At 42.0% G+C, this 253106-nt stretch overlaps 7 protein-coding genes across 27 annotated transcripts; 3 read left to right on the forward strand and 4 right to left on the reverse strand.

Annotated features, from left to right (window-relative positions):
• Positions 1–6620: 6620 nt before the first annotated feature.
• Positions 6621–14323, reverse strand: CKB (creatine kinase B). 2 transcript variants are annotated; one of them, XM_048947379.1, is made up of 8 exons: positions 14222–14323; positions 13349–13561; positions 12102–12256; positions 11106–11238; positions 10096–10267; positions 8483–8606; positions 7554–7743; positions 6621–6985 (listed from the first exon to the last, which is right to left on the reverse strand). In XM_048947379.1, exons 2-8 carry the CDS (start codon positions 13539–13541, stop codon positions 6807–6809), a joined length of 1146 nt encoding a protein of 381 aa, XP_048803336.1. In that variant the 5' UTR covers positions 13542–13561; positions 14222–14323; the 3' UTR covers positions 6621–6806. The 2 variants fall into 2 exon arrangements, with proteins under 2 accessions (XP_048803336.1, XP_048803337.1); XM_048947380.1 differs by lacking the exon at positions 13349–13561 and adding an exon at positions 12731–12918 and having other exon boundaries at positions 14222–14302.
• A 475-nt stretch (positions 14324–14798) lies between these two features.
• TRMT61A (tRNA methyltransferase 61A) lies at positions 14799–77160 on the forward strand. Of its 7 annotated transcripts, none has more exons than XR_007377508.1 (10): positions 18079–18204; positions 20088–20452; positions 28485–28751; positions 36993–37111; positions 40459–40571; positions 52032–52118; positions 54790–54890; positions 65959–66134; positions 71553–71654; positions 75375–77160. XR_007377508.1 is itself a non-coding variant. In XM_048947385.1 (5 exons), the coding sequence occupies exons 2-5, from the start codon at positions 20122–20124 to the stop codon at positions 40474–40476; spliced, it is 735 nt and encodes a 244-aa protein (XP_048803342.1). In that variant the 5' UTR covers positions 18079–18204; positions 20088–20121; the 3' UTR covers positions 40477–42773. The 7 variants fall into 7 exon arrangements, 4 of the variants coding, with proteins under 4 accessions (XP_048803339.1, XP_048803342.1, XP_048803338.1 ...); XR_007377509.1 differs by having other exon boundaries at positions 76240–77160; XR_007377510.1 differs by lacking the exons at positions 65959–66134; positions 71553–71654; positions 75375–77160 and adding an exon at positions 56815–60756.
• Positions 77161–94111: 16951 nt separating this feature from the next.
• On the reverse strand, positions 94112–96398 carry BAG5 (BAG cochaperone 5). Its single transcript, XM_048947378.1, has 2 exons — positions 96287–96398; positions 94112–96027 (listed from the first exon to the last, which is right to left on the reverse strand). The coding sequence occupies exon 2, from the start codon at positions 95997–95999 to the stop codon at positions 94647–94649; it is 1353 nt and encodes a 450-aa protein (XP_048803335.1). The 5' UTR covers positions 96000–96027; positions 96287–96398; the 3' UTR covers positions 94112–94646.
• A 45-nt stretch (positions 96399–96443) lies between these two features.
• Positions 96444–155365, forward strand: LOC125695282 (kinesin light chain 1). Of its 8 annotated transcripts, none has more exons than XM_048949503.1 (19): positions 96444–96555; positions 96667–96864; positions 98492–98555; positions 100548–100638; positions 129618–129879; positions 131322–131552; positions 133321–133399; positions 135291–135516; positions 136323–136410; positions 137021–137122; positions 137799–137972; positions 138160–138259; positions 139129–139178; positions 139268–139335; positions 140763–140871; positions 142696–142857; positions 147827–147957; positions 152645–152711; positions 154055–155365. In XM_048949503.1, exons 1-19 carry the CDS (start codon positions 96460–96462, stop codon positions 154118–154120), a joined length of 2364 nt encoding a protein of 787 aa, XP_048805460.1. In that variant the 5' UTR covers positions 96444–96459; the 3' UTR covers positions 154121–155365. The 8 variants fall into 8 exon arrangements, with proteins under 8 accessions (XP_048805460.1, XP_048805461.1, XP_048805462.1 ...); XM_048949504.1 differs by having other exon boundaries at positions 142696–142830; XM_048949505.1 differs by lacking the exon at positions 152645–152711.
• Positions 155364–167726, reverse strand: XRCC3 (X-ray repair cross complementing 3). The gene is made up of 8 exons (XM_048949512.1): positions 167393–167726; positions 167054–167122; positions 166577–166714; positions 165547–165759; positions 162485–162639; positions 160815–161027; positions 160382–160428; positions 155364–159807 (listed from the first exon to the last, which is right to left on the reverse strand). The coding sequence occupies exons 2-8, from the start codon at positions 167106–167108 to the stop codon at positions 159585–159587; spliced, it is 1044 nt and encodes a 347-aa protein (XP_048805469.1). The 5' UTR covers positions 167109–167122; positions 167393–167726; the 3' UTR covers positions 155364–159584.
• Positions 167727–168057: 331 nt separating this feature from the next.
• On the forward strand, positions 168058–179060 carry ZFYVE21 (zinc finger FYVE-type containing 21). Of its 2 annotated transcripts, XM_048949513.1 has the most exons (8): positions 168058–168253; positions 170870–170920; positions 172507–172675; positions 174740–174815; positions 174951–175042; positions 175810–175863; positions 177151–177293; positions 177517–179060. In XM_048949513.1, the coding sequence occupies exons 1-8, from the start codon at positions 168122–168124 to the stop codon at positions 177550–177552; spliced, it is 753 nt and encodes a 250-aa protein (XP_048805470.1). In that variant the 5' UTR covers positions 168058–168121; the 3' UTR covers positions 177553–179060. The 2 variants fall into 2 exon arrangements, with proteins under 2 accessions (XP_048805470.1, XP_048805472.1); XM_048949515.1 differs by lacking the exon at positions 175810–175863.
• On the reverse strand, positions 178673–241040 carry PPP1R13B (protein phosphatase 1 regulatory subunit 13B). 6 transcript variants are annotated; one of them, XM_048949500.1, is made up of 18 exons: positions 240641–241040; positions 220088–220235; positions 212562–212681; positions 211168–211235; positions 196777–196878; positions 195335–195509; positions 194775–194971; positions 193465–193629; positions 192511–192691; positions 190590–190748; positions 187271–187440; positions 185906–186407; positions 184658–185424; positions 182927–183064; positions 182715–182848; positions 181817–181983; positions 180883–181082; positions 178673–180220 (listed from the first exon to the last, which is right to left on the reverse strand). In XM_048949500.1, exons 1-18 carry the CDS (start codon positions 240647–240649, stop codon positions 180179–180181), a joined length of 3444 nt encoding a protein of 1147 aa, XP_048805457.1. In that variant the 5' UTR covers positions 240650–241040; the 3' UTR covers positions 178673–180178. The 6 variants fall into 6 exon arrangements, with proteins under 6 accessions (XP_048805457.1, XP_048805454.1, XP_048805453.1 ...); XM_048949497.1 differs by lacking the exon at positions 240641–241040 and adding an exon at positions 229904–230131 and having other exon boundaries at positions 190590–190745; XM_048949496.1 differs by lacking the exon at positions 240641–241040 and adding an exon at positions 229904–230131.
• Positions 241041–253106: the final 12066 nt, after the last annotated feature.

The following is a 253106-nucleotide window of genomic DNA, read 5'->3' on the forward strand; positions in this document are numbered from 1 at the left end:
CAGGAAGGCAGAAGGGGAACCGAAATGCCCTGATTTGGAAGTAAGTCTCTAGTAGAAAGGCGACTGTCTCGTGTGCCACAGCCAAGGGAGATATTTTTATTCAGTGGGAAATATTCCGTGTCTGCTCAGTGCAGAGGCTCCAGCCTGTGCTTCCAGCCCTCAGTGAGTGTGACCATGACCTATGGCAGGCGCAGGAGTTACTGCCAGCTCCTCAGGGCCTCTGTGTGGGGTTGGGGCTGCAGCCCTCTCCCCATTGCCCATCCCCTGTACTGAGGCCTAACCCACCCCTTCTCTGCTGCCCATCCATTTCCTATGGCCTAAATTGCTCCCTGCAGCAGCAGGGCCAGGGAGGGAGGTGCCAAAGTGTGAACAGACATGCAAGCAGCAACAACAGGTGGGCATGGCTCCCGTTTCCATGAGAACAAGGGAAAGAAGAAGATGGGGAGCCTGGCTCCAGCTGTTGGTTTCCTACTGCCCTGTCACCCACTGATGGCTCTCTCCTTGCCTCATCTCTGCTTTTTCCCCCTTTCCTGCAGGCGGTTCTTAATGGACTCCAGCTGCTTGTCCCACTTGCTTCAAGCAATCCTGCAAGCCCCAGGCTGCCACTGCCTGTACCGAGGCACCAGGGGTCCCACAGCCCAAAGACAACAAAACTTTGAGGTCAAAGCAGCTGGGGCTGGGAGAGAGCCTGCTCCAGGGCTGTAATCATTAAGGTTGGAAAAGCCCACTAAGATCACCCAGTCCAACCCATCAGCTCCATGCCCACTAAATGTGTCCCTCAGTGCCACGTCTTCCACTTTGGTGCTGCCTGCCATCAGCCCTTGGGCCAAAGCAAAGGTCAGTACTGCAGGGTGACATCCACTTCAGTGGGATTTGACCTTTGGGGGACCAGCTGGAAGGAGAGTGTAGACCACCACAGCAGGCTCTTCACCTCCCATACTGTGTGTTATACAGAGTTCTCAGTCCCAGGAGATGTTCTGTAGGCAGGTTTGTTTTTTTTTTTATTTCTGAAGGGCAGGCAGCAGGGAAAGGAAAGGTTGAGCTCCCTTGGGAACTTTCTACTTTATTTTTACTTCTGTTTTTGTTTCTTTAATCTTGAGGAAGGAACAGACTACAAGGGGCTTAAATGAAAAAAATGCAGCTTGTTGGGACAAAAGTGTGCGGCTGAAACCTTTGCCCAGGGTTGTGAGTGGGTTTGTGCACGAGAGATGCTCTGCAAAGGGGAGAACTTTCCATGCCAAAGCAGGACTTCATTTCATTTTACCTCTGTTTCTTCTGGAGGATCAGAGCGATCCTCTCCTCCAGAGGTGAGTGGGGAGGCAGGGGGCCACATCTGAGTGAGCCACCAAGGGCTGCGATGTGCCAAGCTCCCAAGATTACTGCTTTGCTTACTGGGTTTTCTTTTAAGCTCAGTATTAACTGGTGTTGAGCAGCACACGCAGAAGTCAGAAATGAGGGTTAACCAAGGCTGAGGGGTGGGGACTTGTATTTGGAAGAGTGATGGGGATGAGGGAGATGCATGCATCAGTGTTTTCCCTCCCCAGACACCAGCAGGTATTTCCTAGCATCCAGCCAGCAGGCACAAAGTGTTTTATCCCACTTCTGGTGTTACGAATGAAGCTTTTTAATAACTATTCCCATGCTCAGCTAAATAGCTCTTGGTTTTATAAATGCATTTCATTGCTTCTCTGTATCTTCTTAATGCAAAATCCCTTTAGGTAAATTATTGTGTGTTTTCAGTGATCCCTGCTCAAGGTTAGTGTTAATTTAATGTGAATGATGGGAGCTGAAAGGCCCATCAGCAGGGCATTTTGAACAAATCTAGGTGACGGCTCTCTGGAGGAGCTGTTTGGGGTGGAGACTTCAATCTGGAGCTAAGTGGTAAGGAAACTCTCAACACAGCCATGGCAATGGCAAACAGAACGGAGACGGTGGGGAGAGAGAAGGAGAGTGCACAGGTACAGCAGGAAATGGTGGCTGAGTGTGATGAGCTAAATGTGAACACGTGTCGTTGCTGTTTTTAACACTGATTATGTAAAAGTATTTGGAAAAGGCACGCGGGCCATCTGCTGCCCTGTGCCCCTCCAGCTGACTGCCTGCTCCCTGTCCTCTCTTTGCCACTGCCCCAGGGCCAGGGTCTCAATTCCTCGTCAGAAAAGCAGACTGCCCTTCTGTCTGCTTCTAAAAAATGCAAGGAGCAGTGCACAGGTGAGGAGAGCTTTGCCTGGGGATACTGCCCTGCTGCAGCTTTGTAGTCTGTCATCATCCCCATCTTCCTGGTGTCCAAGCAGCAGTGTTTTTCTCCATGACACTCTGCTCCCCAGTGCTGCCAGCATGGGTATGCTATGCCTGCAGGAGTCACGGGGAACCATTAGAAGTTCCTCCTCTGCAAGTTGCTGCTAGAGCAGCAGAGCCCCTTGCATGGCACTGGCTCCATGCTGCCCCTGGCTCCATGCTCCAACCAGGAGGGCTGCGAGCTGCTGCATTCCATGGCAGGCAGCTCCACTACGCTCAGCTGCACGCTCTCCATCCTGCTGCCCGGTCTCTTTGCAAACCACAGGGCTCATTGCAAAAACAAATAAATAAAGACATGCACCAAAAAAAGATCAAACCACTGAGTGCTGGAAAACACGTAGCTCGCGGCTCGCTGTTGGTACATCCCAAAGGCAGAGGGATGGAAGCAGGGTGCGCGGAAGAGAGATGCTCAGTGCTGCTTTGCCTTAAAAAGAAGGCTTATAAAAACAAAACAAAAAAAGCCTGCTTTTACTCTTCCAGGGCAAGGAGCAGACTTTCTGGGGCCATGGGTGTTTGTGCCCATTGCAATCCTCTTCCCATGCAGGTTCCCACAGTATCTCTGCAGTTGGCTTTCCCCAGACAAGTCCCAACTTGGAGGCAGTTGCACAGCAGCAATCTGACCCGATGCCGTCCCTCTGTGAAGATGTCCCATTGGTGTCCTGCTGTCCATCCTGCATCATGGCAGGGCTCAGCTGGCCATGCCAGCAGCCCCAGCATTCATTTGCCATGGCCTGGGGATCTCTGAGCACACAGGCTGCTCAGAACAGGAGGAAAATAAACATGGATTTCTGGGTAGGTTACGTTTGCTCACCTCCCAGGGTCTCACACATTCCTGAGTAATCCAGGCAAGTTTCGTTATGCTGAAACCTTTGACTTCTGATTAAAAAAAGCCACTTCAGTGTTTCTATTTGTCTGAGGATTGCCAGGTACTCTTGCTATCCATTTCCCTGCTGTTGAGCGCAGGACCTTTTGCCATCTGGAATTCTATATGCATGCATATATATATATAGTATATGGTATCTCAAGCTCTTTGGCAGTGCTTGCAGAAGAAAGCAAACAGCTTTGTAGGTTTGGATACCTATCTTTACCCTGTCTGCTAAATGCAGATTTTCCATTAATTTCTAATTCCGGCCCGAATCCTTCCTGCCTATTTACCTATCAGACCTGCTCTGTGGGTGCAACGGATGCATTTTCCTCCTTGATGAGGGTTGATGGACCCTCATTCCCATCAGTCTCACCAAGGCTGGGTGAGTGGGGTGCTCTCCTCCACTGCGGGGCTTGGCTCCCCCTTCCAACAATGTGCAAAACCCTGGGGAGGCAGACATATCCACACTGAGAGTGGATGGCTGGGCTGGGCTGCGTTCATCAATAGCAACTGGGATTTTTTAGGAAAGGGGAAGGCAGAGCAACCAGAGGAACACAGAGAAGCCACAGGAGTCTCCCAGCTGCTGCTTGAGCAAAAAGCAAAGTGAGATGAAAAGGCTGTGATGCCATCTCTATTCCCAGCAGTGTGCCCTGCCCACCACACCACCACATTTTTGTGTGGGTGGAGCAGAATCACTCCAACGCTCCCACTCGAGCTATTCCGTGTTGTGTAAAATATGGGAACACTCATCCAAGTGTTGGATGCAGGCTGAGTGCCGACAGCCCTCCTGCCATATGGGTGTCAAAGCCATTGAGCAACAGCAGCCTCCTTTTCTTTCTAAGCAAAACTGGAAGCTGGAGCTGAGCACTGCCCTGGCCTGGGCTGTAGATAGGGCACAGCTGAGCACTGCAGCCTTGTGCAGCCAGCAGGTGAAGGTACCTGTCCTCAGGCCTTGTTTTCAGGACAGAGAGGAGCCACCCACTTTGAGCAGCTCGCTGTGGGATGCTGGGGTCTCTTGCAGCTTGTGCCCTATTGCACACTCAGCTGCTGCCCCAGGGAGGCTGTGGCAGGGCTGGGAGCTTCCTGCCCCATGGCACCATGCCCAGGATCGATATCCCATCGCTGCCCCCCAAGTGGCTTAGCCCACACGTGAATAAAACACGGTGAATAATTTCCCAGTAAATGGCATAAAAACAATAAAAGGGCTGCCTGCTGCCACTAAGTGTAAGGTGAGAAGTAAACAGCATCCCAAAGAGCTCAGTTCCTTGGGCAAGGAGCTGAGAAGGCAGCAGGCAGCTGCAGGGGCTCTTAGGGGGAGGCAGGAGCATCTGGATAAAGAAGGGGATTAAAAGGAAGAAATTTCCCTTGAAAGAGCTGTGCGTGTTGAGACTGGAGAACACGTCAAGTTGTGCAACAGGGCAACACAGCTAGCGCTGTGTTACAGCCTGCAGCCCCCCACCCGCTCTCACATGCACTGGGCTGACAGGTGCCTCTGCCAGCACAGTTAATTGCAGCTCCCTGCACCAAGCACACCAACCACTGCTGCCTGTCCCCTGCTCCCCCAGGACGAGGCCATTGCCTCCCTGACACAGGGCACAATGAGTTGCAGCTAGGTTCTTGGCACTGCTCCCTCATGGCATCAGGACAAGGGGGTGGAAGGTTTAATTCTCTCTCAAGCGTAGGTTTTTAGCAAGCACCAACCACAGCAGGACATCTTGTCCAGGCTTCCACCATGCCAAGTTTGGGCCCAGCTGCTTGCTGCAAGCTGAAACAAAAACACGGTCTTGTTCCTCTCAGCAGTGACAGGAGGAAACACAGCTAAGGTGGTGGGTGGGAAAGAAAATCAATAAAAAAACAGTATTTTCTGGTTGGATGCAGGCATTAAGGACTAGTTTGCCATTCCCACAGTTTGTCAGCTAGCTACCGGTCCTGCCTCAGTCTGCTAAAACCAGGTGAACAGGTACAGCTCTGATAGGCAAAGGGCATAAGAGAAACAAGATACAAAGGCAGAGACACAGCCTTATTAGTGCAGCCAACATAAAAAAAATAGACAAGTTTTCAGGCACCTCCTTACATTGGATAATTGCTGACTGCTGTAACAACATCTCGGAGAGAGGCATCACTAAATTAGTGCTCCTTGATTGCAAGATGCAGTACCAGCTGTTTGCATGGTGTCTGGAACAATGACACGAAGTACAGCAAGGAAGATCTGAAGGGTACACAACTCATCAGCTCCTTTTGGCACCATTTTCCCCCCCAGCTCTCACAAGCCTCCTCTCCCCCATCCAGCTAAACCTGAATATGGAGCTGCATTTAAAAGAAGTCACCTCTGAGATTTCTCACAAGCCTTCAGCTTATCCCAACTGCAGCCATCACTTGAACTCAGTGACAGCATGCAATCACAGCCTTGGAAATATCACAGCTTCTACAAAAGAAAGCTTCAGTTATCTACATGAGGCTATATAAAGCTGCACGCGGCAGAGCTATGCATCAACCTTTCATCACGTTCTCTCCATAAAACCCAGATTTTAGCTGTGGGTAAAGCTGCTGAGCAGACATTAGCTGCTTCTCAGGTTGTATGAGCTGCAAAAGGTGTTGTTACTAAGGGCCCAGTACTGCTTGCTTCTGGAAGAAGGGGGGGCTCTTGCAGATTAATGAGGGGAATCTTCCCCATGGCAAGCATACATGCACAAATTACAGTCATCCTAGAGAACAGATCTACTCGATGCAACACTGTAAGCTCACACTCCAAGAACAGCCTGAGTTTGCAAGCCAGGCCAGGGCTAGAAAAAAAAATTGGTATATTCTATCTTGCTTCTGCCTCTTTGGTTTATAGGGCAACTGGAGCACAGAGCACCAAGAACAAGCTGAGCAAAGCAGCAATTATGACATTTTCCTGTAACTCACTTGTAGCCCTCATCGCTTCAACAGACAAACCTAAAGAGCTTAGTTGGAAGCACTGTTTTAGTCTAAGCTCTACCCCACTCTGCCCCAAAAGAACCAGTTAGTTGCTTACTTCAACCCTCTACGCATCCCCATGCATGAGGATACGATCTGATCTTTTCCCAACAAACTAGCAGAGTGTAGGTATCATTATGAGCTGAAGTCTGACCTCAGAGCATTGCCCTACAGCATGACGAGGACATGGCTCTGAACAGCAGCCCTTTGTACCCAGATCCCCTCCCTTGCAGGAGTCAGTCTGGCTTGCCCTACTCTGGATAATGACAGCTTACACTCATCATGAGCAGATGCATAAGCTGAAGCCTTCAAGGTAGGGCAGGTTTAAAGTGACTCATGTTTAGCACCAGTTCTCAGGTTTACAGCAGCTGCAATCTCTTTTGCCACTGCTATAAGCACATTTCTAACTCCAACAAGTAGCCTACACCAGCACAGTTCAGCTAACCAGGAACAGCAAATCACTTGCACCTCAGAAACATTCAGTTAACACATCTAAGACAGGTCAGGCCAAAACAACAGTTTATTTCGTTTTCAACAACATTTCAGCCATCAAAAAATAAACTCTAACACAGATGGATGGAAGACTTCTCTACAGTGTAACTAGGTGGGCTCTGACCCAAGGGGTTTGAAATTGGAGTGACATTTTATTATTCATCCAATAAGTTAGGAAGCATGAGAATAAAGTGCTTTATTTCTGAGCTGGCATGAGGTCATCAATGGACTGGCCTTTTTCAAGGCGTTTTTCCATTTCAATGAGCAGCTTCACACCATCTACCACCATCTGCACAAGCTCTACCTCAGAGAAGCCAAGACGATCAGCATTGGAGACATCAAACACCCCTCCGACTGCAGCTGTGTCCACACCACCTGGAGCAAGAGATTTAATGAGTACACTGACCACTGCCTCAGCCAGTAAGTCTGCCTGTCTGCCCCCACCAGAAAGAGGTGGGAGCACAGAAAGACAATTCTGTACAAGTTACCACCACCTCCTCTTCCCTTCAGGGAGATAAAGCTGAATGTGATGAAACATGAACCACTTTTTAATTTTTAACTCATGAGTAATCTAACTGCACTCTCAAGTACTTGCTGTAGCTATATCCTAGCCAGAAGTTAAAAATCAGAAATCCCATCCTTGATTACAACAGGCCACTAGGTTCACCTTATCAGATGCTCACAACACCACATGGAAAGATATGCCTGAGAGTGCTCAGAAGCTGGATATAATAAGGCTCAAGCAAAGCACCAGCATCTCTGCCTCTTCCAAGCTACACTTTTAATGCTTGGTTGTCCCCTTATGCTTTAGAAAAGTCCCTTCCGGATGGTCTGTCAGGCACTGTCAGCATAAACCAAGATTAGCTTCGGCTGTAGCCAGGCTCTCACTGCTGTCTGGTCAGGGGCAGCCTTCTAGGGGCATCACTTTATCACCACCTCTCACCTGTGCCTCGTTTCTGCAGCCGAAGCCTCTTGAGGACTTCTCCAAACTTCTCATGCTTCCCAAGGTTTGGTAGCTTGATGTGCACGCCAGCACGGAGCCCTGTTCCCAGGTTGGATGGGCAGGTCAGGATGTAGCCCAAGTGTGGGTTCCACATGAACTCGTAGTTTTTGGACTTGAAGAGAGTTTCTATCTATAAATAGAGAGAATGGATGTTTAGAGATTGTTCTCTGTCTGAACGATGTAGGTCATCCATTAAGTGCTCATCTACAGCTTCAGTTGCATAGCAACAGCCACAACAGTTTGAGGAGCTATTTCAGTCAGTTACATAGGCCCCCTCCATCTGTAGAAGAGGGTCACCAGTGAGGGGCTTTTTAAGGCCTTAATCTTGCTCCCAGCAGCGAGACAGCCTAAGTTCAAGCTACACTACAAAGCCTGAAATTGCTATCTACTGTGAAGCTTGATTTACTAAATGTCAAACTGGTGTGCCTGTTAGGATTAGGGAAGGGGCTGGTAAAGCACAAGCTGATATCAAGACCAGAAGCTGAGAAAAGCATGCAGCCTAGAAACTTCTGTCTAATGTCATCCATCCACATTTAAGCAATTTTTCCTCCCACCCAGGGTCTCTAAATGCTGTGATTTGTAGAATCACGTAGAGATCCTTTTAAGTATAGTTTGATAAAGGTGTCACATTAGGATTTATTCCAGATTTCTTAGCCATAGTGCTTTGCCAGTACAGGCATTTCAGAGCCCTCGCAACAGAGGATCTCATCAGGATGTTCCCAGAGACCCAAACTATGAAGCAGCACCCTACAAACCAAAGGAGAAGGATGTCACCTCCTGTGTGCATGCTCCCAGCCTGGAAGAGCTCGTATGGTCAGCTCTAACCATATTAATATTTAGACCCAGAGCTCAAGCAGTATTTGATTTACCTGTGTTAGCCCTGTACAGAAGCGGGTAAACACTTCCTTCATGTTGCCACCTTTCTGCATGGAAATAACCCTGAGGTGATCCTCCTCGTTGATCCAAACAAGGAAGGTCTTGTTGTCATTGTGCCTAGGAAACAAGACAAACTTGTTGTCTCCCTTGCCATTTTCAAGACAGATTTAGAAGCACCAAGTTACTGCTGTAGCTTCCAAGAGTCTCATATAATTGCTTCTTCAAAGAAATTCATCTTCCTGTTCTCCATGCAAGCACTAACAAAATTAAGCTTGTACTTTTACCCTATTCTTTTCAAGAGGTATTTGGAAGTGGCCTGTATCTATGTCAGAAAGTAATAGCATGACATTAGCCAATGTTAGAGCATCAAAACGGAGTCATTTCTCACCTCATTTATGTTCAAGTCCACAAATTTAGGAGATTTAATCTGTTCAGTTTGCAGAAGGGCAATTAATATAGGCACTGAAGCAGACCCACAGACAGATGTTCACACAGACACCTCGCTGACAGTGAATAAGCAGAACTTGATGAGAATTATCATATTGTTAGGCTGCCCTTTGTACCTTGTAAGAGAGTTGAGGCGAGTTTCCACTCCTCATTTAGATCTGGGGCTTTTCAGAGATACCATAAAAACCTCTGAATACCAAAGGTCCCTCTGCACTAGCTTGCAGCTGGTCAACATGTATCACACTGATGATTTCTCAGCTTGATTACAGTAAGAATTAACTAGTATCTGATGAAAGCTATTTACACAGACTGAGACTCTACACTTCAAACCTGTACATTAGCCATGCTCAGATGACAGCACTATCTAACGCTGGCAATCTGCAGCTACATGATGCAATCTTAAAAGTGATCTACAGAAACAAAGCATGTTTCCTCTGCTGTTTACTGAAGCAGCTACAATAATGAGCTCGAAGCACTCCAGCTAAGAACCAACCCTTGGCTTATAGGGGAACAAGTTAATTATGCTGCAGAAGCTCCTGAGATGCGGTTTTATGTAGGTGACCTACATGTTACAAGGAAAATCCTCCTGCCCTATACCCCTGCATCAGTCAACTGATGCCACTGAGTCTCTGGTGGGGGGGAAAAATATCACTAATAAGGTAACACCACATTAGTCTGACATCAGTGAGTTTCTGCACGCAGAAGCAATGAGATTACAAAGGAACAACTACGCATCTGGTATCAAGACTCAGTTAAGTTCACGCCATGGTTTGTTACCTTAGTTATTCTAAACTAATGGTACAAGAGCTGAACATAGCAGAACGTTACCTCTTTTAGAAGTTATCTACTTCCCTAAGTTGCTCCAGTTATTGCTTGGTGCTTTGCAAACCTGTGCTGGATGGACAGGCTTTAGAAATAGGCCAGCCAAGCTGGCTTGTTCCTACCCAGCCCAATGCAGTACACACTAACACTTGGGGCAAGTTCTGCTTTCAGCTATCACTTCCCCAGGGGATACCACACAGAAGTTCTTCATTAGATTCAGCAGCATAAGTTCACAACATGCTGTTTTGTCCAACTATATCAGCCACAACCAAAATTTCAAGAGTTTTTTTTTGTTGCAGGGATTTCATGCAACTCTCCCTTCTGGGCATATACTCACCAGATACCCCTGGCATCAGGCCAATCTCGTGCCATCCCAGATGCCAACAGAAGAGGAGAAACAGGTTTGTCAAACAAGAAGTGATCATCAATCAGCTGCTGCTGCTCTGCATCGGTCATGTTCCTCAGAGCATAGTACTTCCCCTTGAGATCACCTCCCAGGCTGCCCAGAGCTGAAAGACAGGCACTCTTAGGATGGGAGCAGAGATTGCATTCAAACTATCTGCTTTTGTTAGTTCCTCCCTTGTTTCATCTGTAATGGCAGTGACTTTGCATGGCATTACAGAACTTAAGGCTGTATCAGTTGATTTGTGTGCACCTTCCAGGCAGAAACAAGCAGTCTTTGTTCCCTTACATAAAGTATGGGATCGTTACTGCTGCTTAACTGTAGTAGTGAAGTGCTTTCTCCCAAGGAGAATCAAGGTCACAAATACAACAAGCAGCATTCTCATCAAGGACTGTTACCCTGCCCTTGAGAAGTTTTGGAACAGTGACAGGATAGCACCTTGAGAAAGTATCCTTTCCCCTGGCTTAAAGTAAGTGGGAGGCAACAGAAAGAACTGCAGCTGAGGAGTTCCACTGAGAACTAGAGCTCACTCAGAGCTGGACTACACCTCTAAGCAAGCTGAATGTTAATGAAAGTCAATTAAAAGAAGCCACAAAATACTGCAACCATGACTCAAGCCCTAGGGTTGCTCCATACCTATTACTTCTCAGATTTGAGCTGTGATGAACCAACCTCTTCCCCCACACACAGAAAGAAGCTTTCAAGATCAGCAAAGGTCAACTTAATACAGCCCAACTTCCCTGACGTGCGCTCCTGCTCTGAGCTACAAACTGCAACACTGATGCAACCATAATCCAAGCTGCCTTTTTCAGGGAAGGTTCCACATTCAAGTTAAGCCTTGAGGAAAGCAGCTTCTGCCAAACACCTCCGTTCTCCAACTGCACAGAGCGCCTCTTTGCCTAGACAAGGTCAGTTTCCCTTCGTTGCCTGATTCAACACTTTACCTTCAACAGAGAGCTTTTCAATAGCCCGTCTCTCTCCCCTGCTGCAATGAGGGGGAAGGCAGAATCCACGGATGCTCCTGCCAGTTCTCACACGAGAGCTCAGCACATAATTAGGATCCAAGTCATCACCACCCTACAAGATCAGAAAATTAGTCAGTACTGCCTTGTTGCTAAGATGCTTACCCTAAATACACACAGGTTCTGTGCACTTCTATTTGACACTGACTAGTTGTGCTGTAATATGATGCACTTTAGGACCATTTTTTCCAACTTTCCAAAAAGCTGGGAGTAACAAACTCCCTGTTTTGAGGTTAAGACTAGGGCTTTTAAGTACGTGCTAGAAGACAAGAATACCATCAGTTTTACACCCATCTCAGACCCAGATCTCAGCTTCTGTTACTCCTCTCACTTGCAATCTAGAGGTATTAACATGACAAATCCTCGTTTAGGTAGGTGCTTACTCCTGAAAATGAGAATTATTATTGTAAAAGCATTTTAATTTTTGAGATGTCCTATGGCTGCCAACCAAGATAGCAGCTGGAATTCCCAGAGACTGTAATAACATTTGAAATCTGCATGATGGTTAGAAGCTTCTACTTCCAGCCATAATGATGGCTGTTCTATAACACGAGACCACTGGCTGATTTTTAGCCTACATCATCATACAGTAGAAAGAGTTGATGTTTCTAACAGCCCTGGGACTGGGTTGTTTCACAACTAGCACATCCCAAAGAAATACATGCTCAACGTGTTTGGCATGACTTACATTGCAGAGCACATGAAGCAAGTCCTGCTTGTCAGCTGCCTGGTTCTACCCAGTTACTAACAACCTACTGCAGCAGGCTCTTGAGTAAGACTGCACTGGGCACAGTGCCTGTCAGCCTATGCACAGGGAAAGAGAGAGGCCTAAACAGATTGCTCAGGCTCTGTCAATTGCTCACAGCTTTCCCCAGGCCTCAGATCAGTGAGTATCAGTAACTGAACAAAAACGTATACCTGCAGGTTATCAGCATTCAGGTCGGTCTTGTGCTCATCAGTTGGTTTGTAGCCACCGTGCCTGTCCTCAATAACTGGATCAAAGAGTTCCTTAAACACTTCATAAGATTCCTCATCGCCAGCTACACATCCTACTGTCATTATGAAGGGGTGGCCTGGAGTGGTAACAAAGGCAGAAGAGCTTAGTTGGGTGATGCTAAGCCATACTCCAGCACAGCATTAACCAGGCAAGTTTCTTCGCAGCACATCTAGTCACTTAGAAATGCACTCACTTAATAGCAGTGGGAGACCCTACACTTTACATTTCATCCAGTTAGTCAAATGCAGTGCTATGGGAAACCATAGCAGTTGCCATTAAGCCACACTCTTGTCAAGCTTTGGTTTAGGGCAATTTTGCACAGCACATCCAATTTTACTAGCTAATGCAAACCCGTAGATAGAACTACACTTAAAACAACCATGCTTTGCTGTGAGCAAGCATGCATCGCTTTGCTCGCTCTGCTACAGACAGAACTGCATTTTCCTAGTTGGCTCATAAATGCCACCTCCACGAGCTTAGCTTAAGTCACCATACTGAAAAGCACCGGTTACTTCAGCCGGCTCCCACAGAATATCTCAGCGCATTTTACCGGGATTATCAACCCCAGTCTGAATGACATCATCCAGGGTGAAGCCACTGGGCGTGACTCTGTCTCTCAGTTTCTTGTACAAATCCAGGGTTAGCACTTTGGCCATGTGGTTGTTGTGGGTGCTCAGGTCCGGGTACTCCTCATCGGGAGGCAGCCTCTGATTATTTAGTTGGGCCATTTTGATATTGCTAGAGTAAAAATAAATACTGTAATGTTAACACATATATGCATCTGTTCCCCCTTGTTTTCATAGAAGTGCTACAGAACATCACAGAACCACTTTGGAATAGGACGAGCTTAGAACAGCCGGGTAAGCCCACACAGCTCAGAGAATTTTTCTCCCCCCGGTTGCATAAAAATTAGAACACATTTGAGCATTTGCTTTTTTTTTTTTTTTTTTTTTTTTTTTAGTTCAGATTTGAAGTATTTAGCAGAGCAGTTACATAATAGGAACGCCTGGGAATTGCTGTGTCAGATTGCAGCGAGGAGCAGGGCTCGGCAAATCGTGGCCTCCTCAGCACAGCCGTCCCTGGCTGCGTGCGGGGCTTGCTGTCAAGGAGCACTTCCAGGAAGGAGGGGGAGCAGACCGCCCTGCAGTCCTAAGGGTGCAGCCGTTACCTGGGTTGTCAACCCCGGTCTGAATGACATCATCCAGCGTAAATCCACTGGGAGTCTGCCTGTCCCTCAACTTCTTGTACAGGTCCAGGGTCAGCACCTTGGCCATGTGATTGTTGTGCGCGCTCAGGTCAGGGAACTCATCATCAGCGGAGTGCTTCATCTTCAGGAGGTTGTGGCTGTTTGAGAAGGGCATGGCTGTCCCTACCGCAGTCACTGGGGGAAGAGAGGGAAGTCTATCACCAGGGGAGGCCACCAGGCACCAAGAAGGTCACCTTGGCTTTGCTTCCACCCCACGCAATCCACACCTTCGTTGCCACAACACCTTCCTCGAGGCCAAGCGAGGACGAAAAGGAGAAAAAAAAAAAAAAAGAAAAAAAAAAAAAAGAAACTTCTTCCAGCTCCGCAAGCCTTGCCCCATCCTTCGGCACCCGGTCCGGACGCTCCGGGGCTCGGCCGGGACGCAGGGCGGCGACCAAAGCGGCGGGGCAGCCCCAGCCGGAGCAGCCGTTGGGGAGTGCCGCGCCCGGCGCCGGTTACCGACAGCGCTACGCTGGGGACCGGGGCGAGCGGGCAGTGCTCACCGAGCCGTTACACAACGGACGGCTCCCTCGGGGGACGTGGCTGGGGCGAGCGTATGTAACTACCCTGCTAAATACCGGGGTAAGCTGCTTTCAGAGCGGGGCTCCGGCTCAAGCTGCGGCCGCACCCGGTACGCACCTGTCCCGCACCGCCCCATCCCGCTCCCCCCGACGCTTTCCCGGCCGGACCGGCTCCAACCCGCACCATTAACAATACATTTTTTCTCATAAAAGTTAAACCGCTTCCTCCTTCTTTTCTTTAAGCTGCAGGCGACTCGGCTGCCCCGGGACTTACCGAGGGCTCCGCAGTCAATGCAAGGATCTCAGCGCCCGCTCCGCACCCACCCGCTGCCCAAGCCGGAGTGGAGCCCCGAGTCAACCGCCGCGCCCATTTTATATAGAGCGCGACCCACCGCCCCATTGGCTGCTATTTATAGCCCATTCATTCCATTGGTCGAGCCGCGAGGGGGCGGAGCCAGCGGCTCCTCCTGGCCGGTGAAGGCGTGCCGCCATTTTGCGCGGCGGTTGGGCGGCCGGTGGCGCTGGCCTCGCGGCCCGCCTGCCTCGAGCCCGGAGCGGTGAACGTCGTGACCTCGTGAACGCAGACGTGCGCGTACATCCGTTCCACCGGCAGCCTCAACATGGCGGCGCCGTTAGGCACCGAGGCGGGCACACACGGCTTTTTGCTTTCACCCTTGCTTGGATTTGAAAACAGGCTTATTGTGTAACACACTGAAGGTCTCTTTTTGTCGTGTGCAAAGAAAGTACCTGAATTTTATTGAAGAAGGGCTGATTTTCCTGTGGGGACAGGAGCAGAAGGGCATCTGAGCCATCCTATGCTCACATTCAGGCAGCGGTGACTGTTGCTGCGCAGGGCTCATCCAAAAACCTTATGCAGCCCAGAGTTCAGTTTTGGATAAGTGAATGGCAACCTGGAGCTGCCCTTCACATAACAGTCTCTTTATCTTTCTCTGTAGTGCATTTATCTCATACTTCATCCCCCACACCTGGACTGCGCATTTAATTGCTGTGTTAAGAGTTGTGTCAGAGAGATGGAGGAATCGTCCCCACCGTGATTCTTCCAGCACCACAACCAGTGCCCTCGGCACCATGACACCAATGCAGCTTACAGAACTGTCCAGCTTCAGGAAAAAAATAAATGCACAGGAAACCATTACGAACTAAAAAGCTCAGACTGCCTCGAATAAAAATGCACTGTGTTTGGCTGCCATCCAGGCTTCCCAGTTATCCCAGGTACAGTGAGAGCAAACGAGCTTCAGAAGTCGGGCTGAGCGTCTGTGCAAGTCTGGTCTCTTATCTCCGGGATCAAAGAACAAATCCTCTCTAAGTCCCCTCTGCCTTTTTAACCTCACAAAATCTTCCCCTACATCTCACTAGTTCCACGCAATGCTCGTTCTTCAGGACAGTGTCAACTACAGGTAAAGCCCTCCTATGCAAGTATTCAATGAACTTAAGCGTAAAAATCATTCCCAGAGTTGTCAAAATACAGGTCGTATTCATGGATGATATGAGTTACAACACTTTTTCTTCTTTTTGCCAAGTTCTAGTTGTGTGGTTTTGTTTTTTTTCTTAATGTAAAACACTCATCAGAGTTATTTTTAATGTAGAACAATACAAGAACAACACAAGTAATACTAAGAACATATTGTAACCTTACAAGCTTATTTTCTGGTGTTTTTCTTCACCCCAAAAAAACCCATACTAAAGAGGTACTGAAGGCTCCGTCTGTCTCATTCCATAATCTACTGCCACGCACACAAGAAGCAACTGTTACTTACTTGTGTTATACATTTGTGGAATCAAGGTTACCTCAATAACTCGCTTCTTTGCACTGGAGACACTCTCCCTCCCCATCCTGCAGAACAGGGAACACCAGTTGTTACAGTTATTAAGAGTCGGTTGTGTTCTCAATGTGCCATTCATTATCACACTTCCAACACAGACACCTCTCCTTCACACAGCTTTTGTCTGAAAGAAGACACAGAGAGAGCAGAGCCATGGTGGGACACCATCAAAATACACCTAGCAAACATTTTAAATGAACACTGCACCCTCACGCCATTTTCCTCACCGTTATTTGACAAATTTATAATACACACTTAGCTTATATTTTGAGATCTGCTGAAAGCTGTGTGCAGACTGGATCCTACCTCTGTTACGGTATCCCATCCCTGCTTCCCTAGTGGCTTAATTATAGATGCAGTACTGTGTGTCAACAGCCTCTGATCAACTGCTTTATCTAGCTCATCTGCTGAGAGAATACTTTCCTTGGATCAGCCTGTATTGCCTGTTAGACTGTGATAAAGGCATCAACATGTCCTTTCCATGGGACGATATTGTAGTGCACACTGACGTGTAAACTATGATGCAGTTTGGCATTTTAGGCTGGAAAGGTGGGGTGATTACTCCAGAGATCTGCATGCTGAGCTTCAACAATGAAGAATGAAGGGAAGTTAATCATGGGCCGTGCAGTGAACACTTCCTAAGAGGCTTAATTATAAATGCTGTGCAGTGTACAACTGCAAGGAGATGTGTGTTAGCTAGGGAATGTGTCTTCTGAAATTGCTCACGTGATAGCATGATGAACCTGAAGAATTCAGGGGAAGCATACTGAAAATCTAGAAGGATATTTCCAAATCAGGAAATAGCAAAAGAAAACATTTTACTACGTATAACTGCCTTGTTTCCAATGCCTTACTTACTGAGTAAACAGCACTTGAAAATGAAACGTAACACTCGTGCATCAACAGGTGAACTGGCTGTAGCTGCATCTGCTTAAATTCCCAAATATTTTCTTCCCATTTATTGCTTTCTGTATATCTGCCTTGTTATTATCCCTTTTCACATTGGTTGAGCGTCCTGTTGAAAATTGCTTCAACTCTTAGTTGAAGACTAGGAGCTGTTTGGTCTTGTATACAGTCAGGCTCACAGTGATCTGAGCAGCAGTTTTTTAAGGGAAAGAAAGGACACAAGAATATAAACTACGGCAAATGACGTGGAAAAATGACACATAAAAAAAAACAAGGTAGGTGCAGATATAAAGGCAGAATAGAGCTGTGATTGCCAGTCAGAAAAACAGCTGAGTAGGAGTCTGCAGTTTAAGAAACCTCTGAAACTGCATACATTATGTTTAGATGAGATGGAGGAGAGTTTCATAACTAAATAACAAAGACTTCTGCAACTATGATACGGGCGGGTCAATAGCATAACATTAAAATGTTCTCACTGAAGATAATGGGCAAATTTTCCCTCACAGTTGATGAAATCACATGGATAAAAAAGACTCACAAACGGTCATCTACACAGCTCTCAGCTAAGCATACGTTGATGGCGTTCTTGATTATGGAGGAATGACTTTTTCTCCACTCCTGTGCATCTCAAGCCACTGGTGAACGCAGCAGCAGAGGATTATCTGATTTAGACAGAACGTTACCTGCGTGTCCGAGGTGACTCAGATCTGCTGTGCCCGCACCCTCCCATGCCAGGTGGCCTGGGCTTGTTGGAGCAGCAGATGAGGCGATATCCTCCTCCTGGGCATCTCCTGACTCCATCCCCGCGCCACCGGGGCACCTCCGGCTCTCCACATCACTGCAATCCTAAACACGAGACACAAGTAGGAGTTAGAGCCGTGCTATTTGGGGTTTCAATGATTCCGCTCCTTCTGAGCCCACACTCTGCTGTGGGTTTCTCCTCCAGCCTCCAGAAACCGGCACGAGGAGTTCGGTTGGCCTCGAGCTGCCTTTCCCCGGGCTCAGCAGGGGAAGTAGCTGGAACGTTCTGGAAGCCGCCTGCACGGAGGCTCGGGTGGCAAAGGCACGGCCGTTCCGTGGGGAAGGGGCAGAAGTCAATCGCCCGCACTTGGCGAACGTGAGATCCTCCCCGGGCTCGTAGCTATCCGCGCCCGCGGAGGTGCTCGGAGGGAAGAAGCCGGGAAGGGCCGTCCAGCCTCCCAGCGCCCGTAGGGACCTCTCGTTGCACCAGGCAGGGACCGGCCGCACGCCCCTCGCCCCCCACGCAGGAGCCACCGCTGGCGGACTGCGGCCGGGGCGGGCGGGGGAGGGCGAGGGAGCAGCGCCGAGAGCGCGGCCGGCCGAGCCGGGTACGGGCCACGGTGACCGGCCGCTACGGGCAGGGCCGGCGGGGGCGGAGGCGGCGGAGCGTCGTCAGCATCCTGCGACCGGCTCGGGGAGGCGCGGGGCGGGCACCGCGTGTGAGGAGAGCCGTGCCGGGCCTGCTAGCGGTACTCGGCCGCGGGAGGTAACGGCCGTGGGGACGGGCAGAGCCGGCGCTGCTGGGGGACCGCGAGCCCCCCGCCCGCGGGGAGGCCCTGCGGGGCGGCGGCGCTGCGTAGAGCCGAGCGCGGCGGTTACCGCGCTGCGCTGCTGCGGGCCGAGCGGCCACCGCGTGTTATCTTTTGTTCGCAGTCGGCAACGCGCGGCCCTCAGGTGTTTGGCTGGGGACACTGTAGGAGAGGGGACACTGCAGGGCCGGGCGTGGGGGACGGTGAGTGCGGGGCTGGGTTCAAAGGAAGACGTGTAGATGAGGTGGAATCGGAGCTGCTTCCAAATGGTATTGTTCTAAATACAAGCTGAAAACAACAACTCGTGAGTAGTGTTTATTACAGGAGAGTTAAGAACATCGATATAATCCGATGGTGCAAGCTATAAAACTCATCACTGCCGTCTGACAGTGTCCGGTGTGTGTACATTTCTGAGCTGTGTCACCTTGTGTCCAGACATGCCTGGTGTGCTTTACTGTACGAGCACCGACACCGCATGCCTTACGCTTTGGAATCATGGCCTACCAGCATGTCTGCTCATTCTCACTGTAGCAGCACATTTATAAATCTAGTTCTGAACAGCAGATTGAACTCAAATGTTGGTCAAGAAAAATAGACTACAATTTCAGAACTAAAAGGTTTTTGGTTTTAGTAAAAACAGAGAAGTAGGACAAAACTTGTACACATTCATTATGAAAGCACTGGAATCAAATCATTAACAGGTTGCCCAGGGAGATGGTGGATGCCCCGTCCTTAGAAACAAGGTCAGGCTGGATGGGGCTCCGAGCACCTGCTGGAGTTGTGGGTGTCCCTGTTCAGTGCAGGGCAGTTGGTCTGGATGGCCTTTAAGGGTCTCTTCTAACTCAAACAATTCCGTGATTCTGTTTTTCTGTGAAAAGTAATGCTGCTTTTAATTTTCTTGTCCAGCTACCGGGAATCAAACTCCCAGAGCCTTCTGTCATAGACTTTAATCTCTAACTTTGGGATCACCACATTACACAATTCTTTCCATGAATAGATCAGCCTGCAGCTTAGGTTGTTAGCTGCCTTCTCTGAAAAGCAGTGCCAGGTTTTATTGTAAGCTGCCTTCTCATTTCGAGGTTTTCTTCTCCAAGACAACAACATTTAAGATTGTTGCTCTCAGAACATGGGGCTAAAACAATACAGTGTGTTTGCACTAGCTGGCAAGAGATTGTTTACGTTCAGCTGCAGCATGGATCACTTCCCAGACAATCACATTACACCCCCAATGGCAAATTAAAGGCCACAGTGTTTTTTCTTTGTACTTAGTCAAATTTATACCTAAATTAATGCGGATACTACCTTTATCTTATCTCTAAAGCTTCATTTGGAAAACTTTCAGGTAAACTTTTGCTGGTGGTCCTAATAATTGGTGATTGAGATCCAGGCAGGTCACAGTTGTCACATACTGTAAAATCACCAAGGGATAAGTCACCAGAAGAAAATAAAAGTCACTGCTTAACAACATGAGAGCTTGTGAACTGGAACCAAACAGATTGCTGAAATCAATACTGCCTTGCAAGTTTCCCAGTGGCATTAGGGAGCAGGCTGAGTAAATGCTAACAGATTCACTAATTTTTGCTTGTAAATGTACCATACAATGATACAAATAGTGGTTATGTTCTAGTCAGTGAGGTCTTTTTGTTGATTTTAATTGGGTGAGGAGTGCATCGAGGGGAGGTCCCTGAGCTTCATGAGGGGTTCTCTTGCTAACATTTTACTTGCACGGTGTGTCTTTTTTTTTTTTTTTTCTTTAATATTGGGGAAATAAAATAACTTGTCTGTACTTATAGCTTCATCGTGACACCATAACACTGTCTTGGGATTTGTCCCTTTCTAGGAGACGACCACCAGCCAACCACAAGACTGTTGCAATGAGTTTTGTTGAATATGGCGATACAATCAAGGATGGTGACACAGCTATTGTGTTCTTGGGCCACGAATCCATGTTTCCTGTGAAAGTCCAGCAAGGCAGTGTAACTCAGACTAAATATGGGGTCATCCGGCATTCTACAGATCTCATAGGCAAGAAGTATGGCTCCAAAGTGACCTGCAGTAAAGGAGGATGGGTTTTTATTCTTCATCCAACTCCAGAACTGTGGACTGTGAATCTTCCACACAGGACACAGATCCTGTATTCCACTGACATCTCTGTAATCACCATGATGTTAGAACTGAAGCCAGGCTCCATAGTATGCGAATCAGGTAATAATAGTTTGAGATCTTTTATTAAGAACTAACACCAACACTTTCCATGGAAAACACACTTAGCTTTACATTTTGCAAAATCTCTCTTTTTTTCCATTGTGATACAATTTTCCCAGCCCACACAAGGAGTCATTCTCTTTCATTTGCACATGCTATCAACTATTGCCTCTCCAACAAGCAACGCTGCTTCAGTATGCCAGCCTTTTGTACACATACCTTTGAGTACATGATTAATTCATCTTAAATATATTAACAATCTTCTTTCCCTTATCTAAAACTGCTAAGTTATTCAGACGTATTTTTAAGAGAACATGATTTGAATAAAAAGTCAGACATTGGATTAGCAGTCTGCAAGAACATCATTGAGGTGAATTAGTGAAAGATGGCGAGGGACTGGACTGAGTAATATGGGGAATCAAGTGTCAGTGTTTCTATCATGTGATATAGAATTATGTACATTTTATTGTTCTCTTCCCAGCTGTGATCCACTTGTAGCATTTCAACTTCATGCAGAGGTCACTGCAGTGGCACAGTATAACAGATGATGCATTCATCACAGTGCTGTGCATTGTTTCAAAACTTGGTTTGACTTATTACCACTTCCATAGTTTTACATAATTTTTAAGTAAGGAGGAGTTACATTTCATGTAGATATACATTTTCATGGCTAGATACAGTTTATAACAACACTTTCATGATTTTATTACTGCAGGCAGTATGAGGCTTGCTTGATTTCGTTTGATCTCTGTAGTTTGCAAAAATGTGAACTGTAGATAGTTTGTCCTCATTTTTTCTGCCTGTTTACTTTGAGCCTCTTTAGGAAGCAGTTTTATGTGCTTCCTTCTGAAGCATAGATATGGCAGAGGATCAGTGTGACAAGGTTGCACTGCACTGTGTTAACTTGCATTTAACATTTCCTGCGCCTACCCAAGCATGATGCTGGGCAACTTTGGGGTATTGTGGCTGCTTTCCAACACAACTGAAGTGCTGCTTATCTGCATCCAGTCGTACCCATAATAAGTCATAAATGGGCATGCTGGAAGCTGGCAAGGCCATGTAGAGGCTCCTGGCCCCTTTCTTGGGGTAGGTGAATGTTAAAGGGCAGAGCTGCATCATTACTGCTGTCAGTAATGATGAAAGATGAAAATCTTTGAAAGCTGAATTACCTGAATAGCTAAGAAATGGAAATGCTTGATGAGCTAACTGATCCACATTCTCAGAAATGTTGTGAGTCAAAAGCCATTGTTTGTAGCTACAGACAATCCTTTCTGTTAATGAAAAATTGTTTCCAGGTTTATTTTAATGTCTGTGCTGTCCTAATTAGTGTTTTCACTTCAGCTTTCTAGGGAAAGCAAACAGTTCTATTACTAACATTGTGCTTGTATTGCCTGAAAGATTCACTGTTCACAAAGAAAGAGGGAGTATTGTGGCTTGAGTCACGAGTTAATCTTAAAGCAAGAGTTCTTACTGCATGTCTGCTTACAACTGACCAGAATTGGTGATTTGAATTAAAAACTGTTACATGTATTGACAACTGGAGCCTCCAGTGTGATGATGTAACTTTCTTTGGTGCCATCCAAAATTAGGCCACATTCAGCAATCGAAAATCAGTAGTGCTTGTTTAACCTTGTGTGGCTTAGGAGGAGCTAGCCAATGGTGATTCACAGAAACAAGGCAGGAAATCTGGTCTAGTAATGGCATTTGAGGCTGCTTCCTGTTAGTGCTGTCTTTAGATGTACCTTGAGCATTAATTAGCATGGAAGTCTGTCTTTTTATTATTTGACCATGAACTGGTACACATAGTTGCTGTGGGGCTGGAGAGGCAAAACAGGCACAGTAAACAGGCCAGGCTCCCCTTTCTTTGCTGCTGGGCTGTGGCAGGTGTCCTGCACCTAGCTGGGGTGAGCAAGCAGAACTGGGGAGCAATCTGCACAAGTGTACATAGAAAGAATGGGTGAAGTAAAATGAAATGCCCTCTGCGTCATGTTCTGAAGTTGTGAATACTGGTATGTATTGTCTTACATGTGTCGTTAGGAAAAATCAGTTTAAAAAGTAAGGCTTAATTGTATATCACTTGAGTTGTTCAGTTTAAATTGATTCATAATGATCTGTCATAACCAATACAAGCATATTAATACAGATTTTACCATTTTTAATCGTTTTTAATAAATACATAAAGAGCAAGCAGCACATGCATAATTAAAATCATCCCAGCAAACTCTATTGAGGCTGTAAGGAGACTCAGCATCTGCCTGTTGTTTCATGATAGAGGCATAGGAATATGATCCTTTTTCCGTTTCCTGCTAATCTCTAATTTATGAAAGTACGTTGAGATTCAAAAAGTGCTGGTGGAGCTAAGATCTCTTGGAAGTACTGGTCCCTGACCTGAGGAATTCACCAGTTTGAAAAGAGTTTTTGGCAGCCCGATCTTTCCAGAACTAAAGGACACCTGAGAGCTGCTGCAATACCTGCAGTGGGTAGTGTGAAACTTTCACTCTCATCAGGCAACTCTGATCTCACCTGTGCTCATTGCATGTGCAGTCACTGTTTAAGCAAAGGAATACATTCAATTTTTTTTGTTTCACCACTCTCCAAAGCTCCAAAACTAACTTTATACCATCTTCCAAGCCAAGGCTATCTTCAGTCCTGTGATTGCAGCTGCCTACAGAGTAATGACTCCATTTGACAATTAATTTTTGCTTGTTTTAAAATTTATACTACATTGGAATAAAAATGAAACCTTTCTGATATTGTTGCTAAACATAAGTAAATACCTCTTTTTTTTATTCCAGCACCTGTTTATCTGGGCTTTTTTACTGTACTTTCTCCCTGGTAAAGCCTAAACAAGTGTCTGTCCTTACTCTCAGAATTGCCCAGGGAATGTAGTGCAGTACTGTGAAACCTCGTTTAATCTGATAAATCTAAGAAATATTTTGCTTTCAACAGAGCATTGTATTTAGACAAAATGTAATTTAGTCCAAAGTATTCTGACCAGTATCCCACTGATCCTTCAGCCCTCGACAAAATCAGACTCACATGAGCAAAAGTGTTAATTGGATTTTTGTTTCCCTTCAGCTAAGTCCCAAATTAAAAGTTGCTAAACCCTGTTCATTGCCACACAGCAATGGGGTTCCAAAGCCACAGATGGGATTTGTGAAGACTGAGAACAGTCCTCTGGGTTCCCATGGCTCCTTTGTGGACGGGTAACAAGAGCCTGTGGCCAGCTTGCCTTACACTGCAGCTCCTCCAAAACAGTTAGGAAATTTTCAAACTCATGGTCTGAGTGTAGATTTTGTTAGAAGTACACTCATAAAAAATTAAGGAGGACTTAATGATTAATTGATACTTAATAAATGATTAATAGATTATTGTGGAGTCCCAGCAAGTCAGTTGTAGTGCTGTGACTTTTCTGACTGCTCATGTCTGCACTATCTCTTTGGCATAAGTGTGTGTAAACTCTACAGCTGTATCTTTTGTGTACACACCAAAGCTTTGTAACTATTAATTCAATTTTGGGACATATTCATATTAATTAAGTTTTATAACGTTTCCCATATCTGCCTCTTAGCAGGTAAGAAAGAGAAGAACTCGAATATGTGATTCTTTGTAACACCTTTTGAAGTAGAAGAAAAGCCTCATCTGTACTAACATCAGAGAGCACAGTGTTCTCTTGGCATAACCAACAACTGAAGTAGAACTGTGGCCACATGAGGCATCTCTGTGCTGGGTGCAGCCCTGTGGCTGAGGAATGCTGTTGGTACCCTGAAGTTCTTGTTTCCAGGCTTTCTGGGCTTCCTTTCATCTTACCATTTTGTTTGACCACAAAGTGCATTTCTCATGCAGCTCTGAACTTCACACTATCACCTCCATTTTGCAGAAGATCCCTCCCTAAAGAACTCTGCCTCTTGAATCACTTAAGAGCAAATTCTTTTCAGTCTTCACATTCCCATTCCTTTTGTAGGCAGTGCCAGCCTTGAAAACTTCCATGCCATCCTTCCCCAGCTCCTGCATCCAGTGAACAGTGGCCTTCTTTGGGCTCCAGCCTGCTTCCTAAAATGCCCATTTGGGCAGCATGTCCACAGCAGAAACGCAAGAGTAGGAGGTCATCTGTAAGGGGAAGTGCTTCATGCACCATCTCCTCCTGCAGCAGCCAGGCCATTTCCTTTTCCCTCTCCTCCTGCCTCCGTCTGTCCCTGATCTTGCAGTTTCTCACCTCTTTCACCATGATTTGTGCCTGACTGCCCTCACAGAATGACTTCTGAGTTACAACTATCAGATGCTTAAGATCTCACCGTATACTCACTAAAACGTTTCTCCCATTACATAAACTTGTCATGTACAGTGAGCAGTGTTCCTCTGCGCTGTGTTTCTTTAGATACTGGCTGTGGAGTTCTTAGCTGTGCCTAAAGATTAATTCTCCTTTGGTTTTGAGGCTCCATCCGTTCTCATGGCTGACTCATGACCCGTCTTATTATTTGCTAGGTTTAAGTGCGGTAGCTAGGAGACTAATAGAGCAACACTGATTGTTTTCTCCTATTTGACCAGTTTATAATATCTCGTGTAGCCAAATATTGCAGCAGATACTTCAGTTCTATTAAAATGTTACTAGATATTGCATCGATCCAGAAATTAATGACACCACTTTTCCTGTTTTTGTGTTATATAAACCAATGTATGCACTTAAGAGCTTCCTCAGCTTTAGTTTGGATTACAAACCTGCTGTAATAAACCTGGCAAATATTTTGAATAAGCACAGCTGTAAACATCTATGGGTTCGAAATCACAGTTTTACTTCCTTTCTTAAAAAGGGAAAGCCCATGGAAAGGAAACTCTGGGGGCAGGCAAGCATAGAGAAAACATAGTGGAACATAAAATCAGGTCTCTTGTGTTTGCAGCACAGGTGGGATTCCAGGAGGATAAGCAAATTAGAAAACCAGACTAAACAGAAAACAGTGGAAGTGTGTTCCCTCTTATTCAGCTCTCCCTCAAGTGCTGTATTTGATGCTGTTGGGATGCTTGTGTTTCTCTCGACTGCTCTCCTGATGTGTATCTACACAGTATTGAAGCAGCAGGTGTTATTTCTGAAGGGGTCAGATGTTGTCTGCTGCAGCCTTGAAATGAGGAATGATCTTAGTGTGGACGCTGCCTCATGATGCTGAGGTGCGTGGAGGCTTCTCTGTGGAAAACATGTCTCTTGAATCAGCAGAAGGTGAGAAGAACAAACCTTGTTGAGGTCAGGGCAATTGGTGGGTTGTTCATGTGATCAGTACTTTGCTGTTTGTAAATCAGAAACGGGTATCAATAGGTACTCAGCCTGAATGTTTCATCTAGGTGTCCACTCGTTAGGATATAAATCCTTCTAAATCTGTGCTGGTTTTGTTGTCTTGGGAGAGGGTAGAAGCACTCCTCTGAGCTTAGAGGTGTCAGAGATGGATGGAGAGAAATGAAAAAGGAGTTGAGAAGGTGCTGAGAAAGCTCAGATGTTAAATATTGCAGATTTGCAGGGGAGGAGGTGAATATAAACATTAATTTCCCCTTCTATAATATAAGAGAAATAAAGATTTGAACCTGCCTTCTGTAGACAGCATTAGGAGTTGTGCCAGACCCCGGTGAGGATTGATGAACCACAACAAGTGTGTTAACTGTCAGGCATACGAGAGCCGAGGGTCATCATCATTTCACGGGATTGGGTTCAGATTCTGTGATCACTTCAAGAAAAGAAGAAATTTTGCAATGGTGGATGATTCACCACCTTGTTCTTTGTTTCCTGCAGTTTGGAGAGTGTTGTCATGGAGGAGGCAGGCAGCATCTTCAGAAATACTCTTGTCATTAGTGATGTGTTTGTATTATTCTCATGTTTGCAGTAGCCAGTCAACAACAAATAATTCCTGGCAACCTTGTTTGACAAAAGCTCAGTCTGTAATACCCGCCCGCAAGCGATGACTTCCAGCATCCTGTTTTTGGTGCTGGGTTTGGCTTTGGAGTGTTCATGAATTAAAAAAAGTACTGGAAAACAAACCGAACAGTGTAACAGGATTTTATAGGAAGGAGACAAACTGTATCTTCTCTGGTGTTTTGAAAAGCAGATTAAAAATGTAAAAGATATGAACAAGGAAACTGGATACGTGCACAGGCTGCCTCTCTTCTGTGTCCATCCCAGCTGTGCTGGCAGACCTCCCATTCACTCTTACAGATGAGCTGAGAACAATGCAAAAAGTCAGCAGCACTGCCTGTTAGGAAGGTAAAAAAATTACATTCTGTAGGATTGCAGAAGTTCTCAGTCATGCAGTCCTGCTTCCTGGTGTGAAACACAATGGCAGATTTCAGTCGTTTTAGCATCTTATGGGCATCCCTGCTTTTGTCATTGCAAAAAACAGTGAAATGCTGTTTCTTTGCTATGTGTGTACATTATTGAGTTTTTGCAGCCACGTGGCTGCCATGATACCATTAATTGTTTTGACCAGTGAAAAGTTTATGTCAATATTTAGAGCCAGCTGGTACCGCAAGTGGGTAATTTGTCACGTGTGCACAGGTAACTGCCCTCTGTCTTCTGCTTGCTTTATTGTAATACTGGTGTGGATGCATGAATTTTCACTTAAAGTAATTGTTTATGTTCCAGTTTTACTCTCCTATTGGACCTTTTTGGGACCAGTGCTAAAATCTGAGGTCCTCCCTCCAATTAAAGCTGGAGAAAGTGCTGCTGCGCCTGCCAGGGTCAGGGCCTTCCCAGAGGGATGCAGGAAAGTGGTGCCCATTCTGCAGAGCATTCAGTTGGTCATGTCAAACGTGGGCCCTGAGCTCTTCATGGTCTGAATGGCTCCCTTCTCAGAGCTGTCAGCTCAAATCCAGTGCCTTAGCAATATTTCACCCCTTATGTGACTAGAGGGCAAGGACCTTAGATCTGTCACTAAACTCTGACTTCCTGTCCGAGTCAGGAAAGCATTGCTCCAATTAGGCTGCATACCAACCTCTGAGTCCTCTAATTAATTTCCTTTCTGCTGGTTTCTGAGCTTTCTCCACCACTGCTGTTCTTTAGATTCTGTCCTTCAGCAATAGTTTTTATGATTTGCAGTAGTTAAAAGAACTTGCTTCAGGCTGAAATTTAGCCTGAACAGTCACTGAAGATAGCTAGAAATAGATTTTCTTTCTACAGGAAAAGTGTGTTCCAAGTACAGAATTATAAATCAATAAACACAGGTAATTTGGGGTTGCTGTGGGGCTTTGAGTTTGGTGGGTTATTCTGCTAAATGCCACTTCAGTGAGTAATCTGCAGTACGAGTCGGTATACGGCTGTTTTCTTCAGTGAAAACGTTGGTTATTAGTCATTATGTATTTAACATGCCAATGGATCATTAAAAATAAGTTTCCCAAATTACCAAGCTCAAACAGGAAAAAGTCTGTATCCTAATGGTTAGTCTGTGACTGTACATGGTAATCGTACTTATGTTCAATTTTGGGTATGTGGCAGATCTCATTAGACTTCGCTAGACAGTGTAGACTTGTACAGGTAAGCCACCTGTGCAGTCAGGTCACTTGGTGTGACTGCAGGGAGCCCAGGGGCCTCCACTCTGGGCAATGTCAGGGTGTGCTGAGGATGGCCGGTGTGTGACAAGAGGCCTGGGCAAAACAGCTTCCATGTCATGAAGGTTGGCTGTCTGCATAGATCCCAGTAGGGTTTTCAAACATAGGCTCTTGCCAACATCTCTTTCTTGTTTTAATGAAGTGTAAAGTTTTGAAAATATGCTGAACTTTGCCTTCATTTCTTTTTACCCTAGAAGAGTCTTGCACTTGCAGAAAAAAATCTATGGTTAATTTTCTTTATATTTTCCCACTGCATTTAATTCCTGATGTTCTTCTATAGCCCTTGTTAGAGCTATAGCTATATTGCTGGCCCTTGGCATTGTTTTTTGCTCACAGATTTTTAATTAACATTTTGAGGACCCTGAAAACTGTTTCCTGGGTCATCTAGTCCATCTGGCAGTGCCTAGCACTATCAAAAGGCATTTCACAAGCTGCTTTTCTTTTCTAGGTACAGGCAGCGGATCCCTGTCCCACGCTCTCATCAGGACAGTGGCTCCCACGGGGCACCTGTACACAGTGGAGTTCCACCAACAGAGAGCTGAGAAGGCCAAGGAGGAATTTCGGGAGCATGGAGTAGAGCATCTGGTCACAGTGACCAACCAGGATGTCTGCAAGAATGGATTTGGTGTCTCAGACATTGCAGACGCTGTGTTCCTGGATATTCCATCTCCATGGGAAGCCATTGGACATGCAAAGGCAGCGTTAAAAGCTGAAGGTAACTGTACTAGCTCTTTATAGGAAGTACCATCTCTGCCTCTCAGCTATATGTTAGATCTGCTCCTTTCCATTATGTGATTGCTGTTTCAAATCTCAAAGTCTCTAAGCATTTCAAAGGATGAAAAAGAGGTTTTCAGTTTGCAGGGAAAGATTTGAAAAGAGCAGAACAACTTCTTCCTACAGGTCTGTGCTAGCTGCTACAATTAATGGGCAGTTTATAAAAGAAAACAACGTTTGAACCTTTGTCTGGTGCGTTTTGTAGATCTGAGGGTGTGTGGGAGGCAGCAGCAGCAATAAATGCTGAGAGCAAATTTCTTTGGCACTTCAGTGGAAAGGTGTTTGTATAAAAGGTGTTCAGAATCACTTTACATCAATCATTGCAGATTGGACCATTTTAACAATGCTCCACATCAATAATGTTAAAGAAAATGTGGTTATTCTTAAATATGCATGCTGATTTCTACCTTAAATCTCTGCTGTCAGAGCTAATGGGGAGTATGACATTGGCTGCAGTAGGAATTGAACCTAAAGGGTGTTCCAGCTTGTGCCAGCTGCTCCTGGATGATGACAACAAGTGGAGACTGCTAGTGTGGGATTGGATGGGTTTTGTCTGTTTGTAATAAATCTTTTCCCTATTCAAAAGTAGGGAATAAACCATTCTCCTATCCTGAAATAAGTTTTCCCCTGATTGCTGTTCTGCCAATGTAGCTGCACTGCTGTGAATCTGAGCTAACTTTTGCCAGGCTATGAAGTGACTTTTCTAATCAAGAGAGTATGGAGTGCAGAACAGTGCCCATGCTGGGACACGACTTTAGCAGCATACTGACTTTAGGTAAATTGCTTGGTCTAAATCACAGGATTTAAGCTTGTTCTTAAAGGTCACTGAGTGTGTTTGAGTCAGGACCAACCCAGGCTGTAGGCTCCCCCCACTACCATGGAAAATTTTCAAGGAAGCTTTCCAATACAACGCATTCTTTAAAACGTAAATAAATAAAAAGAGACTAATTAGCACTCTGTACCTGCAAGGATAACAGCTGAATTTGTAGCTGCTTTCCAGTGTGTCCTGGGAAAAAAATAATGTTCAGTGCACTGTACAATGCCCTTCCCATGCTCAAATTATCTAATCTGGTGAGCAGAACACTCAGCTGACTTCCCAGCTTAGAAGGCGCTGCATTGCGCAGCCCAATTTGAATTATTTAAGTGGTGCATGTTCAGAATACTGAGCAGGGCTGCTTGAGCAATTCCAAGGTTTGAAGCCCTGTCTCACTCCAGCATTTGAAAAACAGATAAAAGGTCCCATAGTACCAAACTGACTACACTTTTCTGTGCTACAAGGTTAATCTGCTAAGCCAATATTAAAAATATTTAAAACCCTGCTTTTATTTTTTTTTTTTTGTCTGTAAAGTGACGTCGTGTGCGTTTCATCAGGCAGAGGGTGAAGCTGCTTACTGCTGTTTTCAAATAGTTACAGCTCTTCTGCAGTAAGAACAGGTTGTGCATGTACTGCTGCTGCTCACCTCCATTTCGGTGATAAGGCATCACTGGAGGGAATGAGCCCTTGCACTCTTTTCCCTCTGTATCCTCTCTCATGCATCTGGACAGGATCACGTGGCAGGTTTTATTGTGATGCACAATGTAAACATTGCATCTGTGCTGCCAGGTAGTGGTCATTCATTCGCTGAGGTCGTAAGGTAATTAGGTTGAAGTCAGTGCTGAATGAATTCAATATATAGCATCCAGTTAACCTCCTCTTTAGAACCACAATATTCCTTATGGAGTTTTCAGCTGAGATTGCATGTAAGAGAGAGTTCTCGACCTTAACAAATGCTTATCAAATCAGTATTTTCTCTCCTACTTATGCTCAAGATCCTGAGTCTTGCAGCTCCTAGTAGGCTGAGTGTTAATGATCCTCTTCACAGAGTACATTTATCGCTCACGTTATGCCTACCAGTAGGCTGCAAATATGCTGCTTACGATAGCTTGGCCTCCCGTTTAGTGCACTGCCAACTTGTGAAGAGCTAAAGGGATAAAAATGCACAGAGTGTTTTTGACTCGAAGGTTCTTGTTCTCTGGTGACATGCTCTGCTGATGCTCAGGCTTACATCTCAGCTGCATCCTTCTGTGCTCATTTCACCAGTCAAGCTTTCAAGCAGAAATGCTGCTTGTAATATCTCTCAGGCACTGCTGCACTGCAGAACTTGCTTTCATTTCCAGACCTGCACTGTTTTCCTTTTGCAGCATCTGCCGATGAATGCTTTTCTGTAGTCATAGCAGTATCTGACCTTGGTGGTTTTTTGCAAAGTTGCTGTTAACCCCTTGAGGCTAGATTTTTTAAAAAAGAATAACAGAATGAAAAAAATGAGAGGTAACAGAAATATCCTCCACATCCTACAGTGCTTAAATACCCTGAAACTTTTGACTCAGTCGTCTCCCAGCTGAATACTGTAGTGCTTTGGTTATAATTCTGTACCCACCTACTCTGCTCTCTAAGTATTGCCTATTTCATACATATATACATATAATTGTTAGAGTTGGAAGGAACCTTTAAAGGCCATCCAGTCCAACCCCCCTGCACTGAGCAGGGACACCCACAGCTCCATCAGTTGCTCAGAGCCCCGTCCAGCCTGACCTTGGCTGTTTCTAAGGATGGGGCATCCACCACGTCTTTGAACAAGCCTGTGCCAGTGCATCACCACCCTTATTGTAAAGAAGCTTCTTTCTTATGTTCAACCTTCATCTCCTCTCTCCATAAAGCCCCTAAATTATGAGTTTGTCAAATAGTGATCTGTGTGATCTCACCTGAATTGAGTGACATGGTTCAGGTCTCCCCAAAAAGCCCTGCAGCAGGAGTTCCCTCCAAACACTTCCCTGTATGGGCCTCTGTGTTTCTTCCATTGAAGAAACCTTTTAGGAATACTCTGCTCTTCTTAGAGGTAGTTGCTTTTCATTTCCAAAGTCTTTTGTCTGTTCTGTTAGTTCACAGTGGACTTAAAACAGGTCTTGCTTGCATTCTTTCCTCTACCATAGCCATTGATTGTTGTTCTAACTTGCCAGTTTTGGTTCTTACGGTTGCTGTATAAGCAAATAAATAACGCCCCAACCTCCCAGTAGCCTGTGGTGTAGGTAAACGATTTAATTTTCATTTAGGTTTGCTTCCTTCCTCCCTGGTGCTTTCAGGGAATACCAGTCCCATGCAGAAATTCTCACTGGCTATTTTTCCTGAGCCCTAGAGGTTATTCATGGTCCCATTTTCAAACCACCCAGGTATGGCTTTGAGGAGCAGCTGAAATCTTCAGCCACTTCCATGGCAGCTGTGTTGGGAGCCCCCCGGGCTGAACCATGCTGAGAGGGCAGCAATGTGAGGCTGCTGCTGGTTGAACCTCAGCTGCCTCAGGAGCACACAGGGAATGTGTTAGGGCAGGAAGTGGAGCCTGTCAGTCTAGTGTGCTGTCTAGACTTTCTTCCTCCACCCATGCAGGTGGTACACAAGATGGTATCAATGCTTCTCATGTCCATAGGAGGTTGTTTTGGAATAAATGAATGAAGCCATGTGTGTCTGTAAAACATCATCACCAGCCTTTATTAGTGCCATCTGCTTTGATTTGAAGGAGAATTTGCTCAAGGTGAAGTTAAGGATAATCAAGGTCAGGCTGGACAGGTCTTTGAGCACCCTGATCTAACTGTAGGTGACCCTCTTCATTGCAGGGGAGTTGGGCTAGATGACCTTTAAAGATCTCTTCCACCTCAAACAATTCTATAATTGTATGATAGTTTGAAACAACCTCCCAGTGTTGAGGGACCATCTGGTCTAGCGCAGAGCTGCCCTGCTAGGATCAGAAGTAGATGCTAACTCTCAAATTCCATCTGGTTCCCAAGCAGTACTTGCTGAGCTAAGCACGGCTGGCGTATCTTGTTGGAAGGCATTAACCTAGCTGAGGTTGCAGGGATTTTTAGCTCAGCTGCACACAATGGGTCTGGCCCAGCAGCCTAAGCAGAAATGATTCCCTCACCTGTCGTGAGCTAAGCAGGTTTCCTGCACTGTAATCCATGCTGTGGAATGCTGTCCAAAATTGTTGAACTTTGCACAGCTTGTAGAAAGAAGCTGGGGATGAAGGGAATCTTAAAGGAAGTTGTTAGATTTTTTTCATGAGTTTGGTGCCAACTTTTTTTTTTCTTTTCATTTTTGATACATGCTTTAGCCAGCTCCATAGCAGTCAGTGGAATGAATTCCTTTGGAAGGGTGCACCTACAAACACAGGTTAAGGTCACATTTGCAGAAAATGGCATTGTGCTCCCATTAAAGAGCTGGCAATTGATTTGGAAAAATTTTTCTTTTCTGAATCAAGAAACATCCTTTAATTTTTAACAACAGCCAAATCCTCTAATTTCACTTGTCAAGGAAGCTGCATCAAATCGCCCACGAGCACATTCATTTAAAGGACATTTTGTCCCCTTTTGCAGAGGCAATATTTTTAGTGTCCTGCTAGCACAGAGTAAATGCCATAGTGATGCTGCTCTGTGACTTTCCTGCCTCTCCCCTACATAATGATCATGCCATGGGATCTTTGTAACATAATCTTCCAATTATCACAAGGCTCTGAAATCCCAAAACCCAGAGCTGTGTTCTCTTACCAGAAATAAAAATGCTGTGCTGCATTTTCTGCGTCACAGAACCATTTCCAAAATTATGGGCCCTTTTCTCAGGAACTCAGCAGTGCTGCACTACATATGTTCTTTTCACATCCTCTGAGTAATACTGTGATGATGAGCAAACCTAGCAGAGTACTTGTGACGCATCCAGCAACCTGCAAAAGAGAGGGCACGTAACTTGGACACATGTTGTTTTCATATCATGAGGATGCATTGAGTTTGTGTCCATTGGTAGCACTGCCAGATTTTCCATGCTGGATACCTCGTGCAGATTTTAGGTAAGTAGAACTGGTAGAGGTGTTACTCTTTGCTCACACAAACCAGAAACGCAGTTGCTTGGTGGAGTTGCATAGAAGCACACCAAGAGCTGTGCTGGAAGGAGGAGCAATTTCCAAGGCACTGATCTCTAGTAAAGATAGCAAGGTGTGTCTCTTGATTATTAATTAGATACTTTCAATACCATGCTTTAAAAAAATGTACAGTGCTTTGTAGATGCAAATTCTCTCTTTTATTTCTTCCCCTTCCCCTAAGCTCTCTCCTCTAATTGTTCCAATTGTACTTTAATTTTCATAGGCTTTTGACCCCACTGCTGGTTAGAGTGGCTGCCAGGACTGTGTGGGCACCTTCCAGCCTACACATTCAGATTTAACCTCTCCATTAAATGTTTCAAATAAACTCACTCTCTGTAAAATTGAAGGTGGAAAAAGAAATGCAAGTCTTTAATACAGACTCATTATTTTCTTTTCAACTTTAGCACTTGTCGGAGGCATTATACATGAATAAACACATTTTTAGACAGCTCTTCAGATCAAAAAGCTCACACGGCTTCCCAATGTGAACAGGATTAATCTCAGATAATTGCTGTATCCATTTATGATGACATGCAGGTCTCATTAAACAAATTTAGGAACAGTAGCTTTCCTAAAAAGAGAGCTCTGAGAGAACATGAACCTGGCTTGCACCTGGAAGTCCTGCTCCTTCAGCAGAAGAGCATGTCCTTCTCAGTGCTGCTTTTCCTTTGCTCAGAGTCCACTTTTTTTTTGCAGCTAAAAACACCATGGCAAATGAAGCATCCCAAATCTATTTTAGGCAGTCTCTGTAAGTCTGGAGCTGCAATTTCATTTCTACCTTCAAGCCTTCTGCTAATTGCAGCCTTCCAACCTCTTCTTAACACCTGCTTAATGAAACAAGTTCAGCCCATGAGTCCAACCTAGCCTGTAGGGTGATGTTGAGAGGAGACAGCAAAGAAGACCTCCTGTCCTGTTTGACAGACGCCATCTGGATGTCAGCTATCACAAGCACCTTCTTCTCTACGCAGTGGCTCAGAAGCCCATTTTCTGTAGCCCAGCTTCCCTAAGCAGCCTGCTTTGTGAGGAGGCAGCCTGATAAATTAACACCAAGTTTGGTGCTGCCATGCTGTGCTCAGCTGACCATCCTGAGGCAAAATGAAGGTTGCTCCGGCTTTAATTGGAGGCTTGACAAAAGCCGTAGGCGGGTCTGCAGCTTGTGTTGCCGCAGTTGTGTGCAGGCTTCTTACTTTTCCCCTGTGAATCCACAGCTTGTGCCTAAAGACGTCTTGAAATCTTTGCAGTCGGAGTAAATGAGGAGAACAGGTTTGTTGTAAATGTAAATATGTTGCCATCTTTTGTTTCAATATGAATGCAAAAAATGAAAAGCCTGAATGAAATCGTAGTAAGTCTCAGATCTCAGTGCAGATTCTTTCTTCACAGACAAAGGGTTACTGTGAGCTGACATTTAGCTAAGTTAGACGTTTGTTCAGTTCCCTGCGCAATAAGAACATGGCATCGTTCTCTATGGCATATGGTCATTATAGTAACTTTCTAGTTACGTAACTGAAATTTCTTCTCGAGCTTTTCTCTTTTATGTCTACAACCATGGCAGTGTACTGCCTGGCCAGAAGGGAAGAGCTGCTGGATGCAGTTCTGGTAGTGCTGACTGTGCTGATAAACATATAAATCTAATTTCATGGGATCTAACAGACCGGGTGCGCAATTAAATTGGCATCCCGAGAGTTGGTTAATAGTGACACAAACCAGCATTAATTTTGCAGGTGGTTATTAGATTTGTTCTTTAATTGTCACTCCGGGGAATTGCTTGTCTGGGGTACTTTGTTCTGAAGATGCATGATAAGAACTGCTGGCTGTGGAGACTTTATCCCAGGACTAAAATTAAATCCTGCTTAGTGTGTGGTGGATTAATGGTCATGGAAAGTGTTCTTCCCCAATCAGTGCCCGGCACATCATTGCTGTGCAGGAACTGGAGTGCTATAGTGACACTCTCAGACCTGATGCTTTCTTTTTTTAGAGATGTGACTTTAGAAATGAGGAAGGGGGGGGGAAAAAAAAGAGTGAGTTTGAGATAAAGCAGGCCTCGTGTAGCCCCTGCATTGCCTCTATTTTTAGCAGGATGCTTTGCTCTCAGCTGCACGGGTTTTTTAACTGCTTAGACAACAGGGCTTGGGAGGCTCAACTGGATGAGCCTGGGAGAGGGCTGGGAAGGAATGCAAATTAGGTCAGCACGCATTTTCATCTAATTGTAAGAAGTGAAACACTGGCTGAAGCTGCATTGTCCAGCTCCTTCCCCAGCACAAAAGCTTTTCAGGAAGGGCAGCGTCCCTCGTGGGACACTGTGTCCTGGGTGAAAGCACATGCCCTGGCTTTGTGGCAGACAGTGTCCTTATAATTCTTTGATCTGATTTGGCTGTGGCTTTTCAGGGTAAATCTGAATCGTTCTATTCTCAGCTGTTAAGGTGACATTGTAGCCAGCAGAAAGTTGTAGGGAACCTATTAGTGTTCTGAATGTGGAATCCAAACTGAGCCATGCGCAGAGGAGGAGGTGAGTGTTAGTTTGTCACTAAGAGCCCTTTCCTAGTGGTTTGGTGCATTTGTTGTGAAACTGCCCGATGTGGTATTCAGTAAATTTTAATGCTCAAGAGACACGCTAGTCAGCTTGACTAAAAGGGTAAAGTCTTAACAGCACTCCATCTATGGCCTGGAGAGATTACTTTATTCTGTACACGCATACCATCGTTCCCAAATAAACACAGCCGCTTTTGTCGGAGCGTGTGTGCACGCACACTTAGATTCTAATGAAGGCAGCTCTGAACAGTGTGTGGAGAATGACTTCTGGCTTTGTGTAGTTGCCAGCTTCAGAGCAGTGCCTCGGCCCAGAACAGTGGATAGTGACACCGAAAGAGGCACTGCCCTGAGGGGATTGACTTTAAGGGTTTTATCATGAACAAGTGTGGTGGGCAACGCTGGGTTTGAGAGATGAGTGAGTTTGCCACTGCAGTTTTCAAAGAGTCTGATGCATCTTGTGAACTCATCCCTGCTTGATGCTGACACTTTGATCCCACAGAGTTGCCTGATGAAGATTTTCTTTCAGAATGTTTTTATTTTTGTATAATTCACAGAATCTTAGAATATCCCATGTTGGAAGTGACGCATAAGAATCATCGAGTCCAGCTCCTAATTGTAATTCTACTTGCAGCTAGGAGAATTTGAAAAAATAGAAAAAGTGCTTCATTTGTGTTCTTGCCCTCTTATCTACTACCTGTCTTCTCTTGCAGGTGGCCGCATCTGCTCTTTCTCCCCCTGCATTGAACAAGTCCAGAGAACTTGCCTAGCAATGGAAGAGTACGGTTTTACAGAGATTAACACCTTGGAAATTCTGCTCCGAGTATACAATGTAAGGACAATTAGCTTGCAAATCCCTGACCTTGGAAAAGCAGCTGAGGATAATTCTAGCGCTGGCTTTGACAGCAGCAACCCATCAAACCAAGGTAGCCCAGGCACTAATCTGCAGCAAGGAGTGGTGCAGTTCAAAAGCGGCGTGCCACTGAGGGAGATGGTGGGTCACACTGGGTACCTGACCTTTGCCACTAAGAGCCTCTTCTAGTACACTTCATTTGGGGAAGTTCTGAGTGTTTTGTGTGTTTGTGTGCATTTGCCGTTTTCGTGGTTCTTTTTTGTAGGGCATCCAAATTTTTCCTTGTCAGGGAATTCCATATATAGTCAGATTTAGTTGGAATATGCTTTGTTTAAATAGCACGCAGGCATTAACCAGAGCAGCATCCAAGGGAATGTTGGAACTGTGGAGCGGTGCTCCGCTTGCCGTCAGAAAGACAAAGTAGTAGCAAGTGGCCATTCATTGGAATGTGTGGGATAGAGATTCCTCCTGATAAGAAAGTAAAACAGCACACTGATCACAAACAAGATGGATTTTTTTCCTCCTCTTTTCTGAATGACTTTCCCAATTTTATGTTTTTATCACAGCACCACGAGACAGTTCTCTTTTTAAACTTCTCTGGCGTATGTGTGTTGCTTTTAGGAACGTGGAAGTGCTTCTTTGCTTCCTTTTGGATGTGGAAGTTGCAGAGCTATACGGTTGCCTGCATGGCAGGTCACAGTATTAGTGTTTCTTTGGAAAATGTAGAGCTGCACAGAGGGTTATTGGCAGCACTCAGGATCACAGCCTCTTACTCCATTCTGGCATCTGCAAATCACTTGGATTACACAGAGTTTAAATAAGTGTGCTAATTGTTGGATTTGGTCTAAAATGGTATTGCTGTCAATTGATAGTAGAAAATCAGGCATAGATTTGTATTATAATCTTCTAATAGGTCTGCTGTCAGTGTTATGAACCCACTGTGAAAATGCACATGAACAGATGGGGAATGTTACCTGAACTTCTGTTTGTGAGCAGTGTGACTGAGGTGCAGTTTGCTTGGTGTTTTATGTGCACGATGGTGAGTTATCGTCCTGCAGCTGAATGACAGTAAGATTGCTTTTGGCAGGACTTGTCTCCAAATGGCAACGATAATGCAAACGTGGTAAAACCATTAATCAGCCTTATTAATTAAGTTTTTAGACCATTTACTCTTCAGTATTCCATACAAGCTGGTGGATGGGATGAACTTCTTGAATGCTGGATTACGTGTTATTATTTACAGAGTAAAATAATTATGAAAAATGTTGAAGTTCCTCTTTTTTTTTAATGTGTAGGGTTTTTGTTTTTTTTTTTTTAACAATTTCACAGATATTCCAGCCACCAGTACCATCTCTGGAAACATTTGGCTGTGCCTTGCATTTGGCACTTTCATTTGTTGATTGTAAGAAAAATAACCATCCATAACCTGCTGCCTGAGCAATTGAACCTGATATCCCTCCCCCATTCTTGACAAAAATAAACAAAGCTAAGCTTTTAACATGTTATGGCAGAATGCTAATCCATAATGGTTTAAAGAAAGCTCAACCGATCACGACAGCAAAGATAAACTGTTGAGCAGATTAAAGGCAGAAAGCAATTCTGTAGCACTAAATCAGTTATGTAAGCAGGCCTACCATTGTAGCTTTTCTCCAGAAATTATGTGAATGTTCTGTTTCTGCTGTTAACTTCCTTTAGACAGATTTGTGCTAAACTGCTAACACTGTTGGTGTGGTTTGGTGGCTGTGTTGTAATGATGTACATATAAGTGCATATGCACATGTTCGTGTGTGCTTGAACTGCCACCATGGAAGTGGTGCTGAGGGACTCAAATAAACCAGAAGAAGGCACGAGGAATTAGAAGGTTAATGCTATGAGACTGCTTACCTGGAGGTGATTCATACTTTCTAACAAGTGGGATCCCCAGCCTTCACCAGGGATAATCATAGAATCATAGAATCGCAAGGTTGGAAACAACCTGCAAATTGTATATAGATCAAGATCTTCTAGTCCAACCATCCTCCCACTACCACTGCTACCACAAGCTACTAACCCATATCTCATAGTTCCTCATCCAGACGCCTCTTGAACACTGCCAGCGACGGTGAATCCAGCACTTCCCTGGGCAGCCATTCCAGTGCCTGACCACTCTCTGAGAGAAAAAGTTCTTCCTTATGTCTAACCCAAAACCTCCTCTGGCACAACTCGTGACCATTTCCTTGGGTCCTGTTTGTTGCCTGGGAGAAGAGGCCAAACCCCTCCTCATCACAGCCTCCCTTCATTAAGTTGTAGAGTGCAATGAGGTTTCCTCTGAGCCTCCTCCAAATAACTTCAGGGATTCTTTTCTGACATTCCAACAGGATTAAAGAGGAACAAAGTCACATTTCTGTCCTACAGATAGACATGGAATGGAAATACCAATGTGTCTTCACGGAGTTTGAAACGAGGCTTGATGCTTCTTTGCCTACAAAGCTCAATTCAAAACCCCTTGAAATAAACCATTGACTTTGCATGGCCCATATTGATTTGATCTCTGCTGAGGAAAGGCAAGCATTGCGTAACAGGAGAAGGATTTAATTTCTGTCTTTGCAATATTAAAAAGGCCTCTGTGTCCTTGTTGCCAGTTCTGGCCATGGCTATCACCACACTGCTTCCTGCTGGTGTTTTGCTGGCAGGGTCATGGGGAGAACTCTCTGCCCAGCACGGACCACCTCTTAGTTCTGCTTATGATTATCCACTTAAACATTCTGGCAATCTTTGCTGTCAAAAGTAGTAAATCCGAAGTATGGGTTTTTCCCATCACAGTGGCTGAATCTGCTTGGGCCACACTTTCAGTGACTCATCTTTCTTTTCAAGACACTTTTAGTCTTCAGTCTAGAATGAGACGCCTCTTCTCCCTGCCCTACCACAGCTCAGTCACACATTGCCAGGCCACCTTCTCCTTGCTAGCTGTGCACCTGCATCCCTGGCTTTGGACAAGCACCAATACACGCCTCTGCCTCACAGCTGGGTTCAGCTTGTCCCATGTGCTCCATGCCCTCCAAGCCAGCAGTCATAGACACCTTGCAACCTACAAGGCAAACAATAATGACTCAGGTGAGGCTTGTGAAACACTCGAGAGGCTTGCTGTTGTTCACTGTCTTGCTGTGCTTTAATTAAAGCATTGCAGATTTATATCTCATTGTGGTTGTTTCCTTCTTACTTGTTAGCACAAAACTTTTCCTCTGAAGATGTGAATATAAATTGTGCTTGAGAAACTGAAAGGGATCATGTAGCAAAAGCAGTATGAACTTCCTCTTTTGCCTAATTTCCTGCTCTATTCTCCTTAGGTACTTTGGGCTACGTGATGGTGAGGAGATGGCTCTTGCTTGGAAGTGTTCCAGAGATGAGGGTTCTGGTTCACACACTCCCTCGAGAGTACATCTGTGCTCCATTAGTCCTGGTGAGCGGGATGATTGCGGAAGTCGTAGTGACCCAGAAAGGCAGGGGGCTCAGAGATGCAGCAAGTCTAGATCTGTTTGTAAATACTAGTGCACATCCCAGCCGCCTGCATCATTAGGTGCTCAAGCGCACTGGCAGCATATGTTTGTGCCATGTAGGTTCCTTCTGAATAGACTGGAGACAGCTGTGCCCTCCTGGGCTGCAGTTCAGTGATGTCCAGTGCCTAAAACTCACCTCTGATGCAGCTGGGAGCAGGGCACACTCAGAAAAGGAGGGCTGGGGCTCTCAGACACTATTTGCAGGGCTCCATCTCAGCTTCTGCTTGCGCAAGTATGAGAGGCACAAGGAGAGAAAAGTGGGAGAGCTAGTGTTGCATAATGATGTTGCACCAAAGGTACGTGCAGCTGTGAGTAGCTGAAGGGGGTTGCTCTACTACCAGAAAGTTCTGTCAGTGTCACCATGAGGAAAAGCATTTACATGCTACTGGCCTCCTGAGTGCTCCTGAGGAACCGTTGTTCAGATGCCAAGAGAAAGGAGCCAGACTGTTATTTCCCTTTTCCCTGTGTGACAGTTTCTGAACTGGAATGAATCTGCAACGGTATCAATGCGGAGAACAAACAGACCTTGAATCAAATTGTCAAATAAAAATAATTGTCCTCGCTTTTACCTGAATATCTCTCTCATGAGCTCCCTGTCCTTTTGTTGACTGCTCAGGACATGCTGTTCTTCTCTTAGGGAGGGCAACAGCTCTGAACTCCTAGGTGAGCTGGCTGACATGCTGATAGAAATGACTGCAGAAGGCAGCTGGGAGCACAGGCCTGTGGGAGCGATCACTGTACCTACATGTTTCTCACCTGGTTCCAAGGACAGATGACATACAGCTGCACCTTCCATACAGTGAAGTGGTCTGTTCCCCTCATCTCCCACTTGCCTTCAAACCCAAAGGTAGCAGAGCATGCATGCACAAGCCCCTCCTGGTGCTGCAAAGCAACTCAGGTAGCACAGCCAGGTTTTTGGCAAGCGCCAGCATTTTCCTGTTTGCTTTACAACTGCTGTCCCACAGAGTGAGGAGTAAGGCATCATTTGACATCCCAACCTCAGGCACGTGACCACAGAGACTCCACAGACACAGTTGCTGCAAGGTGCTGTGTGTACTGTTGCAAAGCTCCTCACCCCTGAGCATCCCATGGAGATGGTGTGTGGCTATGGCAGTAGCACAGCCTCGCTTAAGCTGTTACAGACCTCAGCCTGAAGTTATTTCAGATGGGGCTGAGTAGATTGATGCTAAATTTTGTATTCCTTTATTGTTCTTGAGAGGGAGATTTGCATGAATGGTTCCACTGAAACTGTGAATGACTCTCAGGGGGTCCAGATAACTGCAGGAGCTGTCAGAGCCCAGGACCAAGGGCTTCCAGAGATGCTGGCTGAGCAGACATGGCTACCCAAGCAGAGAGAGAGCTTTTTGCATCTTTGTCCAGCTAGCACTGACACTGGTTCAGCGTGAAATGTGATGAGTCCTTCTGAGCCAAGAGAAACTGCTGTATGAGCAACCTCCCTTTGTCACTGTGCAGGACAGGGAGGTCTGCAACGGAATTCCTCTCTTCAGTTGCTTTGGGAACTGAGAACCCCTTCTTCCTTGAGTCAAAAGAAGCTCAGCAGTCATTACCTCTAATGCAGGTGTGTGCACTCAGGCTAGCTGCTTGCTGGGCATGTGGGATGAAAGTTTGTGGTGCCAGAATATTCGGAACCAGATGTTCTTTCATTCCACTTGAGGGATGAGGAAGATGATGAAGTTATAGGCTGTATCTTGCTTTTTACATTAGTCTCTCATGACCTTAGAAATTGTCCATAAGGCACTATTTCCATATATTAAGTCAGAATCAAGCTATTTGTAGGGATCTGAGAACCAATTCTGCCCAAAGGAAGAAATGAAAGAACAGGTAGCAAGGTAGAAATGATTTATTGGAGAAGGCTTCCTGGACTTGTGCAATGAAGAGGCAATTTTCCAGAAGGTTCCAGGTGTTCCCTGTAAAAGTCGTGGATCAGAAATGCTCATTAGCATGGATGTCTATAATCTGGTGTTTTACTGAGTCAGTTTAATCAGGCTGTTTTAAAACGGCACACAGGCAGGGGCATTGCTGAGCTCGAGAACCTGTGGAGTGAAAAGGAGAGAGGGAGAGAGCAGAAGAGGTTTTGAAAGTGTCTGCATTCATGTCAGCCTGCTGAATTACATGTACGTTGTGTCACACTTGTTAGCAAAGCCACGCTGCTGTCTAAGTTAACTGGGGGTCTCATACAATAGAATTATATATAGTACAGAAAAGAATCACCCACTTCAGTATACAACCAGGCGAGAGCGTGGCACAAGATATTTGATTAGCTGGGTGAGAAATTGGATTTAGAAACCACTTATAATCCCTGCACGTTCTCTGTGGTTTTGTGTCCTCTGTCAAATACAGTGGAAGCATTTAAGAAAATCAGCAGAAGTTGAGTACAATATATACCCAGAAGCACACTGCGCCTCTTGGGAGATGGACTTCAAGTTTTTATTACCCAGTGCTCACAGGAGGATCATTCATTTTTAACATTTTCTCAAAGGTCTTAGCAGCACTTAAAAAAGAGAGAAAAGTGCCTTTTTTCAGTGGGAGATCAGAAACGCACGTGGTTGCAGCTGATGATCAGCCTGTGGACACGTCAGAGCAAGGATGGCCACAGTGAGCTCCTTAAGGTTTCTTTCTTGGAGACCGTAAATAGGACTGTACCCCCAGTGAGTTTTCATTGCATCCACAACAGGGAGAAGGCAAAGGCATTTTGTGCCCCAGCACCAATTGGCTTTCCTTACTCATTTCAGCCTTTGGGAATCACACAGCCCTGCAGTCATCATACTATGAGCCCTCAGTGACTGATGCACGAGAGCATTGTACAAGTCAGAGGCAAGATGGAGAGCAGAGCCCTGAAGCTCCATGTCCTCCCCACTGCTACGCAGGCTGTGACTCCTTCCTAAATAGCACTGCTCTGCAAATGCTCAGCAAGAAGCTCCTCTGAAGCAAAGCTGTTCCTGCCCTTGCCTGGCAACACATCATGGCCCACAAGTCCTCACAGCACCTGGATGCAAGTACAGTTAGATAACAGCGTTCACCGAGCGACAACCCACTGCCCAATCAGATCATGCAGCCACATCAATCTTAATGATTTTCTGAAACTTTAATTCATTTTACTCTGTAGCCATTCTCATTTATTAGCTGAATTAATTTTATATGGATTAAAAATTCAAGTCAATCACTTTGAAACAGAAAAGTGGCATTTTAAAATCTATATTCTGTCCCAAGCCTATAAATAACGTCTGCCTCGCAGAAATCAGCTGTTTATGGCTGATCTTATAGCAGAGGATGACTCAAAGAGGCTTATGTGATGAATTGTTTTTATCAGAGCTGAACAAAAAGCACCCCTAAGTCCTCTGTGAATTAGGGGCATCAGTGACTGTGGGTAGCTCCTGCGTCGTTTCCCAGCCAGACCAAGTGGCACAGCTTTCTGGTGGCCTGTGCCCAGTGCTGTGCTGCCAGCAGTAGGCAGTCACATTTTGTTATGCTTCCATACAACAACAGGCAGCACTTGATTTCCTCAAGTGAGAATTAACAAAGCAGACATTGCTCATAGAATGCTGATTACTCCAAACATGGTTTCCTCCTCCGTTGCCCCGCTTTGTTACAGAGCACATACCAGTGTTGGATTGAATTATAAACCCCAAAATAATATTAAAAGAACACAAGTAAGGCTGTAGAGCCAGCCCTGCATACATGAGGGGATCTAATAGAATTAAGGTGCTTTTTGGAGCCAGTAGGTGGGAGATGAGTAAGGCTGAATGATGCCCTTGGGGATGAGAGCAGAAGTGCTGGGGGGGAGCAGAAGTTGCATCGGGCGTTGCCACATCCATCCTGGTATAACTCAAAGTAAATGGCACAGAAATAGGAGGGAGCAGCTGGCCAAGGAAGTCTGGTGGTGGGACAGAGCTATTTTTAGGGAAGGACAGGTTGTAAGGAAGTACAGAAAAGCCTTACAGGTGAGACCTTGTTACCACTGACTGGGCAGTGAAGCACTAGGGGTAAATGGAAAGTGCTACTTAGGTGAGGGCAGTACCCCTATCTGCTCATACAGAGATTGATGCCAACACTGTGTGGGGAGGACGAAGATGAGAACTCAGCAGCACTATAGCCTGGGTCAGGGTGAGCCCCTACATCCTGACAGAGGACAGGGTGAGCCCCTTCCTGCTTGGGGAGCTGCTTTGAGCCTCTGAGCTGCTGGGTGCATGTCAGATTCGATTCCACTTGTGTTTTTGACCTCGGTGATTAGATTAATATTGCAAAACTCCAGTTTGCCCACTTGTGAGATGGGAGGTGTTTGTTATGACTTTGTTTCCTAAACATGGGAAAGCCTTTGAAAAGCAAAGGGCTTGCTCAACTGTGTCCATAAACATTCAAATTGCTCCTGATTTGTTTTCTTCACCCATGTTTACCCTCCTAGTCTGCTTGTTGCTGTTTAGCCAACGCAGCGATGCTTCGATCCCAGGATGGGAGCAGCCTCCTCCCTGCAGCGTGGGATCAAACCTCTTGGCTCCCACCCCTGAATTTGTGATGAACCAAAGGGCCAGGCTCTTAAGTTCTGCGTTGCAATTCCTTTCTTCACCCCAAAAAGAGCCCATTCCTAGCAGAGTTCAGCTGACGATGCAGAGCTGGGATAAATGCGGTTGCCATGTACCTTTGGCTCTTGGTTTACCAGCACGGGGCTCAGCTGTGAGCAGGTGTCTGCAGCCCCATTGCTCTGCCAGGCAGCTGGAGCAGCCCGAAGTCCAGCTTTTACACTTGGTTTGGAAGGAAAAAAAAATATGCAATAAACACACACTGCAATTTACATGATTTTTTTTTTTTCCACAGCCGAGACTAAAACCAGTCTTTATGTGCTTGGAATTTGTTTAAAATAATTGCTATTTATGCATTTTTTTTGGCAATTTACCAATCTAATCAGCATAATTTGTCTGTGCTGGAACAAATCTACAAGACTCCAGAAGTGCTCTGCAGATCATGCAGATTAAACATGAACTAATTAGTAGATTTCTGGATCTCTTAAGTCCACAGCTTTGGAAATAGCTGACAGTGGCCACCAGCATTCCCACATGGAGAGGGAGACAAAGCCCAGACATACCAGCAAAATGGCTACAGATGTAGCTATGTGTGAAAAGTCTTTGCAAAAGAAAAAAGAACAACAACAACAAATAGAGATAATAAACATCAGCAATTCATTTCTGTGTTTTCCTAACACATTTTGAGAATAAAGACCTTTTTTGTGATTTTAATTCATTTTTCTGTGGAAATTTGACGTGATTCTCCTAGAACTTGTAGACATAAACCACCCCAGGGTAAAAAGGAAAATATAGAAGCTGTGAAGATGAATCTTGAGTTCAGCCATGGCCAGTCCAAGTGCATCTGAAAGCTGTGACGACAGCAAAAAGGAAAGATTATGACAATTGCACTGGGAACAAACCCAAAAACTGCTTTGCCAATATGTGAAGGCTTCTTCGTTCTGAGAGTTTTCTCAGAGTTTCCTCAAGAGACCACAATAACTCTACACCAAATGTTCCAGGAGATGATGAAGAACAATAACAGCTGCTCTGAAGACCATTGCAAACAATGGAAAGTCCCCAGTTGATTTGCTCAGTCTTGAATCAAGTCCAAAATTCACAGAATTTCGGAATAGAAGTAAACCCAGCCTCTGGACTGCAGTAGTAGCATTAGGGCTGGGAGTAAACTCGCATGACCCCATCACTTAAGCTCTGTCCTACAGCTACTACTGAAAGCCAAGTGCCTAACAAATGCTGTGGTTCAGTGCTGGTCCTGGGGGATGCTGCTCCCCATCCCTTTGCTTGAAGGAGTAGCATGAGTGTCCTTGGGAAGATCTCTCCAGAATCACATCCATCATGCATAGTGTGACGTTGTTTGCTGAATCTCAGTGGGACTGCAGCAGCAGTTTGGTGCCAGCCAACACTCACAGGCTGCCCACCTACTCCCACCAGCACCAGGTTCATGTGAAACCTCCAGCTTGGGCTTGCTGGCACTGAGCCTGGCTACTCCTTTCTCTCGCCATCCTCCCCAAGACCCTCAGAGCCTGCCAGGAGGTGAGAGCATTCACCATCGTGTTGGCCAGAGCTTTGGCAGGACACATCCCTCCTTCACCTCTCTGGGACCTGAAGCAAAATCAGGCAGCACAGCTGCGTGTCTGTGGGCTGAGCAGAGATTCCTGATCCTCATACTTAAACCCCGTCTGGAATTCATCTCCATTTACCCAAAGAGCCACTTAGCAACATGGCAAAGAGCTCAAAACCCCATCTCACATTATTTGGAAGCACAAGGTCTAGCAACTCCAAAGCATTAATTGAAAGCTCACCCACAGCTTTTCATTCAGGGCTCGTTTTCATGTGCCCCTCCACAGGCAGCACAGTGCTTTGGGGCTGCTGCCAGGCACAGGAGGGCCTGTGGGGCTTTTGTGGCCACGGCAACTCAGGGACAGCTTCCCCAATGACCTCATGTCTTTGCGTGTCCTCGAAGAGCAGGGCAGGTCGGTTTGTGCCCCAAGAGGCATGTCGGCACTTTGGCGTACGAAGGCAAAGCAGTCAGCAGCCTCTACTTTATCTCCTTAATCACCTCCCCAGCCCTACCTATGTCACATGCTGCCACTTTAGACATGATTTCAGGGTGGCTTTTGCAGTGACGGCTTTATTTGGGGAAAACAAAGCGGTCAGAGGTTCGCACAAATAAACGTGTTCCAGTGTGGGTACAGCCATGCAAAGCTAAGGGTGGGAAGCAGGGTGCTGTGCCCTGGCACCTCAGGGGACAGCAGGACGTGGCTTTGTCCTGCTGGAGGAGCCGTGTGCTCACCACTGTTGTTCACGTTAAGGCTTCCAAAGTGCTGTTTTATAATACTGCTTTCTGCTCTGCAAAGGCTTCATGGATCTGATGACAGATAATATACATAAGGCAAAGAGAAGGGTAGTTTGTAAAACTGGCCTTTTGATGCTTTTTTCAGTAAATTAATGTCTTTCAGAATGCCTCTGTACATTGAAACAAGGATTTGCCATACATTACGTCATTCAGACCTATGATTTATGTTCAAGCTTTTTAAAAGCCAGGGAATGATCCAGTATAATTTAACCCCATCTCCATGCAAAATATGCTCTCCATACTCTGTAGTCTTAGCAACATGAAAGCAAAGCACTCAGAGGTCTCTGAAGCAGAGCTGCAGCACCAAAACTCAGCTGTAAAGCACAGCGTGGCAAGCCCCATCCACTGTGTCAGGCCAGGTAGAGAGTTTAAAGTCCAACCTGGATTCTGATGCTCTTGGTTGTGTGATGGGCACAGCCACATGGCATCTCTACTGCCCAGGCAGGAGTTCACATGGTTGGCTCACCCATCCAGGTGTCTTGATGTCTGATGCTTCCATGTAAAAAATTGTTTGGTCATTTATCTCCAGATCTTCCTAAGACATAGCTTGTTCTCAATCTACGTGTCAAGAACCTCAGGCACTTTTCTTTGCAGCACACAGGTGGATGAAAATGTCCCTTCCTTAGAGCTAGTACTGTTAAAAAATCGTAATGAGCGTCTCTTATTCATAGCAACGCCTTGTTTTTAAAAGCTGGGCACTTCGTATTTAAGTAACAGTTTTTAATGCGTTTTTTTTTTTGAGTCTCTTCAGAGACGCAGCTTGCTTTCCTTCCACCTCCCTCCTAAGTCCCTGGAGCACAGGAACACAGCCTTTCACCTACCTCACCCCAAGGCAAATCCAACAAACTACCAAACAGCAGCTATGAGGAAATACCTACACAGAAGCAGGGGAAGAGCGTGCAGAAGAAGGTGAAAGCCAGTTTGCACTAGCAATGGAAACCATTTGGGACCCCTGGAAATCATACCCAGGGGACTCAGCTCACACTAAGCCATTGCTGGGCTTTCTCTCTCATCTTCTGCTTTTAAGGCTCAGTCCATCATCATGTAACACAGATAACGCGCTTTGCCTGCATGACAGCTCTCTGCATTTTGCCTGCCTGCAAAAAGATGAGGAATTGGCATTCTCAGTTAGTTTTTTTCCAAGCAAGAACTGTCATATTATTTGTAGGTTTTAATGTCACTCTTCTGTTCTTGGGCACCCTGCTCAGTGCTTTTGAAGAGCACCAGTAGTATCGTTAACAGTGATAAGATCTTTATATGCCTGTTGTCCTTGAGGACTTCGATATTATAGTTGCATTGCATTTGATGAAAACTTTATCTGCAGACAGTCCTTCACCTTCAGCCTACCAGAAAATTCTATCTTTGACCTTCAAAGGCTTTTGAATTCACATGCAGCAAAGAAATTGCAAAGCGAGCACATGACGTGCAGTGTTTGCTAGACCTGCCATTACCAGCTCATAACCTTCAGCTGCTGCTTGTTCCCTCCTCCCAAGCTCTCTGAAATGCCTTCCAGCCCTTCCAACAGTGGCAGTACCGTTGATAGAGACTAAAGGTCAGTGTGGGATGACATAGGAACTGTGGTATCTCTCCACTTCTCTGCCAATATTTCAGGAACCAATTTCCTCATATATCAGGATGTATACAGAAAATCTCTCTGCCGTATGCAAATACTTCCTATCAGCAGATAAATCCACTTGTACCACCAGGCACATGCGATTACGGTGCCTGAGCTCGAGGTGACACAGTGGCAGTACATGGTACCATGCACCACAGCAGGTGGACTCCTTCTGCCTGAAAGTTACTTGTACTAACTACAAGGAATGACTCACTGAGCAAAAAATAACCCATTCAGCTCACTGCTGTGCAGAGCACCTTTGAGCAGACCCTCCAGCTGAGCTTACATGCTCCAGGTCAGGATCAGGATGGGGAAATGTGGCTTTAATACTACCTTAAGTGCTTGAGATAGGCAATATAATATGAGTATATATAACATAAAACTGGACAGCCGTGATAGAAGGTGCTACTGTGGCAAGTGGCTCATCAGCAATGCTTCCTTTTTTCTTAGGACAGCGGCTTGGAGACCACTTTCCAAGGCTGAAGTATTTTTCTCAATAAATCCATGCCTGGGATTTAGGAATCCTCCCTCTGGCAACTTCATCATCAGACAGGAGCAGGAGCAGCTGAAAGATCCCTTCTTGCAATGAGTTAATTTTCTCCCCTGCTGTACTTGTCGTCACTCATGTATATTGCCATTTGTTTCCTGCCCTCCTCCCGCTCAGGGAGCTGCTTAATCACTACCTGCCAAGTCCTGCCTTGCCATATTTCAAGCTGCTAATTTCAAAGGGTGTTATTTGCTCCCTGGGCAGCACGTAGTAAACCAGAGGAGCAATCAATACACGTCGTGAACTGGAGCTCAGGCTGCAAGCGGAAGTGTTGTCTCAAGCAACAGGGGGAAGATAAACCCGTGTTTCCTTCCCACAGCACTGTTGATGGCACATGTGTGCTGATTTGCGTCAGCTTCACACCCCACAGCCCCAGATCCCAATTGCCAATATCCTCTCCTCCCATTGCTCTTTAGGCCCTCCCAGGCCTAGAGGAGTCCGTGCCAGTGTGCTCCCCAGAGCCATCGGTTTGGAAACTGGAGAGATGATTCTTCTGAGAACCACTTAGCACTTGGGCAATGCTACAAGAATACAGCAAAACAAAAGCAAGAATTGGACCAGAGCATTCCCTGCTGCAGTTAAACATAAAGGCATTGTCCAGGCTGGAAAGTTGCCTTTTGTTGGAACTCATTGCTTAACTTGAGGTACCAAAAGCCTCTTTACATGGCAGCTGAACCAGGGCTGTCAATTTTGCTGGTGACACAATCAATAACTTATGAGGAAAAAGGATGGTGGTTGGAAAAGTGGTGGAAAACAGCATGAGTTTGTAAAGCTGGCTATGGAGCTCATGTATGTGGTTGCCTTGGGCTGCTGCTCTGCTCCTCCAGCAATCCCACCTGGAGCAGCACATGGGCCACCACACGTTCTGGGGCCTGGGCTGGTGTTCCTGTGCCACTAACATGGATGAGAAGCAGCATGGGCACAGAACGGTGCTGCCCAGCCCAGCAAAGGGGCGAGGAGCATTGTGCCAACTGCAAGTGCTTCTAGGCTTGGGCCCTGTACTTAGGCAGCTCCAAAAGCTAACTACTGGTGTCTCACAATTAAAAGGCATCAGCTGTGTGGAATGGGGTTGCGTGACAGCTGCACTATCCCAGGGGCATCTCAATAATCACTACATTAATTACATCCCAGCTTCTACACTTTAGCCCAGTAAAACTGAAAACAATATCTTATGCACATGAGTTTTAATTCTTAAGCATTCGAGGCCACAAGAAGAGTTTTTCTTTTCTTTGGATTCTGCCTGGGATGCTGTTTCTGTCCACAAGTGTTTCCACTTGCTTTCCTTACCATAACACTTTCTTGCTGCTGGTGATAGCAATTAGATGTAATGGCAGTCTGTAGGAAGGATGGCTTTTAGGAGCCTTTCTGTAAGTTCAAAACTTAGATCCTGAGTTGACCTATATGGAAAAACTAGGAAAATTAAGGTTGTAGAATGATGTTTTGCTTATGGACACACCTTCTAGAAATGATTCAAATTAGAAGTCAACTATTATTAAACAAGCAGGGTGCTTCCCTGGGGGTGTGGAAGGCACTTCAAACTGGAAGGGTTCCAGAAGTCGGGATCTGGAAAATACAGTTCATTTTCACTCCAGATCATGATTATGCTTCATTTTAATAGCCTGAAGTGGCCTGTTGGGTTTTCCTTGTTTGAGGACTCTGTTTTGGCTTGTGTTGAACTCTGGAGTGCAGCTGCCACTTAGTTGTTATTTTATTTTGAATTTGCTACTTGTATTCTGATCACCACTGTTGGCCCAATCCTGCCATGACCACTCTCCTACAGGCTGCAGGGATAGTTATGTAGTAGCCCCTTCCAAAGCTCTCTTAAGGCATCAGAGGGATTCTCAGGGGCACCAGAGCAGATCCCAAGTAGACATGTGATACGAGAGCTGCAAGTAATGGAAGGAGAAAAGAGTATAGGAAAAAAGTAAAGGAAACAGAAGGTTACACAGATTGCTCAAAATATCCTCTCATTCCTGCCAGATATTAGTCAGCCTCATCTCCAACCATAACATGTCCTCTCTCACAGTAGCACTGCTTTTTGACCTCCCTCTCCCTCTGCAATCCAATATGCTTTGCTGTGACACCGAAGGTTGGGAGCAGGACCTGGGCTGCCTCATTCACAGCTAAGGTGGAAAGAAAACCTTTGGGCAGTCATGACTAATCTACAGATATCTCACAGCCATCAGTGGTGAAATGCTGGCTGGCTGTGTTGTTCTGTCCCACGCACAACCGAAAAACAGGGTGCACATGTGGAGCTAGCATGCAATTTTCACTAATTTTTCCTTCTGCCTCTACCTCCTCTTGCAGTAAACCTCCATTGTGGAGCTCCTAGATCCAGCTGAAGTCTGAGAGATGCCATGGCCCTGGATGGAAGGAAATACATTTCAGATGACAGTAAGTGTCATATAAAGCATTAAGATCCCAGACAGAGACCACTGTTAGTGTCATGGACAATAATAAAGACAAGGAGTGTAGAAGAGCGCATGCAGTCCGTGCTAATTGCTCCCACAGCTATGAAAACAGTGAAGTGATGCATGATGTGAATGGACAAAAAAAAGGACAAAGCTGAGGAAGGCAGCCCTTCTTCCATGATGGAAAGGGAGGAAGCCCATATTGGCACAATAAAAGCAGCTGAGCCTGAAGCTGAGCTGTTCATGATGAGCCCCTCAGTGACTTTGGATGATCTTCCTCTGCAAAGCAGGGAGGGGGCCTTCGTTTCCTTCTTAGCTGGTGTTTTTCAAGGTTCTCCTGCCACGTGACCATAGCACACCGTGCTCCCATCTCCAGACAGGAATAACCTAAATAAACCTAAATAACAATCAGCACCAACTGTGCTACCCGGAATTAAGCATAGAGGCAATGATGAGACTACTAGAGGTACTATTTAGGACCAGGACATTGCCAAGGGAAGATCAAAAGTGTTGTCTTTAGTGCCCTTCTTCAAAACAGTCATCAGTACTGTTCAAGAACACTCCTCTTTATATTTCTCTATCTTATCTCCACTTCATTATAGAAAAGTTCTGGCTGAGAACTGAAGTGCCCATGCAGTTGTAATCAAGACACACAATGAGGGTCTCTTCCAAGGGACACTCGCTGCTGCATTCATGCTGCATTCATGCTCTCTGCTCAGGAACAGAAGTGTCAGCTCAGCCCTGACTCAGGCCCTCCATGCCAGGGATGGAAGGGCTGTTTCACAACCTGATTCAGAGTCTCCTGATGGTCTGGAGAAGAGCTTGTTCCAGTCCTGATTCATGCTGCTGTGATCTGATTCCAAGTCTCCTGGCCCAGTGGGGAAGTGGGACTGTGATTCAGACATCTGAATTCAGAGCAGGCTGACTTGGGACTCCTAGCCTGTGCTATCCCGTGGATGACATCTGCTGCCTAGGTGTTCTCAAGAGCCCTTTTGAGCTGCACTCTGGACCAGATCAATGCAAAGGAGCTGTATGTTCAGAGATCTTCAGGCTGAAATTGCCTGCTGGGCGAATAGATGCTAATCCACCTGTGTGGGTCACTGCACTTTCTACCTGTTGGCACAACCCCTCCTGACATGGTGCCACAGCAGATGCTGCTGGATTGATGCCCTTTGTGTCCTGCTCTGAAGAATCTAATGAGCTTTTTCAGTGTCAAGAGCACAGGGCTGCTGGGTTTGGGGCCTCGTACATGTACTTACAGGACCTGACAGTGGCTCTTGAATTCTTAATCCTTCTGAGAAGCAGACCATGTGTTCTTTCCAACAAGGATCAGTCTGGACTTTGCTCACTTGGACGTGCCAAAAGGAGGTAGCAGGCAGACAGAACCAGGCAAAATTGTAATCCTTCACAGTATCACTGGAAAGAGGGCCCACAAATTTCACACTACATTAGAAGTGAACACCTTGGTAAAGCTTCTCTGGTTTTCTCCATGTTTCTCATTCTCCTTGGTATATTTCATTTTTGCCTTTATGTTTAAAATGGAGGTGAGAGTGGACCACAGGATGCAAACTGCTGATGCAGGCTGCCCAGTGCCAGTGGGTGTTTAACAGCCCCACAACTTCAGCATGGAGTGGCTGGAAGCTCCGTAAGAGCCTTCATTGTATCCATTGATGAACAATGAGAAGAGCAGCCAAAGGCTGCTGGAGAATCGGGATTTGAAGCTCTTGTGATTGCTGCCAGCTTGATGGGCCCTCTATAAGGACTGATACCGATCAACATTAGGTATACACAAAGATGTCACAGCACTCGAGCTGTCCTCACAAGGCCATGGAGTCAAGAACTGAAGGAAGAGAGCACGATGGCTCCAGGATCAGCCATCCAGCTGTTGGCAGAAGGCAGGAGCGAGGGGCTCAGCTCTCCAGCTCAAGGCTTCATGCTGCAGAGAGCCCAAACTCTGGTGTTAATGGCAGGCCCTGAGATGGCGAACGCTTCTAAGGTGGAATTTTAAATCACAAAATTCACGCTTTCCTTCTTCTTTTCTAATTTTGCTTCTGGAGAGGAGGTTCTGTTTCAGAAAGGGAAAAAATGCCTGGCACGCCTGAGCACTGCTCATCATGGAAAGAGGCAGAGCTTGTCCTGGGCACTGCAGTTGTTTGCCTTGCTAAAAAAGCCACCACTGCTTATCTTAACTCTGAGTTCTCTGGCATTTTCCACACAACAAGCTGGGCACATCCCAGGGCTGAGGGCTGCGGCGCGGCTGCTGCTGGCTGGGTGTGAACAAAGCACCCGCTGTACTCAGGGAAGTACAATCCCTCTGGGCACCCAAAAACAGCCAGGGATGTCCGTAGGGGGACAGCACGGATTGCTTTGTGCTTACCAGACAGACAAGGGTGTCCCTCCTACTTTGGGATTTCAGGGCGCAGCAGAGCCCTTGGGATGGAGCACCAGCCTCCAAACAGTTAACACAAAGCAGCACGAGTTGCAGCACAGTTAAGTAATTATTTTTTTTTTTACATACAGCTGCAATTTGTCCTTCCCTGTCACTAGAACCAAGGAAGCTGGAAGTAAATTGCTTTAGTCAAATCAGGACAGAGCTAAGTGACCAACAATCTGCCTCTGTGTCAACCCTGCATATTACTTTTTTTTTTTCCCAGATAGCGATGCCGGCTGAGATGTTTGCATTTGCTCTCTCATTCTCATGTGATCAGCAACTGCTTCACCCTCCCAGTTTCCACCAGGAGAGGTATACTAACAGGTAAGTGATCTATGCAGCCATATTACCAATTTCCTCATCCAGGAGAAGCAAGTGTACCGCACAAAATCATTAACAGTACAGAAATCTCTAACTGCGGGCTGCATTGACTGCAGAGCAGCAGTACGGCTCTGTAATATTTACAACACGTCCGGGCACATCCAGCTACCTTGGGTGACCTTGCTGATGGTTCATGCAATGCACGCCACTTACCTGAGCAACGTGCAAGCTGAACGTACACCTGCATACGTCCAACAGAGCCTCACACAGCTTTAGTGAGAGCTTTGTATATCCATGTTTCACTTTTTTTCTTACAAAAACATTTCCTGGCCCCTTTTCAACAGGAGCAGAACTGGTAGATCAGGTGGGACTGAGGTAAGCACAGTCCAGCTGTAACCAGCCAAACAATTGGCTGAGCACAGGGTTTGTGCTGAGCAAATAGCCCAGGCCTCACTGGTCTCACTGTGCTCTGCCAGCTCACGATGACTTTCCTTTAGGCTTAGGTGCTCCGGGCACTTTGGCAAAAGGATGCAGCACAACTCCTCCCAGTGCCCATCCTTGTTCCCATCTCTGCCCCCATCCCCGCAGCAGCTGCATGCCGCCCTCTTGGCACCCCAGGCCTGAGCCTGTTGGCTTCGAGGGGCTTTGTAGGGTGCAAGGGTGCTGGCATTGAAGAACAACTCTGAAATCAACAAATCAAATAGATAATGCTTTTTTTATTATCTGCTGCCCTGGTGAGGACACAAGAAGAGTAGTGTTGTTTGTGAAAGAAATAGCAATGTCACCAGAGTCTTTATCTGAAAGAGGATCAGACTCTTGTGCCTGAACCAGAGAAACCCCAGCTTAGTTACTAACTCAGTGTCATCTTCCTTCACTTCTGATTTGTGTGCACAACTTTCCAGCCCCTTCTCCTGCATGACCTTCATGCATGGGCCCTGCTTGGAGCTGGCTGGGCTGGGCCATGCTAGGCTGCGCTGCCAGGTGCCTCCCTCCCTCCCCAGCTGCCCAGAAGCTGATTTATGTGACCTTTAAAAAAACCTTCCCATGGACATTTCTTCTTCAAATTACCAAACCTTTGTTTCCTTCCCACTGCCTGATAAGTGCTAATTATACACACAGCTGCTGAAGTATTCTCTTCCCTACAGCAGGTGAAGAAGATTTCTATCACAGCACATGCTCTGAAACTCCTCAACTGTTTTCTTAAAGTCATTTGATGCTACCTGTCTTTAGCCTTGCAGAAACTGCCTGTCTGTATTTTGGTGGCATGCACAGAATTTCAGGAATGTCCCTGGGAGTGGGGTAAAGCAATGAGAATTAAAGGAAAGCACGGGATCATAGAGCTAAACTGACTGCACAGCTGAGATCAGTGGTCCCACTTTCCTCCAGTATCAAAGCACTTCAAACCTAAGGGCAGAGGCTCTGTTAGGAGTGCCAAAGCTACCCACTAGCTGTAAGCCAGGACATGCAGCTGCTATGGACAGGTACCATAGGTGCCATGAGCACGTGCCATACCTTGTACCACGTAACTCAGTAGGATGAGTCCAAGAGAACCATTGCATGGCTCAACCTTCAAAATCTGTGCAATGTCATGAGCATACTGCAGAGAGAGGTATGGCGGTCAATTTTCAGTCCTTAAAAGTTTTGCATTATTTCTCATGCTGAGGAAGGACCAACCAACCCGCCGTTCTGTTTGCAGGGAGGTCAGTGAGCTGCCCCCAAGCAAATTGCCAATCTGATTTTGTCCTCTGCTAGCTTCAGCTTTATTGGTTTCATTCCAGACACTGATGTCCTACAGCAATTAGTTTTGATTCAAGTGCTAGCACCTCATGCTCAAGTTCAGTGTCCTGGCATCTCATGTGAGACTGACAAGATGCATCACAGCTCAGGGAGCTATCTTAGTAACATTCAGCTGCCAAATATTTTACAGGGGTGTTGATGCTGAGGAGGTACTCTGTGTTATTCGCAAGAGAAGCAGCTTAGAGGACCCACGGCTCTATAACACACATGGGTGTAGCCCTAAAAATAATAATGAAAAGTGCAGAATATGTACTGGCATGTCACCCGAGAACAAAAGGACTCATCTGCAGTGTTCCCTGAGGGATGAGCCATAAAGCGAGGCAATAACACCATATAAAATAATACAGCAAGGTTCTCCAAGGACGGCAAAGGGGAGGAAGTCAAACTAGAGCCATACGAAGCAGAGAGGAGTGTTCCAGCAGGAAATTAAGGAAAGCCTTCAATGTGAGAAGAGGGGACTGATCCCTGGAGGGAAGCTGAAATGGCACAGCAAGAACATCAACTGCAACGTGACTGCAGGTGTGTGGGACTCAGAGGGTAGCAATGCTCACTGCCAGGACATGCCTGTCAAGGTTTGCCCTTCTGTGCCAGGCCAGAAGGCCGGTCTGTGTGCAGCACTGCCTGGTGCCAGTGAGGTGGCTGCCAGGAGATGCTCTCACCTGCGAACGCTGAACATGGGCAAGTGCTCATGGCTGCATCTGTGATGGTGAAATATCTACTGTAACTTAATGCATTACTGGCAACCCTACTTGGAAAAGCTGTTCTGAGTATTGGGCCTCTCTGTCTTGGAAATCTAGTACACAAGAATGTACCCTGAGCTGGTAAAAGGCAGTCCTGGCCCCACTGCCTCCCCACGTACCACATCAAGAGCAGATCATTATTCACAAATGGCTGTATGCAGAGCCATATCAGCTGAAGCACCATCTGGGCTCGGTGTGGGGAGCTGCCCTGGCTACCAACAGTCCTGGCTGCCCTAGCCCTTCCCTCAGTGCATTTGCATATTGGGTCAGGGCAGCCATTCCAGCAGCTTGATTTGCAGTGGGTAATGTTATTCATGGAGCTGTTTGGGACTGCAGTGCCCAAATCCTTGGTTGCTATTTGTCTGCTTCTTTCTCCCTCATTCTTCCTTGCTTTTTACTCCCCTTGTCTGTTTAAAAAAAAAAAAAAAGTTTCTCTTGGCTGTACTTTCACTAGGACATTGCAAAGTCAGGCTGAGAGCAGAATTAAATGAGGATAGATGCCAGGTTCCTTTTTTGCTACACACACACACACACACACACATACACAAAACCTACTAGAATAGCACTGAGAGCTGTAAATTAGGTCATCTTTGCACAAGAGCTTCCCAAGCCCTTCCTCCAAGCAATGCTGCACAAGCATTTGGTGACGACTGCTTTAAAGCTATCTGGTGCAGCTTGTCTTGGGGACTGGTGTGATGTAGTGAGAGGGTTCCCAGGGCTGCCCCATCCCCTGTACAGAGACATGAACTAGGATCTAGATCCACTCCTCTGAGGGTGCACAGTCAGGGAGAGGCACAGGAACCCTAAGGCTAGATGTGACAGCCAGAGGAGAGAGTCAGCATGAGTATGGGGGAAGGAAAGTCTGCATTTAGGGAAGGTGGGCTGCAGAACCTCTTGGATAAGCAGCAAAAGTTTGGTAAAGGTGAGGAAGGAGCTTGCCTGTGGGACATTCCCATCCAGACCTGCATGGCTTCCAGCACACCACAGTGGCTCAGAAATGCCTTTCAACCCAAGCCATTCTGTGATATTCTGATATTCTAAAAGCACATGCAACATGCTCACCCAGCCTCCAGTGACCCACAGCTCAAGGACACTGGTGACATCTGTGTTTAATAGCCCGAGGAGTACCTTCCTTGAGTGAGTCTGTCTAATCGCTCCTTGAATCTGTATAACCTTGGGGCAACGTGTTCTATCCTCTAAGTACATGTTTGGTGAGCGTACAGCCAGCCTCATGATGACTCTCAGCTGGCCTCCTTGCAGCCCTATCTGCAGCTCTTGTCCTTTGGGAGGCTGTGGACTCACTTTTGGCGTGACTTAGTAGTCCTCTGCATTGTGAAAGACACCGTGCAGGTTTATGAAAGCAGCTTAGAGCAAGGGAATTGAGCCAGGCTACATTTCAGTAGCACAGTTTGGATCTTTCTTTAAGTCATGCTTCCTTGAATCTCCTTCTGGCACTGCCCCATCACCTGCATCACCTTCAGCCCTAGGACCTCCGCTCCAGCCCCTTCTCTGGCTGTGAAGCCTCCTCCAAAAGGCAGCTGCTGGGCTTACGCCATGCTGGGAGAGCTGAGAGCTGTGAGGGGAAGGCTGATCCTGGGAGCTGGGATTTAGGAGCCCTTCAGCAGCCCTTGTCCCTGCCTCATCCTATGTTATATCTTCAGCACTGGCTTCTCCATGGCAGGAATAGCTCCTGCGTTGGGGACAGGTACACCAGGAGCAGAAAATGGAGAAATGGATCCAAGTCTTCAACCATTAATGGATTAATCAGGACTTGAGAAAAGTAATTTGTAACTTGGCATTATGCTTGGGTAAGCTGGAGAAGCACGTCATGTGGGAAGGAGAAACGGATGAGAGGATAAGCTGGAGAGCAAGAGATCAGAACAGGCAAAAAACAGAAAGCCCAGTCCAGAGCCAGGCTGGTGTCCCCTGATGGGCAAAGGTCCCCTGGGCTGCACAGCTCCACTGTGCCTCTCGTGGTGGCTTCAGGCACCTACAGAGCTTTTGGGATCTGGTGGAATCCTTTCTAAACCCAACTGTACCCTGTACTGCAGCAGTCTCCACAGAGGTCTCCTGGATGGGAGGGCAGTGGTCCCAGAGTCCATCCAGGAAGAGAACAGTGAGAGAAATCTTGCTCTGGCATATATTACAAGCATAAGAAAATAAATGTCAAAACCTTATCACTATCTTGGCTCTTAGAGGAGATTTTGGAAGGGCGCTTTTGAGATCTTTGCAAGCTGCGGGCTGGTAAGAGGAGAATGAGCTCTTTGCTAGGGAGATGGAGAGCTCTTTGCTGCCTCCTGCTCACCTTCCTGGAATAAAGGCAACCGAAACTACCACAGGTGAAGCAGAAACTTTTTACCTTAACCAGCAACAGTCTTTGGTTTGCTTGCCTCACAGAGGCCACCTGGAGCTCCTGCAGCGCTGTGGGACAGGGTTGAAACCTACAGTCAACAAGAGCTGACAGCTCGGGCCTCACAGCCCTCTGCTTATTTACACAGTGCTGTCCTGTTTGGATGGACTTGGGGCAGGATGTGGTCTGTAGTAAATACAGGAAAAGTATATTTTCAGTAAAAGGGCTGGCAGTTTTGAGTTTTAACTGAAGCAGCCCCACATGGAGTCCTCCCCATGTTGGCTGAGGAAGGCACTGAGGGCTCCCTCTGCACAGTGCTGTGGTGTTGCTGTGGTAGTTTGAGTCTCCAAACTATAGAGTCAAAGGTATTTCATGCTAAAGGAGACCACAAATCATCTGGGAAAATATATGCATGGACTCAAACCCTAACACATCTCTTGATAATTTTCTTCAACCTCATGATTGAGCACACATCTCAGTTGGAAAGTTTTACAGCGTCAGTTGTGCACCAATCCTCATAGTTCAAGTGCTGCTTCTTGGCTAGGGAACAAGAGGGATATTAAGCAAACTCCAGGTTGCAGCCTCTGGCTCTGTAATTTCAGGATTCCCATGCCCAAAATGTCTGACAGCCTATACAGGGATTTACCATATAGCACTGCCCCCTGCTGTGGCTTCACGATCCCCACACGTTTCATTCACGGTCCCTCCTGGTCGGTGTCATCTGCCAAATAAGGACGATTTCATGAAATTCTGGGCTGCTCGGTGTATTTGTCTCCTTGATGTCCCACAAGTCTCCCATAACATAGAACCTTCCTCAAAACGTCAGGAGGAAGAAGAGACAGCAGAACAAAAGGGATGAAGGAGGGACAAGGAATTTAATTCCTCTTTAACGGAAATCCCTGGGTGATACCTGAGACCTGGGGGCATCTGAGCAGCAGCAGCTGCAGCCCAGCCTTTGTCAGCAGGGTTTACCCCACAGTGCAGCAGGTGGGGACTGATGGGGCACAGCTGCCTATGCTAATGGGACAAGCCCAAATGAAGTGGGTAATTTCAGTCGGTGATGTGAAGTACGGGTCTCTGAAGTACACCTGGGCACAAGTGAGGTGCACTGGGTTGAATGCTCAAGCACGATGCTGGGGAGCAGTGGTCCTGCATAGCAGTGCGAGAGGCACTGTGGGGAATCGCGGAGTTACAGAATATCCCCAGTTGGAAGGGGCCCACAAGGGTCACTGGGTCTGTCTCCTGGCATCAGCCAGGGCCTCCCACAGCTTGGGAGCAGCACTAGGGAGCTGGGGCCATCTAAATGCTACTGTTAATACACTCACAACATTTTCCCAGCCAGTCAGGACATAAAACTGCACTCCAGTATCATTGTATTTGTGGTAACCAAACCCTCTTACGCAGTCATCTACCTTGCTGGGGCTAAGCAAGTTCTCTTGGCACAATATAATTTTTAGCATGATTCTCTTTCCAGCATTGCCAGGGCTGATGCTGAAAGTCTCTCCAGCCGTTCAGCCGTGCTCAGGGTAGGCCTGGTAACTCATCTAATTTCTGGTAACTCGAGCTGCCTTTGTGTGACTGCTGTGCCTGCAGCTGTGCTGTGGGACCAACAGGGTTTATGGTGGATAATGGATTTCAAAGGTGCCCTCGTCCCATGGAAGTGATTCTGTTCTCATTTCTGGTACGTGACCATAGTAGCTAAAGGCCCAGCCTTTCACCTGCTGAAATCCATCACAGCCTTGCCCTTGCCTTGAAGAGAAGCTGGTATTGACTTTCAGTTAAAGAAGGAAAAGAAAAGATATAAGAATGCAACAAATGCACACAGAGCATACCAGAGCCCTGTCGGCATCCAAGCAGCAGGAGGAAGAGCTGCAATTTTTGTAAACAGAGCACAGGGAGAGGGCAGGAAGTTTTGGGAACTACATACATCCTAGATTAAATGAGATTAGCGTGCATTTATTCAGAATAAACCACGAACTATCTTGGCAAAAAGTCTACCCTACAGTAGATTGTAAAGTACTGGATGGTAGGTTGTAAAGTGACTTGTCAGATAATTCCTTGATTGGCAGATAAGAGGTGGCTGTTGTAGCGTGATTCACAAAATGGAGCCCTGGGGCACCCTTACCTACAGAACAGCAATTCCACCCACACCACCAAGAAGCGGCTGGAAGCAAGAAGAGAGTTTCTCACACAACTGTGATTGGCACCCTGGAGAAGCAGAGACTGAGATGGCTCTCAGAGGGGTGTGTTAAACCAGAAAGAATGCTTTTTTTCATTTACATTCATCCTGGGAAAAAACTTGGTGTTGTTGAACTGCCAAGGCCACTGGAGTCATCACAGCATTCCCTGTTGGTTTAAGAAACACAAAGCTTGATTGCACATCATGGCTTCTTCTTCGCCTCGTCAGCAGCTCTCAGAAAATGGTGGCATCTTTCTCTTTGTAGTGATGTCTGTGGCTCAGCTAGGAACAGAAATAACAAGTACTGAGGAACATCTCTGCAAGCTTGGAAAAGTCACCAAGGAGATGCAGAGCAAAGCATATCTCTGCATCCTGTGTCCACTTTCCAGAGCTGCTCTTCCTAAGAAAGCAGGAAAGACATGGGAATTCTTCTTTTAACCTCTTCTTCCATTTATTTTATTGATGCTGCCAATAAATTAAATGTATCCAGTTTATAGGAGAGTGAAGTTTTGCAGGGATTAAAATGGGCTGATATTATGTCATTGAAAAATTACTCAGCTTGCCACCAAATCAGCTCAGCATTGCCCTGCACAGATATTTCTGCCTGGGAACAAAAGCAAGTCTAAAAGTCAGAAATGAGAAGACAGCTGGCAGGTTGAAATGAAGAAAGAGAGAAAGCCAGCTGCCCCCTGTGGGGACCAGACGTCTTTGAAATGAGCCCTGCCAGACCAAACAGAAGTCGTGATGCTGGGCTCTAGCAAAATATTAGCAAAGGCTGAATCCTGTACTCCTCAAGACTGTGGTATGTATATAAATGTAAGCTGAGAGTGATAAACGAAAGAAGAGCGTGAAAGCTGCCACTCGACACTAATGCTTGTGTCTCACTGATCCCTCAGCACATCCAAGAGAAAGGGGGTGAGTCTGCCCTGGCCCTGAGGCTGGTCCCACCAAGGAAGGGGTAATTGCAGCCTCCCCCTGATGCCAAACCCCTGCCAAGGACTGAAATCTCAAAACCAGGAGGGTTTTGACGTGGGGTTCACCTTTTCCCTGCTGAGGGAAGATGCAAACCTGCTTCCTTTCAGCATGGCTGTTCACACAGGACATGGGCTTATGCTCAGGCTTTGTGCTGCCATCATTATTTTTACCAAGGCGTGGATTTTATTGCCATTTGCAGGAGTCAGAGTGTTAATGTCCATTAACACTTAGTACTGCTATCCATATGGGTCCTACTGTGTCTGCTACATAGGGGAGATTTAACAACAGACCCGAGCTTATTTGCTCACCAATAAGTATTCAACACGGTAGCTGGTAAATTTCTCCTTAACTACTTTATGAAGTTACATTACTACCTCTCCTACTGCATAGATTATACTGGTATAATTGGCATGCATGTTTTAGACTGGAAGAGTCACTCCATTTCTGCTCGGGAATAGCTATCCCAATACAGATGTATTTATAACAACACATCTGTGCCTGCTCTAGGAGAATTATACCACTGTAGTTGTAGTGCCTTCCTGTGCACAGCTCAGCATGGTGGTATCTTCCAGTCAACAGAAGACATTAAGGATAATGATGTCTGTTACAACATGGGTTTTGCTCCAAGGAAGGAGCACCCTTCCTCCAGCAACACAAGGGTTTTAATAAGATAGAAAAACAGGTGATTCCTAATGTCAAGAGAGATTCTTCAAATTGTATCTTTCCTCCACCGAAGAAAACTGTTGAGTACTTTTTTTTTTTTCATCCAACAGTAGCGAGTGCAATTGAAGACAGACAGACCTATGGCTTGTCTTCATTGCCTCATTGCTGACCCGAATAGCTGCCTTGTGGTTTGGTGGCATGAGCAGCCAGTCTGTTTTTCTGGGTGATGTTGGGTGGGGGTATAATGGATGAGCAGCCCTCTTCCTGTGAGCCACGCAGGAGATTGCTCCTCACCAGCTTTGTGTCCGTAGTGCTGTGACCATCACTGCCCATGCCCAGGGACTGAGCCTCTCTGTACCCCATGGACCCCCAGGCTCTTTCAGCATCTTACACCTTAGCAAGAGTTTTGTCTACATCAGTTTTCGTTGTTGTAATTTTCCTTCTCGAGATTTCAGAAGTGCAGCGCAGCCTTCGCCTCTTCAGCTTCCCTCTGACTTTAAAAAGCCTCCCTGCATCACTAACCATCTAAACGTTTGCTATTAAATTATCCATCACAGCTTCTTCTGCAGCAGAGGGAGTTGATGATACCGTCTTTATGGAGGATAAAAATAGCCAACGTCACATGCAGCAGCAGTGGGGAAGGCTGAGGCAAGGAGAGCAAAGGCAGCAAAACTTCTGCCTTGGTTGCAGTTGTCCTCCTTCACCTGCAGCCATTGGGAATTGGAAAAAAAAGATTGAGCTCCTATAATTGATTGAAATGTGTCCAACACTGTCTGAATTTACACTGAAGTCCTTCACATGGCAAGTGCTGGATACTGCAGGTTTCTCACAGCAGCCTAAAAACTCCAGCAATTCCAAACTGTGAGCAGTGCCATCAGAGAAACAAGGATTTTGCATCCATCTCCTTTCTGTTTGGTTTCAGAACAAGTGTCAATTGTATGTGTGCTACTAGGACTGGGATGATGATTTCAGAAGAGGTTTGCTGATATTCTAAGATCTTCATAGCAGTTCAGTGAAAAAAAAATCAATGGGAGCACTTTTCCCTGTAGGTATGCAAGTTTTGATATTTCTGGCCCAGAACTCTTCTTGCCTGGGGCTAAAGCTCTGCAGGGCTGCAGAACAGACCCCATTATCAGCTGCTGTTCAGGAGACAGCAGAATACAGTGCAGGAATTTCACATAAGTAAAGACAAAAGCGTAGGCTTTGCGTAGTTGTCATATATCCTCATCCTACAGTGCAATAATTGCTTAGAAATAGAGAAAGAATCCTTTACACTTCCCAGCACCTTCAGGGCACCATCAGAAGTCACACACCCCACAGACCCCCCAGTGCAGCAGGGACATGCCAGGCTGAACAGGAGTGTATATATTTATCTGAGAGATTTTCTATGTGCAATATTAAGTTTCTGTTAAACAATAAGTGGGTATCTGCAGCATGCCTATCTCAGAGAAGCTCATGCTCTGCTGTTTCAATGCTGTGCATAGAGCTGATGGCCATCCTTCCCCAACAAACAGACATTTAGAGAAGCTTATCATAGAATGGCTTGGGTTGGAAGGGACCACCAAGATCATCCAGTCCCAGTCCCCTGCCCCCAAAAGAGGCACAAGGGCAGGGAGGAGAAAATGCAAACACTCCGAAACAATCCCACTTTGCTAGAAGTTATATCTGCAACTTATAAAGCAAACGCCATGGTAAATAGCTATTAGTAAGGCTGAATCATCTCCCCATCTCTGCACATTTTCGCTTTGACATTTGTTGTCCTTTTTCTTCTGTTTAATGAGTGAGTGAAATACATTTGAAACTCATGTCTGTGCATTGAAGCAGTTGAAAAGCTATTTTAAAGGGAAAAAAACAACATTTAGAATGGCTTAAAGCTCCTCAGTGCAAAGAGAGCTCATAGAACGATACTTTCAGTATGTGAAATCCTATTCTGCATTTTATTCTGGTTTATAGCAAATAAAAAATAATAAATCTGAAGACCAAAGCTATTGAAGCCTCATTTTCTCTCTGCCTTTTCTTCCAATCAGCTATCCTAAACGTTAACAAACCAAACTTTACTCAGGTACACTGAGCTTTGATAGAATCATAGAATCATTAAGGCTGAAAAAGGCTGCTAAGATCATCTAGTCCAATCATCAACCCATCACCACCATGCCCACTAACCATGTTCCTTTAGCTTTGTCTATGAGATATGCCTCGAGATATTAAACATTTGCCTCAATTTTGAGATACGCTATTCAGGAGAAAACTGAAGTTAAATGACATCTGTGAAAAAAATAGTGAGCACTTCATACCAATGAGTTTTGAAAAGTAGCCATGTGATGGCCAGTTTCAGTATTACTAACATTCCTTTCACCCTTTTTCCAGCCCATTACCAGTACCAGGAAAGAACGTGTCTTTCTGCATAACCTCCATTTGGAAGGGATCCACAGGGAAGGGATCATCGAGTCCAACTCCTGGCTCCACACTGCACGACTCAGAATCTCACCAAAATCTTCACAAAGCAAAATGGCTTCACAACCACAAAGAACTTCAACCATTGGGTAAGGCAAAACAAGCCAGTCTGCACTTGTGTATCCTTCACATACTGCAGGTGTGTTGGCAGCAACCAGTTGTTGCAGGTTCAGAGTCAGAGTTGCTGCTTAGAAGGTGATGACTCTTCATGGGCTTGCAGAGTTTGCACCAGAATGTGGCAGGATAAATCAGACCTGAAATCTGCTTGATATTTGGAAACTGGATAAAGTCTTCAATGGAAAAAAGTATGCCCCTAAAATTATTTCAAAATTAGTTTAATAGGATGCAGAAATACAACATAAATCTGGAAAATCTCAACAGTCAACTCAGCTTTCTACAAACAGACAGTGAAAGCAGAACAAGAAGCCTGTGTGTTTATCAGCACTGGGAGCTGACCCTGGAGTCCTGTAGGGAAGGCACAACCAGAGCCCAAGACGTGGTCTCAGTGATGCTTCATTTTGCACAGGAGCTGTGCTGTGAGACACTGGCTCATGCTCTCAGCTACATAGGAATCCTTGGGAGAGCAGCAGGATGCTTGTCAAAAGCTGCAGGATATGTTGGGAGTATGAAAAATTACTCTGTTTGTTATCCAGTGACAGGCTTGCCTGTGAGAGCCACTAATGTGCTTTCACAGAGTCTGTGAGGTGATGATCAGAAGTGTCACTGAGTGTTGCATGGATGCTGAATTTGGGGATTAGTGCCAGCTACTGAATTACCTGTTCCAGCAGGTAAAACAAATGCACTGAGCTAATTGCAGCACAGTCTTGGTGCATCCAGCCCAAGAGATCTGCGAGGCACTGGAACACAGACAGCAGCCTGCTGGCAGGGGTGATGGTGGGAGAGAATCACATTCCCTGTGACAACTGTCCTGACAGCTGTAAAATTGGATATGTCCACAGAGGTTAACATGAGCAGGTGGAGGAGGGATGGGCAAGGCATCTGAGCCAGCTTTTGCTGATACATTTCTGTATGAGAAGCAGAAAATGTATGCAGAGAGTTATAGCCTGGGGGGTTCCTTTGAGTCATTCCTGGCCAGCTTGATGTGCTGGGAGGACACATCCATGTCCTCCCCAGAGCTGCTGTGGATGCCACGTTCCATGCTCCCGGTCACATCCCAGGGCCTCCTCTTGCACAGAAGCACCAGCTGGGTAACGAGGGGCAGGATTTGCCAACAGCACCATGTGAAGCAAAGCATTTTCCGTTGGCAATTCTGTTCCTTATGCTCAGGCTGCCCTTTTATTCCCAAGGGAAAGAAGAATATTTACTTCCTGGGGAAATGTGATTGTCTGATCTTACATCACCGAGCAGGGGAGGCTGATAATTACTCCCTGAACAGAGATGCTCTTTGCAGTGATGCTCTACGCTGATTTATTGTCTTGGTGCTGGAGGCATCAGAGTTTTTCAGTGACATCAGCGCTGGCAACATGTTTATCCTGGAGCTTGTTGGGCTCTGCGTTCATAACTCACAGGTATCAAACCTTCCTGGTGGCTTCCTGACATTTCCAGCCAGCACAGAATCTACCCAGCTTAAAAAATGAGCCCAGCTGCAAACACTTTCGTAACGGTGACAGTAAAGTGCTACTATTAAACAGCCAGAAGTGCCATTTGTCCTAACCTGGTCCCTTGCTTCGGTCTTCAGGGTATTTCAGAGCGATCCCTTTCCATCATGTCACTTAGGCAGCAAAGGGGAATCTTTTATGAGCTGAGAAAGGGCTGTGGTGGCAGCTGATGTGATTTATGCTTAATAAAGGCCCTTTAGCACCAGGAAGGAGAGGCCCTGCCAAATCTCAGGCGTCTCACAAGCCACTGCTATTGTCCCTGGGTCAGGAGCGCTTTTTAGGTTCCATCTCCATCCCTGTGAACAAAAGGACAGCTGTATGCTTGGCTGGCTCCGGACGTGGCTCTTTGTGTGCGATTAGTGCCCCGCACACATCATTCATAGCTCTTGAATAAAGATGACCTCTCGCAGGACAGAATGGGGGGAAAAAGGCCTCTCTATTCAGCAGCGCTCAGATTAGCATAAAGACAACCAAAGCGTTGCTTGGAAGTCACAGGAAGAGATGGATAAATAAATAAGCAAACTACAGGTTTCCTGTAAATGCTCTATGTTCAAGAGTTGGATCTGGAAACTAAAACAAACGTGATGCTCATGACCTCCAATACATGTGCTCCTTGCAGCCGAGCCACCCATATGCAGCTGGGAGCACCATGTCACACGAGCTGCAGCCCAAAGGAGGGAGAAGTGAAGCATGCAGCATGTCAGAAGGGAACTGATTTTCATCACCTGAATTCCTGAGCTCCTCTCTCAGTGCAATGCTGTGGGGGCTCTCACTGCATCCATGCTGGCTATGGATTTGCTTTTATGTCTGGGTCCTGTGTGCACGCCGGCAGGTCAGGCAGCAAGCTATGTGGGCAGACAATGACATACCAAATTTTTTCACATGCTGGGTTTCTTGGCTGATGAAAGGCAGTTCGGCAGCTTATCACTATGTATGCCGCTGCAATTAGGCGCCTGGGGAGCAAAGTGAAGGCAGCCCTCCTCCTCAGCCCCCTCGCCCTCATCCCTCCCCCATGCCATAGGAACAGCCCATCTCCCACCACCCACCTCACCAGCACAATTGCAACCCTTATTTTCAGCACAGAGCTCCACCAAATGTGCTCTGTCTGAGCTGTCAGGGGCATAGCAATGTGCACCAGGGTGTCCTCCAGACCCAGCTTTCACATCACATTAGTTTTCAGCTGGAGTCCCGCTGTGTCAACAGTAATGGCCCTTAGGAACATGAGTTTCTCTCCTGGAAGGCTTAGCAACGGCAGAGTTATCTTGGGAAGAAAATTAGCTAAAGGCAGCAGACATGGAATGAGATGAGTTTTAAAATTAAATTCCAAACCCATATTTAATGTAGTGTTGCTGCCTTCTTTGGTTTTATCAGTGCTCACAGTACCTGCTGTTTTTCTGCCCGTCTCAGCTCCTGAAGCCTCCTGAGACTGTGTTCTGGAGAACTGAAGGCTCCTTGGAGACATAAGAGTGGCCTTACAGTATGTAAAGGGGGCAATAGGAAGGACAGGGACAGACTCTTTAGAAGGGTCAGTTGTGACAGGAAAGGAGGAAATGGTTTCCAACTAAAAGAGGGGAGATTTAGACTGGATATAAGGAAGAGGTTTTTCAGAATAAGGGTAATAAGACACTGGCACAGGTTGCCCAGAGGGGTGGTGGATGCCCCATCCCTGGAGACAGCTAAGGTCAGGCCAAACAGGGCTCTGAGCACCTGATGGAGCTGTGGGTGTCCCTTTCACTGAAAAGGAAGATGGTCTTTAAGGATCTCTTTCAACTCAAACAATTCTATGATTCTATGATGCTGTGATTCATGAAGAAAGCCGAGAGGCCTGACGTCTTGTCCCAGTGGTGTGGCTTGTCACTGGTAATTGGACGTGACCGTGTACATGGATGTGTGCCCACTGGTAAGAACATGTTGTGTTGAACACTTCTGACAGTGTGTGACCATGGAATGCTGCCTGAGTAAAGACATTTGTGTTGTGCATTAGTCCTTGGGCTTCAAGTAACAGAAAAGGAGCCATTGGAAAGTTATTTCCAGGAAAGCCAGTAGCATGTTCCTCCCACTCTTGCATTTATCTGGCCCCCTTTGCTGTACCTCACAGACATCTTCTTTGTTTCCGTTTGTTTCTGATGGGAAAAGAAGAACACTCTGAGTTTAATGGAGGGGGCTACATTTAACATTTCCCACTGGTGTTTCACATACGTGATAACTAACTGCACAGTTAATAGCCCACTTGGAGGTGCAGCAGATCAATAAATGAGTCCATAAGGGACTGAAATATAATAAAAGTCCATGAATGGGGCTGTAAGAAAGCTCAAGGAGCTCTCTAAAATGAGAAGCAGTAACACTGAATGAAGAGACTTCTAAGAAGAACAGTTAGTGTGAAAGGATCATCAAAAGTGTTTGTTAAGAATGTTGTTAATAGAGGGGAACTCCTGCCATCCACAGAGGTACTCTGCCTCTCTGCTTCATTATGGAAACGCTTCCCTCAGGCTCCATCTGTCTAGTTTGCTGCGGCAGATGACGCTGACCCAAAGGGAATTCATTACCACACTTCTCCAGTGGCAAGCAAAGCCTGGCTGCAAATCTGACAGCACTGCCTGATGAGTGCTGCTTGGAGAGGTCGTGACAGAAGAGGTTGCAGACAGGACTCCACCGTCAAAAGGGCCCTCATAGGACAGTTTCTGCCTCCTTCTCATGCAGCTGAGCATCCTGGCAGACAGCAGGAGCTTTGGGAGGGTACTAGATTGCTCATGCATGGTTTTTGCTGGAAGCATGCTCCAACAGGACAGGAATCCCAGCACATGCTTGGATCACTGTTCTGGGTGCAGGCTGGAGGTGAGAGCTGTGTGCAAGGGAGATGTCTCCACTGGAGAAGTCAGGCAAAATGCTGCAGATCTCAAATAAAGGAATATATGTATATATGCAGATCTCAAATAAAGGAATATATATATATGTATACATATATATATATATATATAAAATTCATGTAATCATAGAATTGAGTTGGGAGAGAACCCCCCTGCAATGAATAGAGACACCTACAGCTCCATCAGGTGCCCAGAGTCCCATCCGTCCTGACCTTGTTTGTCTCCAAGGAATGTCTGCAAGGGGGTTTAGGCCCAACCTATGGGTAAAGCCAGGGTCCGTCTGAACATCAGGTTGCGTGGTACCTCTTAAGTACACAAGTGAGATAGATAAAATGAATCATCTCATGTCTCCTATGTGTCATAAACCCAGAAGAATAGAGGCAGCGGGCAGCTGCACGTGAAGCTTAGACTTTATGAGGGAGGATTAGCACAGTGCCATGGGTTATTTGGCAAGCCCCATCTCAGGTTTGGCTGAGTTGGGTCAGGCAAGCAGTTAAAATCCGTTTCTTGCCAGAAGACTCAGCTACATAAAAACTGTCAGTAATGTTGCACACCCAGATGAGTCAGACTCGGAGCATCTTAAACCTTATTCCATAATAGAAACGTGATCCTCATCAAGGCCCTCACAACTGTTACAGGAGTGTTTATGAGGGTACATCATGCTGCAGGTTATCCTGGGTACCCCGCAGCCCACCTTGGCACCAGCCCTCAGCTCTTCAGCTGGGATAACTGGGCCTGAGGAAAGGGGATGCTCAACATTTCAACCTAATCAAAGCACTCTGAGCTACAGGAAGTCTGGGAATGCCTGAACACAGGTTTTTTCCAGCTTGCTGTCCTTCAGCATTGCCAAACCTGACCTTCAGCCCTTAAGGAGGTTTATCAGTACTTGGGTCCCAGGCCAAGGTCCTCCTTGCGCCTTGGCTGCACTGCAGCAGGCACACTCCCTCCGCAGGAGCAATTTTCACATATTTGTGAAGCTGACTTGCTGGACTTGTGATTTTTTCCATCTTTATTAAACCAGGGAGTGACTTTCCACTGCTCTCAAGAAGAAAGTGGCAGGAGATGTGGTTCCTAGGTGCACACACAGCCACACAGCGTTGGAAGGAACACAGCTGCACACAAGGTAATGGGGCACATGGATGGGCAGTGGTGTAGCGATGGAGATTTCGAGCACTGACTGTGGATTATAAACCTCAAGGCAGCAGGAAGCCCGTGGCTCATTGCCCATCTCCTGCTGGTGCCATGTGGGCACTCTTCACTTAAATTTCTAACCTACTTTGTACTTAAAAAGCTTCACCTGTATGTGGGCTGCAGGCTTTGGTTCACAGCACAAGAAGCTACAAAAACTCCAGCATAGGTTTGAAGGCTCTCCCAGCTGCCTCTGTGGTGCTCACAGACCATCCTGAAGATCTGAAGCTTCTGGATGGAGGGTTTAGGACTGGGTGCTGCACAACTTGTTCCTCTGCCTCCAGCTCAGCAGGAATGGTCTGCAAAGTACCTCAGAAGCCAGCAGGGAGGAGGCTGTCCTTTAAGGGAAAGGAAAAAACACAATGTGTTTTTTCATGCAGTTAAAAAATCAACAAATCTCAATTGCTGCTGTAGTATGGTAAATTCCCACCATGTTTACAAACATTCACAAGCATAGCATGGTAAAACAAATGCCACCAGTCCTCAGGCAAAATGCATCATTCTGTATTTATTATTTTCCCTCACACACAAATATTTGTGCAGCCTTTGTCTTTGCAAACTGCTGAGGGAAGGCAGTGGGACAGCCTCTCCAACAGCACATCCCAAGAGTGCATCCCACCCATGTGGGTCACTGCAGTGCCTGGAGCACTGTGTGAGCACAGAGATAACCAAAGTGATCAGTCTGGGACCAGCCTGGTACCCAGAGCGGCAAGATGGCCCCTAAAATGTAATTGTGTACAGGCTACTGTGCTTCTGATGGCTATGTTTGTTCCAGATAAAGCCCAAAGGGTCTTCTTGCAAAGAAACAATAAGTTAGCGTTTATAACTTCTCTCTTTGCCTTGATAGATATAGATAACGCCTGCTTATCCTGCCCACAATGTGCCAACCAATTCTGTGGTGTGGGAGCACCCCTTCCAGCAAGGCAGCCTGTCAGGAGCCACCAGCTGCATGCAGAGCAGATAAACACAGTAGTGGCTTCCTGCCAGCGGAGGCATTAGTAAGGGGTTTAGGCCATAGGCAAATGGCATAGGAATATAAATGCTCTTACAGCTCAAAGGAATCTGCTGCATTACCTCTGCCACCAGCCCCTGTGTTAGGGAGCTCCTTTCTCCCAGGCGCTCGCCAGGGTAGGATTCACATGAGGATGTGGCTGCACAGAGCTTTGGGCATCCTCAGGCAGCTCCACCCGAGGAGGATCAGTTCACGGGGCTACTGGAGCTGGCCCAGGCCAGGGTGCAGTGACTCAGGAGCTCCCTCTCTTCCCAGTGTTTGCACAGACAGAAGCGCTCAGCGCTCCCCTTGGCATGTTGCTTACAGGCCGGATGCTCACAGCACACAGCCATTCATCCGAGGAGTGCTGCCAATGCATACACTGAGCCAGATGCAGCAATGAGGGGGCTGGTGTCTGGCCCTCAGCAGACGTGACAAAGCAACAGGAACACATGGCACGTGGAGCTCTGATTTACTTCCCCTTGCAGGAGGTGCACGTGTTGGTGATCAAGGGCACAGCCCTCAGGGCTCAATGCACAGCCTTTTCAATCCAAGCCCCTGGGACTAATAAAACATTTGACCTAGTCCCTGCAGGGCCTGCCAGGGACCCACAGCCCTGGATGGGGATTCCTTGCTGTAGGGGTTGGGTCATGTTGGTCAGACACATTGGTTTTTATTTCCTATCCGCAGTGAGCTGTGTCCAACTCCCAGCCCATCTGCTGGCTCTCTGGCAGCCCGGAGCACCGTGTGCCCAGGTCAGATGGCCAATGGCTTCACCCACGCAGAGGCACAGCTCTGAGCTGTGCCCTCAGCTGCTGGCTCTGCCTCCCCATCTCCCATGTCACCAGCCTGTGCCACAAGCCAGCCCTGCTTATGGCTTCAGGCCATGAAAAGCATCCCCTGTGCAAACAAACCCGAGCATCATTCGCAGGGAGCCTCCACCACGGAAGGATACTGAAATCACAGAACCTGGGCCTGCTTTGTGGCCCTTCCCCAGCTGCAGCCCCAAGAGAGGCGGCCCTGCTCGCTTCAGCTGAATAAAGGAGCGAGAACAACCGGCCCTGATTAAAAGCATTTTTCTAAAGCGCTCTCTGCATGCAAAGATTTGGTTCAAGGAGCATTAAAATCACTGCTGTCAGCTCAGAAACAAGGGGCTGAGGCAAATCTGGGCCGCTGGCATTGTGTGAGGGTTGCCATGGCAATCTCCCAGAAAGGCTGCTTAATAGGCTTTCTTCCCAGGAAACCCAAAACTGCCGCTTGCACTCTGCGGAGCAGCACGGAATATTTTCATGAATAGCATCTCTGTGGAACATTCTGTGGGCTGTTTAGGGCCTCCCTTCAGTCATGGGGTGGCAAATAAGGGGTTGGAAGATCACCTAGTGGTGGCTGGGGACACACAGGGGGACAGGAGGGCTTCCTGCCACAGACCCTGCCCAAGAACACAGTGTGAGCTGCCTACAAACATGTCCTTTGCACACGAGGAGATGCTTTAGGAAAGAGAGAGGTTGTCCCCAGTCCTGTGACTCTGCACATCCTACCCTCAAGTGCAGCTGAACGAAACGTGCTGCCCTCTCCCTGCTCTTCCCTGCAGCATTTACCGTTGTGAAATAATAATGACATCAGCTGAAATATTCATGGCCGTTAGCTGATGGCGCTCGGCTTTTCTGAAGTGGGAGAATACTGGCGACTTAGGGCTTACCTGAAAAAAAAAAAACACCCAACAACGTCAGTGTTGTGGATTAAGGAAACGTTTTATCTTAATGAAAAGAAAAAAGAGACACAGGATTAAAGTATGAGACAAAGGGAAGATACCTCTCAGTTCTGGCAGAGCTTCATTTCGTGGTGTCTGGAAACACATCAATCCCCCAGCCTTCTGTTCCTCCGTGCCACCTGTAAGCTGCTAACATTACAAGGACTTGTTTACTTTCTTGGATACTACATGATTTAATTATTTTGATGCTCTTGAGCGCATGTTAGCATCAGAGTTTGTAATCTACCTTAAAGGACTGACTGTCAGATATGTGCTTGTGAGTGTTATCAAGAAAAGCAGAAGTCTCCCCACAGTCTGGCATGTGGCAGGGATGATTCTCCTTTCTCTTGAGCAGTAGTACTTTATGCTTTGGAGCAAAAAGACATGAGTTTCTCTCTGCTGAAGCCAGGAAATTCCACTTTATCTCAGTGTGTAGCTCAGAGCTCACCCACAAGACTTAAAAGGTCATGAGTGAGGCTTAATCTACTGTACTTTTTGCTGTAGCTCTGTTTTGTGTTTCATCTGCAGTCCTAGTGCTGCTGCCTCTTGGCACAGTGATAATTAGAGCTTGGTTTAATATAACCTGTGTGCATTATAAAAGACAGCTGTGCAGCTGGGAGAAAAAAATAAAACCAGAATTACGTTACATCTAACGATGAGAAACTGTACAAAAATGACTTCAGATGAGTCAGTATAGGAAACAATGGATGCGGATCTGAAGGCTTCTCTCCCCACTGAGCTCACTGCTGTCTGGCAGAGTTCTGCCATTTCCCTGTGTTACGTAAAGAGATTACTGCCCTCACTGCATTAGGAGGAGAAGCTGAGCTACTAATTTTTAGTTTCAAAGCCAGGCTCATTATGAAATTGAAATTAGAAGAGTGTGAAGACCTTTGCATCTGTGGTGTTTTTTGTAGGCTGTTCTCAGGGAAGTTTTGAAGACCAATGTCAAAAAGGGAAAAAATGGCCAGTATGCCTTTTGATTTGCCCAGCTAATGCAGACAAGACCGGTGTAGGAAACCCCAGAGAAGCTACAGCAGCCCTTCCTATGTCATTAGTGGACTGTGGTGTGACTCCTCTGTAAAGAATTCATCAAACCATCATTTGGAATGGCTGAGAAGAATGGAAATGTGGTATGTGGAAATGAGCAAACCCTGAAGTCCCACAGCAAACCCATGAAGATGCCTTCCATTTCAGTGCTGAATGTTTTCTTAAGTAGGTTATGTAACTTAACTAGGTTATGCAATGCTCCAAGTCCAGAAGTTGGACTGTTCTTTAATATTTGAGGTAATAGAAAGAAGGAACGGAGGCAGAGACACAGCTGCTTTGTTGCACCATGGTGTGCAGTGGGAAAACTCATCCTGGCTGCCTACTTCAGCTCCTGGTACCTGGCTACAGCACAACACCATTACTTTATCTTTCAGGCCCTTGGGGTAGTTAATACCCCAAAGGCATCAGCTGCCTAATTCTCAGAAGCTACGAAGCACCCATTGTGTTAGTGAGGTGTTGTTCTTTGCTGCCACAAATGGAGAAAAGACTGCAGAGATGATAGAAACTATAGGAACTCTAGACCCACAGAGACCTCAGACAGGTACCTAAATTGAAAGCTGCAGTGAATCCAATCTAAAAAATGCAATTTACATGTGATTAGAATTCACTTGTCTAAAATGCAGTTGTTACAGCACTATTTTTGGCAGGCTTGGGCTCCAACAAACTCTTTCCTTCACACTGTCAGAATTACTCATTTGCATTTCCCATTTTCTCATCTTTGTTTCCCTCCAGCCCTGAATGTCAGAGGATCAGAGGATTATCTGTGTTACCCGGCCATGTGGGTGCCTGAGCACTACAACCTGAGCCTCTAAGAGATCTTGTATTTGGACAGAGACATGACTGTATTATCTGAATAACCGGGGCTTCCCCATATTCACAAAACCTATTCTTACAGCAGACACGAGAACTTAATCCACTCCTTTTTACTCCCTGAAGATTCAACCAAAGTTTATATAGCGCTGGCTTGGCTGGATGCATTCATAAATTGCCACAAAACCTCCTTTGAAATGGCAGCGAATGCAGTCGGCTGATTACAAAGGATGAGCTCATGCTTTTCCCTGTAACAAGCGCCGCATTGTTAAGGGCTTCAGGGACAGGAGTGGTGAATGGAAGGAATACACGGAGCATCAGGGTCAGGGGATGCAGGGAGGGAACAGGGGCTGAGAGCACTGGGGGTGGCTTCAGTGGTCAGTTGGTTGAAATGGTTAAAAAGTGTGCTGGAGAGAAGGCAAAGTTTTATGCTAAAGCCTTTCAGCTGCCTTCTCTTCTGCAGTTGAGTAGTGCTTACCACCGCACTGAAAAGCCTGGTCTCTCTCCCACTGATGCCAGTAAGGAAATTCTGGCTGCAGGAAGCAGAACAGCGATTTTACAGTCTGCAGTGCTGCTCTGCAGCGCTAACCACAAAGCCTTTCGTTTCACCCTTCAATTACCCTAACTGCAATTCTTCCTGGAGGAGCAATAACGTGCAGCCAACACGCTAATAAACTGTTGGTTGTTACTGGAGTAGAAGGCACTGTAATGCAAAAAAGAAAAATCAGATTAGTAATAATAAGAAAATAAATCAAGGGGACTAACAGGAAAGGTTCTTTAAATATTATATTTTGTCTGGAAGTATAATCCTAAAAAAAGGGTCTCAGGTGAAATCCTTCCCAAGTGAAACCTCATGCGGAACAATGGAGGAGACTGCAAATACAGTTAAATGGCTGAAAAGGTTAAGAAGGGGTTTATGTGAAAAACCTGGAGTCCATTAAATCGGGTTCCTATTCTGAGATCTGCTTGGTGGTGGGAGATGAAAACAAAGACAGAAACAAATTCAGAACAGGTGCCAAGGTATGCCAGTTTGCTACAGAGAACAACTAGTGGAATTAGTCTTCTTCGGCAAAGATATAAAGCCAAGTGATGAATATGATGAAAAATGACAAAAACATGGAGTTGCAGTGCTTCTGTTCCTAGAACTCCTGTGTTTTGAAGCAATGCAACAAATATAGCTGGATGATTAATTTTGCAGAAAGAAACAAAGGGTGTAAACCTGAAATGAATCACAGCTCGTGACGTTTATGTCATATCATCGAATTGAAGGAATTTCCTCCCTCCCAGGAACATTCTGAATGACATCTCAGCCAAACAGCATGCTCAGAGTGCCACCTCATGGCTAAGCCTTGCTTTTTGCTCACCCAGTTGCCTTCAAAATGTAGTAGCAATGACCTCATCAATATTTTCCTGAGGAAAAAAAGCCCCAAAAACTCCTGCTTAAATTACGGGTGCTTATTTGCTCAAAAAGGAATCCCTTTGGTGCTGTACTCCTACCAGCTATTGCCACTTTGATCAAGTAGACTGGCCTACACTGGATCTTCCTTTCAGAGGGAATGTTTGAGAGATATCCTGAGGTGCTCAGGGGGACAGGGAGTGCCCCAAGATGGGAGAACACCATGGCATTGGAGCCTCCCTGGGGTGCTGAGATTTTAGCATAAACCCTCGGTATGCGTTTGCCTTCGTACCGGTGCAGTGAGTCGGGGCAGTCAGGCACTTGCTGACCAGTGCTGGAACCCCTGCTCCTTGAACTGTGGCCTGATCCTGGAGGGCACTGAGGCCCTGGCAGTGCTGCCCAGAGAGCTGTGGGTGCTGGATGGGGCCCTGGGCAGCCTGAGCTGGTGGGGGGCAATCAGCTCATGGAACAAGGTTCGAACTAGGTGGGCTTCAAGGCCCCTTCTAAGCTAAGCCATTCTATGACTGTGACTGTATGATTCTGTGATCTGAGAGGTAACAGGAACACTGGAACCATACGGCTGGGAGAAAGTTTTGGAATTGCTTCATCTGGATTGTGGCCAGAACAGAAAGTTTTCTGACTAAAACCAAGTATCTCAAGGTCCTATAAACAAAAGTCCTAAGCAAAGAGCTGCTGTAGGGACTGCAGTGGCCTGTGGTCCTTTGCTCTTTCCATGAGCTGGAACATCTCTCAGGATAAGCTTTTCTTTCAAGATCAATGCTGAAGAAGAAGAGACCATTTTGGGATGGATCCCATTGTCTGCTGAGAGCTGACGAATTGGCAGCTGAGTCATTCTTTGAGGTGAAGGTCCTTGTACATGTGGCTGAGTTTGGAAACCTCTCCTTGAAATACCCTGAATGAATGTTATGGGTGAACCTTGCCATTCTCAAACTTTCAATTAAGGCAGGCCTGGGATGTCAGCCACTTCTTCAGGACATTCCCAGCCCAAAGGGTTGGGTCATTCCGTTTGATGCTGTTTTCATATAGAAGGGCTTCGTTTTGCCCTCTGTGTTGGTATCACCAGTACCTGCTAAGACACCACACAGACAGTGGTTTGCCTCTTCAACTAGAGCAGAATATTGCAATCCTAGCAATATTTGCTGCAGAGGCTGTTCAAGCTGCTCAAGTATAAAATATGAGTGGCTGAAATATTGGGTTTTGAACCTGTATATCTCTGGTTCGCAAGAGAAACTTCAGACAGTGCTTATGTACATCAAGCCATGGTTTTATCTTTCCTGAAAGGCATCAAGAAAGAAGCTGACAATGTTTTTCATAGCTATATTTAGTCTTTAGAACAGTGTCCCTCATTCCTCTACTAGGGCACAAAGCTGACAAGAAACCAATATCAAGTACAATCTCACTTTCTTTAAGGATCCTCAGGGTAAAACACAGACCTCTTTAGAATCTCATGTTCTTTAAAGAAAAACAGAAGAACCAGCATTATTACAAATAAGCAATAATAATAAGGATTTTATTAATAATAATAATAATAAAATAAGGAAGAGAAATATCCATGCTGATATACATAAGAATAAAATTATTTCGCAGTAAAACTGCTGGGACACTGGAGCAGAGACACAGAAAGAGGTGAACTCGCCATCCTTGGAGATACTGAAAACTCAACTGGAAAATGCCCTGAGAAAATCAACCTAATTTCAAGACCAGTCTTTGTTTGAGCAGGAGCTTGGACCGGATGGCCTCCAGGGGTCCCTTCTAACAGAAATTACTCTTTGGCTCTGTGATGCAGACAAGGGCTTGTGCCTTTCTTGGGTGGGATAATGGCATCATACTCTGCCTGGCAGACAGTTGATTTAGTATTGCTTCTCTCTCTGTGAGAAGGTTGCACCCACCTGGAGCTGACAAGACGCTGATTCACCCAGCAGCCAGGTCACACCACATCCAGCAGGATCGCCCTGAGAAGCTCCCTAGCTGAAGCTGACCAACATGAGTGTGTGTCATCCTGCATCTCCATGAACTCCCAGAGAACATTACCTCTAAACAAACACAGTATTTCAAATACAGCTGACAAAACAAAGCCTGGCAGCTGAATAGCACACCCTTTCCTACTGAAAACCCCCATTAAAAGCTGGCAATTTTCTTACTCATCACACTAGCTTGCCCACAAAACCTTTCTCTTGCCTGTACTTCAGAGCAGATCCTCTTTTCATTGGCCCAGTACAAAGCTTCATTAATAGCAGCTGCCCGTTCAGGAGGCTGGGCGAAGCTGTAGCTCATTCTGAGCTTCTGTGGACCTTTCTTCTGCCCAAATGGCATCTTGTTCCTATTGCTTTCCTAATGACCATTTGAGCTGAAAAAATATGTGAATTTCCCTCTTCAGGTTTTTTTCTACAGGTGAATGTTACATTTTTCAAAGCTGTTTCCATTTTTTTTTTTGTGCATCCAAGGGACAGAAGTCCTACAAGTACAATTAAGGTTGCATAAAGGATCTCTGCTGCATGTTTTGATCATTTTTGATTAGAAAATTCCTGACTCAAAGTCTTTTTCTGCACAGTTTTCACTTTAAATTTGCCTGCTTTTACAGCCCTGCGATGAAGCTGCTGTGCACTGTAAAAAGACTTGTGTCCTTTCACATCTACAAACCTGGAAGTGGGACAAAGGACATTCAGTAATTGGATGAGAGGTAATGTGCTTAAGGGGCACCAGGAGAGGTTCAGGTTGGATATCAGGAAACATTCCTTCTCTGAAAGAGTTGGGATGCAGTGGCACAGCTGCCCAGGGAGGTGGGGGAGTCACCATCCCTGGAGGTGTTCAAGAACCATGGAGATGTGGCACTGAGGGACGTGGTCAGTGGGCACCTTAACGATTCTGTGATTCTATGAAAGCAGAGAGACCGATGCAGTGCCTTTGTGAGACTTCTGCATAGCACAAGCTGGAGTCTCTGCCACCAACTCACGCAGCAAAGGGAATTAGTTTTCCCTTATTATGTGAATGTGCATCTGCTGGGACTCAAGCTCATAACATCCTGCATCATGAAGAGCTTCCAGCAGTGAAAATGGATGCACTGTGTGCCACACTCAGAGCTTAATTACATGGCTACTAAGCAGACCAACTTCCTCAGGTAGGAAAACTCTTCAGGATGCATTTGGACACATCGGCCTCTGGTGATGTGTCATAGTATCGCTGTCGCCATGCTCCCTCATCGAGGTTACTGAAACTTTCAGCAATATACCCATGCTTCCAGACACCTGGTGACCAGCACGGCTGCCAGCTGACACCCAGCTCTTCTTCAAACACCTTGTGGCTTTGGCAGGGCCCTGGAGGCAAAGGCAGGAGGAGGCGAGCCTGTTGTGGTGTGTCAGGTATGCTGGAGGCACTCTGGGTCAGACTCACTGAGCTCATGAGCTGACATGAAAGCAGCTCAGAAAGCAAAGCTGCCAGGCAGAATGCTGTATGACTGACGTCACTCAGCCATCAACACTTGCAAGAGGTCACAGGGCCCTCTGCAAGCCACAGCCTGCAACCCCTCACCTGGCACATGGCAGGGGGAGGCACACAGTTGGAGCCATCAATTACCTTTTTGTTCCTTGCACAGTGTCATTGCTCAGAGCACCTGGAGCAAAAAGGAGGCTGCAGAGAGCACGCACGGAACCAGCAGTTACACATCAGACCCTGAGAGCCTGCTTTGAGCAATTTGATACCAACACAGGGAACCAATGCCGTGTGGATGCCGTACGTCCTCCATGGTGAGCCACGTCTGTCCCTATTTTTATCACTCTGCTCTGGCCCAGATGCAGCAAACACAACAGCCTGGGACTGCTTTGCTTGTTCTTAGAGTTCTTAGAGAAATATTCATGCAAAAGCACCCACACCTCACCCACCTCCCAGCTTGTAACCAGCATCTGCTGAGAAGATGGGCAGCTTTCCAGGCTCCTGCAGTACAGCAGGGATGTGGTGGGGGAGCAGGGACAGTCCTGTGAATACTCCAACTGAAGTGCCATGGTTGGCAGAGATAACGCTGCCTGAGTTCATAGGAGATAAAGCAGTTAGGAATGAATTAATGCAGAGACAAAACACTCTCTGAGGACCTTTGGAGAAACAGTCAGGAAGTTATGTATTGAGGAACAAGAAAACACAGGGGTTTTGCAAGGGGATTTTGCAAGGAGAGGCTGCAGAGGAGGCACTGGTGCCATGTGCCCTAGGACAGGCACTCTGCCATGTTTCTCACACAACACAGACCCTGCATAGCTCACAGTGAGCAGGATTGCTTAGGTTGGACATCAGGAAAAAGACTGGCCCAGAGAGCAATGGGCATGGAACAGGCTGCCCAGGGCACTGGGCACGGCCATGAGCTGTCAGAGTTCAAGGAGCATTTGGACACCGCTCTCAGACATAGGGTTTGGATTTGGAGTCAGGATAGAGTTGATTATCCTTGTGGGTTCCTTCAAATCAGGATATCCTATGATTCTCTGAATCTATGATAAACATGGGTGTGCTGATGGGGGGGAATACTTTGCAGGACAAAGCTGGCATGAGGACAAGTAGCACTATATTGTCAACAATCTTAGGCAGGAAACTGAGATGCATCTAGAAAGGAACAGTGAGAGCCCTTCAAGACAAAACTTGCTGTGTTTGTGCAGGGGATTTGCAGGAAGTGCTCAGCAGCTCACACTCTTCCAAGAGAAATACTGCCCAGTGTCCACCCCAGTCCCACAGGGCACAAACTGCAGTGGTTCTGGGGCTGTTTGCTGGTGATAGAGTGGCAGAGGAGCTGGCTGCATGCCCTGGGTGTGCCTTGGGTGTTTCCAGGGCGTACTGAACAGCTGGAGAGTGCGGAGTCACATTCGTGTTCTGCACCCACTGCAAAATGAGGTGGAAAAAGAGCCTTGGGAGCACTGCAGGAAGGCAAAACCCTGCATTAGCAACCTGCACTTCCCCAGAGCACAACCAGCAGAAGTGCTGGATGACATTTTTAGCTGAGACTTCCTATCCTTAGTGCATACGTTTGCACGTAAATGGCTTTGCTGGCTGAAGTAACAGACTTCTCATTTCTGCAGCCAGAAACAGCTTAGAAAAAAAAAAAATATGGGTAAGCAGTAGTCTTGTGATAATTTCTGAAATGAGTGTTTGTGAAAGGGTTCTAAAAATTGCCTGAAGTACCAGCAGTTGTATTGAGTTGTTTTTAAGAAGTCTACTCAGAAATATGCAGGCACATTCTTCTACTTCCAGTTTCATTTCTGCAAAATCACCCTCCTTTTTTAGCCAGGCAGTAAATGAGCCCAGCTGTTGTGTCCTGTCCAAAGGGCTTAGCAGGCACTGCACAGGCTCACGTCAGGAATTCAGCAGCAGCCAGGCTGTGCTGCACAGAGTGAGGAATCATAGAATCATTAAGGCTGGAAAACATCTCTAAGATCACCCAGTCCAATCCCAACTCACTCCACCATGCCCTCTGACCACTTTCTTCAGTACCACATCTCCACTTTTCTCGAATACCTCCAGGGACAGTGACTCTGCCACCTCCCTGGGCAGTCTGTACCACTGCATCACACTCTTGCTAAGAAGAAATTTTCTGTAATATCCAAACTGAACATTCTCCAGCATAACTTAAGGCCATTGCCTCTCATTCTATTGCTGTTACCTGGTAGAAGAGATCAACCCCCCCTCCCACCCCCACTACGACCAAGATGTTGCAGAGAGGAGGGGCTGCAGGTTTGGCAAGGTGGCATCCTTTTGAAGATCCAGCAAAAGCATCACAAGACAAGAGCCAGAGCATAGTTCTCTAACTAAATCACTGACCTGAACAAGCTCCCTTCAAGCTTGCAGACAGTAATCCCTCTGACTTCCATCTCTAAAAGCAGTACTACCAAAATCCATTAAGCTACCTTCTCTTTTCACCTGCTTTCTCACATTTATCTTGTGAACAGGTGAAGTCCGTGAAGAAGTAACATCCCTGCTGCTTTCAATTGCAAAAGTGAAGGGTCAGGTTGGCTATAAAAGCTTTCCTGAAAGCTGAGGGGCTGCGATTCTAATCTTGTGTCCTATGACAATGCAGCAATCACTGGGCACTGCAGCTTATTTTGGGAAGTGTGTTCTGGTTATATATATAGAAAACAGCAGAGTAGGTGATGTCTGATTCCTTTCAAGGCTCTTGTGTGACTTAGAGGACCAGCTATCAGACTGGGCTCAACTGCAGGGAAAAGTCAATAGAATCTATGAAAAAAAAAAAGAGAAGAAATGGAATTCCTCGCTATCTACGAGGCAGCAATTGTGTATGGAGGAGACAGAGCTTGAGGGTGCAGTGTATGGAAATAGAAACCTGAGGCTATCCCTTCCCCTGCCTTCCCAAAAGAAACCTGCTTCCATCCCACTGCAGAAACACCACAGTGAGGGGAACACATGGATCTGTGCTTCAGAGCAGAAACATCCTGGTGATGTGGAGTCACAGCAGGCATCAAATCAGAAAGGAAATCAAGGAGCAGCACAGGGCACTGCCAGGTGTTTCCAGAGGTGGCTTTTCCACCCACGTGGATGAGGAGAGATGAGATGATCTCCAGCAATCTGCTGCTTTGAAGGAAAGCGCAGTTCTACGTGCAGACAAAATGCTTCCAGTACTCAGCTGCTAACCATGGCTGGAAAGATCCCAGTGCCTACTGCAGGAAACAAAATGTTTAACCCCTTGGCATGAGGAGGAGAGTAGCTGTTGTGCTGCTTTCTCTGTGAGCTGCACAGAGGGCTGGGGTTGCCTTGAGCTCATGCACTAGCTGATTTCTCCAGGTGGGCTGTGGCCTAATGTCCCCATGGGTCTCTGGTGTCACCAGGCAAACTCCTCACTGTGCTGGGTGTTGGACCAAAGCTGAAGTACCTTTGCTGACTCAGAAACCAGCAATGCAAGGGGCAGATGTAATAAGAAGGTCTTCCTGAGCCTATAGTAATGATGACCACCCACATCTACCTCACTTAGAAATATTGTCACTTTCCAAGCTAGAGAATAAAGCAGAAATAGGGTACATAGAAGTTTCACCTTAAAGCAAGACTGACAATCACTAATGTAGGTGATTGCGTGTCTACCTTAATCCAAACTGTGGAAAAAAGTGTTCATTGCTGAGGACCCACAAAAGCCTATAAGGTTCCAAAGAATGCTCTTTATTACAAGAAAAACTGGCATGCCAGAAGGCACTCCTATTTTCAGCAGCTGAACTTGTAAAACTGAGGAAGGGTGTGGGAATTAGAAGGCTCAGCAAGATAAAAAGAACCAAGATTTCCTTAGGTTTTCATCGAATATGGAGATATTTTTAAGTGCCTGTCAATGGTCTTTGACAAAATGCTTGGGGACTCTATGAATATCTGTCTTCCTTTGGAGGATTCAGATCGAGGAGCTAAAATATGCCTCCTCTTTCAGAAGCGAGCTCCCCTCCATTTGCCAAGGCCAATAGTTCTGGAAGTCAAATAAGTTTCCATACAAGTAATTTCTGCCCAATAAACTATCTAAAGAGCACAGGACCACTCAGGAATTGGAAAAGATCTGGGCCTTACAGGTTTCAAAGGGACCACATAAGCTACTGGCACTCCAGATTGCTTGTACAACCAGCAACCTCCATTCATGTGGTGGGACAGAGGCATGGCTAAAGCTGCAGTTGTCCTCTAAATGGGTTTGCTGATATTGGAACAGCCTTGGCCAGCAAACTGTGGACAGTGGCAACTAACCACACAAGTGGAGGCAGAAGCCAGCAGCGTGGATCTTGTGCTTATGTGTGAGACCAGACAGGTCCAGGCTCATGCAGAATCATGCACCAAACATGAATCGACTGTGTGATGTTCTTGCAAGAAAGGTATTCTTGGCTGCATTTATAGGAACATATTAGCTAAAGCATGAGAGGTAATTATACCATGCTACTAATTGCTGATGACTCCTCAGCTGTGCTCCTGTGTCGATGAATAGTTGTCCAAGGAACAGGCCCATGATGAGTATCTACAGGAAAGCCACATAAGCAGGAGAAACATGATGCTATTCTGTGATGGAAAACTAGAGGTGTTTGGTTGCTTAATCTATAAGAGGAAATGCCAAAAATGGGAAATGGGGAAACAGCTATTTTCTGTGCATAATAAGGGATGACTTACATCTATTTTATTACTTCACTAATTCTTATCACTCTTCGGACTGAAACTATAGGAACATCTTTATCTTCTTTTCGGCCATACCATATCGATAGCACAGATATATATTAATAGAAATACTCCAGAAAGTTCTCAGTGAGGCAGTGCCAAAACTGAAAGCAATTCTGCAGTGATGACGCAAAATTCCATGTAAAGTTCTGAGCCGATTCAGCGAGCTTGGATCGGTTGGGCTCAGTAGTAAAAATACTATAATTGCTAGTCTTCAGTCATACAGCATCATCCTATATAACATCATCCCATAGCCGGCTAGTGAGAATGCACTTGCATCACAAACTGGTGAATGTTCTGGTGTGTGATTGTCATGAAACACACCTGACCTTGGAAACTGCACAGTCACTGTATGTCCAGACCTGTTCCATGACACCAGGCCCTTCAGTGAAGCTGACTTTGCTGAATAGTCCTCTGAATTTCTATAAATGCAGCCTTATGACATGAGATCAAGAACAGATTTTCCATGATTTATACTTCTGTTGACTCCATCCCTGATTAATTTCTATTACCAACTTCTTAATGATGCTCTAACTGCTTAACAAAACCTGTCTAAAGCATTTTCATTTTCAGTCCTATCATTTATAATTATTGGACTCACTGACCCAAGCCCTGATTGCATCCCATTGGCTGAGTTCCCAGCTTTACCTTATCACCAGACCCGTCTGGCCATTGTGACTCTTGGCTGGATTTGGGCATGATCACCAGACCTGCCCTGCTGTCATGTCAGATCTCAAGTTCTATCTCATTCTCCTTCTTGTACCTCTGATTTCCATCAGCTGAGCATACCAGTGTTTTTGTCATTAACTAGTCTTCGACTCTCATGTTTTCCTGTCTGTTATGTCTTCCTAATGTCTCTTTCTGTATCGTGTATGAACCTCAAAAAGTCCTCTTATGTATCTTGTATCTTCAAGTTTCTCCACAATTACCAGAGACTTCATCTCAATGATCCGTGACACAGGGGTTCATGTGGAGTGCATGTCTATGTTGGGGTCTCCAATCCTGACCAATTGAGTACATCTGATCTTTTTTGGAGACCACGATTAATAAATCCATCCTGAACCCAAGCTGAATTCAGCCACCAGTGAAGTTGTGAAAACACTGTGCATAAAAGGATTAGTAGCTTGGGAATCAACTTGTGCCTAGGAAGAACAAGATGAACCGGAAACAAAACTGAGGATGCTTGACACAAAACTGAATTAAAGGGTTATGACAAAAGAGGGAGACATAATATGTCAGTAGCACAACGGCTTTGTAGAAATGAGATGATAAATTGGCTTGTGCTTTGGAAACAGGAGTGCTGAGAAATGTTTCAAAACACTGAATTGAAATGAGGCTGTTCTGATGCTTTCCAAAGCTTTTGATAATCTTTTTTTGAGGAATATTTGCCCTCATTGCTGTAAACTTATTCAGACTTTGCAAGGAGACATCTTACAACTCATGTATTACAGACTCCCAAGGATCACCAGCATAAAGTATAGAGCTCCTGAAGCTCCTGAAAGGTAACTGTTGTCAGTAGATTTTAATTTGCCATATCTATTTTTTGAGTTTATAATTTGAAGAAGGTTGGAAACCACAAAGCATACATGATATGCGTGTTCCTTTGGGAATTTATGTTCAATAAGATGTTTTGTAGGCAATTTAGGATTCCTAATAAATCAGATTTGAAAGCACATATATATATATATACATACATTCTGTCAACGTAAATGGTCTCTCTACATTAAGGTCATACTTCATAAGCAGGTTTCTGTTTTAAAGGATGATTTCAAGTCTCATAGTCACGAATTGGGTTAGACTGTCCCTGGAGAGGCTTTTAATCTAGCTTGGACACTACCGGACTTGCCAAAATTAACTCATGCTTCCAGACAAGTGTAATGATCAGTGATAGCTTCTGATCTAAAAATCCATCAGTACACCTCTATGTTGTTTAATCAAACAGTAGTGCTACTTCTGATGTAAACAAACTTAGCAGAGGCTAGAAATATTTATTCACCTTTTCTGCAGGTCACTCAGAGTTATGGTTTGCTAGAATATCTGAATGCCGAAGTTGGCAGGGCATAAAAGCAATGGCATAAAGAAAATACCAAAAAAACATAGTCAGTTTTTTCTATAATTGCACTGCTATGGATGTGCTACTCTTTTTTTTTTTTTTCTTTTTTTTTTTTTCAGACTTCATTTGAAACAATGCATGAACCAATGTACCTGCTGAAAGACACTGACTTTGTGTTGGAAGAGTTTGACTAGATACACTGAAAACTGATAACCTCCTGACAAACTGAAAAGGACTATTTCAGATTTGCTTTGGATTGACAGAGTAGAGATGTTCAATAGAGCTGGGCCTGTCTGGGTGAATCTGCTCCTTAGTCAAACAAAACAGAAGCTGAAAGGCAATTCAACCACAGCCTATAAACAAATTCCAGACTACACACCAGGGGAGAAGAGAAGCTTCTCATGAATATGTTTATACTCAAAATTAGAAGGTTACTTAATCCCCATGGCCTGATGCTTTGGAGCAACTCTTTACTACAAGACTGAGGAAACACCATTTTCAGATGAGGCTCGATTAGCTGCAAGGCCTGTCTATGGTTGTAAGAGAGCAAATGATGGGCTGCATGGGCCTGTCAGTGGGCCCCCTTCAAAACACTGCCTTACTTGTCATGGTGGGAACCCTTGGATGCTGAGTGTTCTAGAAAACTCAATTTCCACTAGGTTTCTGAAAGTGACCCGAGGCTGCTCATTAAGATCAATGCAAGGCTGAGCTTTTCAAACCTCCTTTCCCACTGGTATTAACATGAGGCATCTGGAAGGAAAGAAATAGACTGTGGGTGATCGATGACTGGCTACAGATTGGTCTGAATAAAACAATTTTATGAAGACTTGTCATTAGAAAAAGATCAATATAAAAATAACAGTAGTGATATCTTACTCAGACTTGCTACCAGTCATTATACTATCCCTTCCAATTAAGAGTTTATTGCAGGAGACGCTCCATCTCATACACTGTCTTCTGCCACTTACACTGACTCCAAGTGCATGCTAAGGGTTGCCATTGCCAGAAATTTCACAGGGAGTGACAGTGATGATGGCATCTGTAGGGATGGGTGGCACCATCTTACCCAAGGCTAAGGCCCATCAGCGAGTGGTTGGACCGTACCCTGGAGGAGCATGTAGGGTGACTGTGGAAAACAAGGATGAGCTGCAGGGTGTAGGCTAGGTCTAATTGCAACAAGGTGAAAGGGAACAGGATGGGATTTTATTCTGCTTTCTTTTCTTATGTCATAAAACTAAAAGATGTTGGGCAAACCACTGCCTGACAACTTCATTAAAATTTTGTTTTGTTTTCCTTCAGTATTTTGTCTCTCTCTGCCCCCTTTTTACAATTTAACTTGGCTTATAAACATCTTGGTTATCATGCTCACAGTCTTGTTTTTGAGTATTCAGAAGCTGATAAAGTTCGGGAACTAAAGAAAACAGGATCACGAAGGACGCTGAACTGCATCAGTGTGTTTCTCTCTCGTAAGATGCTTCTGGTTACCTTCCTGAAATACAGGTTTCACAAGGAACTCCTCTGGCGCAGAAGTTTGTCTGGCAAAACTAATTGATGTGAAATGGTCCAATTATGAAACACGCTGCACTTTTCCAATTCTAATGGGGAACTCTGCTATGATTTATGTCCTGTAGGAAGAGTTTACAGACTTGGAATGCGTCTTCCTTATTTTTGCACTGATAAGCAATATGACTTGTTTGTGTTTGGCAGTCCCCAGGACCAAATGCTGGCAAATAGAAAGGGTAAGAATTGTTCAACCAAGAGTTCATCTGCCCTAGCTTCTTCAGCTAATGACCAGCCTACATGTGCATGCCTACTAATAAAACTGAAAGAACTGTGTTCATTATCATTTCATGTAGCAAAACAGAATGGCATCCACACCAAACAACTGGTACATACCCCACCACAGCTCAGACTGACCTAAAACAAAACGCCTGGCATTTTCAGGGACCATCCTCCTCAGAACCACCTTTCTCAATGAAAGTTCACAAGTGATAGGAGAGCAGGCAGAGAGCTCACTCACAGAACTAGCTCTGAGCGTCTGATGTGCCTAGCAGGTTCCTCTAGCAGGAAGATTTTCCAGGATCCTAACGCTTAAATGTCTCCTGCTGGCAGCCAGCTTGAGCCCCCAGGCCTTCTATTCATGAGCTCAGTAATAAAGCACTTTTACTACTTCAGGTTCATAGCTAAGCATTTTCCAAAGCAGAGGGTACACCCATATGGAAATTAAATACTGAGAAGTCAGAGTTTTTCCAGCTAAAACATTTCAGGTGCTTAAATTTGCCTGTCCCAAACATAAAAAATTCCCAGCAAGGCAAATGCTCTCACGAGTAAACAGCTGATCAGGACAAACAGGTCAGCAGCTAGCCCAGTGACTCTGAGGGCCACTGCCCACTGCTTTACTGGACTTTGAACAGCATTTCCTACGGCATATTGTTAAAAGAGAAAGCAAGATAGAGTGATCTTGTCACATACAGGAAAGTTCTGTTTATAAACCTTATTCTTAACTCATGTTTTCTGCACGTGAACTTCACAGATTTGGTACAGTACATCTACACGGCCACTTGATTTTTTTTATTGCATGAATTGTTACTGTGCAACATGAAAAAGCATCTGAAAGCAACTGATTTGTTTTCCATACGATTCATTTGCATTGCCTTCATCATAATCCATTACTAAGGCAGCAGAGTAGGAGTTAATAGTGCCATCTTCTCTCTTTCCCCTGCAGAGATTTAACTATGTAAAAGATTGATCTAATGGCTTAGCGCTACAGAAATACTTAAAATTTATTCCCTAAGCCCTGGCCCTGTGATCCACCCATTCATTTTGTGGTAGCTCTGACTCATGTTAGGCTATTCTACAATCCAGTTTGTCTCATTGAAGCCACTATATTCTTTCTTCCTCATTTTTGCTTTTTTTTTTCCCCCCTCCTGTTTTATTGCATTAAATCAGCTCACAGGAGTTGGCCATGCAGCAGAATCAGCACACACAGCCAGCAGCTCTCTGAGCAGAAATATCAGTACTGATTTCCAGCAGCAGTGAGCTGATAACTTAGCTCACCGCATCTCAGGAAAACATACTGAGCTATCAGATCATGTGAACATGCCTCATCTATACTGTTTAGAATCTAATTAGCTTAACTCCTACTGGAGGTTCTTTTGGACATGAAGAGACTTCATACAGTTGTTTTTGCATGCTCGCCTCTTAAGAAAGCACCCCTCAACTGAAAGGTGGCAACACCTGTAGCTATTGCAAGCATTTTTTACAGTGAGCATTGAAGCAAAGCCCAGGAGCGTGCAGCTGTCACTGAAGGAATAACACAAGCACCAGCCAATGTAATTACTGTAATGCAAGGCTGGATGCGAAGAAAAAACAAACACCAGATTTAGCAATTAGAGGTAGGGGTGGTTTCCACACAGAGAACTTTATTTTCCTAAATACAGCAGTGAAAAAACAAACTTTTAGAAGAAGAAAAAAGAAAGAAAAAAAAAGAGGATTTTATGTCTATATGTTTAATCACTTTTTCTAAGACAAAAATCATTTACATTCTGATAACTCACATTCGTAAATAAATAAAGGCAGCAGGGCATAACATTCAAATGAGTACCCTGTAAAATTAGCAATGTATTTTTATTAATCAGGAATATAACACTGCAATACTTAACCTTGAATTTGTATATACACAAATGCCACACCTTACACAGCAGTAAGTCAGGACATACACCATAGGAGCATGTACAATAATTTACGTTAACAAAAGCCTCCTCCAAACTGGTAACAGAGCAAAAACCCTCTGAGAGGTGAGTAACAAAAATAAAGACTGACATAACCAAACAAAACCAATTCAAAGGGAAATACAATTAACAAGTAGAAATTATGAAGTATCATTACCTCCCCAAAATATCCAGCAACCTGTTTAGCTCTAAGGTAGGTTACAAAGAACACAGAAAAGTTACTTTACTTCAGTAGAACACTAAAATGCAAGCTTTTGCAACTTGGTCCATTTACATTTTGCTAATTATTTAGCCTGCCATATTGAGAAGTTGTGTGTTCCTCAATGTTTGGATATAGAAAGGAATCATTACATTCTTCAGAACAAAAGCAAGACTTTGAGAAATCTCTGCTTTTTCCTTTTCTTTTTTGGTTAAGCATATTTAGTTTTCATTCATGCAAAAATTGAATTGATCCCATTCCAGATGAGGATTTTACCATAAAATTTAAATAATCAATTGATTAGATAACAGAACAATGGGAAAAAGCTTAATCCACACGGTATCGTGCTACCAAATCCTAGTCAGTTAATGAAAATGGCACTAACCTTACACATTTGCCTCACTAGAGATGCAGGCTTGACTTTTTAATTCAGAGAAGCTGAAAGACAAGCAGAGTTAAAATAGATCTGAAAACTATACTTACTCATTTTTTGCCTAAGTTCAAACACTTATAAAGCTACACATGGCCTCCAAAGAACACCACCATTAAATTGTTAAACAACCTACAAGAAACCACTGCAGAACTGACAGCAATACAAAAGAAAAATGCATACTATTACCACACTACTACATTCTTACATTTCCTAAAAGTTTAAGCATAAACCAGAGATTGAAGTTCAAACACAGAGAAATCTTGAAATGAGTAAAATAATTCAGGTGTCAAACATCACTATTCCGTGTCAGCCATAAAATCTATGAATACAGATTGGAATTTCACCCAGAAGAAATGGTTTTATTTATTTATGTATGTATTTTTAGGTAAGGGCAGATACATTCAACCAGGTTGTATCTCTGAAGAGCCAGGGAGAACCCTGCAGCAAATGTTCTGTCGTTGCCAAACTGTACCTTAGGTACTTAACTGGAAAAACAGATTGGTTTTGGCAAGTAAAATGCAGAGAAATCACATGCACGCTCACAAAACAAGATATACTCACACTCTGAAGTTACACAGGCTTTCAGCAGCATCTGAAAGCATGTTGCAGAGGAAGAGTACTCTCTCCTCCTTGTCCCCGATCTCCGTATTTACTTTAAAATAAATAAATAAATTCATCTTTAAATAGAATATATTTTTCCAAACTTTGATGCTTGTTGTCAGGACGCCATACAGCAGTTCTCACTTATTGTATTACATTAACTTGAGATACGGTGGAATTATATATGCATAATAAATCCAGTTTGCATCAAGCTGCCAGTAAACAGTTTCTGTATCCACATAATGGTGCATGTTTGTGGTGTCCTAAAGGCACTTGTCTCTCACAGACAGCTCTGTCTTATTTAATAGGTTAAAAATATATCTAAAAATACTTTAACATCCGAAATGGTCTTTACTCCTTAAAGAGGTGCAAAACATCACCTATGGAACATTGATTCATTAATTCAACATGAAAGAGCGAAGTGCAAAGTTTCTGTAATTAAATATATCTCTCTGTATTCATTCATTTTAATGCCATGCTCAAAAAAAAAAAAAAAAAAAAAAAAAAAGCTAAAAACCATGCTATAGTAGAAATGTGATAGGTGCTAGCAGCCACAAATGAAAGGTAGTGCATAAAGTAGTACATTTGAGCTTACTTACAAAGCTTATTTATAATTAAGCAGTGAGTTACAAGGAGAGACGAATGGCAAAAGTCTTTTCCAAGATGTGCCTAAAGCCACACCTGACCAGTATGAAAGATCTATATATGTATATATATCACACAAACGTACATCATTAGGGATGCCTTTATATCTAGCTATCTAGTTTTACAAAAATAATTCCAAAATGCTCATCTGCTTCAGCGTAACTTCTGTTTTCATCCAATAGGAAAAGTCAAAACCAGACAGAACAGCAGAATTTTAAAAAGATACCCAAGTAGCATTAATAAAGTTCATTGCAGTTTTCAGGTGCTAATGGATGGCAGTGTGAAATCCTCAAAACCCAACTCATCTGGCCAGTACGTATCTACAGATTGTCCTCTTCAAGTTTCAGCTTCTTAAAGCAAACATTATTAGAGTATCCATCAGCAGCAGAACTGTTCTTGCAAATCATAGGTCACAGATACCATTAAAAAAGTGGCTTTGCCTATGTGAATTTGAAGCTGGCATTATACTTCTGCTAAGGAGGAAATCTAAAGAGATCTAAACAACCAGAAAGTGCGATGGATGGAATAAAACAAGTACAACCCAAAAGGCAGCAGGTTTGGTTTTTGGTTTTTTTTGCATTTAATACTTTTCATCAAAACAGCACATTAAGAGCATCCAGACTGCTATGAAGTTACTGGGAGGAGCCTCATGCTTAAACACTAATTTTCATGTCCAGCTTTCTTGAAATAGTTCTGCCAGTACTGCACCACAAGGAATTTTCTGCATTTTGAAATATCTGCATTCTCTGAACATTACAACAGGTTATTAAAAAAAACAACAACAACAATCAGGCAACCAAAAAAAAAAAACAGATTAAAAAAAAGAAGCAATTCAGTCAACTGTTAAGCTGCTCCTTCAGAGAATCACATTCCATTGCTTACAGCATTGACCAAAATTGCTGATGGTGTACTGACAGTTGCCATGGCAAGTGAGTGACTGCGTGGGATAGCACGCATATAGCCAAGGTAACTTTATGCAACCTCCATGATTTAAGCAAGCATAGAACACCTTATGTGCTGCCAATGTAACTATAATCCTACATGACGTGCCGCAGGAAAAAAATGTTATTTTATGTCAGGCCATGGCTCCTTCAGTACTCCCATTCATCTGTTTTCATGTCCAGGTAGTAAAGGATATTCTGTGCAAGCTTTACTGCTTGCTTTCTGGCAGCCTTACATCGCTCATCACCTTGTGGGTCAACAGCATCAAGTGCAAGAAGTTGTTTTGTAAGGAGTTCTTCCAATCGCATGTAATTTTTATCTGTTCTATTTCCATCAAAAGAAATCACCTCCTGCTGAATTTGAGACAAGTTTCCAAGAACAGTCCAAACTGCTTTATGAGACTGATGTTCTGCAGCAGTCTGCTCTGCGTACATCTGCCTTTTCCCAAGTGCTTCCTTTAAATCGATGTATGTTATGAGAGTTTGTACTTCTATCACAGCTCTTCTCCTGGCTTCTCTAATACAAGGATTTTTTCCCGGACTCACTTCATCTAACTGAGCAATTAATCCCTGCAGTTCAGCCTTGGATCCCAGATACAAATCAGAAGCGTTCTCTGCTTTCAAAAGTAAAGAATTAACTTCCTTCATTTTCTTGCGGATTTCTTCTATTTTTAGAATGGACTGATTTTGTGCCAAATCGTAAGCATGAGTAGAATCCGCTTCTTCATCTAAGTCCAGGTATTTCTGCAATTTATTGATCTCTTCCACGACCTCCTTCCTGTAATTCCTTATTTCCGTGCGACCGCAGACATCCAAAGCATCCAAATCAGCGACGAGGCCTGTGAGCACGCAGCCTAAGTGCCTGCAGGTATCATTACTGCTCACTCCCATCAGAAGCGCAATAAGAGTTCCTCTCGCTTTGTTCACCTCACACATCACAGAGTTAATCTTGGAGACAGAAGGATGCGCATCATTAGAGAGCGGCAGGGAGAGCTGTCTCTTGGCGCAGCTCTCTATGATCTCCTGCACGGCACACACTTTGGTCAGGGTGCGATACCTCGCTTTGCGCAAAGAAACCTTCCCTCCGGTTTTCACCTGGGTGAGCCTCAGCACGATATCCTGGATGCCTTCTTCAAACTCCTCGTTTACGCAGTTGCCTCCTTGGTAGAAAGGCGTGATCTCGCGCTCCACCAGTGCCTGTGCCTCCTTGAAGATGGCCTCGATCTCCAGCCGGCGCGGGTGGTTTGCGTTCTGCTCCAGCTCCTTCAGCAGCCGTTCCGTCTCCTGGGCAGCTCGCTTTCGGGCCTGCTGGATGTCCCCTTTGCCCTCGGTGTCCACGGAATCTATCTCGAACAGCTGCTTGGTGAGGGACCTCTCCAGCTTCTTGTAGTCCCGGTCCGTGGACAACCCGCTGAAGACGGCCACTTGCTGTTCGATCTCTCTGACTTCTTTCTGTATTTCGTGCAACCGTTTAATGGAAGGGTGTTGGTTCCCCATATCCATGCTCTTCTCTCATCCGGCTTCAGACGAACTGCGAGGAGGGCAAAGAGAACACGGCGGTTAATCGGGTGCCGCGCCATCTCCCAGCGCCGCTGTTTACAACTTTCCCCCGGCGCTGCGGCCGCACCGACAGCCCTGTCCCGTCCGCGGGCTCGCACCGCTCCTTCAGCCCGGGGCTGAACCCGCTGCAGGCGCAGCGCTCCCCCCACCCCGCCCCCGGCCGCCCCTTCCCACCGCTCCGGCGCTGAAGGCGACGCGGCCCCGCAGGCCCCCCCCGATCCCCGGCTCACCCGGCAGCCGCCCCCGGGCTGAGGCACGGCGGCCCGGCGCGGCGCTGCGCCACGGCCGAGCGGTAACGAAGGGCGCGGAGCCCGGAGCGCGGCCCCGCCCCGCAGCACCGCCCTCGGCTGCGGGGCCGCCCTGCCCGCGCGACATCGCCGTAAAGCGCGGCCGGCGGCGGGGGATGGCGGTTGGCGGCGCCGTGCGGGCGCTGAGCGCCGGCGGCTGCCGCTACGGCCGCTTCTCCTCTTCCTTCTCCTCCGGCGGGGAGGAGCGGGCGGTGAGTGCGCGTCGCGGTGCGTTTTAAAGCCGTGCGCGGCTCCGGGATGCTCGTGAAGTCTCGGCGTTGCTCGGGAACGGCGCTAACGCCGGTCATCCCGCGTGTTTCCAGGGGCCGCGCTTCCGTCCCCCCGCCGGCTCCCGCAGGGACTGGATCGGGCCCCCCGATAAGCGCTCCAACCTCCGCCCCGTCATCTTCTACGTGCCGCCCCGCGAATCCCGGCTGGAACGGCGGCTGCGGGAGCTGCGGGAGGAAACTCAGGCGTGGAACCAGCGCTTCTGGGCCCGGCAGAACACCGCCTTCCAGCGGGTGAGTCCGGCGCCGCTGGGGGGCGGCCTCGGGCCGGGCTGGGCGGGATGGCGGCGTTTAAGGGTCCTTTCTAACTCCAGTGACTCCGTGACAGGTCCTGTTGCGCTGGCAGTTGCAGCTTGTATCGAGGCTGAAAGCAAGGCCGCATTCAGCTGTGTTGTGCTTTCTTTTGTGATTGCACCGAAAGGTCTGGAGCACCTCTCCAATGAGGGAAGGCTGAAGGAATTGGGCTTGTTTAGCTAGGAGAAGAGAAGGCGCTGGGGAGACCTCATTGCAGCCTTCCAGTGCTTGAACGGAGCATATAAACAGGAACGGGAGCGACTTCTTACACACAGTGATAGGACAAGGGGGAGATGGCTTTAAGCTAAAAGAGGGGCAGTTTAGGTTACATGTTTAAAAAAAAATAGATCTTTATTCAGAGGGCAGTGAGGTGCTGGCACTGCTACTCAGAGAAGCTGTGGGTGCCCCGTCTCTGGAGGTGTTCAAGGCTGAGTTGAGTGGGACCCTGGGCAACCTGGTCTGCTGGGCGGCAGCCAGCCATAGCAGGGGTGTTGGAGCTCGCTGACCTTCCACACTAAACTATTCTATGATGCTATAAGTTAGGAAGAATAGGAGTGATTCAGTAATTCATTATTTCTGAGCTTTGATCACCATGTCCTCCCTGACCTTGTGAAGATTTTGGCAAAAATAAAACTTTTTAAAAAAGTTGTGTAGAACTGCTTTTTGAGTTTGAGAAAATGGTGAAAAGATCATTATTGTGTATACATCCAAATAATGACAGATTTTAAGGCTGCATGTTTTTCTGAACACAGAAATTCTCAGTTACATACTTCGTTTTATCTTCACTGTTTGTTTGTTTTTGTAAGGTTTGGATGTAGAAAAACCAAGTTAGTGGTACTCCACACTTGAGTTGTGTGTGTTTCAGTAGGACACATGTATGAATCGATTGATGCTTGCAGCTAGCAGGTTCATTGAATCATCAAATGGCTAAGGCTGGAAGTGACCTTAAAACTTACCTAGTTCTAGACCCCTGATGTAGGCCCACCAGCTCAGGCTGCCCAGGGCTCCATCCAAGCTGGCCTTAGGCACTTCCTAGGGTGTGGGATGGGGCACCCACAGCTCTCTGGGCATTAGTTCCAGGGTCTCGCTACTGTCTGAGTAGAGAATTTCTTTCTAACATCTAACCTAAATCTTCCATCTTTCAGTTCATAGTCATTCCCCCTTGTCTTATCACTATCAAACTATGCAAAAGAAGTCTGTCTCCTTCCCAGTTATAAGCTCCCTTCAAGTACTGGAAAGCTGTGGTAAGGTCTTCCTGGAGTCTTCTCCAGGCTAAACAAGCCCAACTCCTGTAGTCTTTCTTCATAGGAGAGGTGATCCAGCCCTTTGATCGTCTTCATGGCCATCCTCTGGAGCAAGTCCTAAAGGATCTAAGCAGCAGAGCTTTATCAGTTTAACACAAAGTCACTGTGCTTGGGAAAATGTTCTGTTGATGTTTCCAAATTTAATGAGTGTTGTTTGTTATTTCAGAGGGTATTAGGCACTGGGCCGTTACATGATTTAAAAATAAAGGCTTACTTCAAGGACTGAATGCCTCAAATTCTAATGTGGAAAAAAAATCTTTTAGGAAAAAGAAGAATTTATCTACTCAAGACTGAAAGCCAAGGGTCTGGAAACGAGAGATGAAACAGGTTAGTGAGACCTTTGTACAGTTCAGGATACATTATGAATTCTGTTGGACTTCAGATTTTGCTAGTTATGTGCTGTGTGTTCTATGCCAAGTAATTGTTCAGAGCATGCATATGGAAAGTGAGATCTTCTGTTTCAGTGTTTGTCCCCTAATTCCTCCTTGCCCAGCTGGAGGTAACATGCTGAAATCCTCTTCAAGTGATTTAATCGTTCTGCAGCCTAAGGAGGAAGAGGCTTTCTTGTCTCACATTTCTTAACCCAGTGAGCTAGCTGAGCTGAACGTACTAGAGCACTTGCCTTCAGTGGATATTGTGGTTGGGCAGAAAAATGCATGCTCTTTCTTCAGGTCCACATTAAATTAATACAGTATTTTCTATGAGAGAGAGTAAGACAACCTCTGAAGAATAATAATGCTTTGGGTTGGAAGGGACCTCAAAGATCACTTCATTCCAGCCCCATTACTGCAGGCAGGGTTGCCAACCAATAATTCAGATGCTGGATCAGGTTGCCTGTGGCCCCATCCACCCTGGCCTTTATCAGCTCCAGGGACAGGGCATCCACAGCTTCTCGGGGCAAAGAGGCAACAGCTGTTCTCTGACCATCTTTGTCTGAGCACAGTTGCTGTAAAATACTTGCCTGAATAATTTATTATGTGAAATAGAAATAAGGATGCTTTCGTAATGTAGAGAATTGGCCATTGTAGTACAAAGCTGAACATTTTGTTTATAGAATAATGATGCATTTGACTTCAGGAAAGCATCTGTACTGATGTTCTATATATCTCAGACCTTTATGTTCCTCTTCTGTTTACATCCTAGTGATCGGTGTGTGATTGCAAAACAAATTAAATTCTGTTGTTAAGAAAAATTACTGCTTTGTGTGTTTTTTGGTTGTTTTTTTTTTTTTTTTTTTTTTAAATCTGAGAAGTAGAAGAGAAAATAAGTTTCTACATCCCTTACGTTGACTGCACATATTGGGTTGGCTCTTCGTTGTTCACACACAGAGCTGTATATAGATAAGAGTAATAACTGCATGCACGTACAGTTGGAATAAAAGTTATTTCTTATGCAAAAGATTAATAGTGCTGTCAGCAGAACTGATTGAAGATTATGACTAAAGCTGTTATGATTTTATCGCATGGTATATTAGGATATTGTAATACTGATAAATAGCACACAGTTCTATGATCAATCTTGGGTGCTTTAATATGTGTTTTTGGAACAATAACAAGTTGAATCTCACAGTCTCTTCTCCCTTGTGTCCGTATTCTCTGGGAAATTCTAATTTGACCCTTGTTTTAGAATTGCTGTTGATGCTAAAAAGCTTTTGTAGGAAATAAAGTTGAGAATATTTGCTGGCTGTCCAGGTGCTACTTGTATGCGGTAGAAAAAGATCTTCCTTTCACGTTCTGGATACGTGTCTCCTTAGCTTCCACAGTGAGCAATATGTTCAAATCTGTGCGTCCTCTCTTGTACTTCTGTACAAAAAGAGTTGCCTACTAAATTGATATATCTGACATACGAAAGAGCACGTGTACTAAGTCACTTGAAATTTAGTAGCAGCAGTAGAAAAAAATGTATTTTTTGACAGTGTTTTGTCAGTGATGAATCGTGTTCTGCCTGTACTTACAGACCTCCGTTTAGGGAGGAAACTCAAGTTCCTAAGTGCTCTTACTGTGACAAATTAATGTTACTCAAGAAGTAGATGACTTTTTTGGGGGAGCTCATTGGCTTCCTAAGTAAGCTGAGACTTTTATAAACAAACATCACTTTCATGAGTAAGAAGGGTTTAAGAATTGCTGTGCTGGTTCCAAGGTGCACTGTGTTTTTAATCTGCTGTGCTCCATTGATAAGTTTTTAATATGTAAATGTGTGTGTTCAAGGTTATACAAGAAGCCTGTGAGAGCAAGCAGTCAGACCTAGCTCCACAATATGAGCCTGGTGTTTTAGTCTGAAGATCTGTCTTCACATTGTCATGCCAAAACTTATTTTCAGGCCAGAAAGTGACATTGAATGCAGAGGAAATGGCTGACTTTTACAAGGACTTCCTACGTAAAAATTTTAGAAAGCATTTGCATTATAACAGGTATGTAGAATGTATTTCTGTTGACATCATGGTTTAGCCAAAAGGTGTAGAGGATTGGATCTAACTTGGTTTTTTACCATAACTTTTTAAAACGAGCACCTGAAACTCTTATTTTGGAAAATGATTTATAAAGTGCTGCTGTTGGCGCTTGACGTGAATTTGCATTGGCATTTGACTTTGCTGTTTATTGTTGATTTTTGTGGTGAAAGAAGTCTGGTGTTAAGGGACAAGATCAATTTTATTTCTCCTGTGGCATTGGACCTTTTGTTCCTGCCAATTGAAAGTGGTAAATGTGTGAGTAAAAAGATGGCAACTTTAGAGTAACAGATTCTACTCGACTAAATTGAGTAAGGACTAGTAAACGAGATTTGCCTCAAAGGAAAATCATTTAGTAAGTGTAAATTATTATTTTTGTTATTATTTTGCAAATATGCACTCAAGATAAAGCTGAGTACCTTTGAGATTTATTTGTGTGTGGCAAAGCCTTTTTGAAATGACCCTCTGTGCTCATCCTGAATGGAACTTCTGCTGCAGTTGGGTGCGCCCACATCCACTCACTTTTTCATGTCTGCTGTGTTGTTGTCACTGTTTGTACACAACTTGGTAAACTGGACTGGGATTCTGAAACAACTAGAGAATGACTTGCAAATACACATCACCAATCTGCAAATAGCTTAGTGGAGAGAAGGAAATAGGAAGCAGGCAGAGGATGTTACTCAACCCAATTAAAGTAGTGCTGTCCACTGCATGTGAAACCAAAATGTCATTTCTTCTCTGTATTGGAATGAAAGACTATTGGGCTCTAAGGTCACAAGTGTTCTCAGATTCCTGATGATGTAACATGAGTTGGAATTCTACTGTCACTGTAATTGATCTATGAAAAAATGCAGTTTAGGGTTCTTTGTATGTATTGTGCATGTACAATAGAATTGTTCTTACAGTAAAGTAATAGCATTTAAAACAAATGAACGTGTTTTGCCTGGGAGTGGAGGAAGCAAAACCAAAGAATTCAGGCTGTTTCTGAAGGTGGTGATCCTTGTTGCTGCTTTGTTACAACACACTGAATGACTGATGCCAAGTGGAATTGCACAGCCTTGAAAACAGTGGAGCTTATAGGCTTTCTTTTTTTTTTCTTTTCTTTCTTTTTTTTTTTTTTTTTTTAAGGGTCACACTTAAAAAGATCAATTTATGCATTCATCTATACACTTTTCTGCAGTGTTGTTGGCTGGCCTGAAAACTGGCTGCTGAAGTGTTAAAACTTCTAAAATTTAGGTAGAACAAAGACAATGGCTGTGCATAGACAACGAGAATATATGGTTTGGGGTACCTAGAGTGGAGATGGTCTTTAAAAAAAAAAAAAAAAGAATGGGAAATGAGATGTGAAAGGGGAAAAGAAACAGTTGCAGTGTTAGCATGATATTTTGATTTAACATGACATTTCAGAGGGTAGTTCAGTGCTTCTTGTCAGCATGATTTTCACTGCTGTCCTTACTGAGAGGTTAATGTCTCAGGTCTGTGCTAATCTGTACATGCAAGATTTCTAAAAGGTATGACAGAAGACCTAAATTCAAGGTGTAATGTAATGTTCTCTGCTGTTTCTACAATAAGAGTACCGTATTGCAGCTTGTGTGAAAATTTGCAAAATAGGGGAGGGATCCGTGGTGGAAAAATGAAGGTAATCATTAAATTACTTCAGGTGGTAGAAGGAGCAAGAATTTGAAGCAAATGCCCGAAGATTAAAAAGTGATATATTTACAATATTTAGAAGTCACGTATACCAAAAAGCAAACTTTGGTAATATTAAAGGCACGGTCTTTAAAAGGTGAGGCATTATGAAAGTGTTTCCTGTATTGGATTGCATAATTAAACTTTGAAGTATGATTTTACTTCCTTTTCCTTACCCCTCCCCCCAAAAAAAACAAACAAACAAACAAAAAAGGTGACCAGTTATGCCCAGTCCAACACATTCATCTTCACATCTGCACAGATACTACACATAGCATAGCACTGGTGGGAAATCCTTAAAAATGGCTTGATTCTGAAGGGAAGCTGGTCATCATAAGATTAAATCTTACCTGATTTGAAGTGCAATTGGTTATGAAGTTACGTATTAAACTTCTTTGCAGTTGAGCTCTGAATAATTGTAGCCATATATTCCACATGCAATCTGTTCATTATGTGACTATCCACATCTGACATTTTCTGAAGTTATTTAGTCAGATGAGGAAAGTGTTGTCACAAAGAATGGAAAGTGTAAGTCATCACAAAGTTGTCATTTGTCAGTGCCAATGGATGTCTTAATATATTTATGTTCCTTTTTCTCTTCTTGTTCTGTGTGCTGGTTATCTTCCTGGCTTTGGAATCCAAGAGATTGGTATAAACGTAACTTTACTATCACATTCCTCATGGGCCAAGTAGCACTGGTGAGAGCCCTGAGGTGGCTTCGTCGGAGAACAACAAATGCTGGAAATCAGTGATCACAGCTCCATGAAGAATGTAATGCTACCTAGGCTGCCAAGGTGTGCTATTAACTTGCCAATAGTGATGTTCAGAATCTGAATGTCCAGTGTAATGATTGCTTAGGTCTTGTTTGTTAAGACTTTGTGTAAATAAAAGTTGCCTTTAGCCTTAATTCACAACCACTGTTTTATTATAAACCACCTTTTATTCCACGTATATCAAAATGTTGCCCAATGAAAACACAACTAGAAAACTCTTGAAAGCTTTTTTCTTTTACATTAACTGAAACAGGTCACACCTGGTTGTTGGTTTTTTTGTTTTGTTTTTAAAGCCACAGTATACACCTCATAAAACAAATCCCAGTGTGCCATGAACTTAGGTCACAGAATGTTATCACAGACTTCATCTGTGTATAAAGACTAAATGCCTCACTTTGCAGCAGCTGTCTGGGGCAGAAGTAGTAGTATAACATAAATCATACTTGTTCCTTCAGTCATAAGTGTATATGCACAATTGACTTAGAATAATTTTTTTTTTTTTTTTTTAATACAACTGTTTTCCATTTTTATTGAAAGCTTAAGATACGGTTTCATATAATTTACTAAAGCAGTAGAGCCTGCTGTAATCTTGTTTTCTTTACAAGAAATGTGCCTCTTGGACAACGGTTCCTCTAACCTGTGATTGTTGGAGATTTTATCTGCTATAAAAAAGATGCATTGCCAGAAACTTAATCTTTGTAAAGAAGGAAAGTGATGCTTGGCTGTATGAGAAGAACGTCATATTCTCACCCGTTTCTTCACTCAAAAGAACTTGCTTGAGGGGGATTTTCTGGCTTCAAGGTATGCAATGTCAATTGGTAGGAAGCTGATCTAAGTGAAGTCTTAAAATGTTATGCTGTGTGTCTGTAATTTAAAGAAAGTTCCTTAACTCTGAATGTTCTCTATGTCTATACAGTTCAATGTAGTGATTGTTTTAATACTTACTAAGAGGATTCTATTATTGAAGCACATTTTCTCCAGAGCCCTGCTGTAGGGAATGCTTTTGTTTTGGAAATGTGAACTCAATAGCCATTGACCTGTTTTTCATATCTAAACATGACATAATTTATTCATGAGGTTTTTCAGCGTGAGTGAAAAGAGGTTTGTTGGCAATGAACTAATGATTCCTTTGGAAAATGAAATATTAATGACACTGTAATGGATTGTGCTGCTTCATACAAAGATGATGATATCATTGGGATTAAAATGCTCACTGAATTGTGGTTCTAATAACTGTTAATAGCAAATGATGCTGTCATTAATAGTGTTTGCTGAGGTGAAAATCAGTAGTAGGAGAACACTGTGAAAGCTATTTACTACATAGTACTGTAAAAGATAAATGTTTATTAAGAAGTTAGAAAATGGTGTGTTTCTTAATGAAAATAAGTTCTTGAAATAGGCTTCTTCTGGTGTGTAATGTAGTTCTTCAGGGCTGTACATTAAACTGTATGTTACAACAAGTATGCTTTGATTACAATGTGAATGTGCACTTCAATAAATAATTTTAACTTACAATGTGGAAGAATTATTGGAGAACATATGGTATCATTGCTGAAGAGCAGTGATCAGATCCCTGGTGTACTGGTAGCTGATAGTCCTATATTGTGACATCCTGCATGTGAGGTCCCTAAGGTATTTTCACACATGCTTAAGTGGGTTGGGGTCAATCAAAAGAACCATTTTCATCTGAGCTGCTCAGTTCTCTTAATGCAGACATTGCCTGCCTGCTGATCCAGCTCAGGAAGTTGACTCACAGCTACTAAAACTAATCCAAGGAGGAAAGTGTTGGATGTCAGTTAAATTTGTGTTGTCTCATTGTGCAGATGTAAGAATTTTACTAGTGGCAGAAGGGAGATGTGGAAATTTAGATGAAGGGTTTGGATTGCTTCTCAGTCAACTCACAGTGGCTGTGAAATTACTTCCAATCTTAATTCTATTGACCTACTCCTTAGTATTGCCTGTGGAAATGCAGTGGGGAGCATCTTCAGTAGTAGAACCACAGCTATAAAACTGTTCTCTGAATCTGTATTCTTATGTTGGGCACCCAAAGATAATGTAATTAGTGTAAATGGATTTTGCTCTGAGCTGCTTGTAGGTGAGGTTCATGCCTTTATGGGATTGACATCATTAAGGTTCTGTGTGGGATGCCAGACCCGTTCATCTAAAGCGTGTTGATGGAGTGAGGCATTTATCTGGTAGGTAAGTGGTGAGTTTTGATTTAGAATATGTAATAAAACACTGTGAAAAGCTGTTGTTAAAAATAATCCATCTGAAACTTTGAGTCTCGTTACCAAAGCCACACGCGTTTACTAAGATAATTACATTTTCTGAAATGCTAAAGGCCACATAATTTTTTTTTACCAGTGTTGCATTAATTTTAATATTTTTGCTTGACACTGAGCAGTTGCAGCAACGCCAGCTGCTTTCAGATAGTATTGATCATAAACCCTTTATACATCAAAGCAAGAAAGAGGAGCTCCCTTAGACTACTGAAAATAAATCTTTTCTGTGTCTAAAGGTCTGCTACAGTAAGTGAAACCGGTCAAATAGATCAAAGAGTGGCTTTTCAGTGCGCATTTCCTGAGTATAGGAAAAATGCAGAGGAGTGTTCTTATCATTTAGGTATTTAGCTAATCCTGTCAGAAGGAACAGCAGTATTTCTTATTTAGTAGCATCAGTGTGTGCCTTTTCTAATCCATCTCCTCAGTAAGTACATAATAAAGCAAAAATGTTTTGCTAATATTCAAGTAGTTCTAGATAGTTTGTATTGGGAATGGCTGTGTTCTGAGAATCTTTGGGTGTTTGCTAATCACTGAATTTCTCTACTGAAGCATTAATTTCTGTGGAATGTGAGAGGAGTAGGAAGAATTGTCAAATGGGAATTGACAGGCAGAACAGTTAAAGGTTGGTTTGAAGTGATCCAGCACCCTTAGGTATGACTGACAGGGATCTGAACAGCTTAGAATTTTTGAGATTAAATACAGTTCTTAATTTTATTGGGAATTTTAAAAATAGCGGAAGGAATTACTGATTAACTGAAAATTGCTAGTGGAAGAAAATTTTGTTCAGAAGTGCAGTTTGTAATATAGAGGCTGACCTGCTCTGGCTCCGTTTCAAGGGGACTGTTTTGCATGCAGTATTCAGTTTCCACTATTGCTAAGCAATCCTGCTATCTTACAGAGCAATCAGATTTAGCCAAACAAGGACTTTACATCATGCACAGAGCCCAAGGGGCACTTGTTTGCATGAAGGCTGGCAGGTTGAAAAGTTTTCAGGAAAAAATACTATTTGTCTGGACCTGTAATATACATGAATTAAGTTTTATATTAGAATGTTACCCTCTGATGGCTGTAATCTGATTAACAGAACATTAAACTCAAAAATACTCAGGTTCAGTTATTTAAAACAAAAAACAATAAATATGAATTACTTCTTGAAAGTTTATTTTTTAGTTTTCTTGTTTCTTAATATGATTTTTAAGAAGATGGAACGTGATCCTCTTGAAATACTCATTAATATTCATTATTGTAGGAATTACTTCTTTGTGCTCTGACTTTGCATTCATTAACGGATTAAGATTAAGTATTCAGAGATTTAGTTGATTGATCTATTCAAGTGGCAGATGCTGTGGAAATGCAGCAGTACTTTTTGTTGGAAGTACTGAAGAAAAAATGGCATTATTTGTTTTTGTATGAGCTTATTTAAGAGAAATATTTTATAGTACTGCTGCTGTCAAAATCAGAGTTTTAGAAACCGTGCAGATGCACTGAAGACAAAGTCTTTGTTTCTTACAGCTGCTCGTGTTGTCTTAGTGGTACAAGCTGGATACACATTGGATCTCTTTTCTTTCACTCTGAAGGGGAAGGAAGGCACAGTGATTTTTCCCTGCTGATGTACTCTGGTCCTCATCCTTAGGGCTGGTTCAGATGTGTTCTCAGGAGGGCCTGAAATGGCAGGAGACAGCAGGAATTGTCATGAGCATTGCTTGGCTGTTGGGACTGCTGGCGAGCAATATAAGCATTTAGCATAAAGATGAGCAGTCCTGGAACTACTTTGAATCAGCCATGAGTGGCAAGAGTTTCCAACAGCCCCCATGCCTGTCAAGAATTGCTGGCGTTCAGCAGTGGTCTGTTCACACAACCGCCTCCAGAGGATCTACGGATATGATTCAGCTGCAGAACTGGCTGTGATAACTTTCATCAGCTGAGCCAGAACACATCAACAGGCAAGAGGCAAGTTTCAGAAGCATGAGAAATTCAGGTCGCTATTCGTACCACGTTGTTAAAGAACTTTGTTGACAAATTTTAGCTCCATCTTTGCTTTAAAAACAAACAAACAAAAAACATCTCACCCCAGAAGATATCCGTATGATGATTGATGTATGGCATACATTGGCTGTTTTTAAAGAGGTCCAGAAAAATTACAGATTTTAATGTCTAGAACAACTTGAAAGATTGGAAATCTAGATTCCTTCTCCAACGAATACATAAGAAAATGTCTTCTGGATGTCTTTTATCTACCAAAATATTACATATTTAATATAATGTCTGGAAATCCTCCAGTTTCCCTAGGCCTCATGAAATTTTTACCATGAAAAACAGGACAAAATACTAAGCTGACTATGATATGAGTAAATAGCCACAGGTGCTAATTTATGTTGAAGGAGAATTCGGCTCACTTCAAAGAAAAAAATCAGCTCTGCCGTAGGATATTATAGAGCAATTTTAATTGAAAGACAGTAAAAATTAATGCTTTGCTGCTTCTTCCCCAGTGCTGTTGGGAAAAAAGGGGTATATTTGGTGTGACACCTGGAGACTTGCCAAGCATGCTTAATAGTAACTACAGCATTGCAGCTATACATCCAATTGAATTAAGTTCCGCAGTCATAGAACTGAGTAAACCAGGCTGATGCTAACAGAATCTGACCGAAAGGTAGCTGTTGAACAGGGCATTTTTCCATCTTGGGAAGATTTTTCTGTCTTTTGAATCATGAGGTTCTCACTTTCCTTAAAAGCAGCAAAGAATCTTATATCTAGGGCCTTGAGTCTATAGGCATTATCCAGCCACCACTCAGAACCCAACATTCAGTTTCATCTGTAATTAATAATGTAATTTCAACCTTTAGTTCTTGCATGTATTTACATGTAAATTAGAAAGGCAATCTCAATTATTTACAGTATGAGCTTTGTTATAAGGCACTGCCCATTAGTTTTCATGAGCAAAAAATCAAAGAGAGAGAAGGGAAATCAAATTAACAGCGTTCCAGCCTCCTTGGCTGCAAAGTGAGTGGGTTGGGAAAAGGCAAATGTGTGAACTATCTTTAAAGATACTTAGAGTGCTTTCTGCATCCAGGCATTATAAACATGGCAGTAATGTTGTTATGGTTTTAGAGTTAATTGTAAGGATGTGGGGCACGTTAAATTGCTGCTCACAATAGAACAGTTTACTGGGTGGATTTCTGGTCAGTGTTACATGCTGATGACAGAAGATAGTTCTGTATGAGTCACAAGAGTTTTCAAATATACGGTCATGGTATATTGTTGGCCCTTTGGCTGGTGGTAACAAGCATGACTCTGTATAGGCAATAGATTTCACTTTCATGGCTAATTTGTTTATACCAGCTGTTCCCAAATTTCTCATAGTGTTTATTTAGGCATGTTTCAGTTCCTGTTTACAGTATGTTATTTTCAATAACTAGGGCTTGATAAGCTGTGTAAAACTGCACTTACTACTGAAGCAATTCCAATGTATTTTAAGCTTTCACTAAAACATAGGCTTTTAAGTATCAGGAAAAAAATTTGTTAGAATATTACAGATTGAAAATCTCGAACACTGCAGGTGGCATGTTCCAGCAATTCCCTGGAATTTCCCCACAGGACTTGTCACCTGATATGGCTGAGTGAACCATGTATGTAACCAAAGTGCTCCTAACAGCCCAGCTGTTTCAGACGATGATGTGTTTTAGAGGACCCTTGTGACATAGATATTTTTTTTTTTTCCCCTTGAAAAAAATTACTAAAAGCTCTACTTTCTGTGAACTGAATTATAAACAGCTGGCCACAAAAGGCAGAGGTCAAGGAATCCTGCTTTTAATTTCTATCTCCAATTATTTCTTCTCTGAAGCAAAAGTCTAGCCTCAGAATATCTCTGATGACTGGCATGCTGATGACACAACTACCTTTTCCTTAGCCAGTTTCTGCATGGGTTGCTACTCATCTCAGTTGCATCTAGCCATTGAGACACAAGAAAAACTTTCAGAACACGATCTGATGCAGCAGCATTTGCCAGACTTGATGTTTGTCAATGAATAGCATCCCTTTGCTAGCACTTTTGTATTGGTCTCTTAAACACCAATACACGGATGTATGAGGAATCCCTCTCTTCAGAAAAAGAAATAAACAGCTACAAGGCTAATGTCCTAATGTAATGAGCATTGAAGTATGGATGGGCTGGGTCAGAGATGGATCCTGTAGAGGTCCTGGGGTGAACTGTGGAAGCCGAGTCCTTGAGATTGTCTGAATCGTGTGGGGAGCTGAGAAGAAGGCACAGAACGGGATTTAAAACCATTCTCCCCCTACCCCTTCTCCTCTGGGGGTACCAAATCCTCCTCTAGACTTTTTGGGGATTGTCCAGATCTGAGTTTTTCAAGAATACTTGCTCTCAGGTAGTTGTGATAGATGAGTCTGTAGAGAAAGAAACAGATGATCCATTGTGTAGGAGTGATTTAGCCCAGTGTTTAAGTCTGAGACTTGACAGCGGTGGTGTTTTTCTATATCATAGTGAACGTACAGAAGTGAAGAGCGTGTCTATGGCATGTCTTTGAACTGAATACGTTTCAGTGGATTTCTCTATGATGTGGAAAGAAAAGGTTACATTAAAGCAGGTTAAAAAAAAAATAATAAAAAAAAAGAATTACAACTTCTGAAACTGAAGCAAAAACTCCTTACAGCACACGCTTGCTGCAGTAAGATGAAGGCTGCAAGGAGAGTATTCATATCGAAACTACTAGGAATATCATCATTTCTCTTCCTGCACCTGCTCTATTTCCCAGGAGAGAGAGGATGAGGAATGAAATGCTTAGCACAGGCTGTTCTGTTTCCTATTGATTTCTAGAGTGGCTGTGCCCTTCTCTGCCCTATATACTGCATACCATCCATCTAGCCAAAGGCAAATTCACAGAAGCCATTTTCTGCAGAGACATAATGGGTCATTGGCCCAGAAGCTACAGAAATAGATGTCACACAGCAGAGACATTTCCATTCCCCCTTCCCTTGGGGCAAACTGTATTACCATAAATTTCTTGGTCCAGTGCAACTCAGTATGCCTGGTTTGAATAGCCTCTTAAGCAAAGCAAAGATGTAAAATGGGCTCCTATTTAAAAATAAATAAATAAATAAAATTGCAATCAACTTTGCCCGGATGCCAAATGCATTTTGTGTAGTTCTGTATACAGTATTAGTTAAAGAGGAGAGAATAGCATTTAAAAGAAGAATTGAAAGGTGGATAAGGGTTTGGCAATTACTACAGTATGTGCAGAAAAGGAATACATCAAGTGAAAGGGAGGTTATTAATAAATCAGAATTAGGAGCCATCGTTTTCAATAGCGATCATGGCACAAAATTGTAGCACGTTATGCTCAGGAAAGATGGAGCAAATGGTAGCAGAGAAGGGCAGCTACGATAATCAGGGAGATGTAGAATCTTACAAGACTTCAAGGGTTCAGTTTGTTTAGCCAAGCAAACTGATGGTCAGGAAGGGGAAAGGAATGCCAGAAATGCCAGATCTTCTAGACAGGTGAGTGGTGGGAGGACCATCCAGGAGGTTTACCCCGGGAGAAACATCCTTTCTCTGCATTGGTTTAAATAAGTGCAAAAGGGAGGTGTTACAGCTGAGGACTTAGAAATGCAAACAGAGAAAAGGGGCTAATCGCTAGCAAGGGAAAACAGATAGAAAAACAACTCAATTTGGCACAGTATCTAAGCGCATGAATTACCCTTGAGACAACACTGGCATGAGGTTCTCGGGCACAGAGGGCAAGATACCCAGTTGTTTTGCAGTTCAGTTTCACAGTTATATTAAAAAACAAAAACTACTCGGAGGTCACGCACAGGCATACCCTGAGACTGGCATTTCTTGTGCTTAAGTGTACGCATGTAAGCATCAGAAAAGTGTAAGCATCAGAAAAATCACAAGCTCTTCTTTTAAATGTATATAAGAATCTTTGTGAGAGTAAAGAGAATACATCTTCCTTCCTTCCTTATCTTCATGAAGAAGCACTGGCTTACTAGTACTGAGAAAAGTTTATGTCCCAGTCTGTCCCTCTGCTTAATGTTGGCTGGAAAGAAGAATGTCTTTCTTAGAAGACAGAGCAATTGCTGGTTGGATGGAGGGGTAGTAAAGGCCAGTGCAGTCCCCTGTAGAGGCTGAAACCTACTTGCATGCAATGAATGAAGGTTCCAATCTAATTAACATCAAAAACTCTCTACTGCCAATCCTTAACCTGCTGGGAATTCAGATGCTTGAAAGTGCAATCTTGGGATATACTGATTCATACAGCATGGAGCATTGTAATTTGTCGAAGGCTAGGATTCTCAACTCCTTGATCATTTATTACGTTGAAGATCACAGAGGAAATTGGAATACATAAATACAGCTGTGTTGCTGAAGTTGTTCGATATTTTTCTTTATAGCTGCATTCATTGGCAGGAAAATTGTGTATCAGTTTCTAGCATTCATCTGATTAACTGTGTTAGCTGAGGTTCTTATGTGCTATTTGTTTTGTTTTGTTTCTTAAAAAAAAAAATGTTTTGAAGCTACCTGAATGACTTTTTAAACCTTCAGTATCTTTTGGATTTTAACAATAGCACTCCTCTGTAATAATGATGGGATGAAAAGAATTCTGGGTAGCAAAATGTTAATGTCCGCAGCAAGCATCCTGCTCTCTTTAAAAAAAAACTAAAAGAAATTGACTACTGAAATGGCCTGTTAGAGCTGGATTACACTGCAGGCTTTATTTTCTTGTTATTTCACTGTGGATAGAGAATGTCAGGGAGAAACATGCTGGCTTTCATTTCTTACACTTTCCAGAAATCCTTGTGACTGAAAAAAGAGAATTCACTTCCATGTAAATGAAGCTTATTGACTTTAGAAGGAGGATTGTGATCAGTGTTTATTTTACTTAGTACTTTAATGCCATGCCCAACAGTGGGTTTCCTATGGCACATTCAGGCATCTTGACCACGACAGTGAGTCATGTCGAACAAAATACGGTCCTTTTACTCCCGAGTGCCTGAATTCCATCCTAACAAGGTTGCTCTGCATGCAGTAATTTGCAGATCTGTACAAAGGAGTTAGGCTAATGCTGTCTGCAGCTGAGTACTTGACACTTTTGGTCTTGAGCCTTGATTTTTATGTTTCCTGTTCTTCATAAAGGACATTCTTGTAGGAAATATAAACTAAAAACATATGCAACTGTCAAGTGATAGTGATGAAAAGCCAGACAGGTTGCTGAATCTGGCCTTTCAATATTTATTATTACCAGGATGCTTTTAAACAGCACTTTAGCAGCAACTGAAATTATTCCAGTGAAATGCTTTATGGTAGCCCATATTTATAGAATGAAGTCATAGATATTATAGACTGTAAATTTAGACTTAAAAAACTTTTGTCTCTTTTGGCAGAAGGATCTTCTAAGGCAAGAGGATATAACAGCAGTAGTAAAATAAAGTGACCTACACTTCATAAATGAATCTGAACTTTTTTGCAGAGGCTTGCTCTGATTGTGGATGTCAGTCAAACTGAATCTTGATTTGCTGTGTGAATTTCTCACACTTGCACTTCAAAATATAAGAGCTTTTTCTGCTGCGTAAACTGAACTGTTTGATTTGCTCCATCCCAATGCAAATTCCAAACTCTTTTATGGGAGAGGAGGGGAATGGGTATATTGAGAACAAAGAATTCAGAATTATAAATAACATATTTGGGGATTTTACTTTAATACCCACTTGGGTGACTGCAGAAAACAATAGTGACCTCGTTGAACAAAGAATATTTTAGAGACAGTATGTCTAGGTCACTTCATCCTAAAAACAGGGCACACAGTGTAACTAGTTTCCTGGGACAAGACGGAAATGTGGGCAGCAGACAGCTTTTCTGCTGGAAGAATGCAGGTAGCTTATGGAGAAGGAACAAGAAAAACAAGATCCAGCTGGAGAGAAATGATAATATTTTGGGTCAGGCAGAAGCTTGAGAAGAGACAGTCTCCTGTGTCTATTCCTCTTTGTGTGTCATATCCAGAGGTAAGCAATACTGCACATTAGTTCCTCTGCAATAAGCAGCCTTGCTGCACGATGCAGCTTGTAGTGTGTGCTGCTTATGTGGAAAATTGCAAGCATGCATATACATCATTAGGCAGCATATTATGAATCAGGGTCAAAGCTGGAGTAGGTGCTTTGTTCAAGAGATACTCATTTCCCTGGGGTAAGCAGCTAATTGCAGGATATCTTTGAAAGCAAATGTGTGATAGGAAGAAAGCAATGAATATTGTTTATTCAAAAGACAGGAGGGGTTCCTTTGAATCAGTTCTCTTGCATAATCATGTAATTAGGGCATGTTCTATTTTTAATTAAACCTTTTGCATATTCATGAAAATTCTCTGAACTTGTGGACCAACTGACATAACTCTTCATTTTAAAAACATGCATATGAAGGAATGGTTTTTCATTTTGTCCCCTTTCATATTACTTTCAGACACCTACTTACCACAATTACACATAGTTGGCCAGGCCACTGCCTGGACTTCCCTGTCAATACTACAGTGCCCTTGGCTTTTCAAACCCCACAGGGACTCTCTGCTCATGCATTCTGCAGCCTATCCATTTTTCCCTCACTTTGTTTTGCTGGGCTCCTCTGACTACAGCATGAGTTGTGATTCCTTCTTCCATTTTTCTTTTAGGAATCCTGCCTTCTCACCCCTGCCATTCTGTAGAATTGTTTGATTGTTTCTTTGCAGACAAACAGACGTTAGCATAGCTTCCCTTGTGTATTTCAGAATTCACCGTGCAGGTGAGGCTGCGCATTCTGATTCACCACTACATCTCCATATTTCCATAAGCTTATGATTCATATCTATATGTACTGCAGGAGTTACACAGCGTTCAGATGATAATGCACCTTAATATTGTCTAGACATTAATAACACTTTTATAAAGTTAGGCTGTCACTGTTTCCCAATGATTCCCAACATACGTGGCAGTGCACTGTCATATTTAATGGCATTGTTCATCTCAGAACTCCTGTTTCTTCCACCTTTCTTCATTTCAGTGATTAACATGCACTCAATGGAACATAGATAAAATAGTGACCAGGAGGAGGCTCGGGGAGATCTTACTGCACTACCTGAAGGGAGGCTGTAGTGAGCTGGGGGTCGGCCTCTTCTCTTGTGTAACTGGTGATAGAAACTAGAGGGAATGGCTTCAAGCTGCGCCAGGGGAGGTTTAGACTGGACATTAGGAAATACTAGCTTTCTGAAAGAGCGGAACATACAGCCCACGGATGTAGTGCAGTCACCGGCTCTGGAGGTGTTCGAGGAACGTTTGGATTTGTGCTGAGGAACATGGTTTTGTGAGTGCTACTGCTGACAGGTGGATGGTTGGACTGGATGATCTTGAAGGTCTTTTCCAACCTTGGTGATTCTGTGATTCTATGAAGAGCAGGAGTGAAGTTAGAAGCTGCAAAGATTTAATTCTTGCAACACCACCGAGTTCCCACGAAACTCTTCCATGTTACACGACACCTGTCAGACAGCAGGGATCTTTGGGGCGGCTCGGCGTGCACGAAGACAGGGATGCTGACAAGTACTAACAGCACAGAGCGGCACCCAGCCCTCACCTCAGCGTTTGCGCTCCAGCTTTAGCCTAAGCCCCTCTCCCCAGGCAGCCCCAGGACCGCCAGAGCCCCTCCTCACGTCCTTCCCCTCCGGTCGGACGCAGGCAGCCATGGCGGCGGCGCTGAGGGGAGGCAGCGGACGGCTGCCATGACATCACACGGGCGGGGGGAGCGGCGGGAAAGGAGGGCGCGCCGGGGCTGCTGGGATAGGGAGGGCGGCCGCCATGTCAGGCGGGGCGGGGCGGGCGGAGCGCAGGGCGGGGCTGGGCGGGGCGCGGCGGTAGCGGCCGGGGCGGCGGCCGCCTGCAGCTGTCAGCGCCCGCTCCTCGGGGGCCGGGTCGGGCCCGTCAGCTCTTCGCGGGAAGCACCGAAGGCACGGCGGCGCCCGCTCTCTTTCTCCCCCCCCAACAATCCTTTTCCTTCCGCCCGCCCATCGCTGACATCCTCCTCTGGCCGCCTCCTCTCCCCGGGCTGCGCGGCCCCCGCCGCCTCAGCGAGCGCTGCGCACATCCGAGCCTGCAGCACCGAGCGGTGAGCGGGGGACGGCGGGCGGGCGGGTCGGGGCTTTCCTCTTCCATCTTCGCCTTTCTCCTCCCTCCCGTTTCTCAGACAACAAAAGGCTGCGCCGGCAGGCTGCGCCCCGCTGACAGCTCCGTCACCGCGCTCAGGCGACCCCGCAGCGCCGCGCGCTTTGTCCCCCCGCGGGGCTGCGGCGCCGCCGGCACCGCCCAGGGGAGAGCGGGCCGGGGCTGAGCGAGGGCGCTGCGTGGGGCCGCCGCACGGCGCGGCGGGGCGGTGTGAAATGGTGGAAGGAAGGAAGGAAGGAAGGAAGGAAGGCGGGGACGGCGGGGACGGCGCTGCTCGGGCTGCGGGTCGCCGTGCCGTGCTCCAAGAAGGTCCTCCGGCATCCTTGTGTAAAGTTAAAGGAGGTAAATCGGTAGGGGCGAGATAACGCTCATGCCTGACTGACCTCGTTAGTGCTGTCTTTTGGGCAGAGGTGAATTAGGAAGGTGTTTTATCCTTCTGGTTTTCTGCTGGTTTAGCTAGCGAGGTGTCAGGTCGGTACAGCTGCACAGCCCTTGTGCGTAAGCGCAGACCGGGGCACCGCGCCTCCTCCCTGCGTGCTGAGCGGGGAGCAGCCCGCTGCCATGGCCGGGGCGGCACCACCCAGATGGACGCCGCTGGGAGCCTCTGCTCCATCCGTCAGGTGCTTCTACGCCTTGCTTTTTTCTCCACGGAAGGTTTCCTTCGGTGTATCCGACTTCATTGTACCAGCAGTGTTCGGGTACATGATCAGAAAGCAAAAGGAGCTGGGGAAAAAAAAGTGAAAGTTTGTTCTTACAGCCTGCTTTAAACAACAGAATGCTGAGCGAATGTCACTCGTGTTTTTTTGGTTTTTTTTTTTTTTTTTTTTTTTTTTTTTTTGTAGTCCTGCATTAAAACGCCTTGAACGAGGAATCTTAAAATGTTATTTTTGTGTTGCAAATGGCAGAAGGTTTGGTAACAATTACTCTGGGAAGCAATTGTCTGTTCCACTTCCCTTTTGTGTTTGCACTTCTCTGAAATAGGAAACATGCCCAAAGGGTGTGCATTGGAAAGCTAGAAAGGAACCTTCGAGATTTACAAAAAAAAAAAAAAAAAAAAAATCAAAACCTTTTTGAATTCAGAATGGATTTCAAACTGCTCTAAAAATGGCTTTACTTTAATTGATTATGAATTCCAAAGCTTCAGCGAAACACGATAGAGGATATTATAACCCTGGGATTATAGAGACAATTGAAAGGAACACATTCAGCATTTACTGGAAGCAGAGAGAAAACTGATCTCTGCGCTGATTCTGAGCAGAAGGCCTTGTATTTTGTAAGGGGTTGCCATGATTTTTTGCATTTTCTTTGTGAACACATGGTTTAAGATAACCTTTTTGTGGCAGTTTCAAAAATGTAGAAAACTGCAATTCCAATTAGGTGAGCACTTAATGCAAAACCAGGTAGCAGAGTGCAGAGCACTGAAATGGGCAGTTAGTGAAGTCACACAACAATGCGGTATCACTTCTGCGTCGTGTTGCAGTTGAAGTTTGGCAGCCTTTCTGTTTCTGATGGGTGGAGATCGAAGTGGACACTTGCACTAAAGAGAAATTCTAACAACGGTGTCAGTCTGGTCTCCATTCATTTTCTAATCAAAGAAAAAAGAAAACACAAAATTGTAAGTAATTTTAAAAGAAAATAATGCTATCCCCCAAACGTCTCATAAAGTTGCTTCGTTTGCTGCTCAGTACAGTATTGGGATGTGCCAACAATGCATTATTAGTGAAACTAATTTTAAAAAGCCTTTGCTCAACGAAAGAAGAGTAGTGCATAGAAATGTGAATGAAATTTGTGAAAGTCTACTGAATGTTTTGACATACAGTAATCAAAATACTGCTTGAAGGATGCATAAGGGTTATGAAAGCAATTGCTGCTTGCTCTGTTTATGAAGAATTTACCATAACGAGGTCAGAAAACCCTCACTTGTGTGCTACCCATAGGCTGTGTACGTTTAAACACAGAGAGAGATCTGTGTATCTACAAGTGCATACAGACATACCTACCTATGTCTCTTAATTAGGAGCTTGGGGAGATGCTGAACCCTCCTGCTCTGTGCTGAGTCCACGTAATGCAGCTTCTGTTTCTCTTGAGACATGTGGGCTCGTGCAGTTACTCTTTCATCTCTGACTCTGCTCAGTATCTCTGGAAGACGTGTAAGTTGGTTTATTCTGGTATTAGCAGCTTCTTTCCAGATGATTATTTTAAAACTCAATTAAGTATACAAATAACTTTTAAAGTACTGTTTTCCTAAAGGGATTAAAAATGAGCGTGGGTACATTCAAAGAAGCAAAAGGTGTTTTTGCACTTAATGTTGAACAGTGTAGTAGCAAAGACAAAGGCAAGCATACCAGGTTTATTTAAAGAAACCTTTTGCTGTCCATGTGCCTCAAGGTATAGCTCAGCATGACTCATTTGTCGTAAAGGTGGGATCTGACCAACTCCATCATCATTGCAATAGAAGTTACAAGCATTCCTCGTAGCACAATCTGCATAACACTTTATATTTTCCAAGTATTTTCTCCTATGAAAACACTGACCAAAGTTTAGAAAAAAATGTTTCTTTGAGATGTTAACTGTTGTTTTGCTTAAAACAAAATCGTTGGGCATGTAATGTCTAATCTGTACTTCCTGGTAACCAAGTACTAGTGGAAGGCAAAGTGTTTATTTTAAAAAGAAGCATTTTGACCTCAAAATAGAGCCAGTTATATCCTGAGTCATGCTCAGCTTGAGGTAGTGAGGCTCTCCCGGTTGTTTCTTTAGTGGAACGTTTTCCTGTCTAATAGCAGGCTGTAGAAATAAGTGTGGTTCCTTTGAAAAAATACTTACCAGTCCCCACAATCAATAAATGCCAGACCAGAAAGCAGGCGCTCGTGCTGGCTCAGATTTGCTGAGATGCGTTTGTTGCTTTGACTTCGGGGATTTGAACCAGGCACTTTGTTAGAGGGCAAGAGCCAGAATTACAGGTCCTTTCAGTGATGCAGGATTTGTTTCCACAGGGTTGTGTTCGAGGTGCTTTGACAGATAGTGCTGTGCTTGTTTTGGAAGATGTTTTTTGTAGCAGACAGTTAATATAATGCGTAATGACAGGCCGTGGCTGATAGGCAGGCATGAGTACCTAAAATGTATTTGGGTACATGAACAAAGAAATGGTATTCAAAGGACAAACACTGAAGCACAGTTAATGCTTAGTTTCTTTATACAATATAAAATTAGCATATCTAATCTCTGATACTTGATAGTTTCTACAGATTGAGTCAGCTAAGAAGACAGATGCAAGTAATAGTATCTGTCTGTTGATTTAATCATGGTTTGATTCTCTGAATCCAGCTTATCTCCCTTGGGTTCTGCTGTTCAGCTCTTTTCAGTGCCCTCAGAAGCAATCTTTACCCTGAAAGCTGCTTTGACCTGCAGGTGGAATTAAATTGAATTTATTTTTTCAAATAATTACTATTGCTCTTTTTTTCTTCCTGTTTTCTTTTCTCTCTCCTAAATTAGGAAGCATGTAGTCTTCTATTCCGAGTGTGCTTTCCACATTCTACTTAAACGCAGATTTTTTTGCATGGTTTCTCAGTATCATGCCTTGATTACACTCAAATATCTTTGTCAGGTTACCCTAAAACAGAACAGTTTCCTATTTTGATTCTTTGTAAATATCTGCCATAAAACCCATTAATCGCTTTAAGGTGGTGTTTCTGTCCTTACATCAGAACCATAGCTGACTTTATTATATTCCAAAGTGAAGAGAGTGAAGGATGTAACCAGTCTGGTCAGTTACACAGCTTCCTTATGGGTGGGCAGGGTAGGGTGGTGGCTCACTGCAGCCTAATCACTCTGTGAGCACAGCCCTGTGTTTATTTGCACGCACCCCAGAAAATCATTTTAAAAGTTAATGATGCACTGATTTACATTCAGAAGGTCAAGAAGTGTCAGATGCATTTTTCCGACATATTATTTTCTGACAGTTAATATCTGCTTTTCTTACAATAAGTTTTGTGTATATCCTAGGAATCAGAGTTGTATCTAAAAATCAGTCCATTTAAATGACAATACCTAGCATGTCAGAATGATCAGATAACAGGCTGTATATCAGTATATCATAGTTCTGGGTATTTTGTATACATACGCTCTATTTTGTATACATAGACTGATGAACTGTTTCTTGTATCCTGTGCTGCCATCCCTCTCAGCAGTACATTACTGCTAATGTTCATAGAGTTCTAATACTGTGCTTTGTCTAGAAACAGCACCAGTAGGTAAATATTACCAAAAGATGAAGGGCAGTGTGCTGGTACGTGTGTGTGCCATTCCCCTGAGAGGGGGAGGTGGCTTTAAGCTCCAGGGGACTGCAGTAATCGTGTTCCTGTGGTGCATCCTGAGTGTGCTCCTTTCCAGCTGAGGTAGCTGGGTGATCTGCAAAGCATGCCATGTAGGTTTATGGGCTGATGGGAGAGGGAGGTGTGTTCTGTGCTGGGGAGAGGAGGGTCCCCTTTTTTCTTTTTTCTTTCCTGCATAGCATATTGTGCTTCAGATGGAGTGTTTCTATGGATGTTCTTTTGTCAAACAGTGTCAGGCTGTATCACGTAGGAAAGCCACAGCTGTATCCTCCAACTTGTGCAGCTTCCATTTCAGAGAGGCAGCTGTTACTCCTTCATCACTCATCTCTGTTGGCTTTAACATGTCATTTGTTCAGTGGTTAAATTAGATGTGTCCCCCAAGTGTTTTGAGGGAGAAGCAGCATTATTTCCTCCCCACCGATCAGTGCTGTGTGTATCTGGATTAGCACGGGTGGTGGGATGGTAAGAAGAGGTTGGAGCAGGAGATGGGGAGGCAGCAGCCTCGTAAACTGTTTCTGCTGACAGAAAAGTAACATACAAGTGTCTAAGGTTATAGCTGAGAGTCTCTTGAGTCTCAGGGCTGGTTTATGTAGAACCACACTCTTGCCACGTGTTCTGTATCCTCATTCTGTTAACATGGAAACAGCACAGGGAAATAGATACGTTTTGGCTGGGTTTAAGCCCCGAACCTGTTATTTTTCTCTCTCACCTTTGTCTGCAAGATAACACAGTGAAAGGAGCAGGTCTTTTGTTTGTTATGGACAGGTATGCTTGTGCTGCTGTAGCAGGAGGATGTGAATGAGATGTCTGGCTGCGTGTGGAGCACTGCCAGCTTTTTGTCTCCATCCATTACCTCAGTGAGTGAATGCCCGTGGTCTGCACCAGATACCTGACAGCCGTTTCTCTCTCTGAAGACTCTCTCATATAAGCCAGTAATGGATGGGAGATCTAAGAATGCACTGTTGTTTATGATTTCTGTGGATGTACTGCTGTACTGAAATATGGAGTGGTGCACGAGCTGTGATGGTGTTTGTCAGTATGCCAGCATGGGACAGTGACCCAGAACTCTCACTAGAATCACTCCTTAGTAAGAAGTGTCAATTTTGAGGTATGCCTTGGGAAGATTTAGTGTGTGAAAACGTGGTCACTGTGTCAATGTAAGGCAGAATCATATTTAATAGAGAGGATGTGGTGCAGCTGTATTCTGCTCTTGGAGTGCTTGGAACACAGACCTCCTCCTGTCCTTGGTGGTTGTTCCTGGTGGCTTAAGACATCACCCATAGAAGACAAATAAGGTTTTGTTATGGTAGTGGTAGCTGTATTAGCCAGATGGCCTCATTTCTCAAAATTTGTTTTCTGCAAGTCACCTTTTGGAAAGGCAAGAGGCACCAACGGTGACTTCGTCTTCACATCCAGTATTGCTGTTCCTGTGATGCCCCATCTCTGGAGGTGCCCAAGGCCAGGCTGGGTGGGGCCCTGGGCAGCTGGAGCTGGGGGGAGCAGCCAGCCCATGGCAGGGGTTGGGGCTGGGTGGGCTTTGAGGTTTCTTCCAGCCTAAGCCATTCTACTTGATTACATCTCTTTTCCGTTGCTCAGGAAAGAGGTAAGTCTTTCTGACTTAGTAGCAATTTCTCTTACAGTATTTTCTAGTTAAGATTATATGCCGTATGTTGCTTTTAGAGCAAATTTGCTGTTAGAATAAGACTTAGAAATTAACACAAGTTTTGAGTCTGTGCAGCATGCAGGTAGAGAGTAAAGATGCCCAGCATATTTGTAAAAGCAGCAGTCAGGGAGGTTTGAATTACACTGCCTGCTTGTCATTTGTGCAGCCATTGAATCTGTTTCTTAATTCCCCACCCAGTTGTTGTGCTAACAAATGGCCAGGAAATATGCTGGATGAGTTTGTTTCTTCCTTTTTTATTTTTCCATGTCGCTCTTCTCTGCTAGTGTGGCTGCACTTGGTGCAATGCTAGAAAATGTGTGATAGTTTGTTTCTAGTGGCACGGATGTTTTAGGATTGTGATTGTTCTGCCGTCCTAGGTACAGGATTGCTTTCAAATCAGTTTTATCCAAATGCAATGGTTTTAAATATGAGGTTAAAGTCCTGAAGGAGCACTGAGTGCTCTAGCAATCATGGAGATAAATGATGAAGGTGTGAGATGGCTGGAAATGAAACTGTGGTGCAACCCTAAGGTGTGAGAGCACAGGATGGAAAGGTGACTTTGCCAAACACAGGGCTGGAGCCCTGTTGTACCACTCCGTACCTCCTAGCCCTGGAGACTTCAGGACCATCTGACTGTTTTCATCTCGGAAAGCAAATGGTATCCTTGGCTCCATCAGAAGAGGGGTGGCCAGCAGGGACAGGGAGGTGATTGTCTCTCTCTACTCTGCTCTTGTGAGGCCTCGTCTGGAGCCACCAGTACAAGAAAGACAGAGAGCTGTTGGAGAGGGTCCAGAGGAGAGCCACAAAGATGATCAGGGGACTGGAGCACCTCCCCTATGAGGACAGGCTGAGGGAGCTGGGCTTGTTCAGCCTGGAGAAAAGAAGGCTGCAGGGTGACCTCATTGCAGCCTTTCTGTACCTAAAGGGAGCCTACAGAGGGGAGGGGAATCAACTCTTTGAAAGGGTAGATAACAGCAGGACAAGGGGAAATGGATCTAAGTTGAGGGAGGGCAGATTTAGGTTGGATGTCAGGGGGAAATTCTTTACAGAGAGAGTGGTGAGGTGCTGGAACAGCTGCCCAGAGAGGTTGTGGATGCCCCGTCCATCCCTGGAGGTGTTCAAGGCCTGGTTGGATGGGGCCCTGGGCAGCCTGGTCTGGTGTTAAATGGGGAGGTTGGTGGCCCTGCATGTGGCAGGGAGTTGGAGCTTCATGATCCTTGAGGTCCCTTCCAACGCTGGCCATTCTGTGATTTTGTGAGTAAGCACTGCAGATTGCAGAGTTAACAAGGGCATGGTTAACCACTTTAGAGCAGTCGCACACTGCATCAGAGAGCTAAGATGCACCCAGAATGATACAAGGTTGTTTCTTCTAGGGGGTTATATCACTTGCTATGCTTCCTATGAGATTGAATTTGTCAGGTGCAAAGTGCTGTCTGGTACCTGGTGACTGCCCTTGTAAAGGTTTGGTGGAACGTTTGATGATGCACAATTAGTTTATCCTTAATATTAAGGACAATGTTTAGTTAGGGTAGGATGGTTAGATCGTGGTTGGACTCGGTGAGCTCTAAGGTCTTTTGCAACCTGAGTGATTCTGTGTCTGGATTATTTCATTTTGCATCTCTTCCTGTAGTGATTTTGGAAGAATTAGCTGAGTGTTTGGAGGTTTCATTTTTTTTAAGTGAAAGCATAAGGGTGAAAGGGGAAGGTTCTTCACCCTAAACTTTGAAGGGAGAATGCACTGCTTGGAAATATTCCTGTACTTTTACCTGAATGCTATGTAGTATTAAGATAAAAAGATGCTGTTGACAGCTTAAATTTCAAGACATTTATTTTTAAAAACACTTTGCTATAGCTGCATTTCCCTGTTCCACCAAAGAGATTTCTCTCATCAGCTAGAATCTGTCTACCAAAAATATATTCTATAGGCTGAAGACGTGGCTGCACAGGTTGGTAAGCACATGAGGAGCCAAGTGCTGCTCCCACACAGAAACTAATGTAGACAGTTGGAATACTGAGGGTAAAAAAATGTGGGATTTGATAGTGATGGATTTGTAACTCAAACTGTCTTGTCAGTATTTCTTTACAAATAGTGACAATTTCCTTTCAATCCACTTGAAGTAGGTGTTTTATAATGCATGTCTTTGTAACAACAAAATCCTGAACTTCAATACAAATTCTTGAATAATTACCCTTGCTTTTTTTTTCTTGATGTATCTTTCATTCTTGTCACAAGTATTTTTAATAACCGTATGCGAATATGATGACTTCTTAAATCACTCAACTTGTGATGCTTTCAAGAATGCTTATTCTACCTTTATGTAACTACTCTTTGTGTTAAAATGTGCCTTAATCTCTGGTTGTCACAGTGAGGTGGGCTTTGTGGTCGTAAGAATGAGGTAAATCCTATGGTATGTTGTGACAGTGCAGTAGTGAACAGGCAAAATGCTCTGCTTTCTTGAGGTCAATGTGTGGCTGCGTGAAGGTGCTTATTAGTGCTCACAAGAAACAAAGTGCAGCTTTGGAGGAGCGCGACAGAGGCTGTTTGGTGTTGACAAAGCAGTACTGCAATAGCAAAGCCTTGCTCCAGGAGGAGGAGACTGAGACTTGCTGTCTGTCTCTCTCCAGAGGCTGTATGGGCGTAACTAAAATTAACAAATGGGTATTAGAGCTTGTCACACACTGTCAGATTTCTGGTGTGCTTGCTTCAGCTTTGACAGAGAGCCATCTCTGTAGTAACAAATGGATAGGAAGGTTTTATTTTCACCTATCTTCGTTAGGAACCTGGGATGCTAAGGCTTGAGAATGCACAGAGCCTAAGCTTTTCATGCTTGTGATGCAAGTGGACTGGATGTAGGATCCAAGCAGATGCCTCTTTCTGGAGGAAGAATAGCGCACTGTGATCCAAGAGCCCAGGAGGGGCAAGATGGGATTTGGCAGAGTTGTGGAATTCCAGATGTGGCTGAATCTAAAAGACTTTGGAAGTGGTTACGTTGGCAGGTTGTCAGTCTTAGAGGGATTGAGATTTAACTGTATCATGATACTGAAATGGTAGCTTGAAGTGTTAGTTTGGTGGAGTACTATCAAAGGATTAATGCCGTAACAGCCTTTAAGAGGAATAATGAACTATTCATTTATTGCACACTTCTATGCCACTCCAGATACTTCTATGCTGTGTAAGGTTTTACTGAATTAACTATTTCAGTGGAAAGTCGTAATTCCAATGAAAGTAGTTTACTTGCTACAGTAAGGCTGAAATTACTCTAAAAGGTTTTCTTTTTTGTCTATTATTTATGAGAAACATATTTTAAAATAGTGTTTTATTATTGATAAAACTGCAGATGTCATTGCTAATGAGATGCACATGCTTCACTAGTGTTGCTGTGATGTAGTGCTGTGATACAGAAATCTGAGTAAATGAGCTCTGTAGTAGGAATTCCCATAGCTTTGTCAGAGAGCTGTCAGCATCAGCCATGCTATAGGCTTACTTGGAGTTACGTTTTAATGCTTTTCACTTTAACATTGTTTCGGCTTAACGGCAGCCAATGGGGTTTCCAGGAGTTTGCACCCCTGGGTTGATCCTCACAAGCACTAAGCCTTTGCGTGGTATGTTTGCTTACCCAGAAAAATGTCTTGCAATGTTATGTCGTAGGCCAAATTACAAATTTTATTCTAAGCTTTTCTTAGAATGTGTGCCCTTGACATTAAAGGATTAGACGTGTCCTTTTTATAGTATTCACCTTGCATACCTTTGTTTTAAACCAAGTGGCAGGGCAAGCTTCTGCAATCAGGGTCAGCTGGAAGCTGGCAGAAGAAGCACAATAATGTGTTTTGTTGTTGCTTTAATTCAGATGCTTGCTAGAAGGAATTTAATAAGAAAAAAAAGAGTCCAAGGTGTGAATTGTTTTTGTTTTTAAACACATCCTTTTCTAAAGGACTTCTCTCAGCTTAAAGTTGGTTGCTGGTCAGGTGCAGCTCCATCTGCCGATCTGCTTCTGGTCGGTGGTTTGTGGCCTCCAGTACGTGCTGCTAATTGTTCTCACCAAGCTATTTTTAAGGTAGCTTTTGTGCACGTGTGCTGAATAGCAAAGACGTTTTGAGAGCGTATATTTGGAAACCCGAGGCAGTACGAGCAGCAGCATTCTGATTATAGAAGTGGGTCAGCAACCGTACCTTCAGCCTGACCTCCCGCTGTATGCTGTTTCCAGATGCAGCTCAAGATTTTCTATTCTCTGGAGGTTCATACTATTCAAATGCAGTATGATGAGGAGAGTCTCATGTAGCATGGGAATTCAACTGCAGCCCTGTGTACGTCAAACACGGGGAAAAAGCTATGCTGTTTTTTTTCTGTGGCATCAGAGATGGCAAGTATTGAAATAAAAGGCCTGAACGTAAAGGATCATTTTGGTTAAAAGGAGGGCAAGCCAAGAAGAGAGGATGTTGTACGTTTCTTAAGTCGTGGGACTTGTGCTGAATAGAGAAAGTAGCATCTTAGATTGAAAGAATAATTCTTGCTTATCTGTTTTGTTAGACTTGGACGTGTCTGACTGTAAAGAATAACAGCAGCGCGTTTGAACTGCAATATTTTTTCAGCATGCCCTGGCAGGCTGATCTGCATTGCTTTCGTTTGTTGGTGATCTTTTCTTTCTGTGCTTGGAAAGCCTGTGGTCTTTTTAGGTTTGTTTGAGAAGCGCTGCTGTCCGTTACTAAGCTGAGCAGGGAAAGCAGTTAGAGCAGTGCTTTCCGTGATGTAATGAGACGTGTGCCTGGTTGGAGCAGGGAATTAATGACTTAGAGACTGCAAGTAATGCAGAAGGAGACATGCGCACAGCAGATTTAAGATACTGAGCCTTGTCATTTAATTAAGGAGAAACTGGGAGTGAAATCAGGTTAAAAGCCCTTGAACAGACTCCTTATAATTCAAAACAGAATCACTAAGGTTGGGAAAGACCTTCAAGATCATCCAGTCCAACCATCCACGTATCACCAATAGTACTCACTAAACTATGTCCCTCAACACAAAATCCAAATGTAACTGGTACCAGTGAACTGGGAGGTAAATACTGGAGAAGGAAGAAGGTTAAACTGACAGATAGTAAGTCTGTAGGAGTTGGCAGCACATATAGATGGCAGGAGCAGTAGGGCTGGCCTGAGCAGGTCTTGTAGTTTTTCTGTTAAGGAAATGATTTTTCTTTTGTGCTGACGCATCATTCTGCTGTGCTCAGCAGTCCTGGCTGCTCTGGAGGAAGGAGGATTGGGAGAATTTTATTTGTCACAGCACTTCACAGATAATTTTTTTCAAATTGTCTTTTAAAGCAGTAATGATCAGATGCTACATGTGATTACAGATTATCTCCCAAGCTTCATAAGCTTCACATGAAAGGAGGACTCATACAGCTAAGAGTACTTTCGTTCAAGAAATCAGAAATTATTTAGATTTCTTCTACCTGAATAAAATTTCGCTATCAGGTGAACCTTTTTGTTCTTGGAGGGAATCTATAGGAAGATGACACTGTTTTTTCTTTGAAGCAGGTGAGCACAAAATTATTTGTGTTTATGAGATCCTTAAATAGGAGTTCAAGAGCTTAAGTAGTCAGCTCTAGAGTGTGTGTGTGTGTGTGTGTGTATATATATATAAGCAAATTGTATCACTATGTTTGCAAATATGGCCAAATATGCTCTGTTGACCAATGGGCTTTTAAAATATCATAGTTATGGCACTGCACCACCACATTACTCTTAAGAGATATCAAATATTTAATGGCTAATCTGACACTTACAGAGAACCCAATAACATGATAAACTGAATGTTTGTTACTCTCCCTTTCCTCATTTGTTCTCCAAAGTATAACATACAAAATCCTGAACAACGCTGTCAACCACTTTTTCCCCGTGATGCCAGTTCACACCTGAGATGCAACTGTGCACCCAGATGTGTCTCTTTGCTGGTTTTCTTCTGTTGGATAGATACTTCCCAGGGGCTACTTTACTCGTTTTCACACGAAGGGTTGAGACTTACAAGGCCTGATACAGCTTTTGGTATTACTTCATTTATTCGTTTATTCTTTTAGTACCAATGAGTGGCTGTTAATTTATCAGTGTTCATTTCATTTTGATGCTGTGGTTTATATGTACAAATTCTTATTTTAAACCTCCATATGCTGCTCACACACAAGCACACACCTCCTTTCCATCTGTGATGTTACAGAATGACTCCAAAGCGCTGCAGCTCACAGAAGGAATTGCTACTCCTGTTCACATGAGACAGAAACAAATGATTACAAACTCATTTTGGAGTACGGAAAAAATGTAGGGAAGCTCTGGATAATTATAAATGAGATTTCTCAAACTTCTCTAACACAAAATGAAAGCTTGTTTTCTAGATGTCCTCTGCCTTTTTATTTCCATATGATCAAAGGTTCTGTTCTTGTGTTCAGGATGGAAATTGTTAATTGAAGGCATGTAAGTATCCAGGATGATAATTAGAGTTGATCTGTGAGCTGCAGTTAGCATAACCCGTAACAGTTCCTCATACGAGTGTGCTTGTTAGAATATGTAAATATCTGTACATTTACAGATCTTGCTTTCATTAAATTATATGTAATTCATTTATACGTGATTTTTAGAGTATGCATTTTAAAAAATGGTATTTATGCATTTCAGGTAGTATTTCTCTGGTTATAAATGGGAAATATGTAATTAGTGTTCTGCTCATCAGGATTTGGTGAGTTGATTCCTTAGCCAGATAAATTTGGTGTTTCATACAGATACAAATGCTCCAGATTGCATCTCTTTATGAATATGAAGTTCATGTGAAGCTAAATGGTGGTAAAACTGAATTAATTGCTTTCTAGATTATCTGTGTTTTCAGACAATAGCTGATAACAAAATAAACCAGTATGTGGCTCTTTTGTGAGAAAGAAAGTCATAACAGAGAGGGTGGTTTGAGTGTGCAGAGAATGAGCAGTGTTCTATTTATGTAATGCTGTAGGGTAAGCACATCTTCCAGCTGTTGTCACAAAGAGGTGCACGTGTGGATGCTTGTTCCTTTGTGTTCTTCCCAGTACACTTGAAGATATTCGTATCCTCCTACGTTCTCTGTTCTCATTATAGGAGATTTTTCTAGTGGTGATGAAATAGGGTCAATTGATTTCCATCATCTGTTTGTAGTCTGGTGTTGTTATACTTGGCTGTCACTTCATTAACAGGACGTGCAATCATAAAAATACAGGACTTTCTACACTTTGCATTTGGTAGAGGCATTTATGAACATCCAGAAGTCCTATAGCCGTAATGTAGTATGTGAGCTATTGATAAAATTGCACAGTGAAATGTTTTTCACAAAGTTTGTGCTATACATTTAGCATTTAGCAGCTGTTGCAGCTTCATTAAAACAGTTGTCTGAATCCACAGACAGCCAAACATCTGTATGTGATTCTATATGAACACCTAGATGTGTAACAACAACGCCTTAGGGGGCAGTTATTAATTTTAAAACAGATTGTCCTTTTCCAAGGACTAGAAAAGCTAAGACTTCATTTTTTTTCTTAACTGATCTCTCAGCCTTTTTTGAGGGTTGATGCTGTTTTCTTCTAGTGTTGTTTTGTGGATATTTGTAATACATAATACATTTGTAATACATAAATAGTGGCGTCTATCAGATTACAGTGTATTCTTTCAACAGCAGCTCTTATACTTGCTTCTGCACAAACCAGAATCCTATTTGGTGCTCATTAGAAATTCTTCTGCCATGTTGTTGTATGTATAGATTTTTTATTTATTGTTGACTCATGAATTGGTGTTAATCTTAACTCTGGAAATAGAAACTGGAAGCCTTGAAATGTTCAAAGCCAGGACTTAAAACTTTGTGGAAGTTGCACAAAAATACCATTATGAATATGCATTTCAAATTCTTATGTTTTAATGACTGAAAGAAAAGCTCTACCAGTGCATACTTTTAGAGAATCTCTAGTTTTATTTTTACCTTTTGGTTAACTATTGTATTCTTCCTTTTCAGAATGTATGAAAACATGTCCACAATGGTGTATCTAAAGGAAGAGAAGTTGGAGAAGCTCACTCAAGATGAAATCATTGCCAAAACTAAGCAAGTGATTAATGGACTGGAGGCACTGAAGAATGAGCACAACTCAATTTTACAGAGCTTACTTGAAACACTGAAATGTTTGAAGAAAGATGATGAAACTAATCTGGTTGAAGAAAAATCAAACATGATTCGAAAGTCACTGGAGATGCTGGAGCTCGGCCTTAGTGAAGCACAGGTAAAGTAGAAATAAAGCATTTCAGATTTTGACTGAATTTTTAGTGTATTAAAAAAATAACGAAAGACCTTTGTTTGACTTCAGATTGGAAATTTAAACATAATCGGTTTTGATGGATGTACGTTTGTCTTACTGAAATTAGCTGTACGCTGAGTCATGGAAGTTATTATTTCGTGTTAAGGAAGCAGGCTGCTGTAATTAATAGAGGCTGTCTTACTGTGTTACAGAACTAATTATACATTATGTTTCAAAGCCCTGAAGCCCATAGCTAAGCTCCTCTCTGCTTTGGTGAGGTGGCTGCTATTTTCTATTAGTTTTCCATGGCATTAGTCAGGTAACGAGCTGCTCAAACAAGAACCAAGCGTCAGCACTTTAGCTCTGAAATACAGGTGTGGAGGTCCTGCACAAATGAGTTTCCTTAGGGTTAGGAGACTGACCTTTCAGCTCTGCTGTGATCTTACATTTGTGTTCTTATTCCTTTGATTCTGAGATTCTTTATACAATCTCACAGCGCTCTTGGGGTTTAAAAGTCTCCAATATTTATTGAATACCTTAACAAATCAAAATTGAATTTTAATGCATTTTGAAGGTTAAGAATTTAGTATGGAATTTGAGCAACTTTCATTTATGCCCTAAAGAAGGGTCTAAGTGCTAACTTCCATTAACTATTGTAGTAAAGGGTGGTATCATCTGCAGAAGGTGAATGAGAAAATGCATGTTAAATTTGAATACACAAACAGCTTGGTGCTGAAGTCTGGAGATTTGAACTGGTGTTAGGGAATTATTCCTCATGTTTTATCTTCCTTTAGAAGGAAAAAGTAGTTTCTAAAGAATTAATATTTGTTTTTGAAACCTGAAATTTTAGTTAAAAACAGCAGTTATTTCATGTTAAATGCTTCAAAAACACGTTGAAGTAACTTTGCTTCAAAGAAACATGAAATTGAGGAGGTGAAATACTGATAACTTAGATGAGTTTGACACTCCTAAAATAAGATTTTTATTATCACCCCTGACCCATTCTTTGAAGGTATGCTTTCCATTTGTATTGGTGGTATATTAACATAAACAGTGAAAGCAGAGTGTGCTGTATGTAGAGTTTGGCTTTCACCAGTGTTAAACTCATTTTTCATTTGACATTGCTTTGCAAAAAAAAAAAAAATCCAAGCAGATTGTTTTTATGGCTGCTTTATCATGTTACAGGATAAAAATGATTCAGACATGTAGGATATCTGCACGCTCAAATATCTCATATATATCTACATCTGTGTGCTGGTGTAATTGTGTGCACCTTTAGATAGTATAACAGTCACTGAAGTATTATTGTTATTCTGTGTCCAGATCTCACAAATGCAGGTTTTAAGTAATAAAACACTTTAGTGCTGAATACAGGACTGCATTCTGGAGGAGGTATGTCATGTGATATGATACTTTCTGCCTTTTAGGTAATGATGGCCTTGTCAAATCACTTAAATGCAGTGGAATCAGAGAAGCAAAAACTGCGTGCTCAGGTTCGCCGACTGTGTCAGGAAAATCAGTGGCTACGGGATGAACTGGCCAATACACAACAGAAGCTACAGAAAAGTGAGCAATCTGTGGCTCAGCTGGAGGAAGAGAAGAAGCATCTAGAATTCATGAATCAATTAAAAAAATACGATGATGATATTTCACCATCAGTAAGTAGCTGCGTGGGAAAAACCAGCTCACATTTATGCGTGTGCTGTAATCTGCCTAGTTAGCGAAAAATGACAGATGGAAGCTTTTTATTTGTTGCTAACATAAACATGTCATTAAAGTGCTTGCTTTATACTAGTGTCACGTAATTTAGATTCTTAGGGTAAGAGAGTAAATGTTTTACTGCCTGTAGATATTAAAAAAAAAAAGTGTCATGCTAGCTTAAAAATTATAAACTGAACTTGCCCAAAAATTTCCTTGTATACATTCGGCAGTTATAAATAAGTGAGCAGTGCAAACTTATTTGGATTCTAAGAACAAAGGGGACTTGAATTATTTTGACTATAGGAAAAATACTTTGTATCTAATGCAAGCTATGTGTAGTCCCTATCGCTTCTATCTTTTGCAAATTTACACTGGTGTAGGATCCCCTTTCTTCACCTTCTGCTGAACATTGTGGTCATATGTACATTTTCAGTCATTATTACCTAACCTATTTTGTTAGATATTCTTAGATTCAGAGAGCAAATGGGTACAGTTTTAATTTACAGAAGTGACTTAACCAGTTGAAAGGACTTCTAAGTAATTTACTCTTCATGTTGTCTTTTTATTTCTTCTTCTGGACAGTACTGTAGAAAAGATGTCATTTTGTGTGTTCAGATCTACTTAGTCATATCTTACAGTTATAACCAAATAGCAACATGATGGGTGAAAATGTGTTTTATTCTTGCTTGACTAAATGCTGTTTAACATAGAGCTGACCAGATGCATTCAGAATTTTTCAGAGCTGATTCACGAGTTGGTATTTGTGGTTGAACACTGCCAATGAAGTCTGTTTAATAAACTTTAAGGAGAAGAAAAGGTACAGGAGATGGGAATACTCTGACTTCTGTGCCCTAGAAGTTGAACAATAATCTGTAGACGGCCTAAATAACAACAGTAATTGAAATCTGATTGGCACGTAGTAACGAAGTAAACAAAGCACCTTTATGATTTAATTATTATTAATTTATGATTTAATTAACCACGCAGACAGTCCCTGTTGTTACCCTTTTGTCAATTGCATATATACTCAAAGTAAACTTGGAATCAGCTTGTCTAAAAATGGATATCAGGTGGGAAGGTTATAGTCTCATCAATCTGCTGGTTTTTGCAGAGCACCTGCTTTGCAACCATTGAGTCTGAGAGCCAGCAGCAGCAGTTACCTTTTCTTCTATAGAAAAAAGTGTCCAACAGAGGGCCAAAAAAAAGGAATACGCAGCTGGGTTTTCTGTAGGCTTCACATATGTGAAACAGGATGGGAGGATAATCTATTTCTGGTTACTAGTTCAAATTTATTCTCCTTCTGGAGATCAGTCTCCTTATTCTTTTCGCTTGCTTATCTACAACTGCATGTATGACTTCTAAGCACAACGGACAAGTGTGTTTTCAGTACTGCTCTTCTGTGGGTACTTCTCTGTAGGCATAATGTTTTGGTAAAAGTAGCAAGTGTGTTTTTAGGAGCTTAATTTGAACTGAAAAAAACCTGAAATCTAGGAGACCTGATTTCTATTCCTGGATCTCCTGAAGGTGTCCCATATTGTTTTAGGACAGAGGGTGTAAATACACTTGAACTTGAGACCTTCATTTAATTTCTATGAAAAACATTATTCTTTGGCAATTCCAAAGTTGTGGATGTGGAAAGTTCCTTCAGTGTTGCAGGGTTAAATTAAATTTATGCTTTAGATTTAATTGTATAACAATTTGTTTGGGCTTGGGCTTTTTCTACAGGAGGACAAAGATACAGATTCCACCAAAGAGCCTTTGGATGACTTATTTCCCAATGATGAAGATGACCAAGGACAGGGAAGTAAGTACATTTCTAATTGCAGTTTTACTACATCTCTGTAATACAGAGGCTAAGGATGCTTATCAGAAAAGTGAATCCACGTGTATGGTCTTCTGGGGCAGAGTGAAGCAGTGAATACCTCTTGCCCTACTAGAATAATGAAACAGGAAAATCAGTTGTCATAACTGTGGTGTGCAGAACTGGGGCCTAGATTTTCAAAGCTTACTAGCTGTTGCAAAATTCCTGGAACTAACTTCACTACGAAACTGGTCCCACGGTCTTTTTTTTTTTTGAGGGCCTCAGAGTGGTGAAAATTGTTCAAGGTGACAGGGGCACGTTCTCTGAAACACTGAAGTTTTTTGGTCATCTGCCCAGATGGTAATTCTGTTAATGACCTTTTAAATGATCTGATTTAACATTTTGGGACATGGAGCCTTTCTCATTCAATCTTTTGTCCTTTGCTAAGATTGTTTTCCTTACTTCATTACTCATTCTAGAGATGTTGTCTTCAAGTCAGAGGGACCAATGAATAGGTATGAAGTTTGAATTAGAGGTTGAAAGAAGCCATTGACAGATCAGCCTTACTGAAATTGTTTTTCTTACGTAAAGCTTATATTATACATTATAGTGGTAGTGTATACGCAGTGTGCTGGTGGTATAATGATTCTTAGTGAATAAATCACAGAAAAAAAAAGTGTCTGAAGGGCACTACCTTGCTAATCAATTAGCAATTAATCAAAATTCAGAGTTTTGAATTTCCATTTTGAGCACACACAAGGTTACCATGCTATCAAGCATGGAGTATATGAGCAACAGCAATGGGGGGAAGATTTGCAGGGATTATGAAAGTGTTGATCATGGACTTCATCCTGAGCTTATCTGGCCTTACCTAGAGCTTTGAATTAGGAAAGTTTTGAGTGGCAAAACAGCCTGTATACCTGTGTGGTCCATCTATGTTTTTACTGTTTTGATTTAAACAGTGGAGCTGTTTTGGTAATTTCCTTGATCTCCAGGAAAAAAAAAATACTCAAATGTTTCAGTGGTTTGGCAGGCAATGATTGTGGATGTAGGTTTGGAACTGTATGATTCCACTGCCAGAAAAAGGCTCCTGCTTGCTGTGACAGTGTTTCCTTTAATAGAGGGAAGAAAGTCGGTCTCACAGCAGGAACCCTTGTTCTGTGTGTTTATAATTCGATAAAAATGAGTAAGAGATGAAATCTCCTAGGCTAAGAGAAAAGGGATAGTTTGGAGGAGTGGGAGGGGGTTGCAACAACCAATAACCAGTAGCTAAGGAAAACAAATGGCTAAACTTGAAGTTTAGGAAGTAAAATCAAAAAGCTGACACTGGTTTTGACTTGGTCTTTTTTGGCCTTTTGCCTTATAGCTGCTACTTGTGGCAGCCAAGTTGCTCTAATCTATTTTGTGCCAACCTTAGGCATTTCTTGGTATGACAAAGGGAAATAAGCAAAAACAGAAGTTTCTGAGAAGTTTAGAGAAAGATAATAATGGAAAAAGGAGAAATAATTTGACCTGTTCTGCCAGTGCTTTGCTTGTCTGCGTTAGTGTTCCTTTCCATAGGGAAATTTTAATATTTCTGATTGTAAAATTGTGTTAGTCTTGAGAACTGTTAATGGTTTGCTGAGGTGAAGTATGACATTTTCTCCATTTGTTTATTAATTAGACCTCCTGAGCTAGTAAAACTGTAAAATAATAGTAATGCAGTACATTTGTTTATGAAGCGTGGACAGAATGTGAAGAATTAAGTGAAGTGTGTTTGTTCTAATACTAATGCTTTGTACTGAAGAAATAGAATTCAATAAGTCTCTTGTGTGTCACTGAGTTTAAAATGTTAAATGTCTTCAAGTTACATCAATCTTTTTAAACAAATTAAAATCCTGTGGGTTTCTTCCAGTCCAACAGCAGCATAGCAGTGCAGCAGCTGCTGCCCAACAAGGTGGCTATGAAATTCCAGCAAGATTAAGGACCCTTCATAATCTTGTTATTCAGTACGCTTCCCAAGGTAGATACGAGGTTGCTGTACCTCTTTGTAAACAAGCTCTTGAAGATCTGGAGAAGACTTCAGGCCATGACCATCCTGACGTTGCCACTATGTTGAACATACTTGCTTTGGTGTACAGGTTTGTATAGTGACATAGATAAATGCCAGCTGAACAAATAGTTGACATTTGGCTGTAGCCTGACAGTGTTCAGGCTAGCATTTTTGCTGTCTTATTATTTTCCATTGCCTGCTTTTTAAAACCCTCAAGAGAGTCCATTAAAATGTATGTCCACCCATGCTAAAATTCAAGCGAGTTGCTGCATTTTTGTCTATGCCTTTGTTGCAAGAGCAAAGCATTTTTGAAAACCAGCCCCTTCCTTATTTGGTATGGTGAAGAAGCATGTGTTGGTTATCCACTTTCAGGTAATCACAGAATCACCCGGGTTGGAAGGGACCCCAAGGATCATGTAGTTCCAACCCCCCTGCCTAGCAGGGCCACCAAACATACACATTCAGATCAGGTTGCCCAGGACCCCGTCCAACCTGGCCTTAAACACGTCCAAGGACGGGGCATCCACAACCTCCCTGGGCAGCCCGTTCCAGGGCCTAACCACTCTCCTTGTAAAGAACTTCCCCCTAACATCCAACCTAAATCTTCCCTCCTTCAACTTGGATCCATTTCCCCTAGTCCTGCTGTTGTCAGCCCTTTTGAAGAGTTTACTCCCCTCCTGGGTAATCTAGAGACATAAATTGGACAGCACAATCAAAATTGAACCTGCTAGCTACTTTAGTTATGGGCTTCATGCTTTTGTCTTGCAGTTCCTAAATGTATTCTTAATTAATCCGCTGTTATGGTAACATCTTTAGTTCAGTACTGAAGCCAGCTTCATTATTATGACATCTCTTCTCAATCCTCAGTATTAATGATCACTTCTTAAATTTCAGAGACCAGAACAAATACAAAGACGCAGCGAATCTCCTGAATGATGCCTTGGCTATCCGTGAGAAGACTTTGGGCAAAGATCATCCAGCGGTTTGTATACAAGCAATACTATATTTTTAGCTTTGTTTTTTGATGAATTTTTTTTTTTTTTTTTTTTTTCAACTCATTCTAATGTTAAACTCAACAGGAAAGTTTTTAAGACCTGGCTTATCTCTATACAGCACAGGTAGGAGGCCACATTGTAAAATTCTTTGTTTTCTTTTGAATACAAGCATTATATTTGATGCTGTTTCACCACAAATGACCCGCACTTACTTGATTTTTGGATCAGATTGCATGGATCTTCTCTGGGAAATGAATTTATAAAGAAAAATGTTAATTTGCTTACTCGAATCACTGTTGATTGAGTGAACTCAGATTGAAGGTGTACTTCTGATTTGTTTTGCTGCTGCTTTTAAATGAGGCATAAATCGAACTTCTGTACCCAGTGTTAAAAATCAGTGGGGTGTCTCTCATCATGCCACTTGTTTGGAAGCGAGGCAGGCCTGAGCATATATAACTTTGGGGGTAACTTTGTGAATGACATTTGGGAATCTCTTCGTTTGCAAAATTCAAGAGGTAAATTTGAAAACAAGTACATTAATTTAATAGTTATTTGTATCAGCAAATTGACGTAATTAATACTTCTCTCTGTTGGCAGGTGGCAGCAACTCTAAATAATCTTGCAGTTCTCTATGGTAAACGGGGAAAGTACAAAGAAGCTGAACCTCTGTGTAAGCGAGCTCTGGAAATCAGAGAAAAGGTACAATTGCAAAAAAAAGAAAAAAAAAACCCGAAAAGCTAGCAACCCAACAAAACAATGCAAACAGAACACCTTTGAGTAGACTTTTTTGGGGGCAGGATTAAACATCCTTACATTTGTTCTGTGTTTTGATTGGACAGATCTGCCAGGCCAATCACAGTAGTTAGCAACGTCTGAAATATCACAGTAGTTAGCAACGTCTGAAATATAAAACCATGTTAAATTCTTACAGAACTGTTGCAGCACACTGGGTGTATTCCAAGTTCTGTATTTTGTAATAAACCTTCTCTACCTTTTTTTCCCCCTTTCGTTTGTTGAGAGATCTTTGATTTGGCAAGAGCACTGGAATTAAACAGGGAACTTAAACTTTTTGAAGTGATTATTCTAGGACTATGGAGATACTTATCATGGTCCATGTGACTGAATGTCTGCATCTTCAGGCTTATTTGGATAATACGCTGCTTTTAATGTAACTGTATGGTTTAAAATATGCCTGTTACAAGTTTCTCTACAGCCTTCTGGATTTGTAATATCATTGAGTAATTATCATATCCTTCTCTTTCATCATCTTCATGTTGAAATTTCTGACAAATCAATACCAGTGGGCTATTTATACGCTTTTAAACCCTGGTATGATTACTGGAAAATAATTTAATATGAGATATTTCTTTTCCAGGTCCTGGGGAAAGATCACCCCGATGTTGCCAAACAGTTAAATAACTTGGCTCTACTATGCCAGAACCAGGGTAAATATGAGGAGGTAGAATATTACTATCAGAGAGCGCTGGAAATTTACCAAACTAAGCTGGGACCGGATGATCCAAATGTTGCAAAAACAAAGAATAACCTGGTAAGGCTCTTATAAGTAAATCTAAAGTGAGATTTTCTCGTGAATTGAATGTTTTCAGTGTGTTATTCAGTTTTTATTACTGAATTTTATATTACTGTATTATATTGTACTGAATTATATTACTGTACTACTTCTCAAACTAAATTAAAAAAGCACTGTTGTCTTTTTGGGGGTGTTTTCTTTCTAGGCATCCTGCTACCTAAAACAGGGCAAATTTAAGCAAGCGGAAACTTTGTACAAAGAGATTCTTACTCGTGCTCATGAACGGGAATTTGGCTCTGTAGATGGTAAGAAACTTCGTCCTTAGACTTCAAAGTATGTTTAATTTTTGTGGTAGTTGGGGAAGAAAATCTGTTGGAGGTTGATCTTATCCTAATTAGAATTGTCTGCTTGAAGCAGATTTGAGAATTGAGAGAGCAGATGCATTAAAGTATTGTAAAATTCAGCATAAAAAGGTGTTCAGTGGATACAGCAGTAACATTTAATTTAAAATGAAATTTTCTTCAGTGAGGGAGCCTTGGTTAGGTTTATATCCTTTGCAGCATATTTCTGGCGTGATTTATTTTATGTACATCAGAAACTGATTTTGGCATTTTTATAGATGCTGAAAATGTCACTATCCAGTCATTGGAACAAATTTCTAAGGACACTGAATATATTGATGAGTCATTCTCTAACATACAAAGAATTAGAAAATATTCTTAAACTTACTGTGTAAATTTACAGTGTAAATTTAAGGATATTTACTCTGTAAATTTAAGGATATTTTACACTGTACAAGTTACATTGTACACTGAAGTTAAATCCATTTCATCAACTGTAAATCACAGTTTTTATTGCATTCTGTGACAGTAGCATATGCACCACTTAGTAGATGTCAAAATAATCATTATGGTAAAAGAAACAAATGCATGTTTGCTAGCACGTAACGAGGTACATGATAGATGGATGGCAGTATGTATCGACTTCAGAGCTTCTTAGAAGTAACTTCCCAAGTTCAGATCAGGAAAAAAGAACTGTAAAACAAGTAAAAAACGTTACATTCATCTGGTGCTTCTTTCTGTGGTTCTTAGCCTTATTTCAGAAGGGTTAAAATATTGCAGTGAATGCTTTGTGGCTTTGTACTTCTATAAAATATTTTCTTCTGTTTCATTAGATGAAAATAAGCCTATTTGGATGCATGCAGAAGAGAGGGAAGAGTGCAAAGTAAGGCCACTGTCATAAATCTTTTTTGGAGCTTTTATTGTTTTAGTTACAAATGAGTTATTTTTCTATAATGCTACTTCACTTTTTAGGGAAAGCAAAAAGATGGCACATCTTTTGGAGAATATGGTGGCTGGTACAAAGCTTGCAAAGTTGATAGGTGAGTATTTCCTTTATTGGATAGATCACATGGCAATAGACAGTATCTAGAAATGTCAGACTAAAGCATGTTTTGAAATGAAAACAAATGAGCAACTTGCTTACAGCAACAAGAAGTACAGTATTAGATACTCAGGCTGAAGGCTGGCTTTCAGGAGTGCAGATGGCAGCAGTTTGCAATCCTGAGGCTTTTAATGCAGGCTGATGAGATCTAGTGCAGGTCACCTTTCTTTTTATACTTTCAGTTGGCTCGTGTGCTTTCCCTGCCCCAGCAAAACCCGTAGAGAAGGTCAGGAGTGAAAAAGACTGTAAATACCTGGGCCTTGAGTTTCTGTCTGGCATAAGAGAGCAAAGTTAAAACTGCTACGCTTACATGTTATTTCACAGGATCACACAGAATTGTAGGGGTTGGAAGGGACTTCCAGAGATCATTGAGTCCAACCCCCAAATTTGAGTTTTTAAAGCCTGAAGAATGTTAATCTGTGTGAATGAGAGCATGCATCTTATCTTGGAAGAAGAGAAACAGGAATTTCAGCTTGCATCATGCTTGCTTTTCATGCATGCTTTGTTTTAATTTCATTCTAAGGCATGAGGAATTTTTTTCTCTACTCTTATTGGAGCAAACTTTCAAGCAACAATACTATGACTGAGCTAATTCTCTTTGCATCATTGAATCAAAAATGTCTCAGGAGTCAGATTTGCTAGTGGAATGTGTGGAGTTTTTTTCCTTTCTTCCATTGTTCAAGTTCAGCACAGAAGCTGAAAGTAGTTATTAAATAAAAACTGGTGGAATTGTTAATTTAGAGTTGGACTAGGTGATCTCCCTTCCAACTGTACTGTGGTTCTGTTTTGTGACTAATGTGTGCTACAGTGACAGTCAGTGTGCATGAGTAAGCGCGTCATCTGGATGCTTCAGAATTACAGTTGGACACATTAGAACTGAGCTAAATTTTTGCCTCTTGAGATGCATCTAAGAAACATTCCAGTTTTCTCATGGCTGGATTCAGAGGCTAGTTACTAACATTCAGGTTTGGGGGTGCTGACTAATGATAGCATGAGATGTTAATGCAATTTGAGGGGGCGTAACAGTTTTTTCATGTATGTGTAATAAGTTATAGTATATGTCAAGACTTAGTAACTACAAAAAGATTATATTGTATTAATTCATTTTTTATTAGTTTGTGAATTGAGAGGAATCTAATCATAGAAACATAGAATCACAAGGTTGGAAAGGATCATCTGTCCAACCGTCTTCCCACTACCATTGCTACCACAAGCACTAAACCATGTCTTGTAGCTCCTCATCCAGATGCCTCTTGAACACTGCCAGGGACAGCGACTCCACCACCTCCCTGGGCAGCCATTCCAGTGCCTCACCACTCTCTGAGAGAAGTGTATATAATGTGTATATATGTATTTTTTTATTAGTCCAACAGTAACAACTACATTGAAGAACCTTGGGGCACTTTACAGACGACAAGGCAAATTTGAAGCTGCTGAAACATTAGAAGAGGCAGCAATGAGATCTCGTAAACAGGCAAGTATATGTTGCCTCTGCATTATGGCCATGCAGATTTTCAACTTTGGTGCCTATTCTCTATTCAGAACATCTAAAATGCTAAACTTCTTAGTTCAAGTAAATTAACTTAGATAATGTACTACACCTTATTTGATTATTTATCTTTTATTCAATTGCTTATACACATTTGTGGTTGCATTTTGAATAATATTCTTCAGTGTTTGGTGTATTGCACAAGCTGAATTCTGGAGAAGTGAAATAAAACTCATGCTCTTCTAGTGAGTTTAGCAATAGATCTTTGATACAAGGTGAGATAGGTTTGCTCTTCAACAAAACTAGCTGATGGAAGATTAGCAAGTGCTTGCCTGATAAGTGCAATGAAACTGATAAGAGGAATGTATGAACAAACGTAGGAGAAAAGTTCTTCAGAGGAAATGCAAAGGTGAAGGGAAATAATAGAGAACTATCCTTAGTAAAAAAAAAAAAAGTTTGCTATATATATTTCATGGTTCATTTTTGGTATGTTTGTCGTTGAAATATGTTTTGAAAATAAACGTGCATTGTATCTTATTACCAATCAAAGCAAATTCATTGTTACTGCTGTCATGCTGTGTGATGTTTTAATGTTAATGGATGCAAAGGCAATTTGGAATAATATAATAGTAGTAAGACTGGAAAAAAACAATTTGCTTGTATATAGTTGTTTTTGTAGTTATTTTTTAAGCTTCAATTTATTTTTTTATTTTTATTTTTTTAATTTTTTTTTAATTTTTTTTTTTATTTTTATTTTTTATTTATTTATTTTTTTTTTTGCGGTGAGACCTAGAATTGATTATTTGGGAATTAAGGATAGACTTCTCTGAGAGAAAAATTCTCCTCTTTTAGTGTCTCTGTTAAATCAGCCCACTTCTGGCTTGTCCAAACCTTTGGAAAAACTGTTCCTGGTCTTAATTTTCCATTTGAGCTTGCTGCTATTTCTTTTCTAAGCTTTTTCAGGTTTTCATTGGTGTATAATGTACTGTCTACAGTGTTATACTCTAAAATATGTCATTATACACAGCACCAGATTTGGACAAGTAGGAAACACAGCTATCATCCTATTAGCATTTAACACTGCTTTTTTATTTTAGGTCTGTTAAAGGTCAGACAGGGTTAATGCATTTCTCCTTCTGAGCTAAAACCAAAGAGATACTTTTTCTCCCATGTGTGGAAATGAATCAGTTCTTCATGGTTTTGTTCTCCCTCATTCATGTTCAATTTGCAGTAACAGTGTAAAAAATAGAATGGATGGGATTTCTGTATGGTTTCAGTGTTCTCACACTGTGCTGGACTTCGTGCCCTAGAAGATGCCCTACTTCATTTGTTGCTAATGCTGCAAAGTAAGAGGTGTAGAATATTTCTTATGTGAAGTGTAACATGTCAGTGTTACAAATAAAACAGTGTTATAGGGATTAGCTGTTCAGACCCCTGCGATGTTCTTTCCAGAGGAAGATGAACGCTACAACATTTGGTAGGAGGAAGACTGAGAAATGTATTGACTGTTGATGGTCTGTAAATTCTTAAATATTAATCTGGTGGCCAAAATGTTTCAGGTAAGTGACATTAACACCAGGAGGCTTTGACAAAGATGGAGAGGAGGAGAAGAATGCCAAGTTGCTGAATGCCCAGCCCAGTAGTGTAGCTGTCCACTCTGTGCTGGTTTGATGCCTGCAGTAAGGGACAGTTAATCTTGATTGTCCTTTGAAAGCAAAAAGATGATGAATTTGTTTCTGCAATTATTGTGCAAGTTGTAGGTGGCTACACTATATCATTAAAACTTATTCTGTTTTATCTAATTGTCAGGGTCTTGACAACGTTCATAAACAGAGAGTTGCTGAAGTGCTCAATGACCCTGAGAGCACAGAAAAAAGGCGAAGCAGAGAAAGTCTCAATGTTGATGTGGTAAAGTACGAGAGTGGTCCTGATGGAGGCGAGGAAGTGAGTATGAGCGTAGAATGGAATGGGGTAAGTACAGTACACAGTTGAAGAAAATAGCCTAGATAAATGACTGCCATAACAAATACAGCTATACGTTCACCAGCCAATTGAGTTGTCATTGGTTCATGGTTAATTGACTTTATTTTGGTAATTATCCAGAATTGACTAAGAAATAAATAACACCTCGTTTTTCATAAGATGACGTAAAAAATGTTTTGAAATTTTAAAGTATCCGTTCCATTGTGGTCTTGAATGCTGAAATTTCTTCAAGAATCCCAAGCAGTTGTATTTAACACTGAGATGTTTTAATGCTGATTGAGTGTCCTGGTTATGGTCTGGTTTTTAATTACTTTTCAGTGGTTTCTTTTCACTGGTAGAACTTTCTGGCAATTAACTTTTGCTTTTATTTTTGTCTTGTTTATGTTGTGTTTTCCTCTATTTTATATGTTTATTTGAAAGTACTGCATTTGTTGGAATCAGAAAACATTTGCTATGGAGATGTATTAAGTATTGGAGGCCTTAAAGTAAATTGATTAGCCTAATATTAAAATAATACCAATCTCCACTTTACACAACTTGTTAGAAGAAATAGCCTAACTGTACAAGCTGTTGCACAATCTGCCTTAATATACAGTGCCATCACAAAAGCCTGACATTAATTTCACATTTCTTAACCAAAATATTAATATTGCATTCCAATACTAAAATTGGATTGGAGTCAGAGCTTGTTCTTAATTGTTTCACATGTATTGGCCTCACTGTGAAACACACAGTGTCGCAAAGTAAAGCTGCGTGTATGATACATTCTTATGTGCATATTTTTACCATTCTGTTGTTTTCTTCTAAGCCAGTGCAACCTTCCAGTTAATAGATCTGATTTATGAACTTGTTTGTTTCTGTCACCAGACTCCTGTGCTTTATCCCACTGTTAGCAATAGGATATCTATTAAATAGTTATCTATTGCAGTGATAACTAACTCCCTACTTTAGCTCTGCTGAAAATACTCTGCTGATTTATAAAGGTTATGTGCTTGTGTGCTTTTGCTTTCTGAGAGGGGAAGTAGCCTACTTTGCAATACTGAGTCTTATGAGGTTTCATTTCTCTTACAGTAGCAATCTTTGTTTAAAGCCACACGTTAAAAACCTTACAGTTCCAAAGAAACCTTGATGAAACATTCTGGTTTAGTTTCTAAGGAGAACGTACTTTCTGTCTTCTGATTTCTATCTCATTCTTGTTTTCTTGGCATTGGTGTTCTCAGTGCCAAGACAGTCAATCAGCATCTTTTGTGAATAATACTGCATCATTAATAAACTCAAAGTAAGGTTGGATAACTCTTTTTTTTCTTTTAACTCTAATTTTGCCCATTCATTGCTAGAACTGTGTACTGTACTCCTCCCTTAATTTCTGCTGTACTTTGCATGACTATAAGATCTAAATGGACAAAACTTTTTTCTGTTATTGACATTAATTAAACAAGCATGCAGGTTTTGGATCGAATGCACCTTCTGGTAAAGCAGCAGACAGTATTTCTAGGTCAATATTTGAATGAAACTCAGTGACAAAATCTTGTATCTGAAAAATTAAATTTTGACCTCTCAAGGCAAACTTCTCATTTTTTAGTGTGTTGAAGTGGCATTGCTTTATTGTGATCTTCATTTTTTTACAGTTTTTTTTCTCTTAAGAAATCTTATATTACATGTTTTACATAAAGTGGGCAACTCTCTCTCCCTCTACCCTGCTAGCGTTTCTACCTCAGTGCTGTTCTTCCCTGTACATATATGGTGTAGCTTTATTTACCCTCGTGTGTCTCCTCCAGACAAAATATTCTGTTTCACAAGGTATAATTTTATAATATTTTTATCAGGCAGATGAGAGCTTAAAATAAGGCCTGTCTTTTCCATTTAAATTCTTCTGAGGTGCTCAAGCTGACTCATGCTCTTGGCTGTCAGAAAGAATAGATGGAGTCTGTAGAGCATCGAACTTCAATAAAAATTTTCTGTTAGGGGAGCATATTGTATTTAAGTGAGTTCCAGTGTAATGTAATTCCTAGGAAGCACTGTATGCTTTGCTGTAATGTAACAAATTCATACAGAAAGAACTGAAATGTCTGTTTGTATAAATCTGCTATGAATAGCTAAAGCAAACGTGCCAAGTAAGGTTGTGCAGAGCATGTTTACGTGTTACTTACGAAGTCCAAGTGAACAGAAGATACTTCAAAATTCAGTTAATTACTTTGTCTTAAATTAGAAAGTAGAATTCTGGAGAGTTCCCCTTAGGATCATTTTAGATCTGCTTTTCTACCTCACAGTTCTTACCGCTGAGTATATTTGCATCTTCTTTTGTCCCTGTTGCTTTCTTAAGAAGAAAATAACATCATGCCCTCTTGCATGACTTTTAAGAAAATGCAAGTGAGTACACGTGGCTGCAGTGTTTGTCAGCTGATTTGGCAGCCAGTTGGAGGACAGCTCAAAGTCTTCATGGTATGAAAGAGATTAAAGTCGTGTTTTCAGGGGGAGGAAATATCTTATATTAATCTAACCTATAAGTTTCAAAGACAGGCTTTTGAGAATGCAAGTCTGCTTCAAGGTGTGAAATAAAAGCAGTAAACTTTGCTACCAGGTATTAGCTGAAAGCAATGGTAGCAAAAATTGGCAATAAAATTTTTGCCACAGAAATTGATATCTCTGTGGATTTTTGTTGGTTTTGCTTACGCTAGATTTAGGAATTTTCTAGCCTAAACTCCTGATTTGAAGGTGTTTTGTTAGTCCTACGGAAAATGTTTAACTTCAGAGCTTGATGTTTTTATTTCAGATTTGAAGATTTTTGAACCCAAAAGCTTGCTTCTTCCGAATGCGTGAGTTAGAATAATAAAAGTTAGGCCCTGTAGCAACCAAATGTGTCTTGCCTTTGTTATCTGGTTCATTACGGCTACTACAAAATCACTAATTGAAGGACATAAGAATAATTACCTCTTCCATTGATCCAATACTTCACCAAAAAAGAAATGCAATTTACTATGAACCACACATACTCTTTGGTTAAATTGGGATCTTCTGATCACTTTGTAGTGAGGTATCTTGCCATTTCCAAGGGTCACTGTAATTACTGTGTTCCAGTTTCCATCTGCGAGACTGAATTGACAGCTCAGGTAGATTCTGATTTCTTAAAAAGTAAACAGAGTTTTGTCTGGAGGTCGGGGAAAAACCTTTCTTCTTTCAGTTCTGTTTGAGGAAAATTCCTGACAGAAGTTAAAGCTGAAATGAATGCACCTTGCTCTGTCACTTTCTGGTTTTATTTCCCCCTTTTTTTTGTGTTTATCAGCTAAAAAGATCCTTTATTTGTTTACAAAGCGTAATGTTTAAAGCTGTCCCTTCTTAAAGATGGTTTGTGCTTTGTACCAATTCTGTTTTAAAGCATGGAGTCATTCATGCTCATTTACATGTTGCATATCAGTGATATAGGCCGAAGTGTAAATGCACATCTACGTTCTGCTAATTGCAAGGGCCTGCACTCTGTACTGCAGTGCAGCTCAGAACTTACTCTAAAAAAAAAGTGTTTTGAGTGTGACCTAGAAATACTGCAAGCATAACTGTGCAAAATTGAAAACTGTTGAATTTTTCCCAACAGTTTCATTCAGTTTTTCTCTCTCCGTTTCTGACAGGCCTAGATGCCTTGTGTGATTCTTATACTGTCTCCTGCATGAAGGGCGTGCACCATCTTCAAGCTTTAACTTCTCTCTTCAGTACTGACTGCTGTGTTTTAGCAAACCCCCTAAGATTCTTGTCAGCTACACTTCCCTGTAAACTGGCCATTCCTTCAGTGCTGGTGTCTTTTTGGTTTCTATTTCTGTACACGTGTAGCTTTGCCAAATATGTATCTAGTCATACAAAATGTTATTACAACCATTTGCTGTGTAATACATTAGTAAAGAATTAACAATGAACTTTATAAGTAGCTGTTCACTATGGGAAAAAAGGTAGTTAAAAGTATCACACAAGATATTATTAAAATGGCATGATGGTGATCTTTACAGGAGGAAAAAAAAAACAAACCCAAACCCTTAAAAGTAAGGCATGTTCTCCAAGTGCTTTAAAATGTATTTAGAGACCTATTACATGGTTAACATCAATATGGAACTCTGGATGTCTTCACTTATGATTATTCTAAAGTAGCATTGCTGTTTAGTCTTCGTGTGAAATTTTGGCAAATATGCTTTTCTCTACTAATCTTGGTGTTCAGTGATTTGTGTATTTGTCTTTCTAACTTCTAATAAACTCACTCCAACTCAGGTGTCTGTCTTTGTCTGCTTAATAGCACTTTGCTTTCTTCCACAACTCTTCCTCATAACCACATAGGGTATTTCTGAAGTAGGCAGTGGTCACTTCTAATCTCACTAAACTGTTTTGTTTTTTTTTTTTAAGAGTAAAATATTAAAAAATAAAATTATGCTCGTCTGAAAGCTTTGGATGAGCACAGCAGTGTAAAACATGAATGCAAGGTATAGAAAACACATTTTTGACGTGTCTTACATTTGCCTTGGTGAGAGTTAAAATGATGCATGTGAATTTAACCATCAGTGTCTCTGATCAGTGATGTTAGGATTAATTGAACATGTTTGCAACTAATGGAGGTGTCTAGAAAAAAAAAATAAAACAGTTTTTTCCTAGACTGGAATGCTTTTGCTTGGGGCTTGTATCCGTTGAACACAGTGTGCTGATACGAGATGGTGCCATGGTGACGGTGAAAGGTTTGACATATTGTGGTGGCTTTCTTCTAATTATTATGAATCATCACTTGAGCATGTCTTCACGTTTCAGAGGTCTTTGATACGATTTGATGGGAGAAACCAATTTGGATTGGTAAAGTTGTAGCTCTGTAGTATTCTGTACTTGGGTAATTTTACCACGTCAGTATTCATAACAGTAAATGTTTTGGAACCAGGTTTGGGGAGGGCTACGGACTCTCGCAGTTTCACATCTGTTCAATTTCTTTCAGGATGGCACTGGATCTTTAAAACGCAGTGGTTCCTTTAGCAAACTTCGAGCTTCCATTAGACGCAGCAGCGAGAAGCTGGTTAGAAAGCTGAAGGGAGGAAGTTCACGAGACAGTGAACCCAAGAATCCAGGGTAATTATCTCTTCTTAGCTGTGCTGGTGTGCCCTTGTTCTGTGCCCCTGCTGTAGCCTAGTGCAGTACCTAGGTCAGTATTTTCTTCTCTGCTTAGCTAACTGCATGTCACGTAGAATATCATGAAGAAAAATGAAATAGAAAATCTTTTCTTAGGCATATAATTGAAGTTCTTTTACATCTGAGGAACTATATTTGCTTTTGAGAGTTAACTCAGTTCTTAACTGTCTTTTTCCTTTTTGATGCTTTAACCACTTGAACAAAAAGGCCTCTTAGAATTATTGGTCAGTGTTAGCAAACCACTAAGTTCTCCTTTTCACGCAGTGATAAAGTTAATAAAGCTAGAATACAATAAGCTATCATTCCTGCACCTTAATATATTTATACATTGCTCTGTGCATAAGCGAATTACTGACTTGAGCCCTTCTCAGTTTGTATTTTTGGGAATACACATCTCAGAGAGCAGAAGAGAATGTTGGAAAAACTTGAACCTACTGGTGCATCCCATGAGCATTTTAACCAAAGTGAAGTCAGTGGCATTAAGACTTTTAAAATGTTCTTTGTCACAGTATGATCAAGGATTTGGATTTGTGTATGTTTCTAGTAAACACATAACAAGTATTCATGATTTTCTGGGTGCTGCAGATATGTTGAAATGTTAAAAATGTAGCACTCTGTTCTCTTAATAAATAAATGCTTTCAGGTTTCCCTTGCTCTGGAAAACTGAAACTTTTTGAATAGATAATTCTAATGAATTAGAATAGAAAAATTGATAGAAAATTATTTGACAAAGTGAATTTTAACTTTCTAAACCAGTTAAATTAGAGAGCTTGGATTCACTTCTGGTAGAGTGACTGCATCTGTGAGAAATAAAGCAGGTGATGATTTGTCCGAGACAGTGATCTGCAGGCAGATTCTCAGCATGTTTTGTTAGTGCCTTCAATGAAGTTCTGCCTTACTGCTTTTATGTGGCTTTAAAACATTGCGTACAGCTGCTGTGTACACATATGCACACAAACAGACTGATTATTCATCAGTCTGTTTAATTCTCTTCCTGACAGACCTGCTTGAACTTCAGCCTGATCTGATTTCCCACATTTGTAGTTGACATTTACTCTGAGCTGTCACAGACGTACTTTGAAGGCACTGAATCAAATTCCGAGGCCCAAACTCCCTTTGTATTTACTGATGCATAATTGAGAACTGGCTCTGTGATGATTGGTTGGGAATAAACTGTGAAAAACGCATAATTAGGAGGGAGAAGTATACAAATGTGAAATGAGTCAGGGGCAATGTGGAGAAGCGAGATGAAAAAGAATAAAAGGAATTTCCTTGATCTAAGTATTAGCATTTCTATACCTTGCTTGGCATTTCTTATTTCGACCTGAAGTTCAAACATCATAGTGCAGGCATATCCTCTATCAGTATGAATATAAATTCAGACATAATTTCCCATTTTTCTTTTTCTTTGTTGTTTCTTAAAGATAAAGTTTTATTCTTTGTTTATTGTATTAGAGAGCTAACTGTTGGCAATTGAAGTGACTACCTCTTGATTGGTATAGAACATTAGAGTTGAGCATAGCTGAAGACATTTGGTTTTGCAGCATCCTGAGAAAGTTCTTTTTTTATTGTCTGCACTTCTGTAACATATCTGTCTAGTGATCTACCCACTTTAATGCTAATTTTATACTTCAGGTTCTCTATCACCTTAGATAGAGATAATGATAGGAAATGAATTTGGAAAGATGGCAATACATTCCTTACTTTTTGTTTCTGACTAAATATTCTTGCTTTGAGATGTCAAAGAACAGTGTGTTCTCAAAACTTGTAATCAGTGTGTTGCATGGGCAGACTTTTATGTAGGTATGCATGTTGAGTGTGTTGACAAATATTAGAATTTGTGTCCATGTAAGATACAGAACCTTTTAAATCTTAATTTATACTTGCATATATTGTTAAAATTAGCTGAGGTGCCTGGCATTAAACACCAACATTGTAGGTCATTAAGTGTAGATGTACATATTGATAATGTAAGAAGATATTTGAATTTTGTTCTCTGAAAGACCTTGAAGTTGAGTTAAATACACTTTTTCAGAGTTCAGTGAAAGGGGTATTAAGTTTTTATAATGCCAACCATTTTGACTTCTCATTATACGTTAAATTTTTCAGTACTGACATTGCATACATAGAAGTCAATTTTGCCAAGTCAACCACTCTAGGTAAAAGATGTAGGCACCTCCCTCCTTACCAGCATTACCCCTGCATTTGCTACTCGTGTCTCTGAAGATTAGAATCATATGGTCTCTGAGGTTGGAAGAGACCTCCAAGATCATCCAGTCCAACCATCCGCCTATCACTGATACTTCCCACTAAACCATGTCCCTCAACTTCAATCTGAAGTTTATTTTACACCTGCTGCTTGTACTGTGCTTCTGTAAACAGTAATTGGTACAGCTAGTCTGATTCTGAAAGAGAAATGCTCACAGAGTAATATGTGAGTATCACACTGCAGAAGAAAGACTTTTCATCTTGCTGCTTGATACAGAAAGAAAATAAAGTGGAAAATGTACCAGAGAAATTACTATCAAAAAGCCTTCTGCTTTATTTCAAGAGAGAAAACAAAGAGCAAATTTCTTAAGAACTGTTCATTGAAAGGTACAGCATCAGAAGCACAGTACCAGTTTTTGTCATATTTCAGAATTCAATTCTGCAGTAATTTAACCTTGTTTTTGTGGTGTTAGGTTTGATTTATTTTTTTCCCCCCACTCACAAGATTTAGGTCATAGAGCAAAACAGTGAAGATTTTGTAAGTTAAAAGAAAAGCTTTTGCTGCTGTTAAGTGTTCAGCAGAAAGATAACTGCGTCCTTGCTAATCAGACAATCACATTTCTAACATGGAGAGAAAGCATTTGCCAACTGAAGTTCTAATGTATTTCTTAATTAAAGGTTAATTCTTTGTAAAGTGCTTGATTTCTAAAAACAAAACCAAAGTATCTCATGAGAGATTAAAAACAAAGTGGGCTTTTTGTTTTTATTGATACATACTTCAGCAAGGGCCTAAAAATTGTACCAGTGGAACTATTTCTTTCCCTGGCAAGCTTTCCATAAACCTTTGCCCTCTTTCTCACGAGGACTTTATGTGATGTTTGTGTTTTATTGATTAACTGGCTTTGACTTCCATTGATAACTCTGTTGTACATGTTTCCTTGAGGGAAGGAAAGGCGTCCACCATGCATGAGTCTTTGCTTTGTTGTTGCTAACACTCATGTCGAATATTCTAAACTGTGTGTGCTCTAGCTTTTGAAATGCTAGGAAAAAACCCAGTAGGTCTGTGTTGTGCAGCATCTGTTGCCTGTGTTTGTCAGTGTTTTGATACATGATTCTGCTTAGCCTTTGCTTTATGAAAGCATTTAAACCACGTGCTTCACTTTGACTGCTGGTAGTCTTCAGTAGAAGGACAATCTGGTTAAGTCTGATGTGAAGTGTATGGATAAACCTCTCCACGTGATTGGAAGGCCTGGGAAGCTTTGCCAGGCCCATAGTAAAGATGTAGGTAGTGCTGCAGGACAGCTGCTTCGTTCTGTCATCAGGAGTTCACTAGCATGTATTCAAAGCTCTCATTTAGGAGCTTTTAACTCCTTAAAGAGCTGGTCAGAAATCAAGGCAAACCTGGGCCATTCGGAGTAGCGCGCATCCTCTTTGGGATAGAGGACATCACTTGAAGCTTGAGACTAACCTGGAATTTTGTTACACGCGCTCTAAAATACTTCTGTTAAATGCTGTACATGTTGAGAAATGTGGATACAATCTGCATTTGGGTTGGAAAGGACCTTTACGATCATCTAGTTCCAACTCCCCGCTATAGGCACTAGACCAGGTTGCTCAAAACCCCGTCCAGCCTGGCCTTGAACACCTCCAGGGATGGGGCATCCACAACCTCCCTGGGCAAATGATGAGTTGTCAGCTCAAATGGTAGTAGATACTGCTGTCAGTGCAGTGATATTTTGACTGTGCGTAGCTTGTGTGTAGGTGATTCCATTTGTTGTTTTTTCCTCACCTGTTGCTTTCAGTACAGCATTGTAGGGCTGCTGCTGCTGCTCAAAGCATTGTTAAAGCATGAGCCGAGGAAGCAGCAGCTGCATCTCATTTCCCTTCACTTTGAAATGCACAAAATAGAATATTTTAAAACATATTTTGAAATAACAGGTTCTGAACATCGATATCGACAAGGCAGAAAGTACTCAACGCATGTTTGGTTTAGCTTTCCAAGTTAAATGCTGCCTATTAATTTCACCATTTTCTCCTGAACTATCAGAATGTTTTGCTTTTATAACAAGCTGTGTAAATATGAAAATGGGGATTAGGTAATTAAAAATTAGTGCTAAGTGAGTGTATTAATTTGATGTGCTTTAAGAAATTGAGATTTCATTTTGAATTGCCATTACATCCACTGCCTAAAGTGTTTAAGCTCTGAGGGGCTTGTAATTGATTTCATATGTAATTTAGAACTGAATATAATATATTAATCATATAATTATCTTAAAGGGTGTTCCTCAGATCACTTTGGGGGCTTTGGTAAAACTCCCTTAACTGTGCACTGGTCGTTGTTATACTTGTGTTTTTAGTGCTGTTAGTGTTCAGCTGTTCTGATGGGTTTATCCTTGCATGTTCACTGTCCTGGTTGCAGCATGAAGCGTGCCAGTTCTCTGAATGTTCTTAACATGGGTGGCAAGGCTGCTGAAGATCACTTTCAAGTAAGAAGCCCTACAATATTCTTATCAAAATAGATGATATTAGTAGGGTTTGGGATAAAAAGATTACGTAAATAATGGAACAACAAACTCCTGGTGATTGGCAAGATCCTACTTGAGTAAGACATCAGAAGCACATGCTTAATGCATGAGTCAGTAACACTTCTTGTGAACTATATTTAAGGAAGTGCTCAAGCCTTGAGTAGAAAGCATTGGTTTTCATGATAGCAAGCAGTCTCTGGGTTTGTCTAGCTATTACAATGAATATGAAAATTCTGCAATATTATGTACTTTAAACACTTAAAAAAGAAAAAACAACCCAAGCACTTGTAAAGCTTAGGTTCTAAGTGTTTTTTCTTCAGCATCTTTATTGAAAGGGGCCCCGTTGTCCTAACCTCCGTGCATTTGTAGATGTCCTTAAACGTGACCTCAGTTATTTCTGAGGGTGGAGAGGAGCAGTCTCTAGAAGTTTGTGCAATCTGTGTTATGCTTGGCTAAAACAAAAGCTTAACTCCATATGGTGTGCCCGATTGCTGCTTCCCATTTTCTGTTTTTCCCTTAATAAGCCATTGTTTCCTATATTGTCAACTAAGCTAGCAGTGTTCCACGTCCTAAACAGTGTTGTGCATTTTACTAACGCCGTAACTGTAACTAATTTTAGGGAAGTGGAATTGCTTCTGTACTAATGGAACTGCACAAGAGGATCTTCCTCGCTGTTTATCTTAAAGTAGCAAGAAAGCCCAAACTGTGACTCTCATTTTGCTATGGAGTGGCATAGAGATTTTGTTGTTACCACCAATGAAAGTACTGCAGAGGTTTCTGTAGTGTGAAATGTGTGCAAGTCTCTGCACAGTGTGAACTTTAGCCAGGGAAATCCATCAGGATAAAGCATGAATCTCATAGCAACAGTGCTAAGGTTTCCAACTGTCGTGTCCTGAGTGCCACTAAGCTGAATTCTCAGTATTTAACTGATGCTACTTCTAAAAGAATTATTTATTTGTGTACATACTGCAAGATATAAATGAGCTACTGACTTCTTGTGAGCTTTTCTAGTTCATCCACTGCAGACACCTGTGGTGCTTCCCACAGATGGGTATTCCTGCTTTGGGTAGGACCTGGGTTAGGATCTCAGAGGGTGTGCTGATCTCAGTAGATCTGTGCAGTAGCAGTAGTTGAAAGCTGGGGAAAAAGATTCTCATTAGAGTATGGAAGTCCCTCAACACAACGTTACAAGGTCAGTTCTCTCTAGTTCCTTATGTTTTTTTCTTGTTAGTGATTTTATTTGCTTCAACTATCTGGACACCTGCATAATTTATTTTTTGTGTGTTTTTCCCCCCTTCACACAGGAACGAAATAATTGTCTGACAGACTCGAGAGCTCTGAGTGTCAGTCAAACTGATTTGGCGCATTGAGATTCTTGGAGAGAAGCTAGCTAATATTCCTTTGTGAATAAAGAAGCACTGAGATCTTCAAAGCTTTGGTTCCTCATCATTATGTATAGGAACACATAGTTCATAGATTTTTCTTTCAGTTTTGCAATGGACTGCTGTTATTACTTCTCTAAATAGGGATAATTTAAAACGTGGCGTAGGTGGGTATTTTCTTCTGAAAGAAAACTATGTAGGTATATATTGCTCATTGCACTGCTCCCATTCATGTTACTTACATCAATTTCTTTAGGAGGTCTGAGTAAAACAGCAGCCAAACAACTGTAAAAACACAAACATATTTAAAGCATACCAAAAGGCAAAGATGTTTGAAAATGAGGGCAAAATGAAATGTGTAGCAGTAAATACATGAAGTGCTGGAGAAAAGGATTAGTTGTGTGCATTACTGTATCCATTTGAACTGAACATACTGTATTGGTGGGGCTGTCCATCGCTCCACTGATTATTTTGATGTTAAAGACCTTAGCTAGCAAAACAGCACTTAAAGCATGGATTACTTAACCACTAGATTGAGCTAAAATGTTTTGTAAGAGATGGCTGGGGTTCCGTTCCATATAGCATGAATAGGAATTCCTTTGGCCATAACTTAGATACCCACTGATAAAAGTCTTAGGGCACAATAATGGATGGAGATGGGACAGCTCAAGCTGATGAGGACAGATGGAAAATATTTTGGCCTTTGTCTCGTGTGGTGGAAGGATAACTGAAGTTCTGGACTGCGTCTGTCCCAGGGCAGCTGCTGTTGCTCCCGGGGAAACGCCTCAGGTTGACTTTCTCGCTTGTCCATTGGAATTTGGTCCCTATTCTCTGCGTGCTCCGAGTGCTCTGGCTTTTCCCTGTGCTGATCCCAGATGCTGCCTTTCTCCACGATAGCTGATGCCAGCAGAAGTGTGCAGCTGCAGGCCAGGCTGCTGCGCTGGGAGCAGCTGCTGAGTAAAGGACCGCTCCAACCTCGAGGGCCCAGGGGAAGCACGGGATGGCCGTCGGTGGTGAGCAGCCTGTTTGGCCACGCAGCCGTGTTACATCTACTTACAGTCACATGTAAGCTGTTTGTACAAAGGACTGCTGCTGGAACCAAGTATGTAAGTTTTAAGTTTTCCATAGACACCAGTGTTTTCTTTTGCTTTTCTGTAAAGCTTGTGATTTTGTTCATATTTTGTAAAAAAAATTTTGTGTGAAGTTGGTTGAAAAGTGTTTGTTTTTTTTTTTGTTTTTTTTTTTTTTTAAAGAAAAGTAAAAATGCATTCATAGATGTAGTTGTGAGTTAGAAAATGTGGAACAAACTTAGGGAAAGCTGGAATACCCATTCAGGATCAGCACTGACTGAAGGAGCTGAGAGACAAGTTTTAGTGCAGAGTCTTTAGAGTTAGGACTTGTTAGAAGTATTCCTCTGCTTTGGCATCTGGTTCTGAGCTGTGTCACAGTAACTGATGTGTACTGCTGCGTATGTAATGCACTCTCCTATGTTTACCAGGAGGTACCCTGTCAGCATCTCTCTAAAGAAAGCTGCACGTGGTGCACCTGCTGCAAGGACAGTTTAGAGGTGGTGAGATACGATGCTGCTAATGTGTAGAAGTTAGCACAGAGTAGTGCAATTCATTAATGAACTTGAGCAAGAACGAGTTGTTGCTCGGTTATCTTAACAATATATACTCATATAATGTAGACTCTTGAGTTTTAATCTTTTATTAAAGAGCTTTTTATATTAAAATATATATATATATCTAATATATACTTATTTTTCCCTAAAGCAAAATGTGCTCTGTGCACCCACCAGTACGTTTAGGTCTCTGCAGAGAGACAGGCTGAGCACTGTGCGCAGAGCCCCGTGCTGGCTGCTCAGCTGAGGTAGCTGTGCTCTGTGCCAGCTCCACTGCAGTGCTGCCGGCCCGTGGGCAGCTCCTGTGGTAAAGCTCTGACTGCAAACACCCCAGAGAGCCCCTCTGTTCCACAGCAGTACTGTGCTACTGCCATAGGAGTGGCTCTGTGGGCCTTCCAACAGTGCTTCACTCTGAGGCGTTTCTAGAAGCCTAACTTACTTAAAATAATTTAAAGGAAAAGCTATTTGGATACAGAACTGAGTTTGGCAATAAGGAGCTATTTGAAAGAAATGGGATATTTTCAAACAGTTTTGTCTTCAACATTGAAAGAAAATTCTTCACAGACTTGAAAGTTTAAATGAAAACACAGAACTGTGTCAGTGATCAAATGTACATGAAGCTCCCAAAATGACCGCAGTGTGAGAGCTTTCTCACTGAGGGTTGCACACAGCTCTTACTGTTGCTAGTTTTCCCAGTACTGTGCTTTTACATGTTTGAAACTCTTACGTTTTGAAGTGTGTTGGAAGATAAGTCTGAATTGTTTGAGCTGCAGTGTACTCAACAATTCTTACATTTAAATAGTTTTCTAGAAAAGAAACTCACATTTCCTAAATCCGAAAGGATGATGGCCAAGCACTTAGAAAAGGTCTTACAGCTATGAGCCAGTGTGCTGTTTGAAGTGCAAGAGAAACTTTTACCATGCAAAAACAAACTTAGATTCAACTTGAAGTCCTTGTGCTCCCATCAGGAATCGGCTACTGTCACGGCCTGGCTCGCACACACTGCAGCTTCAGGTGGGCTTCTTAGTTTGCTTTTACTTAGGATTTTCTTTATGAATTCCCTGTTCTGGTTGTAGCTAGCAGTCTGCTAAAGTACAAGACTGAAAAACCCAACTGTTTAATTTTCTTGGACATCTTCAGTACCAAATTTTAAATCAACAGGTCTGAAGCCGAAAGCTGAAGAAGGCCTTTGGAATGGACAGGCACCTTGGCAGGAGAACTGCAGCCTTGGTAGTGCTGCTGGTTTTAATCTGGCACGTGTTTCCTTGCTCAGAATCATAAAGCTGAACCTTATTGTAAAGGTTACAAGGAGTTGAGGTTATGCCTGTGCCTCTCCTGTTTGCGGCGGCTCACTGAGGCTGGTGAGCTGCATGTAGAACAGTCGTATGCAAAGGATGGGCAGAAAGCTGCCTGTTGCCTTTCTCTCTGGTTGTGCAGAAGTCTTCAGCAACACTGGCAACCTTTATTCTTGAGTTTGTTAGTTCTTAGTGTAAAATGCAACCATTTCATGATCAGAGGAGTAACTGGGCTGCTCTGATGGCTGTGCTTGTAGTGCTGCAAGGATGGAGCACAGCAGTAAAGCAATGGGATGCATCTGAGTTTGTATCCTTTCTTAAAACAAAAGTTCCCAAACTTTCCAGAACTGTAGTAAATTAGAATTGGTTTTAAGCTTGAGAAATATTTATCCAGTAATTCTGAAAAGTGTGGTTCTGTTACAAGTATGTAGTAAAAGATGTGCAGTGCTTCATCAAAAGCGTGCTTACTGTGAGAGGAGCTCCAGTATTAGTGATGTATTGTCTGACAGCTGCTAAGAGCAGGGCAGTTTGGGTTGTCAGCCTCTACTGAGAGAACAAACGTTAAAAGATGTGATGCTGTGATGTTTTGCTTCCTTATAGCAACTTTACATTGTCGCAGACATAGAAGTGTTTGTATCAGTGTTGGGGTTTTCCTATGTGGTTTGGAGGTAGAATTTGAACATTTACATTTGATGTTTTTCAAACCATTCTGATAGTCTCAGTACACTGATTAGTCCAGGGCAGTAGTGAAGAAAAAATATTTGTTAATGTTGATTTGTCATTTTGAGAAAAATAGTTTTGGTTTTATATATATATATTTTTGATGTGTGGATTTCGTATCTGATTACAACCTTAAGACTTTCCAAGATTGGCTTTAAGATGCTCATTTTGCTCTGCATGTCTCATTACTGTTTGTTACAGCAATGGAAGAATCCAGTTTGGAGGTCCTGTTTGTCTCACCCCAGAACAAATGGCATTTGTTGCAAATAACATTCACTGTCATTTCATCAAGAAACTTGTAATGAGGTCATTTTGTTTCACTACATCTGCTTTCTAAATATATCCTCCATGTCTCTTTTTTATCTTTACAAATTAACCTGCTTTTACTTCTCAAGAGCAGTCTGTTCCCAGAACTCGGTATGTTCCTTCTGAAAAGGTCCCTTGAAACACATCACAGAGCTGAAGACTAATTTGAAACTGTTTAAAAGTTTTTCGAAGTGTAGAAAATATTTAAAATGCTCTCACAGGGTAAAAATGAACATACTCAACACATTCTAGAATGTAAATCTGTGTAAAAATTAGTTCCATTCTTCCTGTATAGAAACAAATTTTGGTTGTGAAATCCAAAGATGAATAAAGCTGTATAAAAGGGAAGGTTCCTAAACTGTATTTATTAAAGCTTGTGTGTTTCAGCAGTGTTAGCATCAGACTGACTGGGGCAGAGCTTTCCCACATCAATGAGGATGTCCAATCTCCATACCCCCAAAGCCGTTCTCATGTGCAGCATGTTGGACCACAGACTGGTGGTGAGTGTGACTGACAGAAGGGGCAGAAACTGCAGCTATCACTGCTGAGCCTTAAGACAGACAGTAGCCTGTATGTCAGTGGCCAGCTCTGAATGCACTGCCCAGAAAACGAGGCTCGGGGGTGGGGTTGATTGCTCTTAATCAGCTGCACCCACCTGTGGCTTTAAAAACATGGTGTGTGTGTGTATCTATAATTACAATTCACCAACTATTACAATAGGATGAGCAAAGTACCAGACAAATTTACTGGGAGCTGGGCCAGCAAATGGGAGAATAATTCTAGTGGTAGCTATGCTGCATGAAACGTCAGGATTTGAAGACTGAGGTACTCGTGGCTATAAGCTATTGCAATCTGATGTTTGAGAACACAAAGACATAAAAGCTTCATCGTTGGGTTTTATTTTAAAAAACAATTTATAAAATTACTGTGGTCATTTATAAATTACAGATTGGGCAACCTGGGGGGAGGGGGAGAGGGGGTGAGAGGGGAGAGGGAAATGCGTGAAAGGTTAACAATATACAGTGATACAAGTGAGCATCACCCACTGCTCACAGCACAAACACAGTAAGTTTTAAGGCCTTTGGAAAGTGTGGACAAATAAGTTCCTCTGGCTGGCACCCAGAGTAGTTAGTCTTGAGGCCAGCAGAAAAAGATGTAATAAATAGCATAAAGATGGAAAGAAAAACATGGAAAGCTCTGATAAAAGTCTCTGAGGAGAGCAGGGGCTGTGTGGATGAACAGAGCTGAAGGTGCTGCTCTGCCTTGCAGTAAGGATTATTCTCCAAAACATTTATCTCACAAGGAGAGACTGGTGAACTTTTATCCAGTTACAAAAAGAGCATCTTTGCACAATGTAAAAAAAAGGAAACAACAACGTTGGTGTCGTATCACCTTTTATGCATTTCAGCATCCCTTTGTCTGCTCTAGGAAGAATTTCATTTTGCTAATGCTTCCTGAAGCAAAGCAGGTTCAACGCACTTTCAGAACAGGCTACTGCAGAAAGAACTTACTTCATTCCTTTCACACCTTCCAATCTCACTGTATAGCAGCAGAAGGATGGAGGTAGATGAGGAGCAAACACTACTCTTAAAGTCCTCATGCCTGCAGGGTGGTGTGACGCAGCTCCAGCTGTTGGTTCAGGTTGTGGCACTCTGCTGACCATCAGTCTCATCAGCAGCTGATTTGCCCAGGTTATTCCTAGTGCTGGAAAGACTCTGCTGTCAGCAGTACTGTAAAGAAAGCAGTACAAATTTCTGCATGTATCAATTTCATATGGAATATCTTGGCTTCTGTTGGAACAAAATTGCATTAGAATTGCTCTACTGAAACACAAATGATGTAGCTCCCAGTTTATCTAATGTATCAAGCTTAGCAGGATTCAAACAATAAATATATGTGCTTGAACCTCATTAGCAGCTTGATGTCAAAAGGTATTTGGACCATTTTCCTTAAGCAGCAAAAACAATCCATAAGGCTTGGCTGCTGTTTTTCTAAGCAGACAGAAAATGCGTGCAGTTCTACCAAAGAGGAGAGACACAAAAACCCTCTTGTGCAGTGACTACAGCAGTGCTGCAGGGAATCTGGCCCTGAATTTGCTGCTGAGGCATTACTACAGAACCACACGTGGTGGTTTCCTCTACTGCACAGCACAACAGCTGTTACTGCCACCGACAAATTCAGTACTGCTGCATAAATGCACCACTGCTGTTAGTATGCAGTAGTTTGTGCTGGAGCTGCAGGAAGGCACAGTGGTTAAATGCTGCCCTGTGCAGCTCTGTGACATTTCTGTGGTGGGTGACTCACCTGTAGCCACACTGCACAGCTTCTGACTCGCTCACAGCATCGGTCACCTGAAGCAGAACAACAACATTTGTAGCTGAGCTGCTCTGATGCATCTGATTTCACTGAACAGAAAGGCGGGGAGCAAAGCCAACAAAATTCAGATTATTGGATCGTGTATTAAACCAAGTTAGAAAAACCTATATTCTTTCAAAGCAAACTAAAAGCAACTTCTGCTAGCTATAGTGTATGTGAATTTAATTTCTACCAGACAGTGAATTAGTTTAAAACAACAACCCAAAGGCCACCTGTACCATATTACCTCCTCCATTTGTCAGGCTCCTCAAGGACGCTCAGAGTTAGCCTTGGTTCAGAAAACTACACATCTCCATTCCAACTCTCAGACTCCGCACCCATCAAAACACAGCCTTGAAGGACATTCGTTTCGATGCCATACCTGATTGATGCACATTATTGGAGTCCTGAATCTGGTGCTTAAGCCATGGAGCTGTGCTCCAAACGTCTGCAAGTAGCGAGCCTTCAGAACAGAATCCGAAGCTCCAAATTCACATCGAAACAAAGCAGCAATGGAATCGATGACCACCAAGCGCACCACGCCTCTCGTGAGCAGCAGGGAGAGCCTCTTCGTAATGCAGTTGTGGAAGGTGTCCTGTCCCCACAATGCACACAGACAGCATTAGAGCAGTTCACGTTCGTAAAATCGAGCTGGTAACCACAGCTCCCATCACAGAAATGCAAGCTGGTGGCGTTTCTACTCGTAAAACAAGTTTGCACATTTGAAGTCCCACTATTTTTAGCAGGTATGTTACGATTTTACATTAAAATACTTGGGACAAGCTGTGCATGATGTGCAACTGACTGCAGTTATTTGCAGCTGTTTTAAAGTATGTACAGGCATCTTAAATTCTCAAGAATGCAGTAATACAAATCCTGAACAATTCCTGTTTTGCGGGATGGTCTCACTGCAATACTGAGAACTCAAGACCAGCATTAAACATCCCAAACAGAAGTGACTGAACTGCTGTTTCAGTAACTGAATACTGTGAAACCACCAACATGGCAGCTGTAGGGAGTTTAACACAAATGCTTTGCACCATGCGACTTCTTTCATACAAGCATTAGATAAAAGGGTCTTGCAGCCCAGGGGTCTACAGCAGCTGAATATAAAGGAGAGCAAACACACGGTGACAGTCTCAGCTCTGGCCAGCTTGTTTCAATATGGCCAAAAAGGTGATCAAGTGAGTCTCAGTTCTTCTGTTTGCTGCCACTTCAGCTCTTCACAGCTTTTACAACTGAATTGTGATTTTGCGTCTGATCTGCAGTAAGATCCATTCTATTACACTAACTGTTGTTTTCTGGTTGTTTTTTTTCCCCCCCCTCAAAATCACAGACATTATAACATTGAAGACATTTGATTTTTTTAAACGAGGGGTAAAAAGCCCCCTATGTATCCTGATACACACATATGTACACAAACAGAATCAATGCACTGCAATATGTGAATTGTAATTGTCTACCATGCAGCTGCTTCACTTTCCAGCAAGCAATGCTTTACCTTTTCTCCAACAACTGGAACGTTAACTAACAGGTGCTACTTTTGAGCCTCACAGAAAACAAAACTTTCAGTGTTCCATCAGTAAACAGTGTACTTACAGCCACTGAAGGATGACAACCTGGATGGCAAGGAGGCAGCACTTTTTCCTTCTAAAATACTATGAGTCTACTGGAGAGGCATGGCAAGACAGCTGCACTGCAGCTATGCTGTGCATTACTTATTCTAGGCACTGGTTTTTGCATTCTACCTGTCACATTTTCAATTTACTAACTCTAGTGTTGTACTGCAAGTTACTCTGCACACACAGAGCACGTTCTGCATGTTGGTTGGTATTCTGTCTCCAAACTCAGTGAAGAAGCCACAATAAAACTGTGTCTGGATTTTGGCTGAGATTTTCTTCATAGAGGCTCCTACAGAGCTGTGTTTTGGATCTGTGATTAAAATAGCTGGGGATAACAGGCAGCTGCTTTGGTCTCCTGCAACAACCTCCTCCTCTGGTTACTGGATTACAGCATTGCGATTGGGTGTCTGTAAGCTGTGCTGCCACTTACCAGGTCTGCTGCGTGCTCAACAAAGATGCTGTTCCCAAACCTGATCTTCTGTATGATTTCAGGTGGCACATCTGCACGCAGCTTATGCTGCTGAGCTATCAGCTGTTGCAAACGCTTACTTGGGAATGCATCTTCTGTACAAATGTAGACAGCTCCTGCAATCGAGAAAGCACCCCCTGTTACTGCAGCATGACTTTTCCACAGACAGCTTTCCTAACGGTACAAAAACAAAATAAGGAATCATGCACTCACAAGCCAGGCACACCTAACTGGAAATTCATTTTACTTTTCTGGCACCCATACTGAATTGATGAACATCTCCACCACCACTGTGACTCTCTCATACCTGCCAGGCACTTTTTGTCACCTGCTGAGAGTTTTATGCTGTGCTCCCCAGCAATCCACTAGGTGCCACTCTTCCTGCATGGCTGCTGAACACCTGCCTGCCTGGGACGATGACAAGCACTGCAACGTAACCCACGGAGAGCAATAACCCTTCTTTAAAACTGCACATCAGATACACAAAGATTATAGTTAATCAATTACACGTGTGATGTATGGTGTTCAATCACATCACACAATCAGTGTCCATACAGTTTTACTGTGGATCCTGTTATGAGTGTGCGTTATTGCTGAGAAAATTAACTGCACACATCAAAGATGTTGGAGGAAAAAAATAAATATGTGCAATATTTTCTTAATAAAAAGCCTAATTTTCTTTGGCACTAAACTTCCTACCTCAGTTCTCCTCAATCCCTCCATAAATTCTTGTAGAAGTCACTGCAGTTCATGTACTCCCAGTCAGATTTTCAGTTTCTAAAACATCAGCAAGCCAAGAGAAACCTCTGTAACAAATTTGATGTTACGTGTATTCAGCATCAGTATTTGCTCCAATGGGCTAATTATGGCTTGCAACATTGAATTTCAAACTAATGGAAGCCACGCTAACTTGTGCTGAGATATCCTTAGGCTAAAGGAGCCCTTGGAGCAAAGCATTCCAGACTTCCCAACTACCGTTCTTATTATTCACAGCTGATTACTTTTAGCACAGCACTTCCTAATTCAGACAGACAGCCATTTCTTTACCACAGTGACTTACAGAGAGAGCATCTGCTTTTTAAAAATCACTCTGACAAAACGATGTCTGACCGAAACGGCAGAAGCGCGTATGGAACAAAGGAGTGCCACTGAATTGCTCCATGCAGTGCCTGCTGACATTCATTGACCCTTGCTGAACATTTACAGAGAGCAAACAGTGGCTGTGAGCACAGCGAGGCAGTGGGTTCTGCATTTCAGCAGTGGTCACAGTGGGATCACCACCACTGGTGCTGTCATGAGTGCAGCGCACGGCTCTTGTTCATTGCTGGTGAAAATGCATGGCTGAACGTGGTGACTGTGCTGAAAAAGAGCGTTTTGTAGCTGAGAATCTGTCCCATCAAACAGTGTTACTTTGCTCCTTGTGGCTGCTGTAAGTTCCACAGATACAAATAGGAGGCATTACTTTTGGAGCGAGCTACACGGCCCAAGAGAATTCCTCTTCACTCAGCGCGGCCCAGGCAAACCAAAACAACTAAAACTACTCAACTCAGTATCAAAGGCTGATAATTTACCATGCCTCCAAAGCACTGAATACTATTCACATATCTGAAAGGACAGATGAATTGCCATAACCTGAATAAAAAGAGAGGATTGGTACACAAACAGAACATCCCTCGGCACCGTCCTGTTTACAGCTCACTAAGAAAGCCTCACCACCAGCAACACAAGTATTTTTCACTTCTCAGAGGGAAGGTGGGAGGTAAGAAATCGGTCATCCTCAGTGATCCTACACACATCTTTCCTTACAGTCCCACAGCTGGGATGTATTTTTGTTCATTTTCAACCCCAAACCCTCAAGAATTGCAAGAGCTTGTCACACAAAGTAAGAATTTCGAGTCCCGTGAACCCAACCTGCACCAAACCAGCCTGGTTAACGAGAAGCAGGAGCAAACAATTTTTTCTAATTTGGAATTCTAACATGGAAATGCATGTCACATTACATTCATGTATTACTCATGAATATAGGCATGGAAAATAAATTCATAATATGCAACAGACCATAACCGACATTGTTAGAATGGCAGAAGGATAACCTTGAGGCAAAGGATGCCCTCATTTCTTGGTTTATTGCCAGCCTTCTAGAACTGAGAATTGTAAACAGGATTAGCATGAAGTCAAGCTAAGAAGATACATTTCTTTACACAGTATAGATTTATTGTGTAATTCAACATTTCCATCTACGGAGGACGGAGGCCATGGAGCACTTCCATCAGCCTTCTGCACCTTGCCAACCTCTAAAACGTAGCTGTTCTCAACAAGCAATACCAAACTTGCCTGTTGTATTGGAAAAAAAAACCTGGAAGAACCACAAAGCCTGAAGCTGGCAATTCACACTTTGCTGCTACCGTTTAGCATCTAAAAGCCTGACAAGAGCTCTTACCTTTCACCAAAGCATAACCTTGGAAAATTGGATAAAAACCTGGACTCCCAAAGTAGTAATTAATTTCTGACCACACTGACACAGAGACCAAAAGGTTCCGATTTAACTGAAGTGCCCACATTACAGCACCCCAAATCCCACCACAGAGTGGTGCACAGTGCACTTCAGCACAGGAAGGAACTGCACAGAATATATCTGCTTCTGTTCTGATTAATGACACAACTTAAACTGAAGTAGGGTCAGCTAAAATGTAATTTCTGCCCATTAAATTAAACCCAGTGCAACATGGAAGGAAGAGTAAGACTGCTGCCAAATCCGGATGGCATCCGGAGTAAATCCTTCCACGTGAGGGCACTGAGGCCCTGGGAGCTGTGGATATCCCATCTCTGGGGGTGCCCAAGGCCAGCCGGAGCCCTGGGCAACCTGAGCTGGTGGGGGGCAGCCCTGTCTGTGGCATGGGGTGAAATCACGTGGTCTTTCTGGCTCCTTTCAATTCAAACCATTCTGCGATTCTTTAATGTTCTTACAGACAGTAGATTCCTCCAAATGGCAAATCAATCAATATTTACATGTCAATACTTACCCGACTCTAATCCACCATATCTGTAAGGATACTGCACACAAAGACACAGCTGCAAACCAATCTGAGTCTTCCCAGCAGAACTTTCCCCAGCAAGTTCTGTGATTCCCACTAAAGGAATGCCACCTTTCAACAAGTCATCCAGCACCGGACATCCCAGGCTTAGCTTCCGGCACTGGGAGGAGAAACAATCCTTCTCTTGGTAGAGCTGAAGTGCTGTGTGGTTTTTCAAAGGATTAAAAAAAAATATACAGAAAGAAGGAAAAATTCACTTAGTATCTTTCTAACTCACAGTGACACAGTACAGATGTTGACGCTGTAGATTGGTGCCTACAAGGGATGCCTCCTTTGTCAATGGGAGAATTCCCCAGTTCAGCCCAGGCTTCCTCACAGAACCTACTGATTGAATGCCTGTTTAAAACCCAAGAAATTACCCTGAGCTGAAAAAGCCTTCTCCTTTCTTCGCCTCTAAGGAGTCTCTGTGGGGAGCTACACTCGGGGAAGATCTTGCTGACTGAAACAGCACTGCTGGCATCTGGCCAATGCCTAAAGCTATATGCAGCCCACAAGGAAATAGATTCTGATAGCAGAGCAGCCACGAAGCATTTTTGCAGGGAGTTCTATCAGATCCAGCTTCATTTGGAATTAAGTGATCACATAAAATCAGTTTACATAGTTTATAATATACCATGCAAACTTTTCAACCAGCCTCGGCCCAAAAGGAAATTATTGAAAGAAGGAGGGCAAGAAAAAAAATCTTGTGTTCCTCCAATCAAGTTTCCCAGACTGGAAAATTATTTTGCTGTTTTAAGCTGGCTTGATCCCAAAGAATGGCTTTGATAAAACTTCATCTACTTTCAAGGTCCCACAGGTGTGCCCTTAAGGTAATTAAATAACTAACTACAGCATAACTCAACTTTTCACTTTCAGAACCACACCACTGTGTCAGTGAGGAACCAAGCTCGTATCTGCTCACCATCACAGTATTTCCAGGTTTACATAGAACGTTTTTTTTATACACTGACTTCATTACCTGTAAGCATACAGTTTTTCCTCAGAGTGCGAGAGACCGTTTTCAGCAAACATTCCACATCTGCACTGGACAGTTTCATCAACCTTTGCAAGTCTGCTCCAGAAAGATTTAACACCTCTTTTATTGATTTTATGTCAGCTGAAATGGAGAGAAGCTTTATAAATACTTCCCACTGCATTGCAGTCGTGCACAAAAGCTTTCTGACTTTGCACTGCTCATTTCCTTGAAGTTTACCTACAGTACATTCTGTGCAGCTAACCTTTAATTTGAATGGATCAAAATAATGCCACGGCATTTGGAAAATGACCACTGGCACGTGGCGAAAAGCCGTTGCTTCTAATTGCTCAGAACACTTGCTTAGGAAATATTAAATGACCGTTCCAGATGTTAGCACAGCCCTGCGTGCCGACAGCCAGAGCATGCAGTCCCACGCAGGCAGGCACTACATGACGGCAGCTCACGTCCCCAGGCCCTTACCTTTCTTAAGGGCAGCAATCACCTTCGGGTTCAGGTCAAACTGGTCCCAGTCCATGTCCTGATACGGCACTGGGGCGAACAGAGCATGAGGCAATTGTTATTTGTTAAGCCAGGTATGCACGCGAGGAAACGTAAGCATGATTGACTGCGAACACTCTGTGGGAACATCGCGGATCCCACACTGCAGCACGCCGCGACCGCCCCGCTCAGCGCCTCGTCCCAACGCACCGGATTTGCGCCGGAACAACCCGGTGCCGTAAGGCGCGGCACTGTCGCGCGCGCCGCCTTTACGACAGCGGCAGTCGCACGAATAAGGCAGGAGGCCGCGCGCGCGCTCACCTGCGGGGCGCGGCAGCTGCCATGGGGCCTGGTGGCAGGCGGAGCGCGGAGGGAAAGAGAAGCGCTATTGCTAGGCGGCAGCTATTCAACGCGGCATTCTGACGAGAGTTTAAGCTCGCTGAAATCATCTGTGGCTACTCCGGCCTCCGCCCGGAAGGTCTCCGAACCGCTTAGCGCGGCGGACGCCGTCCACGGACAGTGGCAGAGATGCCGCGCGGCCCAACCCGAGATCACTTTAGTGCTTCCCCTCACCGGGCCTTACGACCTCCGCGCCGGAGCCGCCGCAGCCAATCGGCGGGCAGCTCGCTCGCGACGTCACAACTTGCCGGCCTATCAGAGCGCCTCATGGCCCGGGCTCCCCGGCGCAGCCAAGGACTGGGCGGGGCGCACTACGGTCCGGCAGAGCGCTGTTCCGGGAGGCTGGGCGAGGAGCCCCTCATTTCCGGGCCGTGAGGCCGGCCGCTCGTTCTGCGCACGCGCAGCGAGCCCCCAGAGGGGCGAGGAAAGAATAACACGCCCGCCTTCAGCCGCGAACGATGCAGGATTGGCTGGAAGTGTGCGAGCGGTCTCTATTGGTCCTCTCGAGCGGGTGGGCGGGGACCGGCGGGACGCCGCTTCCTATTGGTCTAGCGCCGCGCTCGTCCCAAGCGGGCCGCGCGGTCATTGGGTGGCAGCGCTGCCAGTCCCGAGGGGCGAGTAGCGGTGGCGGCGGCGGAGCGTCGGAGGAAGATGTCGGGCTGCGAGGCTCGCGACGCCAAGAAGCTGGTGCGCTCCCTCAGCGGGCTGCGCATGGTGCCCGAGCACCGCTCCGCCCGCAGCCCCTTCGGCCTGGACGAGCCGCCCTGGGTGCCCGACAAAGAGGTACGAGGCCGGGCGGGGGTTCTCTCAGCCTGCGCGCCCCAGGGCCGTCTGCGGGGCCGCGTCGGGCGCAAAGCGCGCGGCTCCTCTTGGCGTGGCTTAGCGGGCGCCTTCAGGCCGCTCGCTGGGCGATCGGGGCGTTTCGGTCAGCTTTGCTTTTCGATGCTCGTTGCGTGCGCTCTGCGATCCCGACGTGCGTCCGGGTTTGGTGTAACGTGCGTCGGTCGTTAAGCCGTTCCCGCAGCCCGGTGCTGGCAGGCGCAGCGGCTGTTTATTTAGCGCTAGTTGTTTGCTTATTGCCGCCGCGCTGTGGCGTGGACTCAGGCCAGCGCATTTAATTGACGTGCGGCCCCGGCTAAGCAGGAGTTTTGATGAGGCTCCTTGAGTGAAAGCAGGCAGGCGTTAAGCGGGGCCGTTCCTCCCGGCTGGGAACAAGGAAGAAAGTGCCGTCCTGCAGCGGGACGGGGCTGCCCGTGCCTCCTGCAGCCCGGCCGGGCCCGGATCTGCGCTGTGCGTACCTTGGCCTCTGCTGCCTGGACACCTGAGGGGTGCCGGTCATTGGGCGTTGCGAGGGACTTCAGAGCCCACCCAGCCCCGACCGTGCCGCGGGCTGATAGCAAACTCGTGCAGCTCAGGCAGAGGATTGGTCACATGTGGCTGCGGTGTTATCAGAAGGCATCTCCCATTGGCATCGTTTCTGCTGGGCGTGTTATGGCACCTGTTTTGATGAGCTTGCAAACGTTGTCACACAGTCACTGTGTTAATGTGCTTCACCAGGGGTAGGCTTGCATCGCTTCTCATGTCAGCTTGTTATTGTATATGCAAATAAAGTAAGTGAAGTGTAACTAAAGCTTCCTGTCTATCTGCATTGTTCCCACTTCTGTCTGGATCTAAAATGTTGCACTAATTCCTTATCACACTTCAGCAACTGCATCAGAAGTTCCTCTCGGCTCGTAACCAGTTCTTGTTGCTCCTGCATTATTACCGGCACCCAACATCTGGTTGCTGTTCCCTTTTCATCTTGATGTATGAAGTAATCTGATACCATTGATTGTGAAATCAGTATCTTAATAATTTTAATTAATTTTTATTTAATGTCTTGTTTTCTATCTTCTCGGTTCTACGGCAGTAGTTTTGAAAAGCCTGTGCCTTGAAGACATGAAAAGTAACTCAAGTGCCATGCTTTGTTTTCTGTAAATGTGAGCAGACTTAAGCAATCCTGCCTGCCTGCGTCATAAGGATGAATGGGAAGGATTTACCTTTAAAGATGTTCTCCATTTGCGAGCTGTTCCCAGGCCAAGTCATGATGCAAATGGGTTCTCATGGTTGTGGTTACTTAAAACAGAAGTGCCACAAAGGAACAATGTGTTGAGGCTGCTTGGATTGGAACAGTTCAGTACCAAAACCCTGCTGTGAGAGCTGCTAGCACGTGCCATTTCCTTCAGATTTCCAACTGCGCTGTGCATTGGGTTTGGTATTAGGAGGTTATTGGTATATAAGGTATTGGAATTGGTCTGGAGGTTAGGAATGTTCTACAAAGTCAGTATGAAATGTGAGGAAGGATAGTTCTGTTAGTTGCTGAAGAGCAACTTGTATGCTTTAACCTAATGTTATCTGCGAAACCTATTCAAGATGGGATTGAGAAGAGCATTCTCTCCCTGGTTTGTGGCTTGTGCTTTCCGATTTCTGTCCAGAAATACAGATTTGCTTGAAGAAAATGAATCAGACTCCTGGTAAACTCAGAGTGGTTTGACATTCTTGCTGTGCCCAGCTCCCAAACTATGGAGCGTGTCAAAACTTAAATCAGTAAACCAAGGTCAGTGTAGACAAAATGTGGTATTAGCTGTAGAGCACTACAGAGCAAACCTTGGCACTGCAGGTGCCGAATGCTGGCGGATCACAGTCAGTGTCTGTGAGAAGCAGCTTTTATGGAGCCACTGAGAAGGGAGGTGGTTTGGGGTGAACTCAGTACACAAAACAGTGCAGGAGCACTTCTAGTTCTGTTTTGTGCGGGATTGAGAAACAGCTTCCTGTGCCAGAGATTGCAGCGTGGTTATTTCTGCTCCATTACAGCGACTGCTGCTACTGATTTGTTAAGCCTTTTGTTTAGATGTGTGAATGATTTGTATAAAACTGGAGTTACATGAAACTGAAATGTTTCTGGAGATTCTTCTCCTTAGCTGCTGTTTTTCTGTAGCTGTACAACATGGGATGGTGATTGAGAAAAGGACTTCTGTTTCACACCAGAAATCAACTCCTGAAGCTGCTGTAACTGGAGAGAGTTCTTAGAAGATAAAGAGTTTGGTACTGAACTGTATTAATTAGAAGCAAACGGTGATGACAGTGTGCTAAGCAGATAGCAGTGGCTCAGCCTAGGGGAAGTCACGGAGATGGCATTCAGTTGAACTCTGTAATGGCCTGGCTGCAAGAGTTTAGGTTTCTACAGCTGTAGGAACTCAGGAAAGAATGCGACTATGAATACGTGCCTTTGTGGAGACCCAAACACAAGGAAACGTGTTAAAGATACCTGAAATGCCATTTTGGCAAGATGCAGTACTCCTTAGGGTGAATGATGTTGGCAGATCTTACAGGTTAACATTAATTTGTACTGTTTTCTAGTGCCCGAGATGTATGCAGTGCGATACGAAATTTGACTTCATCACTAGAAAGGTAAGAGACAAAAACAAAATATAAAGCTTGAACTGTTGCAATGCCAGTGGGGACTTCTGATATAAAATGTAGATGATTGAGTAGAATTTCATGCCAAGAGTAACGGATGTTACAATAGTTTTCCTTTGTGTTCTGCCTTTTCTGGGTACAGGACGAGTTTTTCTCACTCAATTCCATTTCTGTGACATTCCTTTAGCTCAGTTTGTAGCACACAGTTTGGGTTTTTTCAAAGTGCCAGGTGCTACCAGCTGGGTTTGCATGAAAAGGACACGTTGGAGCGTGTGCTGGAGTGGGCTGCCAGCATCAGCACTGACACTGAAACCAACTTAATGAGCGCAGTTCTGCTTTCAGAGATGAAATTAGTTGTGGCAGTGTGAACTAACCATGTTCTCAGGTGTAACGAATTACAGTCTGACATGAAAGAGCTCAGTTGTTACAATGGAAAGAGCTGAGAACCAGGTTGTCCCTCTGTTCTACAAGCAGAACAGGATCTGTCTCATGGTCAGAAAACGTTCTGCTGACCGTGGGGGTTGTGCGGCCTCCTGGAAAAGCCAGCACTGATTTTAGCAGAGAGTAACGTTCCTCTGTGTGAGTGCACTGACACTCTGTGAGCCTGTGCTGGTGGAAGTGGGACTTGAAATGCACTGACATAACTGATGGTTTTCCATCTATTTTTTGGAGAGAGAAGGAAGGAGAAATCTTAAAGCGGACATAGGAATGGATTGGCTGCAAAGCAGTAATTCATTAGGCTGCTGTATTTAACTTCTGTTAACTTTGGGAAGTAAATGGAGGTAGCCAAGTGTAGCAAGTACTTCAGAGGACTGCGTAACGCTCGGAAGGTTAACAGTGATCAGAACTGCAGCGTATCACTTCCTTGTGTCAAGCATTTGAGGCTTGCTATGAGCCACAAAGCAGGTCCTGCTTGCCTGGGAACACTTGTTCTGACACGAGCTGCTGTCATCTGCTGAAAACTTGCATCAGGAAGAGCTGCCAGGGCTCCACACCCCAGGAGTGATTGGAGCAGAAGCCACTTTTTGAAGTTGTGCTGATTTCGCCAGATCTGATTTGAACTGGCATTACAACTTGGTTGGATTTGCACTGTGCTGCCCGATGTTTCTGATAGAGGGAGGACTTCAGGTTTAAGCTGTGAAGTTCTGTGGCTTTTTTTCATGGGAAACATTTGAGAACAAGTTTAGAGGGAGAAGAACAGAATCTCCAGTTGGAGCTCGGAAGGGACCTAGAAACTGCTCTTCTCCATTTCTATTGCCAGTGAGGCAAGGAAGGGATTTACTGCACTTTGGGTAAAATCCTTTCAGTGTCTCATTGGTCTGCTTCAGAAGTGTGTTGTCAGTGCCAGCAAAAGCTTGCAGTGCTGTTCATACTGCACACCACTCTCAGGGCTGAGTCTTCAGAGTTCTTCCCACCACTACAGCAGTTAATTGCCATTCACCTCTTGGCTGCTGTCCTGCCCCTTCAGTGTGAATATTTCACAGCTGAGAACTTCTGGTTGTTGGATAGGAGGATGTTTAATGTAAGAACTTCAACACGTTATTCTGTAAACAAATAAAACATTCTCTCACGCTCAGCATCACTGCCGAAGATGTGGAAAGTGCTTCTGTGACAAGTGCTGCAGTAAAAAAGTGCCTCTGCCTCGCATGTGCTTTGTGGACCCTGTGCGCCAGTGTGCTGAATGTGCCCTCATCTCACAGAAAGAAACAGAGTTCTATGACAAACAGCTCAAAGTGCTCATGAATGGCAAGTACTGACTGCGTGTGTGCGTTGTTTTGGTCTCACTTACGTCGATAAAAATGCTGTGTTAAAAAACATCTGATCGGCAGCAAGATTAATTCCTCTCGTCAAGCTGTTGCGCTGCCATTTTCTGTCCTTAAGACATTTCCTCGTTGTGTTTCTTGTTTGCCACTGAATTCTGTATCGCCAGCTTATTGAGATTGAAAACAAAAAGCCATTAAAAACAAAATTTGAGTGCCTCTGAGGACTGATACGTGTGCAGTTGGCACTGTATTAAAATAGTCCATCCCTTGGCCACATTTCTGTTGCACTAAACTAAGATGAAAATGCTTAACAACAGAGATTTTGATTTTCTTTTTGATGAGATACTGCGCTTTTTTTCAAGCTTTATCTGTGAGCTTTGATCTTGTTCATGGCCTGTGGATGTGATTGGCGGCAGGACAATTCTGCACAGCATTAAAGCTACATCCAATAAAGGAATTCACATTTCAATTACATTAAAAAAGCTGAGTTTTCAGTTTTGAAAATACTCTGATGGTTCAGGGCCTTTTGATGGGCTCTTTATTGTTGGCATGTTACAGGTGTGTATAACCAGTATGCTAAACCACAGCCTGATTAGTTCCTAAGGAGATTCTAGGGCCCCAGTACAAGAAAGGCAGGGAGCTGTTGGAGAGGGTCCAGAGGAGAGCCACAAAGATGATCAGGGGACTGGAGCACCTCCCCTATGAGGACAGGCTGAGGGAGCTGGGCTTGTTCAGCCTGGAGAAAAGAAGGCTGTGGGGTGACCTCATAGCAGCCTTTCAGTACCTAAAGGGAGCCTACAGACAGGAGGGGAATCAACTCTTTGAAAGGGTTGACAACTGCAGGACAAGAGGAAATGGATCTAAGTTGAGGGAGGGGAGATTTAGGTTGGATGTCAGGGGGAAATTCTTTACAGAGAGAGTGGTGAGGTGCTGGAACAGCTGCCCAGAGAGGCTGTGGATGCTCTGTCCTTGGAGGTATTCAGGGCCAGGTTGGATGGGGCCCTGGGCAGCCTGGGCTGGTGTTAAATGGGGAGGTTGGTGGCCCTGCATGTAGCAGGGGGTTGGAGATTCATGATCCTTGAGGTCCCTTCCAACTCTGGCCATTCTGTGAAGGAGGTATGTTCATCCCTGCAGTGCACAAACCATATATCAGTGTGCTGGGCAGGTACTGGTGATGATAGTTTTTGAAATAATGTACATTAACCTGAAGATTTTCCTTGAAAAAGTTTGCCCTGCTTGCATTGATGTTATGCAGCTGAAGTGTGGTTACTCATGGCTTACCACAGACCCGCAGATCTCAGAGCAGTGGTTGTTTTGATCTCCTCGGTGGCTTTGCTGCTGCTGCAGGTTTCGTGTCAGCAGCAACCTGTGTGTCTGCATTGAGGGGTCAGCGAGGTGCAGTGAAGTGGGAAGCTGGCAGTGCGGTGAAGCTCTGAAGGTGCGTGGTATGGATGATGGAGATGGGGCACGGGCCGTTTGGCGGTGCTCTGTGTTAGCATTATTTCCCAGGCCAACGCTAGTGGGATTAGGCAACAGAGGGAGTATGAGGTATGGAGGAAATAAAGTGGTAGGCGTGTTGTCTGCTTTAATTTATGAATCACTTCAATGCTGAGATAACTTTCCTGATGTCAAAAGAGCTGTTTTGAGCAGGTGGGAAAATAAGACAGAGGCAGAAGTTTGCTGACCTCGCAGTAAGGCTGAGCTGGTCTAAAGTGCTGCAAAAGGTGGTGTTTCGTATCTGTTAAGCACACAGCTGACAGTCACATCCTGCTATTGATCCTTCTTTGTAATTTTGGCATGATAGCATCTTTGTTTTTGTCCTCAAACCCGTTCTCATTTTTCAAGGATTTATCTTAGATACAGTCCCTATTTGTACAGCATGCGGGTAAAGCAGCATCTAATTGGGAACAGGCGTGATGCAGAACATAACTGAAGACTTCATGTGTTCAGTGTGGTGGGTGCAGGAAGCAAAAATGAGTTATCCTTTGTGACACTTCCATATTCCTCCCTACATGCTGCACTAGAATACTGAAGCTTTTCTTCTCAGGTGCGACGTTCTTTGTAACTCTGGGGACGTCGGACAAATCGGAGCTCATGGTCTGCCGGCTCTCCAACAATCAGAGGTGAGGACAGTTGATCGACACAGCACTTGTGAACACAGCTGTATTATTGTACAGTAATCCAAACGTTTGATATGGATTTGATATTGTTGACAGGAAAATCAATGATTTTTTCTTTTTTTTTTTTTTGTTATGAAGATACCTGGTTTTGGATGGAGACAGCCATTACGAGATTGAAATTGTACAAATCTCAACTGTTCAGATACTGACAGAGGGATTTACTCCTGGAGGTAACTTTTTCATTCAGTACAAATTAACTGTTAAGAATAATGTGGAGCTGTAATTGTTTGTTCAAGCCAGACAGTGCATTTCTGGGTTATTGGTAGTTCAGGTGTAAGTGTGTTATTTACAGCAGTTGTTGGAATAGTGTTGTGCCTGGAAAACCTTCCATGTGGCTGCTGGGATTTTGGGGGAAGCCTCAGAGTTCAGAAATGATTTTAGATGAGAGAATTTCTTGGTAAACCAAAGTAAAAGTGTTCATCTCGTCTGATCCTTTCTCTTGGCTGAACTTTGAGCTCACAGAAGGGAGCTGTCAGTTTCAGTTTCAGAGTCCAGCCAGGGCTTCTCTTCTGTTTGTACAAACAGTTCAGAGGAGAGTAAGAGAGAAGCTGTTTAAAAATATGAAACAGTGCTCTTAATTTTGTACAAGATGAAGGGGTGGCCAAATTAAACTGGTAACATTTTTATCAGAAGGCAGCTATTACTGCTTCACCTCTTGACACGTTTCATAGTATTTCAGGATGAACATGATTTCATTGAAATGAGAACAAATGGGGACAGGAATTTTAATGATTACTTGTTAGCAACATCTCTGTCACTGCTGGAATCTTTAATTGGAGAGTCTATCAGTACAGCATGTTAACTTTAATGAACTTGATATTCAAATCAACCGAATGTGAATGTGTTGCTGAGTTGCTTAATGCTCCTGTAATTTCTTGTTCATTACTCTTCTGATTGCTTTATCTTTTTGCCTGCCTGCCTTCCTTCTTGATGGTAGAAAAAGATATTCACACTTACACCAGCCTTCTGGAGAGCCAGCATATTACTGAAGGTATCACCAGTACCTTTTGTGAGCACAGCTCCCTCCAGCATGCTGTTGTGACCCTCTCCCATCTGCTTTCCTGTGCACTGTCAGCTTATTGCTTGATGTGTGTCTGTTTAACTTAAGACAAGTTATGTTCCAGTACTGATTATTCTTTCCCATCTATTTAATAAACTGAGAAGATTGTTTTGTAACTCTTTGGAGGAGAACCAAAGTACTTGAGTCCTTTCTTTGACCACGTGTGCTACTGTCTGCCCCTGTAGAGGACAGATGAGAAACTATCTTCAGTGGCATGCAGCTTTGCACATCACCCTCTTTCAACAGAGGTTTCCTGAATTGTGCACACCAGAAATGAGTAATGTATTTCCTGTGTTTTGTTGGCTAGTGCCTGGCAGTTAGTAGACAGGGTAGATGCAGTAGACAGGGATAAAGATGGTGAACTGCAGTCTGTCCCACAAGAGGAGGAAGTAACTGTTTATAAACACTGCGTGCTTTTGATCTCATTGCTTTGACCAAGATGGTCTTTGGTGTCTGGAGATGAGGGTCCTGGCTTCCACGACCCTTTCTGCTCACGCAGGCAGTTTTTGTAAAAATGTCCTCCTGTGTACGCATGCTGTTGCTGTGGCTTTAGTTTCTGCTCTGCTACTTCAGTAAATGAGCTCCCCAACAGAGTGAATGTGAAGCAGCAAAGTGCTGTTCTAAACAAAGCTTCTGTTCAATTTCTGTGCATCTGGTTTGGTTTATCTTAATTTCTAATGCAGCTAGAGAGACACAAGCACCTTGTTATTGCACTGCTGTCAGAACACAGTCTTTCGTAAGGGATTTCCTTCAGGAAATAAATGACATTGTTGCCCGTTGCCAGGTACTCTTGCCAAATTCCCAAACACTGCCAGACTTGGATCGACAAGGATCCCTATTTGATACTGGTCTTACTGGACATTGGGAATTCAGTTTAGAAACCCCAGGCTGTGTTGTGAAACCACGTCATCTATTTGAGACAGGTGGTAATAGTGAAACAGGAGGGTTTTCTCAGTGTGTGCACCAGTGGCTTTTACAGGTTCCGCCTCAGTGATTGCAGGAGAGAAGCAAGCAATACCACATCTGCCCATTCCACGTCCCACTGTCCACCTTTTGTCACTGCTTCCTCTGATGCTGCACCTGTTAGTTCACCCGCAGTTGTCAGTGCTTTGATTTCAGTGCTAAGATGCTCTCTCCAAACATGATTATTACCTAAAAGCGTTGTGCTGATTTAGTTGGTAAAACATTGCTGCTCAGGATTTCTACTGTTGTTTTCAGGAGGCAATACCCGTGCCATAGGTATGATTCTGCAGTATAAAGTACCAGGAGCAGAGGAGCTCACACAGATGAAATTCACGGCCAGTGAAGACTTCAGCTCTAACAAGAAGCTGTCAGCAAGCTGGCTGGCAGCTATGCACAAGGTAAGCAAGGCAGGCAAAACTTACAGCAGGCTGAAGAAAGTAGTAGCAGCAGGGCATGCAGTCCTTGGAGCTTTCGTTCTTTTTTGTTGTTATTTTTCTTAATGTGCAGACTTTAAGGCCTTGTTCATAAGAAAACAGAAGCTACAGCTGCTTGCTATGCCTTTAGCCTTATGCTGTTTGTGGAGGGAATTAGTTTGACAGTCATTTTTTGCTTTCACATTAGGCAACAAAACTTCTTTATGAGTCTCGGGACCAGTAAGAAATGAGCAAACTGCCTGGGAGCAGCCACCAGCCTCGGAGGACCTGCATCTCACCTTGTGCTAGTCTGACAACTGGTTAACACTTTCTCTTGACTTTTTCTCATTCCAGTGTGGTTCATTATGTAAGAACTGGCACATACAATGTATTTCTGTTTTGAACCATGAGTATTCACTATAGCGTGCAATATGTATACAATTAATGCTTTAAACAGTCTCACCTTTTAAGACTTTGTATATTTTGTTAAACCTTTATTGCCTTTATTGGCACTTAATATGAAATATGAAAGTGACCTGCACTACAGCTAATGTACAGCACAACTTTTGTAGTAACAATTATATATACTGTTTGCCACAGAAAGCAAACAAAGGTGTATGTCTCTTCTGCAGAGAATAGCTTTTGGGTATAGATCTCAGGTTTTTCCCTCTATCCAAATGTTTAAAATCAGTGTACAATAAAATCTGCCTTAGATGTGGTTTTACAGAATCCACTTGATTTTTTTCTTAACATATTTCACCAAATATCACCAAATTGGAATTACATGACCTTGAAACTTCCCTTCTGTAATAACAAAGCTTCCAGAATAATTTTTAGTTTTGTATTTTCTTTTTGGAAACTAGCTTTTGTTAATCTAACTGTAATGCTGTCTGGAATTGTATACATTTTACTGTACAAATATGAATAAATTAATTCACTTATTTAAACAGGAGGTGCTGCTTACTTTCACAACGTACTGTTGTGCTACCGTCTGAATGCAGGACCCTCATTTCAGTTTTAAGCCTTGTTAATTTGCTCAATCCTCTGACTAAACCTCCTGCAGCCAACGTCTTTCTCCTTCCACTGTCCTAGACTGGTAAAAATTGAGTGAGCAAACACAAGAGGCTCAGCTTTAAGTGTAAAAGACCCTTCAGAGCTTTTGTAGCCAGGTACGAAGTTGTTGCAGTTGGAATACCAGAGCTCAGTGTCAGGTGGTTCAAAATGGACACGGCAGTCGTTCTCTGTACACCGGGTACAACAGTGAGGAAGCCTCAGTCAACAGCCAGCTGGTCTTTGGTCTTTCCTGCTGACTGAGGAAAGGCACACCTACAGGTGCCACGTGGATAAAGGTCAGGGAGAATGCAGCCAGCGCCTTAGCAGTACTTTATTGTGCACAGGTACATTTTCTCTGCATTAGTGTATCGGAGGCTCTTGAATCATGACATTCATGTAGCAAATTCTTCAACAATAATACCCTTTCACTTTTCACCACAATATATACAGTTAATGCTGACCTGTGGTAAAAGCAAGTTACAGCACTGCAGAGATGGATATATAAATTATACACAGAACTTGTACATGAGGAATTAATCAAATTGCATACTGTTTAATGGGAGAAAATTACAAGAAATATGGCTACAACTTAACTTATAATGGGAAATTCAAAATATACTTTTGGTATATAAAATCATGTACAATTAAAATTCCAGTGAAGTGCTTTTTTTTTCCTTTTTTTCTTTTTTTTTTTTTTTTGCTTGAAACTACAATGTAGTGGAATAGATTATTGCATAACTTGCCTCGGCAACAGCTGTAGGCTGCCAAGAACCACAGAAACTGTCCTCAAATTAGCTATTACCTTTCTCAAACCCTTCTTTATAACACCTCATTTCTGTCTTCTCCTTAAGTCAACATCTCTACACACCTCACTTTCTACTTCTATTCAGTCCTTCATTTTTTCTTCTAGACTGACCTGGGCAGACTTAAATTACACAGTATTACCCTTACCAGACTCTTACCTTTCTCAACTATTGCACTTTCATCCATGCAGACATACAAATCCTTTAAGCTGCTGCAAGTTCACTATTAATTGTTCTGTCCAGAACAGTGGTTATCAGGGGAACCTTTACATTAGTAGAGGTAACACTGGTGCTGTAGGCTGAATAATAAGAAAATATAACACCAAGTGGACTATCGTGTAGGGGCTTTGAAAAGTGTACTAATACTGTTGTTTGGTTAGTTTCTCTGGCTTGATTCTAAATGCAGATTTATACTAGATGCTAGACTATGTAAAGCTTTTGTTGGGGTTGCCTGAACCAGGATGTAAGTGCAAAAGCACGTTGACACTTCATCCCAGCCTTCGTAAAGCTTTGGTGAGTACTTACTGATGAATGGAATTGGTGAAGATCTTGTGTCCTAGAACCCAAAGAGTCGATGAGTAATGAGAGAACTCAACATTCACTGGTATTGAACAAAACATCCAAAATCCTGACATGGGACAGTTACTGTGGGGTTGGAGCAAACTGGACAGCTTATCTGCACTTCGCAAATGGCACCTCTGGACATTTAACACAAGAAAGCTCCTACCACACCGAACTTCAACTCAACACATCGCTGTAGACAACAGTTGGCGGAACACTGTAGGTATGGAGATACAGCTCTCCTCATCAGTGGCGGGTCACACAGAACAGGATTCATTTACAAACTGCAGATCTTGAAACTTTTGGATGCTGTCCATTTAACAAGAGAAAGCACCATTAAAACTAAGTATCAGAGTTTTATTTCTCCGTGTGAAATGATCAAAAACAATGGCTCCAGTGTATGTTTTAAGTTTCCAGTTACCAGCAAGGTGTTGCACCGTTGTACAACTGAATTCAAGCAAGGGTTCTCTGTCTAGGTTTTATTCGTGGATATAACTGTAAAAACAGAATGAAAGTATTAGGCTTTGCATGGTTGACAGCAAATCAAATATAAAATCAATTAAGTTATAACTAAGGGGTACTGATGAGACCTGAGTGTTAAAAAGAAGAGTTTTAGGGGCATGAGGGCTTTTTTATTTGTTACTGAGCTACAGCAAGTTCTTTGGTGACTTCTGAAAAATTAAACCAGCAACATCAGGATGCCAAGGGCTGACTTATTTGTGCAAACAGGAGCAGATTGCTGCTCTGCAAATAACTTGGTTCTTTTAGTTGAAGATCCCATCCTAGGTTAGGAGATTCTTTTATGGAAATTCAGGAGTTCCCTGTCAAGCCCTCAAAAGAGCTTATTTCGCACTCTCTGTCCACTTGGTGGCCTTCCATTCCTGGACTTTTTTGATAGCAGTGTTACATTTGCTGAGAGCTGCATAAATGACTTGCCTGAAGCTGCCACCTTCAAGGCTTTTTCCCATTTTTCAGTATAAATGTATGCTTATCTCGTGCCAGGTATTAAAAGTCTTCTTAAGTATCTTCCTGGGCCAAAACTTAGGCTGCCTAATAAAGCCACCACACTTCAGTTGCAGAGCATTGAGACGATGACCACAGATCCTACGTCAGGGATAAGTAAAACAATGAAAGGCAAGTGGTAATTCAGCACTTACCCCAAGAAGATTTTTAGGCACATAGCCTTCTTTATCATTGAGGCGGGCCCACCACCACTCCGTCTCGTTGTCATCCTTGCGTCTCAGAATAGTGATGGCATCGCCCTCGTGGAAGGACAGCTCATCGCTGTTCTGGGCTTCGTAATCCCACAGTGCATACACCACTCCTTTGTTCATCACTCCCAACTTCTCCTGCACTCCTGTGAACAAGAAGTTAGTGCATAGATGGCAATCTATTTTTCCCCGAGACTTCTGGTGTGGCTCAAACATTAGTCTCATTATTAACATTTCATACACAATTTTCAGCAACAGCAACTTTATAATCTTACTTCTATTCAAAGGAGGACAAAAACAGTTTGACAACTGTTTGAGCAAAGCAACTTTATAGAACTGGTGTGTTTCTCAAAGGCCTCAGTTCCGTACCAGAGCTTGCACACACTGCATACAGCACTGCTTGAAGCTTCTGAAAGTCTGCACAGTGTCAGAGCCTGAATTAAGCTTATCTCCATCTCCATAAATTAAAGCTTTTTCTGCTCCATCAAGGTACTTTCCTTGCAAAATATGTCTTAGTAACTCAGCACATTCTCTAAGGTAATTATTCATAATGCATACATGTTTCTGAAGGTGATCTGCTAAAAATTTGTTGGAATATTTCTGTCAAGATACTGACAACTCACTGGGACTGTGAAAATCTCCCTGTGGAAGCATTTCCTTGAAATTAAACCCAACTGTAGCGTCAGATGGAGTCTGCAAGTCAAGAAGGAAAAGACTAGGAGCAACATGACAACCAAAGACTGCTCTGTTTTTACCATTTTGAAAGAACAGGTGCAGGGCAGCCTGGAGCCCAAGCAGATGTTTCCTTCAGGTCAGTGCCAGAAAAGGGACAAATTTTAGAAGAGAGAAAACAAGTTTGTAAAGAAGTGTCATAGCTCACCATACAAGAACTGAGAACACTGGATATAACCTTCTTCCATCTCTTCACACTTGTCTGCAGCAGTTTCTATATCACTTATAGTTGAAGCAAAAATAGCTGCCCCAGATTCAACCAATAGTTTACAGAGATGAACGCTATTGCAAGAAGCTGCACAATGCAAAGGTGTCCTGAAATAAAGCAGAAATGTAGAAATGAAAAAAAATAAATGCCAGGAATTCTAGCTATTTTGTCTTGCAATACAGATTATCTGTTATTAAAGGAAGTTGTTCTTTATGGGACACGCATGCACTGTTCAAAACAGGCCAAATGACTCTGAGTGGATTCCAGCATCAGCCTGACTCCAGTAAAGCCAAACATAAAATAGATGTCATTTTATGTCAACTTGCATAGCTTGCAGTGCTGCTGGATATAAAACCAGTATTTTCCAATATTAGGAAATGTGAAAGGCAAGATAAGGTGGGGGACAAACTGCTCAGCTGCATGGCAAGGTTCCACATCTCCTCCAAACTCTTGACAGGTGCTACATCTACCTGCTAGGCTGCATTCTTCACAAAATCTGGGACTGGGTTATGTGAAAATGAAACTTCAATACATTTTTGTCATTCATTATTTAAAGTTTAATTACTTCAGTCTGTGAACAAGAAATTCAGCTGTACTTCTAAGTAAAAACAAAACGTACCATAATTTATAATGTGAACCTGCTTGCCCGTGGGCTCAACGGGCCGGTCAACAACGGAGCTTTGTATTGGAGTTTGTTACCATCTCAAAATTAGCAAGTCCTCATTTGCTGGGGACAAAGGAGAAGGAAATGGATCCCCAAGCAGGTCCCCACTAAATACTGAATTGGCATCAAAACAGTGTTCCTTCAGATGCTATGTTAAAAAATCTTGCCACTTACCACCCATCACTATCTGCTGCATTTACATTTACTCCAAAATCAAGCAGGAACTTCACAATGTGGTGATGACCAGCACACACTGCATTATGCAAAGGTGTAATTCCTTCATCATTGGGCTTACTGGGATCGTCAACCTATGGAAAACATGAAATAGTTCAGCACTTTTTTTTTTCTCTAGTATAGAAAGAAGTTCCATTTGTTTGGAAACTCACCTCATATATGATTCTTTGTACAAGATCAAATTCTCCCTCCAAAGAAGCATCTAGGAGAAGGGCCAATGGATTGAACTTCACTCTCAAACCGTGGCCTGTTCTTTCAGAGTTGGGTTTCTTCAGGTTGGTACGTTTGGTCTGAGTGGAAACGAAGGTTTAAAGGCATTATTTCAGGTTGCAGGAGTAGTGCAAACCATCCAGTTACTCCTTCACTAGAGAAGGAATCCCATCCTTCGATGGTCATAAGAATGATGCAAACACTTCTATTATAAATCCTTTTAATAACAGAGTTGATATCTTACTATATCTTAGTAAAGATCAGAAAGCATGCCAACATAATCCAGCTACTCCTATTTAAAGCCATTGAGTGCAAGGAACAAAGTACTCAAACCAATGGCTTTTGAGCACCACAATCCTAATGGGTATAATGTGAGCTGGATGTGTCTCTGGTGGATGGTCTGAAGCACTGTCAAAGCTTAGATTAGAAAGCCTGACACAATTAAGCACGAGGAGGGAAGTTTTCCCGTGAATTAACAGAGGTGTCAGCAGCAGGTCTGTACCAAAGAGCTTTGCTGGGAGAAAAAAGTCTATGAAGCTCTTTTATGTAACATTCAAGATGACATAACCAGAAGAAACATTCTCAAGATTGGAAACACATTTAAATGCGTTTTGAGAATAAACTGTGTACTTTACAAGTGTCTTTGCTGCTTTTTGGGAAAAAAAAAAACTACTAATGAAAGCTTTGTGGAGCACTTTAAGCCTGCGGAATCACCAGACTTGTTTTCTCCTATTAGTATGGGTATTTTACTTTAAAAAAAATTAAACCTCTCACAGTATGAACAATATGTGTGCATGAACAACATGTGTTGCTAGCATATCCCATTCTTCCAGAAGTGTCTCGGCCCACGCATCCTCATGCAAAATGCACACAAAGCCCTGTGCACACTGCAGTCAAGTTATAAAAAGAATGTAAGCTCTTTGCAGAAGAACCTATGAAGCTCTAGGTGAATCGAGAAGCGGAGATGTGCCTTGAAATCAGTGTTGCAGTGAGTCATGTTAACAAGAAAGAATAAATTACAGTTTTTCTCCCTACCTTCAATTCTCCATCTGCTGTAAACTTTGCTAACAACAAAGTCAACTAGTATTTAAAAGATTTTGGTGCAGCTGGAGGAGGAACTTTGAAAGCAATTCAAATAGAGACAATCCATTAGAAAAAGATTCCTGCTAAAACAAGTCATCTGTGTTGCTGTTGGATTTGTTAGATTTTAGAGCCCTAGTCTCTACTGAGAGAGGAGAAGGAACACACTTCTCCCAGAATAGCTGTTTCAGCTTGTATGCTAATTAAGAATTTCCACTGCAGCAGCTTTCCCATTGGTTCATACAGTTATCTTTGCAGCCCTGGGGAGATTAAAAAATATTTTTAATGGTGCTTCATCTACCAGCGTTGGCTCTATGACAAGTATATCCCACAATAAGTTATCGCCTAAATTGCACACACAGCCCCACATTGTGCATTTATTTTCCATATTAAACGGGCAGACTCCTAAAGAACCTGTTCTATCAGAATACTATTTGGAGTACCTTTATTTGTTCTTGTTTTACTTTCTTTACTAAATCACGAAACTTCAAGTGCGAGTATGCCAGTTAGCATAAGCTTAGCCTCTTCCAGTTATGCTTTAGCACACAGTTAATTCTGCAGTTGACAAATTTGTCCTTTTTTTAGTTACTTACTGGAGGAAGTGGAGGAGGAAGAGCAGGTTGCAAAGGAGCTTCCTCTTCTGCTGGAGAGCTGACCTCAGGCGTGGGACTGGACGACTCTTCGGTAGAAGGAACTATAGCAACGTTGTTGTTGTTATCTTCAGTTGTCTCGGATGTTTGATTTGTAGTTTCAGTGCTTATCAGTTCCTCAGTTGCAGGGGAAGGTAATTCATTATCATTGGCATCTGATGAAGGGGGTGGCTCATCAGGAAGGGGAACTGTAGGTTGCACAGAAATAGGTTCCTCGATATTGCCATTGGTACTAGCGTTACCATTATCAACATCTGCTAAGATACCTATGAAGTCCTGGGGATTGCCTGGCTGGTAAAAAGGGGCGCTTTCTATTCCTCCAGCAAGAGTATTAAAGCGTTGATACAATAATTTTTGTATATTTGGTCCACTTGGGCCTTCTGGTTCAGTGATAGAACTACGCTTCTTTAACGGCCTAGGAGCGTTGGCCAATTTTCTTCGCAGAGCTTCAAGGTCAGCATCGCTTTGATATCGCAGGGGTGAATGCACAATGGGAGTGAGCTTAGTAGGACTGAGAGGGCGAGGAATGTTTTCCACATTGCTATTTTCACTGGGTGGTGGAGCATTTTCCAGCTCTTGGTCTTTTTCAGAGACGTCAGTCTGAGGCTGAGATTGTGGCTGTGAGGAGGTCTGGGCGGGCAAAGAGCCGTGAAGGAATGGCAGTGGTGAGGGAGAAGTTGAACCAGATTGTAAGACAGGTTTTCCATAAACTGAAAAGAAAAAAAAAGAAAAAAAAAAGATGATGGAATACAGTGAAGAACTATTTTCAAATTACATAATGAAATATTTGCAAATACACTGTATGGTTTTGTTGCTATTTGTTTGACATCAGAACAGAAAAAAAAATTACACTGAATCTACCAAAACGAAAACACAGTCAGCTGCTGGTGATGGCAATCACCAACTTTCTAGACGTGATTTTTTCAACTTATCTATAAAAAACCAGAGTATCCAGACATATTGTTCTAATGGTATTCTGTTTTTAAATAAAAGGTAACTCAACGTATGCTTGTCACCCCGAAAATAAAAGGCATTTTTTTGTTGCCATACTGCATACAAAAATAACTTTTCTCATAAATTTAAGAGGTTTCTCAAACAAGATGCGATTTATACAGGTATGTAAACTAAGCTCAATAAATACATTTCAATTGCTTACTGCAAAGGTAAAAAGCAAAGCGACATATATTGTACCTGCTTTTACTGACTTATTTAAGGTGTTATATACAGCTTGTTGATAATTCTTTGGTGGCGTTGCTTGCTGAAGATACATTGAGTAGATGGAACTGGAGTTCACCGTCTGTGGCCCTTTTCTGGGAGACTGAGGTCTTGATCCTTTATCAGCTAGAAAAGGTCTGATAGCCACAGTTAAAGGGAGTTCTGGCCTGCCGTCTCCTCCTGGAAACAAGGGGGGTCCAGAGGGTTGGTACGTAGGGCTAGGAGGTACAGAAATTCTCTGCTGGATTTGTTGTGAGGAACTGGGTTGATGGACGCTGCTTGGCGGCGGAAGCGGAACAGGTCTTTGTCGATTCGCTATACTAGTTCCAGGTCTGGGCAGACTGCCATCCTTCCTTCTTTCTAGAGAATTTGTAGAACCTGTTCCTAAGGGAACTGGGCTTGGATAGGTCCCATAGTTTTGAGGCAACTGCTTGCTTACACCGGGAATTGTTGGTGGTACTTTCCCCAAGTCAAGACCCTATATAAAACAATAAAAAACTATGTACCACTTAATTACATAAAACACTTGTGAGCAAGAATACTCCTCTTTCAACAGAACAGACTAATAATCTTGCGTGGCAGCATACAAGTACTGTGTTCCTTAATACTAAAAATTCTAGTTGAATTTACCACAAGACCTTGCTGTTTAAAAGCATCTTCAGTTATAATAAATTAAGCGGAATCCAGAACCATCTGAATACTTTCAAAGCCTAAGTGACCAGCTCTAGCTTCTAGATATCAGTACCTATTTGATAATAAGTTTTATAATGTATAGTGTGATAATATTGACAGTTTAACAAAACCATGTAAAGGCAAGGTCTATATTTTTTAAAGAATACAGTGTCAAAAATTCATAAAGTTCATTAAAATTCACATTAAAACTAGAACAACGGTGCAGACAGTCAACATCAGCTGAAGGATGGATTTAATGGCTTTTGTTGTAAGAAGTATTTTTACTAGAAAAAGACCATGTTGAAGAAGTGGTAATCCACATCAAGGAATAACAGCAACAAAATATTTGAATTGGAAAAATAGGAATGTGGGGAAGATTAGGACAAGCAAAGGGGGAGAAAAGAGAATACCGGATATGGGAGAGAACAGGAAGGAACACAAACTACTAAACTGGAAAAAAAAACAAAACAACCCCAAACCCAAAACAGAACATGAATTGTAAATGTAGTAGAATGGAAAAGTAGAAATAGAAAGGTAATTCATTTGTAATGTTTTAAGTAATTATCAGAAGGGAAATGTGTAGATATGTGAAGCAAGTTCAGCTATAAAAGCCAAAGGTTCATGATTTTAGCAAAACAGATCTGTAAATACACCACAGAGGAAACTCACCAGCTTATCAGTACTTCCTAATGCTGAAGCTGGCAAAGGTTGACTGGATATTGTTCCTTGTTTTAAAGCAGTATCCATGCTCGATTCTTTCCAGTCTGTGTTGGAGATCTGAGGGGGTTTTACCACAGGGGCTGAGCTCTGCTTAAGTAGGGGCCAGTTTCCATCGTTAGCTTGAAAACAGATGGAAACATTAGATTTACAACACAACCATTGTAAAGAAGCAAAGCAACATCTAAAACTGAGCAAGTTAGATTACGATAGGATTAATTTGATTCTAGAAATCAGATAGATTGTTATGTTCGATTCCGAAATCAATACTGAAAGCCCAGTTCCTCTACTTAACACGATGTGTGTTACCCTTTGGCACACAAATTGTAACAATTCTACAGAAAAAAAAGTTAAATTTTTTGTGTCAGCATTGCACATTCATTCTACTATTAAAAGGCAAACTCAGCTTAGAAAAAAAAAGTCCTCAGAGAAACACTTCAACGTATTTCTTTTGATACCAACCAGAAACACTGTTGAATTACTCCACATGTTAAATCTATGTAAGCTCTGTGTGGATTTATTCCAAATGTAAACTATCGTTACTGGATTCATTGATTCGTAACAGGAAACAAAAGCTCATCTCAAGAATGTGGCTGAACAAAGCCATACGTTCCTCTCCTGGAAGTGACTGTTAACTTACCTTTTGTTTTTCTCCTCTACACACTCACCTGATCAGCACTGCCTCGGAGACTTAATTTTAAAAGAAATGTTTAAATTAATCTGATTAATCTGATAAGAAGTCACGGTGCCAAGATACAAGTCATGGGCTTTCATCTTCAACGCATGAAAAAAGATCACACTTAGCTGTACGTAAACTGAGGCAACAGATCCTTAATGAATCCTAGATGCTTCGATATGTTACTTCATTAACTGGAGTGGACTGCCTGCTTTCTGTTCCCAAGCAAGTGAGCTTCAATCATCTCACAATTAGATCTGTTTTACAGTAACTACACAGATCCTTGGTTAGATTCCAAGGCTTTGATCTGCCTCTGAAAGATTAAGCTTCGTATTTCTCTGAGGAGATCAAGATCACTTCTCCTTCCCTATTCCCTAATTCCCTGCAATTATCTCAGTAAAGCACTTTGTATAACAATCTGTCACACATAACTAACTTCACCAGCAGATGACAACTAAGGTGAGGGGAGAGTTACTGAGATTTCTGGACCCCATAGTAAGCCAAGGCCAAATAAAAGCCTGGTATTTAACGACAACATTTCCTGTTTATTTTCAGTTTTAAGTACTTAGAAAACAGAATCAGCAAGACTATTTCTAGGATTCTATGCCATTCTCTGTTTAGTATAGATAGCAGTCTAAGAATAAGATGCGAAGAAATATCCTAATTTCACTGAATATAGCTTTGGCACACTATTTTCTACACAGGAGCCTTATCCTCTTTATTGAGCATCGCATTTCTTGCCCCGACTGAAATGACAAGCTGAAGATTTCCAGCCAACTGCTACCCAGTTTTTCACTGTATGAATGTAAATTCATTCTATGAGCTCACACGAGGTGTGTACAGACTGTTCCAGCATACAGACTGTGTACAGATGTTCCAATCATATCGTTTACTTTTAAATGAAAAAAAAAAAAAATTAAAATTATACCTTTGCATATGAGCTACCCTACTGTTTTTTAACCATTCGCAATTCCAAGGAATGGTCTGCACATATATAGTAAGGCAATAACCTTTCAAATTAAGATCAATTATGTTTCAGTTACAAGAAAGAATTACTTTGGAGCAACATTATTTTTGTGGTTGGTCATTTAAATAGTATTAACATTGACAATATAGTATATAATCCACAAATCACCATTCCAAGTTGCAAACTGTCAGGAAGTGATGCAATGCAGTATTCAGGAACACAAACTGTTGGGTTCTTTAGTTTCTTTGTTTTATACCACCCATCTGGTTATCAAGAGCCAGACCAAAAGATAAGTCTGTCTAAACCCTTTTACCCTGAATAATGGCAATTTTTAAAATTCTATCTTACTATACAAAACACTCCATCATTGTAGTAAGCATCCTTAGCCCTTAACTTAGCACTTAAAGAAACAACAGCAAAAATCCTCATGAATTTAATTATCTTACCCGCATATACAAGCTCATACTCTGCTAGAAAGACAGTTACACAAAATATTTTTGTAATCCTTCTCTTTCCAGATATGATCATCCCTGAATTCTGAAGTAACAGACTGTAAATAAATTCAGACTCACTCTCCTCTGACTTCTCTCTTTTGTTCTTACATATACGAACATCTGAGTGTAACTGTTCCCATCTTTACATCCTTCATATTACAATCTGCCAGACTTGCAATTAGCATGCATTTCCTATGAGTGCTCTTTCAGAAACTCCCACAGCTCCAGCTTGATCTCACGCACTTTACCAAGCTGCTGTTGCAATTTCCAGTTGCAGTGCACTGTGCCAGAGGTTGTGATAGGTGCTCAAGAGGCAACCAAACAGCAACTGCCTTCTGGCCTTGGTTTGGCTGAGCTGCTCCCAGACACACTTAGCCACCTGATGGCAACACCCTTTTGCAAGTCCTAACGAGTTCCTGCTCTTAGCTCTCTGGTAGCCATTTCAACCAACAGGTTTCATTTTATCTTCCAAAGGTATCCTGTTGTCTACCTGCTTTTAAGACTGCCTAGCACCCAGTGCATTTCAACTCCCACCAAACACTTTTCTATTTACATAAGTCAGTGGCACACATACACACAACAGTCCTTGTGTACTTTCTCTGACTTCACCTAAAAATTATTGTAGGTCCAGTTCTGTTATACTTACTACAGCAAGTGAAGTGTAAACCAAGTAATAGCATTTTCATCCTATTGAAGACAGCAAGATTCTTGCTACTGACTTGGAGAAGCTGAGCTTTTATCCCATCTCCGGGGCCGGTGCAACACAGAAACTTTGCATAGAATAGGTGAAGTTAAACATGTATGTGTTGTATCTATCTAATCTGAGACACAGTAAAACATGCTTGCTGATTTATTGCCACAATTTTTCTCTCCATTTTTTCCCCAAGTTTTTTTCAGTGAAGAAAACTCATCTCTAGTATACTACTGCAGTACTGTAAGAATGAATTTGCTGCAAATCCCTTTCCTTCAATGGTGAAAAGCAACATCTAAACAATTTTACACTTCATCAGCATCGACTGCATAGCACAACACAGGTTCTTAAGATGCTGGTTAATACGCATCTGTATGCAAGAGCTCAGATGACCATATTAAAAACGGAATTCTTAGCTAGCCAAAGATCTTCTACGGACTCACAGTGCTGGGTGTCAAAGACAGTAGGTGCCAGACGGATGACATTGTGAACGGCAGACTGAAGAGAAGTGGGAGATGACAGAATAGGATCCGCTATTATGTCTAAATCAGAAACCTTCCAGGTGTCTGGAGATTTTTTCACACACCCCCAGTCTGTTTCTACTGGACACACCAAGGCAGATCCAGTTACACAGAAAAAGAAAGAAAAAAAAAAAAGTGGTGGAGAAATTATAACAATGACAATGGAGAAATCAGAACAGGAGCACTGAGACAATGACAAATAAAAGCATGACAGCTGGAAAAACAAATCTCACTTTTCTTCTTCTTGGGAGAGTATATAATTCTCCTTACATGAATCTACCACAGGACATTCTTCAAGTATACTCAGAATAATAAGCACAAAGTCAGTCCTAAGGTAGAATAATTACTTTTACAAAAATCAAAGAATTCTCATTCACAGATTCTCATAACATTGTGAATTTGGTCTGCAAGTAGGAATATGTATCTTGCAAAGCTAATATTTGTAAAGAGGTGAACTATTTGTTGCTGGTGAACTAAAGTTATGAACTGTTCCTTCTATATATAGGGGAAGAATCCACATGTCCAAACTCCACACAGCTGCAATTCTGCCCTTTTAGTCTCACAATGAAATACTTCCATATTATTAAGATTTTTCCATAAAATTGCGAAGATTAGATTTCTATCGAACTGAGGATATCTTTAGATCACTAACATCAATAGAAAACATGCTTTTGCTGGAGGTTCAGGTCTTCCTCCTTGTTTGGAATCATGCTGCAAACTTTGCTGGAGTGCCCAGTTTTAAGTACTGGAATGCATGTGAGCATTTCAAAAGCTCTGCTGGAGAGGTCATCCCTTACCTTATTTTCAGATCTCTGCTAAGAGATCATGAAAATCAAGTCTTGAGGTTAAGATTGATAGGATCATGAATGTTTATTTGTATTATGCATGTTTATTTTCATACATAAATCAATGAATTGGATAAACCAGTAATTGTATTTATTTGTATTAAGTAAATGAAGCTAGCCACTTCTTAAGAAGTGTGATTTTGTTAAGATGTGACCACACAAGCATGCTTTACAAAAATGAAATCTTAAGGCAAAAATGTCACGATCTGCTTTTGTCAGCTTAACATAAAACAAAAAGTGTTCGCTACTTTACAAAATAAATAGGTTATTTATGGGGGACATGGGAAGCAATTTCGGATATCAGTCATGTCTCTGGAGGGACAGCTCTGTTACTAATGAAAACAGATACAAATAAACAGAATCAATACTAACATTATTCCACGTCAGAAATGCTTCAGTAAGCACAAATTCTCCTATCTCAGTTGGAACAAATACCTCACGTAGCCTTATTACATTTTCCTATTTGGTCTCCTTCTGAGAACTAATATTATTTCTACTTGTTCAGTAGCTTTGTTTTACTTGATAAAAAACAACATACCATAAAGAGTTGTTTATAATATTGTTTGCCACAAAGTTATGTCATTACTATAATCAAAGACACAAAAATGTATTAAAGACAGAGCAGTTAATTCACAGAATATGTAAAGGAACGTGCGCTCCTTTTATTGGTGTACCACAAAGTAAAACTGCAAAGAAAATACTCTCCTTCTCCTTAGGAAAATTAATGAACTGAATAAAAATGGCTCATATCAAGTGAGCAGTGCCCAGTCCAGAGAAAAGTACCGACGACATACGATTCTACTTTTACTGCTATAGAGATTATCCCAAAACAGAATCTTCCTTATTACTCCTTTCCAAACATATATAATATATAATATTAATATATTAATATTTAATATATTTATTTACTTTATGTGCTTTATTTACTTTATGTATTTTATATTTATCATATTTTTTATATTTTAAAAAATATTTTATATGCTTATATTAACACTTACCAGATTTTGATCTTCCATGTGTTGCGCTAGAAGCAATGGTGAGAGTCTGTGGTTTGACTGGATCTACTGGCACAGCATATGTGCCAGCACTTGGAACTTGGATGTAGGGTCCCACTGCTGCCACCCTTCCTGAAGCACTCAGAGATGACTGGGGTGATGAAGTTCCATTAATACGATTCAACTAAAAGTCAGAGAAATTGAAACGTGAACTTCCATTTAATTTAGGCATTCATCCATCAACTGGAGGTCTACATTTAATTAAATACAACCATACACTGGAGCTAATTCACTTTAAATAAATTGCTATACTTAATGCTTCTAATAACAAATGGAACTAGAAAACCAAATTTTATTCCCTAAAACCAACTCCTCAAAAATTAAATTTCTCAGTAGTTGACATGAGGAAAACTGTTACTGCATAACGTTTCTTTACATTCTGCCTTTCTTGGGCACATTGATCTTTTTTTTTTTAATTATTATTATTTTCTTTTTTTAAGTCAACATCTGCAGCTGGGAATACATATGGAAATCCAGAAGTGATCTCTAGAGGAATGGTCTACTTTGCAACTGATTTCTAGTCAAAGTCTCAGACAACTATTAGGACTAATGTCATCAGACCAGTCACATTTTTTATAAGTTTTCTGCTCCACGGCAAACAAATGAAGGACAACCCACCTTTTTATCCTGTTATGCTTTGAAGTACAGCCCAAAATCATGCTTTCTTTTCTACAGATCTAAGCTACTATAAATTTTAATACAGTATGGTCTGTCACATAAGGAAAAATAAAAGAAGGTACATTCTGTCCGACAGTTTTCTCGTATCTGTGGAAAACCTTAAAATAGTTTTTAAATGCTTGCTACTTAGCCGGGAAAAAGTGACATGCTATGTAGTCTATGTAGTTTTAATAGGCTGCTGATAAACTAAGGTGTGGCCCTTTTAATAGTTTATCTTACAGGAATGTTTTCTTTTTGACGTGCCTCAACTTTTTTCTTGTATAGTCGTTCACGCAGCTCGTTGATTCGCTTGTCCATCATTGCCACTTCCATGTTACGTTTGTTTAGGAGTTCTTTCTGCTGCTGGAGCTTGGAGTTCTGCTCCTGATTAAGCCTGTTCCTAATCTAAACAAATAAACAAACAAATACAGACACACTTTTAGGAAAGTTATTTAATTTTGTCACCTAGTTTGTTTTGCCACAGTGGCAAATTGAATATCACTGAAATGTTAAGTGGGATAAAACTTTTGACAGTAATTTTGCTACTGATTCAATTTCCAGTTCCACATGAAATCTGGATGAGTGGATAGGAAGTTAACTGAACTGCAAGGACTAGATGCAGATTTTCCTCTCTATATGGAAATTAAACTGAATCCTCCAAAGCAGGTTTCCAGCAAATTAGGGGATGAATTACCTTTATAGTTTGCCTTACAGTTTAAATCAACCATGACATCAACCATGACATCCTTTATCATAATTTTATTTGCATTCCCATTGGCATTTTTTCATGCCTTCAATGGCAGTCATTCCATATTAAAAAATAAATAAATTCTGAGGCAAGTTTAAGTCTTGATAAACGTGTATGGGATCATTATGAAGCACAAGTAAGAAATCTTAATCAATTGAGCATCTTTGCATTTAGAAATACATGGAAAGCAGATGCACCTTTTATAAACTGAAGGAGGAAAAAAGGACCTATATTCCTAATTTCTGAAAATGTGAGACAGATTATCTGGTATGTTATGTTTGCTCATGTAAAGAAATGGTTAGACTTATCTTGAAATTTAAGTTATTTCTTAACGCTAAATATATATTAGATCTGTTTCCATGTCACAGTAGGGTGTGTGAATAAATTTTAAATCTCCAGTGCTGATATGATGGCACATTAATTATTCTGCAAATTTTCTACCAAAAAATGGCAAAACTTCAATGTGAATGAATATTTAATTACTGACATGAAAACTACAGTGGAGATGAACCAGTGTTTTTTGAGAAAGATGTATGATAGCAGCACAGTGTATACTGGAATATTGTGCAACTACAGTGCACTACAGTGTAGCAAGTGAACACAGTGCAGCCTGTATTTTTGATGATTTTGTTAAAATGTTAGTTCATGTTAATTTCTGATATAGCTATGACCTTACACATTAATAACATCCCAACACACCAGTTTTATGAGACTGCAGTACCAAATGCCTATCCATAATGGCAGTAACATGACTTTTCTTAATCTACATCTGTCATTTTAATAGTGTCTCTGTGTTACTTACCTGTAGCTCTTGATATAATTTTTTTAATTCCACTGCTGCAGGTCCTGTTACTTGTCCATTGTAAGACTGAAACCCATTCAGTTTCCCTTTCCTTAAGTCTTCCAGTTGCTGGGTAAGTTGATCCACTTTTAATACTGCAGCCTGTAGCTCCTGCTGCTTTTCCTGGAACATGGCACTTATATGCTCAATTTCAGTTGCTAAAATGAATGAGACAATAATAAAAAACAAGTAGAGGGGAGTATTAATTTATAATTCTCTAAGTATTGGCAAGTACAACACACTAGTTTTAAACACAGTATAAACATTTAAAAACTTGCAGTGTGTTGGAAATTTGTTGATGTTTATAATAGTTACTGATCACTTAGTCTGATCACTTGTTCTGAACAGGAATTTACACCAAGTATACATTTTCTAGAAGCATGGTACCCTCTCTATGACAAATAAACATTCCATCTGAAATCCTGTTAGCATACACACCGTTACACACCGTGTAAATCCGTTAGCATACACACCGTGAACAGACAATGAAATAAATAAAAACACTTAGAAATTCTGCATACACAGATTGCCATTCATGATCTTGCTATAATCCACTTGTCCTCTCATGGCACGGATTTTTTTCAACTTTGTCTCCTGGGTTTCAACGCGTTCTTTCAGTTTTTGAAGCTTTTCACTCTCTGACACAGACTGCTGCTGACGACGCTCCTGCTGCTTCAGATAACGTAAACGTTGTTCCTAACAGAAGAAGATTTTAGACAAAAAGTACTTATCACCCATTGATACATTAAAAAAAAATGGTCTTAGTAAAACCCACCACTATGATTGGTGTTTTTTTGTGTGTGTTTGCTTATTGTTATTTGTTCGTTCTTGCTTTCCAGAAATCAGAAAAAGTTATATCTAGTGAAAACGTACGTCAGTCTTCCTGAGGAAAAAAATCCTCTCAACTCTTGTTTTAAAGCACAGAAATACACAAGTTTTTAGACCAAATATACATATTTACATATTTACCAAATTTACATATACATGCAAAAGAAGCCCTGGCCTGAACCATCAGACACAACCGTCTGTCCTCTGGCATTTGGTTTTGGCTGCTATTAACCCTTTTCCTGCTGTAGCAAAGGGAACTTTCCATAACTGTTATGAAGCTTCACAAAATGTGAAAGTTATGCTCCGTCCCTGAAGGTGTTCAAGGCCAGACTGGATAGGGCCCTGGGCAGCCTCGACTAGTATTAAACGAGGAGGCTGGCGGCCCTGCATAGGGCAGGGGGTTGGAGATTCATGATCCTTGAGGTCCCTTCCAACCCTGGCCATTCTGTGAAAGTATACAAAATACACCCAACAGACGAGTCTAAACAAGCTGATCTACTGAAAGATAATGTTTCAGATCTAAATAACAGTCCTGCCATTGGTCACATAATGGAAATATTTCTGTTTCCTGTATTAGTTTCATTAAAAAAAAGAACAACGGAATTGTTATATTGATTCCTTTTAAAAGATGCTGCATTGTACTCCAAGCATCCAAAGCACGTGGCATTTTGTACTACCTGAACTATGTCAAAAACATTAAACTCACTCCCCACTCCGAAAATCTATTCAGATTCTCACATCTCATAGATTCTGGAAACATAATAGATGAATATATATGAAATGGTATCTCACACCTGGTACTATACTAAGGTGAATGAGCTAGTAGAGATGAGCACAGTCAAGTGCAGTCTGCCAGAGATCACAAAACAGAAAGAGGTAAAATCTAGCAATATTTTTACCAAGATACATAACTATTGGCTTGACACATTATCATTTGACATGCTATCATTTACAGTGAAATGTTTTTACATTGCCTAGCTAAAATTAACTTGGCAAAACAACAGATTTCTCAAGCTCCTTTAACTTATGTAAAATGAATTAGTGCATTTTCCATATCCAAGTAGACTTATGTTTGCTTATGTTTAAGTAAATTGCATTTGTTACAAGTCTCCATATTTTGTTTGCTGTTAATTACCTTAGCAACCAACATTTGCTGTTGGTTTTCAATCTGCTGTTGTTGTCGAGCAGCCATATCTTGAAGTTCAGAAAGAGTGAGCTCAACGCGTGGATTCCCGACCTGCAGACCAAAAAATGTTACGTCAATACATGGAATGTTCTGACACTGGAATTTTCCTCAACAGAGGAGGCTAATGCCTCATTCCAAGCTCTCAGAGGACTAAAAATGACAGATATCTATTAGGGAATAAGGAACCTTAGAGCAAAAAAAGCAATAAGTGGAAAAGCAGAGGAAAAGGAACACTAAGAAACAAAGCACAGAAAAATGTCCTCATCTTACATTTAACTTTCCTAAGATGTTGTGTAAAATTGGCATTCGCTGATACTGCACGTACTGTAACAGACATGTGAGTAGGTATACTAAACAGAAATTGGAACTTGAATCTTCTTTCCTACCATTTTCAGTGTAAGTGCCTTGGTTGCTTTAACTGGTGGATAGCATTATTTACCTACAAGTACACATGAAAACATGTAGTTAAAGGCTGTCTTGAAGCACACATCAAAATTTCACAGAATCACAGTATGGCTTGAGTTGGAAGGGACTTTAAAGATTATCTACTTCTGACTGCTCTGCCATGGGCAGGGACACCATCCTATAGACCAGGTTGCCCAAAGCCCCAGCCAGCCTGGCCTGTAATGCTTGCAGGGATCTCGCATCCACAGCTTCTCTGGGCAAAGCTGGAGTATTTAAGATAAGAAACTATGAAAAACAGTTTGTGCAAAGTGAAGTGAAGTGAAGGTGATCCACTTCCGATCCCTGAGCAGAGCCTGATTGAAGAGACAAGGCCCTAGCCTCAGATCCCCCAAGAAAGACTCTCTGTATGGCCTTAGTGTAAAGACATCAGGATGCGTTTTGCTGCTAATCTTAGTCTGACAGACCGAGAAGAATGGCTGTCCCAGACAAGAAGTCTTGCTGGGAGCTCAACAGGAAGATTTCAAATATAGGTTGTAAAATGGCAGGGCATGCTGTTCTGCTCTGGGATCAGTTAAATGTGTGCTAGAGGTCTTCATGGTTTAAAAAAGGGAAAGAAATGCTTATAATCAATGACAGCAGTTTTGCTACTGAGGCAAGATTTAGAGAAAGCCCAAACTCACAGAGGAAAGAAAAAGTTACACAAAAATTTAACACTGGCAAATCTGAATTCTGGTGACAAAGAGATTATTTAAAAGCTTCATTTTAGGAACAAGAAGGACAGTAGGCAATTACATAAAAATATATGAGGAATCTCTGGTCTTTCTACATTGTAAACATTCAAGGCATTTTATGGAAGGCCACAGATATTAATGGAGCCTTATCACCTTTTTGCATTTCAAAACTAACAATTTATTTGCAAAAAATCAAAGTAGAGAGGCATTACTGACAATTATTTGAAGTCTACATAATGCAATGCCAGTGTGTGAGACCCTGTTATATGTTTTTAAAACTGACCACATTGCTTATGTTCATTGTTTCGCTGACAAATATAACTGATTTAAATCCACACATTAAATTATTCCAACCTCTTTTTTCACCATGCAATCACAAAAATGTATGGTGTAATAAGACAAATTACAGAAGGTGGCACTTGCAAATACCTGCTTTGCTACTCAGAATAAAAACAGTAATAAATTAAAAAGCCACAATCTTAAGAAATGAAGATTTTTTTCCTGAAAGAGAATTTCAGCCTTTGAAAAATTACATCCCAAAGTTGGAAAGTTCAAAAAAGCCCAACATTTCTTGAAGATAGTACACAGAATTTGGTCAGGTGATTGGATCATTGCAAAAAAACAGATTAGTGCATTGTAATAAATAATGCAGCACCTTCGCCAAGCTACGAGGCTATGCTATTAGAGAACTAAGTTAAAATTCCATGATTTCCTATCTTCATTACAGTCAATGAATGCTAAAAAAGTAAAAAGAATTAAATGTTTTGGATATATTGAGAAATAAAACTCTTCAGGTGATTGCTTACAAAATGGAACATAGTCTAGAAGTTTTACAGACTGAGAGGAAAAAAAAGGAAACAAAAATAGAACTCCAATTAGTATTTTCTATTTCAACACTGTGAGTGAATACAGCAGTTTAAAAAAAGACTGAACTCAGTAGTGCCTGTTTTTGTTGTTTTCTTCTACTACTAGCATTACTTACGAGAGAAGAATCTTTCACAACATTCTCTAAAGCCAAATAACATGCGTGCACTTGTGTTCACCACCTAATATATCAGAGAAATATTTCACTTTTAATTACAGACAGAAAGGCTTGAAATGGGTAAGAAAACAAGGAAATTTTTTCAAGTGCCATCCCTCAAACAAAACCACTTGAGAAACTAAAGTAGCATAGGAAAGCCAGACGCTGCTCCTAGGACGTATTCATGCTCTGCTGCATTCCTTTGGCATGGTCTTTCACCAAAAGAACATAAACCTCTGCTGGACTCCATACGTAAGTCTTAAATGGGGCTCAGAATGGACTGAAGTCTACTGGATCACTGATTTTAAAAGAAACAGTGGAGAAAAAAAGGTAGCATTTTTCCATCACAAATATGGTTTCAAAAATAGTCTGATACAAGTTGTGCCTATCTTTCTATCACTGGGAAAAGTATTCCCAGTGCTTCTTTCTTTTCTGCTTTGATTATCAGTTTGAGATTACACTGAGAACTCATTCTATTTCTGCTTGCGTTAGTACTTTTCAGTACTGTCCAAGAAATAGATGCTCCTTCCTGCAAAGAAATCTTGTTTAAAAATATGTCCAGACTGAAGAAGTGGGACACCTGTGTAATGATCAAACATTTTTCAAGCAAAGAAAGCCATTTTACCGAGTAAAAATTACAGATTTCCTAAGTGAGATGTGTAACCCTCAGTGTACAATGACGTTAAGGAATGGTTTGTAAAACCACCAGAAACAAAAACTAGCTTGATCTAAAAAGCTCAGGATTGTTACTGCTTTAAAGAAGCATATCTGAAATTCTATTTGACAATGCTTGAAAAAAGTACTGCATCACTTTGTATTATGTAAAATAGAAGAAAAATTACAAGATGAATGTTAATACTAGCTTCTTAAAGAAGCTATGAACTGTAGTAAAATATTCTGTTTAGAAAATGGAATGTCTAAAACTTTTATACAGAGCAAAGCATGAGAAACACTGATAATTAACCACTTACATGTAAATGTCCTATGAGAATCTTTTTATGTTTACCTCACTGAATACAACAATACCTCTTCTTTCCATTTTAAATAACTATACTACATCTAGGAAAGATAAGAATAAACATTTGAGGAAACAAAGTTTTAAACCTGTAGCTTCACTCTGAGTTTCTTCTTTTTCATCCACATGATAGTTAACAGATCAAGCAGAATTCCTCTTCAACATCAAGTCAGTTATTTTCAGAAAGACTGGAGCTGATTTCAGGTCTCCAAAAGAGGACAGCATCATTTTTGAAAAAGTATGAAAATGAGTGCATCTTTCTCTTGCAGAGATCTATTTGAATCAATTTGTTTTGAACATCTCAAGTTAGTTGAGTCGGCTTCTAACAAGCTGCATGCAAACACTGCCGCTGCAAAGAGTCAGTCCCAGTCCTTTCTTCAGAGCCCCATATAATGCAAGGCAAAGGGATCAGTGTACTTTCTCAGTTCCTTAACAAGGCTGTTGGTTCCTCAGTTTCTTCAGTTTGCAGCGTTCATACCAGTCATTAACAATTTCATACATGAAGTGACTCACCTTTCATAACAAACATAAGCCTATTACATTTAAGGTCAGACCTCCTCCTTTTTCCTGCAGCAACAGGAACCTACCTCCCACAGAACTGCCTTCTAAAGGACGTACCAAACAGCCACTGCAAATATCTACTCCTACAGATTCCACAGATTCATTTGCTACGTGGTGATACATCAAAGGAGACAATTTTGCTGATTTGTAAATTTCTTTTCATTGATTCACAGAAGCACTTACACATAGAGATGAACACCTTAATAAAATCCTGTTGAGCAAACACTGCGTTATTAGGCACAGAGGTGTTATTACATATGTTTCACACAAAAATGCAGTACACCTATATTCCATAATTTCTTAGGATCAACAGAAATCTCAAAAAAAAATACTGTCTTTATTTTATTTAGCATGTCGCTTTAAAAAGTTACGATGAGAGAGAGAATTTGTAATGAACTGCAGTTTCAGCATCTGGCATTATCCTCCTCTACAAGCCAGTATTTTACCATTTGATGATTAATATTTTCAGGACAGGTGAGATGAATGGAACAGTAGTAATTAAATAGTTTGGAAGCCAGATTATAAGCAGCCTCAAAGCAAGTCATTCCTTAGATATTTAATTAAGAGGAAGAATCTCCCAATAATGAATTCTGCACATTAGCCTTGTCACTCTGAAAGCTCATTTTTTTGATCCTCCTTGCTTTATTTCTGTCCTCACATAATGCTGTTCTGTCTATCACCACAAACTCCTCAGTCTCTCTTTACTCAGTCTACATGCTTCTGAGCAAAGAGGAAAAGGTATACTCCCTGGAAAGCCACAACAGTAAAAGAAAAATTGCATCTGAACTCAAATTAATTTCTTGACAATCAGAATGTATTTAGTCATACATTCAAAGCATAAAGGCAGATCCCAAAAGTTTTTTTGTTTTTGTTTCCATCCAAAGTTAATCTTCTAAGGGAAATCAAAAAGCTATGGGAACTGACCTTTCAAAAAATATTTTTTAGAAAGGTGATATGGATGTGGTTTGATTTTGTGCACTTCTCTGCCTTGCTGCCTGAGCCATAAAAATACTTTGATTTTTTAAGATTGCATTTCTAAAAACAAAACTACTCTGAAAATAACATGAAAAAAAGTCCACCAAACCCACACCTGAGAATGCTGTGTTTTCAGAAAAACACAGAAAAAGCAAAACAACAAATACTCCAAAGCTTTACAGGCACCATACTGACTGGCAATCTCATGGTTAGGTTTGGCAATGCCTAGCTACTCAAATAGCCAGCATAGAACATAATTCAACCAATTAACTGAAAAAGAAAACCCAAACAACACAAGCATTTATCAACCATTTCCTGCACACTGTCTCCACAGATCTTTCCCTAGGTTAGCAAGAACCACCATGTCATTATCTTCCCTTATCTTAAGGAGAGGAAAGGAATAGGTAAGTGTTCACACCCATCTCTCACACATCTCCCTTCCCAAAGCTCTGCACTACAGACTGTAGGTTCAAACCTCTCGAAACTGAACACAATCTACCTTCTCCAATGGATATTCTTGCACAATGAATCATGTGCAATGAACTTTATCACCTGCTTTCTAGCCTTCTTCCTGCAATGTACTTCTACTACCTCTGTTCTTATTCCGTACTCTACTACTACTGTTTTAGTATTCACGTCCATCTTTCTCCCCATTTTTAATGCTTCTCATGGTCAGAGATGATTCTGAGGTTAAATCACCAGTTGTCAAGATCCAACATAGCCCAGATAAAATGTCATCAGCCTGTATGCAGGGGGGTGAGGAAGTCTGCATCCTGGCTTCTGCCTTGGACCTCAGGATGGTGTGTGAAAGCAAACACTCTTTACCATGGCTGGGACAATATCAGCATATCAAAAGCCAGAGATAGCAGGGGAAAAAAAATAAAACAGAAAAAGCACACGATCAGAACTGAATTAGAAGCAGCAAATCCTTTGGGGCCTTGATTTCAATAACTTATTACCCATATGGGATTCACCACTGAGGCACACAACTTTGCCATGGTGAAAAGAAAGCACTACTCCCTAATAAGGGAAGACAACAAATTCTAAAGGTACTGCAAGTTGCTCCTGAGAAGACTTTAAATGCCTACATAGAAATGAAAATTAAAAACTCTCATTTATAACACATGAAAGATTCAACTTTCCATAACCTACTTCATTTTCAGGTAGCTATTCCTACGTAGGGCAATACCAATTCTAGTCCTCCAGACTGGAAATTTATAGAGCTGCCAAACCAATGCAGTCGTGTGATAAAAACAGAACTGGCAGGTCTGAGACTTAGCAGGAAGTGGAATGTATTACATAAACGACCATTCTTTCAGAACACAGCAGACTGATACCTGTAAAATGAACAAATTGGTGCGCTCCCCAGCCAGTCAATTCCAGACTGGGATGAAGACACTGAGAAATCTCAGCCTTCCCAAAGTAGGGAGCTCTCATCCCAGTAGCCCAGTCCTGCACCTTCCTTTCTGTTCTGCCTTTAAAGGAAAGGAAGAACTCCAGCTCTGTCTGCTCAGATACCAGGCTACCAAAGCTGGAAAGAAAGAAAATAATGGCCTCCTCTACATGCTGAATCTATCAAAATATTTCTTAATTCTTCCATGCTAACTTCAACAAAAACAGCAGAAGCTCATCAGTCACACATAACTTCTTGTCCTAACCTTCATTCAAATTAACATAGCTAATTAGAGGATGCTTTCACTTGCTCAGTTAAATCTTTAGAGATTTCTGATAAGCATAGCCGTTGCATGCTACTGGTACCTGTCCTCAGAAGAACAGCAGGAACAACAGGAAGATATGGCAATTTACGGTAATAGTTCTGTATCCAGTACAGCTTGGAGGAAATGCATGTGTGTTTTCCATAAAACTTAATTCTAGTGCAGTGCGTAACACAGGCGATTTTAAGAACTTGTGTGAAAATTCATGCATAAATAGGCAAATAAAGCATGCTTTTATTAAAGTAGGCTTTCTGCTGGTCTCAACATGGATGACATTATTTCCAGTTTAACGGCTTCAGCCACAGCTCCGCCTGGCATTTTTCTAATTGGGTCAGAAACATGCCGATAGCAGAAATCCATTTTAAAGAATCCAATGACAAGAGCATATGCCTTTTTAGCCTAATGGAAATGAACAAGCTAATTAAACCCAGGAAAGGCAACCAGAATATTGGGAATTAAAGAAAAATACAACCACCATGTGCTATCTCCTGATAATAAAATCATCTTGAAATTCATATCACAAAAGTCATCTGGTTACTTTACTTAGATTTTGTGACAAAACAGTAATTTTATTTCAGCAAGTGAACAAACTGTTTCTTAGAACTGATAAAAATTCTTCAACTACATCATTATTTGATGAAAAATCTCACATTATCTGTATTTGATAAAACCTTAACCTCACACTTTAACCTAAAATACATTGTTAACAATTTCTCCAACTTGCTGATAGAAATAGGTCATTCTATTTAATACGGGTTTAAAGTCTGCTCAGCATGAGCCACAGACTCCATATTTCTCATGTTTACTACTGTTTGCTCATATTTCTTAGAAATCTCCTAGGTGAGACTGTTCTCTATTCTGGACAGAACAGCTAAGAAAAGGCAGAACAACAGAAAGGCTGAAAACAAAAGTTACCATAATACTTTGAAGTAAATAGTTTTCATAAGGTCTTGTAACTTAACTATGACACTAAATTCATCTATCAAAATCTGATTTACTCAGAATTTCATTTCAGAGATAAGGAGTTACAAAACACAAATGGTCCATGTTCTGCTCAAGTGCTAATGAAATTCAAAGTCATTTAAACTCAAGCGTGAAAGCAATACAGTATTTAAATAGCATGCTCTAAAGTGTAAAACTTTGGAAAAGTAATTAATTACCTGCTTGCTATTTTCCCATGTAATTGTAAGAGAGCACATCTTTATTTTGCAGCATTGCCCGTCAGCAGTAAGCACGTGTGTTGCTTCAGCATGCTCCAACTCCATATTTCTGTTATTTCCTGTCCACACTAATTGTTTAACTGTTCAACGTGAGTAAGGCGAGTCAACTACTATACACATCTTAGGGGTTCCAGCATGGCTTTTTGCTTCGATGCAATCAATGGGAGGTAGGATATTTTTTAATCTTATTCCATATGAGATATATGTTTCCCCGATTCTTTATCAATATGAAAAACTGTCTCTCTGCATTCATCAACAGTCAGCTAACGGAAAAGGCTAGTGGATTTAGCCAGCAGTGAAAGACCTAATCAGTGCAAGATCAAGCCAGCTGTCAGCTACGATCAGCTTGATTCATTGCACTTTTCATATTCAATGGAAAATGTTGAGCAATACACATTTCTTTCAGTTCAACTGAAAAATGTAAGAATACAGGCAGCTTTGCTTTAAGAAGACAACAAAATATTTTCTCAATTTCTATTTTCGTAGTACTACTGAGTGCAAAAACTGAACACCAGAAAGATCAGGAAAATCACTACTTCTTGTGTTTAATTTTACTGTGAAAAAGGACAGAAAATCATGCCAGATGAAATTTAACAGCATCTTTATTAACGGAGACTGCCTAGAATAAGAAGGCAAACAATGTAGTCAAAATAGATTTGACAGTCTCACATAAATAACTCTCCTTGTGTTTGCTAAAATGCTCTTCCCTACACACTCTGGCTTTTTCTTAAATCTTGCATGCAGAAAGATAAATACGTGAGCCAGCAATAAAGCTAAAGCATGTGCATAAAAGCATACATCAAGAAGCTGCACATCAGAGAAGTCTGCAGAAAGACAAAATGTAGACTTAAGGATTTTTAAGTACTAAGCATGGAAGGAAATACTACACCCCCATTACCAATTGCTAATGTCTCTAAAAATTATAACGTTCCAAAAAAGGAAAATATAAAAAACTGTAATTTACCTTATAAAAGTCAGGAATGGTATGCAAGTTCACTCTCTCTTCATTCTTTCAAGAAAAGAATTCAAGTATGATTCAGTGCACTTACACAAGAGATCCAGCCAAATGGATCTCCATAAGGACACTGAAGAACTATACGTCAAAGCAAGATGTTGTGAATATTCCAGCTGCACAAAGAGCAAGCTTATTTTTAGCAAGAAAGGAAAGGTATGAGCTATAGAGTAGAATCATCCAGTAAGAATAAGAGAAGAAAAACAAGTTGAACTCCCTTGCTCCTAAATTAGCCACAGGGACTTTCATTTTCTGCACTTTGATGTGAGGAAGACTGCAGGGGGAACAAACCTAACTACAATTGGATCGCGAGGCCGTTGTAGAGACAGAGGAATGGAATAATTCTCTTGCTTGGGAAATCCATATGGGTGGGAAGTAGGTGTATTACGTGTCCAAAAGGCTTGATGGACAGGAAACTAAATGAATGCGTAAATGAACATTTAAAGGTGTGTCAGAGAAAGGAGGCCAGAGTTCCACTGCATACACACAAATTGCACTCGTACACATGCACACAACAAAAAGCCATCACATACAAAGACTGTGGAAAACACTATCTGCAGATAACACGTCTAATGAAAGAGACAAAAGAACTGAAATCTGTTTGGAGATGGAGGGACAAGCTAAACTCTCAAGTTTTAACAGCTAAAGCTCTTAGAGCTCTTTGCTGGCACAGTGACTTTCATAATCTGTCTTCTGTAAGGGACTACAGAAATAAAGGAGAGGACAAGTCCCATTTTCCTTACAGTAACTTATTATCAAGTTATTTAGTTTAACTAAAAATTACACAAATGTGACTTCAAAAATACAACTGTTTAAAAAGACATTAAAATTTGAATTGTCAGCGTAAAGACTGGGAAAGAACAGCAATACTTGATGAGCAGAAGTATCTTTTGGTGCCCGGGAGAGCAGCAGAACTACAAAAGCCAGTGAACACTACTAAGCCCCAATACTCAGAGAAAAGAAGGGGAACAAAGAGTTGAATGGAATTTAGATGGATGAGAAGATAACAGACAAACAAGAAAAGGTAATATGAATACATACATACACACAGAAAAAAAAAGTAAATAAAAAGTACTTATGAGCATCTCACATATCTGTAGACCTCTAGGTAGACTTCTTGGTATCTAAATCTATAGAGAATAAAAATTATGTACATACATGCAGAAAGCATGGAAGAAACTAGTTCCTTTGCAATGGTTGCAATGCTTTTTTCCAAGTTGAGTACAAAGAGTGTTTCCTGTTCCCAGTAAATTTTCTTTAGACTTGTCAAAACAAATTATGTATTAGCTTATTAGTCATAAACTATTACAATTACAATAGAAAAATGATCACAGAGTAAGTCAAATGTGATCATTCTCATAAAATGAAAGCATCTGGTAATCTTGTCCATTATGAACTGAAATATATTTGAGAAATCGTAGAACATATCCAAACATTATTCAAGGCATTTAAAATCCCAGAATTATGTGATTTTGCCTAATATGTTTACAAAAGGACTCCGAGTGAGATAAAAGCTCAGGAACATCTGAATTCCCTATAGTTTCAGAGAAATTCTTTCTATTAGGAAACACAATTACTAATCTTATAGAGATGTTGCCCTACATAAACTATTCTTTATTGAGGTGTGAAGAGACTGGGATTTCTAGTTCAGCAAGAATTCAAGAGCTAGTTGTTTGCATCAACATTAGCTTTGGACTGTAATTTCTTCCCTACTAATTTATTTTTTTTCCCTCAAGTTCTTTAGTTGGATTAGTTTTTCTATTTTTGAAGAGAAAGATAGAGCAAGCATTTTGGGAAATGCATTAGACGAATTTGGATTCTCCTCAGACAGTTTGTCATTAAATCTATTAAACTAACAGCTTGAATTAGATGTCTGCACAGAAGATGTAGCAAGGCTCCCCTCACCGAGGAGTAAAGAGAACTTGAGGAATGTATGCTTCAGACCTGTGAACTCTCTTAGTGAAAGTGGCAGATATGATAGTCTTGCCTCTTTACAAGATGTAACATACAAAATTGCAGCAAAAACTGGGAAGATACGGATTTTATTTAATTAGTAGATTTTTATATGATCAAAATGTTCCATGTAGCCTGCAAGAAAGTTTCCTCAGGAAAATAAAAATCCCTACAAATTGCTAGAATTCCTTCTGTTGTCTTTTAATGAAATTCCTTGTTTAGACTTACAGCTGAGACCCATGAAAGGATCTAGATTTCTAAGACTGACACTGTAATTAGCTCTTTTTAAACAAACGTCATTAAAACTTGTCTTATGTGAATGGCAGCCTCTTCCAAGTACACTGTTAAATGTTACAAACAGAAACTACTTAATACTTACAAGCGTATATAAGTTGTATTTGTAGCTCAGATTTGAATAGCAGACTAAACTCTTTATCCTTTAACATTTCAAATGAGGAACTTCAAGTAATTATGTGTAACAAACAGCTTAGTAATCTGATCACCTTTATGTCTGGACAACTGTTATCATTTGGTCAGTCCTCTTTCCAGGACTTCCTTCTAGTAAGGCTACAATTTATTTTTCCCACCGACGACGGGGCAGCTGCACCACATTGGATGGCTCCCAGTCGCTCTCCTGTGTACCACTGACCTCCAGTGGCTACAACTATATTTGTTCTTTCCCATTGTGCTCAGATCACTGCCATTCCTATGGAATGATCCTTGGATAATGTGAAGACGTCGGGAAGAAAATAACACCTAGCACTGTATGATCACTATTTTGTGGCCACTGACAACAAGTGAGAAATGACTGAACAGTAGAGGCCACTACCAGCATCAGCATACTGTGCATCATCAAATCAGAAACTAATTTATGTAGAAAGAAACCTATGGAAGTAACCTGGTTCAACGACCCCTACTGAGAGCTGCTCTGCTTGCTCACGACCTAATCAGAGTAAGTTCTGAATCTCTAGCAGGATGGAAATTCCACAGACTCTGGGCACTCTGTTCCAAAGACCAACTGCTCACATTAAGAAAACATTTTCACCAATCTTTAATTAGAATTTCCCTTTTTACAACTCATGTCCAAATCACACTGAGTCAGTTACATATGCAAAAGAAATGGACAGGGAGCCGTTCTTAGAGAAGTGAATCTCTCTTTGAGACACTGTCCAATCTCCTTGGAAAAAGAAAATGTTTGGTTTTGTAAGTCTTATCTCCACATACATATATCTCCAGGACAGCGGTAGAAAGAGATCAGACCCAAATTACAGAATTATTCCACATCCAGAAGTTGTCAATGAAAGCAAACTCAGGAAGAAGTCACCTCAGGGAGAAACACTCAAGTTTATACAATCCCACTTTGTTCTGCAAATGCAAAGCTCTCAGACCAACACTTACTGATACATATTCTTTTTACAGTGCGTTTCACAGTCTGAAGAGACCTTACCCATTCTATTTTTAACATTAAATCTTTATTTGGAAGATAATCTGATAAAATTTGTTCATTTAAATAATCTTGTGATTTTAAGCTCCCCATTATTTAAATAATTGCTGATTGTGCACATAGTTTCAAAGAACAGTAAAAACACTGCATGACAAAATGCCAATTCATACAATTATCCAAAGTGAATTCCAGACAGATTGCATATCACTTTTTTTCCACGACTATTGATTCAAACACAAAAGCAAACATGTATCTAGAAGTTCTCTATGCACACCACACTTTCAGCTTTATCTAGATATTAAATAAAAATCAACCATTTCATCATTAAAACAATACATACAGTAACACAAATATACCTCAATGAAGAACACTTGATAATGTTTGAGCTGTCTTCAACGTTCCACTGGTTTGCATTGATTTTAGGGCTAGTCTAACATTCAGCAGTCCAGTAACAATGAATAAGCCTAATGCATTACGTAAGTGTAAGCTGATTAAATCCTTGATCCTGCAGCCACCGCTTTTTCCCCCCTCCCCCTCCAATTTCAAACTTAGCATAATTGAAAAATCTGAGTTTTGTAACTTTCAAATCCTAAATTGTACCACTTTTGGCATAAAACCCACAACTTGTATTAACGTAATCCCTTCAGGTCCTTCTCGTCTTTTAATAATTTCAGGAACTTGCTAAAAGTCTATTTTAAAGTGATCGGTTCCCCAGTAAATTTTACTTTTATGGCCAAATGTTGTGCTTTTTTAGTATATACTGACTGGCACACAGGTAGCAGCATTTATCACATTGACAGTACCTATAAAATAAACAGACGTTTATCACGCTACCAGTACCTATAACATACCTATACCTACCTATACATAACCTATAACAGCAAATCAAATTAGACAAAGTGATGCTCTCATAACATTCAGTATTGCCAGAAGTCAGATTAGAAGGCGTACTGCTCATGGCAGTCCTAACTTCCAGAATGTATTGTATCTCAGTTGAAGTAAATGGGCTATGGGGAATGAGGAGGTCACGAAAGAGTTATGTTCCCCTAGGACACTGTACTCCCATGATCTCACTACACTGGCAGTATGACAATGGAAACAGAATAATCAGATCCATGCAGGAGGGGGGAAAAAGAATTCCTTCCACTAGGCCCAAATGCCATAGAAAACCAGCTGCTAAGAGCTGAAACCTGACTAAACAGCTGAATGGACAAAAAATATCTCACAACTTTTCAGCATATTTAGCTGTATGTGTGAATTTCAGATGCCAATTATCAGGGAGTATACAAACACAGAATCACTTAACTTGCACAACAGTTTTCTGAATTTTAGGGTTTGGGTTTGTTTTTAAGACATCTCAACTTGAAAAACCCAATGTTATTTTTAAACAAAGAGAAAGAGCCCTATGTATATTTTGAAATCAACAGCATTCCATAATGATACAAAAGTAGTAATTTGTGAGCTCAACTCCTCTTGAAATTTAAAAATGTTACAGAACAGTCAGCTGTAACTATAGTGCCTCAGAAAAAGGAGCAGCACAGCTCTAAGTGAACAAGGACAGATTACATCGTGTTGAGTTTTTACTAGAATTGAAGGTGAGAAGGGACAGAACAAAGTAGAGGGAATTCCATCCAACTGCGGAGCATAAGATTTTTAAGACATGGTAATTTTGAAAGAGATACACTACATGTCTCTTGTGAAAGAGATGATGGTCAAGCCAGGTTTCACTGAAAGCTATAAAAATGATATATCGCGCATGGTGTAGGCTACTTAAAATTAGCAACTTAGTAATACTTTATCTAAACAACAACAAAAACCCAGAACCTAGCACTTAAACGAGTACAAGGAAGTTGCATTGCAGGTTTCTACCTCCTGTAGGCATCTGAAAACATCCCAATCCACGAACACTTCTTCACATTTTAACATAAGCGGCTGAGTCACAAACTCAATATTAGTGATTAAAGAAAGCAGGGAGTGAGGGGCAAGGTACCTGGACAGGGAGTAGTAGTACACAAGTGTAATAGAGCTGACTGTTTCCTCAAACAAATAAGACAGAGAAAGGCAGGTGATAAAAAGCAGCAGTTCATAAGATTCTAAAGACTTCTCATGTTACAGAAGTGAATTCCTTTTTAGACAGAAGTTTGACAGCTATTCATGAAATCAAAATAGAAAAAGATCTATACATTTTCCACTAGTTCCCACCATAACAGATCTTGCAAACCAATACTTTTTAAAACATTCAATATGTGAGTGAAACTGAACGAAAACCTTTATGATTTGTTACATACCCCATTCTCTGTACGCTTCTCCACAGGTATACTTATTCCATTTCTTTGGTTCTGGGTTTGTCGTCCACCTAAAAGTGAAGTATCACACATACTGCAAAGCTGAGTTTTCAACACAAATGGCTTTCATTCTCGAATCCATACTTCTAAAAATTTGTACATACAGCTTTTACCTATCCTGTTAGGTTATTCTTTGCACGTAGTATCTGAAAAGATAAAACATTTACCTCACGGACTTCCTCTGTTAACAGTACAGACAAGTAGGCCGACTTGTGTTTTGGCAATGATAATATGAAAGAGAATGTATTGAGCATGACTACTGTAGTTTCACTCTTCTATGTTCACAAAAAGAAGTAGCTCCAACTAAATGTACTATATATGACTATGTCAGAGGAAGCTTCTCCAATGCCTTAAAAACAACTTTATTCTGCAAATTGATCAAAAAGTCTATGATTAATTAAAATGTTTTATTTGCATTGTTCAGAAGGGATATTTTCCTTGTACGTGACAATGTGGCTTCTGATATAACGTTGTTTAAAGCCAAATTATCCAAATGATAACTGAATGTTTTACAAAAATATATGCATACATCTCTTATTGAATTATATTGTTATATATTATATTATATTATTGGACTTGCTACTTCTGGCATTCTAAGCAAACAGTAGCCACATGGATATCAAAAGAAAACTCAGATCAAAGCAATAAGGTCTCAGACAAACTTGAAATTCAACTGTCAGTAGTCAGGTTAGTTTAGTGAGTAAGGATAATCTGAGCATGCAAATACACATTTCATTTTGAGATTTTATTCCTATCCTCAAGCCGGTCTGAGAGCAATAAATAATATAACATACAGCCTCTAAATTCTTATACCAGCTGGATCAGAAAAATGAGATTTTTTTCTTTTGATTCCAGTCTTTAAATAAAGCCCCTCATCTAACATGGTTTTATATATATACATGAAGTACAGAGAAAGTAAAGCTTGTGAGACCTCTCTCAATGATGTCTGTAAAACAGATTTTAGTTTCTGAGGGATGCCAAGTAGTTCACTGAATCTTTTCTCTGGGGGCAACTGAAAGGAAGAATCTTTCCATCTTCTCATAAAGCAAACGTGTATTAAGCCTCTCATGCACCAAATTTTTACATAACTACTAAGCATAACAGAAACCATTCTTACTACAAAAGAATTGCTCAACAGATTGGTAGCAATTATTCTAGAGAAGGGAATTTGAGAACATGAATAAACATGACACTGAGGAATGTTCAAAATGACTTTGATACAAGGAAGTTGTGTTGCATATATCTACTGAAATTTACTGAAAGAACTGATAATTGAACTCACTTCAGAAGACATTTTAAATGTTTAGGTGACAGCACTGCAAGATAAGTGTACTTACCCTGTTCATTACTTTCAGCTGGTGACTCCTCGTGCCGAAGAAAAAATTTCACCTCTTCCCTCCGGGGACCCCATTTCTGTAGGTGGTCATACATCATGTGATCAAAGGGAATGGGACGTTCTAAAAACAAAATTAAAAAACCTATCACAACTATTTTAAATTAGACAGAGCTTTATAGAACTCTCATTAAAAATAAGAATTTCATTTTTCTAGTAGTTAAATCCATTCAGTGTGCTTACTGATATGCAAAGTCCAAGAAACAAGAGTACACCAACAGAAAACAGTTGCACTGAGTTAAAAACTAGCCTTCTTACTGTAACACAGGTCACTGTTTACAGCTGTACACAACCAGTTTGCAAAACCATACCAAATACCAGTGTTTACAAACTCTAGTTTAATCATGTCAGGAATTCCTCATCAAAAGCTTTTTTCACAGAGCTGATCTTTGCACCTTTGCTCTCCTTCAGCAGATGGATATTTTTCTCTATTACTAAGATAATTAATTCAGTCAGAATCTAAGGGTTTCCACTCAGACTAAAAATCACATCAGTATATTGACATTTTGCCTCATAAGAACCTGAGCAGGTGCCTCCACTCCATTATTCAAGGCTGGACATTAGCTTCTTGTATATATGGAATTTCAGGCAAATATTTGAACAAATAAACATTAAGATTTGTACAGCACTAAGTTTCTTTGTTTTCCACAGAAGAAATGCAAAGTATTTTCATATTATAGCTACTTCTTCCAAATTGATCAAATCTATCATTACTAAGTGGTTATTTAGCATTTCAGAATGAATATATATTTCAAAAGCAAACACTTCATTGTGTTTAAATATACTTGCATTTATTTTTATGTTTTTATTAAGGGTAAGAAAAACCTCCCTTTTAAAGCTTCCTAACATTAAGCAAAATATTAGGAGATCTCTTCCAATCAGAATACAGTGACAGCAGAAAAGATTTAATTCATTTTCTTACGTACAGCTCTAAGCAGTCAAATCAACATTTGCTACAGAAAACCAGACTTGGATGGAAACCAGAAGATGGTTTGCATTCTTCGTCATTAAATGCAAAACCTCCTCTGCCTCTAAAACTCAAACCACAGCATTTCCTACCAGTCAAAACACTGCTAACAATCTATGTTCCATATTTAACCTGTTTGATACAAGATGACAAATTGATTAAAAAATATGTTATCTTCTAAAAGCTTGGGAGGAAGGAAGGAAGAAAAAAAAGACAATCAATGTACCTTTTAATAATGAAATTTACCTATATTTATATGTGTTATGAATTATGTAAATATATATACATCTTTGTATATTACAACTAAGTTCCAAGGAGTATCAAGACAACACATTTGGATCACTTGAATTACAATATATTTGTTAGAGTAACTGTATTGTCAAAATCTGTCATGTCAAATAGCTTGATCTCATCAATGTCTTCATATTCCTTTATATCCACCTCTCAATATACGAATCAGCACATCCTAAGGAGCACCTCCTGAATGAAAAAAATAAAAAAGGTTCTCTGTATGCTTTTTTCTCTTTATTTTCAAAGTCTTTTGAGAATAACCAAGGATACAGATAAAGGGATACTGATCACAGCAAGCACTGAAGCATGGGAAGTTATCTCAGTTGAATGACCACTTGCCCATATGGACCTGTATCCTCTTTTCAATTCCAGCAAGCAGTATATGCTTGAGGATGCAGCATAACAAACAGGAAAGTCTGAGGTTGGAAGGGACCGGTTAGGATCAAGTCCATGCAGTTGTCCAAACAGTCCATGAACTCCAGCAGCTCAGGGCCATAAAAAAATCCTTGGGCAGGCTTTTCCATGCCCGCCATCCTCTGGGGCAGATCCTTTCCCTAACCCCCACCTCCACAACCCCCCTCCCTGGCTCTCCCCTCACACAGCTCCACACTGTTCCCTCAGGTCCTGTCACTGCCACAGAGAGCAGAGCTCGGCCCCTTCACTCCCTGTGAGGAGCTGCAGATGCCATGAGGCCGCGCCTCAGCCCCCTCTGCTCTGGGCTGAGCAAACCCAACGATCACAGCCAATTCTCTTATGTCTTGCCCTCTAGAACCTTCACAAACTTTGTAGCACTCTATTAGACATCCTCTAATAGTTTTGTACTCTTCTTACACTGTGCTCTGGATTCAGGGATCTGAACCTGACTCCCTTCCTACTGTCTCAGGGCAACGGAGCCCAGCTCCCACCCCTTCGGAACAGAGGTCATCTACCACTTAGGACTCAGCTACTGTTCACAAGGGACCCGGCTATATTTCAGCCTTCAAAGGTCTCCTGAAACGCAACTACCACCAAGATCGGCACCTGTGGCAGCTCCACACAGACCCTGAAATATAGATTACATCCATTATGAGAACAAAAGTTCAGCAGCAGCAAATACACTTCTAGCAGGGAAGGGTCATTTAAACCACATGCTAACTAAGGTAAGGCTCAGTCCTTACCATCTTGCCAAAAAAAACCCTAAAAAACAATACAGACCAAAAATAAACAAAAAGTAACACACAAGATTAAAAAATACTGATGCTTTTCCTTTTCTTGACCCTTACTCAAGTGGATTCCAAGAAACACTGTCAATACAGTCTGTGCACACAGGGATAAGGCCAGTGGCTTACTACAACAGGTTCTTGAAAAAGAATTTTAGAAACGCGATTTTCAGGTTTTTCAACTCCTAGAGGGAGGTAAGATTTCAAGTGCTCTGAAGCAGATCCACTAAAATTGGAACAAGAAACTGAAGATCACAATGAGCAAAATACCTAAAGAGTTCAGTTCAGAGGACACAGAAGGTCTGAAGCATTACAATTTTTTTCCAAGTAAAATGATTGTTAGCTAAACCTAGTAAGAACTGAAGCTTGATAACAGGTACCAAGAAACTAAATGTCTGAACAGGGTTGGGCTAATTCTGGAGTGGTGAGGAGTGGCTGCAGCATCACTGCTGGTTAAGCTGGTATCCCATTACAAGGCCCCGATCCTAGGAACTATTCAAAATAAAATGTCCTATTCACATAATGCATCTTTAAGAATCAATAGTAATTTTCACACATGACCCCACAGAGAAAAGGGAAATACATTTTCTACTACTTTTTCAGTACTTCCACCAAAACAACTTGGAATGAATATGCAGCCATAAGTTAGAGAAAGCAGCACTGAGAGCATCATTACTGAAGCAAAGAAAATGATGTAGTGATAATTCTGGACAACTTAGGTAGACAAAAGGTACTTGGAAAAGAAACAGGAAGAGGAAAGGGTTGTTAATGTTTGACACAAAACATGATTTAATCAGTAAAACTGCAGGAAGAAACATGATCTTATATTTGCTGCAAGTCAGGTTAGCACAATGGAACATTTCTAGGAATACTTGTTAATCAACAATGAAAAAGCACTGCAGTTAAATATTTCCCAATTATCATGGCTTTAAGTATATTCGCCAGTAACTTAAAAATACAAGAAGAAAAAAAGAAGGTAAAATAGCGGAATGAGTATAGAGTAGCAATAAATAGTAATAGTATACCTTAATAATAAATATTTCTTGATAGGAAAAGATAAGGGAGAAACGATCTATACATATATGCATCACGGCAAAACCTGTCTTAAAATGGGAGTTAGGTAAAAATTCTGAAATACTAACTTGAGTATTGAACCTAGCCAGGAGTTCACTGCAAGAACACAAAGCATCTTTACCATCTCAGGTTTGCAGTTGTTTACTACAAGGGTACTTCTATTTCTTATACAGTCAGTAGCCTCTTACAACTAAGTTCAGGAAGACTAACATTACCAATTGCTGAAGGGCGTCCCAGATGTAAATGAAGCAGATAATTGAGCAATGGGTGGATTTAAAAGGTTGAAACCCATTCTCTTTTGAAACGTACTACAGGTTTCAGGCATGATACCTGTCTTGTGACATCCATACCCATCACAATTTGCAATTGCTGGGGAATGAGGAAGAACGTTCTGCATTTTTTTTCCCCCTGTCATAGCATGAGGAACCCAAGAGAGGAAGCTTCAATCTGAAAAAGCACAGGGTGCTATTTAAATTCACTGATACATCCGGCATAAACACTGTTGTGTTCTTCAACAATTAATCATTTCAAGAAATTGGAAAAGAGGGGGAACAGAGAACAAAATACCAAAACCAAATACATTTTGACCAAACCCTTGTGCCACGCAACTCTGAGGAGAATCAGCTTCTTAACTGTAATACAGACAGTATCAATTTTACAACTCTTGGGAAGATCCTCAACTGTTTCTTTATCAAGCAAAAGAAAACAGAAAAAAGCCTAACATTCAAATAAGGAAATTTAGCAACAACTAAGCTATCGCAACCCTTTTCTAAACTAGCAATCTCAAATCATCGTTGATGCCAAATTTGCAAGGATTTCAATAACATCTTACTGGAAGACAAATAATTCCTCTCTTTCTCCCTCTCTAAAACTAAGTAAAATGAAGTGTTTCTGAGTTATTTATTTGGACACGCATATTAAAAGATTAAGACTGATCATTTTGTTAGATAGACACATTTTAGAAAACAAGCTTCTGGGCACAATATTTTTTTTTAATACCAAAATTAAGGTATTAAAAGTAATTGAGGTTCTACAACCTCAATTGCTTAGAATTCAAATAGATGTGAGCTATTTAAATAGATAACCTAAGTGATGATCTGTAGAACACAGGAGGTAATCACATTTGCAAAAGGACAGTTGTGACAGATCTGCCTTACAAAAGGGACAGAGATGTGATCTGTCACCTGAACAATGTGGGTTATTTATAACATGTATCAAAAGTCAGTGTTTTTATCCAAACCCCAACTTTGAGAAGTAAATTTTGTTTTTAATATCACTTTTCAAAATGACTTCTGAAATAACATTTGCAAATCTCTCGAGGATAAGGGCTGAGGTGTCTGAGACAGCGTAATTATTATGGAGACAAAAAATACTCATCTACTGGCAGAGCAGTTTCATTGCAAATTATTTCACACTTCCCACTATGAACCATGGTTTGGGTTGTTCGCTGTTGTAACTGTTTTGACTCATGTTTTCTGCAGCAGATCTCTGCTCCAGGCAAAGTTATTTTTACAAACTGCAATGGTAAAAGTTTAATTTAGCTCCAAGGAGCAGCTGACAGAAAATTATCATTCCTATGCTCTCTTAAAAAGAGATTTCAATTTGTTTCACTGATAAACTTATATACCCTTAAACTTTGAGGTAAGAAGTTGAGGCCACCAGCTCACAGATTTTATAATATCCTACAACTAAGAAACAGAAACAAAACACATATCACAAGATTCCTGTCAGACAGACTTCAGAAACAGTGTGCAGAAAATCATTTTAATGATGGTATAGGTCTGCCTGAGAGTTCCAGAAAGGTTTGGAGGTTTTTCAGTTTGTTTTCTTATTTCTGCCCCAATTCTTTTCCTTTTCTAGTCATTTTGTTCCACATTTTCAGTGAAATATAATCCATACACTAATCATCTTGAGTAAGACAGATCTGTGATTGCTGAGCAACAAGCACAGTTTGAAGTTTGATATTCCCATTCAACAGGTAGAAGTGTTGGGAAGCATTCTGCTTCTAAGCTTGAGCATCTGTTTCAGAGAACTGGGGATGCTACAATGCTCTATAAAGCAGGTAATAACTGGCCAAAAGCAGTTACCTCCATAATCTATTCACTATATAGTTGACAGAGATCTAGATGTTAACAGGATCCAAGACACATAATTCACAGGCTAGACACCAAAATCTAGTTTTATTTCTTCCACCTTTCCCTGGATATACTTTATTTCTCACTTTATACAAACTTCTAACATCAGTTAGCTGACATTTTGGGAAACAGCGTGTTATTCCCACAAATGAAGTATTTTCTCAATTCTAGAAGGCATTAGAGAAAGTTTGTGCTTTCACTTGCTGGGTTACAAGGCATAGAAGTCCTAAGATGTGGATCACAAGCTAGAGTTTCTTTTGCTGCTAGCTGAGAACATTCTTCAGATTTTTAAGTACATCCTCAAAGCACTGTAAAAGCAGAAGGACAAATGATACCATATATGTTACACTTTCACAGGCCAGCAATTGCAAAATATTAGGGTCAGGTAAGTGCAGTTTTTTTAAAAAGCGTGCAGATCCATTTCATAAATTTATATGATGCACTTGGCATTTATAGATCCCCTCATAACCTAAACTTCTAAACTGGAAAATTTTTAACAACGCCATAAGCTTTATCCTTAAAGAGTTTTCTGTATTAAGTCATTTTGTATTCCTAGAACTGCAGACATGCTCAGCCTCTCCCCTGCTTACTCTGGCCTACACTCTTCAAATTCCCATCCAATTAGGAAAATTGTTGAGCCCCCTTTTCTCCTTATAAAGCCATAGAACAGTTAGGAAATGAAAAGATACCCCAGTAGGAAACTATTCTAGATTGCTAATGCTTAAAAGCTCCACAGGCATCTGAATAATGCAATAAACTTGTCTGCTTTACAAAATGAATAAGCAGCCCCTGAAGAAATACAACCCTTCTATAAAAAAATATGAAGAATCCTATCTCAAGTTATGACCCTAACAGTCTTCATAGAAAACCTGATGACAAATATTAATTCAAATAGGAGTGACCTTAGTAACTGCAGGATGAGAATGTATTATCTTCACTCATCCACTGATCCTACCCATATGTTGGTATACTATAACCTGGAAGCTTGCACTACACTTAACTGCTCAAACTCCTCTAGAAGCAGAGTCCAGAACACACTTGAAGAGGATCATCCCCTCGTTCTGTAAAATAAAAACTGCAGCACAAAAAGATGACAGACTGCTGCTTTCTCCAAGAGAAACTGTGAAGTGTTTGATGGTACATATTCATGAGAAATTCAGAGATCTACATCTTATTCTGGTGCAATTCTATCTGCAGAACTTTTGTTATTTAAGATGCAGGAGGAAAAATCCACAGACCGTATGATTCTAATATTCTGTTACAAGCATTCTTAGATTTCAGGTAGTGTTTGTGTGCAGTGAGGAAGCAGGACTGGGAATAATCTGCACCCACCTATTGTATGAGCAGATCACTAGCATTCCAAATTGTTAACTAAATTCTACTCCATCCCTAAGATGCTGTATGTCTATTTGAAATAAATGACACCTAGAAGTGAAAATACACCCATCTTTATTTATTCATTTTTATTTATACTGAGGCAGATACTGAATACTTTATATAACTTGAAAATCTTAAATACAGAAGACTAACATTTTAGACACACATTTTATCAATTTGTCACAGTTGTTGTCATGCCAATTAGTTCATGCTAAGGGAGGAAACAAAGAAAAAACATCAAAAATAATTGCATTCATCTCCACAGACACTGAACACCATGCTTTACACAAAAGTCTGCTAGAAAAAAAAAAAGGTAAAGTACAATTAGGAATCACTGACATTCAAAACAGTGTTTTGGTTATTTTTTGTTTTGTTTAAATAATTGTCATATGAATTTAAATCAATTTCCACCATACATTTTGCTTACCATTTCCACGCCATACTTCAGCCAGGTGGCAACTTCCTTCTCCAGGCTCCTTGCAGAACTCCACTACATCACGACAGGTTGTTTCTGGTGTAATTGGAACTTCCGTCAAAATCTGCTCGTTGTTACTCAGAAACACAGTTAATATCATCTGAAAGAAAAAAAAAAAAGAGCAGAATATTCAAAATCATGACTAGAATATGGGTAGAACAAAGCACAAATCAAACACAGGGACAGAAAGTCACATCTTGTGAAGAGCTGCAGCTGCTTAGTTACCTGCCAGAGCTAAAACCACTGAGAAATGAGAGGTTTTCCCAGTTTTCTTCAGCTCCCACCCCCAGCTTGCTGTGTTGATCAGATATGTGCAACCTCGTAGCAGAAGCACTAAGCTTGCTTTCTTCATTCAAATCTATAACAAAGGACAACTTTCCCTCTAGTAACTGCTGTCAGAAACTTTCCAATTGGAAAGTTGCCACCTTAAGAATATTCCAGATGACTTGACGTCAAAGAAAACAGAAAGAAGAAAAAGTAGAAAGAACTCTGGAAGGCAAAAGTCTAGTTCTAAGAGATACTACTACCCTAAGCTGAAATAAATTTCTATTCAAATTCCTTTCTTCTTAAATAAATGTGCACACAAACACATCCAGAGCTATTCCTATCCTTCTTCATCTCAGTAGATGTGTCCTGCTGCAACATCAAGCACTCAAAAAACTGCACTTATCAGCTTACCCCCAAGCTTCACATGTATTATGACATGATTGTTAATAATACATTCATTTGCTACATGAGATTTTCCCAGGGCAGTGGGCACAGCCCTGAGCTGCTGGAGTTCAAGAATCATTTGGAATACACTCTCAGCCATAGGGACCAAGCTTTGAGTGGCCCTGTGTGGAGCCAGGATTTGGAATCGGTGATCCTTGTGTGTCCCTTCCCACTCAGAACATTCTGTGATTCTATGTTTCTACACATTTCCCCTGCTAAAGACCTCTGCCTCATATAATGTTCTTAATGGATTTGTTTTGTAGGCCCTCGTGGCATTAACTGCAAAGGGTTGGAAATGTGTTTTCAACAGCTGAGGGGCTTGTAAGAAAATAAAAATCCAAGAAACAGAAGTCCTAATATAGGGATTCTGAAGAGATTCATTTTTTCCCTGAATGAGAGTGGTCTGAGTACCAGCTAAGGTTGTATTTGGAAGCAGCTATTTGTATGTCAGACTAAATCCTCAAAGAGATACCCAACCTTCAGCTCTTGCTCAAAATTTCACATCAACTCCTCTCCCTCACACCTCAATTTCCAATCAGTAAGCAAGTCACAATACTGTTCTGTAAACTTACAGCAATGGAAGACAGATAAAGCAAGATTTCAAAGATGTGACTTTGATAATGGATGTCCCTAAAGAATATGAGCAAATTACTGACTTTGTCTTCAGAAACAGTACTCAGATCTTTCTAATAAATAAAATTTAGCATCATGTATTGAACTACAAAGATTAAACCTAATCATTTAGCAGCTCTTCATTAAATGAGCACTTCACTTCACTAGAGTTGTGTTTCAATTTGCACAGATCTTACATATTTGTAAGATCTTTCATTTCTGAAACCTGTACCAAACTGGAGGTCTGCATTACTAACAGCTACACACTGAGCAAAAGCAGTCTATCCCAGCACTCTGACTATTTCAGAAATGCGACAAATTCCAAGGAATTTGGATGTCTCCACTTCTCAGTTTCCCCGTCAGACCTTCAGGCTATTTTAGCCCACATTTCTACGCTCTCTCAGCCTGCCAAGCTTGTACTTATCCTCAAGTTTTCAAATTATCTCCATTTCCATGCAAAGAGCAGCCCTCCGGGGCTGTAAATATACTAGCACTCACCCTTGAGTTTCTTCAACAGTAATATTAAAGTGAGCTACAGTAGATAGGATACAACAGCAGATAATGAAGATGTCTGTAACCAACTGTTGTTTACAGCTCACAATGTTATTTTTCCTCATACACAAAGAGTCGGGGCAGCCAGAACTCAGTGGATGTGGAACCTTTTACAGAATATATATCTGATACGGAATCCAGTAGTGGAATTTTACCTAGTATTTAAGAGGAAAGAGTCCTATATGAACATAAAACTTACAAGGAACCTTAAGAGGTCATCTGATCCAGTCTCTTGCCTCAGGCAGGATCAGCTACACTGAAATTATCCTGCAGAGATGCTTGTTTAACCTGTTCTGAAGAACCTTTCATGATGGAAATTCCACAGCTTCCTTGAACCATCCACCCCAGAAGTCCAAGACTGTGGTTGTAAGGAAAAGCTCCATAAAGCCTGGTCAAAACTTTACACTGCTTAACTTGAATCTTCTCCTAGCCTCAGACATTGTCATCCAAGATTGATTTTAGATGTCAGTACTAGTACTCTGCTTTCTCCAAGGCACGATATCACTCAATATCATCTGCAAGACAACCAGGAAAGGTGGCTTGCTAACAAAGAGACAAGGTTCTGTAGCCAGCTGTTCTCATGCTGCTCCCAAGCAAAGTTGTTAAAGTAAGGATTTATTTATTTTTAACAGGTTGTCAGAGTAACAGCATGGGAACTGAAACACTGTGCTGTGAAACAGATGGCCTGAAACAAAAGGAAGACTCAAAATATTGAGAATTATTAACATCTCACAACATTAATTAGACTTTCAAGTCAGAGTCATAGCTCTCCCTAGTTGTGGTGGAGATGGAATAATAAAAGGTAATTCATAAGGAAAAAACAGAAAGGAGTGCTGATGGAACGAGTGCTGATGGAACCTTGAAATTTGCTGCTGAAGAATATGAGCAAGGCATACTTGTGAAATACACAGTACACCCACTGACGTAAACTCATTTTATGAAAAAAACGTTCTTACCCAAGGATCAGAATGCAGAGAACTGGTAATTCCTTTGATTTCTCATTTTAAATAGATTCCAAATGGCAACAATTGTGAAAACCCATGTTCTTAAAAATGAGTTCATCATCATATCAGCAATCCAGTTCAACCATCAAAAATCTTAATGTGTGGACACAGCAGGATGCAACAGGATCTACCCACGACTTGTGACTATGTCACTGCAGTGCTTCTGTGCTGTATTTTGTTTCTACAGAATATATACTGAGCTTCAAAATCTTGCACTTGCCTTCTCAGTATACAGATGCCACCTGTCTGCTACTCCTCCTTCCAAACCAATGTCTTTATTCCAATTTCCAATTCCTGCTTCTATTTACTCTTCCCCACTTCTAGTATAACCCTTCATGGTTCAGTTCTATTCCATGGCAGGTAAACTCTACCAACATCACAATCTGCCCTGTTACCTCACTCATTTCTCAGCTTACCAAGAACTTTCCACTCAGCTGAAATCTTTACCCAGACATATTTACACATATGCTCTTCATCAGCTGTCTCCATTTCTCCAGTTCCAGTTTTCATCTCCCATACCACTCTGTAGCTACATTTAATCACTCCTGCCATTTCTCAAGGAGCAGAAGAGAGGGATAAATTCATAAGATCTTTTTCCTTGCTTCCTACCTCCTCTCTTTCCACAGCTGGATAATGTTGCCCACAAGCTTCACCAAGCATTTTCCATAGAGACTGCAATTTTATCTTTCTAGACCTCATTTCTTACTGATGACTCCAAAATCATAACCATCCCCAGTTAATTCTTGTGAATGCCTGACTACCAGTTTGAGTTCTATATGGCTGGCACACAGCCCTTAGATTTCATACTCGTCATAACAGAGACCCAACATTAGAAGTTGTAATACAGGTATCTTTGACACCAATCATTTTGTCAGTTTTGTGTCCCAGACCCATCTCTAGTTCATCTGTGCACCACATAAGGTATAGACAGCATTTTCAATCAGCTGATCCAGCTCATGCTCTCAGAACTTGGAAACACACCTATCAGTTTCTCAAAATTTCACTGGCGTGTTTGTTGTTTTTTTTCTTAAACTGAGTAAAATCTATTTTTCAAGCCTATGGTTTCAACCACACCATCTTTCTGTATCTGTCCTGTTAAGCACAATTTATTGCACTTCCCTTTTCCACTGTGACACGGAGTCTCCTTCCCTATCGTTTTTCACTCAATACTAAGTAATTGATGCTGAAGTGGTCCTTTACACCAGCTTCTGCTCTGCACGTAGTGAAAGATGTCCCTAGGCTATCTTCTGTGCTGTTTATTGTGCTTATATGCACCTAAAATTTACCCTTTTCCACAAACAACTTCCTTTGTCATTCTGGTTACAAAATAGACAAGCTACAATGAGCTGAAAAAAAGCTACTAAACAGGCAGATGCAACTCGTTTTGCCTATTTAGACTCCTCCAGCTGATCAGTTCAACTCTCACTAATGCTACTATTTATCATTGGGAAAAAAAACATATAAGAACTACACAAAACTAAAAAGTTACAGCTGATACGTAGTTTTGGAATTGCTTAGAGAGTTAAGAACTTCCAACTTCATTCAAAGCCTTTCCTCATCCCTTTTCCTGCAGTCTTACAAATAAAGAAAGAAATAACATCCAGCCACAGCCAAAAAGCCAAAACCCAATGCTTTTGATCTTCAGCTACTATCTCAAATTATGAAGGACAGGTATATATTTGGATTCTCTTTGACAAGTATTTTCATAGAGATAACACATACATCTTGCTCAAACAATCCCTGTATTACCCCAAGATAAAAAAACACCGATGCTTGAATAGAATTAAACCCCACCGCCTAAACTAGGACATAAAATCCCTCAATTGCCTTATGCCCAGGATAATTTACTAACAAGGATAATGCAGTACGCTGTGGCATTCCAGGCTAATATAATTCAGTATAAGCACACATCTCCTGATACCCTGCTCTCTGAAAATTGATTTAAGCTATCAGAAAAGTGCTAAGGGGTAAAAAACCATCCCTTTGGTGACAAGCTAGTAATCCACAACCCTGCACAAAAAATGTTATCAATCACTTCATGCAAGTTTGTTTGCATGGAATTCATGCCACTACATAAATCTTACATTGGTTAAAGCTGTAGTAATTCTAGTTGCACATTTCAAGCTCCAAGACCGAATTGAATTTTCCTTGCAATACATACACTGCCCCTTTTTCAGAATGTAGACTTGATTAGGGGAAGCTTTAAGCAATTATATTTTGAAAGAAACCAAACTACAAAGTTAAAAACACAAAACTGTTTTAATTAAGACTATGTAAAGATGTATTCTTGAGTAATTTTTTTTTTTACTGTGACATTTTGGAACAAACAAATCCCCAGTAAATCTCTAACGTTGGTTAGCATATGTAAGTCTCAGAAAAGCAGTAAGATTCAACCATCCCACTTTCATGTACTCAGGAGGAATCTTTGAAGCAAGGCTAACAAACAAGTTATTCACCAGCATGCTTAGAATGAAACTACGCTTTTTAACTGTAGATTTCCTGCATTGTATTTGTGATATTTCATATAAAAGTATCAAGCACATTTCTATTCCTCATGCATTTATCATTTCTTCTTTTCAGCATCTTTCCCCCCATTCTTGTGTATGGGGTGAGAAATAAACAAGTACAATTTCATATTTCTGAATACATTTCCTCACAACTACCTGCACCAAACAGTCCAGGCCAAAGTTTAGCACTCAGTCATGGTTGTTGACTGCATTGGTACAATGCACAGAAGCAGTGTAACCAGTACAGGCTTGTAGAATACAAAAAGGAGTAAAGCTTTCCACCAGACTGCATACTTTGCAAAACCAATACCATGATTCTTCATGCATTCTTTTTAAATCTGAAGACAACTGCTTCCCAATGACCTGCAAGAGTCACAACACTGGTAGCAGGTCTCTGATGCTAAAAACATCAGATCATTCTTCTTCACGCTGTTAAGAAGCATTAAATGCACACATTTCATTGTTGATAAACGTAAGCATTCATAAGAATACTCAAAAACAAAAACCTAATATTTCCCTTGGAATACATTTTTTACTTTGATCAAATCTGAAAATTTATGTTTCATAAACATATTTATTTGAACTAACTTCACAAAAGCCCTTTTTACACAGGCTCACAACCTGCTTGTTTTTCTTCCAGTGATGACAAAACATTTGCTTTGACATCCACCTCTGGAGGCATTTGCACAAGACAATCTGACTACAGAAAACGTAGCAAGAAGGTAACAACAGTTTTGTCAGCCAAGACTTGTAGCCAGAAACTAAGCAACGGAGGATAAAATCCCTTCTTTTGGTAGAGCACAGCAATCGCTTTTTAAAAAATGACTTAATTTCTATTATAGAAACGCAGTCATTATACATTAAAAGAATTAAAAGAGATCTTCCCTCGGTTCTGTCATGCCCACACACATGCAATGGCTTAAAGAAGGGAGGAAAAAACACACAGATGTTTTCTCTCAGGACTTTCACAACTGTTACTTTTGTCCTCTTCAGAAAATAAGCTCTGTCAGCCAGCATTCCACAGGATTTAGACCATTTCAAAAACCTACACCTGCTTGCTCTTTATTTGCTCTTTGTTACTGAAAGAGAAGACGCTACGGAACCAAGGGCAGATTCAGAATGTAAAGCCCCTTATTCCAAATAAGGCAGGCTTCTGGGACAGCAGAGAAACAAGCCAGCAGTTCGGCTAGAGGAAGGAAAGAGCAACATCATCAAGTATTTAAATACATCCAAGCAAGGCAGGTCTGTGGATTATAATGAAAGGTATAGTAGTAGCTGGCTGGAAGGCTTCCAGAGCTCCAGGAAAACAAAACCTGGTGAAACAACAGCAATTTAGAAGTTCACTTGTGTAAACACACGAACAGCCCATGGACTCCAAAGGACATTCAGAACCCACTTGGTTCTATCAGAAGCCACGGCGCTAAGCCTCCGCCAGCTCTGCAGGCTTTATCTTTGCAGAAGCTGTTTGCTGTTTGTCACAACATTGGAATGCCGCCTTTTAGATTCAGAATGTTCCTTTGAAAGCCAGCAGCAGTTGGGATTTTGATAAATTAGTTAAAAAGAGGGGCAATAAGCATGTGGCTACAGAAGAGAAAATGGCTATAGCTGGAAAGGGGCAAGTTAAAGGGCTAAGAGTTTGCACTACAAACAAAACAATTTAATTTAAAAGGAAATCTGTCCAAGTGCAATATTTAACATTGGAAGCTAAAAGGAACACAGCCTGAAGTTAGAGAAATATATAAAACATGCCTCTTGTGATGTTTTATAGTGGAAAATGTAATTTGGCACTCGCTACAGAATGAGTTCAACATCCCTGCATCATTATCTGTTGGCTTGATTCCTAAATTGCTACATCTGGAGGAACAGCAAGAGATCTTGTTGCTCTTTGATGCAAATAATTCCACAAAAGGACTGCCAAGGCACAAGTTACAGCATAAGAGACTTCAGAGCACAGTGATAACTTAAGGTATGCCAACAAGTTCTTGCCAAGCACATTCTGTCATTAGCTAACTGAGTTCAAATGAAGAGATTTTTATTTTTTCCAGAGCAAGGCTTTGAAATTTCACACTATCCCACTCCAGGCCACGTGCTATCTTTCAGTGCGTAAAACCACCACTATTAAAAGCAGAAGGCAGAAACCTGGAAGGCTCTGTGTGCTCATCAGTTGATACTGGACTTCCTAAGCCCCTCACAGAAGTCATGACAGTTCAAAGAAAGTACTCTCACCTTGCTAAATTATCATGCTCCGATTTGTAATAGGACTACTGAACATGAGTCCTTGCCGTCTATCAATGGTGAACAGAAGCAAACTCCAAGACTTCTTCAGAACATTCTAGGATACCTGCTGGCCTTGCTGAAGCTACTCAATTTCTGTTCTACAATACTTTTTGTCTGTATGTCTTTGTATGACAAAGCTCATTTGTTACCGCCTGCCTAATTTCAATGAAATTTATCTACAGCTCCAGGAGGTAAACAAATAAATAAATAAATCAGCCGGCACATCAATTTTGTTCTGATTAGAAAGAAAAATAAATTGCTCATCTATTTAGGAAACCAGCAAATGCCTGCTACATCTAAGCACATTTACAATCGTTTGGGCTTCTTAATGGGAACTCCTCGAAAATGCACGATGCTCCCGTTTCCACTGTACTTCACATCTCCAGCCCAGCTACCTCCAAATCAAATGGTTCAAAGTTAAGTGGGGAACGCAGGATGAACTGAGGCCCTAAAACTCCTGTGGAAAAGAAGGGAGGAATCCCTGCAGCATGGCAGCCACATCTCATTCAACTCCACGTTCATGTTGAGAGCTGTAAGTCTTTCCAATCTGTCACGATAACCCGTACATCATACATTAGAAGCACAAACAGCTTGAATCAACAGTCCTACAACATTAACTGCCTATTTCATTTACTCAGCTGGAGAGACAGAAACAATGCATTTAAAAACACTGTTAAATATTTTGCTTTCCAAACCATGTTACTAAAGAACAATATAACTCCAGTTCCTGTAAGATTTGCAGTAAACTCTGGTGAACTTACAACAAATTAGGAACAAAACCAAATTAATCCACGGTGACTCACATTCATAGATCATTTTATTTAATAAAGAATCTCAGCTTTCCATTTGAACCAGAAGAAAGCTAAAAAATGTTAAAGAAAAAGGAGTCTTTAACTTTCTTGGGAGGTAGGAGGTATGGGGGGAAGCCTTATTTAAGATTTCTGCATTTTGAGATTAGCAGCACTTGAGTTTCCTTTAAAAGACAACTCAGGACAACACAAGGCAAAGCTGAAGAAGAACAAAGTTAAGCACGTTGAAGGAACACTTGCACCTTGAAAACCAGCATGTAACAGAAGAGTCCCACAGAATTTGTATCACGGAATGGAGCGTTCTCAAATTATTAAAAACATTTTGGCCAAGGCGAGGGAAAGGGAGGTGCTGATGTTTCTACAATCTTGTGTTTGACCTTGTCAAAAGCGACTGCAAAGTCATCCAAAAAGCAATGAATTCCAGAAAAGCTTGTCTCCTATGCAGCTGTCCCATCAATCTCATCAGATAATTACAAAATAACAGCTATGTATTTGTGCTTTTTCATTTAATAAGTTTGCTAATAAATAAATCCATACCAGAAGACAAAGCTGACCGAGTGGAGGAAAAAACAAAAAGAAAGGATCTTTAGGAGAGACATTTGTCTTCTGTCAGTTAATAAAGGCAGCTTGTGGCCAACCCAACAACACTTTCCATTTTAAAAACATCTATGAAACCTACAGACTCACACCCATTCATAGAGTTACAATCAGAAGCAGCACTCCTCTCTTCTTTTCCATATTGCACAGTGAGAACAAACTGCCACGGCTTTCTTCCATTAACAAAATACTGACTGTTTCACAGATCGCTCGCAGGAATACCAGCCATTCAATCTGTGATGTAACGTTATCTGGCTTGGCAAAAACGTAAGAAGTGAAAGAAGAACATACCCCTTGGGATTCAACGGGCAGTCTGCAGAATTCTCCTTCCATCATCAGAGTAGAAATTGCACAGAATAGAAACGAACTCTTTTAAATTCTCAACTTCAGTATTTGCGTGGAAGGTTTAAAAATTAAGAGCTGCTCTATTTTGCTGTCAGACACCCACTTTGGCTGAATCAAACAAATAAAAACAAGCATGCAAGGGTTCCCTTCCTCCCCCTGCCCACAAACTCCAACTGAGCTTATTACTAGGTAAAGTTTTATAAACTTAGATATTTGTTACACAAAAGAAAGCCATCAAGGAAAGATTGCACTTACAAACACTCCAATCCATGAGAAGAAATCAGTGCTCAGCTCTTTGTGATTTCTTCTAAAACCCAATTTCACAGCAAATAACAAAAAGCAAAGTAATCCCACCTTCTTTTTTATAACTCTGTCCCTTGTCCAGTTTTTAGAGTTACATCCAGTCTTTTCCGGTAGCCAGGATCTCTCTTTTGATGTTTTTATAATATTCTGAAGAACCATTCTTAAAATATTCTTCATGTCAAAGTTACAGCAGTGATTAAATATATTGTGCAGAGCTAAAACCTAGAACAGTTCCTGTGCAACAGCTACAGTGAAAACTACTTAAATGGAGTATTTTTGGTCTGCTGGCATACGAATTCAAGCAGCAATGACGAGCAGTGATAAGATGTTCCAAAGAAACAAGACAGGCCACAGTTGTGACAGGAACAAGATAGGCGAGATCAAGTTTCCCCTAATTAGGCAAGGTTGCAGTAGGGGAGTTCTGCTATCCTCTCATTGTGCAATAGTCATCTTTGTTTAATATCATAATGACAAACATTAAATATTCATCTTAAATAAATTTACATATAAGGCTCTGTCTGTCTCAGAAGAGACAAGTGATTTCTCTGCTGCAGAGGGCAATGAGATGAGCAAAAGTTCCAAGAGCAAATGATTCCAACTCTCAAACTCTCCAAGTCTCCCAGAGACGTTTCCACAGTACATTTCCTTAAATCAGCAAAATGATTTTAGAAGACCAATCAGCTTAAAGAAAACAACAGAACCCACCACACACTTAAACTATAGTATTTTTAGGCATAAGTACTGCGCCATTCTTGGCAAACTCTTTCTTCTTGCTGGACGTAATTCAAGCAGCAGAGAATACAAAATGGTAAACTGTGGTTCTGACTGCCTCTTCATGTCAAGGGACACGGAGTGTTTATCATCATTCCTGTCAACACCGCTCAGGATCCAGAGTGGGGGACAGCAAGATGGCACCAACTTAGCTCTTACTGTGCAATTGCACGAGCAAAGCATATTCCTCAGCCCAATCCATTCCCTTAATAGAGAAAATGAATAGAAGGAGTAAGCAAGTGATCCGAGGGGGGGGGAGGGACCAAAACAAAAAAAAAAACCACACAAGCAAGAGAACTTAAACAACCCATCTCTCTTCCAGCAGATATGTTACATTTTCTGAGCAGCACCTCAGACATTAACTGCAGGAAGGGAAGAGCAATGGATTCTCAGCTCAATTTGCAATCTGCAGAAATGTGGCATTACCCTTCTCTAGAGCAGCAGCAGAAGGAAGAAGAAACAAGTAAGATGCCATATTTAGCTTGCTTCAACATTCAGAAACAGCACTGTCCTTCCTTAATGCATTTTGTTAGAAATGCAAACATTCTGATCCTGTGCAGCCTTCCTTCCTCCTCAGCAAACAAGTGTCACGTAGTTAGCTTTATAATTAATATAGTAGGAATATAATTAGTAGAAGCATTTCAGACATTCAGAATGCAACAAAACGTTAACCTATGAGGGACTGAGAACATTTTAAATAAATGAGAATCTAGAGGATATTCATTAAAAGGAAAGGGTTGTTTTGCTTTTGAAAGGGTGAAAAAAAATCTAAACTGGTTGCTCTCCAAAAACAGATCATATCTTTATCTGCCAGAAAAACAAACTATCATATGAGTAAACATTTGAGAGACAAAGCTGGGCCCATATTTACACATTGTGCCCCTCTTCCAACTATTGCTACACACTGGATGTTTGTGAATGGCAACAGAAAAACCCCCAAAACTTATGACCGCTGTAATTGCAATAGAAAGGCTTAATACTTCTGAAATACATCATGCATATATGGGGAGGTCCAAATCTAAAACCTGCCATCACTGTGAGCAATTGGGACCTTTCCAAGAAGACTATGAACTAGAAAACGAGCATCACTGAACTTTCCTCTTCTTTTGTCCTGTCACTCACAACTTCTGAAATAATTGAGAACACCTGTGGTCACTTGCTAAATCAGAACAGTGACAAGAGCAATACGAGCACAGTGTAGCTCCTTCCTTTTTCTCCTACAGTTCTTAAGTGTCTCCAAGTTCAGGATCTGACCCAACACAGTTTCGCTGACTGATTCGTCACTGCTACTTCTACACAGGTAATGATGAATCTAGGAGAGAGAGACAGTGATAAGGACACCACAACCTTATCAGGTTACCTCATATCATCAGCCTCAAAATCCTAAATTAAACAAAGGAGGAGACTTTCTTTTGCCCAAAAAGCATGAAGAGATTTTGAGTGTTTTAAATGAAAACAAAGTCTTCAACAACATTCATATTCAGAAAACTGTGCACCCACTCAATTCCTGCTCAATGGGAAAGTGAAAGATGGACTTTAACCATCTTTCCACCATTTAAAGCATTTTAACAAAAAGACACTCCTGGCCTCTGAATAACACATGGGATGATGTAGCAAATAGAATGAAAGTGACATTCCAGAAAACGTACACAATTTTTACAGCAAACAGAATGGAAAACTACTTAGCATAAAGCAATAGATTACAATCTGTGGATGTGAGCATCTAAGAACACACTGAAGTAAGGGACAAACACCTTTATATTTATATATAACAGCAGGAGTTCAAAAGGAATAAAGCATAACATTGCATTTGTGATCTCACTAACAATTTAAAGCCTACTTGTTTTAATAACTTTGATTCCACTTTGCCTGTCTTAACACTCACATCATGGTGTTCACTCCTATGTTTGAAGACACCTTTTCTCACAAAAAATCTACAGTGTTTAACAAAGCAGGATGACCTGGGTTTCCAGCTAAGGTGGGGAAAGGAAGACAGAAGGGCTATAAAGCAATCCAGACACAATCAGGACATTCTCATCCTCAAGCACTGGAAGCAAAGAGGCTGCTGAGACCTCAGTGCTTGAAAATATTTGTGCAGTTTGAGCACAGTAAGAAAAAGCTGATCAAAAGCTTTCCCCTGCTTCTGAAAGGGTACAGATGAGTACCTGCACACTCCAGATCAAGCTTACTTGTAATTTTCTGCTATCAGTTCTTCAGAGCTCTGAGAGCACAAACCAAACAGCACTTGGTGGCTTCAAGAGGACCTTCCTTCCCAGTGTGCTACAACTGCACCTAAGAGGCTGCAGTAAATGGGGACAGTACTTGTTAGGCGAGATGTCAGAAAAGACCAAGATACAGTGTTTCCAACACAGTATTTGTGTGTCTGATAAATTACTTGAGTTGTAATGGGTGTAGCCTACACATCCATCGCTTAAAATGCTTTCTCTGACTGACTTCGTAGCTTAAAAACATCAACAACAAAGATATAAAATAGGCTATTAGAAATCTAACGGTTGTTAAACATGAAGAGGACCAAAATTCCAGAGCATTTATCTTTTGCTAAAAACGAGAAAAGCACATTAGCTGATATAAATTAACCCAAATGTAAGTATTTAAGTTGACCCCAGCAAACTTCAGGGGTCCAAAAGAGCAGTTCATAATTCAGAGATTAAACTGACTTAAACCTAGCTCACAACTTTACCTCCTGCCAGTGTGACAGAAGTACATGCTACTGCTATCCATCATCCAAAAAAGAAAGCTAACACAAGTGCTACAGCACAGAATTGAGAAGGGCTGCAAGTAACAGACCTTCAGTTCTTTCCACATGAAGCTTTGATTCTTCATCACATTCCTCATCAAATCAGTCTTAGTGATGTGGTGGTAAGTGATGATAAAACAGTAACAGCATCAGTACTCCAAGAAGCCAGCCAGAGAAAGAACTGAAAATATTTCTAAGTGACATGGGATAGTAGACACCAATCCATGCAATATGGTTTTGAAATGACTGCATTGATGCTGACATGATTAAGTGTAAAGGAGGTCAATCATTACAGACCTTTTTCTGCTAGCAGAAAACCATGCTCCTTACAGTTAATTTTTTCCAAAATTTAGATAACTTGGGACAACCAAGCAGTAAGTGAGAAGATGAAGCATCAGACATGACGAGACATTCAGAGCTTCATGCAGAGATGAAACAGCACACAGAGACGTTTCACAGTTTATTTTTATAAGACACTGTTTCAAAACCTCCATATCTCCCATACAGACTCCAAACAGTTGGATGAATAGTAACAAACCCACTTGCAAGCCCATTTGTTAGCCTGTTGAATCACGCCAAACTGTTACACTTCCAAAAATTTACTGTCTTTAGATACATGGCAGGAAAAATCTCACCTCTTTCTCTATCAAAATATCTGAACAGCAACCTGAATGATAAGGATGCTGCTTGGCTGTTTCTAATAAAGCTAAGCATCTAACAGGGTTAGTAGTTCTGATGCTGACCACCACATCCATCACACAGCACGTGCTCTGGCTAAGATGTTACCTCTACAAAACCCTAGCAGTCTGAGAAGAATTTCACAGACGTTAATCATACCACAGAAATGTACAAATACCATCTTCTTACACAGCTCCCCAAAGGAAGGAACCAAGATATTTGAAAACAGCTCTCCACAGCTAAATGAGATAGACTGAGGTCAGGCTTAGATCAGTGCATTTGTAGAGATTGTGCAAGATATCCAGATATGCCTTCTGAAGCTTCCCCTCCCACCCCCAACCCAAGTGGAAAACTTCCAGAAAAAGAAGAAAAGTAACACCAACAGGTGCAGCAATTGCCTTGAACCACATAAGACAAGTTGTATTAGGGGAGAGGATTACAAACAGGTTTTCTTAAACATACATTTGAGGTATATCACCTCAATCTAAACCATACCTGTTACCTTAAACTAAGACTTAATCCTGCTTGAAAAATTCAAGAAAATCTTTTTATTTAGGTAAGACTGTACTTGATGGCTATGGTCTGCTGGTCTCAGACTGCCCTCTTTCTCTCCTTTAAACACCAGAGAGCAGTGCAAGCATTACTTTTTTTGTCATACCAGTAATGCAGCTCTTCTCTCACATAACACTAACTCTCAACAATTGCTAGTTACTCACCCTCAGAAATCAGGACAGATATACACTGTTTTTTTGTTTGTTTTTTTTTTTTGTTTTGTTTTGTTTTGTTTTTTGTTTTTTGTTTTTGAGAGAGAGAGAGAGAGAGAGAGAGAAAGGTCTGCCAGCCTCAAAGAGACAAAAACAGGCTTCCAAGAGAGAAGTAGAACAGAATTAATTCAGATGCTACTTAATGCATTGTGCTAATGTGCATGGGGACAGCCCATAAGAATTGGGACCGGTAAAGTTCTCCCACATGAACCTGTCAGAGACCTCAAGCACTGCACAGTTTTCTTGCTTTGATTTCAAAGATGTGGAAGTTCCTCCTCTCTGCCACCTGGGCCACAAATTACATATCAAAGCCTTTAGACATATCTCCCCACATTCATTCACTGCCCTACAGTTCTTTCAGGCTGAAAACGTCAACAACATAAACCAGCAGAACTGATGACACCCTTCCGGCAATCTCTGCATTTCTGCCCTTCCCTGTGACAGCTCCAGCACCTCTCTGACCCCGCAGTGAGGCTGTTTCCGTGTGCTAAGCTGTCAGAAAAGAACCTCGACAAAAAAAAAAGCAAACAACTTCCTGCTGAGTTAGCAAACTGAAGTGGCTCAGCATGGGATGAGACAAGCACAGAGCAGTGCAGGAGAGGGGCAGCAGGGAGGACAGGAGCACAGTAGCCCCTGCAGTGGTTACTTCCAACCGGTGAAGGCTGAGGCTCAAATACGCTATGAGTCTTTGAGAATAAGGAAAGAACAGGCAGAAACCAGAAGAGACACAATACCGCAAAGAAAAAGACAAGTGACAGCAAACCAGTGACCTCTACCTAAACATTACATTGGTTGATTAGCTATGGTTACAACTTCTTCTGCATTTGATTCTCAAGAATTCCCCCAATACCACGTTTCACCAAAAATCCTAAGTCCCTTACTTGCTCCTGTTCCAAAGCACTACCAGATTCCCAGAAAAGCAGCAAAACTTACCTCTACAGTCACAGCATTACTGCAGTGCAGCGATCTTAAGGTTCATTTCACTGTCCTACTGAACTGGTGAACAGCCAGAGAAGAAAATTTAATAGATGATGTTCAGGTACAGCTTCCCAACACAAGTGGAGAAGGGAATCAAGCAGTACTGAAATGGGGAGAGGCCATTTCCCTACCACCTCCTCTGCTGTCCCTCTCACCCCTGCAGCCTGCTCCTTTCTGAACGAGCACAGACAACGAGAGCAAATCAGCACAATAAGCTGATTTAATGGACTAGCCTAGCAGGATATTCATATATACGCACACCTATACCTTCCGCATCCCTTGAGTGCAATTATTTTTTCCATTTATAGCACCCTGGATGCAGTTACTAAGGAAGGCAGTACAGTGTGCTCAAAGCACACGGTGGGAAGGAGCAGCAAGGAGCAAGGAAGGAGGAAGCGGCCACAGCCAGTGGTCAGAGGAAAAGGTCAGTGCAGCTCATCTCCATTGTGAAACCTCAGCCCTGAAAGGAATGCAGCATCCCCAACATCCTACTGCCCCATCACGATAAACGCCTGCTCTGTACCACAAGCAAGGTTACACACACCTCTGAGCTACATTCAAGTCAAAGAATAGAGCCACTTGAAATCCAGGCAAAGCGGTTGAAAATTCAGATTCAAAGCAACTGTCTTGAATAAACAGATCATATACTCGCTTGTCCTTTGATTTGTCATAGAATTTATGCACTGGTATTATTGGTTCTGACACACAAATCTACCTCTGAAGGACAGTGTCTGTTATTGCACAATAAAGTTTTATTACTGCCCCTCATTAGAAATTTGAAACTTACAACACTGAGAGCTCTCTGAGGATATACTCCTGAATACACTGCAGATTCTTACGTGCTTCTGAGTTTAACTGATTCTAATGGCAGCCTTCCAAGCTACTAGAATAATGTACAACCTGAAGGATTAAAATGTTATGGTATTTATTTACTTAGAAGTCTTCTAAGTTAAGGATCAATGAGACACAGGATCCAAAACTGATGGAAAGGATGCTCAGAGAAGTAGCAGAAAGATCTTTTAAAGGTATTTTAAATCACTTCATAACATTTCCCAATTTAAGGAAAAAACCCTCACTTTGCAGGGGTTGGACAAACCCAAGGTTAACCAGGGCTTGCACATTCCAGGCTGGCACATTCAGTTAGAGGCGAGATATTCTGAGCTATGCTGTGCTAGGAATTACTGCATGGTAGCACTAAGCTTTTAATTCAGATAATATTTAAGAATGGTAAATTCTAAAAGCAAATTATGATACAGAGGCACTCCCAGCGACTCCCCTGTTTATGCAATACTCAGTTTGCTTCTTCAAATCTCTATTCTTGATAATAATTATTTTAGTCTTTGAATCTGCTTCCTTGAAAACAAGATCTAAAGTGCTCTGAATGTTTAAGATAGAATAAAGGTGATCTTTGAATTCAGCAGCAAGCAAACTGTTCCCAAAAGGCACCATCTTTATTCTGTGTCTGGACAACCTTTGGCATGACGTGGTCAGCCCCTGCTAGGCAACACTGATAGGAAGAATCAAAAGAGCACGGCATGGATTTCGTAACACAGTGAGAAGGCCTGCATTTCACACCAAACTTCATTTCTTACATTAACAGAACTTCATCTGGTAGAGCAGCATTTTATTTTCTAATAAGTCTTCTCCAATGCCTGCAATGGACAACCTCATTTATGTTAATTTTGAAGAGAAAGTAATAGACATGAAAATTTCCTCAAGATTTTCTCATATACTTGTGGATTTTAATGAAGCATCTGTCAAATATTTCTAAACATTCTATTATCAATGCAGTCTATTAAAAGTCACTTTTCATGGACATGGTGGAGCCCACAAGCTTATTTTTAAACCACAGAATAGGCCATATTTTATTACCCTAATAAAACAGCGACACAATCCAAAAAACATGAACTAGCCTTTAAGCATCACCGCAATAAATAACTCCATTAATAATGGCTGATAAACTTGCAAATTACTCTCTCCAGTCAGTTCAGATTTATTCAGCATGGTATCAGTACTGCTGGTATTTATACCACTCTGAATTCATTACAATATATTTTATCTCAGCATCACTGAAGATTGCTAATACTAAGTTTGTTAAAGCTACACATCTTCCTTTAGACTTAGACGAGATAGTGACCATCAGCAGTGACCTCTCTAAGGCAGACAACCACAGATGCTGATTTGAAAGTACTTCAAATGTTTTAAATGAAGAATAAGCATCACCGTTTGTGGGCTTGCTGCAAAAGGTTTCAGACTCAACGTATTATCACAGAATCATTCAGGTTGGAAAAGACCTCAAAGATTGAGTCCAACCATGACCTTACTACCCTAACAACCCTCTGCTAAATCATGTCCCTGAGCACCACATCCAAATAGCTTTTAAACACATCCAGGGATGGTGGCTAAAAAATAAAAAATAATAAAAAAAAAACACAACAAAAACCTCACCCAAAAAAAAAAAAAAAAAAAAAAAAAAAAAAAAAAAAAAAAAACCACCTTTTCCTAATTCACCTGGAAGATAGCTCAATTTAAACCTCATTCGAGCAGATCCATCTTTGGTTTGTGCTCTTTCTATCGTGTTATCTGTCTTCATAGACAAGTAACATATGTGGCAATTAGAAGGATATTAATGCACACTGTAATATTAAGATCCACTTGTGTATTCTCTAGTCTAACATAAAATACACACCAGGGATTATCTTTCAATAAGAGCTGCAGTTTCACACAAAATTAACCAAAACACAGCCCGCATCTCATTACTTCTTGGAAGCCCAACTGTGTTCAGAACCAACAATAAACCTGATCTCCTATCTCATAAAAACAAAGTAGAGTAAGCAATACAGACCAGCACAGAAAGGATGCTAAGGAACTGAGGAAGAGATATCCTGACAGCAGGAGAAATCATAGCTGATAAAGCCTCTCATAAGTAACCCCGTTCCCTTGTGAAAAACTCCCCACTAACAACAAAATACAGGAAAAGAGGAAAAAGTTATCATTCCATTTTCTGTTCTTCAGACATTACTTCATTCTTAAGAGCCAATGTACAGAACACTAAAGAACTACTGATTCCAAAATGGCCCCAATGAAGTACTTCAAATGCAAGTCACAAAAAAATAGAAGTTTATTATTTCCCAAACACTTTGTTTCAACTTGTTGACAAAGCTGTAGCAATGCCCACTTGCTACAGTTCAATTCCTGCAGTACTGTAGTCTGTCCTCTTCCTATTATTATACACTACTGCTAATTATGGAGAAACACAACAGGATCAAGGAGAAAACAGTTCCTCTGTATTTGAAGTCAAGGAATCCCAGCACAGCTTTTCTCTTTTCAGAATAAGAAAATTCAAGTTTAAAAAAAAAAAAAAAAGCCAACCACATTTGGTCCAGTTCTACAGCCATATGTTCACATCATACTGACATTATGCACTGATTATTCCAGTAAATGGTTTATTTCCCATCCTTGCAGCCCACAAATCAAATAGCTGGGATAAGAAACTGGAAGACTAATGGCACTATCAAAGTGTCCATTTAAATATGTATATTCCTGAGTACCTTATGACAGACAGCCCATAAGAGCATCTAAAAGCTCTTCAGAAAAGCAAAATATTTATTATTTCAGGATTCAGACTCAGCAAGCTCTAATCTGCAACATTACTACCACTGCAGCAAGGTAATTTGCTTTTATTAAAACTCAGCTGTCGGTGTGAAAGCACTTTGAAGTAGATTTCAAAAACATAATAAAAGTCAGAATCTTATAGCACTTTCAAATAACCACAAGCAACTGCTATATTTCTACAAGTATGAAGGCAACAGCACGGCAGAGAGACGCTCACAAAGCTGTAAAGAAAGAAAAAGAAAACAGCAAGCCAGTACCATAGACTTCTACAGAAAGCCAATCACTGGAGCACGGAAGTTATGACATCTGCCTCAGACTCACACACGAGTCAGTAACGGGAAGCAAATCCACGCGTTATGACCCAGCCTACCGTTGGCATAGGTTTTCAGTAAGAATTTTATGAATGTAAAGCACGGTCAGAGTAGCAATGGAAGCCGAGCACGCTGACAGTCACAGAACCATAACACAGAATGGCCTGGCTCGGAAAGGGCCGCGCAGTTCGCGCAGTTCACGCAGTTTCGAGCCCCTGCCGCGAGCCGTGCTGTCACCGCCGTCTCAGTTGGGCTTTTACTCGCCGACAGCCACCCGCACGCCCGCAGCTCAATGAACTCCGACGCCGTTTTCCACCGCACGCAGCTCAAAGAAATCCTCCTCCGGCACCAGCAGAGCGTTCCGGTAGCCGAGCACGGCAGTCGGAAGGCACACGGCACTAACCCGCCCGCCGCGACGCCTGCCGACAAGCGCTACCCGCCGCCCTTCTACCCGCAATCCCAATCCGACCGAGCCGCGCACTTCCTGCCGGCAGCCGCGGAGCAAAGTTGGAGCGGTGACATTTCCTGAAAGACGTCCCCACTGCTCTCCCCGAGCGGCGTCCTGCTGCAGCGCCTCGAGCACTGCGGAGGAGCCGTAAATAAAAGCTCTTTTCCCAGGGAAGACGCGGCGGCCCTCTCCCGAGCTCCTCCCGGACGCGCAGCCGAGCTCGCCCGGAGCTAGACGCCGTCTCCCGGCCGCGGGATCGGCCCGCGAGGGGAGAAAATGCCAACACAACCAAACTGCTGCTTTGAAGGAGAGCGGCTCGGCGGCACCCCCACTCCAGGCCCGGCCCGGCGCAGGACGGCAGCCGTCGGGCCCCGGGGCCGGAGAGAATCAGGCGCCTCACCGCGCTCCGTCCGGAGGTATCCCGGCGCCAGGCCGGCGCGGCGGGCCCGGCCGCTCCCTACTCACCGGCATCATCTCCGCCGCCGTCCCCCCGCCGAGGCTCCGCCGTGCCGCGCCGGGCCTCTCACGCCGCCGCCTCTCAGCGCGGAGGACGCCGCTCACCCTAGCGGCGGTGACAGGTGCTCCCGCGCGGCTCGCTCCCCGCAGCGGGCGGAAGGAAGAGGCGAAGGCGGCGGCCGGGCTCGCGGCCCCCTCCTTCTCTTTCCCCTCCTCCTTCCTTCTCCTCAGCACGGCGACGGCGGCCTCCTGCCCGCCCGCCTGCCTCCTTCCCCCGACGCTTCCTGCTCTGCTCCGCTCCGCCCGCGCCGCGCCGCCCCGCCAGGGGTTAACCTCCTCCGCCGCCCCATTGGCCGGGCCGGGAGCGCGTGGGGCGGGGCGAAGAGGGGCGCGCTCACGGCGAAGGACGGGGGTGGGCGGGGTGCGTGCGCGCGGTGCACGTGAGGGCTGCGCGCGTGCCCGCGACCGCTTCCCCTTGCGGGGTTCGCCTCGGCCTCCCCCCGCCCCCCGTGCTGCGGTTCTCCCCGCTGTTCCCGGCGCCGCCCGGCCCCCGGGTGTTGCCGCCTCGCTCCCGGGCCGAAGGAAGGGGCATTGGCCCTGTGGGCGGCGCCTGCCCCTGCGTCTCGTTGTATAGAGGTGTAGCAGCGAGATGAAAGCTAACAGCTTGGGAGAAGTCGGGCTCAGCGCTAAGTCAACGCGGCACCATATGTCGGCACTGCAACACATGCTATGTAGATAAAATTCATATTGCTGCGAGTCTGAAATCCTAATCTGAAATCGCCCTGCCCGGTGATGCTTCCCCTGTTTCTGTAGATGGCTGCTTTCCAGTCTTTGTGACATTATTTGTCACCTATCTCGGCTAGGACTGACAAAGATGTTCACCAGGCACGTTCTTGAGAGGACCTCAGGTACTCTTTGTATAACCTTTAAGCTTAAGCACAACAGTACTGATAATAGCTGCGTATTGGCCTCAAACATGAGTTTGTTCATTAGGTTTAACCTATTAATGTGAGTTCCTGTCACAGACAGCTGTAAATTACCTTAATACATACCCGCCTAAGGTTTCAGTGTGCATCCTTGGCAGTGCAGCTGCAGGGATGATCTTTGTGACAGTCAAAGCTGCTGTTCCTCTTAAGAAATTGGTCCTACCAAAAAATCCTTCTGACATCACCAGATAATACTCTATCAATTTAAAATTGTTTTGCAAGTATTATTTAGAATGCTTCCAGCTGACAATACCATCATTATCTGCAAATTATGATTCTACCTCTTATAAGTCTTTAGAAATATGTAAGACTATGATACTTCTGACATCGTAACTTTCTGAGCTACTCAGAATGATCCTGCAACAAAGCTGACATGAAATAAAACAGGCTGTAAGGTGCTCATAATCTAGGCACTCATAATCTCAGAATAATAATAATAATAATAATAAAAAACTCACAAGATACAGGTGAAAACATCGTATTACCATTACCAGTATTACCATTTCATTCCTTTATGAAGAGCGATGACAAAATGAAAAACTGGAAGAGTATGGCAGAGACAGTTGCCACTGGCAAGGCAGGCACTCCTCCATGCAATGTCTCCATTGGAATAATGCCCTCTGGTATAACGCCTGTGTCAGCTTTTAAGACGCATTGCTTTTGGCAGGTGCAGGTTCAACCAATGCTGCAACCAGACAGACTGGATCATGTGGACTAAGAGGAAATGGCTTCAAAAGGTATAGGCCATACTTTATATAAAGGCTTTTCATACTCCCAATTTCTACTTCACTTGGAAAAAAAACCAAACAAACAACTACCAATCCAGCCGTCCCCATCTCCATTTTCACATAGAAATGACAAGAAAAATTAACCAGTCTTCACAAATTGTAAGACTTAAAACTGGGCCTGTACCATGGTAAATTAATGACCATCTCTCTTACAGAATGACCTTTCTGAGAACCACTATCAGCTGAATCTTCTGATTCCAACTTAAAATGTCTTTTATGTTTGCTTTCTGCAAACAGGAAAAAGTTTACTTGTAATCATGCACCATTGTTTTTCTTTCCACGCTTGGCCAAGGGGCCAATGATACCTACAAGTAACTTGCCTGTTTTAGATAAGTGAGGTTATATGAAAGCAGCCATGTTTTGGGGAATGCCTTGGAAGATAAGGTTAAAAGAATGTGGAGTAGCTGTGGAAGCAGATAAGTCCAGAGATACAGAATCCAAGTTACTTGCTTCACAATACGCAGCCTTTGTGAGAGGCACTTTAATTCTGTGGGCCTTTTTCTGAAGGAAAAGGTTTGCTCATTTGTTGTTATAAACATTAAAACATGTTATGCAAATAATTTTTACAGTCTGCTCGGTATCAAAAAAATAAAAAATAAATAAAAACCAACCAACTGACCAACCACAACAAAACCACCAGAGCAACACAACTGCATATTGAAGCCACTGTAGCTCAACAGACATTTATTTTACTTGTAATCATTAAAAATGAAGGATTACTTACAGTGTGATTTGTTTTTGAGATTTAGGCTGAGATCTTGTTTAGCTAGAATTTGAAATTTGCTGAAATGTATCACCTATCGTCTTATTATTTTGTGAATACACTTGAAATTAAAGGATACACATAGAAAAATGATCAAAGTATGTTTTGTAGTTAATGCAGATTTATCTTTTAAAAAAAGGTAAATTAACTGTAGTTAATAAACTGGCTGGTCTTCTATGCGATCATGTGCAACATTCTCCCTAGGAGAAGCAGATTCCTAACAATACAGATGTACAGATGGGAGTCTGAACAACTAATGAGCTTTTTCACAACCACTCCTGACAAAACTTCTGTGTTGTTTTTTTAAGTATCTAATGGCCAGGTTTGCAAATGAAGGTATTTTCAAGTTTTTAAAGCTGCCATGTCTGAACTTCCCCCACTTGTTTTTTATGCATAGACAAGAGGAGGAAAATGAGCTTCCCGGCCTTGTTGGATCCAAGCTTTCCTCAGTTTTGCATTTGTTTGGTTGAGATGCTTTTCTGGAACATAGGAAAATGTTTTCAGGCTTTGGAGGTGTCACAGGAATTTTAATTAATTTTAATTAATTTAAGATGACTTCTTCTCATGTGGTATTATTTTAAATAACAGGTACTTCTATTTATAGCCAGAAATAAATGTTCTCAGAGGTCAAATGTTTAGGGTGGGATACATCTCATCCAACTGAAACAATCTGGAAGTTAAGCATGTGGTCTAAATCCATCATCTAGGCTCCTTCTGTAAATAAACTGAGATGGAAGGGAAGGGAGACAGGCAGTTCTGCAGGCAATTAATTCCTTGCTGAGATATTCATCCCACTATCTGAATGTCTTTGAAGGTGCCTATCTCTCTATTGATTAAAGATGGAGCCTGGATGACTAACAGAGATTAGAGAGGTTTCTAGATGGCTGCAGTTAGGGTGGGTTTCCTCACAAGTGGCAGAAGAAAATCTCAAGAAGCAAGTACCAAGAGATTGCTAGGGGTTGTTGTGTATGCGTATTACAAAAATTTTAATCTGTCCTTTCTAAATAGCTTAGTGGATTGCTTTATTACATAACACAGCACTCCTTTCCAAAAGTAGATTTTGGATTCGCTGTAAAGCAGGAGGAAGTGGCAGTGAGTAGGCAAGCAAGTTTAGAAGCTGGGTTTTGGAGGTACTTCTAAGTTCCCAAGCAGCTACTCGCAGGTGCAGTGTGCTGTACCAGACAACATGGGTAGATTAAAATTTTCACAGAAATACTGCATATAGTGTGTATATTTAAAGAAAATCAATTTTATCTTGTTACTGTGGCTTCTAGTACCCTTTCATTCCAGAACAGAGCTGACTTCCTAAGGATGCAACAATGAGGAATTCACACTGAACAATTGTCATAAGCTGCCATGTTTGAATTCATACACAGCCAGTGCTTTCCAACCCCACCAAACCTGTTCAGAGATAAACTATAAATAATAACCTAAAGGAAACACTTTGATGTCTGTTTTGTATACAGTCTCTGAAACACGTGAATAGGAGAAAGATACTTTTTCATCCCTACCTTATAATATTCTAGTAATGCATGCTGGACCAGATGACTAATGTCCTATAGTTTCATGGCACAGTGCACACAGTGCATCATTCTGAAAAGGAGTACAATAATTAAAGCAGAAGAGAAGCCATATAAACTGTTTGTATCAGAGCTGTGTGTACTCTGTGGGGATTTGAGTGCCTGATACATCATGTGTTTCAGCCCTGTATTTGGTGGATTAGAAATGTAATTTCTTTGAACAATAACATAAATTGTATGCTTAATCCAATACACATGATGCAAGAAGGTGTACTTAGTAGAGAATGCTGTGGCCTCACTGGAAATGTGTTCCTATATATTCTCATAAAATTCTTATACTAATAGGTATTGCTATTTTTTTATATTGTAGCTACAAAAGTTACAGCTGTATAAAACGAATGATGCACCATCCTTTTTACAGATAGAAAATCCTCTGCTCCCCTGTAACTTACGATGAAGAAACCATTAAGAATATTAGGAGTAGAGAAAGCAAAAAGATATCCTGGAAGAGGCTTTTAAGGTGATGCATATTCACAAAAATCTTTGTATTTTCCTCAGTATGGCCATGATGATTGGAAGCTTCCATGACTAAACGATGGGATACAAGTTGAAGTAATAATTGAAGAGAAGATAGTTAACAAATCAGTCCTTCAGTTGATGTGCTACTTTGTTTTCCATGTATCACTTTCTAAAGTTTGAGAGGGAAAAGGGATAGTTCATGTCTTAAGAGAATCCATTTCATTTCTTCACCCTTTCTAACTGCGTAGGTTTTGTTTTTTCAGGTAAGGTATTGCTATTCTAGTCCTGTGAACTTCAATGACACAGCTTGCTTTTAATTTATTTCTAAGTGCCTGAATAATTCTGTTACTGCTCTAATCCTCTGGCAAAGTTTACTACAGTTCTTAGCTGGATAAACAGAACACCAACTGAAAAGGGTAATGAACTGTACTGGAATCCTGTTGATGAATGTAAAGCCCTAGAAATTGAGATAGTAGAAAATGTGTCACCTGTACATGTTTACAACATATTTCATTTATTCAAAGATGTCATAATATGCAGTTGAACCCCAGAAGATTTGAGAAAATGGACTTTCAAGGTTTATCTATTGCTTATGTCTCCAATTCAAAAGCCGTATTTCTGTTCTGTAAAAATACAAGCTGTAGGACAAGGTAAAGCAACTTGAATCTTTTCATCTTTTCTTCTCATTGCTGTGTGAAAGTTCTGCACAATTTTTTCTTGCCTTCTGCTTCTGTCTTCCTAGACACACCTGATTATGTTCAAATTAGTAACCTTCATTTAAAAAGAGGTATGACAGCATTAATAAGAACGCACAGTCTGAAGCAAAGAAAATACTCTTTTGGCAGGACTCTTCTAGCTACAGAAATTAATTAAATCTAAGTATGCTAAAAGGTATTTGTTTCACTGTTTGCTGGAACAGACTCAGATCCATGACTGAAATTAGTACGCCTGCAACACTTAGTTTACTAAAAGAAAGGCAACATTTTAACTGTAGCTAAGAAGTCTTGAGGCTCTAATTCGGACAAGAAGTATTTGGTGAGTGCTGTTGTACACATCAGGGGGGTGGAACTTGATGATCTTTAAGATCCCTTCCAATCTAAGCCATCCTATGATTGCTTTTTTCAAGCTATATGTGATACGCTTTATGGAATATAATGACTTGCAAAGGATTATAAGGTAAGAACTATAATTTCAGATATAGAAGAATTCAAAGAAAGCTATTTTTGTATACAAGTACATTTAATTCAAAGCTAACACTGAAATATATATACTGAAGGTAAGTATGGTGTTAATTAAAAAAAGGGAAATGCTTTTGGTTAGTAAAAAAAGAAAGTCTATACTTGTTACCATATCAGATGTCTGCTAACATTCTAAATCATTTCATTAATTTCTTCCTCCCCTCCCCCAGTAATATTCTGTTGTAATGACAGTTCAGTTGTTGCAATTTTGCTTGTTTATAAAGCATTCCATATGAAATATCTCACAACAGTTCTACTGCATACCTAAATAATTCCCCCTTAATTGCAGCAATTCTTTAATATTTTCAAAAGTATGCTAAACACAACAGGTTAAAACAAGAAATGAGGACTACAACTGATACTGCAGGAGAAATCTGTGTAGGCAGTAGTAGTCATCACAGATGGGATTCATTCAGTATACTGCTGTTAGTTCTACCACCCACAGAATCTCTCATTATCATTTTCTACCAAACACAGCTCTGTAGAAATCTCTCATCTGAAGCTGAAATAACAGTGATGATATATGGATGCATATTAAGTAGTTAAAGGTCAAGTCAATTAAAAAAGTTGCCGAAGCCGTAATTAATTTTTTTTTCATGGCTGTAATTCCTGATTTGAAGAAATAATACCAATCCTGTCCTCTAATGTGGAAAGCATTCCTTCTGAATGTACTGAGCATCAAGATGTTGTAAAACTGTTTGTTCTTTTGTCCCAACTCATAGTAGACATCTGAGAAGGCAACATGCTCCACAAGAAGGATGCAAAGTTCTGCCCCTTTGCTGAAGGACAAGCTGACATTCCTGATTTGCACACAGGGCGGAGTTCTGTATTTTTTTTATTGCTACTCCTCTTATTGAGTGTTGACAGTGCTGACAGCTCTTACAGGAGGCAGTACCTCGATCATGTGCATCACTGGATGTGAGGAGGAAACAGCATTAAATTATGGTAAGGCACATGGCTTAAGAGAGCTGGCAGAGTGAATGCACAGATATAATTTTTGAGCCTGCTGTGCTATAATACAAGTTATAAAGTAGCCATGCTGTAAACACCTGGAGATGGATCCAAATTAAAACAGAAAAAAAAACCCTAAGTTTGCTTTATTTTAGTGTAAATGCCTATAAAATTATTGAAGTTTGTCCAATCTGACTCACAAACAGTTGTATCAGCACAACGAAGAGAAACATGTCACTGTGGTATAAGGATGGAAACTCCACAAGCTGCCTCAGCACTAATACTGTTAAACCACAGCCAAAGTCATTACACTTCCTAGCAAAATTTAATTAAAATTTCTAAAGATTCCATTCTTGTGGCGGTCAGTTCATTTTGAGATAGAGGAGAGTAAATGTTTCCAAGTAGTTTGCCTGAAGCAGTGGAGTAGAAGACAGGAATTTCTTGTTTATGAGTTCTTTATAAATTACCAAATCTGACTCACGTGTCATCATAAAGTATTAGCTGCTAGATGTTAGTTGCTAAAGGTCATGGAATTAATAGCACAAAGAGCTTGCTGTTGAAGATCTGTCTTTTAATTTCTTCTGTTATTCACATTCACCAAATTGTTCACCACAAGAGAATGCCGAAGAGAATCTCCTATCTCACTATTCTTTCCTTCCTAGTAACTTCACAGATTTCCGTGAGCAAAACAATAGATTTCAAATGCTGATTTCCTCATTTAGTTTCGCTGCAGCCATCTGGTGGTGATGTCACATACAATCACCTGTGTCTAACAAGCACCTGATAGTTCTTCCTTAGGGACTGAAAGTACAATGAGCACACACCAGCTCAGTATCAGGGTGTATCTATACTTCAGAGATTTGCTATCACGATTCAGATACATAGGAGACCATTTCAGCTGTTTTACTTGGTTTAGATCATTTCCTGCAACTTTACTCATCCTCCCCATTAACATGAATACACATCTGGGGCTTTTTCCAAGTTAACTATTAAAGAGGTTAAGTAGGCTGGGCCCCATGACTAATATTTCGTTGGCATGACTGTATTTTGCTACTCTTCTAGAGTATTCCACAATTCTTTATTAGCATGTAGGGGATACTCTGAGATTCTCAATTATAAGTCAGGACTTTGGAATGTTCTAGCTCCACAGAATCTCAGAGCTCTACAATGAGAAAATGTGGCTTGTAAAATTTGGCTTGGAGGCATGAATACAGTATTTTCATGGTACATAAGACCATATATTGCATTGTTGTCATTAATTTAGCAGCCTAGTCCTGAGTTCTGATATTCTACACTTAATTAAAAACAAAACAAAAACCAAACAGCAAAACTTTATGAAGGTGATGCTGCAGCAACTGAATGTGGTTTATCAACCTCTGCGAGAGTTGCTTCCACTAACACTGCAAAGGTAGTAAATAATTTTTGTCATTGCCAACACCTCATCAGAGGCAAATGAAATGTGAAATGAAATGAAATTGCTGAACTACTTCAAAAAGTGTAAACATAATCCTTTCCTTTTAGAAATGTTAGTAATATAAAGATGAACAGCCACATAGACACAGCACCATCTGTCAAGGAGCAGAAATAATCATTTGCATACAAAAATGAGCAAGTTCAACAGCTGGGACTTGTCTGGATAGACCTTTGCCTGGAACCTTCCTACTTTGGATTAGCTTTAAGTTACCTACACACCCTAAAATAAGAACACTCACTGCAGCAGCAGTCCTTTACAGTGGTTCTCTACATAGGGTTGCATTTCAGATGCCAGTGCTCCAACAAAATGGATTGCTCCTTTCACACCTCACAGTACATAAACAACACACTGTGCTACAGCACAGAGGTGCAGACAGCTTATCAATAGTAGGACATTGTGTTATGGGTGTGTTGGTTTCTGTTTTTGAGTCAAGTATCTGACTGTCAACTTCTTACTGTATTCTACTCACATAAATAAAATCTATTGAGGAACACAACCGTTTTACTTCCATGCCTTTTGCAGAGCAGGAATGTTCTGAAACAGTCAGAGAAACTTACAACAGAAACGTAATGGAAGTACCAACTGCAGACAGTATTATTTCAACACAATGCGTAGTTTCTACAATCCAGACAGTGAGTCCCACATGTAGCTCCTTTCCCTATTAGGGAATCAAGTTACACATCAAGTTTTAGAGTTGAAGTGGATAAAATTTACCTACAAGTGCAATTAACTGCACTCCAGGGGCAGTTTTGCAGAAGCTCTTTTTGCTTTTCCATTAATGTTTAAGAGATCAAACATCACACCAATGTAGCTCATTCCCAGTATGCTAGGTTCTATAGCTAAGGTAAATCTTGAAATGATTCATGTTTTTTCCCTACCTTGTTTGCCTCAGCTCCCTAATTGAAAATTGCTAAAGCAGGTTATTTGAAGTATGTGTAATATCTTAGGAACTAAGTCAATGATCATAAATTTGCATCACAAATGCACATACAGCTCCTTACCTGGCATAAATTTTCAATCTGAACCAGTTATTTACTATACCACAATTCTGACCCACCCTGTAATCACCACTGGCTAATATCTGTTTGTTTGAAGCTCCCTTTCTTTTCCTACTTTTTATTTTCTGTTCCCCACTTCTGGAGGCTTTTGTATGTAAAGACACAAACACTAAGATCTCTCTACTCCTCCATTCTTCTGGAGTTAGAAAACAAAACAAGGGTGGAAAGAGTGAAAACTCCCAGAAAAAAAAAAAAAAAAACCAACAAAAAAGGATCTGATGAGAATCAGTTTAAAAAGTACATCAAAGGAAGATATAAAACAAAGAACACTACGGAAGGTAGAAGAAAGGCTAAGAATGAATGAAAAAGTAACTATCAGCTTTTCAAATCAAGTGAGCTATACCTGCTTTAAAACAAACAAAACCAAACAGGCCCAACATAGCCCATGTCAGTATTAGCACTGAACGGAGCTTTCAGAGGAATACAATACACCAAACTACAGCAGAAATATGAATTCTGAAGGAATTAAAAGGAACACAGGATTTGGAAAGTTTACCATGTCATCATCAGTAAGGTTATCATGATCATCCAAATGCAAAGTATTTAAGCTACTGTCAGGTATTACTATCAGTGAAATTGAAGCACACAACCTTAAGCTGAAAGATTTGAGATGTTTTGGTGATGTAGTTAAAAGATGTACGTAAGCATTTACTCATTAAAATGACCTAAGCCTCTTAATCTTCTCAAAAGCAGATTAACCAAAACATGACATACAGCAAAATTTTGGTTTTATGCACTACGTGTCCTTGCTGTGGACATCCACTATGCACAGTTTGAAAAGCGATTTTCATGTGGTTTTGAGAGTCCCCAAAATACTGCACTGAAAGTTGACAAAAAGCTGGCAGTAACGTCCTCACTTGTGATGTAGCCTTCAATGTTTCTAAAGGAAATGGGGTACTTAAAGGTTACAGTTGAAAAGGATGCTCTTAAAAATGGCGTGATGCTTTTGTCAGAAATATCAGCTAATTCTAATAAAATGATTAATCACAGAGATGTGGTTATTTTCAAAGTACCACTGAAAAAGCTTTTACATAGAAGAACTGTAGGAAGCAAGACGGCGTTATTCCAGAAATTACATTTACAACGACTCCAGCACACTTTATCCAACATGTTTAATTCCTTCTTGCTCAACATATTTATACGTACAGCAGAGGGATCAGGTACAGGTTTAGAATTAACTTCTCTATGGTTGTAACTTGCTTCATTTACAGCAAAGATGAGCAAACCCCAAATTCATTCTCCAAGAGATCTTTAATGATGGCCAGAAGACTCTGAAACAAAGACATGATTTAGACTGTTCAAACTGTATAGCAAATCAACTCAAGAACACAGGTCAGAACCTAAAATACACAAGTCTGTCTAGATCTGAGTCTAAGAATTGGCAAGTTCAGCTGCTCTAGCAAATAAAACAACCCCCCCAAATTAAACATATAAACTATGCTAAGAATAAGAATCTTCTTCACATATTTTGAAGTGCTGTTACAGCAAACATCCACTCTTCCTCCGATTTGGATGGTTGCTGCTATTGGCTATTTCTAAATTCAAGTTCACTTATGCTATTATCCTGAAGTCTACTGGACTGGAATTATCATCACTAATTATACATGTAAAAATGTGACAAATGGTTGCATACATCCAACTGGGAGCAAACAAACAGCCACAGAACAGAAAATCATAGCAGCTCATGAAAAATTAAATTGTCAAATCAGAAGAAACTGACCTTAAAAATTTAAATGCTATTTTGTAGAAGGTATAAAAAACACCAGTTGAAAATACAAGTTCAAAACTGCAGTTCTTATGGCAGTTAAAATTTTTAAAAGGTACTCAGGAAATTCAGACCACTTAAAATTCCTATGAAATGGCCATCATTATCACAATTTAAAATAATATCCCTTACTCTTACCTCCCTATCGAGACATACAACTCCCACTTTGCTCCTAAAAGCTATGCAAAGTAAAACTGAAAATGGAGGCAGCATCTGGGCAGACTCACAAATGCTTTTAGATTACAAAGCCATCAAAACAACTACAACTACATGTTCTGAGGCAGTCCTTAGACACCCACTAAATTGATTGAACAAAACCCAAACTTACGTAAAATTTTATGCATTACTGCATTAATTTAAAATAATACAAGTATTTGTTAATACTTACTATCCGCCACTGCTTTTTTGCCTAGAGAAAAAGAAAAACAAGCTGAACGATGAGTTGTTTTTTTTTTAAATTTCTTGTTTCTATTCTGCAGATAAACTTCAATCAGTTTATACTACTCACTATTTGCTGACTGTGCTTGAACAAAATTTAACAAATGTACATCATGCACTTTTCATGGTACATTTCTATAAACGTTATATTGATTTTTAACTGTTTCCATCAACCAAGACTCCATGCATTTAGAATTTGTAGCATTCAAGATTCCTACTATAGGTCAGGAGAAACGTACAGAAATGTAGCTTTACATACGTGGACATTGTGTAAGCAGTACTACAAAATGAAGATGTGAACTGACTGATTTGTCTAAAAATTTTTTATAATTAAAGTAGCTTATTTTGTGCTCCAATTTTAATTGTTCTTCTGTAAGAGTGATTTACAGTGAACAGACAAAAATACATGGAGAAAAATAATACTGATTTGAATTCTGAATAAGGCTATGACCAACCTGATCTACTGACCCTCAGAGATATATGACAATTATATAAACAAATGTATTAAATACAAAACTGTACCCCAAATTACAAGAAGGTATGCAGGTATTAAAAGCTGTTTTCACTTGAAAATAATGCTTTTGCACAGTTCTACTATATGAAGGTTTTGGCCCTCATACCCTACACCACTGCATCTCTAAAGCAGCATGACCTGAATATGACCTGAGAAGAAGAGGCTCAAGGGGGACCTTACTGCTCTCTGTAACTACCTGAAGGGAGGGTGTAGTGAGCTGGGGGTCGGCCTCTTCTCTTGCGTAACTGGTGATAGAAACTAGAGGGAATGGCTTCAAGCTGCGCCAGGGGAGGTTTAGACTGGACGTTAGGAAATACTAGTTTTCTCAAAGAGCGGTCAGGCACTGGAACGTACTGCCCACGGATGTAGTGGAGGTGTTCAAGGAACGTTTGAATTTTGTATTGAGGAAAATGGTTTTGTGAGTGCTACTGGTGACAGGTGGATGGTTGGACTGGATGATG

This window comes from Lagopus muta, chromosome 6 (assembly GCF_023343835.1).
Source record: "Lagopus muta isolate bLagMut1 chromosome 6, bLagMut1 primary, whole genome shotgun sequence".
Classification (NCBI taxonomy): domain Eukaryota; kingdom Metazoa; phylum Chordata; class Aves; order Galliformes; family Phasianidae; genus Lagopus; species Lagopus muta.

Coding starts and splice junctions, on each gene's coding strand:
- CKB (XM_048947379.1), bottom strand. CDS start 13,541: ATGCCCTTCTCAAACAGCCACAACCTCCTGAAGATGAAGCACTCCGCT. Junction 12,257..13,348: donor GACCGGGGTTGACAACCCAG/GTAACGGCTGCA, acceptor TTACCACTCCAG/GCCACCCCTTCATAATGACA. Junction 8,607..10,095: donor CCTGATGCCAGGGGTATCTG/GTGAGTATATGC, acceptor CTTGTTTCCTAG/GCACAATGACAACAAGACCT.
- TRMT61A (XM_048947382.1), top strand. CDS start 20,122: ATGAGTTTTGTTGAATATGGCGATACAATCAAGGATGGTGACACAGCT. Junction 20,453..28,484: donor CTCCATAGTATGCGAATCAG/GTAATAATAGTT, acceptor TTTCTTTTCTAG/GTACAGGCAGCGGATCCCTG. Junction 28,752..36,992: donor GGCAGCGTTAAAAGCTGAAG/GTAACTGTACTA, acceptor CTTCTCTTGCAG/GTGGCCGCATCTGCTCTTTC.
- BAG5 (XM_048947378.1), bottom strand. CDS start 95,999: ATGGATATGGGGAACCAACACCCTTCCATTAAACGGTTGCACGAAATA.
- LOC125695282 (XM_048949503.1), top strand. CDS start 96,460: ATGGCGGTTGGCGGCGCCGTGCGGGCGCTGAGCGCCGGCGGCTGCCGC. Junction 138,260..139,128: donor GGAATTTGGCTCTGTAGATG/GTAAGAAACTTC, acceptor CTGTTTCATTAG/ATGAAAATAAGCCTATTTGG. Junction 139,336..140,762: donor AAAGCTTGCAAAGTTGATAG/GTGAGTATTTCC, acceptor TTTTTTTATTAG/TCCAACAGTAACAACTACAT.
- XRCC3 (XM_048949512.1), bottom strand. CDS start 167,108: ATGGACTGGGACCAGTTTGACCTGAACCCGAAGGTGATTGCTGCCCTT. Junction 162,640..165,546: donor ATATGGTGGATTAGAGTCGG/GTAAGTATTGAC, acceptor TCTCGATTGCAG/GAGCTGTCTACATTTGTACA. Junction 159,808..160,381: donor GCTGTGCAGTGTGGCTACAG/GTGAGTCACCCA, acceptor CTTTCTTTACAG/TACTGCTGACAGCAGAGTCT.
- ZFYVE21 (XM_048949513.1), top strand. CDS start 168,122: ATGTCGGGCTGCGAGGCTCGCGACGCCAAGAAGCTGGTGCGCTCCCTC. Junction 174,816..174,950: donor CGGCTCTCCAACAATCAGAG/GTGAGGACAGTT, acceptor TTTGTTATGAAG/ATACCTGGTTTTGGATGGAG. Junction 177,294..177,516: donor GGCTGGCAGCTATGCACAAG/GTAAGCAAGGCA, acceptor CTTTCACATTAG/GCAACAAAACTTCTTTATGA.
- PPP1R13B (XM_048949496.1), bottom strand. CDS start 230,029: ATGAAGAATATTTTAAGAATGGTTCTTCAGAATATTATAAAAACATCA. Junction 194,972..195,334: donor GATCATGAATGGCAATCTGT/GTATGCAGAATT, acceptor CATTCATTTTAG/CAACTGAAATTGAGCATATA. Junction 183,065..184,657: donor TTCCTCCTCCACTTCCTCCA/GTAAGTAACTAA, acceptor GTTTCCACTCAG/ACCAAACGTACCAACCTGAA.